Source organism: Pagrus pagrus (genome assembly GCF_965226575.1).
Source record: "Pagrus pagrus genome assembly, chromosome: 1".
Lineage (NCBI taxonomy): Eukaryota > Metazoa > Chordata > Actinopteri > Spariformes > Sparidae > Pagrus > Pagrus pagrus.
Genome location: NC_140185.1, coordinates 28,984,384 through 29,272,741, shown reverse-complemented (window position 1 = coordinate 29,272,741; position 288,358 = coordinate 28,984,384). Strand labels below are relative to the sequence as shown.

Here is a 288,358-nt window from a genome sequence, read left to right as displayed (position 1 = left end):
TCGTGTACATGGGAACAAACTATTTTTTTCATCACACTCAGCAAGAGTTTAAAATGGAGAATTAATATCGATGTACCACTAGCATAGCCAAAATATTTATTCAGGTGAGCCTGTCAGATATAAGGTGTGCAAGAACCAAAACAAAAAGTGATATGTAGATCAACCCTTTATTTTAGGATTTTGCCTGATGTCAGTTTTACACTTTGCATCGATCGCAGGGAGCTGGTTTTGTTTGTGGTTGCTTGGCAACGTGATGGTTTCAAGAAATAAGAGGCGGGCTGCAACTTTATCACCACTCAATGCGGCAACAAATTCCCGAATAACATTATAGCACAACTTTTGCAACAGTGTTAAACCTTGAGGTGTGTTACAGCAGCATCCTGTCCAGGTGCTGTGGCTGGAGCGGTCGGTTTTGATTTAGAGGGGCTGGAGGTTGAAGAAGCATCCCCGATGTTGAGTTTCCTCTAGCCAGCTTGTTTCTGTCTGCTGTTAATCTGCTCCTCTTTCTTAATGCATGGCCTCTTAAAAACTTGTGAACTTTGTTTGACATATTTGCCGTAACAATCTGTCGCTAACCGCCAATCGAATTGCTTAAAGGCAGCATGTGTTTCAACTCCACAATCATCTAAACTTTCAATAAAAGTGAAAAGTCTCACTATTTGTCTGTTTTTTCTAATTATTTTCAATAGCTCTCGACTTAGATCACAGAGGCACATCCACACCTGTGTCTACGCAGCTGCCATGTACACAAATCCTAAAGATTAAATTTGTCAGTGTTTCATGAGACAGATTTTGGGTACCCCATATTCGAAAACAAATGCTGCGAAAGTGCCCTATGGTAGATAAAACATGATTTTATTTTTTTCACCCATGCCCCTAAAAAATCCTGAGTCTGCCGCTGTTTGCCAAAGTGCTTTAGTTGCCTAAATCCAACCACAGGATGAATGTGAACCCTGGATTCTGACAGTCCTCCACTTTATCCACTCCGTCCACCTCCCTGCGTCTCCAGCACGGATTTTCATTCAGTCAAAGAAACATGATGCAGGCAGGAAAGATGCTTAGAGGCACGAAAACAATTTGAAGCTTGTGGCCATGTACATGAATCCTGTGTGTGATATTTTGAGACTATTTCATGAACTGCCGTGATACTATGCTGGAGCGTAACAATGGCAAGAGACTTATGGTCTGTTCGCTAGTGGTTTGTTCCCTTGTGTGTACAATGTGTCACTTACTCTTGGAAAAAAAACAGTATAATCACATCTGAAATGTCATACTTTGCTGCAATACAGTATGAGCATGTTGTTCTTATAACCAATTAGCAACAACACTTATAGCTTATTGCTTGTTGTGGAGATGGCGTTGCAGGTGGACACTTGTGCCAATTTGCATTATCCCTTGACGTGCAGGTAATGCATGCTTTAATTTGTGCTAAAGGATAGGATGACATTCCCCTTCACTCCCGCATCAGGCGCTTTTACAGTATTTGCCCACAGCAGCGAGAGATGATCAGGTTCAGACTTCATCTGTAAATGGAGTGCTGCCATAACAGCCATTAGCCTGTTGTTCACTGTTCCATGTGACACTTCACAGCTTTAATTACAATCCACCGCCTGTTTGTTGGAGGAATCCAGACCTCTCAATCCAGTTAAGTGTAAGGGGAACAAATTGTGATTACTTGATGATAGACACTGTTAAGTCTGCCCCATTAACCATACACCATTAGCATAAACAGGAGTTTGGCTGACCATCAATCACAATGGTTTCGCTGAACTGCTTATTATAATGGGGAACATCTCCTGTGTAAACGCACTGCTTTCACCTAAGAAGTCAAAACGAGAAGTAGTTCTCTGCGATATGTTGTGAAGACCTTCTGAATGCAGTTACTGAGTGTCGTGAGTTTGCCCGTTGGAGATATGGCACAAGAATTTGCTCAGTTTTAGATTTAAAAATAACCCCCAAAACATGAAGCCCAAAGGAGGAAGTGACAGTACTCAACTCCAAACATCTTGGATACCAAGAAAAATATGACATAAACAAAAAGCTGTGTTTAATAAGAGCATGTCCTGACTCACAAGCCTAAATATGAATAACTACTTTGAGGAGGACTGTACAAATACATTGTAGAAGCACAACAGCATAACATGGTTTGCAGTGCCTTCAAATGCCCTCAATTTTAATTGGCTGAGGACTTGCATCCAGGTGTCCAGGCTCTTCTTGAATCAGGGGTAGACAAGATAAAGATTAGAGTGCACAGGGACATTTCAACCTTAAATAACTTTACCTGAGAGCCACTCAAAATCCATTAACTTCTTCAGAAGAGAGGTAACATGAGGATTCACTTTGAGACCCTTCTTTACAGTGTCTTCTTAGACACTTGTATAAGCAAGCAGATAATATTGTCTGGAATCCAAAAATTACCCAGCTTTAAGTACACGTTAATAATACACTGCAGCTACCTTTACAGCAATGTAGTTACAGCTAAGAAAAAAAACAGTTGGGTTGACTAAGATATCTTGCAAACCATATAATGTTGCAGTGCAGTAAACCAAATGGATGTATTGGGGTTCATCACCCAAAATGTGTACCATCTTGGTTATTTGTCTCCATTTCCATTATTGTATGCTCAGTATAAAATGTTTACATTCTGCAATATTAATTAAACCTGTTTTTTTTGTTTTTGTTCACTGTCTTTTGCTGCAGCACCTCTGTTCCCCCTTGGTCTGAACACTCCGTTTAAGTGCCTGTCTCTTTAAGGCCCTCTTCCTAAAAAAGCCCATGATTGGTCAGCTCTCACAGGCCTGAGCAGCACCATGTTTCAGCATCAGCTCCGCTGGTGTTTTTGCAATTACTGTCGTGCTGGGGGTGTGGCTAAGGGCGGCGATTATATAGTTGTGACATCACAGTCTTACAGAGGTCCTGATGCCGTTTAAAGGCACAGTTAGTGAGCATTTCTCTGAGACTGTTTTTATACACCTGATCTGTAACCAGAAAATACATGGAAATCACACTTTCTACTTTATGGGACCTTTAAATGTGAGTGTACTTGAGCGAATGTGCAAATAATACTGCTAAACTGCCACCTGCCAGGTGCTCGCTACGATAATACCCATTTGAAGTTAGCAAAAAATGAAAGGGAGGTCAATAATAAGGTCACCAGATAATCTCACTATCTCAGCATGATGTAACGTGTTTTATTCCAGAAAAGGACATGGAGAATGATAACATGAATGCTGAAGTGGTGTAAAAGTACATAGAGGTCACAGTTCAGTTCATACCCCGCTGATTTTATCACACATACTGAGAATAATTACAGAACAAAGCTTCTTAATGACTGAAACCAGATATGTCTTTCTCGCAGAGCATTACCTCAGATGCTCTCTAAGCTAATGAATCGCAAAGTGCAACAGCGAGCTACAGTACTTTGAACATTTACATTTGAAAGCAGATGAAGCACCACCTTTTGACCTAATCAATAAAAGGAGAAAAGGTTGCACTTTGTGAGTCAGTTTCTATGGAAGCATCATCAGCTTAAAGCCATGAAATGTAAATGATGAGTGCAAAGGTTCTTGGGGATCACAGAAACACCCTTTAACTGTATAGTCATTCCACAAGACAGGGAAATTATGCAAAATGTAAAATAACACAGGCAAAAAAAAAAAAAGATAGGCTACTGATAATAGTATCTGTTTCACTTAGGGAATAATGAAGGAATATTAGATGCTTAGACTTCCTCCTCTCTCTCTCCCCAGGTGTCCTGTTTTTGCAATTATCTAATGAAGGCAAAAATAGCAGAAACACATGCACAAACAGAGGGGTATCATCATGTAGCGTAACAAAACAATTAAATTTTAACTCTGGGAGGTAAATTTTAACAACACCTCTCCAACTTTATTTCCACCCTCACTCACTGCTGTTTAGTTGGCCATGCAGCTCTCGGCTTCACCTCGCCCTCCGGGACAATCCTGAGTAAAGCTCAGGGTGGCTTATTTTAACAGTGTGTGGCTCCACCTTTTATTTCCCCTCTCCCTTAATCCTGCATGCAAATCGAGTCAAAGTAACAGTCCTGGTATGATTCCCAAAAGCAATGTATTGAAGATAGAGTTAGCATTGTGTGTGGTGTTAGTAAGCCGACTGTGAAGGAATATAACCCAGTATTTGAGTTCGAGATTTGTTGAGTTAATGTTGTAACCAACCCGAACTGAATATGCAAGTCTCTCCCTGGGAACGAAAATCTGCCGCAGCAAAGGAATAGACGGATTGTAAATTTATTTAAGGCGGCAGTAACAGTGGTTTGTTTGAAATGAACAATAACAGAAGTGCGTGTTTCCTCTTGTTCATTGCATTTGCACAAATCAAAAGCTGCAGCGGCGATGCGTTTAGGACCCTAGCTCTGCCTATCAGTCGTGAGAATTTTTAATATCTGGTTATACTCTTTCCTTGTCTCCTGTTCCTTTGGTTAACCTTACTACATCTGCCATTTAATTGGCTGTGTTTCAATCCCTGCAGTGAAATTCAACACCTCATTAAAGCCTTCGGCGAAACCTGAATCATTCAGTGAAGAACAGGCAATTAAAGTGGATGTTGGCATGAGTTCCTGTTGGCTGATTTATTGATTGGCTGGCTGTGGTTGGTTACTTGTCTATCTCACATCCATCCCGTTTTTGGAGGGGTATTTGCATGTGAGGTCTCTCCAAACTGTCATTTTTTTTTAGAAGCAAACTGACACCAGGTCATCTAGTTAAATATATTGCGGGTTGTTTTACAGACTACTGGTTAATTTGTTTAACTCAAACATTTTAAACAGTTTGAATTAAATCTCTAGGTAAACAAGAAGCACGGGGGACATAAATCATGGATGTGCTGGATCATGCAGAGTAATTTAAAGTGAAATGACTTTACATATTGAGCTCTAGACACACATTAGAGCATCGACTATATCAACTAACCTCTTGTCTCGGGGTCTTCAGCTGCTTGGTGAAGATTAACAGACATTGATCCATGTATCAGCCAGACAGCATCTGGTTTCCAAATCACTTCCTTCCATTTCTTTTTTATCATCGTGAAGTCTGAAATAATGACAGTCATTGGGTTTAGGTGTTTTTGTAACGGCTGAAACAAAAACAGTATGTTTTACAGTGAAAAACCTGCTGAAATTGCAGTAAGTGTTTAACTACAGCTTTTGTGTTTGCTCCTACCTGTGAGAACGAGGCTCGGTCTTTAATTCGAGCTGCACCCTGGCAAAGATGATTAATGGAATTCCTATGCACTCGGATCGGTCCTCACAGGTGATTTAAAGGTATAATAATCCTTTACGATATTGCTCTGTGGTTTCCAAGCCATTAAAATAACACCAAATGTGTCAGAGGAACACAAGCAGTTCATTTAAAACAGATTGCTAGCCTAGCGCAGGACTGGGGACCCAGACACCGGGGAGCTATTTCTAAGGTGTCACTTCTCCGGCTGTTTGCATGGAAGAAAAATGGAAAACATTTAGTGTGGCTCATATCTCAAATTTTCCTGGATAACCCACACTCTCAGATGAGGCATTGCCCATCCGGAGAGTCTGACTGATCTTTAAAAGCTGGTCGCGCGTACATGTCTTTAAATGCTTACCTTTCTTCTTGCAACCGCTCAGTGTTCTACATAAAAGTTTCATTATTGCTGAAGGAAAATTTGGGATTTTCGTTGTTAAGCTGAGACTCCAACCAAGAATCTTGCCAAGTGGAGAAAAATATGTTACAGTTTTACTGACCTTGAGATCTGGCTGAACTGTGCTTTCCTTTAAGTGCTGTAGACATTATTCTAGTTTGGCAACACAACACGGTGCTCTCATTCTGTCATGCGTCATGCATCTTTGTTTGAGTTTGTTTTGTAGCATCCTAATATTAATATGACGCAGAAAATGTTGAAACATGCATGTACCAATTTATAAACGTAAACTGGGATTTAAAAAAAAATAAATCTAGTAAAAGGTTTCTGGCACGTCCACAAAAATAAAAAAAGGAACAAATAAAAAGAAAAAATAACCTCAGTGAGTCAGGCGCTGGGTACAAAGATTGCTGCCATGAAAGACAGAAAAGCTATCCATCCTTTTTAAACGGACTGCAGTGTCATCTTCAGAAGAAATGTTTCTGATGGAAACTGTTCACGCTGAAGTCTGAAGTCTGAAGTCTTCTTCCAGTTAAATACTCTCTTTTGAATATCCAGTCAATTTTAATGTTACTTTTTATTATTGACAGGCAGGCAGCTCTCTGGATCCAGCAGTGACAACAGAGTTATTAAGTTATGATGATAAATGTGATTATTATGAATAGCTGTCGTTAACTTTAGGATTTATTACAGTATTCCTTACTAATGGGTGAGTATGGTCCAATTCCTTTTAGGCAAGGCTTGTCACTCGGCAGCCATCTTGGCAATACACCAGGCCCCTATCTAAATCAATGGGGAGAGAGCCAGGGCTTCACTTTAAATGGTCACCTGGACATTAAAACTGCAAAGTATAGAATCACCAGTCAAATCTGATTACAATTGCTAAAAATGTTTGTTGACTTTGCCCCAGAATAAGGTTTAAGCACGTTTTTCTCACAGGTTATACCTCTACTGCGCATGTTTCACAACACCAACTTCTTTTAGGGCTCAATACGGAGTTCAGCGAGGTGATACTGTTGATTTTGGGGGGAAATAGACTTCTCTATTTTATTTTACTTTCCTTTTCCATCTTCCCATGTTAATGATGCTCTCTTATATGTTTAATTTATGTTGCTGTGAGTTTAATTCTTCTAAACTCTGTTTTATTGGCAGACTGTCTATAGACTATATGTTGGTCGCAACACATGATTAGTCTTATTTTCTCACTGCCCTTAGCTTTTAATCATTTTATGAGATTAGGCTCAATTAGTATGCAGTTTTACTTTTCCTTCATGTCTACCAGTGAAGTGGTTTTGATACTTTAAATTTCTCATTGGATTTTACCTATCAGCGTATTGAGCAATAATAAATATTCAGTCTTGATTCGATTCACTTCTTTTATTTAGGACTGCTGGTGCCTCCGATGTTGTCGGGATTGCATTAAAACACCATTAATCAAGCAAGTAATGAACATAAAATTGTGTTTTTTTAAATGTGATGCCTTCTCTGGTATTTTATTCTGAAATATGGTCAACACAGTTTAAGTTTTATGACTCTAGGTTGCTCCCCAACAATAAAAGATGTGTCCCTGGAAGTAATTAATTTAGCAGGTGACATGTCTCATGTGAGTGCGTTGATGAATTATTGAAATATTATACAGTATATCCAGTAAAATTATATGAATAAAATGAAAGTAAAATGTATACATAAGTGATGATGAAGATAACTGTCACCCAGTAAATCATAATGTTGGGATTTGAGCGTGTATCCCTGCAGGTATATACCCTGTTTGTCAGGTTGAGCAGAAGAGAAACGTCTCACAGTTTGGATCCCCGCTCAATTTCAGCAATCGAGATATATCCTAATTAAAGCACTTGCCACTGGTCATAATACTCAGAATAATTCATGGTCATCATTCTTCCCAGCTCCGTGCCTTATTTTTCCCACTGGGATTTATGATTAGGCCTAGCAGTAGATGTCTCCGTAGTGGGTATACATCTGTAATTCTTGTTTCAGACTGCTGAATCTCTTCCAGGCTTAGTTTCTGTTTGATCTATAAAAAGAGGATGGAAAGGTCAAGCTTCTTCCCTGACGAGCTTGAGTGTCCCGCTGAGCTTCATTTAAGCCACATGATAGTTTGCAGTAATTAGGCATCTTTGTTGGAGAAAAATTAACTGAACATGAGACTTATGGTCAGGAGTTTTATGTGGCTTTCTTCAGGACTACAGAACTTGGGTCCAGTGATATCAACCACAGGAATTCAGTTCAACATAATGAGATTGCCTCTGTGGCTGGATATGTAAAAGAAAAGAAAAAAAAAAAAAAAACTCAACACGATTATAATAACAATAATCATCATCATCATCATCAAAAATAGATTTATTCTTTCATTTATCTATTGTGGTGGACAGCTGTTCATGTCCTTAAGATCTCTGTTTCAGATGTAACTGTTACTCTTGCCAGCTACAAGGCTTCCTTAATTCCAAGGAAAAGACATTAAACACATTTAAACACAAAAGAACAAAGTAAAGTTTACCTCTGTCTGACCTTTACTTAGTAGTACGATGTGGGAAAATTGCCAAAGGCAATATCGTTAAAATCCCTCTATAAAGCAGTGATGTAGAGCTGAGAAGATACAGGTAGTCTAGTCTGTCAGGCACTTGAAACACTAGACACTGCTCCCAGGGAGCAGGAGATGGAGGGGGTAAGCCACAACAAGACACTCAGCAAAGCCATTCTCAGACTGGATTTCCTGCTTGTAAACTCTCTCATACTCACACAGTTGGCTTGGTTTATGTTTAAATTCTATGAATTCAAGAATGATCAAATATTGGTATGATACATTTGATGACATGACCCTCACCAATGCTCCACTTAAAGTAACACTTGAGAAGCAATCTTAAATACTTTCTGGCCGAGAGTTAGATGAATCAATCAATTTGTTAAATATGAAGCTACAGCCAGCAGCAAAACGTCCAAAGGCCTGAACAGAGGGACACAGCTATAGGTAATAATAATAATAATAACTTTAATTTATAAAGCGCCTTTCATTGAACCAAAAGGCCATTTGTCCGACACCCCAATACACCCTCACAAAATGTGCAGTTATTCACCCTTAATATTTTAGTGTTGGGTTGGGGTTGGATATGATGTTTTGTGTAAAGATATGAGCCTGTGAGGGCCCAAAACCTCTGCCGATTCAGCACCATGGAAAGCTCTAGCAGTCACTGAACTAATATCTTCAAGGAGTGAGCAATGTGTCTGCAGAGCAATGAGTGTTTGTCTTTGGGACAATCAGGTTTTGGGGAAATGTTGTAATCATAGGCCATCAGAACAATGGGGTTGCACTGCAGCCTGTTGTTGTTGATGGACAAAGCTAGGCTACCTAGCTGTGTCAGGTCTTTGTGCTAAAGCAAGGGTAACTAACTGATTGCTGGCTGTAGCTTTATATCTACCGCAGCAGATATATGAGAGTTGTGTTAATCTTCTCATGTTAACCTGGGCAAGTGCAATTTACAGAATGTCTAACCTTTGCTTTAAAGGTAGGGAAGGCGGTTCTGGAGAAAGGCAGTTGATTGCTGAGCCTAATTCCCAGGTTGTCAAATACCAACGTTAGGTTAGAATTTCAGGCTTCATACCGTCCCCAAAATGTCGATATTTGATGACCCGGGAATGAGACTCATCAGTCAACTGTGTTTCCCCAGAATAGCTTTCCCTACCTTTAAGAACATCACCTTACATTGCATAAAGTGGGTCTGCACTGAAGCTGTTTGGTCAATCTGCTGTTCGAGTGGTTCTCCAACACACAGGAGACAAAATGATGGTACATCAGTTCATCATAAACAGCTTCTTTTCTAAGGGTAGAATTATATTTTAGTACAGGAACCGTATTTTCTTGTTGAGGTGAAGTCATAATTAAACCTGCAGTGTCGAACTTTTGTCTCCCCCTTCTGGCAGTGAGAGTAATTACACATGTTGACGTGCTTATGACGCTACAGGCCCTGTCATCCACCCTCCAGCTCTGGGAAACCAACCTTTGCTTGCTGACGTAAAACACACCGCTACCAGTGTGCTAGCGCGGGAACATCACCACAGACCTTAATAAACTCTGGAATAAATGTAATAATTGTGTGAACTCATTGGACAAGGGCTTGAATGTAACAGACATTTATTATTATGTAAAATTCCTGCACTGCTGAAGAGGATCAATATTTATGTTGGCTTCACCTGTGTTTTTTTTTTTTTTGCAGATTTTCAGTCTCTCCTTCAAGTGTCTTCTGAGAGAGTGAGACGGACGGACAGACAGACAGAAGGTTAAACAGACGCCAGATGTTTTAAAGTGTCTCTCCTGTGTCTTTGTGTGTGTGCATTTTTCAATTGGAAGCCCAATTCCAAAACTTGCAATGCAAGCAAGCATGTCCAAACTGAACAGAATATCAATAACCCACCTTTTAAAGAAGTAATGGCCACCTCTGCGCGCTCTGAAGGTGACTTTGTTTCAGTAATGGCTGTCAGAAGGACCTGCGTTGAAACTTGAATTGATTTGCAGTTATATTTTCCCCCTCTTGCGCTTAAAACCCATGCATCAGTTATTGCTGTATATGCTGATGCCAAGGTCATTTTGAACGTAAGAATGATAGAGGCTGACATTAGCCCCATTGCCTCTGAATGGGCAGATGCTTTGCTTCGGAAAGTAGGTTGCCAAGTGTCTGCTTTGATAACCCATTGGGGCTGGCTGAGAGGAGCTGGCAGGCTCGTGGAGGGAAACTCCCTGTGCGTTTACTCAATGTAGATAGACTCTGCTGCATTAACATTTAGAGCACAATGAACACACAACAGCGTATGGCTATATTTCACACACAGGTGCACACTCATTTTTGGAAGTACACATACGCAGCTCCTTGAACATTTAACCTCAACGCAGCTATTTGGAGAACGCAGCACACATGTGAATGTGGGCGCATGGTTTGTTTTAAAAAAGTTGTTTGACGACTTCTCGATGATGAATTTGTGATTTTAAAATGATTTTAAGCACAGAGAGGCCGAAACCCTGGACTCAACTGGGCTGAACCATACTGCCTGTGTTTTTAAGTAATCCACTGAAGGGCTGTGAAAAAAAAAAAAAAGCAGTAAAAAATAATTACAAAAAAAGATTTAGCCAAGGATTATGACCAATTGTGATTTTTCATTACTTTTTCTTCATTATGACCCACTTGCTAATCCACAGTGGTTCTGATCCATCTGCCACTTCCAATAACAGCTGAGCATATTATTGCCTTTCCTCACTTCCTTAAAAAATTGCCCATAAATTTTCACCTTTGGAGTTTCACTGTCAAGATGGCGGTCCGTTAATATCATGAGACATTCAACTCACTTGAACTATATAAAAGCGGAGAGTGTTTGGCATTTAAGGCATCCATCCTTTCCATTAATCCTGACGCTACATTCAGAGATGTCAGGTTTGTTCTTTTGCAGCCTGTCCACGATCAAGTTACAGTTCACAGCACACTCTTTACCTTTTCTTGGAATTTGAATCTTGTCTTTTCACATTTCTCGTGCTTCTCTCTCTTATTTTCTCTCCTCTCCTCACTCTCGAAGTTCTTCACTCTCAGTCATTTTAAACCTCTTCCCTCCTCCTTTTGCTCCGTCCTCCTGTGTGTGCTGTCCTCCTTTGTTTCAGTGGTGGCAGTAGGCAGCAGCAGTGAGTGCAGGGACAGAGTGGCTGAGATAATGAGAGCTGACTGTTGGAGGGCAGGCCCGAGCCTCTATGATGCCTGCCTGTACTGCTGCAGTCTCCGTTATTAACCGCTCTCCGTCGCCGCAGCCGAATTTACAATTTCTTATTACTTACACCGAGAAGAACGCCTGCGGTCATGTAACGGCTAGTTTGCAAAAATATGAATTTCTTTAACCCAAGGCCCTAACGTTCATCATATTTTGTAATCAGATAACTGTGCTATTACATGTGATCAAGTTTAGTGCAGAATAAGTGTAGAAAATATTTAGCATTCTATTTAGAAGATGCCGTATCATCGTCATTATCTTTATTGCCAGTCTTCACCTCTTTATGTCTGCAGCATAATCTACTTTAAATACAGACTGGGTTCAAATTTCTGCATGGACCACAGACCTACAGGGCCCACAGCCACAGGTAATGTCAGGAAAGGAAGGGGATATGCAAAATCCAATCCTGGAATGAGATGTTTGAGATATATGAGCAATACAGCAAAGTATGTCTTGAAATAAAGGTAATGTTGTCCACATTCCTTAATTATAAAGTTTTCATACCAAATGTATTTCAGAAGCACCCACTGATAGACTTTTTCATTTCCTGCTTCTCACAGCAGCTAATGCATTTTTTTATGGTTTTGGCCATGAACCCAAATGTGTTCACTTTTTCATATCTAACCAGAACTATGATCTCTACTGTCCTCAAAATGTCACCTAAAACAAACCACATTACAGGCACAAGGCTAACTTATATATCTTACAAAATCCTTTGGCCTTGCCCAATTTCTCACCAACACCACCCACCACCCTCACACACACACACACACCCTCACACACACACCCTCACACACACACACACACACACACACACACACACACGTCTCCATCATCATTCCAACCTAAATCTTTTGCAAACAGTATTTCTTGGCATCTGTGTGTGCTGTTGCGTCCTGCAGGCTGTGACATTGAGATACAGATCTTTTGTCGTGTCAAATTAATTAGTTGGGCAGCGTCCCTTTTTCGCTCAGTTTGACCCTGGCTGTGTGTGTGTGTTTGTGACAGAGAAAGAGAAAGAGAGAGGGCCCACATGTGAACAAAAAACGTGTTTTAAAATGTTGAGGCGCCTATCTTTTGTGATCTTTAAGTGTGTTTGCACAATATTCTCATTTTGAGCAAACCGTTTCTCGTTACGGTTCAGCCCTAACAGACTGGCAGCTCTCACTGCGCTCACATTCTGGCAGTCAACACATTTTCTTTTTTGTTCCAGTTCTGTGACCATCAAACAGTGCAGACCACCAGGCCTTACGCTTTCTACCAACAACGCTTCTCCGTACAGATTTGTTGTTTCCAGACAAGTTAAACTGATTTATTGGTGCATCAGTATTCTCAACAGTTATTCAATAACATTTTCTACTACTGTGGTTAATTTTGGGAGCTAACAGAGATGTGTGAATAATGACGCCCTTTGCATATTTGTACCCCACAGGGACTTGCAAAGTTTTAATTTATTTGAATATATTTAATTTTTTCCTAACACAACACACTCTCATAATGTCCTAGTATAAATTAACTTTTAAATGTCTAATCAAATCTAAAGTAGAGTCATTGAGATATTATGACAAAGACTCTAAAGGTCACAAAACCTAAAGAGGGGCCAAAAAAACAGGTGAATTAAATTTCTATAAAGGTCGTCTTGTAAATGCCAGGTCACCGCAATAAAAATGAGTTTGCTTATGGCATTTTTTTTTTTTATATTCACAGCTGCTGCTGATCTTTTCAAACTTCCTCCTCCCCAGAGAGTTTGAGGCCTGTGCAAAACATCTCCCTTTTCACTTCACTGTCTTAAAAAAAAAAATAATGCAGACAACAGATAAATAAGAGGGACAGAATGTGTTACACAGTAATGTTGAGAAGACCAATATGTAAACATGTTAACATTGTACATGATAACAGATGAAAGGGGTTTCTCTGAGCACGAGATATATAAATGGCAAACAAAATTGTTTTTCTTGATCACATAAATAGCAGCTACTGTCTCTAGCTACATGCTAGCAGCTATGTGAAACTGTAGCTAGGCACATCGATGCTTTGTAATGATTGTTAACATGCATTTGATGACAAGACAGTAACAGCATGCTTTATTTAGCAGATATCATGTTTTTTGTGTGTTGGGGTATTATGCAACATTTATAGGGCCTTTAAGCTACATAATTATCAACAACATGTATTAATTATATTAAATAATACAATCTCATTTACATTCGTAGCCCTCGGGAGCACCACCCTCGAAGACGGATAAAGACAGCCAACCCATTGATTCAGTGTCATAAATCAGTATTTAATTGTCAATTTGGAAATTCACACCAAGGTGGGAAACCTGGAGGATTTTAGAGATTTTCAGTTGAAATCCCACAATGAACGGGTTCAGCTGTGGATCCCAGCATGTGTGATGTTAACATTTATCCAAAATTCAACTGAGGCTGACTGCTGATGCTGTTCATTCATTCTGAGGGTGACATGAATGTCTTCAACACAGATATGCTCAATCCTTCCAATAGATGTTGAAATATTTCACCACAACACACAAATGTCAACCTCATAAAGGTTTGAGAGGGGAAGTCTGTGGTCAACAAACTCAGTGGCATTCCTCTGGGGACTATGAATTTGGACAAATTTAATGGTGGACCAACTGACCAACCCATTGCGAGCATTGGACAAAAAACTATATGCTTCAAAAGCTTTTGCACTCACTTAGAAGGAAAGGACGGGTGCTTGGAAATGGCCAAAACATCAGTCTTCAACTTCTATCTGCCCTTTCATGCACCATCCACATCCAGTTAATCCTTTGTGTGGCTCATTTTGTGGTGACCCTTCTGTGACTGACTGTAGTGGTGAGCAATAATAATCAAGGCTACAGCGGAGGGGAAGGAAAACGACGACATGGATGAAGTGGAGGTTGTCTTTTATTTGCTGCAAAGACCCGAGTGCTCTCAATAAGGTTCAGGTAAGACCAACATTATTAGAAAAGCTCAAAAATGGAGGCAGGCCAATGTCACTCGGATTTTCAAGGGCCAAAGCCAATCATAACCAATTTCAACATTCTTATGTGTGAATCCTCGCGGTCGAGTCGTGCGTGAGGAGACAGAGAGGTGGGTGGGCGCGTGTGTGTTTTCTCTGTGTGTGTTTGCCTTTGTAATGGCATGCATGTTGAGCAATGCAACGCTCCCTCCAGGACCAGCATTTAAATCTTTGGCCTGACCCATCCATCTGCCTCTTGCCCTGAGCTGACTGAGTGGGGTGCACTGGCACATAATTCATGCCGGATATTATAATACACAAACCAGTCACATTATACCAGATTTACACCAGCTTACCAAGGCTACGACGTGGCAGCGAATCACGGCAAGGAATGCCAAAAGAACAGCTGAGCAGTGACACGGATAAACTCCTCTTTCTGATTAAACGGCCATTATTAAAGCATTTGGCTGAAAACACATTTCGGCGAACACGCGGTAAAGTTGTTGAGTGTAACTTTTTGCCTCACGTACACACTCACCTTTTTACGTTTATGATACAGACTATAGACGCTATTTCTTCACTATTCTTCAAAATTAAATCTGCCACCAAATCCTATTACTCCCTTCTACCATTGTCCTTTTTTTTTTCTTTTCTCTTCTGTCCATCATTTCTGCTTTGTTGCTCTCTCCCCCTCAGGCATGTCGCACCCAGGGGTGTTCAGGGTGTTGTGACGGCTCCACTTTCACAGAAAAACACGATTCCAAGCGAGTAAAGACTTTTTTTGTTGTTGTGTTCGTTAGTTGCAGTAATTTGAAAGCCGCTTTGTTCTTGTCAACTTCAATGGGTTACTGAAGAAGTCCACCCACCTATAAACTATTTTCTTTTTAAATATATTTGTGTAAAAAGAGTGTTTATTAAGTGTCGCAAAAAGTCTAATTTCTAAAGCTGTTCTGAATAATTTGAGGCTTTGAAGGTTTGCAGCTGTTTTTTTATTGTTTGTTCAATAATTCAGGATAGTTGATTGGTGAAGTTGGTATAAGACGGCCTTGGAATTAGGCTCAAGAGTTAACTATCTTTCTGCAGAATCACTGCCCCTTTCACGGGGCAGTGCAGCAGCAGTTTAAGAGCAACGCAAATCACGAGTATACACAATCACGAAAAATCTATTTCGTCTATATCTATATTCATCAATATCATTTAAATGAAGAAATGCATTGCAGTCATTTTGATTTGGCCCGTTGTGGAGACTGAAATGGGGGCTGAAGCTCTGGGGTCACATCCCTCCTGGAACCACCACATTTTAAAAAAATCACTGCCCCACCCTGGTTCCCGCTCTGTTTCCCCCCTCATCTCTTGTCACAACATTTCTGCCAGAGGAATCTGGCATGGCTGCTAATTTCTGATTCGGCGTGGAACAACAGTATATCAAAGCGCTGTTGTCGGCAGGATGTCAGCGCTGCAGGGGCACCGTCTCACAGGGAGCCTCCAATGTTATGATATTTAAGATACTGATTAAGATTCTTGAATGATGAGTCACTGACATTCTTAAAAGCTCCTTTTCCAGTGGTGTGATTGTGGAAGAGCAGCAGTAGGGGATGTGTCTGCTCCTGCCACTGATAAGAAAGGACTGTTAGTTACACCTTGCAGAAGTCCTGCAAAGCTATAAGATGTTACTCAGACACACAAACATATGCACTAAGTGAAACACACATACTGGAGCAGTTGTGCTGTGAGATCACATCTCCCTCAGATCTGTGAAAAAAAGGACCGTCCCCTCCCGCGGGCCAGACGGTAAACAACAATCACAAACGCTGCACTGTCACACAACAACAAACAGACGACACGTCTCAGAGACCAAACAGGCATCTACAAATTATTCATGCTCTCTGTTTTAGATCAGTGTTTTTTTTTTCTTCTCTTATTATCAGTCATTGTTGAAGTGATCATAAAGCAGGGACGGATGGTAGAGAGGGACGAGGGCAGAGGAAATAAAAGATTGGAGTGATGAACAGAGACTCGAGGACGGAGAGAGAGAGAGAGATGACGATAAGAGACAGAAAAAGAGAAAACGATGACAGAGTTCAGTGAAAGTGTGTGGGTTGATAATGAATGTAATCTGCATTTAGATGATATCAGACAATGTGGTCATCTCTGATGTGAATTTACCAGCTCTGATTACAGACCTGCAGCGGGTGGTGTTTGAAGAGATGTTGCAAATCAGTTATGTGAACACTGACACGAACATACCTGCAACGCCACACACAGCTCTATAAAGACTCTTAATAGATATACAGCACAACGTGATTGATTAAAATGAGTTATAAAGGCATGATACTCACGTAACTGACTGATACTGTACCTGCATTCCTGTTATGGGCTCATTGTCATTACGGATCTGAGGAAATACCTTCCTTTACCCAATCACTGCGGGTCAAAAGCCCCAGCATACTGCAAGCATCAGCCTCAGTTATAGTGGTGTATTTAATCAGAAGGCGCTACTTCATGGGAACAAATGAAAATGCGTCTGCTGTCCTGAAGGTAAAAAACCTGAGGGCAACCACTTAAAATAATGACAACACACTCTTAGAGTCTGAGTTATAAGCTATTCATTCTGATTTCACCATCGCTGCTGACCTCTTAAGTCACTCCTTTCAAACAGATAGAAGTGTGAAGAGAAGTGTGAGGGAAATTTTTAAAAAAAAGGAACAATAATGCTCAGTCGAATTCATCTTTAACTTTTTATTGTGTCTTTTGTCTTTTTTTGGCACAATCATTACACTCACAATACAACTGCAGAGAGAGAGTCTGAGACAATTACCGCACAAAAGCGCACAAAAAGAACAATTACACTTTCATTCATTCATTTTTTCGTTTTATGGCGGTGGCACTCAGCATAAGATGCCTAACCACACACTAAAAGTGGAATGAATCAGAAATGATGAGGTATTATTTTATCATTTACACAATATCATCATTTATTTACTGTTAACACTACATAAATATTTAAATTTTAAATACCACGGTTATCGTTAATATCAATATCTATAACTATCTAATATTTATACGTTTATCTTAGCTTTAAAAGAAGTCTACCTGGCTTCAGTAAAATGGCACACAATTGAGATAAGACTAGCAACTCTACTCTGGTTTCCTTTTTCCTCTTTTTAAGATAATGTTTTGCCTTTTGCAGTCTTTAAAAAAAAGAATCTAAAAATCCCCTGTGAATAGCTCCCGGTGTTGAGTGACAGTCCGCAGTACTGAAGCAACCGTAGCTTTGGGATGTGTAATATCTACTTTCCTTTGGAGAAAAAGGGCAGGATGACTTTATCTGGATCCACACAACTGCAGTCTGATGAGACGCTTGATATTTAGGACGTTATGTAAGATTTCTTAAAACATATTCAGCCACAGCAGCTAGATCGCCATCTCAGAGTATGTTTTTTCTCTCTCTCTTTTGAGGTGTGTGTGTGTAAATCAGGATATTATTTTACAACAGTCAGAAGCACGTTAAATGAGCATGGGGAGAGCAGTGACCACATCTGCAGGGAAATAAAGTCTCACTGAAGAGGCAGGAGCATCTTTACAGCTGATTATATTCTTTTGTTGAAGATTAAATCAGCCAAACATAAATTCATTCATCTGATAATTGGCTTAAACTATTCAAAGTAACACATGAAAAGGGATTTGTTCTGCTTTGCTTTTTTGCTTTTTCTTTTCTGTTTTTGTTATGTATTGTAAACGAATCCCTAATTGGCTTTTTATTAACCACAAGATAATTCAACCGCTTATAATAAACAACCTCTTAGTCATATCAACTCAGGAGGTTTTATTTTCTGTTTTAACTCTTCTTGTGACCACTGTTCAGAAACATTTATATTTCTACTATTTTACTTACTTACTCATTTACTTTCCTTTTTAGTTTTCTCCAATATATGTGAGAGGAAACAGCTGAAAACTAGTATCTTAAGGAGACTAGCATTAATGTTAATATAAAGGTTTAATATTTGTTGGCACGCTATGAAAAAAAGGCATCCAAAATGTGACTATAACAACTCACCGTTTGTCAAACAAAACAGAAAACACACCATTTTACAGACCAACAAAACAGAAAGTGTGAGACTCAACATTTCAGAAAACATAATAACATTTCAGAAAATACATCCGAGTTGAAACAGAAAACACAGTCACCAGAAACAAACATAATTAACGGAAAACAAAGTGACATTTTAGAAACAAAACATACAAAAACACCCTTTCACAAACTAGAAAAGGTCTATTTAACTTTCTCAACCCTGATTGGAGACAGCAATTTTGTTCGTGGATAACACTTTTCATAGAAAGAAACAACACTAATAAAACTACTACTAAAAAATTAAAATCTTTAATGCTCCTCTTATCTTCGAGATACTTTCACTCATTCTTTCCAATTTCAAGCTGACGGCAGCCATGCCATCGTGGTAAGCACAACAGGCAAAGGGTGTCGCCATTTGGTTTAACCCCACCCTCCTGCAAAACAAATATTTCCATCTTTGGGAGCCTTTATTTATTTTCACCTAAAATGTGTTCTTGTTTTCAAATGTTGCTAATTTACAAGACGCATTTCCATCATCCTTGGAGTTACAGTAATACATGGAGCAAGCAGTCCATCAGAAATCAGGAGATTTTTCTTCCACCTGGAGCAGAAAAGGAAACCGCCTCTCCTTGAAGAGGATAATATACACATGCTTGAGTTGAAGAATCAGATCAGATATCATGATTTGCTACAGTCACCCAACAGCTCTTTCTGCCCCCTTGTTGACACGCTTCCTCACAAACTGCTTCTCCCAGTCCAGAAGTAGTCGAGTGCTTATCAACACAATCCAGTTATATTTGAATACCAGTCAGCTTTTTGATATGTTGCTTTAAAAATGATGGCCCATATTTGACAGAAGCACTGCACCAGAGGTTCCTAATTTTCACCACATGTGTCCTCATTAAGATCTTCTCGCCTTTTGAGTGACTTTTATTTAGGTTCCTGGTTTCTTTTCTCTCGCGCCCGTTTGAAGAAAAAAAAAGTGTTAACATCTCTTAAAACTCATTTTGGCTGATATTTGATAAAATGCATGTTTTTGTCTCTTTTCTACTGATTTTGTTTTCAGGCTACGCACCAACAACTGCTCTCTGGCACTGGAGTAGCCCTCGAGGAAGCTTTTTCTTGCTCAGTCTCACTCTTTAAAGACATATTCTTTCTTTGCCAGTGACTCAGTCTTTTTTACTACCTCCACCTGTCATCCTTGTCCTCATACACATTTACAATCTCTCTCTGTGCCTCTTTTCTCCTCACTTTCTCACACGATCTCTCCTGTCGTCTCGTTCTCTCTGTAGTTGTCAATCAGTTAGAGGAGCAGGCCAGACACACGGCCGTCCTCAGAGGGTCACACGGAGCGGTCAGTGCCAGCAGGGCCTGTTGACAGCTTGGTGCTCATTATCCAGAGCTGATACTGGAGACAAATTAGATCCCTGCAGTGGAGGGAGTTGGCCAGAGGCTCCAGGTGTGGCTTTGCAGACAGTGAGGGCGGTCATCAAATCTACAATGACAGACAGAACATTGATATTGATATGGGACTTCTTACATGGTAAATGCTACACACAGCGTTGCGTGTTAATGAGGTACTAATCATGGTAAGTTTTTTTTTTTTTTTTTTCTATTTTCTGTAAATAAGTAGTGCCTCATATTAAATATCAGACAGAAGCATATGATGCACGGGGGGGACTTGCCGTAGCTGTTGATTAATGATAACAAATGAATAATCAATCATCAACCAGAGGAATGAAAACGTGCCTCCCTTTAAACATTACTGATTTAGTGTAATCAAAGGTATAGTGCACATGGTTTGATTGCAGTCTGTATGAGGGGATGGTTATGATCATGCATTCGAGGATGCAAGTGCAGAATAAATCAAGTATTTAGATGACTGATGCTGGGTATTTGTGTCATATTTTCATACAGGGATGGGGTGTTCAATTAGGAAAGACATTGTGAATCAATTTTGATTTTAAAATTGAAAAGAAATCTGCAATTGATTTGGAAAATAAAAGCTTTGCTGTTTTAATTTAGTTTTGATTAAATCCTCGATAGTGAAAGATGAGATTAATGTGCTAAGTTGTGTGAAATGTTCTAATCTTTATAATGGTTAACACTGAACGATGCAACACTAATTTTAATTAACAGATTTTATTAATGTGTCACGTTTTATTGGTCTTTTAAATGGCATCTTCTTGTGTCAAACAGCCCCCCTAAAAAACTACGGTTTAAGCTGGCTGATCTTTGGGTGAGCTGTACTTCGCAACAAGATGTTTCTGTATGATATAAAGGGAAATGCCGAGAGTGATCCATCGGCGCTGCTACCTATCAAAGTTGTTAGGATGTCATACTGTGAATCTCTGTCTTTACCTTTGATTTAGCTTCCATTCCTTCTTACAACCAGGCTTGTTTTGACAGCACTTAACATCCTTGTTGCTGCCCTGAAGTACCAGAGGAAAACATTTCTCTTCCCAGAAGGAGGACATAGCGCTATCCAATAAGGAAGGGAGCGACTTGAAGAGAGAGAACAGGACAGAGAGCAATGGGTGCACCATTAAGAAATAGCCCCTAAACTACATCTGACAATAGCCAAGATTGCACTTGAACCCAATTCATCGAGGTAAAGTGGCCATTTGAGGAGGTGTGGTGGGGAATTGGTGTTTCTGGATTGAGATAGAGGAACACAGAGAGTGTGAGTTTCTGTATCAATACGTCACTGCTGTTCACGGGTACACACTAACATTGTCGCTCAGAAGGTCATATGGTGAAACACACTGAAACCCAAATCCACATGAATCACCCACACAAATACAATCAAGTTGTGCAGACTCGTCTGCTCATAGGAAACAGGATTGTACGCTAAGCTAGCATCTTGTCTATTAATCACTGGTACCAATATTTTGTCCTAGATTGATGCACATGTGGAGCTGCTAACTCTAACGTTACATATCTTTTTGGAAACAAAATGGCAGTGTTCACATCTGTCATTTCACTGCATGTAATGTGTGCCAGATCCAAGCAGACTGACCCTGGTAGAATGACCCGAACCCAACCAGTACCTTTAATCACTTAATCACTCAAGTTAAGTGATTACACAACATATGATGAATTAATATTAGAACGCTTAAGCAGATGTGTGTGGGTGTGTCTACGTGACTAACTGTAGACTGCTGCTTCGAGCGAACAGTATGCTCATGCATGCATTTGTGCATTTGCCAGCACACAATATGACACAAGCAACATAACTATTATTTTTTTTTCTGTTTGGGTGCATTCCCTTTCATTCCACACGCTCTGAGGCATAACAAAGACCACTGGAGCCAGTGTATTGGCAATCACACAAATCTGCCTTCACCTCAATATTTAATGAGCGGAGCAAATTAGCCATGCAAAGCAATCTATTGAGCCTTTCCTCGCCACTTTGCTGATACACATGCAGAGAAAGGTACCTCACAGAAAGCTTATTACAGCTGAGCCAACACTTCTAACACTCCCGGATTTGTGAGGAGTATATGGTACACACAAATATAGTGAACCTCATGCACGCACACACACAAACACAGTAGGCCAGCGTTACCTAAGAAAATACTGATTCCATTAACCACATGTTCTTGTAACATCTTGTCAGCTTACGTCAAAAATCTGCCACCAAAACTCACAGTGTTTACTTAACAAGTACCGGTTTCGCCTCTCATTCCAGAAATGGAGACATTTAAAGTGATAATAATTGCTCCTTCAGTCAATCAAAGAACACGAACCCTGATCAGTGATCCGTGTTTGATGATGGAGCTGCGTGTTTCTTGACTGTTAATTAAAACCTCGACTGAGCCCTTAACAAGACTGTGACTCTCGAAGTGACTTAATTAGCTTGTTATAAACCTGTTTCATGAAACATTTAGTCGTCTGTACGCAGCGAGAAAATATGGGATTGACTTTTTGAAAAATGTTCCTCCAAATTGGTTCAAACAGCAAAAAAATAACTTGGACACCTGACGAAACAAAACAAATATCGACTAAATCTCTGTTCCTACTTTTACGTTTGGGCTCCCTGCAGACTGAATCCAACTTTTAACACAATCTAATAAATATAATAAGTAGAAACATTTTTCTGATAAAGCTAGCCAATTTAGACAAAAAGGTTCACACTGGATAGGAAACCTTAACGGACAACTTTTTAAAGTTGTTCTGAAAACTAAAGTGACAGTCTGCCAATTCATGTACCAGAAGCTGTCTATGGTGTTATCGCCATACTGTTCCTGTGTGTGCGTGTCTGTGTCTATGCAAAACTGTGAACCACTGTGTGTCTAAGTAAGACATGGAGGTCTGGCAGAGAAATCCCTCTGTTTAAATACTATATCCCTGTCTAAACAACTACTCCATTTCAGCCTGCAGAGTAATCCCTGCACTCACTCAGCTAAAGCTAATTCACGATGCTCAGGGGAGGTTTCCCCTCACCCTCCAGTACCCATTCTCTCTCGCTTTCAGTCACCTTTTATGCCATTATTGGATCTTCATTCAACAGGATTTCTCTTTTATTTCAACATGGACATAAAAGATAGATAGAGAGATGGAAGTTGGAAGGAAGATGAAGTTATGTAAAAGGAAAAATCAGGCCTTGGGCTAAATTAAGTACAATGTCATGGTTACGGGACCATCGTCATCATGGTTAACAATATGGAAAGAGGACATGAACAGGTGTTCTTGACCCATCCATCCAGCCTGACCTTCCTCATGGAAAATTCTTGCCTCATAAGTCAAAACCCCAGAGTTTTCTCCAAAATCTCTCTGCCCAAGAAATTTGAAATACGCCTCTAGAACATGAAAATAAGTTCTTAAACATGGGCAGGGCTTGGAGGAGGTGCTAAGACACGCCCATTCAGTCCTTCATGCAGCCCAGCCCTCTACCTAGCCCCTCACCACCACCACCACTGACACACGCATAATACACACACTCACACACACCGACATACCACATTAGGTAAGATATTAGCGAGGTTTTTTAGGTCATCTGGCCATGAGCGATTGTAACAGCACAAACACTAATGCAACAGAAACTGCGTCATTGTTGAAAATGTACATTTCTTTGTGTTGCAACTTCACGCGTCTGGAGAATCAGTTTTAAGTTTTATTTTGTGATGATGCTGTGCTCATTTCTGGTTAGGTTTAGGCACAAAAACCACATGGTTAGGGTTCGGAAAAGATTACATTCTGGCTTAAAATATCTGTTTGGTCGCCACAAGCAACAGCTGACAGTGTCCTAATGTTAACACTGACAAATTTTGAAACGCAGTGAATCCAAATCCAAGACCATCATCTCCCCATCTTGACATGAAAATCAGGTCATGTACGTGTTATGTGAAGGTGATATGACACGTTTTCAATGATGTCAATATGGTACAGTATGGTGTGAACAGATCAGCGGATTGCAGAAATGTTTACTCTCAACATGGGGCGGGGAGGGAGGGTAGGCTGGTTGTGAAAGCGGCCGCTATACACGTCACCTGCCCCCAGCTCAGCTGATAGTAAAATTCAATTGCAACGGCCAGGTTTCAACCAGTAGAGGGAATATTTATAAGACAATATGTGGAATTCAAAAACATTGGACTAAAATGTCGAGATTTGGACCTGAATCAGTCAACAACACTACTAAATACCCCTTGTTTTCAGCTGAAAAAAAGTTGTTTGGGTTGGTTTTTTGTGGTTTGTCGCTGACCGCCATTCCCCATCCTTTCCCCGGGGTTTGATGAACCACTCATTATCATTTAACTCAGGGCTGAAAGTGACGCTCACTTCGCCCCTCGATGGAGGATTGAATGTAGACAAATTTGCGTCATCCGCCACACCATAGGTTGTGTACAACTGCCTTTAAAAGAATTCACAAATTAAAAAAAAAAAATCGGAAAATTGTGTGACAGTTGGAAAAATTGGCTTTGTCCCTGATCCACCCCTTCATCATTCTTCCTATTTTCCTCATCTCTATCTGGCACTCTTTTCTTTCCCTGGCACCCTCTTTCCCTCTGTGCCACCCCAGTTCTTGGCGGTAGCCCTGCTCGCTGTCTCACCCATCTGTTTCCATTCATTAGGACAGGATTCGCTTCTCTGCTCTTCTGACACCTTTTCACATCGGGCTGCACAATGTAATTAAACAGGGTTGGGGGGGATGATTTTCGAGCTGCAACTAGCTCTTTCCTCTTCCATCTACTTTAACTCTGCCTCGTTTGTTCTCATAGGGTGGAGACAGCCCTGCGCTACTTTGTTGAGGAACGAGATGAACTTTCTTTATATACTTACACATGGTCCTGCTCTGTAGACGCTGCACTTTTGAACTCCATTTGCAGTCTAGGGGGTCAAATTAAGGTAAATTCCCCATATTGTCACTTGAGTTCAGGTCGCAACTTTTCAGACTATAAAGCAGATTTCATTTTGACAAGTAAGTGCAGCAAAAGCAGCAGGGGGAAAGAAAAAAACAACAAAAAACTTCAATCAATACACAACAAAGGAAACAAATATGGCCTTATTAACTTTTAGCTCAGTAAAACAGTTGATAATTTCTATATTTTGCTTCACATCTACTGTATTTGATTGTTTTATTATTGTTTTAAATGACTTTGTGACTTACAAACCAACGGATTGCTGTCGGGGGTAACCGGAGCAGCAATTAACTACTTTTGCAATGTGGAAACAACAGTTCATTAAAACAGCGACACATCCACGGTCCACCCACACAGGTGTTTTCACTGGTTTGCCTGATTAGAGCTCTTCTCGTGGCTGTGTGGGCGTGTACAGACTGTGGATAATTGATATCTCCCTCACTGTTTTGTTTTTGCCGCAGCTGTCAACTGTTGTACCTGTTACAGGGCAGGACAACTCACCTTAACTATTAGAATTTAGTAACACGGAGTTTGGTGACCGCAGATGAATCCGAGGAATGCTTCACACAGCTTCAGCTTGAGTAGAGGTTTAATCAGCCACTGAAAGCACTAGAGTGGGAGAACAGTGCCTTCATTTTTCTGGGGATTTTTTTTTGTTTTGCTTTGATTTCTGTTATGTGCAGTTCACCATGGCTGAACTATCAGCTGAGCAAAGTGGGTAAATACCCCATTTCCCCAGGGGCCTCGAGAGCAGGTTCACTGCGTTGCTCTTTTGTTGTGCTCATTTTTAGGAGCTTTGCTTGGTAACAATTATGCAACACTACTGTCCATTATCAACAGACATGATAGGGTAATGGGTCCTACCAGGAGTACTCAGTACTGAGTATTTACATATTCAAATACAGTACATGAAAAATCTTTCTCACCACAATTTAAGAAGCAAATATATATAATACTTTCTACTCCACTACATATATCAACATAATGACAACTTCAGTTACTTGTTACTTACTTACTTTAGTTTGATAATGACACAGAATATCAACAATTATAAACAACAAATACATAATGATGTAATATTATGTGAATATAATGCTAATAATAATAATAATAATAATAATAATAATAATAATAATGATAATAATAACTGTTTATATATCACTTTTCTAAACAAGGTTAGAAAGCGCTCACAGAAAAGAAAGAATAAAACAATAGAAATTGATGAAACATCACAGAATGAAACAAGGATTTGAGGAAATTCACAACCTGCCGCAGATAAATAATATCAAGCATTTAAAGCACTTTTAACAGCTACAACATTGTAGTGATGAACACATTCATCTGCATATTCCAATAACATCCCATCCGTTATTGTGCCATTCAATATTTAATCTATTTATTTAATTCTGCATAATGAGTATGGAAATATTGATCACCAGAACCCCTCCACTTACTCATTTCTAATTACATGTACTTTTATTTCAGTAAAAGGACAAAATAATATGCATGTTTTTTTTTTTTTACTTTGGACAGAGTATTTCTACATCATCTACTTTTACAAGATTTCAGTTCTTCTTTCACCTCTGGGTTCACTTTATTTTCCTCATCCTGAGGATCCTGACTAATCCTACTAATGTGTTTACCTGCAAACCTACTCACAGGTATTCAAGCACAGAAAACCTGCACAGAAAACAGATAAAGGAGGAGGAACAGGGGGTTAATGTGGGGCCAGTGTTATTTAATGCTGCTTTGCAAAGAGAACATTTTCACGTCACAGTAGGAGAGTAGGTGTAAAAAATTAAATTAATTGCCTCACAGGTGCACTTGAGTTAACCAGAGCCATTGGTAACGTTATCAGTAACACCTGTTGTGTTCCCTCTATGACAAATCAGTATGTCAGCTGTGAAAAGGGTGCTTGTAGCATTCTTGATATTGGACTCATGAGCATAGTTGGTCTTTTCTCCTGATGGTTTTGTTTGATTTTGACATAATATGGAGGATTGGAAAGATTACTCCCTTTGTCATGATTTGTATTATCTACAGAGAACACATGTTTTTTAAGTCTTGTGTAGCATAACGTGGAAAAACAAAGTTAGTTAATACTGTACACAAACTCCCTCACTCCATGAAGCAAAGAGAAATGTTGTTAAAAAAAAAAAAAAGCAGGACAAAAAAGGGAGCATCTTTCTGGAACTGGTGCTCAGTTGGTGTGAGTGACCTCACCAGAGACACACAGACAGACAAACACATTTCTAATCAGACTGTGGGCATTGTGTGGTGACCAGCAGCCAATATGACAGACTGGTGAGAAAGGCTCCTGGGGTTGGAGGGCAGCTTGTGAAGGCGGGAGCGCTCTCTGACTTGATTTCTTCATCAGCAGGTGCCAGGGTCCCCTGACACACGGACACACGCCGCCAACATGCACACATAACGGCACGTATGCATGCATAGGCACACCAACGCACAAACCCATTGAATCCCATCCAAGTGAAGGTCTGGGACCTCATGTCTTTGTAACACGCTGAGACAACCCCTGAACTGTCCATATGACCACTTGGAAGTACACCTGACCTCTTTAGCATTCTCTGCCCTTCATTTATATTGCGATCAAACATGAAACGAAAACCATGAGGATCATTCAGCTGCATTTGTATGTTGATCCTGTGTTGGTTGTATGTTATATATAGGGACAAAAATGAGTCATGTTTGTGTTAGACATGCCTTAATAATTCAGGAAGGAAGGCAATTCATCCACGAAAGCTCTACATAATAGGTCAGAGTTCATTGTTATGAGGAAACGAGTTTATCCGTGGAGGAAACCAAACACCAGGGAGATTCTCATATCCACTCCTCAAGTGTCTCTTTTCTCCTCTTATGCGCTCACACAGTTGTGTGCGTGCACTTATATGTATGCATAGAGTTATCCCAAGGACTGACCTGACACTTGGTTATCTCCTCTCTCCTTTGGCCTCCCTGTCACATACAGAGTAGGGAGTCATGAGTGGCACAGGGAGTCCCTCAAGTAAACGATACAAACCATGCATTATGGATCCTCACGTAAGTAAACAGGACCCAATGACCTTTTGGACCAACGGAGAAGGCAGCAGAGAGAAATTCCCACAGCATGAAAAAAAAAGGAAGCCAGTTTTTATTCTTTTATTACACCGGGATGTGATAGGTGCACCAGGAGGAGGGATGTAGAGTTCATGTTTTATCATTTCTTCCCAATTTAGTCGGTGCTATTTGTGGTAAAAAGCTACAGGGGAAATGCAGAAAATTACACTCTATGAAGCTTCAATGTGATAATTGTTTATCTGTTGAGTCCATAAAAGAGAAAACTCTCTAGGGCATGTTAAGAGGTGTAATAAACAGGTTTTACGGCTATTATGGGGTTATGTATAGTGATGGGAGAGTGAATCAGCAAAACACACAGAATGTTTTAGTTTTATACGCCAGTATGTCAAACTGAAAAATACAATATTCAAAGCAAGTTGTTACCATAACCATCATCATTCTGACTGAGCTTGCAGGGTCAGGCGTAACATCTTGTTACCGGACTGGTGCAATCCGTCTGTCGGCGACTAAAACATATTATGATGACCCATAGTTCCTATTAATCCCGGTCCAGATCAATCAGTGTATCTTCTTGACTAGTTTAAAGGTGGTTCAATTTTCTTTTCAGAAATGGGGATTTCAAAAAATCTAAATTGATTCATTTGATTTTTGTCAGAAAATGCACAAATTAAAATCGAGGTGTTTTTCTTCAGAAGGGTTGAGCGAAAGTGGTTACAAAAGGTTTGATTTTCATTTTCTATATTGGATAACATACAATAAATTCATTTATACTTTAAGTAAGTAAGTGTAGGACTGCTCATCATCAGTGTTGTTTGTAGCCCAGGTTGAAATGTCTTGTATGATTTCATACATGGCAAAACAGGGCCTGTCATCCTCAGAATCCATCATTTTCCCCATATTTCAACTGCTATTGAAAAAAAAAAAATCCCTCAGAAGTTAGCTCTGACTTGAAAAAACATGTACACATTTCTGAGAAGAAATCTGAATGACCACAAGATACAATGACCGTGTCGCAACGTCAGTCACATCATTTCTGGCCAGTGAGGACAAGTTTCACCTTGTGCAAACACAAAACTAATATTCTTTGGTATCCAGAGATGTTTTCGGGTGGGAGGGGTGAGCTCTGCAGAAGCCAGAGAAAAGATTGGTATCAAAATGTAACGGGACCGTGAACACAGGATTGACACTTTGATTGGATTAGTGTTGAAGTTCATTTAATCAGGTTTAAAGTGTTTCTCTCTGAGTGATGGTGTGTGTCATGGTTAGGTCTGCAGAAGTCAGTTATTTTAGCTGTTTATCACATTTAGAAATTAATACATGCATCCATATCTAGCATCCACAACAACAGCTGGGTTTCGGTTGTCAGCCTGTGAACCTCCTGCTGGCTTCCCACCCATGAACACTGTCAGCTGGAGAGGCTACTGACAGTAATGAGCTGGGATGAGTGCATACCTAAAAACATAAAGCATCTCATGTTAATGGATTTTTTTTTTTTTTTTTCAGCTGGCACCCAACCCACATGTACAGTATTGGTATCTGGGGATGTCGCTAAAGCTCCAATTCAAATTCTATTGTCGTGGAACAACCTTTATCAACAGTATAGTATACTAATACAGTATTTTTAAACACTTAGTTTTGCCGTCTTATCCCTCCTCCTTTATTGTTATACACCAATGGGGCTTTTAGACACCTGTCAGTTATCCTCATACGAGTCACAACTGACCAATCACATGAGTTTCAAAACCAAAAGGGGCTTTTATGTCTATTTTCCTCCCTGCTGGGGTTCTTGGGGAGTTTTGGCACACTACTCATCCCTTATCTGGCAAAAACAACGTAATCTGTCAACACTTATCTTTGGAACAAATACAAGAAACATCTGGTCAGGTCACTCTGACCTGTTCCTAGGATATCCTGCCTTGGACAATATCTAAGCCTATCTAGGACATGTAATAGTAATAGTGTGTGTAGTTTTATATAATAAGAATACACATTTAACACAGTGTGACCTGTGGTTAATAGTGAGTTTTTAACATAGAACGAGAAATTAACCACCACACTATGTTTGCTGCCTTGGTTGTAATATGAAAGAGTTAATAAATCCTGAAAAGTGATTCAGGATAAAGTTAAAGCAGTTACGGCTATTAGAGTCAATAACAACTTGAGACGCAAGCAATATGATGGTCGTCCTGCTGAAAACTCAAACACATTTGCAGCTGTTACACAATGGCTTTATGAGAGCTTAACAGTATTTTACAGCCAATCTCTCCTTTGTAAATAAGGTGGTTTGAGAACACAGACAAGCTGTCGATCTAACAGAGAGCACCTGCTCCCAAAGTTAGCCGATAGAAACCATCCATAGATACATGCTGTACTCAACAGAGGTGACCTTGTTTCATACCTCAGTGTGCCCCTTATAATTTGCTGTACTGTGAATGCCATCGCTCCCAGCAATAACATCCAAAAAGAAATATAAATTCTAAACTTGTCTGTATTTGACATTATTTAAACAAGAAGCAGAGAACTGTGTAATTCCTGGAGGATCCATGTGAATGGCTGTAACCTGTAAACTTTCTTTATTTCTAGGCTCAGCAGCAGATATTTGTCCTTTTACCGGACCACATTTTTTACAGTAGTGTCGATGACTTTAAATGTAAGAATGTCAAATACATGCGCAACTCACCGGAGACATGAACCTGGACAAAATCCATATGGACTACTAACCCAATTCTTAAACACATACTAGTTTCTCAGGTAAATTTAGAACAATGGGTCCCAGTTTAGAATTATGGAGGAAAAGAAAACGAAACTAGCTGCGGGTATTTGTCATTGTCATCTACGAGGAAGCCCCAGATCCTGGGGATTCATCATTGTTGCGACAGACTCCAGTGGATTCATTTCCTGCACCTTTATCTAAAAGGAACAACCCGAAACAGCCTGGTTCCACAAGACCAGATCTCCTCACATTAACTACCACTCACGGGTGTAGTGGAGGGTAAACCCACATCTCAAATTTCGAAATAGCATTTTTTTTTTTTCATAATCTCCAGGGCATTTTGCTGAGTTTACACAGTGCTCTTTGTCTTGGGTAAATTCTGGAAACACAAATATAATCTTCCACTACATCACTGTATTCCCTGAGAAGCAGCCACAGTATCAACACCATCCATGCTCAGTGGATATTCAGTATATGAATGGGAAATTGGCATAATTACTGGGTAAACAAGTTACATTCATAAACTATACCATATTGATTTTTGCTTAAGGCATGCTTGGGGTCCATAGGACACTCAGTTCTGAATTTCTGTCCATAAAGCTATATTAGGCACTGTTTAGCTACACAGTGAGATGGGAATGTTGGTCCACAACTTTGATCCGGACAGATCCAGAATTTAAATTTTATGCAACAGAAATGCAAAACTGATAACATTCCTGTCCACCTGGGCTGTAAAACATTATGCCTGCTAAACATCAGCATGTCAACATTATCATTCTGAGCTTGTTAGCATGCTGACATTAGCATTTAGCCACAGCAAACCACTGTTGTGACAAACCACAGCCTCAAAGGGCTGCTAGCATTGGGCTTACATACTCACAGCAGCACAGCCTATCCACATAGTACTATCAGTTTATTACGTTCTTACGGTCAACATGTTAGCAAACATTTTAAAAATGTGTATAGCTACCTTACATATATATTCACTTACTTTTGAACTTATTTAGTCTGCAACAACTGCTGAGATTCGCCTCTCCAGTGACTCAATGTCGCCTCTGCTGTTTCGTGCTGGACAGGAACAAGCTCCTGCACTTCTTTGTTAGGTGTTGCTGAAGGTTAAGAATAAAAAATATATAACTCATGCAAATGCAGGTGCAGGTGAAATTCTAAATTAGTCTTTTTATTCTGGTAGAGCACTGTGTGTTCAAGACATATAAAACTTATTATGAGCAATACCCCATAGAGATTTAACTTCTTTGTTTCTGAAAGATGGATGAACTTTCAGTTTTGACATATGAGAATGGAGAGCAAAGTTTTGTTATGATTCAAATAGAGAAGACACTAAAAAGTATTTCCTTCATCGCTCTTCCTTGAGCTTTACTTTTCATCCCAGAATGACCTTTATGAATAATGAGATGCTCCAAAGGTAACCGTGACAACGGGTCTCCCTTGGAGGCTGCAAATAGGCACCGAGATAAAGTAATTCAACACCTGACAAGGAAGTGCAGTGTGTTCGCGTCATCCTCTGAACAGTGCTGAAGTGTGCTGATTAACGCTGACAGTTTGAAGAGCACATTGTGCCAGCACATTAATAATAAACTCTTTAAATGCCTGTGTATGCTTTTAGAGAAGGTTACACAGCCATGAAAGGTAGGTAAGATGTAGGAATGAAGGATGAGCGAGTGATGACGGCAGGGTTAAAAGATAACTTGGCTTGGTTTCACACACTTTATTTGCAGCGCTTGTCCTATTTAAAGGTCTTAAGAAGAAAAATTACATATTTTGGGGGGGTACTAATTAGCTAATTTTTTTCAGCATTGGAGGATATTTTAGTATGTACAAAGTGCATAATTAATAAGCCAAGGAACTTAAATGGCTTCCGGGGTGTTCAGCATTAATTGCCTCGGCAAATTAACATATCCGCCCCATCATTTTCTCCCACTGTGACTTCAACACTCCTGCATACTCAGTGTGAGGAAGAGGCTTCCTCACGGGGGGACCAGAGAGGTCATGAACCTGAAAATTTGTGGTAGATTTATGGGGTATATAACTTATGTTTTTATTCTTGTCCATCAGAATTCGAGCTAAAGTTAGGCTCCTTTCTTAATTCCTCTTCTGCTTTAAAACATTAAAAAAATATATTATTAGTGTATTTCGATGTCTATATGCATATGTGGGTGTTGGATGTGTGGATGTGTTTTTCCATGAAGGACAAAGAAGGTTATATGCCTCAAGCACAAAACAGTAATGTAAAACATGAAGCTGCGTTGACACTGAACTTCATTCAGTTAAAGTTACAATATGAACTTTTGTTTTAAACATTTAAAATCAGTATCAACAGAATGTGAAGAAATAACAGTTTTATGTGTCAAAGATGTATTGTGTTGCAGATTAGCGTGCTAACCAGCTGACCGTCCTGTCTCATAATACCAGTCTGTCTGGATAGCTAGCTGCATGGCACAGCAGCTACTGTTAGCAGCAGTTAGCGGTAACCCTGGTGATATGCTGCCCTCTTTTTGTTTGGACTGACCTTGACAGCTGGTCAGTTCTTACCATTGCCTACCAATATAATACTTTGTAGGTAGATATACATGATGGTTTAAAAGCTGTATACACATTTTAAACCATAATTTTCTGATTTAGGTTCATACAATTGAGGTTGTTATTCTTCTGTCATATGCCTCCATGAGTCATTGTTTCTGCAATCAAAATGAAATAAGTTTGTGTTTTATACCTTTTAGTGTCAGCAAGGGATTTTTATTTTGCATACCTCACTGACTGATTTGTTCAAAGACGGTAACAAGAGGGCAATATAAAACCTATTCAAATCCATTTGTCCAGGGATTTAAAAATATAGTTAGGGAAATGACAGTTTGGGTTAAAACTTAGTTGACTTGTACCCTGCGTAGATGCACTGATGTTTGCCAAGCCACTGTGCCAGCTCAGTGGGTGCAACTCTCCCAGTGTCAGATGACCAGGTTGTGAATCATTGATCTGAGCAAATCAATAGTCAGCACGTCCATCTCCCGGCCACTCTCAGTGGGTCGCCATCTGTGTGTGTGTCCATATCCTGTCCGAAGCCATCGCAGGAGCCCATCAGTACACACCAGGTGGCTGCCATCTGGGTCCTGCCGCTTAACACACAGCATGGTTCTCTGTGTAGGAGAGTGTTGTATGTACGATTGAGTTTGGGAGATGGAGAGTGACCATTAAATGTCACAGTTGTGGGTGTGTATCCTCAGTGATTCAGTGCTGTCGAATTGAGTCAGCACGTTCATGTTAGAACATGAGCTTGCAGAGCACTTTTAAGCAAAAAAAGGTAAACATCTCTGTGAGATGTGAGTAGATGGAGACAAGAAGTAGCGGAGTAGGAGGTGTTGGCCCGCGCTGAAGAAGGTGGGGTGATAACAGAGTGGTAATAAGGTAATCGTTGTTTTGGCATGTGACTAACATGTTGGTTGGCTGTGAAATATTTTGGAGTCCGCACTCAGCTTGTGTGCGTGTTTCTCACCAAGTGTACAAACATGGAAGTGTGGTGCGTTGGTGTGAGCTTCTGACACTTCTTGACAAGCTCCTTTTCTCACACTTGAGACTCTCAGGGCTCTCTGCATGTGTGGGCTTGAGTCATGACACTCTTGACTATTCATTGCATTCGAGCTCATATTTTGCTGTTGACATGCGGACAAACCAATCTCCAAGCTGGTCCTTTCGGGTTAATGTAATATTTTTATGGCTCGACGTCTTGACTTTGAAAAAAACTATACTGTAACTGGAGAGTCACACTCTGTAATACTGGGCTCCTCAATCTGTCTAGTAGGACATTTTAAAGATCCCTCACTTGAAGCAGCACTTGGCACATGTACAGTTGTTAGCAATAGCTTTAAAAGTACAAGCTTTATATTCTTTCAGATTATATTGTAAGATCTGTGAATGTTCCTGTGATCTGTTCCTCTCCAGAGCTTTGAATTAGGTGCAGTCGAGGAATTTGATGCCTTGTGTTAAACTTCTCAGGCAGCACTTCCTCACACAAATCCTGACACTTTGTCTTGAATTGATAGGCACAACCCCCAAATCATGGACTCTAAGCTCAAAGACCCCAGCCCCCAAATTTTCAAATGGTTGTTCAGCCAGTGACATAAGTGAAGGGGTAGATACTGCTGTGAATATGCTGTGAACCCACAGGTCCTTCTATAACGATGCAGTCTTGATGCAGGCAAATGCAAAGGTGTACTCAAAAGAACACGACTTAACTATGTTGCATGTGTGGCCAAACACTCTTCACCACACCTGTGGTTTAAGCCCAAATCATGACTAGAATCTGTTTCACAGTAGAGGTACCAAACTCCAAGAGTCATGATCCGCTGTAGTGTAGCGTTAAGGAGCAGTTTTACTCAATGTCCAGTTTCTTTTAAACATTTTAAAGCATTATAGAAAGCAGCATCAGACATTTCCAGCACTACAAACCTGGATTTGGTGCAGGAATTAAATGAATACTATTCCATATTCCCATAACTTCAGCAATAAGCTTGTTTGAGGAGCAAATACACTGCTAAATTAAACAACACCATCTATTTTTAGAGTGCAATACAGTGCTGTTTAGTTACACATACACAAATACATTATAGTGTAGATTTAAGTGATGAGAATCCAGCTCATGGCTATAGTTTGATTTACGTGCATGTTGTAGGAAGCCCAACCCATTATCTGCAGCATCCATCACTGCCACAACCAACAAGGCCGACACACACACACCCCCGCTCCTGTGTTTGTATGTTTCTTTGCCGATGCATACATGTGTATATGTTTTAGATGTGGGTTGTGCAAGTCTGCATGTGTGCACATTAACATGCACGTACGGTGAGCCTGCACAGGCTTTGTCCCAAATCCCCAAACGGTACTACCTGCTATCAGAGTTACAGTTACACAGGCTGCGTGGGCTTTGGAGCAGAAAAGTAAACATAGTGTGAAACACTCGGAGTCCCCTGGTATGAGTAGCAGTGGCCATACATCAAAAGAAACTGACCTGAAAAAAGGGGGGGGAAAGACAGATTGGGTTCATAAGGTTTGTTTCCGAATGGAGATGAAGCTTGGGGTTGAACTGTGATTACAGTTAAGAAGAAAAAAAGATTTCTTCATGTCACATCGAAGTTAAAGACAAGAACAACATGCAACAGGATTATACACTGAGAAAAAACACTAATTAATGATCACTTATGGGTGATAATGCATTACTGAACATGGTACCTGTTATAATATGGCAGATATCCTGTTAGAAACACATTATATAACTGTCACTGCTTAAAGTAACATATTACCGTAACACGTTAGCTTTGTAACACTGCAGGTTACCAGCACTAAGCTTCCTACTAAATTTATAAATCTGTTTAACTTTGAGTTATAGTTTGCAAGTAAAGTCGGCCAGTAAAGGCTGACTAGTAGTAAATAATTGTCTGTTTGGTGTGATGACGTTGAATGTCGCTGACAACCTCTGCAGCCACATTTACATTAGCCACTTGTTAGCAATCCCCCTATTTTAAGACTCGTAAAAGCTTCAAAATGTATGAGTATGGTATTTACTGACGTATATTATGTGGTTGAATAAAACATGGAAATCTCTTAAGCTTGTGTTGAACAGGTGAAGTTATCACTGTTATTGTGAGCATGTTAGCATGCTAGCATTTGGCCCAAAACAACGCTGTGCATTGCTGCCTCTCGTTTTGTGTACAGATATACAATTCAACTATTCTAATTTCATAATTAGGTATTTTGTTGCACATAATACTACATTTGTAATGGCTATTATTTCAAAAACGTTAAAAAAAAAGTCTGCTTAACGATGAAGAAATAGATATATATCTATAATTAAAAGATTGTAATGATAAAGTCCTAAAAAAATGACTACTTACATTAAGGACGTAGGGATAGATCACATGAAAGGTTTGAATATTAAAGTTTGTCAATTTACAGACTGAGTCTGCTGTTAGTTGTCACCGTCTGCAACATTCATGCTAAGCTATTTGAAACACTAAACTGTGCATGTCGGCAGTGCGCTTGCTTATATGCACGTTGGATTTCATCAGTCTATGACTAAATGCCAAAGATCAATGGTTTCTCATTTGGGTAATTGATCAATGGGTTCGTATTGAAAGCAAAAAATCAGTAGAGAAGCAATTTTCCCATCCTCTCAAATTACTCACCTGCCTGTAGAAGACAAAAATGCAAACTGTACAGTATGTGATAACCAGATGACAAGAGTTTTTATTTAAAATGTAAAGCGTTCTTTATTTGAACCGTGCAAAAGATCTGACGCAAAACTAAAAAATACAACTGCTGACAGTTTTGTATCTCACTTGCTATAATCTCATTAATGATCTCGTTTTGATAAATACACTAAAATAGTAATATTTAATTTCCTGTGTTCATTGGTTGAGTTTGCTAGTTTCACAGGCACTCTTGGGTATCCTGTTTTGAACTTTAAAAAATGATGAGTTATTCTCAGTTCTATTCAGCACGCCTTTTCACCAAAATGACCTCCATTTATGCTTGCATGGCTGAGCAGGCCTGCCTGTCCTTCCTGCTTGATTGAGTCTAAGAGGATTGTACACTGCCTATTTTTTTTTCTAAAAATAAAAATAAGTCCTCACGTAGCAGGTGGATGATTCACACGCATTTATGTACAGTACAAGTGTGTGTGTGTGTGTGTGTGTGTGTGTGTGTGTGTGCATCACTGTCAGTGGATACTTTGCGTAATTTCTCCCAGTTTCACAAGCCGTTCTACCCCATGAAGCTGAGTTGACAGGGTCGTATGTCATCTCTCCTCTCTCCCTTCTTCAGGTGTCAAACTTGGACAGGAAGTCAGAGGATTTAAGCCCTGTGCTTCCTGCCATAGTATGACTCAGTTATCGTTCAAGCACAGCCGTTTCTGCTGAGAAGTGTTGTCATCCCCCTTGTTGCCGGGATTATTTCGATTTAGGTATCTGTCACACATGCTGATGCATTTTTGAGAATAATGACAGCAGAGTTCAGGGAAAGCAGCAGGAAGTGCCGTTGTTTAAAATCCTGACCTTCAAAGTGCACCATAAATCTAGCACTTAGCCAAGCAATGTTTTGACAATGCACACCTTGAATTTTACAGCTTTTAACCTGGAGAGAGAATAATCCAATGATTGCATGTTCACACTTCACAAGAACTACTTCAAACTTCAGTGCACTTTAAGTAGTAAAAAAAGTAATATTAGCAAATTACTACAAGGACTTTGGTGAAATTTTTACGTTCGCTATATCAAGAGATGCATTACCACCCGACCTTGTTGTTGATGATGTCATATACGGCATCAAAATCAGTCATATACGACACACTAATCCCCCCTTGGCCCTAGCCCTACCCCTCTTTTTTGTGCGTTCACATCTAGGGGTAGGGTGTCCCAATTCTTGTCAGGATAGAGGGGTACAGGCACCTCACCTTTGGCGCTTGTTGGTTCATTTGGAATTTCTATCTGAATTTCTGACCCATGAAAAAATATACTAGAAATTGAGTTGGAGTTGGAAAAACGAAGGCTGTTCACATTATTCTTCTGAATGAAAAAGTTTCTCTGTGCTCACCTTAAATCTCAGTTCACAAAGTGCACGTACAAGCGTGCACGTTTTTTTGCAACATTACAACATGTTTAGCATTCATTTGTGGTTCAACGTGAAACTTGCAGTGTGATTTGGAAACGTGAGCCTCCAGCACACATAACGTGAGAATTAACTTTTCAGTAATGTAGGATGTCTTGTGTACAGTTAAACTTTTGATATATCTATGATTATTTATGTATTCATAATTTCTGGATTTTTTAATTAGAGAGAAGGAAAAGATTTCATTTTAAGTTTTTTAATAGCGTAATTTGTCTTAAAGTGTGTCTGGGTCAGGAGATATACAATTCAACTATTCTAATTTCATAATTAGGTATTTTGTTGCACATAATACTACATTTGTAATGGCTATTATTTCAAAAACGTTAAAAAAAAAGTCTGCTTAACGATGAAGAAATAGATATATATCTATAATTAAAAGATTGTAATGATAAAGTCCTAAAAAAATGACTACTTACATTAAGGACGTAGGGATAGATCACATGAAAGGTTTGAATATTAAAGTTTGTCAATTTACAGACTGAGTCTGCTGTTAGTTGTCACCGTCTGCAACATTCATGCTAAGCTATTTGAAACACTAAACTGTGCATGTCGGCAGTGCGCTTGCTTATATGCACGTTGGATTTCATCAGTCTATGACTAAATGCCAAAGATCAATGGTTTCTCATTTGGGTAATTGATCAATGGGTTCGTATTGAAAGCAAAAAATCAGTAGAGAAGCAATTTTCCCATCCTCTCAAATTACTCACCTGCCTGTAGAAGACAAAAATGCAAACTGTACAGTATGTGATAACCAGATGACAAGAGTTTTTATTTAAAATGTAAAGCGTTCTTTATTTGAACCGTGCAAAAGATCTGACGCAAAACTAAAAAATAAAACTGCTGACAGTTTTGTATCTCACTTGCTATAATCTCATTAACTTCAGAGGCATATTGCTCTTGCCCTAATTGCTCACCTCCGCCTCCAGCTTGGATCAAATTCTTTCTCCAGGTGTTGCCAGCAGCCCTCTTAAGGCACAGTTTGTTTCGTTGCTTTAAGTGAATGGGTTATCATTATCACTATGTACATCTCAGGCAGGTCATTTAAAACCAGCACAAGGTTAATTAATTAATCAAGTTTAATGGAGGACCTTGAAGTACCCGTTGAAGAAATATGTGTTTTATAAAGGCCTTAATGAATGTGACTTCACTGTTTGCCAAGAGTTTATTGATCGGAAAAGCCTCATTGTTTTTAAAGGTCTGAGCGAGTCCCTCTTTTTTTCTTTTTGGTAGAACATTTTCTGTCCTCAGTTTTCCACCCTGGTCGATAACACGCAACTGAAGGAGTTTCATGTTTGGGGTAATCTGAAGAATATTTCAGTGAAACAAAAACCATTTGTGTATTTTACATAATTGCCCCAAAGAACTGTAATACTTACATCCACATATCAGTCTTTAACCAGAGCAAAGCAGATTCCTTTAAATTGTCCAAAGTTGTTAAGGAACTTCTTCGAGTGCTTTGAGTTAAGTGGGGTAATTTACCAGTCTTAATAATTTTAACAGCTTCAATTAATCCTCAGAGTTTAGGACGCTGTGTTAAACAAACACGATTTCTACAGAATTCCTGTAGTTGTATCAAGTAAGGATGAGACTACAGCCATTACTTATGGTACAAGGTAGTTGTACCATAAGTAATGGCTATAGTCTCATCCTTTTCTATGACTTTTTTAGGTGTCCTTTATGTCCCCTTTGCTACAGTATGTGTGAATAGTCAGTACGCGCTATTAAAAAAACAAATCAATAACCTCTATCATACACCTTTTCACAGGGATCTGGCGCATACATTATGTCAAGAAACCAAAGAGTCTGGTGCCACGTCTACGTGTATTGAGGACTAAACTCGAAAAGCAATTTGGCGCTCCTAAATAAACATTTTAGGATCATGGTGTTAACGTCTCTTCTTGTAAAGTCTTTGAAGATGATTGTGGTAAAGCAGAGGTTAAATCATCATTACACTGCCATCAGTTTGCTTATCAGCAGGGGAGATGTGGAGACGATGCATTACACCTTTGGTCTCAACGCATCACAAAGCCCCTTCCTGCTAATTCCCGTCTTGCCGTTTTATTTCATTTCATTTCAGCATTTAACAGTCTTCAGCCCCGTATCTTGATTCTGTAACTGCAGCAGGCCTTTTATCCTCTTTGCAATAAAATGACAGAGAAGGGTATCCAAACATTGGTATGCAGCATAAACAATTTTCTGTCAGCACCAAGATCAGTCAGCCCGACGGAGTTGTTACAGCTCTTTAGTCTTATTTAAATTGCTTACCAGTGACTGCACCACTATCCAGCCAGGGAACTACATAATGTTATCACATTCTCTAATGCCACCGCAGCTCTTCGCTTAACAAAAACATTGGTCCATTGTATTATCTTCTTAAAATATGTTTTCTGATGATGACAATGTGATTCAAAACATCAAGAAGGTGCGGGAGATGGTGCTTGATCCTAGAGGAGTGAGCGAACGCTGGCCAGTTATCATCTGCAGCCAATCTATCACTCAGGTCAGCTCTGATAAGTATCACAGGGTTCATGTTGATGAAACTGGAAGCTGGAGAACCCATGATGATTTTTTTCTTTGGTCAAAGCTGAATCAGCAGATGCATTGTTTTTACATAGACTTGTACATATTTATCATGCAGTCCTGCAAGCATTCTCAGACATGCGATAGTAGCGAAGTATGGCTGCTGATGGCTGTAATTAGCAGGACTGGAGTAGTGGACAGAGCTTTCAGGTCTGATAATGAAGCCAATGTGCCTTAAAACCTGCATTATTTCTAATGGGACTACACTGGTTGCAAAAAGAAATCAGATCGTATAAGCTTATGAAAAACTGACCCTTCTTCTCACTGGATTTATTACCTCAGTAAACAGTTTCCTAAAGAATTTATGGTCTCAATCGCCAGTTTCAAGTCTCCCTCAAAACAGCAAGATGTTTATTTTGTACATTTTGGTCCCGTTAAGAATAAAATAGACCTTGTGCCTTGTGATTGACAAGTGTTTTCATCAACATGGTGCTTACCATTTTGGGAGGAATGCCCTTCAACTTGTACGGGAGTATGAAAGGACATCCAGAAAGCTGATTACAGCAACCACCTGAGTTTCAACCTGAGATGCAGGCAACACAGGATAAGTCTGAAGAGCTTACGTCTGGGTCCCACCGTGATTCATCAACGTGTTTTCAGTGGGCTTTTCAGTCAGATCCAATCAAGACTACCTGGCCAGCTCCAATATCTTGTCCAAATAAGGTCACTTCTGGCTCCAAAAAACTAAGACGGTGGTGGTGAAAGGCTTCAAACCACTGGATGACATCACTGTAGGTTTACACTTGGTCATTAGAAATGATTAGCTGTATATTATAAGAGGTGCCTCCATGTAAGCTGTTATTTATACCTATGGGAATTAAACACTAATAGGTCAGGTGTTAGCTTCTGAGAGGATAAGATTGAAATGTTTTGTGTAGTGTGTTATTCATTGTGATTGCATCAGGACGTTATATACGTGATGCTTGAGTGTCTCCATTTGGTTTTATGGTCACAATTATCAAGGATCAGCCCCGTTGTGAGTCCGAAGACTCCCCAGAGGTGCATTCAAGTATATTATATCTAATCATAACACACAATTAGACTTTTGCAGGCACAGTTTTTGCTTTCCAGTTTGTAAATAGTCTGATTTTGTTCACTGTTGCAGTGAAGTCATTTATATTTCAGTGGCACAGCTAGAAGATGTTGCTGCAGTCTCCATACACCACCCTGACCTTCGCACCGTTACTTTTTTCTTCACCACATAAAGGACAGGATATGTTTTGCATTGACGTGTGTGGTGCAGATTTTTCAAATATGTAAAGACTTCCTGTAATTCCTGTAACTCGTCCATTTTGGCTTTGTTGGGTGTCTCACTCAGTTTCATGCAGATAGCACAATATGACTCATAATTTTAAAAAGGGCTAAAATAACAGAGTGTTCTGCCAAGACAATTACTCAATTGCCAGTCTTGTTTGAGTTAGACAAATTGGTTCTCACTTATTTGCCAATGGCGTCACCAGTTAGCAGATATTTTGCAGATTTGGTAAATAGCTTATTAAGCTCTGACAGTAAGGAGACACACATCATCCTTGTTTAACGCACTGGCAGACACACTCGCTTGTTTCATAAACACAAGAGAGCATCGCAGCGTGAAATGAAAAGGTGTCCCTACTGGTAAATGTTTGGTTTATATTCCATATTAGCATGCAAAGTGTAATTAAAAATTGAAGCAAACTACCTGCACGTGGCCTGTGAAATGGAGTGTGCTGATGAAGCTGCATTAAAGCATTGATTTTTAATTAGCAATTCCCAGGAGTGACATGAGCTGAAATGTGAGTCCGATAAATATGGTGTCTTATTTCGACTCCTGATTTATGATGCATTTTCTTTTACGACTTACAACAATTATTATTTGTGTTAGTAGAAGTGGTGTTTATGTTAATATAATACACTACCGGAAAACAATTAGGTGTTACTTTGATTTCATTTCATTTCAGCAGCTCATCCTACATGAGCATAGTGTATTCTTGCGGCAGTTTATTAACTATACAAGTGATAGCATAAAACTATTTATATTTTACTATAAGCACACTATTTGTCTTACTTTCTTTATATCCATTATCTTAATACGACTGTTGAACTGTTGTGATAAAAAGGGGTTCCTGGTAATGAGAAAATCATACTATGCATCAAATAACCATTCAGCGAGTATATATGTCACTCTTATCCACCTTCCTCATTATTCATATCCTTACAGCTTCCGCGACAGTGCAGTGCTGCCACAGCGTTTGCGGCTATTAACCTGCATTCATTTCTAAAGAATGGGTTCACTGGTTTGTTAAGCCAACGTGCTGTTTTTCCTCCACATCTCATTCTATGTGTATTGTTTTCTTCCCTCCAGTCTTTTATACAACTCTGTCTGGTCCCGTCAAACGCTCTGCTGGCCTGTATTTTCAAAAAGTTTTTAGACGGCCATAAATTGCAAGCGTTTCCCTTCGTAATTCAACCAAATACTTTGGATAATGGTCGACTACAAATTAATCTGTTCCACTCGATAGGTTTATTTGTGGAGGACAGGGATGGGAGTTCTATACTGTGATGTTTAAAAGATTCTGATACTTGAGGGTCATGCTGTTAACATTTTTAGGTAGCAAATGATTTTTTAAAAACAACACATCTACAAAGCTTGTAGAAAGGTGCAGAATAAAAGTACATCTCTTCCTTAAAGGCATTATTGTGATTGTGAATTAATTTCTTTTTGTTTATCTTTGTTTCAGAATTCTGGCGGTCTGTTCCAGCTCCTAACAAGGTTTGTGAGCCAACAGTTTAACGCTGTTGGTATCAGGTGATATCTGTGTTTTGGCAGATCAAGGGTCAAAGTTGTCAGTTTGTGGGGAAAAAAGGAAAACAAACAAACAAACAAAAGAACGTTAAATGGCTTCTATATTTTCTATATGCGCCCAGCATACCGTACTGCTCTAATGTTAGTTAGCTAGCAATGTTAATGTTAGCCAGCATTAGCAACATTAATATTAGCTAGCTAGCTTTAGCGACATCAACATAGGCTTGGCTTGGCAATGTTAAAGTTAGTGTTAGTATCGTTACTGTTTGCTAGCTAGCATTAGCAACATTAACGATTGATTGCTAGTGTTAGCAACTTTAGTAAAACTGGCAACCACTTGAGGGGGCAGATGACTCGAACGACAACAGTGTTCTGACAGGAAGGGGGGGGGGGGGGGGGGTGGAATGACTAATTGATATCAAAAACAACTTTAATTAAAAATGTTCTCAGTTTCAAAGATTTGAATATACAATTCAAGACATGGGCGATCATTATTTCAAGTAGATGACAGTTTTAAGTACAGTCAACAAAATACTATATCATATTATTCAATGTAGCTACACATAGTAAAGTATTACATTGTTATAGACTCATTTCACCTGCTAAACCTGCACACAAACACAGATACAGTATCTCCAGACACTAATCCATTTGTTCCAAGTTACAGCTTTAGTAGCAGCCTTGTGTATTTACTGCATTGTTTACCAGTGTCAAATAAGTCATTCTAATCTGAGTTTGCCAGTCACAGTGTAACTGAGGCGAAAGGCCTTTTTCTCCGATCTCCACATATCCAACATACACAAACACACGTGGGCACATAAGCACATGCACTCGCGCAGTGAGTTGGAAAATTGTTTGGTGGTGATTTGCCGTGTGTGAGCAGAGACAGATTGGTAGAGAGACAGTGAGAGTGAGAGAAAGCAGGGGCTGTCTGTTGAAATGCTGACAAATCCCTGACACTTAGACAGTCTGTTATCTCTTTCCTCTCTCATGCAGTTTGCTTTCACATATTATCGTGTAATATTTTTTCTTTTTTGGGGGGGTTAGGGATTATGAAAGCGCTGGCTTGATTTGATTCACAGCGGTTTAACAGTGCAAAATCAAATCAGTTCAAAAAGAAAGGTCCAGATGGTCAGGATTACCTGATGCTTACTTCAGCATAGTCACTTTCTTCTTCTCCTTTTTAAGTCACGGTGAGATGGAAGTGTTATCTTCTGAAAAGTGAATTTCTGAATAGTTCTGCATGTGTGTTGTTGGACCAAGAGGAGGAAGGTTTGGATAAAATGAACAATTTAGACCTCGACCGCAGTTTTGTTTTTACAGTGTTACCAGCTGAAATCGAAACACTCACCCACTAGGTTCCCGCTCTTCTACCTGCCCACTAGCTAATGGTCAGAACAGTTTTTATATGATGATTGCTAGTAGCAAGGACCAAATATCACATCTGATTGGATGCATTTATGTAACCACCCCACAGATGAAGATGAGTCATCAAAAATATTTTACAGAAGGAGAAAAGAGGCATGTAGATATAAAAACACTCATATTTTTGCACACATTTAGCCTCCCAGACCCACGGAGGTCAGTTTCAAGACAGGGGATACAGTGATGTGTAAGAATATTTATTTTCTTGACATTTTGAGAGTTAAATTTTGTTAATTTATTACACTTAAAGCTTTGAGAGCTTGCGGAACGTAATGAACTCACCACTCCCATATGTTTCCCAGCTGAAACTACAGGAGGGTGTCGCCTCTTAAGGTAACAAGGGGTATTACAAGACAAGACATCTGGGGCTAGCTGGTTAGTATGCAAACTTTAGGAGACATTTTTGCAACACCAGTAGCATCAACACTATTGTAATGATAATGTTAGTTCTTTTATTTTTAAGTTTTAAAAACTCTGGCAATATCTTACATCTTGCAAAAAAAAAAAAAAAAAGGATTAGAACTTAGGCAATCGATTTGAAGATTTGCTGTGGGCTGCATTGTTTCTCCACGGCTGGATGAAAATAACCTGTCATAGTAATTAAGATTAAGAATTCTGAATTTTAAGCCAATTTTAATTACTGAAAACAACTTCTGTCATGAATTCTGCTCCATTCTTGTTGGCAAGAAATTTGCAGCGTGCTTCCCTTTGGTCTCAAGCTGATTTAATGAAACTTTCTCCGAAATCTCATGCCAAGCATTTCATTAATTTTACTTGACGTACAACGATATATAAGAGACTTTCTACAAATATGCTAAGTGTAAGTGTATTCCCACCAGTTGCAGTAATTCAAACCTGCAAATCTTTTTTGAACACACCAGGCCCGCTCTTTAACGCGTTACTTCACAGATGTTATTGTTGGCCTTCCTGATTGTCGCTAAAATGACTCATCATAGGGTAAAAGAATCATCTCAGTTGGTGGTTGGAGTACAAATCACACTGTGAAAACAAGCCTTTGATAGCGTTGTCTCCCCTCTGCATGCTCTCTCAGAGATTTCCTGCTGGAGTTTGTGTTTCAGAAGGCATGAAGCAGAATGGTGATTTTGTGTTTTTTAATTAAGGCCGTTGGTTATGTCTTTGGTTTGATTATAACAGTGTGGCACAGCTCCGTTTGCGATGCAAGAAAGAAGCAGCTCCCTCACATCGCTTCTCATTAGAGACACTCCCGGGGCCTCATCAAAGATCTCCCTCCCTCGCTCCCTCCTCTCTGCCACTTCCCTCCCTCCCTTCTTCCATAATGTGCCGTTTTCCCAGTACACTGCTCCCTACAGCTCCAGGACATGCTTAACAAACACACCAGCAAAACATTCCTCCTGATGCTAACTTTTCACCGTTTTGCTCCACCACAGAAAGAAAATCATTGCAACTCTCCACCACAGCGAAGTTCAGTCTTTTCCTTATTGCCAACAAATGAGGTTTTCAGCAATGGGTGTTTGATCTGTACAGCATGAAACAAGATCGAGAGCTCCCGATGCTCATGTTGTTCTAGAAAAATGGGCTTGGGGGAGAGGGATGTACACTCCACGGGTAGAAAATGCCTAAAACAAAGCATTTTCAGGCTGTATTACCAGGTTTTTTCCTAGTAATGCGCTGAAAAAAATCAACCCTTTCGTATTTTATGGTGATGACACAAATAATAATTCAGTTGCATGAATTGTTTGTGTCATCAGAGGCTTTATTGTGCAACATGATTCTTTGAATCCTTCTTTCTTTGGCTGTTCAACGAGAATTGACAAAAGCTGAAATACTGAATACTAATAAGAGGAATCGATTTTTAAAGAAATTGCTCATTCCCTCTTGTTGTCTGGTTTCACTGACACTTGAAAGGTATGGGAGGCATCAAGTAATGTCTGGTCTATCTATTATTTACCACCCCAGTACCACTGTAGCATCACAACAGTTTGACGCATGGTTAAGAGGCCCAGCTGATGGAAAACAGGAAAACCAGTTGGTTACCTATTCTGTAGTACAGTCAAATGGGATTTTATTTAAGTACAGTCATGATGCAACTCTGTGATCAACAAAAAAATTGTGATAAATAATCAGTTTTGTCTTTAAATTCAGGCAATGAGCTGTATTCTCTGCATCTCACCTGCACACAAACACAAGTCATTCATTATCGAAACAAACAGTGGACGGTGATTTAGCCCAGCTCATGAATCATAAGATTAGAAAGACAGAAAACTGCAACGAAATGTATCCTCCCGGAGAAAAAAACTGTTTAATGTTGAGTTTCATCCTCAGGTGGTGAAATACTGATGTTTGGGTTGGTGTCGAGCTGCCAACCGAAGGTCTCTGCATCTACAGTAGGAGGGAAACTCAATAAACGAACTAACTTTCTCCAGAAAGTTACATGTTGTTGCTTTAACGAACTGCAGAAAAGGTGAAACAGGTAGAGAGGAGGAAGGGAGGTGGAAGGGGAGTGGATCAGAGACGAGTGCTTTTTTTCAGAAGCTGCATCACCAAGATCAGTTTACATCAAAAACCCCTTTCAACAACAAGGCAAGGCAAAGTTCTTTACATGAGACATCCAAAGGCGTTTTAAAAGGAGATTTTTGCAACTGAACTTTATGTGCATTCAAATGACGACAGAATAGATTGTGTTGAGTTGTGACTTAAAACATATAGTTCCTTCAGTTAGTATTACTATAATGTATCAGAAAAAAAGGGGTACAACTCCTGTCTGATAAGGAAGATCTATAAAAGAAATGACACGGGCAAAATGATATACTGTATGTTTCAGACCACCGGGACCCTCAGTCACATGAATCTTTCCCACCTCTGTGCACAGAAGTCTTCTTATTAAGTGATATTTACAGTTTAGTTGGCCATTGTTTGAATGATTGGGACAAAAAAAATGGCTCATTTAAACCCCGGACATCAGTTATTATTGAAGTATCGGAGCCACAGCTCTTTAGAGGCACGCAGCAAACAGTCAACAATCTTTATTTATTTTTCAGCCACTGAAGCTGACAAAGTGATAGCTCAGTTATTTTCACTAGGGACAAACTGGGTACACTGGCATGATGGGAGAGGGTAGTTCAATCATTATTATTTTGTATTATTCATGACCTCAGAGGGGAACATTATTTACACTGAAACATGGCTCATGAAGTCACACCAAAGGGCTTCACAACTGAAGCTTCATTCTTCATTCTGCAGGGTGTATGTTCCCTCCTCTAACTTCTCCACCAAAAGGCTGGACAAGGAGAGAAATTGCTACCTGGGTAGATTTTTGTTTTCACTAGTTTCTTTTGGCGAGACTATGAACCACATAATATAATTCTACACAAGTCTACTCTGCCAAGGGCAAACCCTTGTATCAACATATTTTTTGTGTTGTGAAACACCTTTGCTGCCACACATTCAAATCTGATGTACAGTTTGGAGTAGACGTTCATAAATCTTTCTCTGAAAATGGAGAGAATCTGAAAACTGAAAACAACAAAAATATAGCTCAAAGAGGCAGCAGACATGAATTAAGCCAGTCACCCTAATAGGGACATCTGTTTGTATATGTCTTGTTATGCTGATAAAACCTTTGTTGGCCCAATCACTGGTTTTCTAGCCACTTTTAGACATGAGAGTGGCACAGTTTGAGGGATAACAGGTCAGTCAGTTGGTCAGTATCTCAATGTCTTTAGATGTATTGCTACAGTATGACACTTTCTTACAGACAGTCATGGTCTACAGAGGATTCATGCTACACACTATGTTGATCCCATTACTTTTCCTCACACGCCACCATCAGGCTTTTACTGAAATATCCTGACAATTGTTGGATGGATTGCTGTCAAATTTAGTACCGATATTCATGGTGCCCAGAGGATGAATCTTAATGACTTTGGCAATCCCTTAATTTTTCCTCAAATGGCACCAGCAGGTAATTTAGGAAATATCTCATATCTCAACTTCTGGTTGGATGTGAAGAAAGCTTTCATTCATGGTCTCCAGCTGATACATCCCAAAGACTTCAGTACAGAGTTCAGTGAAATGTCTCAACAACTGTAGGATTGTCATGAACATATCCAAGCCTCTCTTAGGATCCATCCTAATGACTTTCTGTGATCCCTGATTTTTTATTATGCATAGTCATCATGTCAAAATTCCAATTTGTCCATACTTTGGTTTATGGTTTATTGGTTTACTGAGGACCAAATATCAGCAAAAATATTAATTCACACCCATCTCATTATAGTAATACTCATATTCACAGGGTGATTCAATTTCCCAGTTTATACAAGGTAATTAAAGCAAATGCTAATTTCAACAATTATTTAAACTTTAGAAATGGGAAAGAAAACATGAATATAAAATGGGGAAAGATAAAAAAAAAAAAAAAAAAAAAAAAGAAGTATTAAACAAACTGTCTCTAGAGTATTTGTGTCAAATTTCATCCAGATCTAGATGAGCCACGATGACAACTTGCTGGGGACATTTCAGAGCTCACCAATGACGCACGAACAGGCATTTAAGCCTCTTTGGGCCATTCACACACTGATGACACATGGGATTTGTTGAGGTCATATGTGAATTTTAAGGTCCCACTGTAGTCATGTGAAAGCGGTATGAGTCACATGAATTAAGGTGTGAAGTGGTGTGACTCCATCAGTAAAGGGAAGTTGGAATGACACTTGAAGCAGCCATATTGTTGCAGATTTTGCTAAAAATAGAAGTTCAAAACTCCAAGACTTCACTGAGTTTTCAGTACTTAGTGTTCAGGGAATTGTCTCACACAATGTGGCCTAATTATCTTCCATTCGGTAGTTTGGCTATAGGGTGAGACAGAACAGGAAAAATGATTTAAAAGAGGAGGAGGGAAGTTGTGAGCAAATAGATGACAGAAAACATGATAAGCCATCCTTTATCCATGCTCTCTCTTGCTCTATCTCTCTCTCCCTCTTTGTATTCCTCTCTACATTCGCAGCAAATTGCTCTGAGACTTATAAAGCTCCTCCAGCACAGCTCTCACCTGGGATCTGGCCTAGGTCTACGATCTATGCCTCATGCACTTCTAACTTTAAGTGCGTTGCCATCAGCTCGGCCAATTAAGCCTCTTGTTTCCCTGCAGTCCTGCCTTCCTCCTCTAACACTAGTCATTGGAAATGAAAATAAGGTAGAAGGTTTTCCCCAGACGGCAGAGGGGAAAAGCCTCCTCAGGTCTGTGCCTGCTGTTTGACAAATCAAGCTTGTGATGTGCACCTGATCTGAAATTTAAGAGTAAAAATAATACAACTGTGCAGAAAAGTGACAGTTTTTCATCATGTCAGGTTAATACATTTCCTGTCAGCTAGGCATCTCGCCACACGTTTTCCAGCTATCTGAAGTCCAATTACGTACCTTCCCGGGTCTTGCATGGAGATGGGGACATTACAGCATACTGGTGGTTAACCCCTTGAATACTAAAACTTTTACTGGTAAATTACAGTCAAGTGCTGAGGGAAGGATGAGGCACAGCAAGCATATTAGACTCCAGATCTTTAATGGTCTCCTCTGAGACTTAATTGGAATTCATTTTGTCCGGAATGGGCCATTGCTACTTCAGCTCATTGTGAATATATATATATATATATATATATATATATATAGAGAGAGAGAGAGAGAGAGAGAGAAATATAAAGAAACATAAAATACATATGGCCAAATGTGTTGTATGGCCAAGTAAAATATGCATCTTTTATTGAGCTCCAATGCGCCGTCACAGAAGTGTTGACTCAGCTTAAGAAAGGCAAGTAAGCCTCCTTCTTCCTCTGGTGGTCTGTCCACAGCTGTTTTAATGTTACCTATATCCTTCTGCTTATGTGAGCTTGGAGAATAAGATGTCCTTCTGATATACAGTCAAGGCCTCATCTGCAAAAAAGTCATGGTCGGTGTTCTGCTTGTGCAGGTATAATGTTCACAAAGAAAGAAAGAGACAGATATTTCATAAGCTCATAAACTACAATGCAGTACACTAATGAATACTCAGCATTATGCAGTATATAATGTGGGAATACAATACTGCTACTGTAATGTTCCAATGATTTAAAAATATATCATGTTGACACATTCTGCATTACAATGTCTAAAAACAACTAAAGAGATGGTTTGAAAAATGTTCTCAAAATAACAGTGTGTTTCATTAGGTCGCTGTTGCTTTATCCGGCTTAGGGAAGTCAGCGAACAAGACTAAACTTCAAAACTGCCTCGTGTGTCAACATGTGTGATAGAGTCCTGTAAGATAGATTTTCATCAACAACAGCGTTTTTTAAATGATGCATTAACTGTTAAATGGTGTACCACCAGCGTAACCACCAGCAAAGCATGTTTGACTACAGGATCTTTTGTGTTCCTAATGGCGGGATCAGACTGCACAACATGTCATTCACGATGGTCACCATGTCAGATTAAGCGATCACAGTGGCAAACATTCTTGCCGTGTCTTGGTCAGGAGACTGGCAACACTACGAGTATGACCCCGACCAATCACCGTTCACGATCCTCCGCGAGTTCATAGGTATTCGGGGAGGTGGGACAGGAAATGGTCATTCATGGCTATGGAAGCGTTGTGTTTGTTGCTAGCGGTCTTCTGTTCAGACATGAAAAAGAAAAAGAAAAAACTATTGTGGACCCATTCCTGGGTCTCACGAAGAGGACACTGTGGACCTTCTTTCCTTCAGAGAGAACTTGAGGTAAGTTAACAAATGTGTACATGTCAAATCCTTACATTGGGTACATGTAGTGTTAGCTATTCCACCTGAAAGATCCCTCTTCCTCTTCGCCATGTTTACATATATGCGTCAGAGCACTATTGGTCAATGTCAAGGAACACGTCGTAGGAGATGTCAAACTAGGCAGGAAGTTCTGACATGCTAGACTTTTCATCAGGGTGTCGTGGAGCGAGCCAGATGCAACATCACTGTTCTTCAATTATATTACATTTGACGTCTGTTCGTCGTTTCCTGACGCTCGATGCCTGAAATTTGTCGGCCACGACCAAATTGTGTGAAAATTGGCCTGAACTCGTGGTCTGATCGCTGCATTATCCGTCGCAAACAGCCAGATTACAATACTACACTAGCCGTGAGCTAACGTTAGCCAGCAACGCCACACAAGGAGAATGTGGCTGTGTTTAAATTCAGGTGAACTCAAATATTTTGCCCCTTGATTTTCACCTCTCCTCTCTGTAATGAAAGTAAATTTGCAATCCAGCCCCAGTTGGTAGTCAACATTATCGTAACGTGACATGAACACCGACGAGGTCTTCTCAGCAGATTGCTGCTGCAGTCAGGCTGATAAACAGAAGTGAAGATAAATACACTTTTTTTTTTTTATCCCAAAAGTTAAAAAGTAATCCCTGAGCTCTCCTCCCATCAGTAAAACTGCCTTGGATCAGAGCAGAATCCAATGTGACTGTTTATTCCTCAGGTCTGGCTTAGCCCCTGACACTGTAGCCAGCTCCTCCTCACATAACTTTCTGCAAATTTCTTGTGGTTTTTTTTTATAGGGAGCCTTCTGGCAGCAGAAATTATATATTGTATGTTTTTAAAAAGTCACCCGCCATGTTAGTTTGGTGGATTTTGCTTTTACGAGTTACATTTTTTGTGTATTACTTAAAGCAACATTATGAAATTGGCATTTTGTGCGATTTGGCGCCCCCCTCAATTTCTGAGTGCGACACCACTATTGTAAATAGAAATCCCAGGTCTGTAACAATTGTCAGATGTAATGTAGGCGCTGACTACAAACAAAACTCATCACATCATGACAATGTTATGTGTTGAAAACTTGTAACTTGAAGTAAACATGTATGTAACGCTGTGATCCTACCCTCTCACTGGAGTTACATAGTGCAGAAACAAGTGATGGGGGGCGGAGTGTCTGAGACAGAGACACCATTCACCTTATTACAAGACACTGTACCATCAAAATGATTTTGAAGCTGTTATTAAGTTACATAATGTTGCTTTAAGGGTATTGATATTTCCAGCGCCAATGCAACAACTGACATTAACAATTTCTTCAGTTTACCTCAATAGCATTAATTGCACCTTAGCTCCTAACAGAAAAACAACCTAACGAGCAACGTTAGATTTATATTAAAGCTGTTGTCGAAAAAGGTGAATAAAATCAATACACTTTGTGAATAAACACGTTGTATTATTAAAGCTCTGTGTGTGTGGTCCATGCCTACTGCACCCTGCTGCACATGGTAAACAAGATTTAATCGCAGTGGGGCTTTATTACCCGAAGCCTTTCCCAATACTGACCCTCAACCACTGATAAGCTGTTACGTGGACAAAATATCACCCTTATGAAGTCAGCCATAACAAGTTTCTGCTTTCTTTGAGCTCAATCCAGTGAGAAGAAAAGTGAATTTCTAAAAACAACCTTTAATTATGCATGGTGTTGGAGTTACAGGTGTGCAAAAGAGTGTTGTTCAGACGCCTTCACCTTCTACTTAATGAGCAGGTTGTGACCTTGCTAAGACTGCATGGAGCTACGAACTGATCATGTTATCGCTTTGATTAAACTCTACAGAACACTGCTGATATTTGTGGACTTCTGCTGGGAAATCACTGAACTGATGATCATACATACCTTAGCGAGTTTGCAGACAGGTGTGTTTTCATTACATGTGGCAGAGTTGACACCTGTGTTAGCACTCATGACAAGTAGCAGTGAGTTCATTAAGGCTTATTTTCATATATGCAAAAGGCAGAATGTTTCAGCTACTAGACGAGTCACAAGCACATTCAACCCACAAAGACTTCTGCACAAGCAGTTTCATAACGCAGTAAATTCTCAGTCAAAACAAAGGACATCTTCCTGGCCACCCCCCTGAACCTATAAGACACAGCTACAACAGAATCACATTGGCAAAATAAATCATCTCATGTCTTCCGTTTAAACTTTCCTTTGGAGTCAAAAATGGAAACGGTTGACGTTTGTGCAGCATAAAGGGAATCAATGATTTAGAAACCAAAGCAATAATAGATTTATAATTTATACACTGTGTGTTTATTAAAATATAGTACTTTGGTTCAATGAATACAAATGTAGAACAGAAAAACTGGAAATGGAAGACAGATTGTTTGGCTAGAACTGATATTATGTGCATCTTTTTCCTTGATTTCAATAAAAGAAAAACAAATCAATATGTTGAACAAACATCCAAATGAACTGGTATTATCTGGAAAGAAAAACACAAAAAAACATTCTGATATTAGTTGGCAGTATGAGCTTTCCGAGCTTGCGTATCTCAACGAGTATCCTTCCATCCCCTCCCCTCGCCTCCTCCCTTTTGCTGTGACGTTCATTTGCGCCCTGTAATTAACTCAGCATATCTCTGCCATGATGTGGAAATAAACCGCAATTTAGCTCAGAAGGCAATTTACGTGCCTCTGTGTGTGGAGGGGTAATGGTAAAACAAATGATAGCAAGAGGTTAATAGGAAGAGAATTAAAAGTGAGATTAGACACTGATTAGCTTGTATAGTGCGGCTAGATCCAGAAGAAGGGAAGGAAAGGAAAGGAAAGGAGAGCCGGGAAGAGGAATACAAGTGAGGAGATGAGATGAGACGTGTGGAGCAGAGAGGAGAGAAGATGAAAGCTAAGATGGTTGTAACTTGTGCAAATGGAAGATTTGTAGGCAATAAAATCAAGTGCAGTTGTGTCACATTTGTCAGGCAAGCAGAAATGCTTTCAGGAGTTGGACAAGATAAGAAGCTTTCACACGTACAACCAGACCATCGGGAGCTGAGATGGTACTGAGTTGAGAGTCTGATGTTGAGATCATTAATGTGCAATGTAACCTGGCACCTGTTGTTCTCTAGGAGTGGAAGTTTTACAGTTGCAATGGATTACATGAGTACAAGGTAATAGGTAATAAGGCCCTAATTATGAAACTCAGAAGTTATTTGACAATGAAAATCTGGACAAATTTTGAGGTAAAACTACATTTTCGATTATCCATTAGCTAACGTTAGCGTTCAACCACTTCCTAGCTAACATTACCCTTTGATTACATCATGAATAAATGTGCCCAGGATGTGGATTGATATTTCCAGAACTAATTTATGCCTTTTACTATCGTATCCTGTAACACTATCGAACGGTAATGTTAGCTCGGAAGTGGTTGAATGCTAATGTTAGCTGGCAGAAGCTAACGGTTTATCACATATGCTGTTTCAATTGTGCATAATTATATGTTAATAAATGCATAATAAAGTGTCTAATTTTAATCAGATGAAATACATTATTAAAACTATATGAGAAATAATTATATTATAAACAATTATAAGAAAATCCCAAGGCTTTTATTACTGTTATTAAGCCTCTATAAACTATTAACAAGTTTCTTATAAGTCCTTATAAATCACTTATAATCATACAATGACATGTTTATTTAGCCATTATTAACACCTTTATAGCCTTATTAATCTTAATAAGCATCCTATAAGAACTGACTGAAGGCCGTATTAGCTATTAAGTGATGCTTATTACAAGGACTTCAATAGAAAGCGTCACCTTATTTTCATATTCTGCAGTCGATACAAACATGCACACATTGAAACATATTCATATATTCCAGACAAATCTGGCAACTCATCTGTAGAAAGGTCTTCGTCTGTGTTTCACTGAGCACACATACAGTCTTAGATTTATGCTTCTGTGCAAACACAGAAAACACTTTTCTTCAAGCTGTCCCCCTACACCTCTGTGTGTCCTCACTGATAGAGCGTGGTGTAAGTCTGAGTTCTCTTCATTTTCTGCATCAACCTAATAGAGTCCTCTTTCTCCTGCTCATGTCCACCAGCGAGATGCAGAGTCGGATCAAATGAAACCCACCGAGCACTGGTCCAGCCGAGGCTCTCTCAAGTTGACTCGAGTTTAGATTTGTCAGTGTGTGCTCTGATGAAGTCTCCATTAGCTGTGCCTGAGTCTATTAGTAAGGGGCTGAAAGTAATCGACAAAGTAAAGGAAATAAAAGAGATAAAGGGCCCTATTTTCATGCTGGCAAACGAGCGGTGAAGGTGCAAACACTGAAAGATTGGCAATTTTTTTTTAAGTCTGGCTGTGCTTGTTTGGCAATTTCAAAGCTCTGAAACCTGTGGTGGAGCTTCTTCAGTGCAGAAAGTACAATTGAATTTTGGGATTAATTTTGGTCTGCTGTTTTTGTTATTAGGACACTGTGTGCTGCGACTTGGTAAATCCACCTCTAATCTTGACACCTGCTAATACAACCCCGTCTGCTCGAAAATATGTTCATACGCTGCTTATTTTCAATGTAAAATATGTTTTGAAGGAATCATAATGCTGCCTTTAATTGGTCTTCTTTACAAACATAATCAATGTACCTGGTGAGCTGTGAAATGTTCAAGCTGAGCGTCATTTACTGACAATGTATTTGATTTATTTTATGCATATCTGCTGTTAACATACAATATTAGCTTCCTACATAAAATATCCGCTTGAAGCAAGTAAAGCATAAACGTTTTAGGTTTTGTAAGGTTATAGTGAGACACTCGCTGAAAGATTAGGGTCTTTGAAGTCAACATAACTTCAAGTCATAGAGAGGGCGTGTTTAATTATTTACACTTAACCAAAACCTGATCTTTCCCCCAGCTGCTGCCGTATGTTTTGTAGAGGCAATGCCTATAACACTGTAAGTCATCATATGGCATGATAAATTAAACCTCACTTGGAATCGCACTAGCGGCGACTAGCGTGTGTCCGTCCGCCTCGTCCAGCTTGTTCCGTAGATAAGTGGCGATGGCTGCTGTAGAGTCTTACTAGCGGGCTGACAGTGTCTGTTCACGGTGTCATGGTGGAGAAAACAGCAGTTGACATGGCCGAGGAAGGCGGGGCACAGCGACAGCACATTTCTTTCGAGGGAAGTCCTCCTTCTGCAGGAATGAGAGGTTGGGTAGCGCAGCGTCTCCTCTTGATCGGGGAATGTGTTTGGTAAACACGACGCAGGCTGTTACTCGCCCAGCGAGGTTGAAGACTGCAACCTAGGCGAAGGTATAATCCAAACATTTGGATGCTTCCTTTTAGTAACTGTCACACAGGCGCAAGCTAGCGCTTCCAGCAACGTGCTACGTGGGACTGCGGTGAGTTGCAGGCATGCAGCGGTACTCTTTTGACATCATGGCTATTCCGCCACAAAGATGGTGCCTTCAGGTGTGCTTTCAGCCAATGGGAGAAGGGAATTTTGAATCTGCATGTTAGGCTTCTAGTTTTACATGCAGGCCTCTCTATTTTTAGGACCATGTGGTGAGGTCCCAACAAGATAAAGTATCGATGTTAACGCAAAAACAGACGTCATTATTGATGAGTCTGCCTCCTCCTTCTTCTCGTACTACCCAGTAGCCACACCTCGCCTAAACAAAGGAGAAAGTTGAGAACATGTCTGACACAGACAACCTCCTGTTGTGTGCTGCATGTTTGAAAGGGCAACTCTGGACAAAGACCACAGTTCATATGAGAAACAATTTATGTAATCCAAACAATGTGACTATATAAAAAGGGCATTAGAGAGTGCTGCAGGGATGACATATTTTTGTAGGCTAACCAGAAAGTTGGCATCGCCCTGGTTCTCTTGACAAAAAGCCACTGTATTTTGGATTATTGCCCAAAAAAAGCTCTGTGGCAAACACAAGTTTATGTTACTTAAATGTTTTGTTCAGCAAGATGATCTTCACAGATGAACACCGCTTGACTTTTGAAGCGTAAATCAAATAACTAGCAGAAAAAGGTTAATGGTAGGCAATGAACAAACTACACTTAGTCGCATGACTTCAACATCACCAACACTAAGTGTCTTACTACACTAGTAAACATACTTTACTATTATTTGATTCATCTACAAATTGAAAGGTTAGAGTTAGAATTGTCTGCAACTTAAACCTGTAAAGATTGACAAGGGATCAGATGAGTCTCTGTGTTCGGTCTGAAGATGTTTACCTCTGTAGTCTCATAGCCACTTGTTAGCAACAACCTTTTTTGAGACCCATAAACAAAAAAACATGTAAATCTCTTAATCTTGTGTTAACCACAGACCTTATTTTAGGCATTTCACTAAAAACCCATGCAAAAAAATTATTGACTTAAGACAATGGAACTGGAAGTACAAAAATGCTAATTTTTCTCTGAGTTTTAGGACTCATTCCTGCAGCACACATTAGGAAATGTACCAGCCAATGTTGATGGAGGACTCTATTTGAACTTTCAGTGTGTTTTTTCATGCTGGAAAGGCTGTCTGCGTCTTTGGCAAACCTTCCTGTCGCAACAGTTCAACACAAACCAGAAGGAGAACATGCTAAATATTATAGGAAACCATCTGGGAAGTAAAGAATTGGATGTATGCATGAAATATGTATAACGCATGATTTCGTGGGGACAGGGCTGGCAAGATATGTTTTCCTCATGCTAATAATGTATTGTTGTCCTACCGCTCCTAGTCAAATTGTGCCACCCTGTTCTTGGATTCAGTTTGAGCCTCTAGTCACCGGCTTCAGTAGCCTAATTAAAGAGTATAACCATCTTTTTATTAGCAAAGAGTTTCGAATTCTCAAAACCGGTCAGTGACAGGAATTTGATAATTGAGAAAATAGTGTGACAGCCAAGATAAGCTTTAACTTTACATTCATTATTCCATTAATTTAGTGCACTTTGAATTGCATAATTTAGGTAGATGGAAAAAAAAAACACCAGCGAAGATTTATTATACAATAAGTAACGATTGGGGTGGATAACTGAAGACATTGCACCACTTGAATAAACGTTGTATCTTCAAATTCAAAGCTGTAAAAGTAGTCTAGTCATCTTAAGCACTATTTATATTTCAATCATTGTGTTAAATGAACAAGACAGCAAGTGGTAGAAAATAAAACCTCCATAGAACAAACTTGAGTCAAACCTCTTCATTTACTCATTTTTAGCATGCAGAGTTGTTTTTTATCAAGCACATCTGAACACAATCAGCCCCAAAGCAGGTTTGTTCATCTTCTTTTATGCATGCACCCCTCTTGTTTGTTTTGTTGTTATTTGTTGATGGGCTTTCTCTTTTGTATTACCAGAACAAATTTAATTAGAGCTGAAGGAATACAAATCAGTGTTCACCCACCAAATGCTATTTGGTCCTCTAATAAAGGACTCGGCGAGAGGAAGGAAAGAATTACAAATGTGTTTTCAAGGGCTGGAGAGAGAATTGCTTGAGGAATGTGAGTCTTTTAACAAATGAATGTAATTTTACAAAGCGGCCCTATAGGCTAAAGTGAGTGGAACCATGGAAGAATAAGAGGACAGCTTCTCTTGTTATTCAGAATATGTTTTGATACGTGAGTACAGAAAATGGTTGAACTGAAACGCACGGAGGCTTCATTTGTTTTTTCGACAAATGTTAAGCCAAAAGGATTACTTGTGGAACCTTCACGGTGGGTGGATGTATAGACAGACGGGCTGAACTTCCATCTCATATCGAGCCATAAATTACACTTGTCAAGTGTAAATTCAGTCCTCTTTTCTATCTATTTCATTCTTCAAGGTGTTTCTTTTCCGATCAAAGACACAACAGGCTCACACACGCTCACACAGTGTTCATCTAAAAAGCAGATATGTGAAATAATGGAATACAGCCGTGGTGTGCGGATACCAAAAATAATTTTTAATAACTGAATGTTTTTTAGATTAAAAACTACAATGCTAATGCGCACACATCACTTCACAAGTCTCACAACACCACTCTGAAAAAATGCTTTCACTGGTTGGAAATTGTATAATTGGTTTGTCTTTAAAGCTGAAAAAGTGGAGCAACACCGCAGTACTGTGCAAGTTATGCCGTTCAGCAGTAACATAAGCTGTCATGCTGACATCCGACAATTCAACATCTAATTTTAGGAAACATGTGGAGCTAAAACCAACCTCTAACGTGCTAACTATCTTTTACTTGGTTATTTTGGGCTAACTAGACCATGCTCCTGTCTAAATAAATGGGGAGAGAGCTGGTACTTCACTTTCACTTTGCTACGACGTGATGACGTATGTACAGGAAGTAACCGTGTTCAGGCAGCGGGGGAGCTGGGGAGGAGGGACAATCGTGCTTCGGCGTAATACGGAGCATGAATATGGATCATTCAACCACCATCTCTGGCGTTCCTGACTTTTCTTTTCAAAATGCTTTCAGTGGTTTGTCTCCTCTCTTTAATATCTCTTCTTCTACTACTGGAATTTTTAGGGACTGACGGTGGTGATGCTGGAGGAATAGGTTTATGGCAGTTTATTTGAAGTTTGAACGTGAAATGTAAATAGCATACTTACTTCTAAACGCATTGAAAAATAAAAGTTGGTACTTCTTTCTCTTGTTGCCATTTTCATATATGTTGCATTGAGGTAACCCAAAAGAAACAGGAAGTAACAAGTCAAGTACCGCTACCTTATTATTGTGATATTTGGATTCGGTTCCTGACAACATTTCCATTTCAACAGGTAATTTAGTGTCAGAGTACGTTTTTAAAGTAAACCCCAACCCTGCTAACAGCCCACAGAATATATTCATTCATTAATTAACAGACTACCTACAGTCTACAAAGTAACCAAATGCTTTTTCATCCTGCTGCACCTCTGCTCTTCCTTCTTTCATTTTTATTTTCTGTAGCTTTCCTCTTGTTCTCCCTCTAACTTGTAACAGTTTGTGTTCCTCCCTTCCTCTCTCCTGGTTCCCTTTCTACTCCCTCACTATACTTTTCATTTCCTCTTTTACCGTGTCCCTCCACTTCAACTTGTTTTGTGCCTTCTCCACTTCTCTCCTCTTCTATTCCCTCTATGCTATCCCCAGTCTCTTGTTCCTCCCTCCCTTCTCTCTCTCTCTCTTCCCCACTTTAACGCACTTTCATCCAAAGACTACACACACACACACACACACACACACACACACCTTGACCTCAACTACCTCCTCATTCTCCCACAGGCGAGCTTTGTTTCTCAGTATTAATTGGCCCGGTTTTCCTTCTGCTTCATGGGTCCATTAATAAATGATTTCATGGCTGAGAGGTTAGAGGAGCTGCAGGTCTGGGCCATGTAAGCAGGTATACAAAACTCACATCCCACTACATTGCACACATGAACAGCCTGCTAAACATTCTGTTTAGAATGCTTCATAAGTAATACCAATTATTTTCAACCTTAACATTCATGTATTTACAATTGTTAATTCAGTGCAACTCTCCTGAGTGAAAATGTAGAAGTTTGCTGTGCAGCTTTATTTTTTTAAAGGTGAATCAAGCAATTTTACACCACTAGGGGGCAAGGAGACGTTAATTGGAACTCACATAAGCTAAGCTCTTGCACACTGCTGGCCCGAGCAGTATTCACATGACAAAAAAAAAAGAATCATGCTCATGAACAAACCCTGTTCATGCTTTGTACAGTTAACTCAGCAATGTGCTGCTTTGTTCCCCCGTTTACAGTCTGAGAATAATTAAAGGAAGGTGTCAGAAAGTTTGCTTATTATATATATATATATATTCCTTTTTTTGCGTTAATAAGAAAAATATATGCCTTGTGGTTTCCTAGCTTGAGATTTGTAACAGACCCTGCAGTGTTTTTACACAGTTTTAAAGAGTTTCTGCAGAGTAAGAAATAAAAGATGAGTTCTGCGATTATACAGTGTTGTCCATGGTATTATAATGTTATAATATCCCATGAGCACTTGGTTGCACCCTGCTCCTGTTTTTGCCTTTTGCTCTCTGTGTATGAGTGTGTTGTTATGTGAAGAGGGCCTGCACACAGACGAGCACAGGCTGTAAAGTCTCCAATTTTCAACCAAGCACATAGTCTCACAATACTTCTGAAAACTTATCCGTCACTAATGATGACTTTATTGCATCCTGCCTCAACAGAGAATACATTAGGGAAGAAGAAGATAGATATTATGATAACTCATCTACTCATGTGTCTGTGCTGTTGTTTATAAAGTCAGTTGCTGTTCAAATAATGATGTTTCATTCATAGAAAAAATGTATGTATTGGATATATATGTTATAGGATATCTTTACATAATTGTAGAAGCTCTATGTCGTTTTGCCTCAAAGTGAGTGTTGTGCCTGCATCCAGCCATTCGAAACTAATATTTTATTCAATATGAAGTTTAACCTGATGGTGTTTACACCGCTACCACAGGAACTTTGGACGACCGAAGGACGAAAGGTTTTTAGGCCTGGGGTAGTGGGGTCCCAGAGGGTAATGCTGAAGGGGAGCAGCACTGAACAAGACGTCAAAACTATTTCACCTTTCAAATCCAACCTTTTATTGCTTCATTTTTGTGTAGACGCCACAAAAAATATTTCTTGTTTGCAAACAAACAGAAAGAAAGATAACAAGTAAAATGTGATATAATACATACAAAGCAATGCTGAAAAATCGCTTGCTGAAAAATGTATTTATCATGAAGGAAAAATAACTGATCCAGGTAAAATCATTTCGGTGGAGGAAGTGGGAAGCTGCATTGACTTTGCATCAAGCTTTTATAAACTGGCCCTTGAGACTGCATGGACTATGTGCTGCTTTTCTACCCAAAAAAATCTCAGCAGAGTCTTTAAGCTGCCTCTTCCAACAGGTTTATTCTGCAGAGCTGACCCGAAGTGGCCTTTGACTCTCTGAGGTGGTTGGCACTCCTTTGATACCAGACAAACAAATTGATTCATTGACTGGTTGATTGATTACCGCTGCCTTGACCTTTTCCCTGAAAACACTGACTGAAGAAATAAGTGTAGAGTAAATACAGGACCACTGGGTATCTTTGCTGCTGGATCATGAGCCAAAATTGGGCCTGATGCTTGTCAATGCCAGTAAGCAGCAGAATGACTACAGGGCTCAGGATGCCAAAAATGCAAAATAAATCCTGATGTACAGTACAACACTGTGCCAGATGGGTTTTTAGAGTCAGAGAGAATATACAGAATGTTGAGTACACAGGAAAACAAAGACAAAAAACACACAGTGTTGCTTTTGTTTTATCTTGTCTGGAAAGATATCAAACTATAAAAATCCAAATCTCATTTATAGCACAGCGCTCGTACGCTGGCCCAGGCTAGGTCTGCAGACCTGGCTCTGCTTCATGCAGTGGTCACCTTAAGCCTCTGCTGTAATGTGGCCGTGTCCCTCTGTGGATGACACCATTTCCAATTTATTACGGCATGCTTTGTTTCAGAGGGCCTGCAAATTAAAGTGCCGGATGTTGTTGTTTTCCTCCCTCTTCCCACCCTCCATCCCCTCGTATCTTTCTCTACTCTTACACAGCAGAGTGTTGTAGCGAGCATGACTTTGTCTCTGAACCTCTAATATACAGCCTGGGTCCTGTGCTCTCCACTATGTGTGTCTGTGTGTGTGTGTTCTGCTGGAGTCCTCTATGCTCTGCCAAAGAAACTCAGCCCAACTGAGTTCTATCAATTCATTAGCTCCCCACCAACGTACCCTGCTAAAACAAGCCGAAGCAGCGCTTGTTTACTGTGTGACAATCCACAACAGACTTAATAAACAATCTTATTCATCCAATAAACATTCTATCTTTGCTATTCTGTGTATACTCCTCGTCAACACCTTATGAATTGGTTGTTGAACCACTGGAGCCAGTTAGGCAAATGCCTGGCTGAATTCGGTTTTCATCTCTTTCACTCTTGTTTTCCTCTGCAGTATTAGGCTACTGTTGCAGTATGGCTTCTCCTTTTCAGATTTTTTTATTTATTTTTTGCAACTGTATAAAATGTGTACATTTACATACACAAACCTAGGTAGGGAAACAGCCATGCTAGTGGTACTGGTGCTGTTCATAACCATCTGTGCTCTGAGCTAAATGTAAAATCTTCATGCTAATGTGCTCATAAATGTGCCAAAATGCTGATGTTGAACAACTTAACATGTTTACTGTGTTCACATATTATTTCAGCAAGTTAGCAGGCTAGCATAATTAGCTAATCAGACTTGTAGATGTAGAGATATTCCAACCAAATTGCCAAAATAAATATTAGCTAAGTATGTTTCTGCAAAACCTTTGGTTAGGGTTAGGAAAACTTCATGATTTGGCTTTAAATACCTGTTCTGGTCGCCACAAAACAGCTGGCTATGTTATCACTTCCCATGAAAAATAGATGGATTTGGTTCCAACAAAAATGACCTGAAATGTTTCCAGGTTTCTTCAAAAAACACAGTTGTCACCACAAATAGCACGGACTGTAATCACCGCAAAAGCGGCCTGAAATGTTCCCAGGTCTCCTTAAAAAACAGCTTTTTCACTACAAAAATGTCTTGAGATGGTCCGACTTCCTGTGAAAAAATATCCATCTTGTCATCACAAAAATGGCAGGAAACTTCCCCATAGACTCGCATTATGGTCCCCCAATCGCCTTGTTGGCTTATAATATCGCCATCAACTTCCCCCCCACCTCTGGATGTCAAAGTCAGCTAAAAAGCAGATAACGTGAACGTGATACGCCACATTTGGTACAAATGGCGTTTTTTGGGGAGGAATGGGAAAAGTTATAGGATCACCAAGGTCAGTACAGATTTGACCTCTGGGGAACATGAATGTCTGTATTTGTGCTTCACAATAATTCATCCCATAGTTGACATAATACAGTATAATCTAATGGTGGACCGACTGACAGATGTTCACTGTCATCCCTAAAGCCCACTTCCTTTTTGCCTTGTGGCAAAAAAACAACCAAAGAGCAAAAGATATTTTGGAGGTTATGCAGCTGTAACAACAAAGTCTTACTTTAACTGAATAACTGCGTTCATGTTACCAAATATATTCTAACTAATTTATCAGGGAAATCCAAAAAAGAAATAATGTTATTTTCCCTTTTTGGCAGGGATCTAGTGTGTATTGGAAGATTTATTGCTCTCTTCCTCATTCTATACACTAGGGCCCTGTGTTTCAGGTAAGAATAATCTTTTTAATATCACCTCCAGCTCTTCGCCTCCCCACCATTTCCCTCAATAAATTTGTACAAACCACCCAATTCAGAAACCCAAACAATCTGGTTCAAAGTTCCACAGAGAGAAGGGAGGCAATATAGTGAGAACATTAACTCAGCAGCTTTTCTTCTTTTTCTTTTCGTGCTCTCTATCTACAAAACCTTTTTTGTCTCCATCCAAACACAGTTTTGCTAAGCACTGAGTATGTAACACAGAGCATTTTAATCTGTGTTTTCATCCCCTAACCCAAACTCTGGGGTCTTGTTAGACACCCAATTTCTTCAGCATCTTTTCGCCACAGGAGTCTCCCTCACTCGTTTGCATTGATGGAATTTTGTTGCTGCACCCTCGACAGCAGCGGTGGTAGCAGACAGGCACGGACAGAGAGAAGGAGGACGGTGCTGGCGGTACCACGGTGTCTCTTTTATGAAATGCAAGTCAGGTCTGGCCAGCGCCATGCTCTGGCTGAGAACATCTCACCTAATAAAGTCCTGAGAAAGGAGGGCATGAAAGACAGAGGGGGAGAGAGAACGCAGAGAGAGAAAGCACGAGGCCGAGGGAGAGCCGGAGACCGACAGACCAGAACATGCAAGGAGGCAGAGCTGAGACAGAAAAAGAAAGAGCCCGTGGGGAAAGAGAGAGACAGAACATAAAGAGTTTGGGTCTCATCCAGCGAGGCTTTTTTGTATGCTGAATCATTTTGTTTTTTATTAAATCTGATGATTTGTTGATAAATGAGTTTTTCTTACTGGATCCGTTCTTTGTTTCCCCTGTGGTTGACGTTCTGCTAGTCATGAATGCTACGCCTTTAGCCGTCTAACTTTTCCAACAACTTTTCAATAACAGAGCTGACAGATAAGACAGTCACATTGGTGATTGTATTAACTGTTATCTAGCGGTTAGCACCATAGGAGAGCAAACATACTTAGCGCGATGTTCTCTATCTGGTCCGTGCTGATGCGGACTAAACAGTTTATACTGATTGTGCCTGTTTGTGTGTGCATGTGTGTGCGTGTATGCAGAGAGTGTGCAAACACAGGGACAGATAAGCGGGTCATTCAGTACGAGTGGGTATGAGACTAATTGGCCAGTAATAAAACTACTGGCTTAATTCCTCACACAGATATTTAGCTTGTCTGAGGCAGAAATCAGAGTGCTGGAAAAACTCTGTACAAGGTCAGCAATGTTGTACAGAAACTCTGCAATCCATCTATCTATCTATCTATCTATCTATCTATCTATCTATCTATCTATCTATCTATCTATCCATTCATCCATCCATCCATCCATCCATCCATCCACTCTTCCTTTTAGCTATGTTTTGGTCTCCACCTCCTGACATTAAAATGCAGTTCTTCAGTTGCTCGTTGCTCCAGTGTGTCCTCAGCTAGTCTGTTACCTTCGTCTGTTTGTTGTTCAGTGTTAGCAGGCTTCCTACAGTGGGATTAGCAGAGCTTTCTAACAGAAAACAGCTTCCTCCTGCTGCTGGACTCAAGGTTGATGGTTGGTGGGACTTAAAATATTAAGTTTCGGCTCCTAAGGTCATAACAACGCGTAGGTGTTACCTGTAGTTACTGGGGCAGACATTCAAGGTTTTTCCTGTTGAATATATAAATTATATTTGACATAAAAAAAACAACAACGAAGGATTAGTGTTGCTAACAGTTCAGATTCATAAGAAAGTCATTATTTATTTTTGCCCTCATAGTCATCCATCACCGGAGGTATATTTCATTTTAAGCTCCTGCTAATTAAGATGACTGCAGTATAATGGAAGAATTACTCTTAAATAAATTAAAGGAGTGCTAAACACTATAGAGCATTTTGTACTTGCATCTGGCCTCTGTCCCAGTTTCACTGATGTGACTTCAGCAGTCTACTTGGTGATTTATGTAAGAGCCTCCCGTGCAGCACTATCAGGGCATCTGCATGAAAACTAAAATGCTCTTTGTCGGGGCGACGAGGGTTTGATGTCATCGTGTTCTTTTATGTCACTCTTTTGATATAACAACAATACATTAGCAATTAAATTAATAACAAATTAATAACACGGAAAAAGATGTTAATATTTACAACCATTTCAGTACCTGTGTATAATAACTCTAAAACCTATTAAATAAATTAACAGCTATTTATTTATTGGAAAATAGCAAATATTGTCATTGAATAATATTGGGGTACTTTTCAATACATTTCGAGGTACTTTATGCGCTAATTTTGGGGTAAGTTCAAAGACATTTCAAATATGTTGCTTGGTAATTACCACCATGTGTTACCATTGTCCTTCACTGATTGTTTGAATACTTTTATTGCAATTAAATCATTCATATTTCAGTACAACCCTCTACACATTCCTTCACTGAACTGAAAAAACAATGGAAATATAAACGTTTATGTGAAGGCTGTCCTGTCCTCTGCACAATCCATCTGGCTTGATGAGAGTTTGTGAGCTAGAAAACACTCCTATCGACTTCACCGTTCTTTGTTAAGTTCTTGTAAACGATTCTATGAAATTCCTGCTTATTTTGCAACTCAGAAAACTCACAATAGGCCTTCGCACCATGAATCCCTTTCTTGTTCCTACCAAGCAAATCCATCATTCTCAGACAGCTGTTTGCATAAAGACCTAAGATCAACCGAAATAAGACATTGCATATTTTTAAATATTAAATTTGATTTTAGCAGCTGTTATTTTTCCACCAAACTTTGACAAAGTGTTAAAAAACTCATCTGCACCAGAGTACCTGCTCAGCAGCCACCAGTAAACACCGTCTGATGTCACTTAGTAGCACCAAGTCCAAAGCCTGTAATTGTAAATCATCTTTCTTCCCCCCGCCATCATTTCCACTCAGAGCTAGTCGTCCTAACCCAAAATAAATAAAGGTTGAAGAGAAAGAAAAATGTCTTGCAGCCGTCTCAAGCTGCTAATGCAGCCTCTGAGTACTACGAGCACTCCACAGTGAATTGACACAGCATGTAATCAGAAGTTGTTTTATCTCTCATTAATAGGACATTCGACGCCCGGCCTGCTGACAGTGCACACTGAAATCTAGAACCTTGCCCTTCTAGTGCATCCCAGAGAATCTGCACTCATTTTTTAATCTCTTTTAAAATTCATTTCTAATAGCTGATACTCTCTCATGTCTGGAGTGGCTACGGGCAACAGAAAGAGTGAAGAGTGGATAAAAGAGAATGCCCTGCCCTGGTTTTCGAAGGCTTTATTTAAGAGGGAAAATGTAGTTCTGTGAAACGATGATCCAATAAAGGCACCTCTGGGAATGGATGTGCTCCGCGTCCTCTCCTGCTAACCTCTGGCTGTCTCTGTCTCACCCCATCCTCTTACACACACACGCCTACCGCTCTGAGTAAGTTCGGATCACAATGATGAACCGACCATTTAGAGATAATGTGATATTAGAAAACCAAAGAATTGCTTTCAGGGATCCATTTGATGATGGACTAAACACCATTATTTTGCATGGAGTTCAGTAGGTTTACTCCCTAATGGCCTGGTCTTGTATTCTAATAAACAATTACAGTAACAATAATAAATATAACTATATAATAAATACAACATGAACACATACATAAAAAAAAAACTGTAATATCAAAGTAACATTTTTTACTTAATTTGACACTTATTTTATTCTTTTTACTGATTTTGACAGTTGCTTAGAGCTGCAGTACTTTTTAAGACCAAAATGAGAACCAGTTATTTGTCTGTCTCATTCGAAGGTGAGGTGGGTTCAGTGCATTTTAAGCTGTCTACCATACACAGACTGCAGCAGTCAGGCATGCATTTCAAATTTCTCTATCCTATTTATTCTATTTTAATCAGGAATAGCAATAAACTAAATGTAAAATGGATTGGTATTGTATTGTAAATCCAAATGTGATTAAACCTGCTTCCTAAACAGCACCTGCTTTTATCCTTGTCGTTCTAAGTCATAGAGTTCCTGCTTGACCTTGCCCATGCGGCACAGACCAATCGATAGCTGTGATTATTACAGCAATGTGAGTCACTTTAATTCCAGCTAGATGCCAAGGAACATCAGTATTCATGAGGACAGGTCATACTCCTCTGTATTTTTTCAATCTAAAATAAAATTGTGCTGATTATCTAACCCTCTCTTGTTCTTCCATCTACCTTCTTTCCCATATGTCATTCAACGAGGTATGACTGAGCGCTCCCTCGCTCCTCAGAAGAGAGTTACAAGGAGTAGTGGTTGAAATCTCTCCCTGTGAAATGGGATAAGGCTTAAAGACCCCCATACGTCATCAGTTGATGTTGGCGTCTTCAGCTGCGGGGATTTCTCTTGTGTTACTGTGGCTTTCTTGTTATTATCACAGTGCCATTTGCCATTTATCTGATGGAGACAGAAGCATGGACACTCACAGTCTGTTCACAACTTCAGTTATCGACCAAGTCGTCAAATAAAAAAGAACACTGCTTTGTTACTGGCTGCTAACATTAGTGGCGCTTTAATAGGCTAACATTAGCAACCCATGCTCCAACACTGCATAAACTTCATTGCTGGACTTTCTTCAGGTGTCATACGGCATCAAATGTGGGACTGTCGTGCACAAATCAGTAATAACAATACTAACTAACTTGCCAGCTAGTTAGCTACTGCGATATCAGCAAACTGGTTGCGATTGTTTCATGCTTGTTGGAAAGAAAAGGGCTGCAATTCATCAGCATCAGCATGGTAACATGACAGTGTTAATATTTAATGTTTAGCAGGTGTAATATTGACTATGTTCATAATCTCAGTTTTTGCTGTTAGCATGCCATTGTCTGCTAACAAAAACTTTTAAGGTATTTCGATCAGGAAATGTGATTTGTTAGTGGCACTGGATATAAAGTTAAGAGATCCTTAATATATCTGACACGGCAACCCATCCAGGAGTGAGACATAATTGAATACCACAGATTTCAACCTCATGTCAGATGCTTACCAAAGAAATGTCATGGAAACACATCTAATAGTTATTGAAACATTTCCGGAGAACTTTAAAATGTGTAACCCCATGGCAGCGCTGAAAAAGTAAGAGTGAGTCAGGAGATCACCAAAATCATTCAAGTTCACTGATATTGTCATCTCTAAAACTGAATGAATGATAAATGCCTACGAAGGATAACAGACTTACAAACACTTTGCTTTGGAGGCTCATATTCCATCAACAAGTCCTTGCAGCTGAACAAGCAAATGAACTTCTTCACTTCATAGCTCAAGAAGGCCTTCGATGGTCAGGAAAGTGCTGTGTAGAACCTAAAATAGCAACCGTCTTAGTAGTTACCTGCTGCCGGATGCTGCCGACATCCTGTTGGTACATCATGTCCTGTAAAGGCGTAAAGAAATGATGGAGATGATAGTGAAATGTGCAGCATTCTGAGTTCCTGTAATACATTGAATAAACTCATATGACTGGACAGGCTCTAGAGATTCTCAACCATCAGACGAAAAGGATCAGAATCTTTTACATCAAGTGGTTGATGTTCAATGTTAGGCCGGAACATTTTCAAGATGTTTCAGGTCACAGCGAGTCGCCACTTGTTATCTTGTGTGATGGGATTTGTAGGATTCTAATCTTCCTCTTCCTAATTAAGCCTCAGACATGTTGGGCAACCAAGATCATATCAGTTCTGTTAGAACAATCTGACTCTGATCCTGTGTCTGCAATCCCTGATCAAATGTTGGATTCTGACACTTTTGACTTCAGTTTGGAGTTGTTAAGGTCTACGAGAGTGTTTCCAGATTTACGGATATAAATATATAGTGTTCAACCATCAAGGCCATTAGCTATTACCACAAAATCTTTATCAATTGTTCCCAGTAACTATTTTTTCTAACCAGAATAACGATTGGCATTGTACGTTTCATATACATCATATCAACATTTCTACAATTACTGTCATGTCATGTTAAGATTACATGTATATGAGCTGATATTCCTGTTAGGAGAAGGAGGGGATTGTAGTGGCGTTACAGCCAGTAAAAGACCACTGCTGGAGACGGCATTCTAACAATTGAAGTGCTAAACAATTGGATATTTTTAACGAAACAAGAACCGTTGTAACAAAACCGGGTATTTTTGAAGAGGCGTCTGCAAAATTTGCAGCCAAAACCAAGTGGTTTTTGTGCCTTAACCTAACCAGACCATAGGCAAAGAGATGTCAACACATAAAGAAACATTATATGTGGTTTCCAGAAATGTTCATTGCCATCATTTGTTCTGGATGAATGAACATACCAGTGGCAGTGCAGTCAGAACAGCACAAGCAGTTCTTGTTCTCAAACTCGCATTTTGTTAAAAAGTACCTCACATGTAAACTGAAGTACACACTCACTGTTGGACTGTTCAATCTGAAAATCCCAAACACAAATGACTCTCTCTCTCTCTCTTTAGAAATATGACCATTCGAGGTCGTACACTTTAACAATGATTCCACCTTGTCCTACCATGGATAAAGCACAAATAATACATATAAGCATAAAGATATTTATAAAGGAGAATCTAAACCGCGTATTTCAAATCCAGACAGAAAATTGATGTGTGAAATGAAAAAAGTGGAAGATGTGACCTTTGTTGGATATTCAGGTCGTTGGGAGTCCTTTATAGTGAATTGTTCTCATGAGACCCTGAAACATTTATCAGAACAATTCAACATTTTACCTTCAGATTTCTGCCACAGAGGAAGCATTTAGCAGACCGCAGAAGCGCAGTGTTTGATGAATAATGTAAAGAGGACATTCGTAAGGATGTAGAGCTCTTTTTTCCTCTATACTCAGAGCGTTAGGAATGAAGCACATAAGATCTCCAGTGGCTGAATATCAAACAAATGGAATTCACTCTTCAAGCATAACAGAAGGTTTTCTCTGTAAGTTTGTCACTCCTTTGAGAGTAATGCTCTTGTTAAGGTGTGTGTTTAACACCAGCGTTCTCTGTTGGAGGGGGTGGAGGTATGGTAGAAAAGGCGGAAGCAAGTAAAGATGTACTGTAGTGTGTATACAACCTGACATGTGAGCACTTATTCTGATTTATGTCATCTTATTCCATAACCCTACAGTCCCAAATACTACTGGTTCCAAAATCTAGAAAATGATGTAGAAGTCATCTACATCATTTTATTTGATGTGCAGACACAAAAAACATTGAAGTTTAGGACCAAAAGGTTAAGTTTAGGACCCATTTTCAGCTTCACACATCAGTTCTCTCATACTGTCCAATGCTACAGCACTCTACTCCTGCTCTGTTTTAGCTCCTGTCTCTTTAAGACCCCCCTCTCAAATACCAAGTCTGCTCTGATTGGTCAGCTCCCACACGCCTGAGCGAGCACTGCCAACCGTGTCTCCGGTTGGCTCTGTCATGTTTTCAGCTTCCAGTTAGCTTCACTTCTTCCATGAATATGGGCATGACTTATGCAAATGTGTGACATGGTGACGTAGTGCAATGTCAAAAAGTAATTGAATTAAAGGCGGGACTACTAACGAGGCGTGTCAGGCACTTCAGGGGTAGTGGTTACTAGGGTTGCCATGGTAACAATAACATCAACTGTTGTTTGTAAACCAACATGTGCTAACCTCATATGCCGGATGGTTTCATACACATTACTATCTGGAAAAGTGCAGCTAGAAACTGTTTGGAAAAGAGCAGGCACTTTCAAAGAATAGATAGCGGTAATTGGACGAATGATCTATCACCATCTACCATGGGCTCACATCAACCAATCAGATCAACAGTGGGAGGATGCTACCACCAGCTGAGCCTGTTAGTAAATCAAACTCTTGCTGAAACCGGGAGAGTCGGAAAAAGCAAGAACATTTCCATCAATAAAAGCCTTCAGTGTCTTCAGTGAAAATACTCTCTGGTTCTGATATAACAGATGTTATAGCATCTATGCTAACCTTCATAAGAGCTGCCATTGTTGTTTTCAAATGTACAGGCACATCTCTTGCCAGTAGTCACACCGTAACACACTCATAAACAACGTTATAAGGTAAACCTTAACGGCCAGGTGCTGGGTTGGCTTGTGCACATGACATGGTGTACATTGATTCTGGCCAAGCATCAAAGCGTCATAGGGATTTCTCCAGAGCCAAGCACAGACCTATCAATAATGAACCCGGGGTAATCTTTGGATCTACAGGCGCAGTAGCAAAGCCCTTCTCCCCTCTTCGTGCAAGTGTGAGGCGACTGGAGTCACAGGCTCAGTAAGAAATCCCACCTCCCCAGCGACACAGACAACAAATGAAGCAGAACAGCGCTGCTCTGAACCGTTCAGCCCAAACCCCTCCACCCTGCGCTTCACTAAGAGGCGGCTCAGAGTAGAAAGCACACATTAATTAGACTTCTATCTGTACATCTCTGCTCTGCTCAATTGAGAGAGAGGAGTGAAAAGAGAGAGGATGAGAAGGGTGAAAGAGGAGAGGAGCTGTGTGCTGTATAAGCTCACGTCTGATACTGTGAATGTGAGCCAACACCTGTTATGCCTTTTTTAAAAATGTTTGTTTTTTACTTTTCTCTCTGATTTTTAAGGAGAAAGAAAAAGCAAATTTAATACCAATGTAAGTGAGTGAAAAATGAAGGTGGCCCTTGTGTGAATGCGTGTGAGTGTGCATGTCTCAGCTGGACCGAGCAGTTTGTTCTGAGAAGAGAAGGCTCGCTCATGAGTCAAAGGTCAAAATTTACAGCAAACAACTCGAGCAAAAATAGCTGGAAACCTCAACTGCATGACACCTATCACTTCTCCCAGCTCTCCAGACAGGAGTAAGCAAGCTAAGCAGGAACAGACTGTTACAAGAAGGTCAAACCCTGACGGATTCTTTATACTTACTGTATATTTTTGGTCCGTATCTATTTTAGTTGTGATAGAGCAGAGATGGGAGACTGTGAGAGATGAAAAAGGACGAAAAGATTGAGGGGAAAAAGAAAAGAAAAAAAAAATGGGGGGAGAAAGAGAGTATTCGAAAAACACATTTAGAGGAAGTGATAATGTCAATGCAAGTGAGAAGATAATCACACGCCCTTGGAGTGCAAATGAGTTCTGATTACTGAACGCGTTGTGATGGTATGACTTTGTGGTGACATCCTACACCGAGGTGGTGAAAGATGGGAGAAAGCCATTTGTGTGAGTTCATTACACTTTTACACATCTCACAAATTAGGCATGCATGAGCTGGCAGCCTTGGCAGCCAAGTCATTAACGAGCAAGTGCTGAAATTTGTTTGGTAATTTTTTAATTCTTGATTTTCTCATTAATTGTTGCGTATGTTACATCAGCGACACATGCAATCTCTCACGTCCGCTCAGAGCGCGGCTCACGAGGGTCGTATTGAGACAAAATACACTAAAACAAAACTATAAAAGAAATGCTCCGTCGAAAAATGTAGTTATATTATCGTCTCCTATCTAAGTCAGAACACCAGTGTTGTTTATAATGTCTGCTTTGATGGAGCACGTTAGAAGGAACACACACGGTTTGAGTTATGTACTCTACTATTTATGTTTCTCTGCTTATTTGTTAAGTAGTCCAAACATGTTGCTCCATTAATCCCACATAATGACTGATTAAGTGTGTGTGGTAATTAGTGTCTTTAGGCACCTGTAGCACTTCTGTAATTACCCCCCTGCTGTTGTGATGTATTTTCCAGTAAAAAAAAAAAAGTCACACCAGACAGCTTCTCCAGCAGTCTGCCTCAGTGCAGCTACTGATTTCAAGCACTTTCCCAGAAATTGCAGTAAGTCACACATGTCCTGCAGCTATTTAATATCTGTATATGTTTTTTTTTGTTTTAATGCATGAAATGTATGTTTCTTTCTGGCTAAAAACAACTTGAAACAAATTGTTTAGCTCAAAGCCGAGACTTGAACTCACTATTGAGCATTGTGACTCATTAAGATGTGGTAATAATTGGATCGCAGGGTTTGAGGATAATCAGACGTACTAGCAACTGTTAAAATGCTCATCATTTACAGTGATTCTCAAAAAAATATTCTTATCTGCTCACTTTAATGAGCGTTACTTGAGAAGACTCCACTGTCTCGATTTAATGTTTGCACATGTGCTCTTAATGTCAGGTCTGATTCTGCAGGTGCCCTTAATCAAAAGCAGATAGGCAGCTATTGTTAGAAGGCAGGAAAAATACCCCCGTTTTTAAATGTTTTAGTTTTTTTTTTAACTGTCACTACAGTGTCACTATTACATTAGTTGATACAGGGCACCTGATAATTGTTTGTCAGATATTTATTTATTTTTTTTGTTTCAGCTGCTAGATTGATTTCTGGTTGAAATGTTAGAAAATATGTATTTTTATCCCAAAAAATCAGGTGCACTTGCCGCGAAGCTGGTATGAATTAGTCATAAAATCAATTTCTGTACTTTTAGCTCTAATATCTTCAAATATGCAATCTGGGGCCAAACACTATGTCTGGATTAAATTGCAAATATCACCCATCATTTTTCTCATGCTTGTGTAGCCAGATAAAAGCACCGAATGACTTGTTAAAAGGCACCAGAATACAGAAAATCACATCAACTGTGTGAAAACATTTTCTAGGGAGAACCCAGACCCCTGTTAGATTGTCCTACCCACATTTTAAATGCTTACTTTCCCATTCACAACACATCCACTATTAATCCATCTGCTATTAGCAAATGTTCATTTTTATGACCTGGACCGCAGCGCCCAGTGTGCAAAATATCCACGGTGCCCATGAACATAACTGTGATCCACACGTAATTGCAAAAGGTACGTCTATGTTTGCAATTTATAGGTAAATCAGGAACTACATGTACATGATTTAAGTTGCATGCAGTACTATAATATTATTTAGGCCTATAACATTTTAACTGTCTTCTCTGTGCTGGATAAACCCAATCAAGTCGTGTTTACCAGTTTAAATATCTTTAAAGTGGATGATCATTTTTTATCAAGGCTCATCTCAGGAAAAAATCTAATAGCTGGGATCTGTATCTGGTTAACTGTTGGGTTTTGCAGATTGTGTGAGTTAAGTTGAAGTTGCATTCCTCATTGGACATGACCTACTTCTGATCCTGATCATTTCTTTTCATGCAAACGAAGCTGCTGTTATACGCGTTTCTGTGTGAACCGTAGCCTTTAAGCTCAAACTGCACCTATGCCAACAGCCAGTTAGTACACTTGAGCATCGAGTCTGGAAACGAGGGGGGTTAATGGGGGCAGTGTGGCAGACTAGTTCTTGGCTGGGAGAGGTAACTTTCTGAAGCCTTTACACAACTGATGATAATGAAACATGCAGCCTCAGCCCTGCATAATGACTGTGATGGACCACGGGTGATGGATGATGGACCATGAACACAAAAGCCTTTATAAATAGTTGCCATTTTAGTTTGAGAAGCCTTTTGAATGTGTAAGATGGAAAGCCAGCAGGTCTTTTTAAAAGAGATGGGTGTAAGGTCGCTGTAACTTCTGGCATACTGTTGTGTACTTGTGTTGTTTGTATTTTGTCTTATTCTTTTTTGCTGTGATGAAAATGTAAAAAAAACCAAAAAAAAAAACATTGCCTTTGCACAGAGCCAGGCTAATTAAAACTAACTGGCTGCTGGCTTATGCTTTATATTTAAGATACAGACATGAGAGTGGTGTTAACCTTTCAAACTCAGTGGGAATACATGTAGACTCTCTTTTCATACAACGAAAAGCAGCAACAAGCAATAACTAAACCCTTTTGTTTCATTAATGTTTATTTATACCTTTCAGAGTCATCAAATATATTTTCCTCTAAAATACTTCAGTACATGACAGAAATATACAACACCCAGCGCTGATGATACCCTTCTCCCTTTTCTCCCCATTAAAGGTGCATTTCACATCTTTTGTTCCAAAATGGATCAATACATAGGCCGCTGTATGCCGTAAAAACCTGACAGTCAGCGCGTGTACCATCACTGTGACCAATGCACTGTTTCCCAAAACCTTCTCTCAATGTGAAGACAATGGTTGTCACAGTGAGTCACAATAGGCAGGTGTGTCCTAAAAAAGTGTTTAATAAGGTTTTAAGGTGTATCCCTTTTGAAGCTGCTGGGTGAAACATTATGCCACGAAACACTGCACAGAGACTCCAGCGTGTGTCGGTCAAATGTCAAGAAGTCCACTGGAAAAGTTGAAGTCAGTAGACTGGCGAGGTGTGTGGTTTGGTGATCATAAGGCTATTTTTTATTAAACCTCATATTGAAACGGAAATGTTTCTTAAAGCAAAATGGTTAAACTTTTTTTTTTTTTTTGAGAAACCAGGGCAAGGGTCACAGTGTTTTGTGGAAAAGGTTCATTCCGCTCTGTAAATCAACCCTTTTAATAACATTTTGAGTAACTTTACAGGGAAACATTAACCTGGTTTGTTACCAGCTCTCGGACACTGATCAGTTCACATTATCTTATTTCCTACAAAAAAAAAAGAAAATAACTTTTGAACATGTACCTCTCTTTATTTCTGTTGCCAGGAGGAACACTCAATCTATCGCCCCGCTGTTGCTCAGTGTGTTGGCAGCTTGCACAGTTAAGGAGGGGGACAGAGGCAGACAGTCTCTTGCAGATCAATTCCAATCAATTCAAGACAGTACAGACAGGATACAGAAGGTGGAAGATTAACAGTCAGTTTGTCATTCCGGTTTTTATTTTTTACCTTTCTAATGGCAGAAATATCTATCTGTGAGTTGTTTGTGTGCATGTGCAGCTCTACAGGGGCTCAGGATGCAGATGAATGAGCATGTTGTGAACAGGAAGTGAGATAACCAACTGGCATTTGCTAACATTTACTCGACAAACGGGATGACGAAATTCTGTACTTTCTGGGATTTCATGGAAAAGCCGTGAGTCACTGACTTAATCTATGTAAGAGGAGGCCAACTGAAATCAATATACCTTTTAAATGAAATGTTAGAAAAGACTTTTAGACGAAGAATATGTCTGACTGTCAAACTATTGCAAGAGCATATGTTAAATGGGTATAACCGTTTTGATCAACACTCCAATCCAGTGGTGTGCCTAAAAGCTGTTTTCCAACTATCAAACAACATCAGCAGAAGAAGTCCACCAAAAAAACAAGATGAAGGAGAAAAAACTGGGACCGACTATGAGCTAAGGCGAGTTCAAATGAGACTCAGGAGGACTAAATCAGCTGTGTGAGTAAGTTGTGGAAAACGAGTGGTGGTCAATCACCGGATCAAGGCAAAAGGAAAAAAACAGCGTCCGACGATGTATCCAAGCTGTTTGTCTGTAGATGTGTGTACCAACTACCTTCGGTGGAACCAGATGGACTCGAGGTGGAACAAACTGTAACTTACATTATTGTCAGTTGAGAGTAAATGACAGGAAACCTAGCCTCATGCATCCCATTGTACCTAACGCCTACTGAACCCTGACCCTATAACGAGTTAGTACAGAAGCGTGACCTCTGTGTACCATTTCACCTGTGTCACCTGCCTGGTCAGGTCATTTCCATAACTAATTTGTGTGGTAAACATTTAACTAGTCTTCTTGTCTTTGGTTTGTCTTCATCAAAATCCTTTAAAACTGGATTTGAACTCATCTAATTAAATCTTACTTTTGGAGAATCCATCATCTTCTATCAAAGCATCAGTGTCTCAAACTGCAAGACTTAAAAGGCCTTCATGTTTGCCGCTATAAAAACCAAAGCACTGTACAGGTGATGACTTTATTGAAGTTGAGTTATATTGATGCTGTTTTCAATGTCAAATAAGTTGATCTTACACACCTCACACAACTTCTGTTGCTTGAAGTTAAACAACTCACCCTCCTGAACTATTGTGCGCTGACAGATGTGCTACACATTCCCACTGTACAGCACTGTTTGCTACAACAGAATATCACACAGTGATATTTTTATCACTGACCAAAGCTTTGTGATTTCTTTGCTTTGTTTGGATTTGAATTTTATTGACTGATGTTTTTTTTAAACTAATGAAGCACATGATTCAATTATTTCCTTCTGAAATAATGCATGTCACTTGAATTATAAGTGATGCTTTAACCATTTGTGATTTTTTAATGGCAGAAATATGCAAACCTCACTTTCTATCTATTCCAGATACAGCATGAATAACATTTTTCTTACACTCTGAATATTGTGAAATAGCAGTTACTGAACCATTATCAAAATGGTTTATTTTTAAAACCAATGACAGTAACGTGATTTACATTCTGTTGAAAACAATGTTTTCCATTTGGTAATCAAATGGGGATCGAGCACTGCTTACCAGGCCAGTTTTGAAGATTTTGCTGATTCATATTGAGAAAAAACAACAGCTACTCTCTCATTCAGGAGTTTATGACCAGTTACTTTCCAACATTGCCAGAAAAAGTCATACAATTTGTTGTCAGTCAACACAATGATAATCTGAAAGCTTAGCGATTAGGTGGACTTTTTGTGATTATGATATGACATTCTGTTTTAAAACAATGTCCTCCACTTTAGACTTGAGTTTCAAAATGTCACAAAAAGCCAAAAACACTACGACAGTGTGTGTTTCTGTATGTGTCATTTCTGAAAACACAACAAAGGTAACAGACAGTTCATGATCCCACAGTATTCTGTCGGTTACGTCACATCACATCATTCTTAATGCAATGATAACAATGTTAGTGTTTCCCGTTACTACTGTCACTGGGATAAGGTAATATGAGGAATGATTAACAGCATGATGAAATGCCATGCACATCAACGCTTAATGATACCTCTTAAATGTATTTCTAAAATGTATTTAATACTACATGGGTAACGTACTGACCCGATGTGTGCTGCTTTAGTGCTAAATAATGCTGATGGTACTGTACAACTTAACCACATGTAGCCTATTCTGTAGCCAGATAGGCTGAGTTGCACTGAACGCCTAAAACCAAACATGTTACGATGTCTTTTGGGAAAATGACACGGACGATTTGAGAGGATTACAACAAGCTGAAAATATCTGAAGCTCAGTCTTAGAGTATACGTGTGAATGCGGAATGAACAGGCTACATTTACAGTAAAGCATATCACTCACATGTACCTCTAAAATAGTTTGTATCACTCGGGTACAAACTGCCATCGCACCAAGGTACATTTATCATGACAGAGATAAAGGGAAGATACATGAGTTTGCTTACAGTAGGTTTCAAAGGCCCTCCATGTTCTCACAACACACTGCCGTCTGTGGAGTTTCACAGATCCACCCAACATGCCTCAACATGGAAAGCGTGGCTCACGACAGACTGGTCAAGCCAAAAACAGGCATATCATTTCTGTATGTTAAAAGCAATGATACAATTCGAATTGACCACAATAAAGAAAAAGCAAACAAAGACAAGAAACAAGTGCAATGATCAAATCAAGGTGACATGACAGAGACAAAAGTACGTACAATGTTGAAAGACTGATTCACATGTAATGGTAATGATGCGTACACAAGCAGATCCCTTATCAGAGCGTGGTGACTCGTGAACATGGAGTTTTTGTTGTGAGAAGCTGAAGCATGATGCAGCAGAATGCAAACATACTGTCCCCTGGTCCATTGAAACAGCGAGAGGTTTAACTGTGAGACTTTATGTATGGTGAATACATGAGTAATTAAAAATCAGTACCGACAAATGAAGAGAGATGTTCATTTTATGATGCGTTATGGACAGAATCGTTACGCTGCAGACTGAATGTAATCATAAATTGTTGGATATAGATCTGTAGATATGAGTATTGCTTAACTTTAACAATCATATCTATGTGATTATGAAAATTGTTTGCGCTACAGACATTCAATGCTTATTGGACAAAGACTCTGATATGCAATCCACAACGCACACCCGCCTTACACTCTTCTCAGTCTTTCACACTTGAGCATATGGGGAATTCACACATGACATTCAATAACCTGTGGAGAAAGAAATGCTCTCTGATCTCATATTCAACTGTACCACACCGGGCTTCTCCTTTCTTTACGGACATGTCCCGGTATTCTGTTGCGGTTGATTAATCCAGACATCTGAGTGAAGGTGTCCAGTGATGAGAGGTTAACGGTAAAGGAGCAGAAATGTGAACGTCGCATTTACCATCCATGTGTCATCCACAGATGAGACGTGCCATCGAGGCAGAGGGTGAGCCGAGGTGCCCGGCTATGATGATGTCAGCGAGGAAAACTGAGTGTGTGTTTGTACTGTGTGTGTCTGTGTGTGTGTGTGCGTTTTCCTCCTCGTGCTCAATTCAGGCTCTGGATCACAAACCATCTTCTCTTCCTCTCATAAATATTAATATAATACTTTATTATCCATTGCCCTCGACCCTTATAACGCCATAAACAAAACAAAACAGAAAAGAGCAAATTATCAAAAACATTGAATAGGTCTGACAAATTGCAACATCACATAATAAGTAGAATAAAACCCAAAGGAACAGCAGAGGTTGTATAAACGTTGTGCTTCTTTAATTTCACTTTGTAAAGTCCTCCACTGTCCTAGTTGTGTTTAAGTTTAAACTTTGTTATATTTAATATATAGAGAGATAAATGTACACGTATACTCCGCACTGAGGTTCGTCTCTTGTGGCAAGCAGAGGGCAAGCAGAGAGGCTACCAGGAGCACCCTTCTTTTCTCCTCTGTTTCTGGTTTGTCCTTTCCTCAATCCTCTCCATTCATTTCTTTATTCATTCATTCATTCATCAGTTTTTTTTTTCCATCTGTCTCTTTTGTCATTCAGTAGCTCCCGTGGTCCCAAAGGTTGGGTTGGAAAGGGCGGCAGTCTTTGTGAAAAAGAAGGATTTTTCCTCGCTTTTTTCCCTCGTTCACTTCCCGGAATCCCTGTTTCCTCATTTTATTCCCTCAGGTCCTTTGTCATCTTTGGTAGAGTGTCCGACACTTTGGTGTGTCTGGGGAATCGGGTGGGGGGGCCGTCGAGGATTGTGGTTCGAGGGAGAGGAGATACATGAGAGGGTGCACGTATGTCTGAAGAAGGTTGATGGAGGGGAGGGAGAGGTGACGAAGTGACACGTTGACATGATTAAAGTGAATCTAGTTAGATTAATAGATCGACAAAGGAGAGAAGTCCGACTGTCAAATATCATTATGTATTTTCACCTTAAATACAGTATGAGCATCAGTGGGTTATACTGAGCGTCTGGAGGGGGAAGGTTCAAAGAAAGCAGAGCAGGAGAATCTGGACAAAGACTTTATGTTACCATTTATCTACGCGAGAAGGATGAAATGGATGCATTAAGGATAGAAAGACGAGTGGAGAAGGACAAACAGTTGGGGAGACAGGTAAGTAGAGGAAAGGGCGGGGAGAAGGGGAGAGAGAGAAGTAAAAGAGCGCGAGTCAGGGCAGTGTCTGTCACTACAGACAGGTGGTGTTGTAGGAAGTGCTCATCATCTGTAGAGTAGCGACAGGAAGCAGGAGAGGCCAAAGGTCAGCCAGCTGGCCAATGGGAGCGAGTGTGATCCACCGATCAGAACTGTGGAAACAGACAACAAAGAGTCTTATTAGTTCATATAAATGAATAATGAATAATTAATGGAGGCTGGACTTCATGTCGCTGTGAGACACCAAAAGTTAGCATTTGAATCTGTGTCCGTAAGTTAACCGATGTATCGCATTTAACTTATGTCACTCAAGTAACGCCATCTTTTCCTAAACCCAACCATGGGGTTTTAAGACTTTAATTACTGTTGAATTTTTACTTTTGTGACCATGACAACGAAGGTCATCTGACTGAACTGGACTTTGCCATATGCACTGCACGTAATTTGAAAGTTTTATATTTGTTCATTAACTTTTTCTTTCATAAGACATTCCTGTAATTAGAGGCTGCCTGAGCAATTACGAAGGCTTTTTAACCTTTGAGTTTCAATTCAATGATTTTTTTCACTCATAATTTATTCTTTTTAGAAAAGATGTGAAAAAAGATGGCTTTTTGTTTGTTAATTATGGAATTAAAGAAATGGCTCAGAGGAGTCTGATGTTGTTATTGTAATTATTTCATTTAAAACAAAAAAAGCACAAATTATAAGAATTTCTCTGAAACATTTAATAATATCTGAATCATCAATGTAAGAATATTTTTTTGTTTTTCTACTGCTCTAAGTAAAAAGTGCAAATTCTACTTTATCCCCCCATTTTCTGTCTTTATTTCTTTCTCTGTCCCTTGTAAAATGCATTTTATAAACATCAAGCTAACCTTGACATTACATTAACCTCAGGCTAAGTAGATAACTGCACATGTATGTATTTATTTCCTTGGCCTGAGGCTTTTCTTTAAGCCTGAGGCTGAGCGCAGCGGCGTGTGTGATGGAAAAACCCTGGTGTGACAATGAAGTTTTCTTCTTTGTCACAAAAAGCACCATTGGAACAATACCATGTTACCAATGTTGACATCAGGGGCCGGGTTGTAGAAAGATGTAACTGTGTTTTACAATTGCGTGTGGAGGAAAGCGAAAGGCTGGAGGATAGAGAGAGAGAGAGAAGGAACTAAAAGTGAGGGGGCGGATGAGTAAACAGAGACATTCACCATTGAGATCCACAGTTTGTCATGACAGCTTTGAGATTTTAATGAGAAATAGAAGTTGCGATTGATGTCATCATCACCGATATGTGGTGGATTGTTTTTCTTGATTTCTGTCTGTGCAGGTTGTTATTGTTTATGCACAGTTGGTAGATGCACAGACGTCTTCCAAGTGCTGTAATAATTGTTCAGAACCCTTTTAATTAATTAATTAATCAATGAATTAATAATCAATTTATTTTTTCAATTAGAATTTTACAGTCCCTTATGGCAGCAGTGTACAAAAACATACTCCATCTCTTCTTTTATGTATAAACTCACTTTTATATAAAAATGCAGCAACAAATCACACACACAAGCTTCTTGTAGAGAGTTTCATAAATAAAATGTAGGTATTGTATTAAAAAAGATCAATATGATTTCATATCAGGGGTCCATCCTCCAGGCAGAAAATCAATATTTATAATAAAGCTTTGATCCGTATGCAGCACACACACTCACACACACACACACACACACACACACACACACACACACCCCACACACATAAACCTTTCTATAGTATAGTCTGCGGGCAGCACACTGAAGTGAAACATGGTGTTTTACATCTCTCTCTCTCTGTGCTGCAGAGATTGTGTGTAAGTGCTTCCGGTCTGTACATCTATCTGTACTGTCATGGAATTAAAATGGAGTTAGACAGATAATGGATTACTACGGGCATATGGAGTACAATGTGTGTTCCATATATGTGATAGTACAGACAGTGCATAGGCATTTTAATCCACTCACATACAGCTGAGCCTCCACACCTGATTCATTGTGCTGATACTAGTAAAAAAAAAAACCCTGCCCTCTACTCCTCTATTACAGCCCCTGTAGCTATAGACAACACTTTATCTACCAGGTTAATGGGCAGGTAACCAACATGAGTGAATTGAGTGAATAAAACTTCATTGTCAAACAGATGATTCAGACAAATTACCTGGAAGTGAAAACATAGGTGGGCATTCACTGAAACCATATAAAAAATCCTATTTCTTCACCAGCGGCTTTGTATAGAGAAACTCAATATTCTCCAGTGTGGGACGGTTTAAATCTTCAAAAAACACAAGGTAGCATTATCTATGAAGGCTTGAAGGCTATCTGTGTAGGCTTCATGATTGTTTGTTCCCACCCCAGTGTGGGAGGATGATTATCTGAGTGTTAGCAGGGTGTGGCCTATACAACTCCACTGTCTGTATTTCAGTATGTCTTAATGTTGAACAAGGCCTGAGGGCCGACATGTTATCGTTTTATGAAGCCTGTGTCAAAATAACAAATATAACATTAACCACAGTTTTAGTCTGATTTTACAAAACATTCTATTTTTTTTTTCATTTTTACTTAAAGCAAACAATGACCACTTATAGTGACTAATAACCAGCTTGTAATGTATTATATTTGCCTATTATACATGATTTCATTACTTAATTGTAAGCACTCAATGGTCAACTTCTAACTTCTAATCACATTAAAATAGTGATTATAATGTGTTATAAAATGATTAAAACATCGAGAATTGTATACACTTTGATCCTTGCAAAAATAGTAAATGGCCCTTTAAGTCATTATAAAATGCTTTATGATGTGTTATGGTCACTGTTATGAAGCATTCTGCATATTTATGCTTGCTTATAACTATTGGCACACTATAACACATATGCGTATGATGCATTATAGGCAATGGTGTCATAATGAGTAATGTTTATTGTTATAAAGCAATATGAATATCCATGAGTGCCTATAACTATGATTACACAGTGCTAGCAGCACATTATAGGTGTATTTATTTTGTTCTGTACCTGTATTACTGTTTCACCTGTTTGGTAACTTCTCAGAAAATTATGCAATGGATCTATGATATGTGATAAAAGAGCAATAAAGAGATGCTGAAGAAGATGCTCCTTCACAGGGAAGATAAAATACAGTAAAATGCAAAACAGTGGCCTAAGAGACGAGCCGCCTTCCACCACCTCGTCTCTTAACACACACAACGGAGCAGGTGTCCTGTGATTAATGCAGGCAGAGTTGCGCCAAACATGTCAGAGGCAATCATCTTTCATTTGTGGAGGACCGTAGGATAACAGTCCCCGTGTGTGCCCATAGTTAACCTGAAGTAAATGTGTGTGCGCGTGAGAATGCATACACTACAGTCGTAACGTGTGTGTATTTGTGAGATTATGCGCATCCCTGTGCGTGTGTGTGTGCCTATATATTTAGTAGGTCCCCGCTCAAAACACTTGCAGGTGAATGCACATGAGATGAATGCCTCTGTGAGTGTGTATGTGTGTGTTACACAGGTGTGATGTATCAGCTGGGTGATGCTGCCAGTCTGCCCTCCCTCTCCCTCCACCTCCTGAGCGATGCAGGGAGCAGCAGCAAGGTCTCATTGGAGAAGTGCACTCTGGGTCGGAAACATTCCACCACCCCACCACCACCACCACCACCACCAAGCCCCTTCTGCACTCAGAGGCACTATTTCACCATATGGGTCTGTTTTAACCTATTTGTCCTTCTATGTATCCGTCTAAGCCTGTACGATTATTGTTTTCTAGCCAGTGGTGGTAATCTATAATCAATAAATGAGATTATGAGTACGCCGTAATGTGTGGTGAGAATGTGCATGTACTGCAGACCAGGTGTTTCTGATAGCTGTGGGTGAATCTTAGCTAAGAGACCTAAGGTTAGAGTAAATAATAGTTTTGTGATTTTCACTGAGCTGTATCAATTAATCATGACCATCCCTCTGACATTTAATAATGATGACTGAAATATCACCACGGTGATGGTTTACAGTTACATGAACTGATGAATGATGAATTAGTGGCAGCTAATGGTGGTGCTAGTGGTGGCTATAAATAGTCACAGCGGCGTGTAGTGGTTCCCGCTGTGACAGCTGCTCTGATGGTGCTGGAGGACCTCGTTGATGCAATGCAGTGGGTGAAATTGCACTTCTCCATTGCTGTTCTTTTAATCGACGGGACTACTGAAGTGGTGTGGACACAAGTATTGATATACAAACAAATGGTTAAGGACGTTTCTACGTCCATTTATCGAGTGGAAATTAGGCTTGTGCACCCAGTTCAAGGATGATTGAGATTTATAAACCAGAACCAGGCGTATGCTTTATAAATGTGATGAAAAGAACAAGTATGCATATTTCCAGCTTTTTAGCTGTGAATCTACACAGAGTTGTGTGCATCTGGCCCCTTTGGACTCAAACAAGTATATAAATGGTTTTATTAAAGGAGACCTTTTAAGCTTTTTTCTTTCCTTCAGTGTTTTATTTAAGTTTATGTGCTGGTAAAAGATCTTGAAAGTTAAAAAGGTCAGTGTCTGCACCGACAGAAGCTACTCCCTCCCACGGAAAACACTGCTCCTGAAACGCCTCGCGCATTCAGTGACTTTGTGACATCACACTACGTCACCATGTCACACATTTGGATAATTTATTCCTAGTGACGAGTTTGGCACGCAAGAATTGATTTAGCAAAATTTGCTCTTGGGTCAGGCGTGTGCGAGCTGACCAATCAGAACAGACCGGGTATTCAGAAGGGGGGCTTTAAAGAGACAGGAGCTAAGAAAAGAGACAGTATAAGAAAACTGATGTATTTATTGAGCATGTTTTTTGTAAATCTATTCAAGTGGTAACACAAAATAAAATGATGAACCTGAAAATGAGCAAAACATATCTCCTTTAAGACTTGTTCTGTGTTGTATAATATCCTGTGCATCCTGCATTAAGTGTAATCGGTTGTATGTTAGAACCTTTCTGCATTTTCCTCTAAGTCGTATTCTTTGTGATTTCATCATACCTGGCAAACATAATTTGAGTTTAATCCTCATGTTACCTCGCCAACTCCACAGTGGCTAAATCTGTACTCTAGACAGATGCATTTGTGTTTCTTACAGTCGCAAAGACTCGTCAGTCGGCTGCCTGATAATTACCCATCTGTCTACACTGTATGTCTCTGCCTGCTCAGAACCTGCAGGACACACATGCACACGCTCACACTCGGAGAGCTCAGGGGCTTTCCTCTTCCTGTTTACACCTCCATCCATTATTCACTCTATCCGCCAGTGTCTGTACATGCACATATGTGCGACATTGCACACATACACACACATCACACACTGGGGGTTTCGAGGAGGTAAAAGCGGGATGTTAATAATTCACTCTCTAATTTTTTTGCCATGTTGCTGTGGCTGTAATTTCTTCTTTGGCCCAAGCTATAAAAAGTGAACAGTACTATGTAGATTCTCACCACATGTTGCTGCAGTAAATCTCACTTAACGTAATAAAAGTCAATAGACACCACACCCATTGTTCTGGAGGAGGGTCCCTTCCCTTTTGCTCCTTTTCTCCTCCATTAAAAGGTATTTTTTTGGGAACTGAGGATCAAAAAATAGACGGTGCCATATGCTATACAGATGGTAAAGGCACAAAATCGAGGCACAAATTGTGATTTGTCATGACGTGACTAGACTTAAACTAGATGCACTCAAGTTTAAAACAGAACGTAACCTATGTTACAAACAAAATGGTAAGAGGACATTAGTCAAAGTGAGTCCAAACGCCAAAGTAACATAAAGTCAAACTAACTGGCTGAACAACGGCTGTGTATTCTATCATATTAATAACTCATGTGATTGATTCTTATTCAGTTTAACAATCTCAGAGTGTCCCCGTTCTACCTCACAGCTATGGCAGTATGCTAGAGAGCGATGCCAACTCACTGTTGTTGTGCATGTCTGCAGTGAAAGCTGTTATGAGAATGAAGTGTTTATGCACCTGTGCGTGTGTGGGTTTGTGTGTGTGTGTGTGTGTGTGTGTGTGTGTGTGTGTGTGTGTGTGAGTATGCAGATCTTGGCTGGCAGGGTTCAGCTCTTACGGTAGCTAAACTGCTGGCAGGTTGTAGTTTCATATTCCCTTTCTTCTTTTTGGTTCTCTCTCCGTCTCTTTCTCCCTCTCTCTCTCTCTCTCTCTCTCTCACACACACACACACACACACACACACACGCACACTCAGACACAATCACATTCTTTCGGTCACTCTGTTTTTGACCTTTTCTCTTTCTCTTTGTCTCTTCTCCGCACCCCAGCCCTTTAGGCTGTTTGAGTCTCTCTCAACACGCTTACATTGGACATGCACTCATTCCTTGCAACTCACTTGTTTTTCTCTGTGGTTCGCCCTTGAGGTAAAGTGGACCGCCACAAAGACTATTTACAAGAAGCAAAACAGTATATTCTGCTATTGTATCTCAGGGCAGACGGATTGGTTTGACACATCTTGCATGTCAGCGTGAGTGCTGTGGAGACACTGCGGTCAGTTTATGGAGTAAAAACAACTCTTCTGGTGGACTGATGTCTCGCCGCTGCTGGATCCCTCAATGCACAGAAATACGCCTTCATCTGATGCTGTTTTTCTCGAAATCCTTATCATTACACCCTGCACCACCCCCCCCTTCTCTCTTCTCTCTAAAGGGTAAATAACAGAAGCTTTTAAAGATGAAGAGCAGTGTGCAGAGGTATAGAGATAATAAAGGGTAGATGGCTAATAGAGAACAGAAGGTAAAAGGTGAAGAGACAGGATATAATGAAGCTGGGGAGTGGGGGAGGCAGCGGGGGGGTGTGGTGTGGAAACTTAGAGGATGAAAAGACAGAGGCGAATGGGAGGTAAATAAAACGACAGCGGCAGAGGAAGGTCCGCAGATGATGATGAGGCTTCCAAATCACCTCCATGCCCTGCGGCATCCCTTTGTCTCTGCACAGCCCCACGCTGACAAACCTTTTCTCTCCGCACCCTATTCCCACACCTCCCAAATAATAAAGATGTTTAGTTTAGTCTCTTTTTCGACATTAATTCCCCTCTCTGCTGCCTCTTCATTCGTTTCTTTGCAGTTAAAACCAGTTCAGTTCAGATTAATGTGTCAGTTCAGCTGTTTCAGCTTCCAAGCAAGTGCTTTATTTGCATGTCTGCTGCAAATAAACTAAAAAAAAAACATCAACACAGTTTAGACTTTCAAGAGTCTTCCTTATTTCAGCTCCCCTGAATGCACCTGCACGCGCAGACAGCAAGGGAGGAAGCGGTTAATCACAGATGCGTGTTTGATGTTTCTCTCAAAAAATCTTACCTGTCTTACCTGCGCTGGCTACAGTGTTCTCCTGCTTGCACTTCCCTATGGTGATGAAGACGTCGTCGATGGCAATATCCCCCTCGAAACTCGGGCCCCGAATTCCTTCGAACACAATCTGTTTAGGGGCGAAACAAAGGGATGGATGGATGCTGGGTAAGTACATGTGATAAAGTATGTATCTGGTGAGTCAAAAACAAGGCCAGTGCCTAGTCAGAACAGATTTGACTAATATGAATCACCATTAAAAACTGGATCAGATCTCAGACTAAAATGAATTCATTAAAATGTACTGCATTTTAATATGACAATGTGCTGAAACATTAATCAAACAGCACAGATAGTAATATCCAGGTAGTAATATCCTTCATTATTAAAGCTTCTTAAAGGAGACCTGTTATGCTTATTCACTTTCTTCCTTTCCTTCAGAGTTTTATATGGGTTCTTGTCCTTGGAGGTTCTTCAAAGTAAAAAAGTCAAAGTCCGAACCAACGGGAGCTCCTCTCTCTCCCACAGAAAACACTCCACACGTTCCACCTTTAATTCTGTGACTTAGCCTAAAGGCTAGTTTGGCACAGCTGCTCTGTTAGCTGACCAATCACAGCAAGGGGGCAATATGAGAAAACTGATGTTTGTTTTTTAGCATTAAAGGATGTAAACCCTTTTATAGTAGTAACCTAAAATGAAATGATGAACCTGAAACTGAACATATTATGCCTCCTTTAACCCGTAATCATCGGTGGACTCACGACAACAGAGCTAAACAGGAGACTCATCTGAAAACTTTCCAGGCGACTTCCCAATTTTAGCCACCAGCCATCTGGTTTTGACTGACAGCCTAATTACTGTGCCGTGCCAAGGCGCCGAGTTAATCAAAAAACCAAGCGTATTCTAGCTGGAATATGTGGTGGAAAAAAGCAAATAAACAAGGAAACTTTGTTGCTCAAAACCGGGTCTCACGGCTGCAGTTGTTGGCTATAACTGCACACTTGGAAATGTTTAATTTGAAATATGATAACCAACTGGCTTTCTGCGTGATCATGTCTGAGAGGTTTTAAATCACAATGGCTCATTTATCTGTAAAGGGGTTTCCATAGATGTGTGTGTCACGTGCATGGGCTCGTGCACTAAATCTGCCAAGTAGCCCTTGAGCCAGGCATGTAACCCTCAGGTTATTCGAAACATAAGATATAACTGTGTGTACGACTGAAAAAGCTGCCTGTATATCACCCCTGTAAACATACGTGTGCAGGCGTATGCAAGCAGGTGCATGCACGGGGTGGCAAATATGCATGACTGACCCCACTTTAAACTCCATCTGTTAACGCCAATCTGCCATATTAACAGACTATTTAACCCAGTAAAGAGGTAGAACAGGACTGCCATCACTTTGTGTGTAAATACATCAAGCTATGGGTTCAATTAACCCAGTCCTGACACACCAAGGAGAAAAGCCTGACACGACCCCATATACTGTATGTTGCGAGTAAATGAAGTGGTGGAGCACACACACCGCGGTTACCATCTCTCACTGCTGGGACACTCCATTACCTGCGTTTTAATCTGCGAGTGTTGTGCTGTAACAGCAGTGTCAGTTTGAAGTATCAAACTGAAATTCATGGGGCAGATACCAATAACCTATTCATTGCCACAGACAAGGATCATCATGGCCGCGTGCATGCGGAGTCGTTTCGGCCGTTCACCTCTGCAGAGTAATCCTGAAGAGCCAAGATGAGGGTGAATATAGAAAGACAGCGGAAATTGATATATATTTTCTTCCTCAGTTCAATTAGACGAAGTTAACTGAAGCCTGTGTGGCCTCCGCCTCGACGCTATGGCCCCGACAAACTTGCCAATGCAGCCTAAATAATCTTCCTTGTGCTGCTGTGTGTGTCTCACGCCGTCCTCCTCTCGGAAAATAGAACCCATTCAATTACATTCATGAAGGGGAGGGAAACACAAGAGCAGCACCACCTCTTTCCCACTTGCTTTCTAATTTAGTCCCTGAACGAGAAATCTCCTTTGAATGAATAAATAAAATAATTAGAGGAACCTTGAAAGTGACTGGGCGGTGTGGAGGGAGAAAGGAAGAGAAGTGCAGCAGCACCGGCTGGATGGGTTTAGCTGGTCGGCTCATTTGTGCAAAAGGATTATTTGATTTACTTGGCAGAGGGTAGCTGTGAGGGAAATTCAGGCGTAGTAGAGGGAAGAGGCTAATTGGTCAAAAGTCCGTGGTCATCTCATTTATAAACGCTACGATGCTGTTTCTTCACTGCGCGCCTGTGGTTAACATTTTTGCTTTATTTATGTACTTTCTTGTGAATTTATGTCGCTCATAAAACCGGCCAAGCGCGCTACAGGACCCCTTCTGCAGGCACACATGCAACGTGCGGTACACACATACACAGAGCCGTGCACGGCAGCCTCTGTACACCTGCAAACACTTGTGAATTAAACAAGTCAGAGCAAAGACAGCAGATTGTTGTATAATTAGAGAAGATGAGAATAATAATTGGCGGAAAGGAAAACCCAGAGACTAACACTGGCCTTGACACATTTATACACACAACCACAGCACAAATAAGCGTCTCCTTTAAGCTACATAACAACGCAATCAGGCAGAGCATAATAATTTCCTCAAAGATATCAAACAGAATATCACAGCACAAAGCAATGCAATATCCTGCTATGCAACACAGGATGGCAAAATAATGACTTTATGTGTTTATTCTTCTGAAGAGGCTCTGGAAAAGAAAAGTAACAGGCCCATGCCCTTTCACTCTATGTCCAGTGCTGACAGGTGAAGCTGAAGTGTGAGTTGCCAGTGCCAACAGTCAACCACACTTAAACATCACCGCTGGGCGCTGTGTTAAGGTGAAGTGTATCTGAGAGTTTCTCAACCTTGGGAGTGGCAAGGTTGTTGGATATACAGTTATGAAACATTTTCAGGTCTGATATTTTGGATTTAAGCGGTAAAGAGACAACTTGTATCAGGAAGTTTGCATGTATGTAACGCTGTGACCCTACTCTCACACTGAAGTTACATAGCAGAGCAGAAACAAGTGATGGAGGCCAGAGTGGCTGAGACGGAGAGACCATTCACCCTATTACAAGACACTGTAACAGCAAAATGATGTCGAAGCTGTTATTTTGAGGTAAGAAAAGAACAAGTGACATCATGTTGCTTTAAGTGCCATTACTATTGTCACAAAGTACGGACGCCTTTCCGGTTTCGTGTGAGTAGCGACTGCCAGCAACAAAAGAACACACTGCATTTGTTTTCCAACTTTCCAGAGAGAAAGAAGAAGCAGATTCCCTGAAGAGAGGAAGTGAAATTTTATACACCGTAATAACCAAGTTTGCCTATCACAGATACGTATCGGTATTGGTGTGTACTGTATGCTGTCGATATCGGCTGATTTGAAAATGTCTTGGTTGTAAAGAACACGGTGAAGAAAATTATATCATTACAGTTCAAAGATGTCATTTCAAAGTGTTCGATGACAACATGTGAGGGATCACTGCAAAAAATGTGATTATCAGCCGATAAATCAATATCAGAATTTTTTACTCCCTAATATCGGTATTGGCATCGGCCCAAGAAACTGCATATTGGTCAGGCTCTACAAGTTACTACAGCAGGATCTGGCATCAGGGTGGAGAGGGGAGTAGAAGAAAGTGTTCAGAGAAAAAAATGGGACTGTATTATTTATACTCCGGGGACATTTTGTACCTGCTGGCAGACAAAGTTACATAGTGAAAGCGAGGCTTATGTTATAGGCATTACGCTCTGCAATCAATAATTATTTCATCATAATAAGTGAAACAAAAAGTGTTGTCTATTGCCAGTTAAAAATCATCAAGTTTACAGGGCGCGCTATTTAAGTTTTTTCTGTGCACTTAAAAACACAATACAAAAGATTCATGTGGAAACTTGGACAACTCCCTCAGTGCTAAGGGTCTTGAGATTGTGGGACCTAAAAATGGGGTCACGGGCCATAAAAGGCTGACGTTATATCTAATGTGTCTGATATTTAACAATGACATTTACCACACGCTCTGGAAACATCTCACTGTTTTGGAAAGGTGGACTACAAAAATCTCTTCTCGAAACAATTATGAGTAGAATTCTCTTCATTTCCATTTTTTTGTCATATGAGGAAGCCTGAGTGAGCTTGAGTGTGTGTGTGTGTGTGTGTGTGTGTGTGTGTGTGTGTGTGACTGCAAGATCAAAGGCTGTACAATAAAGTGTCAGGTTGGAGTTGTGAATGTGTCGTTTTGTCGAGCCTTGTAACCTTTAATGTTCCCATTGATGTGCTGTCCACATACCAGAGGGGACACAGCCGTGAGAGAGGGCGAGCATGTGTGTGTGTGTGAGAGAGAGAGAGAGCGAGAGAGAGAGAATGTGTGTGTGTGTGTGTGTGAGAGAGAGAGACTGAAATACCAGTGCAGAAGAGAGTCGCTGCAGTGTGAGGCACACGAATGTGGGTTGGCCTGGTTTCCAACAAGCCCCCCAGGTACCAAACACTGCGAGGAACACAGATGGCCTCTGGGTAATCCACAGAGGAGCGAATGGGGACACAAATAATGTACTACAACAACTTACCTCTTTTTTTTCTCCCATTGATTTTATGTGCACATGTCATTTCTGATTTATAAATCGGTCTCGATGAACAAACGGCTTCGAAGCCAACTCACTCTGATCATATCAGATTTTACACAGGACTGTTGATTGGCAAGATTGCAAAAGTGAGACAGATGGTGGTTTTATTGGACGATAAAAACATTAAGTAATTGCTACAGATATACTGATTTACAATGTAATGGCGGAGACATTTTTGTTCAATATGTATGGGCAGCTGAGACAAAAATACTTAGCTTTCCCTAAAGATGCGACGAGCCCACTCAAAAGCAGAGCAGCTCATACAGTGGCAGCTCGTATTTCATGAATTTACCACCTGAATATACGCAGGCTGCATGCGGTAATCGTGGCCAGCAGGCAGTAAACAATTTAAATTCTAATGCCTGCTTATCGGTTGGCTCTAGCACTGTTTACAATAAAAGCCTTGTATTAATGCGAGCCATCGGCTGGGCTACAGCTCTTTCAGAAAGGCAGGAAGAGAGGCCGCTCTCAAAGACATCATTACTTTTGTTGGACGGAGCACAAAGAGAGGGGAAATGCAGAGACGAGTGGCAGCACCTCAAAGGCCTTCGGTGTGTGCAGTCAGCGAGCTGTGCGCAGGACTAGAAAGTTTGTGTTCTCCACGGACATGGACTCTCAACATTAGGCAGAAATGAAACGCGGCTCGATGTGCAGCCGCGCCCGCACTCTGTGGAGCAAAATAACGTTTAGTTCAAACAGCAACTCTCTGGGAATTCAACTGAATTAGAAAATCATGTGAATGTTGTTCAAAGGGGACATTTGAGATGATAGATAATTGACACAACAAGGTTATTTCTGTTTATTTTTCTCGGGAGTTTAGGTTAATGGGTATTTCAACTATATAGAGAAAAGAGTCAGCTTTAAATTGCAAAACAACAGTCACAGTCAGCCACTACTGTACTCAACAGTGTCTGGAGTATTCAGCTCCGGGGCATTTAAAAGTGGCTGACACTGAAAACTGCTGTTTAGACATAAAGGAGTGGCACTCTATACGATCACATCGAGGGAGAGGCCAAATTCATAAAAACACAGTGAAATAGTTTGAAACAATGCAAGAAGTCGATCTGGAAAGGTCATATGCCACCTGGGCTGGATCGCAGCCCTCCTTCCAACCTTGATTGAACCCGGTATGGACATTGGCCTCCATTGATAAACAAGCCTTTCCGAAGGGAAATTAATATAATTTCACTGACATTTAATCCTGATGACGTCATAAGATTAATGATGGCTCACATTTTTTACTAGAAATTCTGTGATATAAGCAGAGGATGTAGAATTTGAAAGAGAAAGGAAAGGAAAGGAAAAGCCACACAAGCGAGTCACACGAGGAAGTATTAGATCTGGTGTTTTTTGAAGCTAAGCCCATGTATACTTCATCTTTCTCTCACCAGTCCCCTAACTTCATGGAAAAGCAACACTGACTCAACGACTACTGGCTTAACTTTGTTTGGTTAATTTATAATTCTGCAAAATTCTATGATTTCGAAGTGATGTGTGTGAACTGTGACTACCAAAGATTAAAGATACCATGTGGAGCTATTGACTGCTAGCAGGGCCATGAAACAATGATTTCACCAGGTGGTCTCTATTTAGTTGGTCCTGGTGGAGTGGTACACATCCTGCCTTTGGTTTCCTTTGACTATTGTGCCGATCGACGGTCGGCAGCGGCAATGTGGAGACAAATGTAGCAATGCACTTATAAAGACAAAAAAGAATAAGACTAGCGGTAAGTCAACGTGGGCAGTGTTCGTAGTAGTTTGTAGTGTGTAGTCAATCAGTACAAACTGCATACTGCCTGCTGAACGAACATTTAAGTATATTATTCCAAGCAGACTGTTCACATTGAAATCTACATAAGCAATACATCTTCTGTCCATTACACAACTGTGTATAGATCACATGACCCTTCTCCTCCATATATTCATGTGCCAGCTAAATCACCATTATGTCCTCCACTCAGTGTCATATTTCCCAGAATTAATGTAAAGGCAAACCAGGGAAAAAAGGGAGAGAGACGTCTCTTACCTATACTTCGTTGAAACAGAGATTTGAATGTGTATTAGAGGCCAGATCAATTCAGAGCTGAAGTGTCGTGTGCAGTACTCAGATTACTTTCCTTGTAATGAGTAACGCAGCACGCAGGTTTTGCAATTCAAGCAATCTTTTATTTTGCTCTGTTCCTTGAAAAAGTAATATGTTACTGTATTTCCCTGTTACCTTTGTTCTGTCAAAAAGCAAAGAAAATCTCTCCTACTTCTTGTCAGGCAGAACGCAGCTACCTGAGAATGTGTTATGAGAAGTGCGGTTATGTTGGTTCAGTGCGCAGGTGTGACTCAGCTAGCGAGATGACCGGAGCCGAGAGGGCAGCCTCTGGTTCATGAGACGCCTGTTGAAACATGACGTAGTGCAGGCTATTGGAGCCGTGTTTTCTTGTCTTGTCATATAGTTCATGTAATGAAACCTTTACTATTGTAGTTGAACTGCATAAAAATTACATTTTGTATCAACTTATTAGGCTTTATGCGTCCCTTCCCACTCAGTTTAATGGTTTGCAATCAAACATAAAAGATGTTACAAAGAGCTGTGAAGGGGATACTGCGTCTGTTATTATTAGCCTGCAGAGTTGCAAATGATGGGTCCTAGAATATACTAATCAACGTCGGCAGAGCCAACACATTTACAGAAAGAAGTGCAGCCACTGAACATGTTAAGCAGCAACATGCACAAGGAATGTCGAGAGGGTCTAACATTTAAAAACAAGTTACTTTTCTCATTAGTTAATGTCGTAATGTAACAATGTTACTTTTAAATGGCAGTAATCTTGTAATGTAGCCAGTTACTTCTTAATAGTAGTGCTACACAACAATATATATAGTATATTATGTCTCTATTGATTCAGAATTTATGTAAATAAGCAGTGAAAATCGACAATGTTCTACCAAAGGCTGCCAAAGCCTTAGATCACTTGTAAAAAACACAGCAATGGTTTACCCAATCCTTTGCCTCCCAGCAGCCAGCAGTCATCTCCTCCTTCATAAACATCACTATCTAGAGTTTCAGATGCAGCGAGCCATAGTAATTGGCGAAACGCACTTAATAGAGCCATTCTTTACAATTTCAACTTGTAGAAAAGAAGCTAAACAGCAGATCACAACAACAGCAATTGTGTCAGGTAATTCCCATTGTCAACAGCAGACAGCTCAATCATTATTATTGATTGTAAGGAAACCAGCACTCCCGAGAGACAGAGCGAGATAGAGAGGGAGAATGAGAGACAGCCAGAGAATGGGAGAAGACAGGGCAGCTGGAGGAACAGCAGCAACGGGGAGGGTGAGGCACGAGAGGCGGCGATGAGAGCTGAAAGACAGTGCAGGGAGGACGGGCTGAGGGAGAAAGCTCAGGAGAGACAGACATGTATGGAGGTGAGAGAGATGAGGTTCACCCTTCTTATCTTATTTCATCAGGCCCTCTGGGAGCTCGATGCATAACAGAAAGTAAGAAAGGAGGAAAAGTGAGAGAAGGGGGTAACAAAGTATGTTTATCGGCTCGCCTCCTCTGGCTGGCGCTGGGATCAAGGCGGCATGCTTTCTACATTATTTAACAACTCTATTTGTTACACGGCAGCAGGTTTTGGGCTTTTGTGTGTATGTGTGTGTTAGAAAGAGAGAGAGTGTTAAACTGAGAGAGCAAACCGAGGAACTGAAACACCCGTGACCAAGTTATGTAAAGGTTAGAAAAGTCCTGTTTTCAATTACACGACAAAACAATAAATATTCATATAGATCACGGATGCAACCTGAATGTAAGTGACTAAACAAAACAGCATTTATTAAGATGACATTCTTTTCGCTTTAACTCTCAAGTTTGGACACCAACAGCTGTGACAGGTAGGTAGCTTATATTTCTGTTATTGGATCATACAGGTTTAGGTTGGTGGTTTAGGTGTATGGAGCGTGTAGGTGGAAAAAATCTGAATTACGTGTGCAAAGTGCATGTTTCTGTTGAACTTCTGAACCTCCAGTTTACTTAATACTGTGATTTCTGCGCAACCATGAGTGGTTTTCAATATCATGTAATCTTTACAAGACTACACAGGTTTTACCTCCAACCAGACTGCAGCAGATTTCACAGCTATAGAACTTTTTCACAGAAGATATTTTGACTTGTCACGGCAGGAAAAGCACAGGTTATTTTGTTAGCAGTGTCTTAGTTCCATTCGGTGTCCCAGTAAACCATGACTGTGAGGCAGCACGTAGAATATGAAACTAGCTCAGCATATGTAGTCAAAGATGGTATAATGTTATCAATAGCTGTGTTTCCCTAATTTTCTGAAGTCAAGTGAATTTGAGGTGAATTTTTCAGATGTAGCAAAAAAGTGAAACATTGAATTAAAAAAAAACTTGTCGTGTTTCCACCAACAGGTTTAACTAGGCTTCACGAGGTGTGGTTTCGCCCAGAAGTAAGTGGTTTAGGTTGCATCCTGCGTGCCTATAAACAGGGTAGAAGAAGTAGAGCTCATGGACTGGAAACAAAACATTGGCTGAAACAAAATGTCCATCCTCTGGACTGAGTCCTCTTGGATTTCAGCCGTAATATTAGCTGCAGATAAACAGGCCTAAAGACTACAACAATAAAATGCATTTGATTATCTCTATAGGCCGTACTTCTGTATCATTATGTGGGAGAACAGTATTTCTGGCCTATACGATTCAAGCAACTCAATGAAATATTATTCAAGAATCACTCCATTACTGAGAATCACTCCATTACTGTACTGGACAGATTTCCTGGAGATACTTGATGAAGGACACATACACTAGACAAACAGCGCGGAGGACACTGTACAAAACATGCATGTTCACATGAGAGGGACCACACAGGGAAGAAAGAGTGAAGGGAAAAATAGTTAAGTGCGTGGCAACCTTCAGTTGCCAAGGAGACGACCCCTCTCTCGCAGGCATCCTTCGTCAATCATCCATCCTGCCTCACCTACCTTCGCCTGAGTCACAATACAAATGGGGGGATGAATATTTAAGACGCATTAAGTGCCTTATTGATGACGACAAACACACATCAACCTGTCTCACTGCCTGTCACGCACACATCCTCTTTCAGCGTTTCTTATGCACTTACTACTTTGCTCACAAATGCACACACACAGTTCTCCTTGCTGCCGTCTTCTTGACTGTATAATTCCTATCTATTACCAGCAGGTTATGGTGTCTGGACCAATTAAGCTGCCTAGGACATGGTTCTCCTTGCTGGTGTCTGCCTCCCCTGGTAACCTCTTTATGTGCATATGTGTTTGTGTGTGTGTGTGTGTGTGTGTGTGTGTGTGTGTGTGTATGTGTTTCCATCTGTGTCATGACATCAGTAGACACAGTTACAGGTGTGTCACATGAAGAAACCTCAAATTATTTTTCAAGCGCTGGAACGTTTGTTTTCGCTTTTGAAGTGTATGATATAGAACAGTCTAAGTTATTTACTTTGATCCCACATTCTGCAGATTTAAACATCAATAAGTCAGCTGATGAAACAGAATCATATTCCTCATAATTCATAATCTTTTCATATTTAGGGGGAGGTGTTGGTAGGATGTGACTTTGTACAGTAGGTAGTTTTTTTGTTTTTTCATGGCATGTTCCTTTCCAAAACGTATGCACTGTTGGTCGTGCCTCATGTCAGAATAATGTCCAATCTCTTGATGTACTAGCAATATTAGCTATTGGTTAAAATTTAACAGTAGAAAATGTAAGTTGTACCAAGTTGACCTGGAATTTGTGATGTGCCAGAACCTGTGACACCAAGTTATAGCAGCCACGTGTGGGAGAACAAATGGATTGAACTGTATACTGAATGTGTGTGTGTGTGTGTGTGTGTGTGTGTGTGTGTGTGTGTGTGTGTGTGAGTGTGTGTTCTGTGCAGCATGCTAAAACTTTGTCTAAGAGACTCGTTAGCATGCAAATACGATAATGTCCGCACTGTCCAACATCACAGAGGAGCCCTAAAACACACAGTGTGCCCACTGTTTCGGACTTAATTTTCCCTTTAATGGTGAAAGAAACATGGTGTTGCAGAGGCATAGTTAATGAAGAGCAAATGCAGCCCCTAGCTAAGACCTTCAGCCCGCATTCATCATGGATTCAATTTCCCCCGTGCACGTACAGCGAGTATCTGGAATCATTACAACACAACTAGCAGGCATCCCCTGCTCATAAATAAGCCTGTTAATTGACCTGTCATAGCTAATTGCTGCAGGGGATAGGAGACCGGTGTGTGTGTTTAAAAAAAAGAGTTTGTATGTGTGCATGTGTCTGCATCTTACATAGTGTTTATGCACCAAAACATGTGTTTGCATGTGTGTGTGTGTGTGTGTGTAAAGATTGCGCCGATATATGGAAAGAGAGCGAGTCTATGAACACTTGGTTACTTGAAGACTCTCTTTCCTGAGTGTGTTGATTTTAGAGCCATTAGTCATCAGCCCTGAGACAGGGAGGTGTGAAGCAGACCAGGGCAAGGATCGACCCAACCGGTCCGCCTGTCCCACAACAGGGCCAGGGAGAAAGATAAGCAGACAGACAGGGAAACAAAAACAGAAACAGAAAGAGATGGAGAAACACACACAAGAGGATCGAGGCACGCAAAACAGAACAATCATCATTTTTTTCCCCTCACTTTTTTCTTTCCTCTGTGCAGGGTTGTAAACTTACTAATGTACACACACACATATGCACACAGGCACACACACAAATAGAGAGAAAAAGAAAAGAGAGGAAAAGGCTGGGGAAAATGAGTGAGAGAGGAAGGATCATGTCCAGTCAGAAAGGAGGTCTGAGTCATCTAGTTTACTCGGCCACATCCCAACAGGGGAGAGCTGACTGCAAGCGCAGCTGCCAAAAAGCCAAAGGGACTTCAATGATGTGTCAACAGACAGTCCTCAAACACAGCCGCTTCCTCTGTTATGGCTCCCAGTCCATTTTCTTCCACTCCTGACTGAATGTGGACAGTAAACTAAAACTTTGAACTTCTGCTGAACTTAAACAAGGGGGAAAAAAACAATATTATGCAGCTCAAACTAGGGAAGGTTGCACCACTTGAGCTTAATTTGCGCTTGGTCATGAGAAAGAGTTCACATTAGTTAATGATCACGTTTGACATAATTTGAGGGGACTGGCATTAGTGAGTTAGTATCCTTGCAGCCAATCATACATGACAAGGGAACCCTTGTAGTACTGCCAACTGCTTCTAACTGTAGCTGCTGTTAGCAAGTTAGCTTAGTTAGCTGTACAGCTAGTGGAAGGTATGGGCAGCAGTTAGCTAGCCTCTTATCCATGAGTAGATGTAGGTTTCCTTGTGCATGGTGATACGAAAAGAAAATAGTTACTACCTGAAACTGCTCACAACAAGGTCTGTGGATGAGCTTGAATAACCAGGACATGACTTCTGGAGAGGGACTTCCCTTTTGCGGTATTCACATGTATGTTTTTGGCACTTTGTGTCATGTTCATGGACTCCAAATTTTCTGTATGTTTGCGGCTGTGTGTCTGTGTCTGAGTCTCCTGCGGTGGCTGGGCATGGAGTCCTTGCCTGGCGGGAGCTCCTGCGGCTCACTCACCTGCAGCTCATCTCCTCATCAGTGCCAGCTCAAAAGGCCTGGCGTTCTCTTCCCTGGCTGGTAGATCGTTAAACTCTCGACGTAGTAGTATTCATGGCTCTTACTTTTCGAGTGATCTCTAGCTACCTTCTGTGATTTGCCTTCTGGTACTTCTGAGACTAACCTGCTCCTCTCTTCATCGCTCCTAGAGCCTGCCACCACGAGCTCCAGCGCCTCCGCCACTCAACTCAGCCACCAGCCAAGCCACCTCACGGATCCCCAGCTAAGTCAGCATCAAGCCACACCCCTGCCTCTACTCCATCTACTTGCTGAGCTTTTCAATTAAATCCTTTTTAACGTTTCACCTGCTTTGGTTTTCGCTTTGAGGACCAACAATCTCCTGCACGAATTGTAACACTTTGAAGTCGTGTGCCAGCTAGTTCCATTATACTCAAGAGAAGGCAGACGTCTCTACATCTGATATCTCCAAAACTCTGCAATTCACAGCAAAACAATCTAGATGAATAAGTAGCACTACAGGCAAGAGGACACATTTGTAATTAAATCAAAAGTGCATTTAATTTGGACTGGTCGCATTTGGCTAACATCAGATTCATTTTATCAAAGTCAGTATTTGCATTCATACCACTTTGGTGTATCGGATCACTGCTACCGCACTGTAACTTTATTATCTGTAATTTTCTTTCACATGATAGCAGGTAGCTACATATGCATACAACTTGGATCTTTCGAAATTGGTGTGAAACCTTGTTCTGCACCCTGAAATCAGCACATTCTTGATGAAGCGAGTAATCCTCTGGTTTCTGTGTGGATAGGCCTGCTGCTGACATTCAGCAGAAAATGAGCTGAATGTTCACTCAAAGGAAGTCATTCATCAATACTTCCCTCAGTACTGAAATGTCAAAATGCCGTACCCACATTTATTTAATCCATGATAAATGCACCCCAGTCTCCCTTGTAAAAGCTTGGGGTTAATTTGTAGATATCATTTTTCATCGCCTTCATTAGCACTGCCATTCGCACAAATTTGTGTGGCTTTATAAATAATAATGTGATACTATTGATTTCAGTGGGCAAACTCTCTCGCTGCTTACATTCTAAGTCTGTGATTAGCTGCAGTGGCTCAGGTGCTGGCAGGGGTGCTAATTACACAGGATGCTAAAATGTGTTAGCTCTGACATCACTGTATGAGGTGGCAAGGGGACTCAAAAGCAAATCTAAATTTGATGACTTTCTCTGGTTCTTTGGAGCTTCAAACGTCACTGTGGATAATTTCCCGTGAAAAATTAATCAAGCTCCAAGCCGAGTTTCAGGCCCAAATCTTTGTGGAATTCCGCTGAGTCGTCACAGCCACTAGAGTACAAATCCCCCCGTTCTATCTCGGCTGCAGTCGAGGCAGTCCCCTTGGGGGAAGACACAGTACCAGGAAATGGTTGAAGTTGAGGAAATATCTCGGGGATGAGAGGGATGACAGGAAAAATAGGAATACAGTGGACATAAAAAATTGAAAACCCATTTTTTCCCCTTTTTCTTCAAGCAAGAGCCAAAGCAGCACTGACAGTGGTGTCAGCATGTGGTGGAAGTGACCCTCGAGAGGTAAGCACTGGAGGCTGATTTCAATTTGCAGACAGTATACAGTGCACTACAAGCACACTGTACCTTTTTCAACCAAGGTGGTTCAGGTGCTTGTTCGGAGCCAGTGCCTACTCTGGAACCAGTTCTTTGTGTTTCGACATCCCGAGAACTGGCTCTCAGCCAGGAAAACTGGTTCCACAGTGGCACCAACACAGAACAAAGAACCGTTTATGTCAGGGTCGGTGGGCGTGACCAAGGACAAACTAAAACCACTCGTGACCACCATTTTTAAAAATCTAGCTCTCATCTAGCTGATCTGACTTGCAAAGCAAGGAGCAACACTTGTAAGGAGTCAACATAGTCAATAATTGTTCCTAGCAAAGATGGGAAATTGGAGACGTATACAGTGACTGAATGATGTAACTCTACAGTGGCTCTCGTGGAAAAGCAAACCGGTCCTTAAAAGATTTGCAAGTTGAGCCAACTCTGTGTGGTTCTCAGCAGATGACCGGTTCATGTAACAAACACAAGCTCTCAGGCTACAAACTCTGTTCTGTTGTACACTTGTTTTTCTAAAACAACAGGCATGCTCCTAAAAAGAACACTGCTGGTTTAAAAGTACAAGTAGTGCACTGTCTTCACTGCCGTGTTGTTGTCGTTTTCGAAGAGAAATCACGAAGCCATTACCTGGAAGGGTCCACTGGGGCTGATGTCAAAGAATGCTTTCTTCCAGTCTGGGCCCTGATGACCAGACTTTGTCCACACCACTGAGTCCACAGAGGCGATGCTTCTCACTCTCAGAAGCACATTGAGAGTGCCTGTGCAAAGTACACACACACACACACACAAACACACACAGAACAGATCATTAGAAACTGTCAATAAGCAAAGACTAAGTACTGATTTATGTTAAGCGGGTAATAGACCTTAAGATTATTGAAATCTAAAGGCCAAACATTTTAATCGTAACAGCCCACACATAACGACTTATTTCCACCAACACAGACATATGTTTTAGTCTTGACAGTCAGAAAGGAGCGCACACTGAATGAATGAATGAATGAATACAGTGAACACGCTGAACAAACAGACAGTGACGGGAGTCGTATCTGATCAGTTGAGATGCCTCCATCCTAACTGTATCTGGCCCAATAATCGCGTTTGTCCACCTCTTTACCAAGTACAATAAGATAAGTGACTGATTCATGACAGATCCCAACATGCTTACAAAAGTTCAATTGATTGTTTACAGTCACAAGAGAAAATGAAGGTATTGATCGTCACTGCTGCCTTCTTCCCAATAAAACTGCTCCATGTTTTACAGCCCGGCGACAATTTACTGCAAAAGGAGCCAGCTGACTGATTGTCACTGGCATAAATTCAATCATCCAGCATCACCAAATATCTGGCTGCTGTCAAGTTGTCAACATTAAATATCATATAAAAAACGAATATGTTTCACAACATCTAGGGGACCAGACTCTGAGGAACACAACACACAGCTGTATTTGAGCTGCCTGTATTTATAGGCAAAAACGCAGCTCTGCTATGGCTTCACCTGGTTTATATAAGAAGTGGGGAAAAACAATGCACTGGGTTTTTATATACTTGGACGAAGCTCAGACACTGTATGTGGATGACATTTAGGTGAAATTAAATGTGTGAAGCCCCTCGGATGAGCAGTCCAGTGGAAAGTTTTATTTTACACTGACATAAATGGGGCAAAGAGACAGCAGCAAGGAGGACGGAAAAGAGAAAGTCAAACACATAATGATGGAAAGGAGACGGAGAGAGGTTGGAGGATCTGAAAGAAAGATTGTTTGATGAATCGACCTGATTAATCTACAGTATAGACGTCACTGCCACGTGATCTTTGGTTTAAACCCCAAAAACATTTGTAACTACCGTGGCAACATGACGTGAAAATCGATTGTCCTGAATCCTGAAAAACAAGCTCGAGAGAATGACACCACTGGAGCCATAAGGAAGTGGTCCAAATAGTCTCTCTCTCCCTCTCCCAGGTCTCTAAGGTGTGAGAGAATCATTCATCTTCTTAATGATCCCCAGCCAGCTCCTAATTGGAACATTAACCATCCACCAGTCTCTTAAACACATATGCAGGAAGGGGGCACAGTATCTGTGTGTTACGTACTGCATATTTGTGTGCACGCGCTTTTAATTGTGAGTTTGCATGTAGATGTATGTTTGTGTATGTGCACAAATGTTTGTCATTCCCTTGTGTGTGTGTGTGTGTGTCCCAGGGCTAATGTTCTTCAAACCCTGAATTAAACAGCAGAGCAGGCTGGCGGTAATTAACTTCCCACTCTGTCACAAGAGAGGTGTGACTAGGGGAAGTGTACTGTGCGCTGGGGCAAACAGGGAGGTTAAATAACATGTTGAGGGTGCGTGATGTGTCAACTCAAAGATGTGCTGGAATCTAAATCTGTCAGATTTGTGAAAACCAACTGATTTCAGACTACTTTTTGTTTTGCAATAGATGGAAATTTTGGGAAATGCGCTAATCCATTTCTTTGATGAGAGATAGATGACAAGATCCCAAACATATGTGTCCATTTAATGAGAATTGTGGAGGAATGGAAAACATCTCGTTATCGGATTGAACAAAAACAAATGTAAAAATTGAAAGCAGCTTATTACCACCCCTAATTACTTTTGGTTGCTAGATGGCGACCTCTTGTTACAGCTACAAAGGAGGTCAGTAGAAGAGTGAAAAGTCTGTAAAGGGATGGACAGTTGGGTTGAACAAGCAGAGGATTTTCATTCATCAAACCGCTGTTCGTGCCTAGCGCAAAATGATAAGTCACTGGTGAGTTCTTTAAAACTTACTAACCTAGCCAAGTTATGTTACATACATAAAGTATATGTAAGTTACTTAGGTAACATAGGTACATCTGTAACCTAAGTTACTGAAGAAATGGAGTGATTTTAACCTAAACCGTACTGTATGTTGGTTAGGCAGGCTCGCTACGGCATTCAATCCAAGCGTGTTTATCAATGTGAAGCGAAAATGAAACAAATGGAATGGTTGTTTTGCATGTAAGCTAGCCTAAAGCCTACACAGTCATATAAAGGAAGATTAATTTTCAAGGATATGTAGAAATATAATTCTAGCATATATAACTTATAAATATTTTCACCAGACTTTACGACGGAGTGATTTAGATATGTCCCACTTCAACAGATTTGTGATTGCCGGAAACCCCTGGATATATCGTGCTACTTAGAGGTGCAGATTTTGGTACTTTAGGATAAACACAGGTGAGCTGATTACCCCTTTTTTCGAGCTTTTATGCTAAGCTAAGCTAACAGACTGCCTGCTTCATATTGAACCAGAGGTGTATTGATTTTCTAACTTCTCAGCAAGAAAACCAAATGAGTGTTATTTCCCCAAAATGTCAAAGCCATTGCTTTAACAGCAGGACCATTTTGTACGGTCATCTACTGTTTAGGTCATATTCAGGTCCATACACCAGAAAGCTCCTGGGAAAAAATGATGCACTGATATTGAAGCTGGAATAGCCACATCAGAGAGTCACATGCAACTGTTCATCACGTTAAATTTGAAAGGACATGGGCGGCACTGTAATATAGTTATATAATGGAGAGAGACATTGGCTGGTATAGCCCACTCTCACCTGCTCAGCCCACTCTCTTTCTACCCCCACATATCTGAGCCTCCTTGTCTCCTCCATCACTCACCTCCCATTCTCTCTCACCTACTATCTATTTGCACCCTCACCATCACCACCCACCCACACACACACACACACACACACACACACACACACACACACACACATGCCTGACAGAGGGAAGAGGAGTCTGATAAGCAGTCTATTGATTGGACTGAGGTAAAGCAGAGTGTGTTGGTAAGAGTGTCAGAGAGGCAGAGGAGAAGGCACAGCTCTATCAGGGCTACTTGTCCGTAGAATCATGAGCGAGGAGGACGGTGGAGATACACAGCCACACACGGACAGAACCACACACACACACACACACACACACACACTGCCATACTTGACATCAAATGAGTTATACTATATGTTCAGTTGATAGTAACAGATGAACAAGGATCGATCAGCCCTCCCTCTGTCCCTCATCTGCACCTGAACAGGGTTCACATCCTCCATTTCTAGTGCTGGTTAGAATAGCCAAAGCTATGTTAATCTGTGCACACAGAACGAAGATTCCCAGTCCGTGGTCTGGCTTCTGCCACCAAACAACAAGCCAGAGCATTTCATTTAAAGTTCTGAGTAAATAACCAATTCAGGAGCATGAGAAATGGGACAAATCTGGATTTAGCTAAATCCAAAGCAAATGTTTTCCTGAAAATGAGAATGTAAAGCTAAAACGTTGGAGGAAGACACTTTTTTAACAGTGAGTCGCATCTAGAAAAAGATAGAAAAGACAGGAAAGCTAAAACTTGCTATTAAGATCAGACGGCTACAGTATGTGAAATGGGCAATACATACCGCTTACACAACTGTAAATATTCACACAGCAAGCTAATTAAAAGCCCTACTTAATACAAGTGTAATCCAGAACGACATATAAAGGTATAATACATAACTCAAACTCTAATTTGTTTTCCATCACTCTGAAGTGAAAATAATCCGGTGATTCCAAGTAAAGCTTGCCAGTGGCACTCGCTCACAAAACTGAGCCAGTCTAAAATACTACCCAGTGCCAAGCAAAACTAATTAAATGTGGTTTATTGTTGCTGCCAGCGAAGCCCAAAGAGAAACACATTAAGGTGAACAAAAAAAGAAACACATCACATGGGAAGGTCTTTATTTGAGGCGTCGGCCTATTTCACACCTCGAGTCCAAACCAGTCAAAGAGCTTTCTTTCCTTAAAGAATACTTTCATCTGTTTCATATTCACATAACGCTCCGGCTACAACATTGCCAACATGTATATGTGGGTTGGGAAGGTGCAACATTTCAACAGCATTTCTAAAAATTGCTTTGTGTCAAAGTACCGGAAGGCTTTCAACATATACAGCCCTTTTAACACTTTACAGTACTCTAACACTATACAGTGGAGTACATTAAAACTAGTTTCAGTACTTCAACATAAAGGACTATCTATTGCATCCTCTCACTACCTCTGACTATTAACGAGCTGATGGCCTCTCCTGCAGCTCTCTGTTTCAGCCTTTTTTTAACCTCCTTTTCATGCCTCCTCATATTTATTCTTTCTTGCGCCTATTTTCTTATTGCACTTTTTTCTCAGTCCGTCTCTTTTCTCTACATTCCTCTCTCACCGTCTTCATTAACCCTCTTTTTTTTCTCCCCACGAGGCTGGCCGATCCTCGCTCTCCCCTCACTCCTCTCATCTCATCTCTCCTCGCACTGACCCCGTCTGTCTTATCCACATCTTGTCTCTTTTTGTCATTAAGAGTCACACCGTGTCTCCCCGGCAGGAGTGTGAGATCTGCCAAGGTAAGGCAATTAAAGTGACAACAGATTGGAACAGACTGGGAGAACAACAGAGTAAATTGAGGGAGGGCATGTAGCGGAGGCTGGGCGTAACTGCTAACAGAATAGACTAATTGTGAGCAAGCGCTGTGTGACTGATGTAGCATTGTCTTGTCTCATTGCTAGAAGACCTTTGAGCAAAATGCACAATAAAAATGTTCAAGTAAGTGCTTTAGTATCCACAACAGATTGCTCATGAAGTGATTCACAGAGACAACTGCCAGAGAGCAGTGAGAAGGAGCAAGAAAATTAAATGCATTCACCCAACTATGGGTCTAGTTTGGTAAACCACCTCTCTGATTTTTAGCGAGCCTCCCAGTTTTTAGGGGATCACTTTGATATCCTGCTGTCTTTTGCTTGGCAGGCAGTGTCCTTCTGGCTTATCTGAGAGTACATCCACACCATGCCAGTTGAATATGGAAATTTATCTTTGTTTTTCTCATTTCAGACCTCCGTCTAGACTTAAAGACTGTTTTCCAAAACAGCTCCCAGACCGTATAACCATATAAAATGCTTGGAAATTCAGTGTGTATAGGGAAAATTGAGCTTAGCAAAACTAAGGATGTCAGCCAGCTCAGGGACAGTTCTTCATGTGATAAGAAGAAAGAGAGATTCAGCCACTTGTGTTTTAATTGTTCGCGTTTTATTGCGGACAGAGGTCCAAACTAAAACGACCTTCGAATTGTTTTCATATGTTGCATTTCCGGGAATAATAATAATACTAAGAAATGAATCAATAACTCTGGACATTGGAGTGCTTTTGTGTGCATTCATGGTTCTTTGTGCTTACGTGGGTGCTTTTTCAAACGGGTTCAGATCTATGTCTGTAGTCTCACTGCCTGCCTGTGGAAGAGAAAGTTATATTCAACTTTCCAATGCGTTTGATTTATTTCTCTCCTAGTAAAAAAGCTGAGTAATTCAAGCATTTTGGTGTGTAGCAGGTATAGTGTTTACCAATTTCAAGAGGTTTGTTTACTGTGTTAGCATGCAAACATTTGCTAATTAACAAAACTCGAAGTTCGTCTAAGGCTGATGGGAGTGCTGCAGGTATTTTCTCACGAACTGAACTATTGCATGACACAAAATCTTGACCAGCCGAAGACGCTAGATCAGCAATCCTCTTTCCCTTGAAGCGCCAAAACTGAAACTTAATGGTGGGCTTGGGGCCAAACGCGAGCACCTTTTTTTAATGTTTGTTACGATGCAAAATGTTACTAAGATCCCAAATTCCCTTAATTGGCTGATGAATTAATGAATTAATAATTCAAAATTCAAAATATTTAAAGAGCATTTTTTACCTCACAGCATAAACATTACAACATTTCTTTTTAATTGATTTATTTCTGTTTTCTGTCTTTTTTTTTCTTCAAATATCTGGTGGGCCAAATTGAGCAGTGGACCACAGGGCTCACTTTGGGCAGCTGAGCGCTAGATGAAAAGTGAGGTTATCAAACTTCTGAACCAAAAGTTAGCAGCAGTCTATCAGTTGCTGTTTAGATATTCAAATAAAGAACTGAAAAGTCAATCTAATGGTGGCACCAGAGGATCACCAAAGTCAGCAGGACAGATTTGCACCGTGGATATCTAAATTGTGTGCCAATCCGTCATGTAGATCATAGATGATGAGATACACCACAGCATCAGTGACCTGCTGGTGGCACTAGAGGCAAAGTCAGAGATGTGGTTGGGATATACCTTCTATGAATATGTTGTAGAGTTCATGAAGATCCGTCCGACAGTTGTCAAGCTATCTGACTCTGAACCAAAAATGTCAACCTCATGATGGCATTAGAGGAAAAGTCAGCTGACAACAAAGTCAGTAGGACTCATTCTGTGGGGTCATTTAATCATAACCGATCCACTGAGCTACAGACCAACCAACAAACCATTGCTCATGCCTTTTCTCTCATCCGTACAGGTAAATACACATATTTATCGCATAATCACATCTGTACACACACGCACACACACACACAAACACACACACAAAACACTGTGCCCTTATATTCACTGTAATATTCTTAGGAGGCAGGACGGGTCAGAATGTGACAAATGTTACTGTGAAACCTGTATGCTTGGGCTCAGGACACATAAATCAACTTGTGTATGGGTGTGTGTTTGTGTTTGTGTGTTTGTGTGTGTGTGTGTGTGTGTGTGTGTGTGTGTTTTTGTGTGGGCGTGTGTGTGTGTGTGTGTGTGAACAAAAGTAGGCGTGCCTTCATGTATTTACTAGTTTTACTTTGTGTTTTTTTTTTTGGGGGGGGGATACATGTCTGTTTGTACAGGATGCATGTGGGTGTGTGTGTGTAAAAGTGTGTGTGTGCAGTTGTGTAGGCTACAAGATGTATGCATTCTAGCTGTGTGACAGAGCATATTATGATGAACAGCTCCCCCAAATGACTGATTGTGACTTGCCACTGCCATAAATCACACACCCACTGCCCCCTTCAGCCACCTCCACGCACACAAACGCACACACACGAGCAGGAACATGTACAAACAGAACTTTGGTAACACTGCGACCCCCTCTTCTCCCTCACTCTCACACACACAAACACACACACACACACACACAAACACACCTATGATGTCGTGTCTGACAAGCTCTACACGCGAGGGTCAGGCACAGAGTTCAGCATTTGACAGAAGCCCAGCGATATGAGTGCGACCATACTCTCTCCTGTATATCATGTCATTGTGCTCTATGGATGCTCTCACGTGGTAGAAGACGTGTGTATGTTTATGTGCATCATCCTACGCTGTGCTACTCACCAATGTGTTTGCCCTTCATGTGGTAGTAGAAGGAGACACAGTACGGGACTCTGCCGGACCCCTTGGGGCCTCTGACTGAAGTCACATTGTAAAGTGGAGAAAGCAGACGAGCCTTGTCCCCGGGAACACGCGGCCGCGACGCTTCAATGTACATGTAGTAACCTGAAAGCAACAAGACAACGCTCTATCATCCAGAGTCTGGAACACAAATTTGATTGATCTATTTCTGTTTTGTTTTATTTTCTAATTAGTTCTGTCAATGCACCGCTACGACTACTAATCACAGAACTGAAGCTTAACATAAAATGATTTCCCCCCCGTTTCCTCACCCTCCTTGGTTCCACTGCGGTCAGTCTCCGGGCCGGTATTGGGAGATCGCTTGGGATTCTGCGTCAGGTGATTCTGCCTCGTCCAGTCAAAGACATCGCTCCGGTCTTGAGAGAAACCACAGATCCGCTCATCCTCAAAACCACACACGTGGTCTGGGGTGTGTTTGTGGTGAAAAAACAGGAGAGGAAAAGACAGCAGATCAGTGACACGTCAGAATTTTGACATCACAAACTAAAAGCGACACAACCTGCCGTTTCTTTCTTTTCACCCACTGTGACCAGGAAATGAACAGCAACAATACAGCTGTATAATAACCTCTGCGGTATGCACTTCAAATGTGGAGATCAGACAGCCAGGCAATTACAGACAAAGTGATAGGCACAATGTAGGCGGAAGGGAATATAATGTGAGCTTGAAGTGGATTTCACATATTTAGCATATTCTTGATGTTTGACTCCCACTTGCAGTAAATGTTAAAAGTAATCATGATGAGGTCAGGCGGTGTCGACTGTAAAGAGTGAAAAAAAAAACAAAAAAAAAAACTGACTTTTTGAAAACACTTCTGACAGAACAAAGTATGTAGCCTGGAGATATTGTGGAGAAGACGATAAACACATGTTGGAGGAAGAACAGTTGATCTACTGAACTCTGGTTTACACTGAAGGTTGTGTTTCTCAGCTTGTTTCAAGGAGTGTTTCAAACAGTCAAATTTCAAGAATGTACAGCAGTAGTTTACCCTCATGTGTCATGTTACATTCCACTTCCTGTCTTTGTCTGTTTTCCCCGTCCTTTTTTTTCTGCTCACCTGTGTTCCATGAGTAAATCACTCCCTGAGTATCCAAGCCTATGTTTTCCCTTAACTCTTTGTTGGTTTGTCTGTTTTCATCTCACGTCTCTGCGTTCCTTGTCTGTATTTTGTTGCCAGACTTTTCTGCCTGGACTTCACGGTTGCATTGAAGCTTGCCTTTTGTTCTGTTACCTGCCTGCCTGAGTGTTTTGCCTTTGGGGTCCATTTTTGCAAAATCTTGGGGAAAAAAATCCTGCTGTTGCTGCTAATAAACATGAAAAGACAAAAATCGGGATGAAAAGTTTTTAATGAAGAAAGCTATAACTTCTCTAAACAGGGGAAGTTTGGGCTTAGATTCATTCGTCAGGATGGAAAGTGTCTCAAAGGTTATCTCTTATTTAGAAGCATCTGTGTGAAACCCCGCAATAGTGAGCACATCAAGCCTGAGAATGTCAGTACATGGATTCTCGTGGAGACCATTTTTCCTGAATAAACCTCTTGAATTTAGATGCCAAGGTCTACCTGTCTCCAACCTGCTGTTGACACTTGAATTATCATCACAACAAAGCTTAGGGGAAGCAATGATCGGATGCATCCACATGACAAGTAATATTCTAGGATGTTCGGGATTCTTTGTATGTCCTCCAATTCTTATGTTTTGAAGTCAGATTTTGGATTTTTCACATTATCACATACAGAAAGAAAGCATCAAAGAAAGACCTCTGAGGGAATGTCAGCATCCTTGATTGCTGATGTCTCTTGTTAAGCCAGATAGACGGGCTTCTCTCTATGGCATTGTCACCTTCATTAGCCCATCTGGAGGGCTTTACCACTATCAGAGACTTGCCAAACAAATGAAAATCGAAGCGAGCTAAGCAGCCGCTATCGAAAACCATCCAAGCTGACAGATTCAGTGAAGGCTTCCCGGACACTCGCACAGTCCGCTGCAGATGCATATGGCTCGCGCTCCCCATGAGGATTGCTTGTGTGTGTGCACTTCGTTCTTTCAGGAAGCTAATCTATTACTATTCACACCCTGCTCCACTACATGCGCTCCTTTCAATTTGCACTGTTGTTCTCGCAGTCTGTTCCAATCTGCTGTTGTTTTAATTGCCTCACCCTGGCGGAGCCAACTGCCACTCCTGCCAGAAAAATGCTGCGTATCTCTTAATGAAGAAAATAGACAAGATGCAATTGACTGAGAAAGAGAGAGGGAGAGGATGAGAGGCGGGGGGAGAGCGGGAGTGAGTGCAAGACTTCGAGACTGAGAGAGGGGGGTACATGTTCAAGGCGATGTGTAACATATAGTTTTGTCTACCGCTTTTCAAATATGTAACCCTCACATACAATAATATAACCAATCAACGCATCAGCCAGTCTGATATCCTCCAATAATCTGCAATCTTTGATGACAAATGTCACGGGCATGCTTCTAGCCATCAGTTGCTTTCTCACGTCGTACTCTTCAGCTGTTCTCCTCCCTAGCAATGAGATTTAGTTAAGGTCGAGGCTGGGTCATGGCAAACTTTGTCTTGGAAAACTTATGCTGGCATTGTTTGCAGCATACAAGATAAATTATCTTGCGCCGAAGTTCAACGTGCCTTCCTAACTTCAACGCCCGCCATCAATCAGCTCACAACAACAAGCAAGTGAAATGTGGAAGAGCAGAAGACGGTGGTGAAGAGGGAAGTCTTACCTGAAGAGCGTGGATAGGTGTAGGCTGTAAGAAAAAATATCAATTAACAATCAGGTATGCACAGTCAAACTGTGTCGATGGATATGAAAGGTGATATCTTTAGAAAATTATGAACGTTTAAAATTAGACTCACGCTCTGAGTACTGTATGATGCGACTGATGTAGTCCCCAGTGTTGTAGGTGGTGATGGGGGCCAGTCGGACCTCGTAGGACAAAGGGATTCTCAGGTCTGAGATGGTGTTGGACATCAGCATGCCCTTCTCTGGCTCCTTACCCTTGAGGTCTATCTGCTTTGAAAACAGGCCCTGCTTGTTCTAGATTCGTACAGGTGAACACACACAAGAACACAAACAGGGAACATTAAGACGTAAACTCACAAATATCAGTGTTTTCCACACATACACTTTACTTGGGTGGGCCACCCAGGTATAATAACAGCTCTCCTATTTAATGTAGGTTTACTTATACTGTTATTTTGTACAGACATGTAGGTGCACCTGGTTGTTGGAAACACAGAATGTGAACAAGTTTGTAAAAAACATGACTGTCAGAAAACAGCAGATCTGACTGTGAGGCAGAAAAAAAGTGAGAGTCACACATGGGGCTGTCAATACCGTCAGGCACGCCTTCCATCTATTTTCCCCTTTTCCTCCCGTACTTACATAATAGCATCCTTAACCTAGCCTCCTTATTTTGATATGCCAAAATATCAAGATGTTTGCTGATCAAAAGTCAACCATTTGAGGGGAAATTCCCCCAGGTAACAACACAAAGCTCCGGCTCATCTCCCATCTGGAGAGTTTTAACTGCAATATGAACTGCTCCTACACTGGTAATACTCTGCAATTTTACGTAGGCAGGCAAACAGAGTCTAATTTGGGGTTAAAGATCCACTCATACTTTTCCTGGCAGATAATTGTCAGCTTAACTCATTAAAACCATCAACTTATGAACACAGATGCGCTTTGTGTTGATGAAGCAACAATTTATCTACACACACCAGGGTCAGGTCCATACTGAAGTATGCAAGGATGGCATGATGATTTACCATTTCTCATATACTTTTGTTACCAACATTACAGTGTCTCACAGTTTCTTAGATCCCTGTGTCTTACATCAGATTCACTCACTTTTATCTAAAGCAATTCCTACAAAAGGTGCATTTAAGAAATTAATAGTCCTGCCGATCACAAGACACCAGAGAGGGACCAAACCAACACAATAATAAGCTTCCATGTTTACTGCTTTGAGTTCTCAAAACCAAATTGTGCCTCCAATAATAGGCTAAAATAAAACAATGCACATTAACAATACTCAACAAACAGCTGGGGTGGCACGCTCTGAGTTTTGTATTCTCCCCTGAGACACACCCTATTAATCACCGAATCATATTATTATTTTACTTTTTTATTAGTGTTTCCATTTAACATCAGTGGAATTGGCTATGGGCATACAGCCAGCGTTGGGCATATAGCCAGTCAACATACTGTACCCCAGGACTTTGATTATAAGTATATGTTTAAGCTATACATGTTTTCAGTCCCATCTTTTATCCAAAACAATTCACAAGCTGGCAATGAGTCATGGAGCAAATCATGCCAGCAACACACACACACACACACACACACACACACACACACACACACACACACACACACACACAATACAATACAAGAGGCCATTCATATGGGCACAAAGATCGATAAATATACTGGACATAAACTCACATAAGAAACACCCACATAGACATCAATAAAATGCAAACGCTAAAGCAAATGGGTACAAAGTAATAGCTTTGTGCTCAGACCTACAGTAAAGTGCACTGCTCTATATGAACTGATCTGACTCCTCTTCTATTCCCCTCTGTGTCGGCACGTCTCCCCCGAGAGTCAGTCATTTATGATATCTCTACCTTTACTTACAAAAGTTTGATTCCCAAACAGTATTAAATAAATTGAATTGGCAGTGCGTGAAAATGGAAATAAAAATGGATGAAATAAGATGTGATCCGGTCCAATTGTCTCCTCATTTTTTTAAAGGTAAGTCAGGGGTGGGGTTTTTTTCGCTAGCACCACTTTTAATACAGCTATTGCTGTGTTATTCCACCCACGGAGAGAAGGATCCATTAGCTGTGTATCTGCCTCTGATCCCAGCTACTTAAAGACCTGACAGTGAGCTCAATCTAATGCATTAGGTCAGCCACTCCACCATAACACCTTAGTACACCCACAGCATGCCATTATCAGGTAATGCATGCAGCACAAGTGTCTCTGTGTGTACATGTGCGTCGTGTCTGATTGTGCGTGTACGTGTGCTTGTGTGTGTGTATGCTAAATGTCGACAGCACAGAGCCCTCACATGGTGAGCAATCAGAGTGGAACAAAGTTTGTGCGGATTATATGCAACATGAATTTAGAACAACATATAGCAGCTACATTTTTTGATTGATTTATTGCACTGAAAATTAATTTTAATTTCAGTCATCACAAATTACACATTTTTCCATTCCAATATTGTGGGATAATTATTTTAAAGTTAGAAAAAAGAATACTGTTATGCAATAAATGTGTGTTTTAAATGTGTCTGCTTGCTTTTCTGCTTCTACTCGGCTCATCCAATCCAAAGAGTATTAGTTTGGTAAGTCATAGAGGCACGGTGGCATTCTATAACTTTGCATATCACTAATATGTCCTGACATCACAACAGTGAATTCAGCTTTTCCTCCTGTCGTCTGACACTCAAGTTGATTTGTGCTATTCCCATTGTCTACCCACCACCACAAACTCAAACCTAGCTGCACTGAGATGATCATTCCTATGTCCATCGTGACTCCTGCTCAGGCTGCAAAGAATTTGGTACGACTCCAATTATAGTGCGAGCCCCACATGGCATCCAGAGCCCGATCCCTGCATGTTTGTGCTCGGCAACACACTTGGAATCAAATCCTTCCCTCCTCACCAGGCCCTGCGCCACTAATGGCTGTTAAATCTTCTTTTTTCAGTGCTAGCCTGGCTGTTTCCAGTTCAGTGGCTCCAATTTTTTACCCTTTTTTTCCAGTTATGAAATATTTTGCACAATGCTGGTGAAATTATATTTTTTTCGAAAATATCAACCACATTTTCCCTCTTAACATATATGATATCCTCAAGTTCTTGTTTTGTGATGCTGCTGTGAGCCCAAATTTATTAGAGGAAATGAAAGACCTGCCATTTGCACACAGGATTCCTGTTTACTTGCACTGTAGTTGGAGTGATTTCGATTTTCTTTTCATAAGTCATTTGAAGAAATTCAGAAAGAGGAGACATAACGAAGACTTTAGTAGCAGAGTGTTGCATAACAGGATACTGCCTCTCCTAAAGAAAAGTGACCTTTTGGTTCAAGAGACTGTCACATCAAGGAAAGGTCAGAGTTTTAGATTTCTTAAACAGCTATGGGTCTTGTTGAAGTTTTCACGAGTAAAATCCCAGTACTCAGATCCCTGACTTAAAGGAGATATATAACGTGCATTTTCAGGTTTATAATTTTAATTTGGGTTACTACTAGAATAGGTTTACATTATTTAATGCTCAAAAAATGCATCAGTTTTCTCATACTGTCTCCTCTGATTGGTCAGCTCTCACACGTCTGAGCCAGATCTGCTAACAACAATAAAGCAACTGTGCTAAATACATTTTTCTGTGCCAAACTAGCCACTAGGGTATAAATTATGCAAATGTGTGACGCTGTAACGTAGTGTGAGGTCACAAAGTCCCATAATTAAAGGCAGGACCACTGACGAGGCGTTTCAGGAGCAGTGTTTTCTGTGGGAGAGAGGAGCTTGTGTTGGTGCGGACTTCGACCTTTTTAACTTTCAAGAATTTTTACATGCAGGAGGACCAATATGGCACACTGAAGGAAAGAAAAAACACATTATAGTTCTTCTTTAGGTAAAAGCACCAATACAACAATGTGAAACTACTCCATTACAAGTATAAAAATATTATCAGCAAAATGTACTTTACTGCTTAACTTCTTTAGATGCTTAATGTTGATTTACTAATGTGTGAGCAGCATTCCACTGTTGATTGAGGCGGAGCTAATTTTAACTTAAATAAAATAAAATAAAATATTTGCTCATCTGGCACCAAAACCGATTACATAAAAACACACATTATCATAACATGTATGTTTTTCATGGTTTGCAGTAACATGTTGAAATGTAAAGTGCACTTTAAACACCATCTTACGCTTACATTCATCAGGATAAACATTTACATGCTGCTCAAACAGAATATGCATAATTATGTGAAATATCGCAGCAAAGAGAAACTATGCTCATGTAAAATGCATAGACTATGTGTTAGCAGGGAGATATGAGTTAATGTTGCTGCGGAGTCGGAGCTTTACAAGTTAGTTGACTTTGCCTCTTTCCATGCATGGGTGGGGTCTATAAACACACACACACACGTGCACACACACACACACACACACACACACACACACACACACACACACACACACACACACACACCAACAAATGCACACACAGACTGTGTTGACCTGGAAACACACACTGGATCAATGAGGTGCTGAAGTGTGACTCATAAGAATTCAGCTGCTCCCACTGCTGGCAGAAAAAATCTGTCTCCCTGCTTCTACCTCCGTCTGCCTCCCTCACTAGGTCAGTGGACATAATGTGTGTGTGTGTTTGTGTGTGCGTGTGTCTGTGTGAACCTAATTGACAGGCAAAGGGACGGAAGGACGGTGAGAAAGATATACAGCATGTAGAGGAATGACCAACAGAAGGAGACAGCCAATGTGACCGCAGTGAGTGACAACATATTTTAACAGGCGGAGAGGTGGTTGGTTGACAGACCGATACAGAAGTCCATATACCTCTCTTGACATGTGTGCGTTTGTGTGTGTCTGCGTCTGTGCCACACGCTTTAAGGGGTTGCAGCCAGACGGTGTTTTCAGCTGTGTCTCCATCAGACTGTCAGCAGAGAGACAACAAGACAAAGAATGTGTGAAAGAGGGCGAGAGCGAAGGAGCAGCGATGGGATGGAAACACACAGACGGAGTGACGTGCGCGTATGAGATGGAGATCAGGATTGACGGCGTGAAAAGAGGCGGCCTCTCCAAACACTCAGGAATGTGAGGTTAATGTTTCTATTATCCTCTATTAGCAGATCTCTTTCATCACTGATCCAGCAGCTCACCGATATTGGACGCACATGAACAAGCCAATCATCTGCGCGTGTGTGCAATGTGTCCAGAGTATCTATGCTTGCACAGTTCAGAGTATATCTGCATATGTACATAAATTATTCATATATTTGATTTAACGTGAAACTCTAATTCATCATGAATATTTTTAATTCTCATATATATGATAATGGGGATGTGTGTTTGTGTGACGGTGTGCGGCTGTGTGCAGAGAGAGCCTGCGAGTAGCTATGATCTGAAGCGAGGTCAGCTGCTGGCTGCACAACTTCGATGATTCACAAACTCCATCGCTGCAGGCAAGAGTGGTCGATGTAGAGATGAGGTGGAAAGATTTAGAGATAGCAGGAGAAAGGTGTGACGACGGAGAGAAAAAGCAATAATGGAGGAAAGAAAACAAGCTGAAGAACCAGTGAGAAATTTGGGATTAAAAGAAACACATGTAGAGTATGTATATTATGGGATTGTAGTCCTCTGCAGTGTCTATGTATGTATATGTCTTTTTTTTATTGGAATAGTCATCATTTCAGAGGCACTGTATTGTAACACTAAGCATGAGTCTGCTTCATTAACATTAAAAGGAAAGTCAGGGAAAATCAAAGAAAGAACAGAACACTCTGCTCTGTCACTATCTAGCGATCATTTGTACACCTGGTACAGTGACTGTTTGGGGTGAATGGTCCAGCTTTCTCATTCGGGTTGAATGACACGAGGCGAAAACTTGCTTTGTCTTCTGTTTGAACACAACGTAATGGAATGGAAGAAGAGATAGAGAAATGTGTGCTTCGGCAGTTTGGTGAAATCAAGTTTAATGACCACTCACTCAACTGCCTTCCCCTATTTGTTCCGCAAATTATCACGTCAAGTTGATTACTGGCTACCGCACACTTTTTCCTTGTTTTTAGTTTTTGAACCAACCCATTGAATCTAACTGGCCCGGCTGTCTATAGACAACATCTCACTTAAAGGGTAACTCCACCAATTTTGTGCATTAATGTGTGTTTACAGGTCACTTTTGTGATAAAAGTAGTATAAAGTCTTTTTTCCTTTCCAGATGAAGCTGCATGTAATCTGATAAAATACCTCCAGTGATGTCACTCAGTGGCTAAGATGCATTGTGGGCATCAGGTTTGGAAAATGCAAACTAATGGACTCAATATGGACAGTTTAAAATCAAAATTACCAAAACAGATACAGCAGAACCAGAGGTATCAACTTTATTATCCCACACATTCTTCCTTTTAAAAACCAGGTTCCCCTGAGTGACATCACTGGGGGGCAATTAATCAGATTACATGCTGACCTGTAAACACATGTACATGTAATGTATACAGTCGGTGAGGTTACCCTTTAAACTTCCTCTTCCCTTTACACAAATACATGTGAACACATCTGCAAATGCCTTTTAGGGCAGTAAATCAAGTAAATGTGAATCCACTCTGACATTTACATGATACTTCCTTCAATACATCCACAAAAGAGAAGAGCCCTGCATTCATTAGTCTGAAATGAGCATCAAAAGGCTTATTAAATCTGTCTCTCTCGTTGTAAAAAGGTTAAATTATCACGTTTTAATTATCTCTCACGATTCAAAGAACTCATTTAAGAAGCCGTAGGAGTAGAGGTTATGGTGCGAGGAAGAAGGGAGTGTAAGGACAGCTTGATGAAACAACGAGGGCCTGTCAACCCTGCTAATTCCTACGCAGGGAAACCCCCCCGCAGGGAGAAATAACCTAAATTAAGAAGTGTAAACGTGGATTTCACGGGCTGGCAATGAGTCATGGAGCAAATCATGCTGGCCACACAGACGCACACACACACAGGAATGGACATAAGGGTAAATACAAATGCATTAGAAGCCATTCATATGGGCACAAAGATCGATAAATATACATAAACTCACAGAAGAAACACCCACATAGACATCAATAAAATGCTAAAAGTTAAAGCAAATGGGCACAAAAGTAATAGCTCTGTGCTCAGACCGACAGCAAAGAGCACTGCTCTATATGAACTGATCTGAGTCCTCTTTTATTCCCCTGTGTGTCTGCATGTCTCCCCCGAGAGCCCCTACATCATTTTGTATGTGCTAAAAAGATAGGCTGTCAAGGCGTTAAGAGGATGAGCTGGAGAAAGTGTTGCAGAAATAGATGGGTTGTGAAATTGAGATGGTATTACATTTGAATGTTCTCATACTCTATTTAATAGTCGAGAGGACCAGTGAGATTTGCTGTTTTTCTTTAATTTGCATCTTATTTCTCTCTTTCGCACCCGTTCATTCACTTCCTCGCTCGCTCTCGCCCTCTGCTTCCCTCTCTTTTCCCCTCCAGTCTCTTTTCTGCCGCTCTCTAATGCACACATAAAAACATGCAGGTAGAAAACCTTGAAATTAAATTAAACTTTAACAACATTTAAGAAGTCCTAAACTGCCACTTAATGCAACTCATTATTTTAACACTGTCAGCATAACAACTCACAGCGACTATTCATCAGCGCTATTTTAGTTGCCACGGTTCACCAAACGCTAAATGCCATTAAGTCTGCACTTACGTACGCTACCTTGGAGATGGAAAAACAGAGATGGGAAGCGAGAGAGAGGGAGCGGGAGGAAGAAATGGGGGGGAAAAAGAAGCGATGCTGTGTTCGATGAAGATGGAAACTGGTAGAAGGACGGAGGACAGAAGTGAACAAGAGAGAGGTAGAGCCTCGGCATGCAATCATATGTGCATCTTAGGAAGGCCGGCGCTCTTTGTCTGTCTCCCTGTAGAGTCTTACTTAATGAGGTAAGCTGCCAAGACTTAAAGTAGGAGGGGAATTAGCTATTCATCCGCACAAAAGCAAGCTGGCAGACCCTGCACTCCCTCTGCTTCAGCGTCGCACACACACATGCACACATATGCACACATGCACGCACCAACCCCCAGCCAGTTGTGTATAATTCACTATTATCCTTCCTGTCTTCTGACTCAAGGCCAGTAATCTATGAATAGATGTTTGAAACAAAACAAGGAGGTGGTCTGAGGTTGCCTTCTCAATGTGGACAGAAGTTTAGATCAGGGGCCCGCTAAGAGGTTCTCCAAAGACTGTTTTGGTTGGAGTTAGAAGTAAGAAAAACAAGAATCAGTCATGATTTAGATGAATACTGGAAGAACTACAGTAGTATGCTTTAAAACACGGCTATTTATTGAAGCCAACGTCAGTGTCCTCTGACTCTGACTTTTTTTTCAAAGAATTGCATTATATTATCCATTGAACATGAGCAACAAAGCTTGGCTACAACCATTGCCCGGTGGCCCAGAGGAAGAAACTACATGGGTTTTCTTGACAAATCAATTACACATGATGTGATGGGGTATTCAGGCTCACTATGGTGCCCCTGAAGGCCCAAACAAGACGTGTGAGACCACTGAAAAGGTGAGAAACTCTGCTTTCCATGAGTTTTTAAATCATACGGATAGTATTGGCGGTTCAGAAGTATTAAACAAAAGGACAATAACTTCTTTTAGCCAGCAGCAGCTGTCTGGGCCTTTAAGGGATAAAAGTTTATTTCCTGTGCATGAGAATCTGAATTTCAGTTTGTGACTGCAAGGCTAATTTAACACTCCTCACAGGGTTGTGAAAATGAAGTCACGTCAAGGCAAAGTCAATCATTTGAGGACAAGATAAAACATGAAAATACCATTAAAAATCGTCCTCTTGTGGCTGTGCCTGGACTGAATCCTGGACATTGGCAGTGAAAGCCCAGACTTGTTAAGTTGTGGTTACAACATCAGAAGTAAACACATAATTGCCTGTCTGGCACTTAAAGTTAAAATCTGGCCTAGACAGTGAAGTAATTGTATGTGGAAAGTTTAAAATGACGGTCAGGCATTGTGATGGGACTTCTTTGAGCGGCCCACTCATCTTTACATCTCTGGACCACTGTCTGGAAGTGGAAAATGAAGCCTTTGTTTGGTAAAGCTGAGTGATGTGCGCTGACTATTGAAGGGGATGTGACGGCTATTAATAAAGAATGATGTAACAGGAAGAGAGGAGATAATACAAAAGGTTAAAGGGAAGTCAGCTGAAGAATGGAGGTCCCTGGAGTTAATTTTGAAATATCTAGTGATGTATATCTAGTTTTGATATTGGCAGATCGACATTGACCTTGACAGGTAACATTTGGGTAAACAACATTTTAAAAAATCCAAGTGAAAAGGAGATCACGAGAATACAAAGTCAAAGAAAATGCAGCGCAAAAGGATTCGGTTTACTTGCGTTGCTGCATAGTATAGCAGCGTTTGCTCTCTTTTCTATTCACTTTGTTGTATTGAAAGCATTCTGAGAAATGCTTCACTGCAAGAGAACCATGTTTACTGTGAACAGCAGTGAGCTGTGTCTTCTTGGAAACAACATGTTATTCATGCATGGGAACATGAAATCTGGGCAAGAATTACATCAGAATGGTCTCTTAAGTTAAAATTGGTAAAGAGCCAAAACTAGAAGGAGAGGAGAGGAGAGGAGAGGAGAGGAGAGGAGAGGAGAGGAGAGGAGAGGAGAGGAGGCTGTAGCACTGTTGTAATTCAGTGCAGGTATCTATTGATTGACTACACATGCCTGACACTCCCTGAGCTCATGAAGCCTAATGTTTACTTAGCATGCACACTTTACTACATACGAGCTTGTGCTCGTGCATATGTGTAACACATGTGAGCCTGCTCACTCAACGTGATGCCAAACTTGCAAACACAAGCAGGTGACCAACGTTTGCCTTGGTTTAATCCACGACGATGAATGTCAGTCTTTGATAAACAAAGTCAATGAGTTCCTGTTCATGTACCTGCCTGTCTCCAGATGGATACCAGAGCCAGGACATGAAAGTGTAATTGCATACATAGAAATGCGTGCACGTTGAGCGCTTTACCTTGCGGACATTAATCCAGTAGCCTATGATCTGGTCTGTGGCCTCAGGATCTCTCTGTGTCCACTGCAGGTTGTATGAATAGTTGTTTCCTTTTAGGATTCTGACTGGGTTGGGTGTGTCGAAGTAGAACTCGGCGCTGTAGGGTTGGGCTGAGGGATGGTGGAGAAGAGAGCGAGAACAAAATGTTACTGATGAATGATACTGAGGAAGGCAGCTGCCCCATGTTGAATATGGAGTGTGTGGTGTACAGTATGTGTATGTGTATGTGTGGTGGGGCACCAGCGTGCAGACAATGATGATATATTCATAGTGAAATAGTTACAAACCCTGGTAAAGGTTACATTTTTTTTAATTATGGATTATAACTACTGCACCTCTGTAATAAAACACACTGGGAAAAATTTACTTTTTGACTGGAAGGGCAACATAGATGGCACTTTATCATATTTTATCTGCCATAGGGGCATGCAAGAGGGCACTTTTGCAGCTTTTTTTCCAAAATGGGGGCACCGAGGGGGGCAGTTGTCCTACCCTTGAGTCCATTAATCGATTTAAGATGGATGGATATTAAGTAGATAGACAGACGTGTTTCTCTTCCACAAATGGATAACAAACGATTGTCTCATGTCTGTTCACTCACCAGAGACATTAAACGTGCAAGTCGATGTTCCTGCATTATTGGTGACTCGGCACTCATAGGAGCCGTTGTTGTTGGGCTCCAGCTTGAACTTCAGCTCCGGTGTCTCCTTCAGGTCTGGCATGGGCATACGAATGAGGTCGCCATTACGGAACCAGCGGATGTCTGTCAGGCGAGGCGGGTTCGACCGCAGGACCGTACACCTCAGGGTCACCATCTGATAGTTCCTTGAGCGCACGTCCTGGAAGACTGGGTCCAGTATAGGAGGATCTGAGGAGACAAAAGAACTGTTTTTAGACATAGTTTAGGCATAGTGACATGTCAACCAATCTAAAGATATGAGGTGCAGAAGCCAAAGAAGCTGTAAGAATGTATGCAAATATTGTCCATTTAATTATTCACTGATTCTTTCATTCTTGCATTCTGCAATTAATAAGTTAAGACAGAGATTACGTTTGATTTGATCTGAGTAGTTAGAAAACATGTTAAAAACATCATAAGATGACATGGGTGGTTGTTGCAGCAGCACAATGACACACATAAGTAAAGATAAGCATAGAGAGTAAAATAAATAAAAAATAGAGGTATATAAAACTAAAAATAGAAGAGAATACATAAAGAAACTAGAATGGCACTTCCACCAAGGCCAAACAGTCCCCAGACCTCTCCTATTTTCTTCCTATTTCTGGTTTACCGGGTATTTTGGTGTGATAATGCTTGTATTACATCACCCTGTAATGCACCATCAAGTTATGAACATCATTTTTTTTTTTTTTTTTCAGGACAACCTATGCTATCAGAATATGTATGGATGCTTCACAGCACAGTTCACTATGTGAGTATGTGCTGGCATATGCAAACACGCATGAATAGTCGGATCGGCCTTCCATTAATGGACACATCGATAACAAACTTCTGATCGGTCGAAAGACTCACCTAAAGCACAATGGAATTGCCATTATGGATTTATTGTAGTGAGTCCCCAAAAAGACACCTGGAACCACAAAGCTGCAAGCTTGCAAAGGGAAAAATGGTAAGTGGATCCGATTAGCTATGGACACCCAGATAAAACATCCACGATCAGTTTCTTCAGTACTGAACAGATTAGAATTGTTTCTAAATCTTTGATTTCTTGCTTTCAGCTTTCAACTTTTGTATTTTATCACATGCCCGTATACACCGACTATACAGTACAACATATTAGGGACACTTACTTTGTGATTAAGCGTAGCGATGAGGTGAATCCATGTAAAACCCATTATCCCTAATCGTTTTTCATTTTAAAATCCATTTACTTCATAAGGAAGGAGATGGAGATAAACTGAAACAGAAAAGTTTGAGAAGGATTTTTGAGCTTAGGGATGTGGACAATGCAAAATGGGCTGCAGCGGTGTGCATACATTACCATCGTGCACGTCTCATTTTCCATGCCTAGTCATCTTTTTATTCTCCAACGTGTAAATTTCCTCACAGCATCAGAAAACATTCGTTTTGACAAATCATCTGACACAGAGCAACTGTTAACGCCTCGGGGGAATCAGGCATTTCCACGAGGCATAATCCCATCCCTGCTGCTAACCTATCCTAACCAGCTGTAATTAACCTGTCAGCTGCGATATGTGGCTCTGCTAATGACTGACTAGCTGCTCTTGCCCTGGGGTCAGCCGAGACACAACACAGCCAAATGACTCTGCCGCAAATCAGCCAGCCAGCTAGTTCACCCCTGGCTAATCATGTAGATAATAGACAAGATGCTAATGGCGGTATTGTCGTACTAACGGTGATGAGATCTAGTGTTAAGGCCCCCAGAGGTGAGGCGGCATGACTAGAGTCCCTTATGAATCAAGTTTATCAGACACAGATGTGTAATTATAGTCTAATCTATGTTATGCCTGTAATTTAGAAAGATAGGGCCACGGATGAGCCACACTAAGGAGGAGCGGCAGAGACAGATGGAAAGATAACATAAGAAGCAGAAACTGAGGCAGGGAGATGCTCTTATTGTGCTGATACAATGTGGAAATCTCTGGGAAGAATTAACCATCTCAGCAGGAGTCATGACAACAGTAATAGAAAGATATTCAACGAGGGATTTCCACAATCACAGAGCTGACTGAGACAATATTCTAATGTTTGAACAGCTGATAGGACAGATTTCTTGAACACAGACTACACAGTATTGATAAAAACATCAAACAAATACCTACTTCTTTAGCTTCAGATGTTTTGTGCACACTACTTACTTACTTTTGTAAAGATGTCATATTCTTGTTTCTAAATGTTTTATTGCCTTGTTTCTGTTTTATTTTGTATTACACATTGTGCATCTTATCGGCTTTTTTATCTTATTTTTTCACATTAGCTTCAAATTGTTTTACCGTTAACATTTGTATTGTTTTTTTATCAGCTTGTCACTCTTCTTTGTAAAATAAGGTGGTACAAAAATCAAGTTGGATTGATTGATATTCATACTTTATATCTTTTACAAATGGGAAATAGCTCACTGTTGTTTTTATGAGACAACCACTACACTGTATGGCCTCCACATTTTTGGTAACACTATAAAAAACATCATTAATAAATTAACTGAACTTTAATTCATAGTTATTTGACTGTTAAAGCAACATCATGTAACTATTTTACCTCAAACGGTTGATGGTGCAGTGTCTTGTAATTCTACATAACAATGTTTTTTTTGCAATTTTGCTATTTCATCAACTGGTTTGAGGTTAACAAACTAGGCTATACAAAGTGTAGTTTTGCCAGAACTAGGCGTCATAGGTTACATCGTGCATGGCTGTTATGAACAGGGCAGAAGAAGAAGAGGTCATGGACTGGACAACGAAACCAGTTTTGAGGTCTGCGTTTACCACAGTGGTGTTGCACTCAGAAACAGTAGGGGGCGCAAAATCGCAAAAAATGCAAAGTTTAATTAACTATAGATTTACCATTTATAAACAATGGTTATTATATACCTGTTACCCACATTTTGACATAGCATCGCTGTCCAGTGAAAACCATTTATTTCCAAATTTGGTGTTTTTGGAATTTTTTCGACAGAAGGAAGGAGTGCAACTTTACGAGTTGAGACAATTCTATTTTTTATGTCGCACAAACTATTAGTGAAGCCACTGAGTCATCTGAAAAATGCATCGGCACAAAGCTGAAAACATGTCTGTTTTTCTCAGCTCAAGAAAAGTTGACATTTTAGAAAGAAGTGGGTTTTTTTTACTGGACAGAAACGATCGTTAAAGTTAATAAAAACTCCAAAACTGTAGCCTTGTGCGTTCAAGACACACAACAAAACAAAACATATACAACAAGACATATGAATAAAATATGAAGAAATGAATTCTCGCTGTGAGTAAAGCCTTTACTCCTCTTTTTTTTTTTTTCTTTACTATAAGAACGGGTACACACAGCCAAACCAAATCCACCGTTTACCATTCTGTGCTTGCACTCCAGTCAGAGGAACATGAGTAAGCACCTGCATGTTAAAAGGACTGGAAACCTCCATAACATTTAACATCTCAGCATGTGTTGCCTGTTTGTTTTTTTTAGACTAGTCTCCCAGCTCGTGCATGCAACATATTTACAGCTTCCCACTTTCTTATTTTTTACAGAATCTTGTCATTTACTTCTGGGTGTTTTTTGACCTCTTGAAATGACTGTGTTACCTACACTTCCTGCAGCACCATGCGATGGAGCTGAGGGATGGGACGGTGGTCAAAGGTCATACTGTAATCCTATGGACTGATTAGTGTATGGTCACATACCCTGCACACATATGCATACTGATGGCTATCTGACTTTGGAAACAGGTGGCAAGGGTAAAGAAAAAGCAGGCAAACTTGGGAGTGATAGGTGGAGGCGGGAGGAGGGAGAGAGGAGGAGGTGTGCTGTGAGCTGGTTTGTGAGCAGTTTATAAATCATCCCATCCTCAGTAGAGTTTTGACAAGTTTGAGGATTAATTTCAACAATTATGTAAGTTTCTTAACAGTCAAATTCTCTGGAGCTTTGTTTCTTGCATCTCTTTGCTACTCATTCGAGACTTGCGGCACCACAATGCAATGCTTCATAGTCAGAGGACCATAATCCATGTAAACACGCCATCGCTATCTGTCTTATTGAATGCAAAATGGATTCCATCCGGGAATGCAACACTGACCAAGCCAAACATTTACATTACACAAAGAGAAAATCAATTTACATGAGACCGAGAGAGGGAGGAGGTGAGCATGGTGGGATGAAGGGAGAGAGAAACAGCTCCTAAAGGTGAAGACAATGAAGAAGACAAATGACGGGGAAAGTGCGGCGTGAGAGTGAGAGAAGTCGATGATTGAGTACGGGAGGTGGGGAGAGAATGGGAGAATGCAGGATGCAGAAAGGGAATGACAAGACGGAGAGAGGTCCTCTCTCATGGCCAGCAGTTAGCTGATTGATGATGATGAGAACGGCAATGAGGAAGAACAGCCACCTCTCAGAGGGAGAGTGGGCAAGCAAAGAAGGGATGCGAGGCGGATAGAGGAAGTGGGAGAGGCGTGAGTCGCAAGAATGCGCGTATCCATTTAATTATATCTGCCATAAAAAAATGATGGCATCCTTCCCTCGCATTGATCAGCAGCGCTAAATGGAAGGAGGCGAAACAAACCCCATATAATAAACAAATGAAGTTAAATGGAAGAGAGGAAATATAAACAGTAGGCTCCCCTCTTTTTTGGTGTTTTTGTATCTCCCAGTCTGTCTGCCCCCCCCCCATTCTGCCTCCCAATCATCCAATCTTTCTCTCAGCACCTCAGCCGTGCCCTGCCTCCCCCTTTCCCCACCATCCCTAACCCCACTTTCCTGTTTCAAGTTCTCTCTTAACCCTGTTTTTCTCTCTCTTTCTCGGTCCTGCTCATGTATCTGTGTCATCTCTCTGTTTCTTTCTCTGTCCAGAGTGGGGTGGCCACCTGGTCCATTAATCAGCCTCGGCCGGTGCGGACAGCAGAGCTCACAGAGTGTTGCCCTTCCGCCCCGCCTGCATTAGCGAGCCCTGTAAATCCTTCTTGGAGAGGAGAGGAGAGGAGAGGAGAGAAGAGAAGAGAAGAGAAGAGAAGAGAAGAGAAGAGAAGAGAAGAGAAGAGAAGAGAAGAGAAGAGAAGAGAAGAGGAGAGGAGAGGAGAGGAGAGGAGAGGAGAGGAGAGGAGAGGAGAGGAGAGAAGAGAAGAGAAGAGAAGAGAAGAGAAGAGAGGAGAGGAGAGGAGAGGAGAGGAGAGGAGAGGAGACTTTGGGTGGGTTTTTTTACATATATATATATATCAAAGAGGGAAATTAGTCCTACCAGGCCTATTACTCTCAGACAATGTGTAGTTGGTTTCTCTTGTTGTTGTCTTAAGATTCAATAAAGTTTATAATGGCTGATTTTATTTAGTAGTGCAAAGCCTTTGATTGTGGGTAATGTAGGCGCCATGTTTTGAAAAAGAAGAATAAGTGGAATAAAAAAACACCTCTGGTTCTGCTTTGTTGATTCAGATCATGTGTTTTAAAAAGTGTCCATAAAGAGTCCGACAGTGTTTAGGGAGTGCAATGCTAGACCAGTAGACTGCTTGTCAAAACCTGGTTGCCTACATTACCCACAATGCAACTGCAGGAAATTGACATTACTTGCAGCTTTCTCTGGAGCCACAAAAGGCTTTATACAAATTTCAATTGGTGGAGTTACCCTTTAGGAAATCTGATACCATGACTTAAACTGTAAATCTGAGAATTTTGGTTCAGGAAAAACACATTTCCAAAGTTAAACAGCTTCATTAATGCTCTCTTCTTGAGCTGTTTGTGCTTTTAAGTGTTTTAGATGCACAAAACTTGTTTTTTCATCCTCATGTTTTTCTAATATATTGTAGCCTACATTCATTGCTTTAATAGCGTTAGCCTTTTAGCTTGACCTTGTACACAGGACACACTGGGAGTGTGCTGAAAGGGCTGTATTGTACACTGAATTCTTGTTAACATAAATTTACTTGATTAAATCAAGCTTTTACCAATGCAGTGATACTCTGCTGTGAAAGCTTTAACCAAAACAGCACATTATTCATTCATCTAACAACATTTTAAATTAGTGAATGTTAAGTTTTTATGATAAAAAAAAAACAGCTACAAAGGTTGGATTGTTTTGATGGTTTGCACCAACAATGGATGCACAGACAACAAGCTGGCTAGACTTTCTTAATCTCCTCAGTTCAGAATTTATCGAGCATCTTGGATGAGTGCCAGAACAACTTCACTTGAACTTTTTGCTCACCGCAGTCGTTCGTATGCTTGTGGTGTCACGCAGAAGCTCAGACTCGTCCCAATTATCCTCTGTAAGGATTATTTTCTTTAGGTTATTATGTTTGATTTTGCCTGTTGGTTGCAGTATGCTATCTGAATGACAACACTGTCACTCGCTAGGAAATTCAGCAGGGGACCTCCTGTTACTGTGGCTGATGACAACTTCTATACGTTGTGCTGATTTTGCCCACAGGGTGTACATATATTATAGACGTAACCCCCCCCCCCCGCTACCAATACGTACGCTGTTTTCCTGGAAGCAAAAGTGGTGGGATTTTGTTTTAAAAACAAAGAAAAGTAATGCAGTTGAAAAGCAACTAGACAGCATTCACACGCAGCCCTGGGGCACAAGCGATTTTGTATGGTTTGATAAAGCATAAACGAGGATGTATGTTTTGATTCTGGAATCCAAATCATTTTTGTATTTCATGTCACGCTCTCTCGGTTTTAAGAGTGTGCAGGCAGAGTCGTCAAAACTGCCATCCCTATATAGCACAGTTCAAGCACTGCAGAAGTAAGTAAAAGTAGGTAACCCCGTGGGAGGGAAAGGCATTGAGATTATGTGTTACATTTAGCAAGACAGATCTTATTCCTTTCTCAAAGCCCGTCCTCCGGGAGTTTTATTAATGACAGACCCCACTAGAGTGCTCACAAAGAGGAAGGGGAAGGGGCAGGTTTAGCAAAAGACAGCCTTTAAGCCATAGAGGTGTGTTCTCATTCTCTCTCTCTGCCTTTTAAACACTCTTTACATCACCATACGTTTCCCTACCTGTCTTTGGGGTACACAGTTTTGAGAAAAAGTGTGAAGATTATGCCATTATTCAAGGAGGGGAACCAGAAAAGTGAAGTGTTAACAGAGCTCTGACATTACCATGGCAACAAAGAGAAAGTTGTTATGGTCTATGGAGGTACAGGCATCAGGTGTCCTTGATACTTAAATCCTAAATGATGCCTACCAAACATTGCTCTCTACTGATACCTACACTGCACATTGAGTTGGACCTGCGCCTCTCTGCGTTTGATGTTCAGCCCGTTGTACGGAGCGGTCTGGCACCGGTACAGCCCCATCATGTCCCGGCTGACGTTCTTTAGCCTCAGGCGGCCATCAGGCGTCTCCACCATGGTCGCCCCTGACGGCATCAGCAGGTCCTTTTCTGTCCGTGACCACAGCACAGGTGGACGCGGTTTGCCATCCACCACCAGGCACGCCAGCTCAGCGTTGCCTCCCTCTCGCACGCTGACCACCTGACCTCCAGGTGGAACCGACAGCATCGGAGGAGAGACTGGAGGGGAGACAAGGGAAGAGGAGGAAGGAGTTTAAGTCTCTCTTGTTTTTGAGCTCCAGCAAACATGAATAATGTATTTGAAAAGTATGACTTTTCTTAACAATGATACAAATTGCTGCAATAAAGGAAAACAATCTTCATACAATATTCATACAGACGCTTCACAAAAAAGCCAAAAAGGAAAATCTGATATATTGTGGCTTGTAAAGTTTGAATAAAAGGGACAGATAGATCTTTGTTTAAATAGAAAGCTATTTCAGACTTCTGTTTTTTAAATATAAATACATTTGTATGTGAGCTCAAAGAAAAAACCTTGACAAAAGTTTATGAGTCATTCAGTTTCGTCTTTCTTAATCGCGAGGGTAAATAAAAAAGTGCTTAAGTGCACAGTGGAGAAGAGAGGAAGGCTTTCGTGATATAACATGTCTGAAGGTGGACATGACTGAAACATTTACAGACGGTGTGAACAGAGAAACTAGATATCAGAGACAGGCGGAGAGTAAAAAAGGTATGAAAGAAAGTGACATTTACAAGGTTTACTTTATTGGACAATCACAGAGTTTCAATGCAACGCAGGGACATTAAAAAAGATTACTGCTCAGTATTAAGTGCTCACATTAAGATTTTATCACACATGAGAATGAACACAGAAACACACATACACATTATTACTATACACCGCTGTGATGTTAAATTCTCTGTGTTGCATCAAACAAGAGGGTAAGGCGCATGGAGAGATAGTTACAGAGAGGGCTGTCACTGTTTCTTAAAAAGTCAAACTACCATGCAGATTGGGAAACAAAAAGAGAATATTAACTACGTAATGTTTAAATTAATGCACTATCCATCTAACCTGGAGTTTCTCAGATTTCACCAACACAAGGTTTATAGTGCGATTTTAGGAAAATGGACACTCTCTTCCCTGGGTTTAATCCATGGAGCAAATTAGGAGTTTCTTTCTCTTGAAATGATTCATTTTTCCCCAAGGATACACTGCAGAAGCCTATTATCACTCTGGTTACAAATTTACAAGAGGGATGTCCTGCTTTCTGACTTTATGTGAAAGCTACGTACCCATCCACACATCTAACCTTTTTAATGCTCTGTTGCTCGGTTACTGTTGCTTTCTTTGCTGACACAAAAAGGAGAAAACTTGTCATGTGTCAGGCTTATATTGTACATAGAGTGCAGAAAGAGTGTTAATAAAGGAGATACACTAGAATGATGGGGCAAAATAACCTTTTCGGGAGTGGTTTTTCAAAATTATCTCGAAACTTACTGTGTGTTCAGGCTATAGTCAGCTTGGATAATGAATTGGCACATTTGGATTTGTTCTTTCTTGCTTGTAGAACAATGTGTCTTCCCATCAAATTGTTTTTTGACAGTGCAAGTTAGCCACATAACTACCTTATAACGTTTAACATATAAAGTCATAAATACTGGTCTCAGAATGACAGAGGCGTGAAAAAAAAGAAACCCTCACCGCTGCTCTGAGAGATGTTGACATCCACACGGAGCTCCAGCACTCTGCTCCCTGGGAAGTTCGCCACGCAGCTGTAGGTCGCCAAGTCTCTGAACTTCATGTCCACAATCTCCAAGCTGCTGGTGCCAGGTGCCATGTCTGGGTCACTGCGTAGCAGGATCAGGCTATCTGAATTGAAGACGGGTGCGCCGTTCTTGTACCAGGTGTAGTTGACCTTGTCCTGCGGGGTGGCATCAACGTGGCACGACAGCTTGAGGTCCCGACCCATTTGGATGGTCTCGCTGTCCTTGTTGGAGTCCGGTGTGATCTGGAAGGTCAGGTTGCCCATTGCTGTGTTCGGTGGTGTCAGGGTGAGAAGGGAGGGAGAAGAAAGCGTTAAACCGAAGGTACAGTGTAAGAGGAAAGCTGTGGGGAAGTGTTGATATTAATAATGGAGGAGGAACGTCACCAGCAAAATATTTACTCCGTATATTCACTAACATCCGACAGTGAAAAGAGCTAAATGCATTAAAGAATAAATAGAGAAAAACACTTTTTTTAAACTACGCATAACATATGTACTTAAAGGTCCAGTGTGAAGGATGTAGGGGCAGTAAGGAGCAGAAATTGATTTATAATTATATTTTCATTGATGTATAATTATCTGAAACTAATAATGGTTGTGAATCTGCCATGTTGCACCTCCATGTTTCTACAGAAGTCCAGAACAGACAAACCAAGAAATAGGCCTTCCATATGAAATGAGGTGTGTTCAGTCAGTTGCAATCTGCAACTGTTACTAAATCCGAAACGTTGGACCCAATTTATTCACTCTTAAACTTTTAATGAATGGTAAGCAGCTCATGAAGCTAGCTTGTAATTCACTCATTCACTCACTCACAAACTCACATTCTGCAGGCTCTGCAAGGGGGAGCTGTTGGGTTTCAAGAAGCTATTATTTGTGTATATTCAGGATATTACTCGGAAAAAAATAGCGTATTTGCAGTAAAGCATGATACCCATCCCAAACTCACCAGGACCCTTCAGACCCCATTCAGGATCCGTCGGGACCTGATGGATAGAGCCAGTCTGGGTCGGCCACACCAATTGATATGATACTTTCAAGTTCTTTAAGTGAAAAGTGTAAAATAAAAATACATACAAAAATCCATTCAGACATGGACATAGTTGTGAGGGAGACAGGGAGAGTAAAAAAGTCAATTACAATAAAAATAAAGTGGATGAAGGAGGGGGAAGATGGCTAACGCAGAATGGTAGATGAGCTTGCAACATAGTGGGTGAAGCATTGGAAGAGGGGGCAGAATGACAAAAAGAAACCAAAGGAAAAAGGAAATTGAAGAAGAAAGAAAGAGAGCGAGAGAGAGGAAGAAGCAAATTGTGAAGGAGGGAGAGACAAAAGGAGCGAGATAGAGAATAAAATAACAAAGGGATAAAGAGGAAGGGGGGAACAAAATCAAGGACAAAGAGTAACTCTCACTCTGTCACATTTAATTTTCAGTTTCAAAGGCTGCGTTTCCCCAACAGATTTCCATGTTGAATACAAAACAGCTCTCCATTTTCCCCACTAAGGCGAGAGACAGGCGGCGAGGAGGAGAGGAGAGCTCGAATCAAACTCCTCTCGAGCTTGTTAACAAGATGCTTGGGTGGAGCCGTGGATGTGAAACGGTGACCATATGGTTAACATGATCCTGCAACTTTACCTGCTTAGTGTGGAGACGATGTTGTGTGTGCGTGCCATGTGGGAGCCTGTGGCTGGCTGTGCATTCATGTGCAACTGTGTCGCCTGCCTACCTGCAGATTCCCATCTCTTAGCACTCACTGGATGTGCCTGTGTGTGTGTGTGTGTGTGTGTGTGTGTGTGTGTGTGTCTCACTCATCGTCTTGCCACCTGTGCTGGTGTGATGATGCGTTCAGGCCCATTAAGCTAACAGGAGAAACCCATCCAGCATACGTTCTCTACAGTGTTAACTAACAGAAGAGACTGTCGCTAATTGCTTCCACTCCAGTCTAACTAATTGGAGTGAATAAAGATGATTAAAGGGGCTAAAAATAGCCGGAGGGGAGGAAGAATGGAAGGCTTCTGCTTTAACGGCAAGGGAATTATAAAAAAAGAGCAATACTTAACCCGCCTATTCTGACGAGATTCACATCGGCTCTCTGTAATGATGGATCAACTGCTCGCGAGTCGCACGCCACACAGTCGCTCCCAGTGCACGCACACATGAATACATTTGCACACTAAAGCTAGCAAGGACTGAGCAGATGGCACTTTTAAAATTAAAAAATACAGTATCTTTGATCTGATGATTTAAGAATACTCAGATATCTGTTAGGTATGCGTGTGTATTTGCTTTGTTAAGAGAGAAAAAAAATCAGTGTGCTTCTATAATCTCTTGATTACTGTCAGCTATTTAAAGGGAAAGAAATATGGAATGACTACAACATTGTTAAAGGTGCATTATGTAAGAATTTGCCGCCTCCAAACAAACAGGGGGCAGCATATCAACAGAGTAGCGGTTAACTGCTCCTTTAACCTTGAAAGCTATCAGTCGTATTAGCCGTACAAAGTGGCTAGGGACTAGGCAGTTAGCATGCTAACTTCAGTAGATATCACGCCAACACAATACAAAAGCTTCAAAACTAATATTTGTTCATATTCTGTTGATAATTTTTTTTCACATAATGCACCTTTAAAATGTAGTTTCAGAGCTGGTAAATTAGAAGCATAAATTATGTCAAGCATTTTGAATCCAAACCAGCAGCCAAGGGAAAATAATGCACACGCAAACCATGAACACCCGTGTTCAATAACATTTCTCCCACTGCTTGTCCCGCTGTCATCTAGCAACAAACACACGCACTTACTCCTGACAACCAGATTGACGTTCTTGCGAGCGGGGTTGCCCACGTTGTTGACAGCCGAGCAGTTGTAGAAGCCCGCGTCAGCCGGCGTGACGGCCCGCAGAAACAGCGTCGGCCCACGAACTTGGGCGCTGAGGGGAAGCGGGCCGGGATAACGCGACCACGTCACCGTGGGCGGGGGGAAACCCGATGTCACCTCACAGGTCAGGAGCACATCCTGGCCGGGGTCCACCACCACCGTGTCGTTGACTGACAGCCGGATCATTGGGGGAGCTTAGAGGGAGACAGAGAAGAAAAGGATCACAAGTGCAAATCAGTTTTTTCTGTTGTCACATTGAACAGAGCAATGTTGTTTTCCTTGCAACTGTTGTAAAGGACTGGTGGTCTACAGATGTTGAGTCATACAGATGTGATGTTAACTGTCTGCAACTGTGACATGCAGATTTAATGAAGGGTTCCCAGTAGCATTGCAGGATGGTTACAGGATTTTGCATGCAAATGATGACATTGTTTTGAAGTGAGAATGGGAGTGTGTGTTATATTGATGTCTGCGTGCGCCTGTGTGTGTAAATACTGTACCTGTGTGCATGTAATATAACGCACGTACTAAAGAAACACAATTTTCATGAATTAGTGCTTTGACATCCTGTAGCCTCATTGATAAAATCGACTTGATGATGATCAGCTTAAGTACGATTGAGGCAGAAAACCACTTATAAGCAGTATTTTTTATAAAACCTGTTTGTCGTGGAAACATCTTATCTCTAAGAGAAGTCTCGCCGTGACTTAAGCGATTCTCCTCTTGGTCGTGTCGGGGTATTGCAGTTTGGGATACTTTTGGGTCCAAGCTTGTGGTAAAATTTGAATCAACTTTATGAACAATACACAGCGGTACTACACTCCCAAGGAGCATGTGTGGCTTTGTTTGTTAATCCACTCTTTAGTCCACTGAATAATACATGTTGTCTGGCATCAGTCTCCTCTACCATTGCCATGATCTTGTCTTGTCTTCCAAACATTGTCAGAAATGATCTTGAGACTGAGTTTCAGTACTAAGAACATTCTTATAAAGGTCCTGGTCTTTAAAACAGTATCTATTTTATCAGTAAGTAAAAGTTTCTATTTAGTATCCAACTCAACAGGACGTACACTGGAATAAATACATCTTTATCAGCTATGACCTCCCAAATGCACAGAGCCAGTTATGGATATTTCAAAAGAGGGTGTTACAGCTGTCCATGGAGGATCACCACTGCATAAATCCCAGGACACATAGGCAAGACCTGACCCCCATCCAAATCAGCACACAGCAGCCTCATAGGTTTCCTCTGACTGCAAATGTGATGTCGCATTTGGATAGGTCTAAACATGTAGCTGTGCATTCATGTAAGGGTGTTTGAACTTCTCATCTTTTTCTCAGAACAGACTAATCAGTAAACCAAAGGTAATTCATGTCTCTGTTCCCCTGCTCTCACATCACCTGTATCTTTCCCAAGCCACTGCGTCATTCTCCTATGACTGACCTAACAGGAAAAGTACAGGATGACCCAAAACGCAACTGCAGAGGGGGGAAAAAAAAAATCCTGTTGCCAGACAGAGATCGATCGGAGCCCAGCAGTTTCAAAATACAAAAAAAGGGCAGAGCGGTGGGAGCGAGGGGCACACACACACACACACACACACACACACACACTATCCAGTAAAAGACCGAGTAAAAGACACGACTGAAGCAGGAGAGGGGAGAAGAGCCAAAAGACAAAAAAAAGGATATTAATCATCGAAGAGGAGGGAGGAAAGAAGAATATCTACAGTGACAGAGATACCATCATGTGCACACACACACCCTGATAACTACATGGGTGTGTACTGTCTGTTAAAATTACCAAATACAGGGTGATAATGAGATGCAGAGATCATTTCGAGCTTTCTCACACTGCCTGTTAAGCAGAGCATTCACTGAAAGGCCTACAGCTTTTGGTTTTACTCTTTAACCATCACCAAGAGCAGACGGAGTTGACAACAGGAAACAACAGCTAATGAGTAAACATATTTGTATTATCAGTATCTGTTAGTTCGTGCGTCATGTTTGAGTACTTCTGTAATCTGCAGATAGGAAGACTCAGATAGAAGCTCAGTTCATGAAAACAATTTTCAGAAACACTGATGGGTTTGCAAATCATTTGTACTGTATGTTCTTCTTATTCTTAGAAGGAACATTCAGTACATTTGTGACAATATCTTCTCAACAATTCTGTTTCTTTGTTTTCTGTCATTTTTTAACTGAAAATTATGTGACAAACCTGCATCTGCTGCAGTTTGAGTCACAACTACTACATAGACCTATAACACAGTTCAGTCTCATTGCCAACACTGCACATTTCGAGCGATTTCCGGCAAAGGCTACTCCTGACCCATGACTTCTGGAGTGATATCGTTGATCTGTGTTTGTTGGATTTGTGGGCTTGGATTTTTATTTATTATTAAAACATTTTGCTAATGTGTTAGCATTAGCAGGTTTCAAAGAGGATTACAAGTTATTCTGCTCCCTAGTGGCCAAACATCACACAGGATTTCTAAATGCAAATGGTCCTGTTTCGAAAAACAGGAAAACAACTCGGCTAAAAGAAGTAAAAAAGAACAGTACAGTAAACCATTGATTGCTTTTTGTTGTCGTTTGATCAAGTACTGTAAATCAGTTGAAGGCTTCTGAAATAAACACACTTGATTTACTACAAGTGTTTGTGTTTAACTAAATAACTAGCTACAGAATAAAACTACTTCTGGCAATTGGCGGTTGGGAACATACTCTAATTCCATCAAACTGAACCCTGGCTTCACCTCAACTCAACCTTAAAAACCTCTCCACGGCTCTCCAGAATTGCAATGCACCCTACATCTTAATGGTAGTGAAAGCCATGTTTCGCAATACCTCCTAGTTCAATGTAAAACCAAGCGCTTTCAAGGCATTCGACATTCTCCCCATCGCGTAGTTGCCAATCCTATCTGCAACATCTTGTAATAGGTTTTTGCATATCTTGCCACAGGGTGTAAATGGGGTGACATGAGGGTAACGCAGAGATAAATGAGCTTGTGACCAAAATGTCACCTGGTTAAATCCCTCGAGTGGCTACAAAAATCTTTTTGGTGGAGTAATATAAAAAGGTCTCCCCCCTCCCTCATCAGATACAGTAAAAAAAAAAAAAAAAACAGGGTAAAACAGTCAAGCCCCGGTTCTCTACTCTAGCTGCTTCACGGGTGACGAGTTACTAATCTGTGATTGTACTGTTGAGCTGTAAAAAGTATTTGGGCAAATTAAAGCCGCAAAAAAGTAGAAAAACAAGATCGTTGTATTCCGTTTCAAAAGTCAACCTGCCTTTTGAATTATTCATATACGGCTTGTATATGCTTGTTTTTCATTGCTGCTGCAAGACCTCATGCAGCAAGTGATAGCATGCAGAGGTTTAATGACATTACTCTGTTTAGAAAATGGTTCCAGGTCATTTTGGAGATAAGAAAAACAATCACCTTATTGCACAGTTTTCTCCCAATTATTCTTTATATTAATTCATTTTTCACATATACTCTTTGTTTAAAGAGCGTATCTTGTCTGGCACAAACTAAAGAAGACACCACAAACACACACAAACATTCACACACACAATATTAGGAGCTAGCGCTACAGCTACTTTATTTGCCAATATGAATTAATTCCAATTCAATGGATGAAGGAAGATGGAAGAGGATTAGATTCGCTAATAGGTTTAGACGCTTGTAGAAAATAAACAAATCCAACCTGAGAGTCAGAACCTAATGAGACTACAGCAACCTGAGTAAAGAAGTGTTTGCAGCGCTATGTGCCGTGTGTAATCCGGGCCGGTCAATCTGCCATTGGCTGATATGAAGTCTGGAAAAATGAAAGGGCCTTACATTGCTTTAAAAAAAGTATTCAGCTCGATAAAGTAAACCCTTTTTCACTATAAACTAAATCAGTCAAAAAGTGTGTCAGTGTGTGTCCTGACGGATTTTGAGTCGGGTTTTGTTCTGAGTATTTCTGTAATCAGCAGACGTAGAGGCAGTTGAAAGGTCATGAAAACAGGTGTGCGATGGTCATGAGGCTTTTATCCATCCACACTACATCTTTTTAAAAAAACTGCAACTTTCGGTTTGTTAGTACAGCCTTCACCATTCCTTAAAATGCATGTAGAAGTGGGTCTTGATCATTCGCTGGCTGTTGTTGTGCTCAAAAACCTACCTGAGATTTTTTAAAAGATTTAAAAAATTCTGTTATGCCGTGTATTATTTAATCGTGGATGAGTGTACTTTGTAAGGAGTTGTTACCATTTCATGTTGATCTTTTAAAGAAGCTTTTTGTTGGCTAGAAAAACATTTTTCCTTCTGAGAATGCATTGATGAGGTTTTAAATATTAATATTTGGGCTTTTTAAAAGGAGCATACTCCAGACGGGCTTTTTTAAATGGGCTCTCGAGGACAAGAAGGAGGAGAATCCAGGCTTTTATCGACCTGAGAGAGTTAATCCTCAGTGAGAGACCGACCCCACGGAGTACAGGAAGCAATTCATTCCTCTAATAGACTTTATGCAGTACATCCTCTCATCTAATCTCTTTTTTAGATTGCAATCACCGTAATGAAAGAGGTGCACGGAGGCTCAACAAACTGGTTTACAGATGCATGTTTCTACTCATACAAGAATGTGCACACTTCTGTGCACACGCACAGACAGGCTTGTACTCTCTTAAATGGGTGACAAAAACGCGCATGCAAAAACACACACTAATGGGAGATCTCTTTAGCTAACCTCACTGGTGATGGCTCTCAAGCTGACAAGAAATTTCACTGGTGTAACAACTGCAATCAGCACACAAATAGCACTGTCCACTTCCATTGTATCAAATCACAGCGAGAGGAAAGTAAAGCCCTGTGGACCTGAAGAGCTTCCTAAGTGTTGAACAAGGTCCATGGAAACGGTTTTGCTGCGTTATTTGTCTGTCTGTTAAATACAGCAAAGTATCAGCTCAGCTGGGGGTGTATTGTAGCAAAGCCCTGTTTGTGATCATAATTGATTATACTGGCATTTTAAGGTCCAATTACCAAAGAGAGAACATGTGATGCTCATGTGGTCGAGCTTGCGCATCCTCTTCATACGGGATGGGCGTCAGCAGCGTAGCCGTGGTCAGATTATGCAATAGAATTGTATATAATTTTATAATATAAAGAGAGATCCAACATGTTTAAAAAGCCTTTTTATTTGACGAACAATAAAACAGCATAAACTTTTATTTTCCTTCACTAAAAAAAAATGAGTGGCCCAAATTGAACCTACTTGTGTGTAAGTAAGTGTAAATAAACAACAAAACAAATAAAACTCGTAATCCTAAGAACAAAAACTGCCAAAGTACAGTGAACAGAAAGTCTGGGTAGAAAAAAAAAAAATAAGAGAGAACACTATATGTGAAGCAAGTGGGGGGAGGAACTGAGGATTTGAGAATTATAGCTTCAATTTCCTGGGGATGCGTGGGTGACGGTAACGGTGGGATCAGCCAGCGCTCTTCCCAAAGTAATGGGATTTATGTGCAGCACAGCGGTTTACAACCAGGTAACAAATGCCTCTCTCTTCCACGCTCACACTCTCTCCCTCCCACTTCCCCCTTTTCTCTCCGTCAGTTTGTCACCTCTGTATCTTCAATATCTGTGTCTTTACCTCTTCCCGTCTCTGTCTCTGTGCCTGGTTCTCATTCTTTCTGCATCTTGCGTTCACTGATTTCTCGCCATCACTCGCTTTCTCTCTCACTTCCACACTGCATTACGTGTTTCAGATTTGCAGGACCGAATTCAAATATGAGGTAAAGGCAGTGGGGTTTTACTGAGAAGAAATCAGCCGGAAGTAAAAGCTTAAAGGTTTAGATTGAGGTGTGTCGTGACAGCTGCTGTATGTTTGTGTTTTGTACCCTGGAAGAGTGGTTGTCACCTTCATGTCAGTCAGGTGAGGCAGCAGGTTGGCCTCAGGGTTTGGAGACAGACCAGCAACCAAAAAGTTGCTACTGATCCTCGGTGCCGTCATGAGGAAATGTTCGAGGTGTGATTTGCAAAATGAAGGATTTGGATGTTATTACCTCGCTGCACACAGACATAATACCCTGAAGCAAGTTGAGTAGATAAACCCCAAAGTATCTGAAGTGCACTGCATTGTGGTCAAGCCGATACTTTGTGTTTTATATATTCAGGAAAGATATGTAATTTATGTTCAATGGAAAATGGACCGTTGAGGACTTTCCTCTAAATTTCAATCACATCATGACAAACAAAAAATTATAAAGAAACAGAGACTTGGAAATGTTTTCACATGGTGACAATGATGACAGTCTACTGTGTCTGCTGTGACAAAGACAGGACACACTCCTTTGCTCTTTACGTGCTTTAACACTGGGCCATCTGCAGAAGTGTGTGTATGTACATACAGTAGCAGATGTGTGCCTGTGTGTATGCACTTACTGTACATTTGTTTATCTGGATGTACATTTGTGCATATCAGCTATCCTTAATGGACATGCGAGCAATGAGTAGCTGGAAATATACACCACAACAGGATGAAAGCAACTGAAGACCTGCTTGATCTGTTCAGGTGTGACCGGCATATTAAACACAATGTAAACTTCAGTATGAAGACATTTTTATATGGAAAATAGGGAGTGTTTAAAGATGCAGCATGTGACCTAAAGGTTGCTAATTTAAATTTGTCTCTTTCATTTGAACAGTGCAACCTTGTTGATTATGGAATCTGATATACAGCATTTTTCTGATTATCAGAAATTTGTTTTTGTTTTGTTTGTTTTTTTTTATCCTACTGCAGATAAAATAAATGTATTAAAAATGCACAAGCTTGGCCGCAGCATGCAATCTGCAAGTAATAACTAAAGTTATGTAGTGGAGTGAAATGTGCAAAAATTTGCCTCCAAAATGTTGTGAAGTGGAAGCATAAAGTAGCAGAAAATATAAATAGTAAGGTACAAGAACATCAAAATTGTGCTTGAGTACAGTACTTGAGTGAATGTACTTACATTCCATCACTGGGTATAAATATGTGCTCTGCTGGCATGAGGCTGCATGCTTACTTGTATAGTTAAAGCAATATGTTTTCGACATGGAAAGGTCATAGTCAGAGGGCACGGAGCTGAAATTGCGAGACTCTTAAAGCCCCTTCGAGTGACTTCACAAAAAATGATCAAAGCGGCCTTACAAGCAGATTGATTCTTGCCAGCGGTGTGGCTGTATATCCCCACCCTGATCCCCTGACTGGACTGGATCTGACACTGGTGGAGAAATGTCAGGAGGAAGTTTAGGAACTGAACAATGTAATAATTCATGTAAGAGGCCTTCAACCTGCAGCCATAAAGCCCAGACACACATGACCTGTTGGTAAAATATCTAAAGTTAAATATTATAATATTATTACAAACAACAGCTTGGAATAGATAGATTTTTTTGAATTTTTCCACCATTTTTCCCGATTCTTTCTCTCTCTCTCTCTGTCCCTCTCCCTCATGACCGCTCTCAGTCGTGGATTACAGCCTTACATAAAACTGACTGCGCAGATGCAGTACAATCTCCCACCGCCGAGGTTTTACAGTACTAAGGGTTATTGCAGATTGCCCATTGATCCTCAACTTTTCAAGGGGGAATTTGTACGCTATAGGCCTTGCCACATATTGATCTCATCATATATATTACACACTTGTACGACTGTCATATTATTGTGAAGGTATTGTAGTAAGAGTTACAGTAATCAATAAAAGACTGAATCAACTAGCCGTCGTTCAGATTTACTGGCTGACTCAGTTCTCTGAAGGTTATAAACAGCTTCAGATCACGGTGCCTGTGTGTCTCTCTTTCTTTCTTTCAACATACCTGCCACCAGAATTATTCAGGAATGGATTTTATTTTGCAGCATTGTTTATTTTTCTTTGTGAAACAGCATTTTGTCAACAGAACCTGAGATGTTAAATCGACAGCGTTTCCAAATTAGCACCTATGTTGACACGTAGAGCGGCGTAATGAAGAGTTGTACAATTTCATCAGAGACATGGCACTTAAACTGTCAGAAAGTCTCTGATGTATATGAAATGTAAATTGTTCTCTAAATCTGACAATTACTGACAATGTGATAGTTATAAAAAGTCTATTTCACATTTCTCCTCTTTGGTCTTTCTTTGATGTGGAGATGCTCTTTTTTTTCCCCCCCTGCGCTATTTCACCACAGTGGCTGGACCCATTTACTGCCCATACACCTGGCTGTTTTATTATTTTATGATAAGACCTCTGCAGCAGCCCGCTACTAGAAAAGATTTTGGGTCAGATGAATAATGAAACCTTATGCTACAAGTTTAAAGCCTCAAATAAAATGGCAAAATAAATGTTTGCCTTGTCTTCTTTCTATCTGTTCGGCAGTAAAACTGCAGTAAACAAGCGTCACGTTAGAAAAGTAGCAGGCCACTGAGGTTATGGTGGAAGTCAATCTTGCAATCTCCTGTTTTTCTCCATCCCCTCCACACATCCAGGCCTCGTTCCATTAATCCCCCTTCCACCCCTGTACACCACCACTTTAAATAACATGACAAGCTCTGGAGCATTGCCTCCATGTTCTTTTTATGAGAGGCAGGGGAAGAGGATTTGGCCGCCGCTGGCAGTTACCGGAGGGGCAGAAGCCCCGTACTCAAATCCCAGGTTGGGATTATGATATGAAAAATCAATCAATCCCCTTGTTCCAGCGCTGTGAATCGGAGGCCATGACGTAACCTAGTTGGATGAATCTAATCTAAGCAGTGACTGACGGCACAAGGGCAAAAGGGAGATCAGTGCCGAATAACAAAATACACTCATTAGATAAATATTACTGAGGATAAAACATTTTTAAAAAAAGAAGCGACTCACTGTTTATTTTCCTCCTTTGCGATCTCTCTATCTCTGTCTCCGTGTCCATCTGTCTCTTTCTCTGCCTCTCTCTTCCTCCCTCTGCTCTCTGTGTGTCTAGTTCGTTCTCTCTCTTCTCTATCTCTTTCTTTTCCCCGTCTGTCGCTCTGGTTATTTTGGAGATCTGAGTCTAGAGATGTGATTTTCTCTGATAACATCTGCATGTTTACACTTGTCTGAAGAGCAGCGTTATTTGAACCTATATTACTTTAGTGCCACATCGCCTCTTTTTCATTTTTCTAATAATCGTTTATGAGATTTTACAGAGTAATGCTAGCATAAAAAAAAACAATATTTTCGAAACGGCTGTGTTTGGTCAGGTTTAGGCACCAAAGAACGAAAAAAACGAAAAAAAATTACTCACCAAAACTACTTTATACAAGTTAATTACATACAATTAAACTTCATACATATCGTTACTTAAAATCAAAATCCATTTTGACGTTTGCATGTGACTTTTTTTCTTCTTTAAACTACTGCGCTGGAGAGGAGAAGTGACAGCAGTTGGGTACCTACAGCGTAGGGAGTGAGAGCAGGCTGGAAAAGATAAGGACATAATGTGACGTTTAGGGCAGTGGCTGTATGGCTGTTAGTGCAGCTGGTAACCTGGCTCTTATTTCGAAGAGATGTGTGAAGGCAATGGAGAGAAAAAAAAAAAAGGAGAAAAATAATTCACACATAGAAACACAGACACTAAGCAGTGTGTTCTCTGTCACTCTGCGAGGCTGTGTGGTCCAGACAGATTGGCTGTTCTGGCAAGTCTCTGAGCCCGTATGCCAGCATCAAGCGCACTCTTATTGTTATCATGGCAGTGGTTCTGTGTGTGTGTGTGTGTGTGTGTGTGTGTGTGTGTGTGTGTGTGTGTGTGTGTGTGTGTGTGTTGACAGAGGTGTGTGGATACAATCGATCTCAGGCACAGGAGTCTGAGAGCGAAGGGCAGGAAAGAATGAGAGTGAAGCGCACCCATCACTACAGCTTGAGCATTACAACTTATTTGTTCTGCTTTTTTCTCCTCTTCCTTTTTCTTTGAAACAACCCTTTATAATGTATTGATTTGAAGGTCATTGACTCAAAAATGAGCTCACTGGCACAAGGAATAATGTAATTTTACACTTTCTGGGTAAAATAAACATACAAAAGCCAGTCGTGCGTTCGCCTTCCGCCACATGTTTTAGCATCTTTATGTTTCTGTTTCCATTCGGTCACTCTGTTAAAAGCATCCCTCTCATCATAATCCATCATTTATCATCTCTGTTCTAATTAACAGCACATCTGTGAGCCAGGAAACATTCACCTGAAGCTGATTCATTAGCGTCACTCTGTTTTCCGGAGTTTTTCGGCACGCTGTGTCCATCTCTCATTTTCTGTCTGATTCCACTCTCAGTCTTTAATTTCCTCCTCTATCTATATCTGTCTGCAGCCACATCTTTCTCCACTCAGTCTACCACAGAGGTGTGAAACTCTGTTTCGTCTCCTCTTAACTTTATCACAGAGTTTGGTCTTTGAGGGTGTTTTTTTTTTTTTTTTTTTTTATCTTCCCCACCTTCAGCTCACTTTAGAAGACTCCTGGGGAACTTTATGTCTTATCTGAAAGAGGCCTTATTGCTCAATTGATAACCTCTCCTTCAGTTCAAAGTCTGTAAATAAAAAGTTAAAGTAAAAAGTCATGGACACTTGTGGCCATCATAAAACACATAGAAAAAAACTCTTATCTCTTTCCTCTTTGGTGCGAGACTGAGATATCATACAGAGCAAACATTAATGCAGTTAAAAAGATAATGTCTTGTTTTATTATATATGTTTTATAATTTTTGCTTCCTGAAACTATATTTACTAATGTACACATAATTTTAATTAACATTATATATGATCTTTTTGAAACAAATAGGAGACCGAGCTTTAAATGTATGTAAACGCTTAATAATTGCCTGTGCATTATCAAAGGAGACAATTTCATTTTAGATTACTGGACTACATTTACATGCTTTAATGCTCAAAAAACACATCAGTTTCCTTATGCTGTCCAGTGCTGCAGCACTGTATTCACCATCCATTCAGCCCCACTGACCAAAAGAAAGACTGAACCATCTCCAAACATATAGAAAAACAAGAGCGTTTGGATGACCCAAATAAATACACTAACACCACTGAGAGGAATTAAATATAACTGATTACAGGTTTGAAAATCACACAAAATGCTATTTAGCATACAGTACATTCAGGCTGGCTGGCACGAGGCAAGAAGAGAGGAGACTAAAAAAGAAAATACAGGCAACAGAACAAGAATAACAATCTTCTGCACCAGCACGAGGCTTTCCCTTGTGGTGTATCAGTCTATCAGGGTTGTCAACTGCAACGATGTTGTCCTAAGTAACAGAGTTGCCGGGCGATGGCGTGCAGACGGACAGAGGGGTGTAGGCTGAATTGAAGATAACAGAGAGTGTGACAACTGAATTACAGCCGACGGCCCTGACATGAGATCGCAGCGATAGAAAAAAAACAAGACAGACAGACAATGGGAGGCAGGCGAGGAGACGCAGAGGCTGAGAGAAAATCTGAGTGGAAAGTCAAAGGGCAGAGGAAAAACCCATGCAAAGAAAGGAAAGGAAGAGACAAGGAAAGATTACAGGATGTGAGAAAATGAGATGATGAAAGGAGAATGCCTACTCCTGCTCAGGTGAAAACGTTTTAACAATGAGAGAAAGAGACAGAGAGCAAGAGACTCCTGAGCAGAGACACAACGAGCGCGCAGAGAAAAGTCAGACGAGACGGGAGAATCGAAGAAAGAGAAAGACGGAGCAAAAGGCAAAGCGAGAAATTGATAGCGAAGGACAAAAAAGCTTGGCTTTGTGAAGGCACACGGCAGCTTTTTAAGCATTTGTGCAAAAAAAAACTCACTTGTGGCGTTTGTGAGCCTGAAGGTGACCGACTTGTCTTCGATGTTGCACACATTGCGGACGGAAACCTGGCAGGTGTAGTCGGCAAAGTCCTTGGGTCGAAGGTTTTTCAGCTTCAGCACCTTGGTCTCACCCTATGTGGGGCAAAGCACACACGACAACATCATGCTAAAAGACTTAAAAAATATTTTGCCACAGAATCATTTATGCGGTTATCATGAAAGACACATGAACATCAATCTAATAATAGATCAAAAACAAGCACATTTCCATTGCAGAGCACATAACATTACATCAATGAGAAAGCTCCCAGCTTTTTATTCTAGTCTGTTCTAAACTGGGTTGTAATCTTGTGTAAAAGTCACTTCAATTTTTGATGAGCCGCAGTGTGGTAAACAGGGTCAGAAAACACACACATCCACACAGACGCACGCTCGCACACACACAAACACATACTGTGTTCGTAGGTCTGACATGCCCTGATTATCAACTGAAGCGTCTCCAATCATATAAAGTAATACGAATGATGAATTTCAAACGGCTTTCACATGAGACCATTACCCAAATGAAACTGATCTGATTGACAGCTCAAAGAGCGAAATCCCTCCCCCCTCCTCCCTCTCCCGGACCATTCATGAAACAATGTCTCTTACTACTCCAGCAGCTGTGTCTCTAATGTAGGCAAGTCCAAACTCTCTTGGACACGCAGGAACAGTTCTCACATCTCTTTCAACATCACTTGTGATTTTTCAGATCAAGACCTTGTGTGTGATGCTGTATAACTGCCTGTCTGCTACAGTAGGTGATGGGCTAACAGTGTCTGAGGCAGCCGTGGGAAGAGCTCCACTGGCTGGCTAATTGAACTCAAGGGGCTCTGCTTTGTGGCTGACTGATGCTTTGGTAAGTGGAGAAAAATGGAGCAGTTGTGTTGGTGCAACAGGCGCTCAGGCTTGGCGATCAGGCTTAGGGACTGTTTGTTTTTGTTATTTGGCTAACTTACTGGCTAATGCTGTTAAACTGATCAAATAACAGATGGACGGACTGGATGGTCAGCTATTTTCCCTCGTCTGTGAACTCACGCACGCAGCTTTAATATAAGATCATGAGTTAAATGTGGAGCCTGTGGACCATCGGCTATACCGCATAATTAAAAATAAAAAGTATGTATTTCTTCTTTCATTATACAATGAATATTACTGTATTAGTGTCTGGTCTGAAGAAAATTTCACTTGTCAGTTGACATATAATCTGGTCACCATAATAAAACGATAACGTTTCTGCAAACCACTGATGCATTCATGTTTGTATGTTAACATTTTTTTAAATACACGTGTCGTATCACATTCACATTGCACGTTCGTGACCTGAGGTGGTCAGATATTGGGAGGTGGCGGGGATGTTGTTGGATTTACCGCAAGGCGAGAAGGCACAGTTCACATGTGAGTGTGAAGTCCTGACACCCCTTGATATTTTTGAGGAGATCCTTGGGCAATCTCCAGCCATGTTTGATGACATTTTTGACAGAAAGTCGGGAGATCTCAGGCTGTTTGTGATGACCAAAAGTGGCTTTCGTACCTAGACCTAACCAGGTCATTAGCACATTGTCACAACATTAAACTGAAAATCAAACGTAGAGTTGCATTATAAAGAAATTTAAACTTTCACCATAACGAATTAGATCTTGGTGGCCAAAGGTCAAGGTCATGTTTGGCCACCACTCAACAATTCATATGATAATGTCAAAATTCACACAAATGTCTACAAGGATTAACTTACAAAATGATGACATTTTATAACCGATAATTCAGAAGGTCAACTTCACAACCTGGCTGGTGTGCGGAGACATAACACCCTGAGGTTTTTTAGGATGATTATGTTCGTAATGTGACGTAATCTTGAATAAAGTCTTTGGTTGGGGTTGATACATTTAGGCTTAAGACATCGAACAATTGCTCTCCGGGGGGTTCAGTGAAAAGCTGAATCACTTCCTGCCACCGGTAGTCTTCACGTGAGCACTAAATGTCAGAAGAAATGGCAGGAAAAGAAAAAGAAAAACTAGATGAAAGCAAGAGAGATTTAAAGTGAAAGATTTTCCGATGAGACGAGAATAAAACTTGAGCAGACGAGGATAGGATTCAGCGGGGGGACTCGGCGAGGCACTTCTTAAAGAGAAAGGCAGAAAGCGAGGAGTGACTGCACACCTGGCAGCGTGTCTGTGCTGTGCATGTGTTCATGTGTACCTGAGTGTAAAGCGGTTCGTAGATGTCCACTCCGTTGTCCTTGCTCTGCTCAATGAGCGTGTTCCCACGTTTCCAGATGAATCGTGCGGGAGGGTTGGAGTTGACGGTGCAGCGCAGGAACACCGTCTTCTCCTGGTAGTAACTGCCGCGCACATCGCTGATGGTCTGGTGCACCGTCAGAACTGGTGTGTCGAGGTCTGCAAGACACAGCCAAGGAAAATAAAAACACAAAGACTCAGAGACTTGCTGCGAGGGGTGAGAATATTGCTAATCGCACCCAGAAGAACAAATTCTTATGTGTAGTTAAAATAACATTCTTCTCTGCATGATGTTGTCGCCTTTTTTTGGTTCAAAACACTGGCAATATTGTGTGTGGCAGCGGAGGGACTTGGTAACAGGGACACAACTGTAAATAATGGTAAACATGTGCTGTTTGTTGGCTGAACTGCCCACTCAAACTGACCAAAAACGTCCAAACAGTCGTCTATTGATCATCGCATCTAACGAGCACACACGTCCAAACAATCTGTGCATATTCGCAATTTTCCCTCTCTCGCTGTTTCTCTCGCACACTAGTTTTATACATTTTTCCTGTCATTTTTATCTCTTTCCCCCCGCTTGCCTTCGTCTCCCCCTACACATTTCCTCCATGGGAGTGTCATCTCCCTTTTCCTCCACTCGATGGGATTTCAGCTGCTGTCACGAGCGTGGAGGCTGCTCCCCCTGGTTTCTGCCATCTCTCCAAACCTCACTGCCACTTTCACTCCTCATCACCAACCCTCCCTTTTCTATCCCCGCCTCCTCCTCCTCCTCGCTCCTTGCCTCTATCTCTTACAGGGCAGGGTTGTGTGTGTGTGTAATCCCGATTATTTGCACCCTAATTGGACTGTTGCGGACTTCAAACGTCACGGAAACAATTTCTGCCAAGACCAGGGCAGCCTTTTCCTCCCTGCTCCTGCCTCTCCATTTCACGTCTCCCCTTCCCTATCACCTCCTTTTTTTTTTTCTTCTCTGCCCTGGTCCCTCACTTCCTTTCTCCTGTAGAAAAACTCGCTGTATGCTATCGACAACGCATGCCGCTCTAGAAAAGAGGTGAGATGGGAGTGTCACTCTTATGTTCTTTCATCACCATCAGCTGTGACTGTAGCCCGGCCCACATGATGGATGGAGTTGTATTTAATGCCTCTTTGGTTGAAATGTTTGAGAGTGTTGTTGAAAAGGGCACGGCTGTCTCATGAGGGCTGTGTCACAAACACGGGCACATGTATACACACACACACACATCTGGATAGAAATCAAAGCGTGAGCAGCCTTAGCATAGAATCAGAGCAGCTTTAACTCTTTTAGGTGGTTTTTGTGACTGACTCCACAATATAGCTTTGTATTTCAAACGAACAGTGAGTCACAGGGTTATGAAAGGTTTGCACTGAAATAAAATGTAATATGTGCAGAAACCTTTTAATGGGAAGGAAGGTTTGAGACCGATAGTTGTTACTACAGATGTTTCATCAAATTATCTTCAAAATAGCTTAAAAACACCAAATCAAAGCAGATTTTTAAAATTTGCTGGGTTCAGCCGTGACCAAAGGCATTATGATTTTTGGTTGTCGGTCCATCCCATTCTTGTGAACACAGTATCTCCAACGCATGAAGGGAATTTCTTCAGATTTGGTACAGATGTCCACTACGACTGGAGGGCGATGTGATTAGACTTTTAGTGGCCAAAGGTCAAAGGTCATCATGTGGCATTATGGCGCCCCCATTAGGGTGGACGCGATATCTCAGAAGACGCCTCAAGGGACTTTATTCAAATATGGTACAAATGTCCAATATGACTCAAGGATGAAGTGATTAGAATTAGAAGGTCAGAGGTCACAAAACCTTTATTTATCTATAATTATGCCAACAGTCCACATACAGATGTCTAACAGGATGAAATGAATTATGACATTTGATATCCAAAAGGTCAGAGGTTAAATGCACCGTTACATCATAATATTCTGCAAAAAATATCCTGGCCATTGTTCAACACCAAAATTCGGGAACAGCAACTTGACTGGTGCGCGGAGGCATACAGCTGCGATGCGGTGATTCTAGTTTGGAGGGATTTAATGTCACCTTTGTGCCTTCGCTGTGATACCTGTGCATAAAAACAATAGAAAAACAGATCAGACCTTGCAATGGCCAGCATAACTGCATTGAAAAGCTTACATGACCACCTTTAAAATGTTATAAAACGGGATAAATAAACATGACAGTCATTATTCATCTAAAAAATTCAAAATTTGAAAAAATGAATTTGAGCTTCATACACTGCGTCTAGCCTGGTTAAGCTGCTTACTCTCAGGCGGCGAAATATTTTGTGTCTCTGTTATTTGAGATTTTCTCAGTGATTCACTTCTCTCCTTTGTGAAGTGCTCACCTGTTTCCATCCCTTTCATCTCCCCGCGGACACCCTCATTTATAAAACGACAACCCAAAGATTGGGACAAAAGGCCCAGCAGGAAACGAGACAGTGAGGCAGCACAACCAGTCTCTCTAAAAGCCTCTGCCAGCAACAGGCCATCAAACCTGGGTAGCTTTCAAAGATATCAGGCTCTTGGTCCTGCCACGTGTGCATGTGTGTGTGAAAGAGATCTGGCAAAAGAGCAGGCACCTTTGTATACTTCAATTTGTGAATATGTGCATGAATACGCGGGCTTGTTTTTGTATTTGTCCAAAACTGGCACAGGATTTCTGTATGATTTTCACAGATCATTTGCAGCGCAGGGGGAATCCGAGCTGACTAATGCCGGCGTAGTATGTGTGTGTGTGTGTGAGAGAGAGAGAGAGAGAGAGAGAGAGAGAGGGTGAGTGAAAGTGACTATCTGCTGTCATTCTGTCTGTTTTGTGACACTATGACTGTGGAGAAAGGGGAATGTGACAGATTGACACTGACAGACACGGATAGACACAAGTGGATTGTCAAGACCATCACATAACCGTAAATGGACAAACACTGTAGAGTCACTCACACATCCACATCATATGTTCATATACAGTAGAGAGGATTCTGATAGCATTACTAGCATATTAATAGTAAACATAACTCACCTATACTGCCAGTGTCATCTCAGTCCTGTGAACATAATCATCCTACTGGAGCACAAAAAGTCTGTCCCTCCTGGACTTAACTTTCAAAACTCTCTTACGTGGATGAAACATTGCCAGTTCTTTTACGACCTTTTTTTTCACCTGACCATTGTGTTGTTAAAGCTTTTATAATCCAGAGTCCCGGGGGGTGTCTAACTTTCCTCAGTTTGGGCCCTTAGGTAAATAGAGACACAGGACGAAACTGCAAGTGTACAGAAATACAATATGAAACTTTAATGAAGCTTCTGATTTCCCCAAAGTCCTGCCTTTGCACACAGCTTAGATCAATTGCACTGCGCTGCTTTTGTTAGCCACAGCTTTTAATTTACATCTATGCATCCAAATTTGAAGCTGCACTGGGGCTCTGGCATTGTTTTCCGCTTAGACACCACACAGCGGTGCTGACACCAAGACATTTTAGTTCCCCCTTAGAGTGTGGCCATTAGATTGGACGAATAGCCGCGGATAAAGCACAAGATCACATATCGTTTGAGAACTTAAACCTGCAGTGTGGGACTTTAACACATAAATGACTGTCCACACAATGCTGATTAAGCCCATCACTGGCGGATAAATCTGTCTGTATTTCGCAGGATATCGAAGTTTTTAAACCTGGAATCTGTGGAGAATGTCCCGCGCTGCAGCGATGCGTTTTACATCGGTCAACAAAGGCTGTTTAGCCAAAACTGAAGCTGACGTAGCCAATGGAGTATGTTGGAGGCTATGGTGTCAAAAGCACGTTGATAGTTTGTGTAAGTACTCTCACTGCCAGCAGGGGGACACAAAAGTTCTGCACTGTGTAATACAATGTGATAATAAGTGGCACCTGTCCTCTACAGCCCAAAGCTAATGACAATATCTAATTATTTCTGATTTATGTCTGTCCATTAAGACAACACCTTCCTGACAAACCTGGATTATATCCCGTTTTAAATTTTGCTTTTGATTTTGTAGAATTAAAGGAGATTTTGAAGGGAGATTTGTCTTTTAATTAAAACAAAACAACAAATGCTACTTTTCAAATCAGCTGAATTATCAATGAATAAAAAATGGGGATTTATTGATGTTTGTATTGTGTTGTTTATTCTAACACAAAGTGAGTCAGACTCTGATTTAAAATCATAAAATTATTTTAATTTTGTTGTTACTGTGATTGAATATGTAGCCTGTAGATCTGCTGCGATATTGTATGCGGGCCTGCACCCACCCAATTGTAAAAGTGGTGTATCCTTAAAGACCAGGAGAACACACACTTTCCTTACATCTACTTTTAATTCAGAGGCAACATTATGTAACTTCTTAACCTCATAATAACAGCTCCAAAATCATTTTGATGGCACAGTGTGTTGTAATAGGTTGAATGGTGTCTCTGTCTCAGCCACTCTGCCCCCCTATCACTTGTTCCTGCACTGTGTAACTTCAGTGCGAGGGTAGGATCACATGTCGGTGGGGGGCACCAAATCGCACAAAATGCTAATTTCTTCATAATGTTGCTTTAAATAATACATAAAGAGTTCAACTGTTTCATTTCCTAAATAAAATAAATAGACAGCATTCATTAGGCTGTCATGTTAGAAGTCTGGACAACAGGCCATTTTCACAACAGGCCATTTTACATTGAACAACCTGCAGCCCACACACACATGTCACACAAATGGAAGTTGTCATTGTCCAATTTCATAGATACAAATACATTTCCTATTGAGATTAGAAGAACCTGGAAACAGTGCAGGCAAGATGGCAGGTAGAGCTGAAGATTCCTTGTCTGTCCAGGCCTATTGCCTTGAAAGGATTAAAAACTGTTTCTTAAGCTTATGCATTGACAGCGTGGTTCACCACTCTCTCTCGCTCTCTCTCTCTCGTTAAAAGTCAATCTAGCTCACCCAGCAGTCGATCCCTCTCCCTCTTTCTTTCTCCCTGCAATCAACTCAAACAAATGATAACCCAGGCACATCATTTAAACAAGAGGGTATTTCCTTAATTAGTATTAAAATGTCAGTGTTCTAAATGAATGGAAAATAAATGAATAAAAACAATCATGAAAGATATGACACTGTTTCAGTTCCATACGATTAAAGCAATTAACCTGCGTGCGACGCTTGTTATAAATATAAACTGTCATGGGTAAATAATAAACTGCATTGAACATGTTTTAGAAAAAAAAAGTTTAGAAAGTTGCATCATCAACCAGACTCACTAGTTGCCTTCCACAGCACATCATTTCTGTTCCAGCGAGACTGGAAACTATGAAAAGAAGGCGCACAGTATAAACATCTGTAATTGAAAGGCTCAGCCAAATTTACCATACAAAGTTGAAATCCTGGCGCTGTGCCTGATTTAGATATGTGGCAAACTGAGTTTGCAGTTAAGAATTAAAGCACAAAATACAAAGCGACTTACTAGAAGTACTTGGCCAGCGGTCTTTTCACTTACTCACAGATTTTCCTTTCTGGGCATTTGAGCTTCCTTTATTGTCGACAGTATATTGGGAGAGATGGGAAAACCACGGGATAAAAATATTACTGGAACAATATCAAAAACAGAACACGTCCCACACCGGATTGAAATCTACAAGGTTACCTCGACGACCTGAATCCTTGGATATTATTTTTAACCTGGACTCAGACAGCAGCAAAAAAAAAACAAAAAAAACAGCTGGAAACTGTAAAACTGGAACGTCTATAAAAACCGTCACCTTATCTGCTGTCGTTTTAGCTCTTTAACATTTACATAATGGCAAACACCTTCCGTTAAAATCGCGCTTCATGAATAAATTTCGCTTCACTTCATTTAAATTTTTTTGATAAAGAAAATAAGAAATACGGCATATCTCTGGCACACTGTCTTATCTGGCTGACACAAATTAATTCAAGAGGGGGCAATTCAACACTGTGATTCATACAGTCTTGATCAGGCAGCCAGTTAGACCAGCTGCCTGTTAATGCAATCAATGCAAGTGCTTTACTTCTCTTTGTTCTGAATATTTCCAGGTCCCAGTTCATCTCGATTATATTACAAACTGAAACAGAGGACCAACGTATGCTATACATTCACCAACTTGTTTGTGGTAGAGGATTTTACAATTTCGGTCAGGTTTTCCAATTACGTTTGCTCTTGAAATAATGTTTGTTGTTTTAATACAAATTTCAGGGCAAACTAACGAGCAGACCGAAGCGTCCCCCATACAGACAGTGTTTGCTTGTTATCTGAGGCATCAGATGATCAGACGTGTGATGAGAATTACAAATGCTGGACATAGAGCGACTACGCTGCCGGCAAATAGAACAAACCCAGCAGAAGAAATGCATGGCAACAGCAGAACAACCCCTTTATTCTGTATTGACCAGCAGAGCTTTCTTAGAGTTCATCTGCTATAATTTAAAAATGATTTCACAACCTGTTCCAGATCTCTTCGCCCTGCGCGATAGATTAAATCTTGAGTGACGGCGTGCAAGACATAAAACAGACAGTGATTTCATTTGAGTTGTATGCATGCACGGTTTCTTTTATAGACTCAGTAATGTGCCTGAATGTCATCAGTTCATCACAATCACAACGTGAAAAACCCTTGGAAATAACCTGAGTTGCCATGGCAATGATGGAAACAGAGATTTACTCAGAAGCAATCCATGTGAGCGGTCAGGGTTGACCGAGTGTGTTTTTGTAACAAGTTGACCTCTGCTGGGTGCTCTCCCCTGCAGGAGGACGCCCCGGACTCCAAATCCTCTTTGATTTCCAATAACATGTCCTGTACTCTAATGGCTCTCTAGGAGTAGACGGCCATTAGGGGACCAAAGAGAAGATGACAGGTTCAATTGAGTGTGAGCGTGCGATGGAGGAGAATAAGGTGGTGGTGTGGTGTGTGGATGGGGATGTGATTGTGTGAGTAAGGATAGCTCTGTTCACGACTGTACAACACGGTGTTATCCCCGATAAACAGGACCATAATCATTGTAATTCACAGAAGGTCGCTGCAGAATCCATTATCAATTTGCTGAATAATACGTGGCAAAGAAACAGTGCATGTATAAGGTAGAGAAGATAAGAGGGAGGGAGAGGCTGAAACACTGTATTCACCCTAATCACATGTGATATAGGTATTTTCTATTCAACACAGCGCAATAGTTGCTGCTACCTTGGACGCTGAGCACACTACCGGACGCTGAGCACAAGGCTGACCACGTTGGTGGATTCAGAATGCAGTTTCTGTTGCAAAACCCTGAAGAGTTTTGACACTCAATTACCGCTTTGCTTTGTTTCTGTTTGCTAGCATTTCAAGAAACTGCATGGCAAAAAATAACAAGACTGAGAGTGCGTGCTTTTATAGCCTTTTCTGGTCATTACAAAATGTCAAAACTGGAATATTGATTGATTACTGATTCAGCATCTGAGCAGTTTTGTACATTTACATAGTGTGGTTTGACTAATCTGAGCACAACATAAATACAGAATGCACATGTTCAAGAAATATTCGTGTCACATCCTTTTGAAAGCTTTTCTGCTCTGAGTCATGAGTGAGGATACATAAAACCAGCCTTCACAAGAGTCTTTCAAAAGACTGACCAATCTGTCCAAAGCACCTGTTTTTTCTATTACCCCGCAACGCACAGGACTTAAAGGATCTGCCGACAACGCCTTAGGTCCACTGTGGATCAGACTTGTTCAGCACATCCCACAGATGCTCGATTGGATTGGGATCTTGAGCTTTTTTCCACATTCCTCAGGGTTTTGCCGGGGGTCTCACTGCCATCAGGAAGTGGCGTTTTAATGAGGGCGGTGTACTTGTGCTCTAATGGTGTTGGGTTGATGGTGCGTGTCAGGTGGCATCCACAGGAAAGCCAGGACCCAAGGTTTCCCAGCAGAGCATCGGACTGTAATGAGATGATTGACGTTTTTCAGTTTGCCTGTTGGTCTTTTAATTGTTGTGGCCTGTGGACTAGCTAATTTGAGGATATTTAAAGATGCAGTTATGCAGCCACACTATTCTTATTATCAGCATGTTTGAACAGTATCAGTTAAAAATAAAAGGCAGCGTTATTACTGTATGCGATGGACGTTTGGACGTGATCAAAACCGGTGCAATAACAGCTGAAAAGCCCCAAGCAATATTGAGATGATCAGTTAGAAAACAGTCAGAAATCCATTTCTATAGACGGTGTAGTCCCAGCATGTTTCAGTCTGCAGTAATAAGCGATCAGAAAAAGAACAACTAACTCTGTCCGTCTTTTTTTCTTCCTAATGCACACACACGTACACATTGAAAACACATTATTATAGGCTATCGACCACACACACACACTCACAGAGAGAAAAGCTTGTGCATACAGAGAGGCACAAACAGAGGCAGACTTGCCGTTTGATCCAGCTTCGCGTCTCGTCAATTATTCAGCATTCTGCTCATAGACATCGCCTTAAAGACGGCATAAAACATGCACGAGGCCCACATTTGGAAATAACGAGAACATTGCCTGTGTTTAAAATGCAATGTTGAGAAGTAAAGATTGATTTAGGCTGACTTTCTCTGCTCCGTTTCTTTAAGTATACCAACAAAAATCGCCAGTCTTTTGTTTTTTTCTCCTCACAAATCACAGGACTGTTTCTCTCTCTCTCTTCACTGATCCCTCAGACATTAGCCAAAAACAAATGACAGAAGAGAGGAGAAGAGATGAAACAACAGTGGCAGGACTATTCCAGCCTCCTTATTACTGTGTTCTATGTATTAAATCTGCAATGGATTCTTGATGCAATGAAAACAGCAATGTGATTGTGTGAAGTATGTTCCCGGCCCTTTACAGGAGAAATGACTATTGAGGCAAACAGAGGTTTTTTGGGGGTTTTTTTTTAGGGAAAAGAGCAGAATGATGAGAGAATAATGATAGAAGAAGATGAAGAAACATAGACAGAGGTGCTGACATGAAATAACAGACAGACAGAGAGAATAAAGAGGAGGAAGCAGAGGGATGTGGCCCGCAAAATGTAGTCAAAAATGAACTGAGTGAATCCAGCTCCTTGCATTAGCTTGGGTGATACCATCAGTCAACATCCGGCGAGTCAGACTACTGACTCGCCTGAGAGATGCCCTGATCCGACGACCACCTTTCATACAGAGCAAACATATATCATTTTATTATTCTTATAAACCAAAAGGAGAAGGTAATGACATTCTGTAGATTGTTAAAATAATTAGTTTTACACACGCAGACAGAGAGAGCAGCTACCGTAACACTCTCCTGAGCACACCGGGACTTGTTTTCGCTGTAACCATCTTTCAACTTTCCACATAATAACAAAGAATAAGAACACTGCAGTTTACCTACGAAAGTACACAAGCATCTTGTTCTACGTCCTGTATTGTTAGGTCTAACAGCAAGGCACAGGAAGCCGTGTTAAGAAAAATTACACAATGACTCTTCTCCCAAACTAACACTCATGAAATTGCTGAAAATGGTGCATTTTCGTTGAGCCAGCGCGTTATGTACAAGCCTTAATTATGCTTTTGTCAGCAAAGAGCCTGGGAAATGGTATTAAACATTCATGACGGTGTGACTCTATTATTTTAGGGCCATAAAAGACTAATTTGGGCACGCTTATTTACCCTGAGTGTGACAGTGTAGCTGCACAGCGGTGGTGACAGCAGAGAGGGTGTTAAGGGACAAAGACGCATAGTTCACTCACTCAACCTCCGGGCTAAAATAACACATACGCACACAGGAGCAAAAAAAAAACACGGAAAGACACAGTTATGCAATAATATGGGGAAGCACACTTTACACATACATATGCCTACACGCAAGCAAGCACACACCACGAAGTACACACACAATCTCCTTGAGGCCAAAACAACACATGAATCTCAGATCCCTCGCTGCGACCCCCAAGGGCAAAAACAAGAAAGTCCTTCTGTGTCCCTCTAAGTGCCTTCTGAAGTTATCTATAGGGAGCTGAGAGGATAAAACATGTCCTTCTCATTCCTTCTGGGGTCATATGAATGCCTGGGTCACGGTGAGACAGCTGGGATCCATACACTACTGTGTGAACAATGTCTTGATGGCCGGTTACAGAAAAAAAGAGAATGACGACATCAGGAGTCTGCAAAAAGAAACCGCAGCTCCTACAACACTTGTGTCAGCATGCATGTATACACACTCAGACAGTTCACACATACACCGATGTGGGGGCACAACCAGGCGACAGATGCGTAGTGCCCACACCCTTGGTCTTGGCTTGCTGTATATTTAATTAGCTCTGCGGCATGCAGGGCACTGTGGTCCACAGCAATAGAGTGTATGGAACACACATATAGACACACGCACAGTAATATAGGTTGTTGCTGCTCTTATAATTATCAAATTGTTTGTGTTTTATTGTGTTGTGTTTAGGGACGAACACTAGACTCGGGGGCAATCTGCACAGTGCCTTTATTAAAACAACTCTAGACCACTTCTGCGGATTCCTGCGCTGCTAAAGTGGTATTCTGGCACAACTTCACTTTCATTGTCTTTTGCTCAACAGCGAGACAGTGAAGAAATGAAAAAAGAGCTCAGGAAGACGCAAGATAGGGCCTCATCACCAGTTTCAGTGAGAGGATGGGGTAGTTTTTCTCTCTTTCAGTAGTTTTACAAACTGTAACATGAAATAAAACATTGAATATTAAGTTTATTTTGGGTAAGTCATCTTGTAGCAAGTCATTTTAACAACACACTTCTCCATCTTTTGATACAGGAAGTATTGACCACCTTCAAAAAGTATTTATCTTCACTCCTTTAGCGCTAACATGGATTTTACCTGTGATATTTTTTTGGCTTGACTAAGATGACCTTACAAAGTTGTGGAGGTGACTATAACGTGGAGGAGAAGGGTACTTTGCAGTTCTTAAAGGTGTAAAATATGACCTAAAGTCAAAGGTAGCTCCAAAACTATAGGGGGCAGCATATCGCCAGAGAAAACCGTTAACTGTTGCTCATTGCTTGCAATTCTTGGCTGTAGCTAGCTATCGAATTAGCTCATGGCTCAGTTAGCAGTGGAGCCAGTGGCACTGGAGTTTGTCTAGACCGAGACCTTGCTGCTGGTTGTAATACCAGACATCTGGTTAGCATGCTAACTTAAATAGTCCCAAATCAAATTTGAAACACTGTGTAATAAAACTAAGCTCAGGAAGCTTCACACTGAGGAATATTTTGAAAATATAATATAAACTGAGAAGTTTATCAGTCTTAAATTCCAGCCGGTGTAGAATTACGACAGAAAGACGGTAAACAATAATGATAAGTGTGTGGATATCACCTGAGTAACTTGTTGACGTATTTGTAGTTATACTAATAAAAAGAGATGGAACAGTCACTCTGCAATACTGAGCCACAAGCTTTGCTAGAAAAAAAAAACTCAATGCCCCATATTGTCATCCCCTCACAATTAGTTCTTCATGACCTCGGCAAAAGGTATTACCCAATATCTGGCAGGTCAAAGGTTCAGCTGTGCTCAGTGGCAGCTAATAACAAAGCTTACCATAATGCCCTCAAGCAAGACACTGAAAACCCATCTGCTTACTCAATAAATATTTAACAGCCCCAGCTAAATTTTGAGACATCAGAGAGAACACATTATTAACTTTTTATACCAATTATAACAATAATTATACGGGCTTACTTAGGGAAATAAATCATCATCATAAATCAGATGTTACATGCTACAATATTTGTGACCCGGGTGGTCCAGTTGTCCCCTCATGAGTCATTAGGGAGTGAGTAATATTTCTATTTGTACAGATGTCTCTGGTCTATATTGCAGTCATATTAACTATTTATGTATTGTGGACATAGGGGAATTTCACTCATGGTATTTCTGACCTTCAGGACGCTTTATGGGGTCAAAGGTCACATGAAAGTCTCAGTTTATCACAGTAATGCGATATTATGAGCTCGGCTGTAGATGCTTGGGTCAGAGCGCAATTTAATTTACTTGACAAATACCTCTGATAGACTATATATAAAATACAGCAATGTGCAACAAGGACACTCAAAGCTGGCAGAGTGGATAAATGAATATGATTAAATTTGATGAAACGGTGAAATGACACAGCCACTAAAACTCCCATCACAACTCATTACACACACACACACACACACACAGACAAACGCAAACACACACTTTAGTTGTTACGACTTTACATTGACCTCCATTCTTTTGAACAGCCTTAACTAAACCCAAACCCTTTAGGACTATTGGTCCTGACGTGGCCAGTGTTTCTGCCAGAAACAGTCCCCAGAAGGTAACAAAAACTGACACACACACACACACACACACACACACACACACACACACAAACACATATTAGCAGGATCATGCTGTTAACTTTGCTTTATCTGCTAGTCAATACAGTTTCATTACAGGTGTTACAGGTGTAATTGTGTTTCTTGGGGGATAGAAACATCTACAGCTGTCCTGATTTCCTAACGTACTAGTCAGTGACTGTTTGTGTAAGTGGATAAGTTCACAATAACAAAACAGAGTTAGCCTTACAGAATCTGAGCCACTCTCTTGCAAAAGTCAAACTCCACCTTCTCTCAACCAAAACATAGAAATATGACTTGTCAGGCCACCAACGGGCCTCCGAGTGTTATTTTAGAAACTGCCCACAGCAGAACTCTTCACAGAGCTTATTAGGCAACACTTTGAGAGAGAATGACCCACCTGCCTGTGGCTGTGATGGTTATTGCCTAGTCTCCAGACTGATTTGTGTGGCACTCTCCACCACCAGCTCTGAATGCATTCAGAAAGTGCTGAGCTAGCTCACTCTTAACAAAATTTAACACCATGGGTTTGTGGTAGTGCACCAACCGGATACCCCTTACAGATTTTTGCTGGGTTTATTTCCTGCCTTCTTTACATTTTTTATCTGTTTGTGTCGCCTCCAGTTTTTCTGTCCCACCGTACTTTCTCTTCAGCGATAGAGGTTATTTCCCCAGGCTGGAACACTTGCAAAGGTTTTGCAGACCTGTTTTGAACTGATTTTGGGTTTGGGAGCAGATGTGCTGTATTATTCACTTGCTATGATTCACTTAGGACTGAGGTTAAAAGCTTTATGTTATTCTGTTGCTGTGTTGGAAAGAAAAATAAAAAATAGTATGAGTATGAGGAGAAACATCATTTCAATCTAATTTAAAAAGTTTTCAGTGAAACAGATTCTTACATTCAGTCCAATCAAATGGCACCATCAAAAGATTCTTCTAATATGGGGATTTCTTAATAGTGTTTAAAAAATATAATGTAACGTATACATGCGTAGGCGCTGTGTATATATCATATTATAAAATACGAAGTGCTTCCTGCTGCAGTCAAAAAAAGACCAATGAGTAGCCCTTTCACAGCCAACTCCCTCTGTTCCTTCACAATACATTATTCTCTGTATCTCATTTCTCCTTATTTCTCAGTCTCTGCTAACTTGAATCCCATCACCATTTCAAGTACTATCCTTCTCGAGCTGGATCTCGCCTGAGACGGAAACAGACGGCTCCTGCTTGCGCCCGATAAAAAACAGATATGTGCTAAATAATTACCTCCTCAGGTGAACCTGATATTGGTTTATTTGCTCCATTGATAAGGTATTTATCTGTTGACATATCTGGTAGTTTTCTTGCTCTTTCTCCCCTCTTCACTCAGGTCTACAGGGGATTTTACACAGAGGCTGACATAGCCACATAAGGAAACACATTTACTTTGTTGACTTTCTTTGTTCCTGTATTGTTTTGCTACCTTTTCCTGATCTTTTATCTTTCCTATATTTCTTGGCCATCTAATCCTCTAGTTTCTGCCCCTTCCTCTCCATCCTCATTTCAATTTTTTTCTATGTGCCGATATACAGGCTGTGATCCTGCCGGGAGGCACCTCCCATGCTTTATAACACTGCCTTCATTACCCAGCCCACTGCAGCTGGCCATAATGAAAAACTGAAGATGTGGGAGGAGGGAAGGGGAAAAAAGTAAAGGAGGAAGTAAAGGAAAGGAGAGGAAAGGGTCAAAAACCACAGAACAAGTCGATTGTGAAAGAGATAGCGAGGTTAGAGACGGAGCAACAGAGATTGAGAGTGAGTGAGTGAGGAGAGTGAAGGGGAGGTACAGTGTACAGAGACTGAAAAGGGGAAAAAGTGAGGAAGATATGAGCCATAAAATCTAAGTTGGAAGTTATTGGAGAATGGCTGGGTGAAAAATACCACCGCCATAAAATAATATTAGAATTGGTCTGGCCTTATGGCGTTGATGAATACAGATGCTGCCCAGTGGGGTCTTTGGCTGGGGGGAACTGACTCATTTGAGGAGCCATCCTACCTGCGAGGGCGGTAAAAAATATTAAAGGAAATGAAATGAAAGGTTCACTGTCAGTTGTTTGGTTTATAGCCCCACATTTCCATCTCATAGCGGGTTAGGTGTCAGACAGAAGTCCCTCTTGCTAAGAATAGCTGCCAGAAGGGTAGTTAACCATGTGTGCGGTGGGATTTATCGATAATATCCCTAAAATGAACTACAAACCCCAGCCCAAATGGACTCTCTGCAGCTTTAAACAAATATAATGTACTAGAGGAATCAAACCATCTCTCAACCTCGCACACTAAAATTAGAGCGTATTTTATCCTCATCCCACTCCAACACATCGTCAATAATTGGCCCGGAGGGGCCATGAGTAGCTGCAAATTGATGACAGCTGAGTGAAAAGAGACCGGCTGAAATCTGATCAGATATATTGACTGGAGAAAATTGAGACGACAGTTGGATGTCTTAATTACTGCAGCGTCATGGTGATGCCAGTTTATCACATTTGAATTGGGTTAAAGAAGGTCCGTAAGGTCATTTTGATCACAGGGGAAGTGAACGAAATGAAAATGGTTTTCCTTAATGCCTCAACAAAGATCAATGGTATAATTTCTGCCAAGACTGGGCAATTTAGATAAATGATGCTGTAAGAAAACAAGAGTATATAGTAATCTAATCTCATTCTAATGAAGTGGTGCTGTTGTTGTTATAGGCCTAAACTAGAAATCCATATGTGTAATGTTCCTCTTGAAGTTGTCAGACAGGCTTTGTGCACCACCGCCACAAACAAATACAATAAAGCCGTTCTCCTCTGCATCATAATCTACATGTTGCACTTGGGGTAGCACTGTATCGATCCTGGAGCATCACCATACATTTACTTAGCGAACTGTTCCCACTCTTGCACGTCTTTCTTTCAGTTGCTTCCTTGTATGACTGCCTGTCTTTCTCTTACGTTGTCAGCACTGCAGGAGACCCATCGTGAACCACTTGATTTATGTCTCATTCCAGCCTAATGGTTATTTTCCCTGAGAAAAATATCAGTGTGTGCTTCAAGAGTCGCTGGTAAGGTCAACATAATTTCAAGCCTACACTGCATTGTGTAACCTTCATAGAGAAGAGAGTCAATAAATAAGGGATGGAAAAACAAAGGGGAAGGAGGAAAAAAACAACACACATTCTAGATAAAGTCGGCCACACGATGGGGACAAGTGAAGTGGGCTTATCTCCTCAGCTGTCTGCAGGACAGCTTATAACCAAACCCTGTTGTCAGAGTGTGTGTGCTCATGTGTGCACTCGGTGTGCTTATATGGTGGTCTTCCTTCTCGGGCAAATTCATTCAGCACAGAAAATGTATTTTAAATATGAAAATAAATGTGATCTGAGCCCAACCCAGTGGATTTAATACATTACTATTTCTGTACATCATATTCTTTTCTATCTCCCTATCTTCATATCAGCGTCTGACAGTCAGCCTTTTTGATCAGTAAAACACAGTTTTCTTATCTTCTCTCCACCAAGCAAAATGATATAAAAGCCTTACCTTACTTGACTATGTATGAGACATTGGCAAGCTGCCATAAAAAAATCCAGACTCCTCCTGGCCATTTTTAATGTCTGTGGTGTGATGGCTGCAACATAACGGCTTATGCAATTTTTCAGACATTCTCTATAATAATTTTGCATTTTTTCCCTTTACTGTTGGTTTTCACCTATCTGCAGCTGTGCTCTACACTCCCACTGCGTTCCTGCTCCTTTTTTCTTCACTCCAACGCCCTCTCTTCCTTCTCGTTCTTTCCACACTGTACCTTTGTCTTTGTCATACATACTTTATATTTAACAAAGCCTTCAAGCAGCTCTGCTTTTAAAGGAGTTTACCGTGATGTAGTACCTACTGTAAGTGTGGAGGGGTTGGGGACACAAGTGACCCCAAACTGTCATGGAAACCCATGTCGCATGTTATCAGTGACTCACCGCACTCAACCAAAACCTGGGGTAAGGAAAGTGTTGGGAGTGTGTTGCCTGTGCATGCATGCATACATACAGTCACTTAAACCCATTCTATCAGAACCTTGTGAATTTACACATTCACGTTGGGAAGCAACACACACACACACAAAGCCAACTATAGGCCACACGTATAGTGTACTCACAAATCAGCCATCTTGCCTTTGTTCTAATATCAAGACCCTCAGAGTCACACCAAGATGATGGAGAAAATATAGCCATCAGCACTTTGACTAACGGGACACTTCTATGGGAATGTCTTCATCCAGATTATGAGATAAAACTGAAAAATGTGATGCATTTTAAAATGCCGTCGTCACTAAGATATGTGGCTCTGGAGTAATTGGAGTATGCTTTAATGATCGTGGATTGTTTCAGCAGATACAGTATGTCGATGAGGCGTAAAGAAAGAACATTTCGGAGATATTTCACTGACTGTGATTACGATTTCTTAAACGCTGTTAAGAAAGGGCCGTCAAGAACAAACTAACCCATCTCGATGCTCAATCAGTTAGATTCTGCTGTGTCGAAGCAATCTGACACAACTAGATGGTGCCTGAAATTTGGATAAATGAGGCTCCATTGTGACAGTGTAATTGTAACATGTCATATCAAGCATATGTCAGGGAAGTAATGGCGGGCTGATTGTGGTTTGTGCTCATCACCTCCATCTGCTCATCCATCTGTCTTGACAAGTACAGCTGATTTGCGAGCAAACTATGAAACTTCTGAAGTCGCACTAATTGGGGACCTTTGATAAGGCTGTGTTAAAATGACCGAATTACTGCTGTGATATATTGCTTATTGTGTTGTACCTGCTACAGACTAAATCATATATTGTCACAGAAACTCTTTACTGTGATACAACGCTGCTTATTTCCTGCTGGTCGAATGTAATCAGGAATATTTTTGTCCTACATTGATATTTATTTTGTTTGACACAGTGCCTGAGGAGCAACCGATGGCAAAGAACCACTTTAAATAGCAATTTAAATCATTTTTGTAGCAGCAATGCCTCAAACTAGCAATGTTTTTGCGCATGCAGAATGACCGTTTTAAAACACTGCTATCTCCCATTACACTGTCACCCATTAGCTGATACAAAATGTTCTCCTTCATTTTACTAAAAGGGGCTCGTGTTACTGTTAACATTTAATGTCACACAGTTTATTGAGGAAGTGGCACCAAGCTAATTACAACAGTGTCTGCATGACTGTCACGGGTTGTTTTTTAAGAAGCTCACATCCAGCCTGTGAATCAATACAGTTCAATATACACAAGAGTCACATAACCCTGGCTGTAGTTACGATAAAAGGTCTCTTGGTGAAGTGCCTGTCAATATTTGAATATCTGATAATATGAAAGATTGGATTGATCTTTTTCTGATTCGACATTATGATAGTACCATACCAGACAACCATTCACAGCTATCTTAAAGTGTTGTGGAAGCCACACCATCGATACTTCCCATCCTGCCTATCTCTCTCTGAAGCCCTCTGTGACTTACTGCTATATAATTGTCCCAGCTGAATGGTCCTCCAGGGAGACCAAATGACCTCTCACAATAGAGATGTGAAGACTGGAGCAGAAGAGAGGACATAATTCTTGCGTAATGAACTAAGTAATGGGTCCAAGGCAACAGCGCTGTGACAGCATGATGTTTAAGGACCGGAGCCACTGTTACAGTAAGACGATAGCGACATTCTGGGTGAAAGCAAGGACGTTTTTCTTTGGGCTTCAAGATGTGAAGCACTTCCCCCGCAAATCTTTGAGGCAACTAAGTTCTTTCAGGCTGATATTTAAATGAGTCAGGTAAACTGCCCTGATAAAGCCTTTGAATTGCATGCTAAAGTGCTCAAAAACCACATCAGTTCTCTCAACCTGTCCAGTGCTGCAGCTCTGTATTCCCCCTCTGTCTTACACCCTCTGTTTTAGCTCCTGTCCCTCTAAGGCGCCCCCTCCTAAATACCCAGTCTCCTCTGATTGGTCAGATCACACACGCCTGACCTAGCACCGCTAACAACCACCACAACAACAGCGCAACTAGTCACAAGGCATGCATTATGCAAATGTGTGACTCAGTGACATAGTGTGATGTCACAAAGTCACAGAATTGAAGGCGGGGCTACTGACGAGGCATTTCAGTAGACCTCGGTTTCCTTTAAGCTATCTTAAACTTTGACACTTTATGTCTAAATTGTGGTATATCTGATATTTATAGTTTCTTCAGGCCAGTACATAGTGAGGTATAATTACACATTTTAGCACGTTAAGTGTGTAATGGACTCAAATTAATATATGCAGTAGTATTTAAAAAAAAAAAAAAAAGAACAAACAAGAGAGTTTGTCGCAGTTGTGTTGAATGGAGCCCGTTTCGAAGAGATTAGCATAGCCTTCATGGAAATGAGGTTGAAATTTGCCTGCATACCTTTAAAGGTTTGACCTATAGCAGCCCCATTATGCAAAGCAGAGTCATTTGTAAGCATAGCTTTATGTGAGTAGCAGGTTTTATGTTAACCACATTTACGCTGAGAGAAGTAGTGCCTTTAAGAGATTAAAATTCTGACCTGTGATTATATCACACCTATCAGACCAATTAGAGTTGTTGTTTGAACCAGAGCGTGAGACGAAAATGCACAATTTTATTTAAAATAAAATGATGATATCATCTGAGCTATCGCATTTGACACACAGTAAACCCCTGACGTGGGAATATTACTGATAAATAGTACATCTATGAATTCAAAACATGATGATGATAAAACACATAAATACATTGCTACTAGGAAGTATAATACAGTATGTGCAGGATAATGGCCGAGGAATTTCTCACACTTGCTACCTGTGTGTAAATGTTTCACAGGTTCAGAGTGGTAGCGGCTGAATGAAAGCTTCTTCTTTCACGGACATCTTCGCTATTGGTTATTTTCCATCACAAGCATTTAACTAAATGTTGTTCTCAAGAGGAATTTATAGTACAATAACTCCAGTCCTTTATGTCAATACTTCTATATTTGACATAAAAAAAATGCCTGTATCAATGTGATACAAGGAGCAAGTATATTCTCACATGAGGTTAACCTTTTGAGGTTTTAAAAAGCAAAGAGGATTTTCTTTATTCTGTCCTCTTTGCTGATCAAAAGATTTGTCGGAAAAATGAAGTGCTTTTCCTTGTTTCAGGTTTGATCCATATTCTCTCGGACACAGCGAAGCCATTATCTGCAGTTGTGGCTTCTTTGATGTCTGTGTACGTTCTTCCGCCAAGGTGACACTGAGCGACTTGTCAGGGAAGGCACATGTCAGATTGTAAAAGATGCTTTTTGCTTGAAGGCAGGGGTTCTGCTAAAGACTCGATCAGACCCTCTAACTCACTCTCCCTCGCAGCCTTGCACAAGGTGTCTGGCAGCGAGAGGAAATAATTAGGCCAGGGGTGGCTGTCTGAAGCATGAAGATCCATTGGTAACAGATCTTATGTTACAGGCTATATTTACTGGGGAGTGATGAGGAGTGCAAAGAGAAAACACATATCTCAAAAGGAACACTCATCTTTTACCTTCACTGTAAATTCACACAACTGCAACTAACAATGTAGTGTCTATATATGATAGCATACAGTATAGTTTTACCATAAATACCTGGAATGCACCTTTAGTTTGGGCCTCAACTGTATGCATTCAACAAATAGAAGTATTACGGTGATTTTTTAGAAAAGGATGGCTTCCATTTTCACAACTCATCAGTTTCTACTTTTGGATTCTCCACACCTGCTAACAATTACCGAGAAGGATTGAATCAGGGTGCCTATCTAACAGCGCTGAGCTGAAATTCTGTTCACGCTGTGAAAAACATAAATATACGAAGAATGCAATCCTTTGCAAAAGAACCGTGTTTACTGAAAGCGGTTTGACGAAGTGTTCAGAGCTCATGTAGCAATGTATCCTATGTACAATCAGGTGTTTCACAGAGTGCTGAACCTCGCCCCATCCCTGCTTGTGGTGGAGCCTTTCAAGAATTATCCTCTCGTACCCAATCGTGATACTATCACCTGTTACCAATGAACCTGTTCACCTGTGGAATGTCCCCAAACAGGTGTTTTTGAGCATTCAGTAACTTTCCCAGTCAAACATTTTGCTGGCATCAAATTTACAAAAATCAGTGTAGTTGATGACGTTAAAGATTAAATATATTGCCTTTGTGCAGCATCCCAACTCTTTGGTAACTGGGGTTGTACTTATTTGGTTTTTGGCAGATGTTTAATGAATCTGGAAAACAGAATCACTCCCTGGCATTTGATTAAGTGTGGTATGATAATATAGACATATCATATTTTACATGTAGTAATAACGAAGCACAATTAAAGAAAACGTTCTGCTCATTCTAACATTCATTCTCCTAACCCTGTATGTGACTACAGATGGGCATCACACCACAATTTCACAACACTGTCACGTGAATTGTCAATCGATGACAAAGCCAATGTCATGGTGCCAAAGAAACTGACACATTGCATTTCACACTGACGGGGTGTCATGTGTAAACACTGTGATTCCTCTTACAGACTGTTTAAAATGACTTAAGGGAAAGCCAAACAATAACCAATGCCACATTACTCACAATGTTTAAACTTACAATTTTAATATCATGTCAGCAGTGCAATTACACCTAGTGTGCATAATCAAGCTTTTCTGTTAGTCTCCACTCATCGTTTAACCCAACACCTTGCACAATCAGCCTACCCACACAATGCTAATGTGTGACATGCACACACCAACAGAACACAGACTGGAAAATACATTTTTATTATAAATACACCCAGGAGAGGGCTGCCTTTGCCTTATGAGGACTGAAAATAACTCCAAGGTCAGTGAGCTTCCATTAGGGATTTATACCATAGCAAAGTGCTAATTAATTAGCCCTAATGTGAGACAATGGTCGGATTGTCGGCTCGTTTCCCTGTAGGAGATACAATGCACTGCTGGCTATTTCAGGTCGGATGAAAGCCTTTTTTTTTGCCTTAATTTAGCCGGCAAGCCTTGCTGACGATGCATGCTTTTTAAGCAATGCCCTAATACACAGGGGCAGCAAAGTCACATTACCACTGAGCAGCTGCTCTGAAGCATTTGAGGGTCAAGTGCCTTAGATGTCTTATAAGAAAGATGTAGGAATACAAACCTGTAGACATGGCAACAGAAGCTATATTGCAACACCAGTGCTGTTACAAACGGTGTTGATATTTTGTTTTAGTCATATTTCTAAGTGAAAAATATATGGAAGCCCAATGTGATGAAACAAATAAGACAGTTAGTCTTTCGACCAAGTTATTATTTCGAGGTATTTAATCATTGTTTTGAGGTATTTAGTTATTGTTTTTACGTATTTAGTCAATGTGTTGAGGTTTTGGGCGACTGTGGCTCAGGGGTAGAGCCAGCGTCTTGTTATCGGAAGGTCGCTGGTTCGATTCCCCTGGTCTGCATGTCGAAGTGTCCTTGGGCAAGATACTGAACCCCAGACTGCTCCCGATGTGCTGGTCAGCACCTTGCATGGCAGCCACCGCCATCAGTGTATGAATGTATATATGAATTACTGTAAGTTGCTTTGGCCAAAAGCATCTGCTAAATGTATGACATTGTTTTGAGATTGAGTCATTATTTCGAGGTATTTAGTCACTATGTCAAGATACGTGATTATTTTTCGAGTTCAAGTTATTATTTTTATATTTCTCATAAAATAACTTAAAATAACTCTTGCTTTTCATCTCAATGGGCTTCATGGCAATGGAATCTCTCTGTTTGTTATTAACAAGACACATCTTCATCAGACGCAGACTAAAATGTCTTCTATGCAATCAGAAAAACATTTGGAATCCAGCACAGCTGGCAAAGAAAAGTATGTGTGATCATTACACAGATGCCATTTGACAGCTGGTCCATTAAAGGGCCACGGCAATGCTTTTGTTATTTAACTATAAATCATAAAAACTGTGGATAACCGCCAATCATTCTGAAATCATGTTAGTGTTTAAGGTTTTTGAACGTGCTTTATCAACCATCCACCAGATTCCATTCAGTACATAATCTAATTGTACAGATATAACATCATCTCTGCTTATACTATCCTGTTTTGCACGTACATTACTAATGCATAGCCAAATAACACTGACTTGACTCTGACTCAAATCAAAGCAGACAGGTTATTCACTGTGATATGATGTAATCCTACCTAACTTAAGTTTCACACTCCTGCATGCTCTGAAAGAAACAAAAGGTTAGCATAAGTTCAATCAGTGAAATTCACATTCTCTCTCCGGTTTCCTTTCTCAGTTTCCAACTACATTAGCTGACTGAGGGGGACTCTCACTCGCTTCACTCCTCAAAGCAGTCACATTTTGCAGAGATCTCTGTGAGCCAATCATCTTGTTTCTCTGCCGCTCTCAGCTGTCATGTTGGTGTCATATTGATGCAATCCTTCTCCACCACATTCATGCCCAGTTTTCGCAACCACCAGTGTCCGTGGGTCCTTGCCCCGAGCTCATCGATAGTCCCGCTCCCCATCTCATCCATGCAGATCTTCCTGCAGGATGGAATGGGGAACATATATCTTCAACTTTTCCTACACTCGAAGTCAAATAAATCAATTTACTTACTCTTTTAATGAAGTCTCTCCCTGACTGAAATGGAACAGGTTGCCACATCAAATTTCAAATGCAATACGGTTTGCTTTGGAAAACTGACAGCTAAGACAAGTACAATAAAGGCAATCAGAAATGTATTTCAGGATACTGAAATGAAATGAATATCAGGAGAGTTTTTGGATTACTGGGGAAGCTGCTGCAGTAAAACTGTCTGCTCCAAAGCAATCAAACAGATAGACTTGCGTTCAATAATGCTTAACAACCATAAACCTTATACACATGCAAGCATCCATTTTTACAAGGGTACATGTCACAAATGGATCTGCTCGTGGATCCTCTCCTGCACTAGATACTTGTAGCCCTTCTAGAGCAAATTTGCAATAGAAAATTGTGAGATTATATAGACATAATGTAGGTAAATATCCGGCAACATGCAGCTGTATTTGTTTTCTGACAAAATATGCAGCCTGTAGCATCTACAGCATTATTAAAGTTTTTGATGTATAAAGGCACTGGCAGCACTCTATTAAGGTTTCATTGTGGTCTTGGTTTAAAGTCTGCAGTAACTTGATGCGAGAGACACAACATGTTCCTTGTATTAACATTTAAATGAACCCAGAATCTTTCATTAACCTTAACCAAAGTCCTTCTGTTGCCTAGACCTAATCATAGGGGAAAAAATGATAAAAAGTTACCGGCTGTCACTACAGCAGAGCTGGGCGAAACAGTACACATGATTTCGTGGAGACCGGGTTGAAACTTCATTCCACTTGTATAGAATAATACATAAGAGTAGAAGGGAATAACACCATAAAGTACGGGCTAATGCAAGTGGTGTGTTTTTCCCTTTGATTTCGACAGAGTCAATTTCAGCTTTCAAAACTGTGAAGTAAACAATAAACCGAAGCAACGTGAACACAGGATTTTCTTTTTATCCACGGTAGTGTTTTTCATGATTTCTTCTCAGGTACGAGCGACGCTGGATCACGCTGACATAAGAGGCGAAAACATGCTCAAATAAACAGTGAACTACATAATTAGCTTTCTCATAACGTAGATACGAGAGAGCCTATGAAGCCGAATGTTGCGGGGGGACAAAATCTCTCTCATTCCCCTTTTTACGGAGGACTTTAAATATCAGAATGATGAACTTAATCAAAGATATGTATTCATGAGGAACGGGACAATAGCACCCTCACCTTTTCATACCTCCCTGCTGCCCCATATCTCTGGAACATCTTTTGCCTGTTCAGTCATAAAAATAGGACGCACTGTGGGAGAAAATTAGATTTTATAGAAAGAGAGATGTATTATTTTCCTGTGACAATAGTCCTCCTGTCGCTGCTTAGCATACACACTGTCAAGCACATGCACTTCGACACACTCAATTACTGTACAAATTCATTTTCCTCTGAAATACAGACAGACACACAAACATACACACATTCTGTATCTTCTTATTAAGTCAAGGCCATTCATCTGAAAGAGACGGTTTGGATATATGTGATTGGTAATGAAATCCACCTTAGTTTTCCATCATATTAGTTCTGAAGTGGATCTGACAACGATATGATGATAATACGATAGCAGCGGAGGTGATAATAATCACATTCTCCTCCTCACAAAGATCAAATGAGAACTCAGAGGGAAGCGGCTGGCGCCTTATGGTGCAGGTATATTTTTACTTCATATTACGAGTCAAATTATTTCATTTGCATATTTGACTGGAGGTGAGATAGTGGTAATGAGAATCTTTTAAATGCAAAGAGAGAGCAAAGAACATGAATGATAGGCCTGTCTATTAGTGTGCATATTCTGCTCTTTAATATTGGATATCAGCTGCACAGCACTCCCTCGGATGATGCTACATCAAGTTTTTTTTTTAATCAGTTGCTATCTGGGGTCATATCAAGTTCATGTCCAGCCATAACATGAGTTTCTTTTTAGATGGTATTACTAAGTAGACGTGCGCAATATAGAACAAGAAGACATTAAAGCAACGGTGGGTATGTGATTGTGTTTGAATTTGACACGTATGCTTTTGTAAACTTAGACCTAACCAACAAAATAATATTTTAGTATGGATCTGTATCAGTATCTCCAGATATGACATGTGGCATAAAAAAACAGACTTAAAAAAAAAAAAAGACATAATTTGGCCAGGGCGGTGTATTTCCGTTGTTATATATTCACAACCTCCTGGCCAAAACACAACAATGTCCTGTTGAGAGAAGCCTGAGGCTGTCTGCATATAATCAACACTCAATGTAGCATAGCAATACAGTCTGTTCTGATGGATCAACACAGCAACATGAGGCTTCAAATCTATGCTGAGCTGTAAACCTCAGAGTTTAAGTGAAACTGTTGACTGTGCCGTCCTTCCAGTTTTCAATGTGTTTCAAGCAACTGGAGTGCAGGGGAAGCTTTTTTTTTTTTTTTTTGGCCTTGTGCTAGATTACTCTGAGTTTATACCTCAACTTGAATAACTTAGCATTTGGCAGCTATTAACATTTCAAGTACACTGCTGCAGCAGGAGACAGTTGCTACAGAGGCAGTCTGTTAAGCATTTACCATCAACAGTATTTGCTTTGTTAAGGTCATTGATAACGTTTTTTGGAGACAAATATTTTTTTATAAATAACACATCAACAGAACTTGTAGAAAGGTGCAGAATAAAAGTATCTGTTTTCCTTGAAAACATTAAAATGATTGTGATTTATTAATTAAAGAAAAGTGTCAGGTCCAAAATGATTGTTTTGTTTATATCTGTGTTAGAGTTCTGACAGGTGGTTCCAGCTTCTAACAACCTTTGTGAGCCAATAGTATAACACCACTGGCATTACACGATGTCTGTGTTTCGTCAGCGATCAACAGTTTTGGTTGTTGCAAGTTTGTGGAAAAGAAACGTAAAAATGTGAATTCTAAGCATGCTGACTTTAGCCCTGGCCCGTCCTGTGTCTTATCACCCCTTTGTACCTCAAGAGGTGATAGTCTAATAGTAAAGCGCCACACAGTTTCAGCTGGGAGATGTATGCGAGCAGCAAAATTGCTACATTTCACAAGCTCTCAAGTTTTTAATGTAATAAATGACTAAATAAAAAACTCAGAAACACTCCCTTGTGCATTGAACTCTCAGTCCAGACAGACTCGGTCACTTAATAGGGCCACTAGCTGCATGGCTAACTGAGCTAACTAACTAATGGCAGCTAATACAGCAGGTACAGCCAAAGATAGTTATAGCAAAGAGTATAGTGAGCATTTCTCAGGTGAAATGCTCCCCCTTATTTGGATATCCCTTGCCAGTTCTTACACACTGCACCTAACGCTTACCCTACCACTGCTGCGCTAGTCAAGGAGAATTTATTTAAATTATAGCCTTTTTTCCCCTACTTGAAATCAACATTTATAATTCTTATAATAATCACAGCCATATATGCGCTTTCTACACCTCGGCTGAGGACGGGATGAGTACATGCTGCACATTCTTTAAATGAAAGTAAAATTATTATGAGCTTCAACAACATACTCAACATACCATCAGTGCACTATATGCAGTTGCGAAAGATGGTTTAATCCAAAGTGCCGTGCTGCTTTTGTACAGTATGAGTGCTTACATTTCTGGGAGATGGGCCCAGTGGGACCTAGACCCCTCACCCTGACTGTGTTAGCACCATATTAAACTCAATGAGCTACTGTTCAGCTGCACCATACATCACTTAAGTGGAACATTTTTTACTTTAAAGCAGGTAGCCTTTGGTACAGACTGCCCTAGATAGCCACTGACAGCTCACAATGTGCAAATCGCAATGTGGATGTGCAGGCTAGGTATTCAAGTGGACACTCGGTAATGGCATTTAAAAAAAAAAACAACAAAAAAAAGCAGTAATGTTAGGTCTAAGGTTAGGATTTGTGTACGTCAGAATATGCAGGACCCATTTAGCTCCCAGGGTTGTACCTACCACTGAAGGCATCAAGGTCATGTCCATGGTATTTTTTTTTTCATTCAGTTGTGCACTTCACTTACAAATTAATCCTTTTTTTTTAGAAAATCTTTTTAGAAAGACTTTTTTAAGCGTCTACATGTTAAGGCTCAACCCATGGACACAGGTTGCAGTCAGCATTTATAGGCTGAAATACATCTTAAATCTAATATTGAGCAGAAATCAAAAACAAAAAAATAATCCCACAACAAATCCACCTCACCCTACTCCCACCAAAATGTTTTGTCTTTAACTGTATTTATTGGGAAAGACAATAGACTAAATCAGAGCTCAGTGTCTACAGTACTATCTGTTCTACTGAAAGCCTCCTTAAAGGCTTGGAGCTCTTCAGCCCTGTTCGGACCAAAGATTCAAAAAACGAGACAAATTTAAACGTGCAATTTCTTGCAATGCAACATTCTGAAAACCTCCCATTTCACACCACTACGTCTAGACATCGCGCTGGCATATCATCACTACAACGACTCACTTTACCTCTGTTCTGACTGCATGCTGCAGCTGGATATAATTTGTTACGCCTTGAAATATAAATGAGCCTGGCGATCCCCCCTGGTGCCCCCATTTTCGAAAAAACGCTGCGAAAGTGCCCTCTTGAATGCCCCAATGGTAGATAAAAACTGGATAAAGTGCACACTAAGGTGCCCTTCCAATGCCCTTTCTGCACGCTGGTGCCCCACTCTATACAGCTGGTGCACTTTATATTTTTACGCCGCTGCCCCTCAAATATCTTGAGTCTGCCCCTGGCTGGCAACACCATCAGCCGGTCTTGAGTAGAGCTGAGACAGGCCAGTTCACACCACACTGCTCTTTCCCCTGCAACATTCTAGTCTAGACAGATCTTAACAAATAAAATAAGAGAGCTAGAGAAACATTTCAATAAGATACAAATAATGGGAAAAAACCCAGACTACTCTTGCCCCTGGAAAGTTTTAAGACACAATAGACAACAGTTAAGCATGAATAGCACATGAAGATGTTTACAACAGTTGTAAATGAACAGCTCTCAATCTTCCTGGAACTCCACAGAATATTTTAAATTGAAATAAAAGCACTTGTCAAGACACAAAGCAACCTCCATGTACCATTCTAAGACCCGAATGGGCTCCTTTGAAAAGGATGTTTGTAGAAAGGACGTGGTTTGTGTAGGACAACACATATTCAAGATCAATTTGTCTAAAATGTCCTTCAGCTTGAGGAGATCACCCTGAGACTACTTCTTTTTAGAGTTTAGGGATAATTATTTATCCATGCCAAAAGAAATGTACCCACTCATGTTAATCTCATTTCTTCAGACTCCTTTTCATCTCTGCCCTTCAACTCTTTTCTCTGTTGCGTCGTGTCATTAGTGGCATCTCCTTCAAATTGCTGTATTACATAAATTATGTGTATTTCAGAAAAATAAACTTAAAATCACAGAGCACAAAATTGAAGCCCAGAGACAGACAAGAGTGTCCAATTCAGCTGACCTGCATGTCTGTGGACTGTCAGCGGGAGCAAATCCACACAACTATGAGTAGAACATGAGCGCTCCAGCTGGGTTCATGTCCAGCCTTCTTGCTGTGAGGTGACAGTGCAAACCGCTGAGCCAATGTGCCATCTTTATTTATTATACAATGTTATGAAATTATTATGGTTGACTAAAGCATCTCCTTCTGTCGCAGCCAACAAGTACGTCAGACTACAAGAGGCGAGGAGGAAGATGAAACTTGGCAGTGTGGACAGATGAATGCTCTGCATGCAAGCTGAAGCAAGTCTTGAACATGAGGTTGACTGCCTGTATTCCCTTATGTATGCAACATAGCATAATGTAAAAACCCATGTAGAGAGGAACAGTAGATATGAGCAGTTATATTCTCAGTCTGGCGCCTTTGCACGCATCAGTGTGCATTAATGAAAGGTGACAAATAAGCGGCAGTGACACGTTGACTTGATTATAGGCTTCCCAAATTCACTGCTAAATGAAAATGTCTTATGTATTATGTGTGGCTTCTTAAGTGTGTCTATGTCATTGCATTTGTGAGTGATAATTAACCATGTATTGTATCTGTATTGTGCATCCGTTGGTAAATTGTTACAGTATGCATAGGAACTTGCTTTGTTGTGACAGTTGATACCAAGAAGCTGTTACCAATTTACAGCAATCCAAGGGAAAAATGTTTGCAAATCTTTTGATGTTACAGAGGCTTGAGTTGAGTTGAGGTTTACATGCTTTAATGCTCAAAAAACAGTATGAGAAAATCAGTTTTCTCTTTTTCTCCCTCAGTCCGGAGCGCTCTGTTTTAGCTCCTGTCTCTTTAAGGCCCCCCTTCCGAATACCCAGTCTGCTCTGATTGGTCATCTCATGGCCGCCTGAGCCAGCAACGCTCGCCGTGTCTCTTGTAGGCTCTGTCATGTTTTCAGCTTCCAGTTAGCTTCACTTCTACCGTGATTATAGGCATAAATTACACAAATGTGTGACATGATGATATACCGTGCTGTCAAGAAGTCACAGAAGGAAAGGCTGCCAACTGACTAGTCGTTTCAGGAGCAGTGTTTTCTGTGGGAGAGAGGAGCTCCCGTTGTCGCGGTCTTTGTGCTTTTTAACTTTCAAGACCCTTTACATGCACAAGAAACTACGTTACATAATGAATGAATGAAAAAAAAAAAAGCATAATAGGGCTCCTTTAATACTTTAACAGGTCTACAAAAGCAGACGTCAGAGGGAATACATACAGAGAAATGCGGTTACTGCATGGTTTTGCTTTTGAATGACGACGTATGTCACTATCGTCTGTACAGTATGTCCCTATTGTGCATCTTATTCTTCATCACACACATTTAAATCTCACACATTAAACCTCCAGCCTTGCAGGTTCATTCTGCAATATAATGGACTTTTCTCGCTACAGACATTTTTATTTGTCAAATATGTGGAACTGATAATGGCTGCATTCAATTGTAGCTGTTCCGGTCACGGCACCCTGTTATTGAACATACTGGCTCCTTGACACACTTAAATGGACCAAAGCCTTCATTACTGTGATTAGTTACACCTGTGCTTTTAGTGCTGTGACAAAGCACAATGTCGACCGTGAGGAAGACAGCCCTTTTACAAAATGCACCGCCAGTGAATAATTTTTTTCTTGCAAATTGGGCAACACAAGGAATTCACGGTCATTAACAAAGCACGCTGTCTAACTCTGGCAGACTTGTGAGGGCTCTTTCAAATGCATTAGGTAAAAGAGACTTTTTGATCTGCTGAGAAAGAGCAAAGTGGAAAGTAGAATACCGAGTTGACTTTTGCCTGGGAAAACCAACAGAACATACTGCATTTCCCTGGGCCGAGTATAACTTCCAGATCACCAGGAACTTTACATAATTTGCTATATTTCTAATGTACTTGTTGTAACTATGTGCTGCAGACACAATCAAATCATGGTGTGAAGGTCAACTGTGAAGTTAGAAGAAAAAATAAACAACCATATAAACTATATTAAAATACACCTCCCTCAATAACACGAGCAGCATGGGAGCAATGACCACTCCTTCATACACACAGCCGGAATAAGCCAGAAAATTGGACAGGAGACGAAACCAACAAAAGTAGAAGAGACAATCCAACAGAGACGACGGAGAAAACACAACCCAACCAAATCACAAAGAAGCATGCACAAACAGAAATATATATTGAAAGAGCAGCAGAGAGTAATAACAAGTAACAGTGAGGAAGATAAACAGAGAAAGTTCGGGAAGGAGAAATGAGATGATGAGCAAAGGGATGAAAGTTTGTGCGAGTGTGTGACTCAGACCGGCCCAATGATTCACCCTGCAGCTTCAGCCTCGAACCCACTTAAAGGTCAAAGCTTCTTTCAAACTACCTGTAGCCACCTCTTCCTGTCTATAACACAGTTTACTTGCCTTCGGTGTCAAAGTGTGTGTGTGTGTGTGTGTGTGTGTGTGTGTGTGTGTGTGTGTGTGTGTGTGTGTGTGCGCGCAGCTTGTACCAAATGTGCGTTTACATGGCTCTGTGTGCTTACTGCGTTTCCGACAGCAGCGGCAGTGCCCGTTCCTCCCGCTCCAGCCAGGACTGGAATCAACCTGAGGCACAGAGTCCGTATTGTGACAGAAGACTTTGGCCAACACGGACACACTAAATGCCACCTAGCCTGCTGTTTATAGGTGTGAAAGTGTGTGTGTGTGTGTGTGTGTGTGTGTGTGTGTGTGTGTGTGTGTTTGTGTGCTGCTGTCAAAAACACCAGTTCTAGAGCACTTGTATTACTGCTGTGGGACTATTTCTAGAGATTACACATTCTTCCATTGACTCCCATAGCCAGTGACAGTTAGGGTGATAACTGCCGAAGCTGTGAAGGAGCCTGTGTACGTTTGGGGATTCATGGTATTATACTCCTTTGACTTATATGGTCATTACTGTCAATGCTACAAGAGGTTAGAGCCAGTTTCTTTGCCTGGGAAATCAGCTGAGCCGGAAGTTTCTTTTTGATCAACTTGTGGTATATTTAAAGCATATGTAATGTTCTAAAACATTATATACATTTTAAGAACAAGACGTTCCTTATTCCATCTTTACACCAACATTAGCATTTATGTGTGCAGGCAAACCTGCAAAAAGCAGGCAATTAACTCCCTCCCCAATGCAGTATGGAGGCGATTTACAATGTGGTTACTATTTTTTATGCCTTTTACTTCAGTCACTCTTTTCGAGGTCAATGCCGACTTAACAATGTGTTTGGATGGAAAAGTATACACACGCCAAACCTCAGCACCTGTCAAAGCATTTTGCTAGCAAAGGGGCGATAATTAGCGTGTCACGCAGGTGTCACGTTTCCATCACTGCCGATTGGAGTTGAAGCTGATAAATACTTGTGACTGCTGAAGTGTCACTTGACATAGGAATGGATGCCTATCGTTCTCACTGCAGACAAAAGCCAGATGTTAATGGATTTTTGGGGGTATTACTGTAGCTCGATCCACTGATTTTTATTGCTCAACAACACGCTCTGCAGTTGGAGATGCAGCGGTTTTTGTGACGAACAGCACTTGGAGGCAGTTGGAGCACTCTTAGGGCCCAATTGCCACAATTTGCATGAGAAATAGTACAGCTGCTTGGTGTCATTACTAGTCAAATGTGAACACAGACATGATATGTATAGATTCAGTGTGACCTAAACTAGCTCAGTATAGCATAATATAAATGCATGTAGAAACCATAGAAAAAAGGTGCTGTAACTCCAGAACTTAACTGAGCTAATTATATTTTTCTTCAGTATGGGCACACTGCAAACAGGAACTGCTAACAGCCAATCCGGCAAACTTTTCGTGATGCCAATTTTCCAAAATATAAACAAATTGTTTCAAAAAAACTGCTCTAGCTGTAGCCCACAGACATCTCACTGACCTCATGGTAACCTTAAACTTCCTGTTTACATCCCCTGTAGTTCGCAAAAACTTGATTATTCATGATTATGCCCCAGATGGAAATAAGACAGAGGATAAAAGGAGTCACAGAATCCATTAATATGAACTTTTTGCACTATCAATATTTTCGTGATATTACTGAGGCTCAGAGTGTCCCACTGACATTGTTGTGATATTTCTGGAACACTGAACAAACAGCAGTTGTCTCGATTTTGTCTGAGGGGGCCCCACAGTGTCAGACTTTGAAAACCCCTGCTTCAGGGTAAGTCTGTTGTCTCTGTTTTTTGGAGTCTTGAGTCAAACAGTTTCACAGAGCAAAACAAACAATGACTAAAACAAGAGCAAAAAAACATCACGCAAAGGCATCAGCATCATGAATATCATCATCTTCACCCTCCACTGCCACAACATTGCCATCAACACTCAAATAATTAACACTTTTCCACTTACCTGGTCACATCCTGAAGAGAGGACTTGATCTGAACAAAGCTGAGACAACCATTGTTTCCTTTTTCTTTTTGTGTCTGATATACACTAAAGTATAATTGGTTGGGTTTCTGAACCAAGTCCATCCCATCAGTAGAGGCTACTCAAAGTTAAACCCCGCCAGCTCACTGCCCCACTGCCTCAGTGGTTAGAGTGCCAGGTCATTGGTCAGTTGGTTGATACAGATGACCCCCATGTGATGGAGGTCTAACAGGGAAAGAAGGACGTTTGCAAGGTGGATGAGGTGTTGCTGAGTGAAATGCATCAGTGCAGCCAGTCTAAGAGGGTGTGGATTAATAGGACGACTGCTGTGTGTGTTGACTGTGGAATTGGAAAGGGAAGACTGAAAGCAGGTAGGCATAGTTTCACTTGTATTTGCTCATTAGGTACATTCCATAAACTTTATAATTTGACGACCGAAGCTTGTTTTCATATGGAAAACAAGCTGGCTGGCATCAAATATTCTGTACAAACTGATTTATTCAAAAATCCCTTTGGTTAATAAGTAAAGACATGCTTAATTAATAACCGATCCACAGGCTTGATTCAGGGTATAGAAGTAAAATAAGGAAATTGTACAGATGGTCTGTGTGTGTGAGTTTTAGATCAAAAAAACAAAAGGGTAGGTAGAAATAGGGCTGGGCGATATGGTCTTCAAATAATATTACTATGTTGTTAGCCTATATCGCGATACATAGCTCTACATTTTGAAAATCTCTGTCTCTGTATCGATGTTGCAACACTATTGTAGAGATGAAGGCTGGTACTTGGTACTAAAATATTAACACAATGACATTCATTATAAATAATCATCAGTAAGTAGATATAATGACTAAGTGGGTAAAGGCAAGTATTAGAACAAGAAAAAGAGTCTGGGAAGTTCCCTATATTAATGCAGCCTTTAAAACCAGGAAAAGACACTTGCCATATCATAATGTAACGACATCTAAAATATATCATATCATGATAATGATATATATCGATATATTGCCCAGCTCTACTGTAGTTAAGAGAACAAAATTACAAAAAGGGAGGAAAGGAACGACTGAGTGAGATACTCAGCCGCTGTATGTGCCTTGTATTCAAGCAGAATATTGAATATGCTTCTTTGCTCCAATCCTGAAACCCTCCATTAATTTCCTCTGCTGTCTCTTCAGTTTCAATCATTCAGCCTCTCCACTCTTCATCCTTCCTCATACTCCTCCTCTCACCCTCACACACTGCACTTTGAGTGTGTGTGTTTGGTGTGCGCGTGTGTGCTTTTGGACATATTGGAGAAATTTGAGTGTGCATGTGTATGTATCTACATGCAAAATACGTGTGTGCGTGTGCATTACATATAAAAGAGTGAGCTATGAGTACATTTGTGTTTGTATGTCCGTGTGTGTGTGTGCTTTCTTGCATGCCTGCTTGCAGCCATGCGACTATATGAAAGCAAAGTTAAAGCCGCATGCAGGGCAGATGACCTCGAGCCAGAGACCGCTGTGTTCGGTTCAGCCTCACAGCTGAGAGGGGAGAGACCCCAGCTGACTCACTTCATACACCCACACACACGCACACACAAAAAAACCCCACAATGCTTCATCACGCAGTGGTGTGTGTGGTTCGGAGGGGAAGGAGAGGAGGAAGGAAAACATGGAGGATGAGAGGACAACATGAAAGAAGGAGGAGAAATAAAGGGTGAATAGAAAGTGCAGCGCCTGGTCATTTCAGATAAAAGAGCTGAGACGTGGGAAAAGACAGAAATTGTGTGATTGAGAGGAAGAGAAAGAGAGAGAGGGAGAGCTGAAGCTCGTGTTTGTCCCTTGTGCGGGTAACAACATGTTCTGCCCTCTAGTCCAATAACTGGTCTGTTGGATGCATCCAAATTGAAAAGCATATGAGTGCATCTACCTTATTATGTGCGTCTCTCTTTCCCCTGCCTAAATTTCTCCTCTCGCTGTCTTCCTTTTCCTTTTTGTTTCTTCCGCCATCTGTCTTCCCCTTTCTTTTATCTCCTCTTCTCTCCTCTATCCCCCCTTCTTTGAGTGTAAATTATGACTACTCCGACACTATTCAGCCTCAATCCATCACCGTTCTTTTCTATTTCAGCTTTTTTTCTGTACTTGCTGCTTAGTTATTCCATGAAAATGTGGAGTCCCCTTTAGGTTGAATTAAGCAAGATGGAAACTGATATTGTCTTTTCTTTACCTCTGCACATACTGTTCTGTTTCTCCTGTACTGCCTTTGTAGAAAGACATGGTCACGACGTTTCTTACTGGTTGTTGACAGGGCAGTTTGGAGTCTGGAGTTTGTGTTTGCAACTAGCTGCCACCTTGTCAGCTGTTAAAAGTCCATTTTGTTAGAAAGTTGATTGTTGCGTCTCACTCTCAACTCGCCAACTACAGCTGCTCTGTGTCATTTGCTATTATACCAATCCTTATATTTAACATGCTTGAACCAGCAAATGTTTGATTTTTTTCAACTAATCGTTACAGCTCTACCTGTCAATCAAGCAAATTATGACACCAGTCTATAAAATCTGAAGAAGAATATCTTTCTAGGGAAAGAAAGCTAATTATTGAGTCTCGCTCCAAGGTTGTCAAATATTGGCGCTTGAGGCTGGTATTCGGACAGAGCCACCACGACGGTGGACAACCCAAAGCGTCAGCATTTGACGACCTCGGAAATGAGACTCAATAATTAACTATATTTCCCTAGGATTGTCTTTTTCAGCTTTAAAAAGAATCACATGGATTACACTAAACATACTGTACATACATGTAGTATATGCAGACAAGTGAAAAATCTGTGAATTTAGTTATTTTTCAACATATTGTAACCACGATATGTACCGTGCGGTCCATCCTACAGTTAAAAACAAACTTGCCTATCTGATATAGACTGGTTAACATTTTGGCTCATTCATCATCAAGCTCTGGCATGAGATTTAATAAGAAAATAAAACGAGGTGAATCATACTCTATAGCTTTAACAGTCAACACACCTCAATCTGATTGATCACCTTTGGAGATTTCTGAGCTACATTCAAGTTTCAGACACTTCATGAGCACAGAAGCTTTTTCTGGTGGCTCATGGCTCGACGCCTCACTAAGAAAACATGTCGTTTTGTCTTTTAATTTGTCACCTGTCTGTTCGTTAAAATATAAATAGAGTATACAAGCTTATATTTCCCGTTGTGCCACTGCTCAAACTGCATCTTCAGGGACACTCAGCCGCGGTGGTTTCTGCTTCACCCTCCCTGCTTAAGACCCGTCTTTTCTCACTCTCCCATCCATCTTTCTCTCCACTTTCATCTATCTCTCTCCATCTCTCCCTTTCTCCCTGGTAGCCCGGGCTAATTGTTACATCGCTCTAGCACTAAAGTCATCCTGTGTAGGAAGCGTGGCTGACCGCCGCTGGGTGTAACGCGGCATGGGGGATGGGGAATTGAACAAGCATTGGCCGTCAGAGCTGGTTAGCTTCACAGACCTGTCACAACTACACACACAATACAACCTGTTTACTACCCAGGCCCCCTGCAATTACCAGCATCCCAGCAGGGGCCGAGCCGGCGCCTGGGGAGAACTAACACTAACAGCGGAGAGGGAGGAAGAAGAAGGAGGGAGAGAGGGAGGGAGAGCCCCATTAAGAGGCTGAGGCAGGGTGGTGTGTAAGTGACAAATCCTAGAGGGACAAGCACTGGGCGAGCACGTGTGTGTCTGTATGTGCGTGTATGCTTTCGACTGCACAGTCTGGAGCAAGAGATACGGTGCTGAAGGAGGGACTGAAGACGATGGTGTTGGACTGCACACGAAGCAGAGCAGAAGAAGAGATGGATTCAGCAAATGGAAAGCAGGTAGTGGATGTTGAGTGTTATAGGGCCCTTGGAAAATCAGCCTTTTTCTATTAGTCTATAAAGCTACCATTAAAATGATTGAATCAATGAAGGAAGGAACTGTCTGTGCAATAAACTGATGCAACGGATGGACAAAGATTTTAGGGTGCTGGGAATGTAAAAAGAAACCGTAGAGAAGTATTGATGTGTTGGGTCTATAGTTGAATGTGCGTCAACCCGTCGCCATGACCTGGCCCCTGACTCACAGGGACAGTGGGGCAGTGAATCAAGCAGCAGCACGGGGCCCCTACAACACAACACTGCTTCTCACAATTGTCTGCGTGTCCACAGACAATCTGTAATAATGTCTGAATTGGAGAGGTCATCATCATTTTCATTAGTCATTTATACTAAAAGTGGCAGGTGCTGGCAAATCATACGATGTGACAGAGCTAAAGAGCGAACACATGTTGAAGATGTCTCACTCTGAACAGCTAATAATCCAACTTTAAAGTTGTGTTTTTCCATTTTTTTTCTTTTTAGACCGGATGCTTACTTGAGAAACAGTGGGTTAGGGAGCCCGTACCACCTGGACTAACTGTTACAAAAGTCTCGATATGTCCCACAGACTTCACTTTTTTCCAAGGAGTATCTGATGAAGCAGTTTTTTTTGTTCTCTATTTACTCTCATTGGTGGAGTAAACACACCTGTATTATCCATACAGTCAACCAATGGTACACCAAAGGAAAAGCAAAAGAGATTTAAAATTGTGATTTTTATGTGTTGCACTCTCTTATCTACACCCTTTTCAAAAACGGCACTGCTATTTCCTCTATCCTCTTCCCGCCTAATCCTCCAACCATGCTTTTCATCCTTTCCACCACAAGTCATCAGATACTCCTGGAAGCCATTCCCACCTGAAATCTCATCATCCATCCAATCTGTCTTTCATCTTTCCCCCTCCAATCTTTCCATCTCTCCCCCATCTAAGTCCTCTCTAACGGTGGGAATAGCTGTAGTGATAGTCAGCTGTGGTCTAGAAGTGGACCTCTTTCTCCCTGCCCACTTACACTGCACATCTACGCGGATGGACTTGATGGCAGCCACCCCCACCCCGTTGTCGGCCTTGCAGTAGTAGCGACCCCCCTGCACCCTCTGGATGCCCTCGATGCGCAGCGTCTCGTTGTAGATGGATGTTTCCTGGAACTTGTCTGATGCACTGCCTGCCGTCTTCGTCCACCGTACCTGGAGAGTCGGGGGGGAGAGGAGGAAATGTTGAATTGACAGAGATGCTGTCAGGTGAAAGCGAGGTGTTCTGAAGGACAGAATCAGTCAAAGTGTAGTAGTACACGTAGAAAGTTACAACTGCAACAGAGACAAAGACTATAAAAAACAGGTTTTGACATTTGATTTGCATTGTATTACATCGTTAAGAAATGCAAAATGGAAGTGGGACCCCAAAACGACAGCAACATACATGTTAGCAAATGCCCCAAAAAGACAGAATAGTTAGTAACAAAGCCCTGCAGGAGTTAGGACCGCTGTCAACTGGGAGCAAAGGAGGACATTTTGCGTGATGGCCTTATAGAGCTACAAAGTCTGCATAAGGAGAATATTGGGGTGCTCAGAAAAGGACTCATCTATTTGTTTCTTATATCCTTATGACAGTCCATCTTTGGTTTCTTTTTACTATGTCTATCACTGTAACCATGGCGGTTTTCTCCTAAGTCAAGTTTCTAAGTAAGTAAGTTTCCTCATCACACCATAAAATGTTTTTGTTTTTTTAGCTGTGCAGCTGTGATTGTAATGCTCTGATGGTACGTGTCCACAAGATTCATCGTTTCTACACTCCCCATTTATTGTCTATGTCAACAGCCATTCAATGCATTCCTGGAGCTCTGCGATTCATTTCAAGAGGTGGGGCGTCACGTTTGCCCATTCCGCATTTGTATAAAGCTGAGGTCTTGGCTACTTTATGCAAATCAGTGGTATCCAGTGCAAAACAATGCCTCTGGACCTCCCTGAAACACTATTAATAAATAACCACTGTAAGATGAAGACCGATTCAGCAACAGCATGACTTATTTCTTGCCTAACAATGTCTCCAGAAACACATTTCAGTGAACCATTTTTGTATATTTTTTGTTTGAATTCCCAGAGCAGTGGCCCACGAGTGGTGTTCGTCCATACAGGTGCAGCCAGTAAGTGTTTGCATGGTAATCAGAGTGCCAGTGTCGGTTAGATCTAGAAAAGCTGGGAAGCTGGGAGCCCACGCATCCAAGAAAACCGCTGTGGACACGTACCATTAGGCATGTGTCGTTCTGACGAAAAATGATGCATTTTGTTCTTTAATTTATTGGACTTGTTGGTGAAACCACCTCTCTAACCTTGATTTGTGTTGGCGTGTGTGCCTCCAGACAGCCTTTCATGTCAGTTTGTTAGGAAAGAGAATTACTGGCGAAAATGTAACACAAACTTTCAATTAATATGACGGACAGCCGAGATGGAGCTGTCTCAAAATATAACTGAAAAATACATCAATGCTTAACAAAGAGACAGCCACACACTGAATCTTAAACCTTTTCTATACACAGTACATCATGTTTAGAAACCCTTTATGGTCTTATTAAGAGTGGCTGTTGAAATGTGTCTACATGAAGCAACTGAAATGATAGAAAGTATAAAGAGAGAGCGCAAGAGCGAGACAGACAGGAAGAATCTCCATTTCACTGGGCAGGTCATTAAATTTTCTGGATAACTAATCAAAATCATAAATGCAGTCATGTCTCTTTTTTATCTCGCTGATAAAATCTCTGACTGCTCCATAGAGTGGAAGTTAATGCCACTAAGCGCTGTACTCGTGGGCTCCATGATGCTGAACTCAGTCCACTAAGAGTTTTGACAAACTCTATATGGCTTTTTCACGCTTCAATTATCCCATCAAGCCGTGGGAACGCTGCGCGGCTGACAGCTACATGATACTTTCACTCGACTAATCAAATGCACAAACACTCACACGCAGACATACACACACACACACACACACACACACACACACTTCACAGACACATGAAAGCCTGTAAACTCATCAACACTGAAATGTTTTCTCGCTCCCGTATGTGTGTGTGTGTGTGGGTGTGCGACTGAGTGTGTACAGTCCATTAATCCCTATTAACCCTTCGGTCTGTTATCAACATCGACAAGACTATCAACCATGTCCTGCTGAGGAGGTCAGAGAGGATAATGGGCAAAAGTCACTGATATGGTGTGTGTGCTTGTGTATGCGCGCATGCAAATGTTCGAGTGTGGAAGTGTGTGTGTGTCCTGCTTTCATGCACTGTTGTCTGCTTGTGTTCCTGGATATGTACACAGTATCTGCGTACATATTCCCTCCTGCGTCCATGTGCGTGTGTGTTCGTGTGTGTGTTGGTTAGAAAGCAGGTTATATGGATTAGCAGATTACCAGGGTCTGTGTAAACGCTCCCTGTCTGTTTATTCAGCTCTGTTTGTGGGAGGGATTTGCAAGAGGCAGGCTGCCATTGATCCAGCCAGCCAAGGTGAGCAATGAACCGAACCCCGTCTCTCCATGGTTTAGTGAGTCCAGTTTGCATGTGTGTGTGTGTGTGTGTGTGTGTGTATGCGTGAGTTTGTACCTTTTTGTGAGGGACAGAAAAGGGGAGAGTGAGCGTGAAGTGTGCATCTGTGTTCTCCAGCTTTTATCCTCTCCATTCAAGGATTAAAAGATGAGTGAAAGGGAGCATTTTAGAGACACTCAAAGGATCAGGAACGTTAAGATTATACGTTCAAGTTTAGAAGAATTGTAATGTTAAGATTATGCGATTGGGATTGTGGAACGAGGGAAGTAAAACAATAATATATTTCAGTTAAAATCTGATTGTTTGCCGACAATGTGTCTTTTTTTGAACGCGAGATCAGGACGATGTATTGCACTCAAAAGATTACAGAAAGTCAGTGAGGGTGAAACCAGGATACGAGCTGATACAGAGTCTTGTTATATAAGGAGATCCCGGGGTAAAAGGCACGAGGAAAGTATGCAAGTATGCAGGGAAACAGTGAGACAAAGTGTGTGAAGAAAGAAAAAACAGTGTGAGCCGGTGAGGAATGGGAAGGAAGAAAATAATGCATGTGTAAGTGAGATATAGTTTTTTTTTTCCTTCTTTTCAGCGGGTGAGAGTGAGAATGAGAGGGAATGATATACACAGGATCGCTGGCAGCTGTGTGATGGGGAGAGAAAAAGTGCATCACACTCGGAGTCGCTACACCGGTGAGGCAGATGAAGCGAAATAGAGAGAGGTGATATTGCGAATAAAGGGGATATTGTGTGCGATGCAGATGACAGCCAGGCAGCAGAGGAGCCTATATCTGCCTGTGACACCGGCAGCTTAAAACCATCACCTGCGCTCCCTTTCTCTGACCTCCTTCGCTCTCCCTCTACACCTCTTTCTTCTCTCTTGCGACGCCGCTCTATTTTTTCCACTCAGGTCCCGACAGATTGGTCTGGTATATCTCTCCCGGCCCTTTTTCTCTCCCTCATCTTATCCACGCCCGGGTGCCTTCCTCTCCTCTTCCTTTTTGTATTTCTTTGCACGAAAGCCAAACAGGCGCTTGTCATCAGATCTAAATGCACATCCGTTGACACACATTAGAAAAACACACACACATTCCCCCAGACTTTTCTCCCCCCCCCCACACACACACACACTCTCATGCTGGGAGATGAAGATGCATTTGTGGAGTCGGAGCCGTTTTTTCGTAATAGCTCTTACATTTGGTTAGAAGTGTAAAGCGAAGGGAAGGTTTGGGATCCCCTGAGATCCGGCTCGACATGAAGCACAGCAGGTTTTTGTTCGCTGTTTTTTGTATTCAGCTGGGGAGCTGTATGCTGTCTAGGACACAGATGTTTCAACAGGAGAACAGTACAGAGAGGAGAAGAAAACAGCCTTGTCAGAGTGTTTGGGGGAGGAAGTTAGGGACCACTTTGTGTTTGTGCTTTTATTGGATGGCGCTATTAGGCCCTATTCAAACTGTGGTTATTGGAGAATCCACTAAAATACTGACCAAAGCCCAGTGGGCTAGTAAATATTCCATTAGTGGCCACACGCTGTCTCAATAAATCCCTTTACATTTGTTTCCAACAGATGCATTGCAGTTTCCGCATTGAAAGAGCCATACAGTAAACAGTAATAACACGTCCTTGAATCGTATCACACTGCCTTGTTTACGCTCCTGGAAAGCATGTTTGAGTCTGGAGTTTAGTCCCCCACCTATCGTCTGGTATTGCATCCATTTGGAAACACATTTCCATATTCCACTAGGCGTCATTCGGTTGCCATTTCATCTTTGAAGTTTCTGTGTTCAAACCCAGAAAGTTCCCTGAAACGCCGCTCTTTCCATTCAAGAGTCGAGGCTGAAATCAGTTTCCCTCCGCCACAGCCGCATTCACAATGCGGCAGAGATGTCTTGGATGAGTTGTTGTGAATGCTATTGTGGCCGCCTGCTGTTTATGTGAATCAGATAAACAGACTTTATCTGCATTGTCAACCACGTTGCGCCCTGACAAGCAAGTAAACATGTTCTTAGGAGCAGCTCACGGCATCTCCAGCCACAACAGCAAATGTGCTGCACTCCATAATACAAGTGGATATTTTCACAATACACCCAGGTGCAGGTTTACTGTAACGGGTACATACACCTGGCTAAATCCACCACAATCCAATACAACTGCCCTGCAATAAAACCTAACTTTATGAAGCTCATAACGTTCAGTTTTTGTTGAGACAGTGGACAAAATATTGGACGCACGTTTTCGATTCTCAGCCTCCAGAATGATAGACTTGAATCAACACCTCTCTGGCACACTGTCTACAAAAAGTGAACATTACGAGCTTCATAAACGTAGGATTTAAGAGCTCTCATATTGGATAACATTTGATTTGGCTGTGTGTACCAAATAGACTGGCTACACATTCCAGCTTCAAACTCAAAATATTTAATATCTGTGTTGGATTGCAGGGAAAGAGGGAAGCTAATTACGCACGATGAATATGGATCCGAGATAGAGAAGCTATGCTCGGGAAGAAATGAGGTGCAGCTGCAGTGTGGAAGAGGAGAGGAGAGAGGAGAGGAGAGAGAAAAGTATGTGCTTCTTTAGGTGATGAGGGAGAAGAAGGCTAATGTGTGTCAACCATACTGACAGGTCAATGGCCTGCAGCTGTCTGTCTCCCTCTCTCCTCTCATCTCTCTTCCTGGCTGTCTCTCTCTGTGTTTCCCTCTCTGTCCCTTCTGTCTTCACAAGTCTTATGTTGTTCTTCTTTGACATCTCTCATCTACACAAACATGCACACACACACACATATGCACAAAAACACACTTTCCCTCCCTCCCCCCGATGTGTCTCTGAGCCTCTCCCGTCTCTGCAGAGTGACACATCACAACAGGATCCAGCAGCCATGGTCCAATGGCTGTCGGACCCTTCTGCCCTGCTGTCTAAACTGGGAACTGTCAACACTACACAACAATACATGAGAGACCTTAATATTGAATTAGCATTAAACCTAAAAAAAAGGAGGCTGAGAGGGTTGTTTACATCTTTCTCTTTATGTTAATATATTATCAGTATTCAGCACAGCTGTCACAAATAGTAAAAATAATGCTGACAAACTGCCCTCATGTGATCCTGACTGATTATGATGCAGCTAACAAACTGGGCGGGTCACATGTCAATTGCTTCGCACTCTCATATTTACATTTCTGCCTGAGCAATTAAGAAACTAACATCCCTCTGGCACCTATCACCCATCGCCACGGTATTCCCCGATGTCAGTAGCTTTCCCAAAAGGCCAATGAGTCCTACCACAGGGTTAGGGTTAGTGTAATAATTAATAATGCAGCAACGGCCATGTTCTGGAAACAGTGATAGATGTACATGTAGTTTCTAGAGACTCTGACTTGTGTTATTTTGAAGACAATCAACCTATTTAGTCGTTTAAGTGTTGGCTACAACACAAAACCTGCTCAGGAATAGCCCAAGTAACATGACAAAGAGCTCAAGATCTACCTCGCCTCCAAATTCCCCAGATCCCAATCCGATCACACATCTGTAGGATGTGCCAGAACAAGTCCGATCCATGGAGGCCCTAAATTGCAGCCCAAAGTACTCAAAGGATTTGCTGCAATGCCCTGGTGCCAGACACCACAAGACACTCCAGAGGGCCTGTGTCCATGCCTCATTGGGGCAGAGCCAAGTCAGATCCTCAGTGAGGATTATAATCAGCTGCCTTCATATTCAGTGCAATCTACCATCAACCAGTGCGTAAAACACTGCTATGAACAGTTAAATCATTCCTTGTTACCTTGTCTGACATCACTCTAAGCAATGTTGAGCTTGCAAGGCTTTCTCTCCTCTACCGCTGCTGCTTCACAGGGTGTTACAGAGTGTGAGTCCTTTATATTCTCTCTCAGTAACCCACCAAGAGCTTGCTAGGCCTGCCTTCTACAATTTTTCTAACTCTTTTCTTGATGTAGCGCCAGCGGAGTCGACGATACAGTGCTTTATCCATCCAACTGGCTCACTTACCGTGAATAGGCTTAAGATAGTAATCCTGTTATCGGGGAATACTACTTGGCACGGACGCAGACCCACACACACGCACAGAGCCACTCACACATACACAAACACATGCGTAAGCACACAGGATGAAACCTCTGAGGGAAAGTGTGGGGGAGGAAGAGAGAAATGACAGTGACAAGAGGAGCAGTAGTGCAGGTTGGTAATAACAGTTTGTGCCGATGAACAGACACTGAGAGGTAATCACTCCTGCTTTACCTTACAAACAATGGCTAAACTGAATGACTAAAACTGACAAGGTGTGGATGACATACAGTATAAGACTGAATAAACTTGTGCATGGAAATATCTATTTTAATTATCTGTCACTGGGGTAAGAGATGGGGGGGATGGAGGGAACACAAGAGGAAGAGACAAGAGAGAGTAATACATATCATTTTAAGCATCGCCGCTTGTCTGGAAGTTACTATCTGGGAATGTATGAGGAAAATGTGGGTGAATGAAAGTGGCAGGAGAGAAGACATAAGCAGGGAAAGAGAAAGGGAAGGAAGTGAAGGAGCTGAAGAAATCTGAGAAAGTGAAAGAGGAGATGAAGCACAAGAAGAGAGGCTGAAGGAGGCGTTGTCACAATTCACACAGAAAGGACCCAGACACCGCGAGACACCCTGACGACCAAAGTCCAAAATCCAAGTAACAAAAGGGCAGGCAACAAAAAGCAATACAAAAACTAAGGACAAACCAGAAAACCCCAAGGAACAAATCAGGAACACAGGGAACACAAAAGGACCAGGGAAGGAGCACAGGAGACAGGAAATGAGTGAAGAGAAAGAAGATGGTTGTTTATTCGTGACAGTTAATGGCATTTTTCTAATTTAATCTCCATTAATTAATGACCGCCTGTTTAAATGTGTAATCAATAGCCTGGGTAATTGGCAGGACTATCTTAAGCCAGTAGCGTAACTCCATTATTGTCAATATGAACGTAATTGACTTCACATCAATAAGCTCTCACACACATCATTTAATGTAGCCGCCTGCATCTGAACCAAACCGAGCAACAGTTGCCATCAGTCTGTTTTTTTCTATAAAGTCTGTTTCAGAGTAAAACACCCTCCACCCCCCCGATGCAGACATCACACAGGCTCAGAGTTCAATAAAACTGACTCGTTGATATTGAACACGCCACCCCTCTCTCTAACCTTGTCATTCAATATGGATGCCTTATCGCTCTTTCTGCCTCTGTAACATGAGACCAAGGCAGTGATGAAGTTACAGGAAGCCGAGGAATCATCAGCATTTACCATAAAGTCAGGATCTTATATGGACTATGTAATGACTGTGTTGATGAAGTCACTGATACTGACAATGGTGATGATGATGTTTTCAAGAGTAGCCAGTCCGACGCTGAAGCTCAACAGATGTTTCCCATCGCTTGTACGCTTGACGTACTTGCCTTCTGCGATGTGAAAAAAACCTTGACCATCAGAAGGTTTGAGTCATAGCGGAACAAACTGGGGCCGACAGAACCAGCAGACGCAAGAACCTCTCTCTCTGAACGGCCTGTTTGTCGACAGCCGTCAGCAGCAGTGTCAGCCGCTATCTTACACGCTCCGCCCATGTTGGATGTGTTAGTTGTAATGAGCAGTGGATCATTAGCACAAGCAAGAGACAGCAAAATTTGAGCTCTAGCTTTGTGTGTGTGTGTGTGTGTGTGTGTGTGTGTGTGTGTGTAGAGCAGATGATGTCATTGCTGAGTAGCGTGATGGAGAATGCTGAGGAACGACAAATGAAGGAAGGGACAGAAAAATCCAACTGATAAATACCCACAGTATCTTTAAAACTATCTATCTATCTGTCCATCTGTCTTTCTTTGCCTAGCCACTCTTCAATATAAAGACTTTACTTTTTCCAGCACAGACATTCAGACATCATCTTTTATTATTTTTAGCCTCAGAGAAGGGCCTGTCTGCCAAGTACAGTGCGTTCCCACAGCAGCAGACACTCCAGAGACACTCAAACGTACAGACATGGTGAAGTCAAGTCCAGTCGTAACCCCCAGACTAATCACCAACAATACTAAGGGTTTTTTTCCATTTGTTTGTCTTCTTTTTGCTTTGCGATCTAATTTCATTTCATCTTTGATCTCTTCCACTGTCTCGAGCAGTCGAGGACGCAGATGAAAAGACTCGCTCGCACGCTCGAGCTCAAGACACATCTGAAGTAGCTTAGTCCGGTTGCGGTTGCGAAGTCAAACGCGTTAAGTTGCCTTCAGCAGGTGTTGATAAGTGATTGCAGTGAAAAAGGTTGATTAGCCTACTGCACTTTTCCAAACACTTTCATTAAATCAGAGGCAGCGATTTATACTTACATAAAAGTACCAGTACCAGAACGACCTTCCAGAACACTGAATGAACACCAAACAAGGCTTTTGTGTGCAGCACACTAAGTACACAAGATGCAGCATTGCCTAAAGATATGTGCTGTAGCAGATGTTCTATCTCCTCTTCTATTGAACGAGTTCAGCGAACATAATGAACGCAATTTGCCAGCTCATCCTCATTTCTCGACCCTGCCTGTTTCTTTCACTAGTGGTCAGCTTGCTCTTTTCACAGTGGAGTACTCATCGCCCGCAATCTGTGTTCAATTGTTCTGCATCTTATGTTCCTGTTTACATTTATACTCTCATTCCGTATAACCAAGCATCTGGTTGCAGGTGAAACATCATGAGGTTTTTTTTATTCCAGGTGGGTGGAAACATCTTCTTTTTCTTGAGGTTTAAAAGAGAGTTGTATCATCAAAGAGAGTCGAAGGTTGCCTGTCTCGCTTCCGTCTTTTTCCTCCTCTGTCTGAAATCTGTAAATGATTTCCATGTCTGATGCTGCGCGTTTTTCTCGTTTTACTCCATCACCACATATCCCTGTCTCACCCTCCTTCATCATGTCTATTTTTATCCGCCCCACTGCTCCGACTTCATTTTGCCAGTGAGATGAAAAATAGTTCAGTTGCATCTTCAACCTCTGCTTCCCACCTGTCCACTGACCCTCCGCCTCCTCTTTAACCTTTTTCTACCCATCTTCTTCTACTCTCTTCTCCCTCTCCTTTCCATCCCTCCACCCAGTTAGGGGTCAGGCACTGACCTTGTTTGTGTCTAGGTCGTGTTCCCACTGAGTGCCTGTGCAGCCTCGTGCTGCCACCCGATCAGCCTTGCTTTCAGCCTCACTATCGATCGCCTTCCACTCACCCCTCAAGGACGGAAATCCAAACCCATATTCCAGACCACAGCCCTCATCCTTTCCCTCCATCCATCCCTCCCTCCCTCCCCGCTTCTTTTCTTCTCTCTGCCTCTCCACTTTTCTCTTCTATGGCTCTCTCCACCTTTTTCCTCTCTTATAGAATTCATCACGCGCACACAGACACGCACACATGCCGGTCTCAAGGTTGCAATGACCAGCAGACCCATGAATAAATAATAAGGAGGTAGGAATCACTTTCAGAAAAACCATTTACTCCCCTATTGTGTTCTTGAAGAAGCCATGTGAGTGTGTGTCCGTGTGAGTGTGTGCCTATGTGTGTATACCTAACAAGAAAAGCTTTGTGAGCGAGACTACAGTGCTTTGTTAACTAAAAGCCCCGCTGTCCCTGGAGTTAACTTGAGTGATGCTACAAGCACCCTCCAGGTGACCTCTAACACTAGGGTTTTATCTTGTGTTTTATCTCGTCTTTCTTCCTTTGAAAAGTCTAAAAATATTCAGAAATAATCAATTTGCTTGACAGGAGGACAGCATATGAGAGAATCACTGCATATCATTGGCCTGAACCTGTTTGACCCATCCATCAGAATCAATGTTGGCTGTGTATGTTTCTGCAAACCACGGATATGTTTCTTTATGTTGCAACTTTACATTACTTTATGTTTAGTTTTAAGTTTTATGTTGTGACAGTACAGTGCTTATTGTCCAAAACCACTTGGTTAGGTTAAGGAAAAGATCATGCTTTGGCTTAAAATACCCGGGTTTGCCGGCACAAACACAGCTGGGCATCGTCCCAACGTCTTGGGTGGTCTCTGGCTTGGCATCTGTTTTGTCCAGCTTTAAGGACACCGCCATCCCTTCTGCTTCTCGACATGAAAGTCAGTCATGTATATGCAAAATCGAACGTGACATGACACGTATTGCAGAAATGTCAATATGGTTAGTATGACACATACAAGTCTGAACACAGCTGTGGTTTGCCGAAGCTTAAAATGTAAATATTTTATTATGGCGACATGGCTGGCTGTTGCCTACAGGTCTGAATGTGAGCCAGACCCTCTGGAGGAATAAACACCTGAAGTCACATCGGTCTCTGCTCTGAATCCAGATAAACACTGCGTGAGTAATGAAAGTAAACACAAATGTTCCTGACGTCAAAATCACCTCAGTGTTGATGTATATGCTAGTGAAAATCTGTCTGATGTGACTCGGGCACAAATGTTGACAAAGGAAGTAATGTTTTCAGGTTAATCCACCTTAAATTCAGTGTTTTTAGCTGACGCAGAGTAACTGTGAGTAAATTGTGGATTTCTCTGAGTTTGAACATTGTTGGAAACAATAGCAATCATGTGAGTACAAAACTCAACAAAATAAATCACAAAGTTGCTTTTAGACATTTTAATGCAGAATTCTGACACCGTATATCTTAGAGTTTGGACGTGTTGTTTGTGTCATTTCACAAATATATGCACGCAAAATTGACTTTTCCTGAACCAAGCTGCTCCTTCGGGTAAACTAACTGTTACTGACTTGATGTATGGCTTGTTGCAGTTGGGCTGAAGTGTAAAGAAGATAGAGGCTAGAGGGAGCCCAAAAGAAATGGAGAAAGGGGCAAGGGATGGAAGGAAAAATAGGGGAGCTAGACAGGGTAAGGAATGAAGGCGGGGGAAAAAAGATCAGTTTGGGATAGAGAAATAAGACAAGGATGAAAGAAGCACGGAGGGAACAAAGACATGTGAAGAGATTTGCGGGGAAGCACAGGAAGTGTGAGAAAGACAAAGAGAGGGAGGAAGAGAAAGAGACGATATGAGGGAAAAGGGCCGCGACAAAAAAGAAAGAAAGAGATGGACAAAGAAGGACAGACAGAGAGAGAAATGATTAGATTTCTCTCTCCTCTGTATGGATCAGGGGGAGAGCTCCCTTTTCAATCCAATCAAGCTCAGGCAAAGGTAAACAATCAGTCTTGATAAAGGATTGGATAAATCCTCAATCAGACTCATTCTCAGTAAAGCAGCTATTTATTGGGCCGGCCTCACATGGCTAAATTGGATCCTCCTTCTGAGAGAGGTTAGGAGGGAGACAGAGAGAGAGAAAGTGGATGGTAAAGTCTACATCATCACAGTCCGAGAATATGCGGATTTAAGTTTTGCGAGCAAAATGGTCCTTGCATTAAAAAATAATGCACAGTATAAAAGTCTTTCCCGGTAATACAGCTAGACTGAAAATGCAAAAAAAAAAAATCCACTGCCAATCAGAGCTCATACATCATATTCCTATGATCTTAAATAGACCCATCAAAATGTGGGACACGAGCGGCTCTCTCCCAACGCCAGAAACCAGAGTCAGATAAAAGATTCTGAACTGCTATGAAACAGCTTATCTGATTAATAAAATATGAAGCTCTAATGTTTTTAAAGACTCAGTGTGGTCCTGCTCGGCAGCAGGCGCGTTTATCAACAAGCGTATTAAAATGTTGTCGGCACAAATTTGTAAGCATATTGTTTCTCTGAAGGGTGAATACAGAGAGCATTATGAGGACATTCACTCGAAAAACTGGAGTACATCCATAAATAATGGCAAAGCAGCCAGAAGACTTGAACATGTTGTGTGTCTGCAGGAACCTGCAGGCCAATACAAACTTCTCACAGAGGAGGGGGAAGAAAGGGAGGACATGGTTCGCTTTTGTGAATCCACAAATACACCAAAGACAAAGAGGAGTCGTTCCAAAACAGGATGAAAACTATCACTACTTTTGCACCCTCTCTGCGAGTACGGATGTAAAACGCTACAGTATTTTCACATGTTTTGGCTACAGTTGGTTTCGATATCCCTCTGCTCTGAAAATACTGACCAGTCTTGCTTTAGGTGATAATCTTTCCAATCTTTCCACAGAATAGCATTGGGCATGCTGCACAGGATTTCAGAATGAGGGCTTTCATGTGCACGATATATTTGTCTGAGATCGCTGCTAATTGGCAAAAAAAATGTCAAGAACCTCTGCAACACTGCAGATTGAATACACTTGCATGGCTATAAATCGAGGCGTGAAGCAGCCAATTATCATCACACACGGTCAGCAACATGCGATTCTGTCAAAACAAGCTCGAACTAATCACCTCATTCTGAGTTATGAATATATGCTTTTCAGGCAGGAATTGCTGTATGCTCCTCCAGGTCAATGTCAGGGATTATTTTCATCTCAAGGCCCCCTGAGTTTCCTGGTTTGGGTATTTTGTCTCTCTTCTGTAGCAAATAGCGGTAAAACACACTGAGAGAAGAGAACGGGCTTTCTGAGTGTTCACGTTAGCAGCCGAATTACGTCAGAAACAACAACTTGCAATGACAGACCGGCCCGTGTGTGGAGAAGAGAGAGGAGGTATGGAAAAACTGTAAGGATGGATGAAGGAGAGCTGGGGTGACAGGGATCAGGTTATCAATACAGCCAATGGAGCGCAGAGGAAACTCTGTAAGCCCAAAGGGACCGACTGCAGAATGCTGCAGTGTGCTACTCCAGCAGAACGCACTGGGACAGAGGTCAGCACACTCACTGTTCACTTCTACTATTCTACTTTATTCTATACTTTAACGCTCACAGGCGAATGTATATCTCTGTCTCTGGTTATTGTGGCTGATTTCTGTTTACTCATTTTATTTTTACAAAAGGTGTGTCTTTGTAAATGTATCGACCTGTGGAGGGTGACGGCATAAAATGGGAGACGGATAAAGGATGACTTTAGACAAAGGTCGCGCAGTCAAAGCCTCGTCGGAGCACAAAACTGTTCTTTGTTTGAACTAAATCTTTACTGTTCTCTTCTATAATGCTAAAACATGCGTTGAGATAATCACACACACACACACACGCACACAAAGACATGATTATCTCGACTTTGAATCGTTCCCTCCTCTTTATCTCAATAAGCATCACCAATTTTTCCTCTTATCTCTTATCACTCTATCTTTCTTCATTCCTCTGGCGCCTCTGTCGTCTGTCATCATTCGATTTTCTCCTTAATTGTCCTTACACTGTTTCATCCTGCATCCTTATTATCTAATCCCTGTCCCCCCCCCCCCCCCCCCCCCTGTAACAAACATGAACATATAGTATCACAGCATGTTTGAATCTATATTTACATGTGTGATGACGCAGGTCAATTACTGTTAGTGTTTCATTTGCAGGTGTTTAACCCCCACTAGGTTTTATATTTGATGCATTCTGAATCTGAGAGAACAAACCATGGACTATTCATGTGAAATGATAATAATCAGGAATAGAAATTAATTGCGTTTGCATGACTGTGATCACCAACCTCCCTGCTTCATGTTCTAACTGTTTTAACTGATTTTCATTGGTGTTTTGTTCTGGTTTTTCTGGTTATTTTAACGTGTTTGTAAGTCTACATCATTGTTGAATTAAATAAAAAGCAAGGACATTAAATAAAACATTGTCGGTGGCTTTCCTTACAGCGATTAAAGTCACCACTGGTGTAGGAATTTGTATTTGAGGGACACAGTTCAGAAAAAATATATGCTATGTCGACTCAACTTACAGGTCAAGTTAGAAGATTTTTGGAGCTTTCTCCCGCATTTCACCTTCTGCATCAGAAAACTGAAATTGGCTTGGCTGTTACTTGACATCATGACATCATGACATCTTGTCAGATCACACCTGAGCCGGTGTTATCCGCCGGCGAAGACCTTGAGATGTGGCGGAAAGCTCAGAAAAAAACTGGTAAAAAAGGCCTCGGGGTTAGATCGAGATGGTTTTGTTAGGTTTACTAATCCTGAGGTCAAGAGTGAATTTTCTATGTGCAACCCTCACTATTTTTTTTCTATGTTCAGGTCATGATTTACAGCGACAGGCGCGTAGGATCAAAAACACTCGACTTTAGAAGTTTTCTTCTCAAAATACATGAAAATTGGTTTTGTTTGACTTTAATGATGATGTCACTACAAGGACTTGCCCACAACAATGTTTGCGTACGGTTCATCTGACCTGCCTGCAACCCTTTTACTGTAAAATGTGATTCAGTTTACCTTTTTTCTTTCTTCATATTTGATCAAATTAAAAACCCCACTATTTCAGACTGGTACTGGATCTTGGATGGAATCTTTCATCATTTCTGATGCAATTTGGAGCCGACCCTTAAACACACATTTTACTCTTCAATATGACACACTGACGATTTAATCAAGATAAGTTGTTTCAACCTCAGATTTTCTCTCCGAGGGCATTAAGCTACTGCACTGTACTCTCCACCGCTGCAACGTTGTCTTATTCTGTTATCCGTTTCTTTTTTTCATCTGCTTTTGTTTGTTACTGTGTGTCTGCATACACACTTTCTCCCAGAAAAGCACACACAGACAGACACACGCACGCACTCACTCAACCAATGTCTCTTTGCCAGAGGCAGTGTAAGTCTTGCTTATGCACACACACTTTATACGTTTTTACATTCTGACAATGTGACCAATGTGATCATTATTCAAAATACACTCCCACCTCCGACCCACAGAACAAGCAATCACTGACGCAATTTCCTACATCTTTGAACTGCTGCAGGGGAATGAACTTGCGTTAGTATGTGTTTTCCAGTGTACGTTTTTATAATGATTAGTATTCCATCACTGGTGAAAATAAAAGTTTTATTACAAGTTGTTTTGTATTTGTTTTAGGGGCACACGGCATGTAAATGTGGTGTGTATTTGTTTGTGTGTGTGAGAGAGAAAGACGGATGGATCAAATGAGAAGGAAATGACTGCCGCAGTTAGTATAGACAGGTTAGGTCAACAAGTCAGGGTGTAATTAGATATCGCAGCTACGCACAAATTATTAGTTTGCAAAGAATCACATAAGCAAGCTGCCTCTTACACACACACACACACACTCATGCACATAGTCGATGCACACATAAACACAAACAGAAGAAAACAAGGCCTCAACACGGGTACTGTTTTATTCATGTTGATGTGATGCCAGTGGACATGCACCCGTGAGGAACACTGCTTTTCTCACCTCACACACTCCCACACAAATACACACAATCCCTCCACAGTCATCTCTGTTCATTTTAGATCAAGCTCTGTAAGCTCACACACACATATACACACGCGAGCGCACGCACACACGCACAAACGCACGCAGAGACCCTGGTCCAAAATGTTTGTTGGAGTTCAACCCGGGAAACCAGATGTGTCCAGTGTTGGCTGAGTCTACTGCTCTGTGTGTGTATGTGTGTGTGTGTGTGTGTGTGTGTGTGTGTGTGTGTGTGTGTGTGTGTGTGTGTGTGTGTGTATGCGCGTGTGTGTACCCTTTCATGTTGTATGTATGTATGTGCATATATTCAGGCATGTGAGTGTGTGCTTAAATGCTTTCATTTACAGAATCCGTCTTTATGAAAGCATAAAGGCTGTTTTCTTTTTTTAACCTACTAATCGGCTGCACTTCGAGCGCAGCATGTGCAGCCCAGTCGGAGCTGTTGTATAATAGCATTTGTTCTTCTTCACTTACTTCCTGCGTAGCTAAAAAAGGACAGAAGGAAATTGAGCGGTGCACTGAGGTGGACAGCAAATAGTTTCATGCTGTGATTTATCATATATCGAGTTGTGTATTTATGAACCTTCATCGTGTCTTGTGCTGTACAAGTCAGCTGCACAGTTAGCCTGAAAGTGTAAGTAGATTGTAAATAAGTGTCTACAGCAGGCAGTGCACATTTAGCCAACCAGCTGGTCGGGGGAATTAATCTCATGACCTTTAAGTCGCAAACATATTCTCTGAATCCCGAACTACTGCCGCGCTTATTCATCAAAACCATTTGTGTAATGTTAAGCCAAATAAAGTGAGTGAGTCACTGACGACATGGAAGACTCAGGTAGGAGAGAACTGCTATTAACGTCCACCTGAGAACACTGAAGCAGTGTATGTTTTTAGTGGGTGCCACTGTAAGGTGGAGATTGTGTGACTCAGCACAAACAGAAGCACAGTGACACTATAAACATGAGTAATGGCTCATGGATGTTTCATAAAATCTACGCTAGCCGGGGCAGGGCGTGTTTTGTAACTGATGCTAATCATACAATGTGTCCACGTCGCCCGCGGCCTTTTCTGTCACCCGCATGTTTTGCCCCGACGTGCTTGTGTGAAAACAAAGTGAGACTTTGCCAGATTTAAAGGTGCTGTTCAAGCATTATAACCACATCAGCAGCTTGATAAGACCTTGGGCTCTGCTATATTTGTGTCAGGAAAATGAAGACGAATGAAGAGACATGAGCTTGAATCTGAGATCCAGCAAAAGGTTAGCAAATATAGAATGTCTTAATGATGGAAGCGGGTGTGAGTGCGGATCATGGCTCATTGATTACACCATTGATACAGAAAGAATTCAACTCTGATTGGCTCGGGGATGGAACAGTTTATTTTCAGACAAAAGCATGTAGCGGACTGATCACCTAGATATTAATATTGATATAGATACTAGAATTTGCCGCCTCGCTACTCACATTACACAGCCTATGTAGAGAAGACTTTGAAGGATTCAATAAAAGGCATTAAGTGTAGTCCTTGGCGAAACTGAAGTTGTCTCTATGTTTGATTCTAGTGAATAATTCCCAGTTGGAAACATGCAGGCTATTTTTACAGAGGAGTACGGAGGACTGATAGAGAGCTTTGTGACATCGCGCAACAACAACCTGAGGCTCAGTATCAACTTATGGCGAACTACTGCTGTATGTCTGTCACTGTGTAGGTTCAAGCCGATTCTGATAGAACAAGAGGAAGCAACAATTTCTAAAACACGGATGCTCTACACACATCTTCAGGCCAGCAGCATTAAAGATCGGATCAATCAGCACAGTTTCAAGGTGGGCAAACAAGATTAGTGTCACTAATTAAGTATCCGGCCTAATGTGAAATTTGGTCTCAGTCTCCCCTTCTGCTCCTGAGTGATGGCAATGAATAATGTCCAGAATTTTTTTTTTTACAGAACATTATGTCACAGTGAAGTTGACCTTTGATCTTGTCACCACTTCATCATTTGTGTTAATTTTTGTTATAATAAACATATGAATTATTTATGGACATTAGTTATGGTTTGTTAGGTCACAGTGAATCACATAATCCTTCAGTCCAAATGGATGTTTGTGCCAAATTAGAAGAAAATGGAGGGTGGATGGATGGATGGATGGAAAGACAGAATGGTTTACAATTGTTTATCATCCTTACTGATGATTTATTGGGACTTATATTTTGACTTCTGTAACCTCTGATGAAAGGCATTTGAACTGTACAAAGTATTCTTCAAGTATTCATCGGCCCAGGGACAGCTGGATGTAGGTCACACTTGACTAAAGTCAGTTTGTTTACTTAAAGGGACAGCTTGTAGAAAGGACAGCACAGATAACCAACTAGGCCATATTATACAATCTGGACAATCCTCGCCTGTGTAAAAACTTTGTGACGACTTTGATCTTGACTCATTCTCCTTGAGATGTATATGTCTGGTTCTGGGAATCAGAATAAATCTTTTCGAAAGTCAAGACGCTGTGGCATTGGGTTGTTTCTCACCTCTTGTTGTCTTAAAACTGGAACAACAATGGACGGACAACCCGAAAACATTATGCCTCCGGCCACGGCTATCACCGGCACAAAGGCATAAAAATGTGTTTAAAAAAAAAAAGGAAAAAAGGGAAAGAAATGTTCTGTTCTTGTCTACATGGCATTTGTGTTATTAAGCTGTGATACAGGCACTGAACCTTTATTCCCACACACATTTTTCCCAGATGGCTTTTTGACACCAGTCTGAATAAACCATGCGTTAAATTTGACCAGATCCATTCATCCATCCAATAATCAGTTCAACCAGTGTGTAGTGATTACAGAGTGTGGCATGTCTTGTATTAATGACTTGGTCTGTTTATGGATTGCTGACAGCTCGTGTTCAGAGACACCAGAAACAATACTATCAAGTGACATTGAGCAAGAAAAGTAAAACAGTCCATCAGCAGGAGGTTCGGGAGCTTACCTGTGGTCGTGGGTGCCCTTTAACAATACACTGAAGCACTAGTGTGTCTCCTTCTTTGATGGTGTAGATCCTCTCACTGATGTTATCATCCTTGACGTTGCACGCTGCGCCTGAGTGCACGATCTGGGCGTTGGCTGGAGCTGTGAGTGATCGCATGGACACACACGCGGAGAGACAAGCCATGCGCGCACACACACAAACACACACACAAACACAAAGGGAGAGAAACCACATCATGTATTTAGCAACATCTTTGCAGCAGAAAAAAAAGGTCATTGTCCTGTGGGTGTATGTGTAATACTAGAGCCGGTATCGATGACTCAGATATATAAATATATCACATTACTCCTGCATCTGCATGAACAAAGCCTTTTACGAAAATGCTGGAGTGTTACGAGTGTCAGTGTTTGATGAGAGATGCAGGCATTTATTGGAAAATTGAAACTTTGGTCTCCATCAGAAGGTCGTAAGGCTGAATCTTCACTGTGGGACAGTGCTTTTGTCTTTTAGAGTGTAGAGTGTGCAGTAACAAAAGTATTACGAGTTGTGTCAGGCTGTACGATATCAGTTTTGTGCACGTTGGATGGCGCGATGGTGCTGGTAAATTACAGCAGAAAGATGGAAAGAAAAAGGGATGCAAGGAGAGATGTTTCATCAACTCTTGAACAGCAAGTTACAATAATTTTCATTATCGATCAGTCTGCCGATTCTTTTTATGATTAGGTTTCAGGATTCAGTCTATAAAATGTCAGAACATTGTGAACAATGCTCATCACAATTTCCCAGAATGGAAGTGACACCTTCAAATTGCTTCTTTGGTGCAACCAACAGTCCAAAACCCCCAAACTCTTCATTTAATATCATGCATGAAGAAAAGCATTGAATCCTTACATTTAAGCAGCTGGAAAATATTGACATTTTTGGTTGAAAAACCACTGAACACTGAATCCATTAGCACAACAGCTGGCAATTACTTTTCTTTTGATGGACTAACCGCTGCAGCTCCAATCAATCTGAATCATCGGTCTGCACTTGTCTCATATTTTGACAACAGTCATGGCATTGGCACTACGATATATCAAAAAACTTCAAAAAGGAAGGAGGAGGAAGGAGGTCTTTTCACGTTGTATTCTGATTGGTTGCTTGGGGATTTTGGATCTTAGATCGTAGAAAAATGACCATATAGGTTGACCATGAAAGCAACTTATTATGACCCATATTTAGGTTTCTCATAAGGTGGTGACCTCTAGTGGTTGTTGTAAGTATTACAGCAGAAAAGGAGGAATTCAGGCGAAGAAGTATAAGGACTAGAAAGCCCACAAAGGAAAGCGGTCGGGGATGTATGGATGGGTTACCAAAGTACAGGATTTTGCTGTTTTTGTCCAGCAAGAAACCAAAAGTGAACACTCAGTTATCTTAATATCTTACATCATAATGTAGCCGCAGTTGTACGTACGTAGATGATGTAGATGTTTTAACCCTAACCACAATGTTTTCTTAATCCTAACCAAGTAGGGGAGTGACTGGCAATCGGACCTATTCAGTCAGTTAAGTCATAATGTGTTGAAATCGATGGTTGGTGGAGTTCGGTGATCGGGTCTGACAGTGTGATTTCAGACCACTGCTATTAACTGACAAAGATTTCACCTCCTTTGTCTCACAACTCTCAAATCTCACCTACGACAGACCAAATTCAACAGCATTTTAAAGATGCTTGTCAGTGACTTCAGAAGATTTACAGAAAGGGCACACCAGGTTACAGACCAAAAAGCACAGAAATAATGGATGATAGATGCGTGATGGGAGATCTCTGCAGTGGGGACAACTACAATATCTGAGTCTGCACAGCGCTGACCCATGAGGAGGGCTGGCTTGCGTGCGACCAGCCTCAGATGGCTTCACCTCGCGTATGATGAGGGGAGACAGGAGGGAGGAGGGGAGAGACAGAGACAGAGTGAGAGAAGCAGCGGGTGAGGAGGAAAAGGCCAGAGAGGAGTGTGAAACCCCAGGGAGAGGCGTGGGGGACGGGGGAGCACAATGATGTGATTAGCATCGATTCACAGGGAGAACAAATTTTCACTGCGCTCTACAACTGTTATCGCCGAACAGACAGGAAGGAAGTGGGCGGCCTGTTCACCTTAAACTCCAACTCGATCAGACATAACGCAGAGCGCGATCTCCAGCCAGAAATCAAGTTCAAAATAAAAGAAGGCTCTGAATGTGTCGCTGCATGTTCTCTGTTTTGGAACTAGCTGGAAACACTTATAGCTTAAGGTACGGGGAAACAGCGAGAGTGCTTGTCCACTTACATTTGTGACTTTTAATGACGTTTCTCCTTTACTAGAGAAGGATTTTTTTCTCTTTGTTCTCTTTCAAGAAACAGTCAGAATAGAACAGACAGGGAAAAAAAACGACCGTAGAGCAGATTCAGTCCCAGTTGCAAACACGTAGCTGTTAAAAACTTGAGTCATTGTCTTCGGCTGTGCTCCTAAGCCAAGTGGGTAAATGCACAAACACCCATACTCTTAAAATAGTCGACTGTACGAGTGTAGCATTTTCTTAACAGCATATGTGCATCTGCAACTGTAACTGACAACAGAAAATATTCCTCCTCATATATCCTGTTTTTGTTCTCATTTTCTGAAAGTGGATGTGTTGGAGAAGAAAAGAGAAAGCAAGAATGTTTGCGGTACGATATTCACAATGCCTACTTGTGCATTTGACTTTGTTGGTTACAGTGACTGTAGAAATATGCGTGTGGATGCCTGCTTGAATATAAGACTTGCTCATCAAGCAAGCAGTCAATCATTCCCTCCTTCAGTCTTTCCATTGTTCTTCCAAGACATCATTAGCATACCACAGCTTCTCCGACATATTGTAGATATGCAGGCATCTAAACACACACACACACACACACACACACACTGTCTAAAATCTGTATCTCAAAACATGCATGCATGCACACATGTAGCTACACACACAAACAGTATGCTGCGTTACACTTCCAGCAGCTCTGCATTCAAACAGGATGCTTGTTAAAGTTCACTGCTTCTTGCTCTGTTGACGTTCCCCATCCTTCGTCTTAACCTCGGTGTCGTGTTTGCAGTGCACGGTGTCTGACTTGGCAAAAGTTCAAGTTCACAAACCCCAAAAACACATTCAAAATCAAGGTTTGAAAGGCTTCTCTTCGAGAAAAAGAAAATAGAAGGCATGATTCAGTTTTAGACGTTTAACAAAATAAGCAACATTGAACTATTATTTAACCAAAACACTTGTTACTTAGCAGCTACAGTTACTCGCATTTACACAAGGGTGCTGCCGAGTATAATTACTGTCTTTATCTGCTGGACACTGAGCAGATCCAGTGGTGCAGCTGGGGGTTAACTGCTTTGCTCAAGGGCACGTTGATAGCAGCTGCAGTGGGATGTGAGATCATGTCTTATTTATGTTCCCTTCCCTCAGATTTTCTCAGTTAGCTTACTTTTGACCAATGATCTTCCAGTAACAAGCAAACTGTAACCTCTAGGCAACAGCTTCCCTGGTGCACATCTCTGCGAATGAAAAATGTGAACCATGAAAGTACGCGAGGATTAAAAAACACTATGTGGGGTAACAGAGCTGGGTTCCAGAGGTGTGCTGCGCTAACTCAGAAAGACGTAGAGCTGATATAAATGGTGAATAATTGTCTCCTTACAGCTTATTGGCGTGTCGGCATTAGTTTGCCTCTCCGGAGAGAGAGGGAGGTCGGACAGAGCGGCTCCTCTGTCTGCTCTCGCCTCCGGCAGCTTGGCTGCTTCAACTGTCTGATCGACTAGAGAAAGGGAGGCTGAGCGAGAGGAGGAGGAAATAAAGGCAAGAGGGAGAGGAGGAAGAGAGAGAGGCAGGAGAGGGAGAGAGGATAATCAAAAAAAAAATTTAAAAAAGGAAAAAGGGGGGGGGGGGCAGGAAACAGCAGAAAAATATAGAAATAGGAAAGAAGATAAAATAAATGGAAGAAGACAAAGAACAGCGAGGGAAGAAAAAAGCGAAGTTGAGACAAGCAGCGGAGGCAAAGAGAGACGAATGAGACTGAGAAGAGGAAGTAGGGACAGAGAGATGAAGTCATGTAACCAGGGATTTGATAAGGCAATTGAAAAGAGATCAATGGGAAGAGGTGCTTGAGGTGTAAGGAAAAGACTAGAGAATGGAAGTAGATAATCATAAGACAGAGAAAGAAGTAGGCAAATGTGGTCGGCGAAAGAGGAGAGTCTGACAGCCAGGCCAGAGGGAAGAGAGGCTGGATGGGTGGAGGCTCCTCAACAAGGCGATGCAATCACGAGTAAAACAAAGGGATGATGCAAACAAAGCCAGAGGGCTCAACCTGTTGCACTGCAGAGACGTTCACTCTCTCCTCTGGTCTCACACACCACAGACATGCCGAGAGAGATCCCAAAAAAACAAACTGGACAGTTTACGCAGCCATCTAACTAAATAACTGATATCTATCCTGCACATTTTTCACTTCTACATTACATCTGACAACTTTTCTTATATATTGTTGTATATATATATATGTATATATATATTTATAATCATTCCTAGTTAAATAGAGGTGTTGCGTTTCAATGTGTGCATTATGTATACACAGCATCAACTGCTTTGTTGCTTAGCAACACAAAAGGAGCGTCTTAGATTACTTTTCACACTTCATGTATCAAGATCTTTGTGTGCAAGGTAAGTACTGACATTTTTTTCTTGACACTAGGCAGATCGGTTTGAATTGTCCAATTTAATAGGGAGCCATAAAATTGCTTCGTACATTTATGTATTGTACAGGAGCAGGCTGTGATAAGGCTCTATGAGGGTGTTTTCATGTAACAAAAGAGTATCTTAGGTTTTACCATCATTCTAAAGAAATGCCCTGATACTAGAACAACTCCATTTTTGCAGCACAAGTAGCAGATCAACCCCAAAAAACCCAAATCCAAGAAAGGAATGAAATTAGTACAGGATTCACTTTTCAAAATCATGCCAAAGGCTGTAGCAGTGAGACAAAAAGAAAACATGGGAAGAAGTTATTAACACAAATTTTTGCACGGTGTTGTGTCCCGCTCAGAGGCGCGTCAGTTCAGTTAGTGTGGAAGACGATCATCAGTCATAGAAAGCTGCTGTTTTGACAGGAATCTATCTGACGCTGATGATTCATCGATCAAGACTGTTCCGCAGGATGCTGATTGAATGTGTTGTCCGTGCACTATTGGAAACTTTCTGAGACATTCAATGCACATTAGTTGTAAGTGAAACATAACTATCGGCAAATGCCTCGTCTGATTAATTGATTCGTCACCGCCTGCCATGTTTGTTTTTGTTGAGAGGACAGGACATCTCTCACTAAAACTAATGATGAGACAGGAGAGCTGGTGTCAAACCGCAGTGACAGCTTGACAGAGTGCTGAGCGGCGCGTGTGTGGTTGTGGTTGAAAGAGTGAATGCGCACGTCTGTGTGTGTATGTGTGTGTGTGTGTGTGCCATTGAAATGTGAGCGTACACACATGCATATGTCAATGTCTGTGTGCGTGTGTGTGTTTCCCTGTATGTTATACTGTATCTTGCCAGAGGAATCCCACAGAAGGTCATGAATCCTGTCGAACACCAAGTCACGCAGAGCATGATTGATATGCGTAGTTACTTTATGGGAGCTGCTCATGCATGTCGATGAGCTCTGTCTCAATTCACTTCATTCACAAGAGACCATTTAGATGCTTTGGTCCTTCCCCCACCATCAGGAAGGGAAAGGAAAGGAAAGGAAAGGAAAGGAAAGGGGAAGAAGGAGATAACGGTAGTGGAGAGTGGGTACCCAAGAGAAAAGTCACAGACTTTATCGATTAACTGCAATAGAGGGAAGTGTTCATCTGACCCAAAGAAACACTAATCTCTCTCCCTCACACACACACACATAAAAACACACACTCACCCACACAAATAAACTGCCTTATGAAAGCAGTATTTTTATCAGGATTCTTCACTGCAGACAGGATAGAGAGGGATCAAATGGTTGATGTCATGACCCCATCCTTTTCATTTTGGCTCGATTGGAGCTCTAGATATCAAAACGGGTCCGGGACATTGATTTAGCTTTTGACCCTGAGCATTAAATGGCTGTTATAGATGAAAGGACTAACCTTCAGTAACCTCTTTGGTGCTTTCAATCGACTATAAATTGCTGTTTCCCTGCTTATTCACTCATATATAAAATAATAATAAAAGATTAAATAAAAAATGACTTGAAAAACTTTTTCAACTGTAGTAGTTATTTTTACTGTAAAGTCCAGTGTAACCTAAAAGTTTCACTGTACCTCTGAAGAGGTTGCATCTTCCATATAATCATGAATTTAATTGGTGCTGACTTCAGTGCAGCTTTCAAAAACCCAGACTCTGCCTGCATAAACACCAGAAAGCTGATTTATTTATTTTTTTTGTCATCGTCTAACTTGATTCTGGTTTTGGAGCCACTGAATTCAGTGTCCCTTTGTCCCCTTTTGTCCTTCAGGCAAAAAACTAATATTTTTTTTTAGTTTTTTTGCACATTCTAACACTGAAGACCGGTCACTTACCTTGACAATAAATGAAGACGGATGTTCACACATTTTGTTCCAGAGTCTCATGACTTGAGCTGATTAAAATTCTGTGTTATCTCCCATAAACTTGGGAAAATATGCTCCTTTTAGACTGAGGATTGGTTATTTAGATTTAAAGGTCCCATATTATACTGTTTTTTATCAATTTCAAACAGCTGTCAGAGGTCCAACAACACTGTATTTGAAATGTATTGCCCCAAACCTATCCTGGTCCTGAACTTCAGCTGTCTAAAAGTTGCTCAAGTGAGCTCTGCTGAGAGCAGCTGTTTCTGTGCCTGCACCTTTAATGCAAATGAGCTCCGTCCTGCTACGCGCCCCTCTCAGGGAGAGGATGCCCCTTACGCTAGCGGTAGCATGCGCTAATGTTTACGGTGGATGTATCGCTATGGCTCGCCGAGATGCTGTCGTTCAACCATACCAGTTTGACCCAGAATCGGACCCAGAAGGAGAGGCTCAGAAAAATACAGACTCTGCGGCTGCAGCAGGACTCCCCGACACAACCACCCGGCTCCCATCCCCCACTGACCTGCAACAGGTAACATCTAAAAACAGCTAGCGAAAGCTTTGTTTGTCTCCAACACAGTCTCCAAACTCTTGGACACTGTCCGCATAGTCTCTGTCTCCAGTCTGCACATGTTTCCAGACTTTTTACTGTGACAACCAAGCTCCCTCTTAATATTATTGACATTAAACTCACTTCAAACGCCGTTGCATAGCGGACCGAAGCGGAGCTAACTAGTTAGCCAGTTTCAAGCTGACTTCACCATACTCGTAGGCAACTGTAAATACTATCAACACGTGGCGACACTTACCTGTGGCTCGGGTGCAGCTGCTAGGTCCCGTATGGTTGGGACTGATCCTTTTACGAGGGTCAGTGTCGAGGCAAAGCCAGCTTCGTACTGACCCTCGTTACTGAAGCAGTCCAATGTGAAGTGGTTAGCACACACAAACAGACTTACACGAACCGTAGCCGGCACTTTGTCGTTAAAAATGAAACCCAACCACTGTCTCTTCTGTTCTTCTGTAGCTGGGACAGAGTACAGGCACTTATGTTGATTTTTACAACCAACAATAGAGCAATTTGCGTGTCTAGCTCTGAGCGAACTTCACCTCGGGGATGAACGCCCCCCTCTCGGATATCTTCGGGGAGAGAAAATCACTCCTTCCGTTACGTAACGAAAGGAGGTGAATCTGAACAGCCTGTAGGAGCCTTGTTTTACCAGTGGGTGGGCTGCAGAGACCATGCAGGACTCGTTTGCTTTCCTCATTCTGGGAGTTGGTAGGCTCAGGGAGGACCAGTTTATATATGTAGAGACTAGAGAAAACGTTTTTTTCATAATATGGGACCTTTAAAACATGGAGGTACGATGTGTGGTTAAGATGCCACATTGCCTCACTTGAGTCACAGCAGTCCTGTAAACAGTGATGTAAGGTACACAATACTTGAACTTGCCCCAGTTCACAGGACCATGGTGTCCCCAGGTGGCAAGTTAGCTCAGGCTAACTTACTGCATTTATGAGACTGAAAAATACTCTGTTTTTGTGTTTGATGACACGGCATTATTATAACTAAAGTTTAGTTGCCAGACAGTGTTTGGATTCTGCTTTGGTCAGTGTGTAGCTAACGCTAGCTAACCCAGCTGTGATATCAAGCTAGCCTAATGAGCAAGCCCTGAGCAGATAAAGTAGTGAATGGACTTTTTCTACTCTATCAGTGCTGAACCTTTTTACCAAAGTAGATGTCCAAGTCCTATTGAGCCATTTCATCCAGCGCATATTTCATAAAATGTCTGCATTTTTTCTTTAAAGGGGCTCCGTGTGCTGCGCTGGATACTAGCGTTTGCTACTGTTGCTCTCTGCAAGCGGCACTGAGATGAGGCTATCGTGCATAGGGGGTCATGCCTATGTTCCCACAGCCCAATGGTCCCACAGCCCTATGTTCCCACACTTCTAAGAATTTTGGGTTAGAGAAAGGGAAGGGTTGGGTTTAGGGAAGGGGAAGAGGTTAGGGTTAGAGAAAGGGCAGGGTTGGTTTAGGGAAGGGGAAGAGGTTAGGGTAGGAACATAGGGCTCTGGGAACATAGGGCTGAGGGAACATAGGCATGCTCCCGTGCATAGTCACATCCTTTGGGCCTTAGTCCAGCCTTAGTTCATCACTAATAAATCCAGTCCAGAAGCATTAAAGAGATGAGGAAGGTCCAACTTTCAACAATCCACTCACATACGGCCAATAAAAAAGTGATTAATACATGTATATAGCTTCAAATTGCTACATAGAGCCCCTTTAAATGAGGCATATATGCAGGATGCTGTATTATTATGCAAAAAAAGGATGAAGTATTGTAAAAAGATGAAGGAAGTGAAAAACCACCGATATCACCTGATCACACACCACGCTGAGAGGTATTTATTAAATGACCACAGTGAAGGAGACAATAAGGCAACAGTAGCATGCACACAACACACACTCGGACCCCAATCACTTCCCTGAGGCGAGCTTAATGCAGAGCGCAAATAGTAGAAACACAGTTACAGCGAGAGAACAGATTAGTATATCAAATAATGGATCTCCAAATGTCCAGTAATTCAGTGTGTGTTCTTTTCTCTCCTTAAATTTTGAAAGTGTGCACTCACGCGTATGTGCGTTTTTGAGCATCTCTATGCCTGCCTGTGCTTAGTCATGTTTTTCTATATGGATGATGGGACACATAAGAGTGTATCTGACAGCCAACAGCACCGACTACATCCCAGAGCCAGACAACAAGAGCCTTGATTCATTTGTTTTATCCGCACCAATGGAAGGGCTTTTCTAGGATCATGAAGTCACCGTGTCGGTGCGTGTTTGATGGTGTGTGATACATGCCGTGACGCCTAGTGTACCTGTGTGTGTGTGTGTGTGTACACCTGTGTTTGTCAGTGAGCGACTGTGTGTTTTCCACCACAATCACTGCAAGAGGAGAAAGAGATTGTGTGATCAACAAAAGTGTCAGATGACAGCAGAAGCTAATAAAGGGGGATCATTGGAGAGCAGAGGGTGGATTGGAAGGGCAGAGAGGAGGGGAGACAAAAAAACTATAATGGAAAGAGAGCGAGAGAGAGAGGAGAGGAGAGTTTTCTTGCAGCACTGCAGGCTTCACATCCAAGGACAGTGAATCTTCCCTTTGAAATATTGTTCAATATAGATTATTGGCAGGCGCGGAGCATGCAATCCTTGAGGAAAGGGAGTAAAGACGAAATTTCAAAAAGATCTCTACTTTGTGCAGCCGGTTTCTCTGGACATAACCAAGCTTCTTTTAACATCAATATGAGATTTTTTGTCTGTTTTTTTGAAAACTTTTTCACCATATGTTCCCTTAGAACCATCCAGTGCTTCACTTTAGTTCTTTGCTCTTGAGATATTAAAAATGTCCAAAAACAAATCCAGACATCTGATTAAATATAACTTAAGTAGTAAAGAGAAAGGTAAAGTTGCAATCAAGCCTGCAAATCCCATACTTATTTAAAAAAAAATACAAGAGGCTTGGGCCATACAAGGACATACCGCTACAAAAACAGGCACATTACAATATGAAGATAATATGACAATTGAAATGGGGACGGAAAGAGAAGAGTCAACAACACAAAGATGGCAGATTATGTGTTGCATCTGTTGTGAGGACTTGAGTGATGTGAAGTGATCTGGGGTTTGTAGAGCACGGTCAAACATGACTCGTACTCCTCCATGAGAGCGTGTTAGCCGCACTTGAGCTTTCCCAGGATGAAAAGATAACGAGAGGAGAGAGAGAGGCAGAGTTCCGACAAAGAGATGAAAACCACTTAGATCTTTGGCACAGATGGACAGAGGGGGGAGCCATAAGAGAGCAAGGAGCGAAGGGGGGGAGGCGGCATGAAGAAAAATGTGTGACTGGCATTCTCTTTGTGAGAGCTCCATTCACAAAGCCTGTCATATCCCATATACGCTGTGCTGAAACCGACAGGAGAGAAGAGAAAACGTGGCCAGTTAATTTTACACAAGTTGATATTCACCTCCTCTGCAGAAGAAATTATTTTTTGGATATCAGCTAATCTTGACCTAGTGGGCCGTAGAAGATGAAAAAGCATCAGATATGACTTTCTTTGGATGTTGATTATGCGTAAGCCTCGGCTAGCTCTGGCATTTCATAGGATTTCGGTTCCGCCGGTAGATTTCCACTATTTCTCACTGTGTCTGTAATGTTGGCAGCCTGTTGCAGTGGTTAGTTGGAAGTTAACATCTGCGACATTATTCAACTTGTTAAACACCAAGTGGCTGCAGTACAAGCAGTTCGAATAGCATGACATAACATGACCATGAACTGGTGGAGTCTAGGGCTAAGTATTTCCATTATGTATGGAAACTATTTCTGCCATTTTTCTGCAATTTTAGCTATGTGAGCGGCATGGCTCTAGGAATGGAAATGCCTACACGTCTGTCAGTCGTTTGATCCACCACTTTGATCGAGAAAACTGAAATAAATGAACTATTACTATAACTACTGTAACTATTAAATGGATTACCATGAAATTTAGATTAATTGTCCCCAGAGGAAGAAAATGTGCCCTTATCTGCAGAAATATCTAAACATTTTTATTATCTTATTCTTACTGTTACAGTAGCATGTCAATGTTAGCATTTAGCTAGGCCCAAGTAGCCTTCAGCCTTCAGCCTCACAAAGCTCAGTTTTGTTGCATGATAAATTACTTCATTCATTAGTTCATTATGAAAAAATGTTGCTGGCTAACCAATTAATCAGCTCATCGTCTCAGCACTAGCGCACACTGAAGACTACTCATTTAGTCTGACAGAAGAGTCAGACAAAATGAGAAGTCATGTAGATGAACTAAACCTAAACCATTCCCTTTTCACAGAGTGAAAAGTCATTGTTAAAGCTTCTGAGTATAGAAATGTGATTACAGGTATATAAACCGTATGTACATATGTTTTTTTTAAAATATATATGGGAATCATCATGACTGGTAAATAGGCCTCCTGCTGGATACTTGAGTAGTTGTGTAATTCAGCCTAGCGTGAAAGAAACAACATCCTCAATCACCTCCATTTTGAAACTGAACAATACATCAGTGTGCAGTTAGAGTTACAACAGCACATATTGATGTCCTGATTAAAGTTGAAAGTGTTCAGATAAAGTCGCGCACACACACACACACCACACACACAAACAAGCATCCTCTGAGTGGAGGTTGGTGCTGCTAAAAACAACATCTCCTTGTGCCCGAAGGTCAGTAAACACATCATGGCATCTTGCAGATTCCTTGAACTAATTAAGTACAAAGTTACCATCATCACAAGTCTGATGTTCTAAGTTTGGCTGATTACAAAACGCACTCATGTGAGATTTTTCTTTCGGGTCATTTAAGCTGTGCGATGACGATCTTCATTGGACACAATCTTTGTTTCTTTCAAACGCTGAACACACATTGTGGCTTCAGTGTCTTAAATCATATCACACCTTTGTTATGGACACACATACATTTCTTACCTCCAGCTACAACCCCACTGCTGGGGATTTTCACAACTTATCATCATTCAAATCTTTTAATAGGCTCAGACTGAGCTTAATTGGGCACCCTGGTGAGCAAGCTATGAACCCCTGTTATCTAATGTTTAAGCTCATCCCTTGACAGTTGTCACAGGTTATCTACCTCTCTATGCCTACTGTCCTGTTACTCCGCTGTATACTCTCCATTCTGTTTAACACCATTAGGAAACTAATTCATCTTAGAGGACAGGAGAGGAAGAAGCGATGAGACGCAGGCACCCTCATGCCTTCTTGTAGGAAACTTAGAAGTGTAAAAATACAATGAGAGCTACAGAAAGGGAGAGAAACAGGCAGAGGACAGTAACAGCTGGCGAGGCTTAGAAACTGCAGCAAAGGTTTGGCTTCTTTTATCCTGTGTGTGTGTGTGTGCGTGTGTGCGTGTGTGCGTGTGTGCGTGTGTGCGTGTGTGCGTGCGTGAGTGTGTGTGTGTGTGTGTGTGTGTGTGTGTGTGTGTGTGTGTGTGTGTGTGTGTGTGTTTGGTTTCCTGTTTTTTTTTGTGCAGCATATGCCACACAAATCACCTTAGGTGTAACATATGGTTATTCTAGTTGATGTAGCTTTCTGGAGCAGGACGGGCATGATGAGGAGAGACAAGTAAAAAGTCTCCCTGCTCTTTGGTTTCTGTGATTATGCTGTGATGGAGGGGAGAGAGGAGATAACAGAAAGTCACAAGGCAGAGAAGAAAAACACTCAAACGACAGGGAGGAATGAGAGCAGAGGAGAAAAGCACTGTGTTTAGGAGAGAAGTGGTGAAGACAAGGCGGTGTGGCGTGGACGTCATGTGCCCCACATCATCTGTCTCCCTGACTGTCAACCTGACCTTATTCCATTCAACCATAATGCTCCCACTCACTTTGATGGCACACACTAAAACACACACACGAGGCAAGAGGCGCACTTGACACAGTGGCAGAGCATGTGGACAAAAGAACGAATTCTCTCTCTGTGTCCGCGTGCATGCATGTGTGCGTGTGTGCATCTCCAAGGAAACTGCAGCAGGGCAGCCGACAATGCATAGCGGTCAGTCCAGGTGAAGTGGTCGGAAGGAAGGAGGTACTAAGAGAGGATGTCGATAAAGAGGAGAGCGAGAAGAAACGCTTGAATAAAAGGTCAGAGTTAGAGCTGGAGGTGAAGAGAGAGAGAGGTGTGTGTGTGTGTGTGTGTGTGTGTGCAGAAGGGAGGAGGGGGCCAGCGAAGGGAAAAATCCTCACAAGCAGAGGCAAGATATTACGTATTCTATCCATTTTAACGGTCATGCCAATAAAGGGACTGAAATTGGAAAACTGAAACTGACGGGAGACGGGCAGACAAAGAGTCACAGACACAGAAATGCTGAGGCAGACAGAGGAAGAAAGGCACAAATGGAAAATGTCCTCCAGTGACAAGCGCAATGTGTAAATCATGTAGAGAGGGGGACTAAGAAGAGGTGAAAAGGATAAAGCACTAAGGGCAGGTAGAGATACAGACTACAGTAAATGGTGACACCACAGAGCGAGGGAGAGAGACGGAGAGAAAGAAGCCTGAACGGCTGCAATTACTTCAGAACTTAAATGGAACTCGCTGTGAGCCTGTCAAAACAGCCAGACTTTGGATATTGATATTAGTCTCACACAGAACTACTGGATCCATTTAACCAGTTGATAAATAATACTTCATTAATGTGTCACACTTCATTTCATGCAGGCTTTTCTTAGCTGTTATCAGGATTTAATGAAGTGCTGGCTCACAATACGGGCGGGTATCGACAGCGGCGTGGAGAGAACGCCTGTCATGTCCATCAAAAGGGATAGAGAGATTTATGGGTTGATGGATGGAAAGACAGATGGAGTTATTTTGTTTTTTCAGCTGTTTCATACAATGTTTGTAGTCATTTTAAAGAAGTAAATTACATAAGGCAATAAAAGACATGTGACTCAAGTCAATTAGTCTCAAACAAGTCAAGTCAAGCCACTTTTTCCCTACCCAAGAAACTTCAATCTTATCTGCAGGTCGTTATAAAGAGAAAAGACAATCATGATATTATTGATCAATTTATCCAACCTGCTCAAGAAGTATGACAATGAATCAAATGTGTTTATTGAGATTCAGTAAAATAAATGTAATCAAACACAAGACTTCATAAAAGCTTTATTAATTTAAAAAAAATATTCCCCCCGTATCACTTTTAAAGAGTTACATACTGACAGCCGCACTACAAGAATCTAAACTGAAAAAATAAAATGAACACAGAGAAGTCATTCAAGTCATCATGTCTCAAGTCAAATCACAGGTCTTTAACTTCCAAGTCTAAGTCGAGTCTCAAGTAATTTGCTTTCTGTTGAGTCAAGTCGCAGGTCACCAAAACAGTGACCAAGTCGACTCGAGACCAAGTCACAATGACTTGAGTCCACATCTCTGGCTGTAACGCTGGCCCAATTCACTGTGTAAAAATCTAAATAATCAAGTGTCATTGTATCCTGATACTTGAGCTCAACAATCTTCAGCTATCATTATTTCAGAGGTAGGACAATAATGTCAAAAAATGAAAATGGGAAATAAGTGTAAATGATATAGAGACAAAGTCAAGTGTCATTTTCAGAAATGAAAAATAACGATTTTGGCCTTTTTTATTTGTTTGCTCAAGTCAAGACTCCACAGAGCTTTATTGCCATATCAGAGATAAATGAGCCGAGCTGACTGATGACATTTTCTGCCCTTCGTGCCACAAAAAAATACAAGTAAAGGACAATGAGTGAGATCAAAAGAGAAAAGAAGACAATGAAGTATTACAAACACAGTTCTTGAATGCTACTAATCCACCGATGTAATGCTGAGTGGCACAGAATATCATATAAAACAGAGAAGAATATACAGATGAGTTACGAATTAAAGCAAAAAGTGAAAGTATTGTAGGAAGGTGTATGGCATGAACTGGACTTGTTTCAGTTTCTTGAAGACGTCTCACATCTCATCCAAGAGGCTTCTTCACTTCTAACTAACTGGAGGGGAGTTGCAGGCTTTTAAACCCTGTGTGGGAGTGTCCGTACAGAGTCCTTAAGGACATGTGTGAGCTTCGGTGTGAATGGCGGCTGGGCTCACCTAGACCTAGCAACCCACATGAAGGCCGGTTGGGTCAACAACCCACAAGTGGCCATAACGAATCTGAAACTCAGAGCTCACACTTGACCTGGATGACTGATAACCTTCATCAACATATTGCCTGTTACATACAGCAACTACAGTTTGAGATAATGACTTTGAAGTTTTAAGTCATGAGCTCAGAGCATGAACTGCATTTCACCGCTCGCAGTCAGATTTCTGTCAGGTGTTTTTGATGCCGACGAGGTAAAGAAGAGTATTTAGATTTTTTGACATGATAAGAGTGTAATGTAACACTGTTTTCACTCCATGCCAAACTGCTAACTGTTTATCATTCAGAGTAAGGGAACTGTTGAAGACTGTTAAGGTGTGCAGGGGGCGAACATCTGCTGCATTTGGCAAAGACAAGCCGTTATAATTACATTTACTAAAGGTGCGCGTGGAGGAGAGGAGAGGAGAGGGAAAGAAAAAAAAGAGAGACAATGCATGTTAACAACTGTTTTGTGAAAGCATATATGTGTCTCATCAGAAAAGAGCTCAGCTTCACAATACACTTACAAAAACAGTGCCCTTCGTACAAGCTGCAACATTTGCTAAGAGGTTTATAACACACAGCAAGCACAAACCCCACAAGAACAATGGTCCCACTTCTTTAGCTGGATGTCCAGAGTTTGTGTAGGGAGAGAAACAGGGAGCAGGAGAGGCAGGGGAAGGAGAGGTGAGCTCTGAGGTGATCTTTAACAATAACTGCAAGTGAGAGACTTCTTAGATGATATGAAAGGAGAGTAATAATTCAGTCTGCTGTGCAATTTGAATTCTGGGTGATGAGTAGGAGGAATATGGGTTACCGAACACTGACAAGTACGTGCACGAATTACACATACAACATTCCTGACTGTATGTGTTTCATGCAGTATGCTTTAATGGTCTTCAGAAAATTAAATAATTCAGTTTTTCGGGAGAAAAAAATGAATTACTAAAAAGTGAATCTTCAAAATGTGTGTGTGTGGCTGTGTGGATGTGTGGGTGTGTAGGTGTGTGTGCACACCCCGTACCATCAGCTATGATGGATTATCACCTATAGGCTTGCCCTGGAAGAGCCTGTAGATGAAATTGGAGCAGCGAGCTGCACGCTAAAAACCTGACAGGGACAGCTGGTCAAGGATAACCTTCATATGGCTGTTTGGCTTAAAAAGCCAAAGCTGGGTCGATAAAAAAAAGCAGGGTCCGTGGGTTAATCTGGAGAAGTAAATGTTTTAACTTGAAATGTTGTGTTTGCTTGATATAAAAGATATAGAAAGAAGATAGAAAATACGCTACCAAATCCAGCCCTCTGTTTCTGAACCGCTTATTGTGTTTAGACCAAGTGTAATCCCATCGTGATGTTTTTTTTTATATCAAATAAGTGACCATATTTGATGGAGAGGGTGGAGCTGGCGAGGAGTAAGGGGTGGATCTGACTGACAACCCGAGGTAGTCAAACATAAGGTACCCACGCCCTAAAGCATACCCTTCTTCACCATGTATTTCACTCTAGACGGGACCATAGTTTACAAAATGAACATCATGCTATTGAAGAGGACTTGATACTAGCAATTAAGACCTTAAACTCACTGTTTTAAGTGAGAATTAGAGTCATTTTCTCATAAACTTACATACAGTTGGACAGTCTTTTGCAACCAGTGGAGTCCCCCCTGCTGGCCATTCGACAGAAGGCACGTCCTTAAGGGCCTATCCCAGCATGCACTGCGGTGAAAGCAGTCAAATTTTTTGCTTAGCAAATTCCCACTTTGTAAAACTCTGTTGCAAATAAAAATGAAAAAGTAAAAGTACTTAATTATTGATGCGTTTATGTCCCAATCACTGAAATGTTGCACCTGGTAAAGGTGGAGCTGATTTAAACCAGCCTATTTTAAATACAAAAAAAATAACGGTGAGGAATTTTCTCACCAGATATCAGTAAGGTTTGATCTTAATCTGTAATATACATCATAATTTATTTGTGAGCTGTATTCTGTATTATTAATCTGATTCTGCAAAGTAACTAGTGACTGAAATGATCAAAGCGTTGTGGAGTGGAGTAAAAGGTGCAATATTTGCCTCTTACATCTCGTGGATTAGAGGTTTGAAGTGGTATAAAATGGAAATTCTCAAGCAAAGCAAAAGAGCCTCAAAATTGCACTTAAAGTAACTCCACAAATGTTATACATTAAAGTATGTTTGCAGGTCTTGAGGAGTGCTACAGCGTATATGAAGTAGTGTAAAGCCTTTTGCTTCCAGAGGAAGCTGCATGCAATCTGATAAATTGACTCCAGTGATGTCACTTTTATAATGCAGTCCACTTGTCTAGCACTACACGCCGGTAAAACCGTTGGAGTCATTATGGACAGTCTGATAACAAATGATGAGCATCGATACTGCAGGACCAGCGGTTCTGCTTCTTTTGTTCCACACATTCTTCTTCCTTTTTAAAACTGATTAAAGAGACAAAGTCTCTGTCTGTCTTCAGTTACTTTCGACAGGCATGAGTGCAAATATCTCCCCACGTCTCTGTAATTCTCTCCCCTCATCATTATTTACCTTTTATACCTGAAACCTAGCAACCTACATGTATGATCAGCCACCTCCTGGGCTATACCTGCTAACCAGCCTCACACAACGACATCTACAGATCCATTGGCTCTCTGAACATGTGAAAGAGCCTTTCATTAGCCTCAGATGGGGTTTAATAAAGACATGTAGTTCTGCATAATTGACTTAATGCAGGGCCACTTAGCCAGCAAGATCAGACAGCTGTCAGCATTGCCTAGCATATGAAGGAAGCCAGCAATACACACATGCTTACAGTCAAATATATTTATAACTCTTTTTTTGCTGCAAAAAGGGTTCATGCTTGTACACTTCCATTACACATCCATAATGTATGACACATATGCTTACCAACCTATATTACATGATCTTTTCTCAATATGTACAGTACCTTTTCTACTTAAAAAATAAAATGGAGGCCAGAGCTGATGAAGTTGGGCGCTTACTAAATGAGGAAGTGCACATTTTAGACAACTTCAGTGAGTTTCATTAGGGTGATTATTAATAAAACAAGATCTCCAAAAGTCATGGGCTTAACATTTTGTGAGGAACTCTTGAACTCAAAGCAGCATTTTAAAATCATCCCCTGATTCACGATGTTCAGAATTTTCTCATATGCTAAACTTAAAGTTAGCTAGAGTCTTACTTCAGGGAGACTCTCAGCGGAAGAGAGTAAAGATTGTGCAACAGACAAAAGATCCTGAACAGAATAAAGGCCTCCACAGTCTCACACTCTTGGAGGGTAGTTGTGCCAGTCTATCAGTCGGCTGTAGGTATATTAGCTTTCTTTATATACGACAATACTTCCATCCCCCATGACATATTTGATGTAATATATATCAGCCAAACTGCAATCTCACACAGACAGCAGAACTTTGAGGGGCGGATAAAGATCCCAGTGGATTATTTCCAACTGAGGATGCATCAGATACTGACTTAGCTTACAGGAATGATCAGTAAGCCCCAAAATTCACTGCCATAGCGAGGCGTCACGTCCGAACGGGGCTTATAGTGAAGATATGAAAAACAAAGTGAAAATAGGCATGTGTTTCCTGATTGACTGTGAGATGTTGACAGTCTGTTATCTGTTTGTGCCGTCTTTCGCTCCGAGGTGACTTCCACATGGACACGAGGAGGCTATTTAACTCAATGCAACCACCTTTCTTTCTCCCTTCATCTTTCCAAACATGCCCTTCTGAAGAACACTGGGTCTATTACGAACAAAGTAAGAGAAGCAAAGCGCCAAATATTGCAGCAGTGCTAGTTTTCTTGTGTGTTTTTCATGAGCCCAGCCAGATTTGGGAAACTGTGCCTGGAGGGTCCTGATGGCTTGAAAAGGTTGCTGACATGATTTTTTCGAGGCATTTCTTCAAGGATGTGGGACAATATTTCCCAGATTTGCAATGTATGCCGCAAACACAACAGCGCCCCGCGACTAAATATGTTTGACAGACAGCCAATGACTCATCAACGATGTGTTATTTAACAGTAGATTAAATATTAACTAGCATCTGAGAACAGTCAGACTCAAAGCCCCTGAGGAAGGCGGATAGTTAGACAATAACAGATTGACGGAGGGAGTGACAGCGAGAAAGGCAGAGAAAGGAGAGGAAATAAGCAGGAAAACAACAAGACAGAGGCAGGGCAAAATACACCCACAGCGTGTCTGGAGTCACACAGCAAGTACAGCACAGGCCTGATTACATTCACTCACCTCCACCTAACGTCCTGTTTGAGTCCACACTGTCACTCCTTATATTAAAATATTAATATTATGTACCTCAAGTCAAACTGAATATTTATTGTGTGATTAAAACTTTCATTAGCTAAAACCATCATGAAAGATTAATGAAGGCAATCATGACATTGTGTTCTTAATAACTCTTCAAATATGAAGCGAACAGAGAATGCTCCTCTGAGGGGAAAATCACTCGCCCAGCGCCACTCTGGGTACTAAAGAGGCTGGTGCTGAATTTAAAAAGAGTGTGAGATTGGTCAAAGGAAAGCAATTTTATACTTCCAACACAAAACCAACTCCTATTTTATCAACGTATTTGACAGTTTCAGTCAGTTGTGAGAAAAACTTGCGAAGCGATCGTGTGTAAATCAGCATATGTAGAGGAAAACATCCCACACCACGAACAATAAGACCGAGCATTTAGCGATTTCTCACATAGATTAAAAAAAAACCACACAAACGGCATCAGCCATCCCTCCCTGCACACACACAAAGCATCAGGCCCTTTGAGCTCGCTGTGTTGTCATCCCGGCACCTCTGTAGTTTCACTCTGGGCTTCAGAAAGAGAAAGTAGGGGGGAAAAAAAACAAGACAACAGTCTTTTGAAGTCTCCTCTTCCTTGTTTTGTGAAAGATCTTTGACAAGAGTGGAGGAGGAGGAGCGTTGATGAGAGGAGACGGGTCCTAATTGGCTCCGTGAAGAAGAGAAGGACAACGCCAAGGAGGCTTCCTGATAAAACTCAGATCTGTGAGTGAAAGCATGTGTGTGTGCCTGGTGTCAACAGACATGTGGAACAGTACTTCACAATACACACGACTGTACCCACGTACAATCTCTCTAAAGGGCTGCGCGCCAGCATCTAAGACGGCAGAATGAAATGGTGATTCATTCTCATGAAATTGCTGCAATAAGTTGATTCAATTACAGGCGTGTAAAGTAAATCTGCGTGACTTTCTTGTACTGAGCTCAACTTTGCTGGGTATAAACTGCTCTACAGAACAACAGTGGTTTGCATACAGTTGTGATAATATGTGATAATAGCCAATGATTCTGTTTTGAATAGACTGTCTGAACTTCATGTCTCATTAGCAACCGGGCTAAAGAGCTCACTAGCTGACAGTTAGCAAGCAGTTAGCGAGCTTGTTAGCTCACAGAGGCTTCTCTTGCCTCTTCAGTAAAACTCTTTATTGAATAAAGTTAGTTCGCTCACCTTAAACTATTAGCTTGCATGTTAGCCGTTAGCTCACCAGCTCAAACCAACCAGCCCTTAGAGTAGTAATACATTACAAAGCTTTCCGAGCCAAGTTTTGCAAAGATGCATGGATGAATGTTTCTGTGCCACGCTCTGGTGTGACCAGGCCTCAGTAAAAGTAAAATGAATTTAAAGTTTTGTGGAATGATTTTAATTCAGCGTATCATAAAGATTGATAGAGAAATGGTGACCAACTCTCTATTTTATCCTGGTTAAATACAGGATGTCTATTGTCTATTTTATAGTTCTCTCATAATTTCTCTGCTGCGACATTTCTACTGTATGAAGAGCAACTGTAATGTCACCTAATTTCCCCTTTGAGATCGGAGAAGAAGAAGATACAGTGTATAACGCAGTGAAACACGTTTTCCTCTGCATTTAATCTTCCCAGAGAAGCAATGGGCAGCCAATGCGACCCACTCCAGATCTAAGCTAGTGTCTTGGACAAGGGTACTAACCAAAGAATTAACCTAATGAGTAGGCTATGTCTGTTTCTGTTTCTGTTTCTGTTTCTTGCACTTCTGTGAACAAAAGTAGAAGAACAATTGAGCAATTCAGAATGGCCGTTTTATTGTTATAATGCTGTTGCCAGTGGGCCTTTTTTTACAGTACATCTATAGTCATTCTACTTGAGGCTGAACAGGCAGCTGCAATGCAGTATTTACTGAAAAAATAATGCAGTAGTAATGAAGGACAGATTGAGGATAGGCTGGATGGGGATTTCTATAATGGCTGTTACAATACACATTAATCAAGAGCATGCAAGCATATAGAAAGATGCTCAAGGACGCTGTCACGAGTTCAACATACAGTAGCAACAAAGCTTTTCTTCTTCTTTTCTCATATGCTGTATGTACAGCAATGCAGAGGATTTAATATTCTTAATATTCTGTCAAATGGGGTATTCTGTCACAACGTAACAACTGCCGCACAATATGGGTCATTGTGGAATGAGCTGAGAAATATATGTCGCAATAAAAAGACAAGACACTCCATTATGTGCACGCATGCACGCACAACCACACACGCATGCACACAACTCGCCGAGAAATCCCCAGATGCTTTTTGAGTCTCGCAACTAACTTTTCAACACAACCGTTGGAAGAGTGGAGGAGGCAGAAGAGATTGAGACAAAGTGACAGAGAGAGAATAAGAGGCTGAAAGAGAAGAAAAGTAAAGTAGAAAGTCGAGAAAGACAAGGGGCAGAAATAGGAAAGGGTTGGAAAATAAAGAACAGAGTAACAGAGAAAGTGAAGGGAAAGAAAATCTTCAAAAGGAGAAAGTGAAAAAGACAAAAGAGAGAAGAGACGATGACAAATACAAGGGAGGAGAACAGAGAAAGCAAAAGTAGAGAGCAGGCGATGTGCTGTCGCTGAGTGAAATGCCACCCGGCCTGTCACATATCTCTACAATATTAATTACACTGTGCCACGCTTCTGAATAATGGAACAGCCCTATTTAACCAGACTGAATAATTTAACAGCTGCTTGGCCTAGTGTATATAACAGGATCGATAAGCACCAAGTACAGGTAATGAAATTCCAAAGGGAACCTCAAGGAGGAAAGTTGAGTTCACCTGCACTCAGAGTTAGAGCCCGTCCAGACGACCTGTGAGTGTGTGTGTGTGCGTGTGTGCCTGCATTTGTTTGTTTGTGTGTGTATGTGTGTGTGTGTGTGTGTGTGTGTGTGTGTGTGTGTGTGTGTGTGTGCACATTCTTTTGTGTTTGTTTACTGTTGCATTATATGTACTTAAGAATAGAGTCCCTTAAGAAGTCCTGTGTGCATTGGTGTTTAAGCTTGTACCTAAATAATTGATGTATTTGTGTATGTATTAGAGCTAATGTGAAGCCCTTTGTGTGTGATTCTCACATAGGATGTAAAATACTAAGCAAAAACAATAATTAGAAGTATAATAAGGCTCTCTTTTTAAATTTCTATCTCTGGTATCGTAACCAAATGTTAGCTTGGATGCTACACTGCCTACCTGGCAACTTAGCAGCCACAATGACTATGACAGCAAAGGAGAAAGGAAGGTGATGTAAAAAAAAAACTGTCAGTTTTATGTTTATTAACCTTAATTATTGTTTTAATTCCAACCGTGATCTTTCAGCCCAGTTGCCATAGTAATTGTAATTGTGAAACCACTGGATATTTTTGGAGAGGGACGCATCTATTCAACATTTGTTAGCTAGACACCACTGGACATTTTGAAGGAGACTTTAGGACTAAGTTCCAGCCATGTTTGTGGCTACAAAATTGGGTGTTTTTGATGAGACATTGCGACATCTTCAGCCATGTTTGTGGCGACCAAAACAGGTATTTTAAGGCAAAACATGATGTTTTCCTAACCCTAACCAAGTGGTTTTTGTGCCTAAACCTAACCAGACTATACGCACAGCGTTGTCACAACATAAAATAAAAAACTGAACCCAAAGAAATGTAAAGTTGCAACATGAAGAAATGTAAAGTTGCAACATATCCAAGGTTTGCAGAAACTTACATTGCCTTTATTATATTTATTATATAACCTTTATTCTGGCAACTGTATTGAATCTTTACCTCAACCTAACCAAATCATTTTTATGCCTAAACCTAATCAAATCTACTGTTTTTTTATCACATCCCTTTGAAAGTAGTTTGGGGTGAAAGTCTGCGTTCACTTCCACCAGGAATTGAACTGGCTACCATAAATTAATCTGCAATTAAATTAAACAGTCCATATAAATTCCAAGATGGTGCACAATGCATAACATGTCCCTCTCTTCCAACAGGTGCTGCTGCATAGCTCCAGTGCTGCAGAGCACCATTCCAGTCAGTGAGTACAATATGCATGGACATATTGAGGACTGGATGTTATACAGCAAAACTGGTGGTTTTTCTTTCAAACAAAACTTGCTCACTCATCACATGCAGCCCATGATGAATGAACACGGGTGTTGTTCCCCTGGCTCCACCTGGCCTGCATCAAGGAGGTTTAGCCTACTGGGACATGCATACTGTGGTTGTGCACTGAGGTGATGCAGTTGATGTTGCAAAAATGAGTTCTTCTGGGCTCAGATTAAGTTTTGTTAGAGAGGTCATATTATGCTTTTTGGGGGTTTTGCCTTTCCTTTATTGTGTTTTGTGGCATTTTTGTGCATGTAAATGGTCTAAAAAGTGACACAAAAAACACTGCTCCTGCACTGCCTAAAACGCTTGGTTGGTATTTGAGCCTTTACTTCCGTAATTTATGTGCATCACTATGTAACAGGTGTTATATAATTATAGATTTTCATATATTTATTTTTAAAATATATATACACTTCAGTCAGTCAGCAGACATACAGTTGCTACTGCTGTAGCTGCGTTATTTTTTATCACACTACCTTGCTTGGCATGACCCGTCCTACTCTGCCTCTGATTGGCTACATCCTGCCTGGTAAGTAATGCGCATGTGCAACTCTCACCAAAGATTGAACAGAGGCGAGATGTCTCACTCTGTAGCTCAAACGGAGCATTAAAAAGACAGTGTAAAAAGGGATGCTGCAGCAATGCACCATATGAGAAAAATAATTTAATTTTGAATTTTGAAAATTAAAGTATGTAAACCTATTCTACTAGGACCCCCAAATAAAAGTATGAACCAGGAAATTAGCATAATATGACCTCTTTAAATCTTTGAAGTTCAGAAGTTGATATAAAGAGCAATAATTTAGGATCCGTTGCAAACGTCCTGTCAAGCGTTAAAAATGGCAATTATACTTCACAAAGTTGTTGCCTATCTTGAACATGACAAACAGTATGATCTCCCTAACATGCATAAATATGCATACAGGAATTAAATCATAAATGAAATGTCTTGGTAGAGGAGTTTCATGTAATCGGTTGTATTTAAGATGAAACATTTATATTTGCCAGTCCCTGTGAGGAAAGTCTGCTCTCATGGAAAAAGGTTGAAGCAACACTGGCATTGTCCTTCCAGTGAATGAGTTTTCACATTGTGTTTGCCCCTTAGGTAATGTAGCCATGTGCATGCATACACGTGTGAGCAAAGAGTGTCTATGCAAATGTCTTGAAGGAGCCTGCGAGTGTGTGTGTGTGTGTATGTAGGACGATGCCTCTGCTGGGCACGGCAACCCACAATTAATCAGCCCTGGCATCCTCCCCTCCCTGGGAAATGGATGTAAGCAAAAAGTTAAAAGACTTAATTCATAAATAAATCACACAGTAAATAATAGGTGTTTGTGTTGCCCGCGACAGTAGACAAGGCTGCATGTAAGCCAAGGGAGGGGGAAGATTTACTCTCAGCCGCTGCATGCTGGATGAGGCGAGCCCACTGAAGACAATAAATATGCATTACCAGGGGCTGGTGGTGAATACAACAGGTATGAAACGCTAAGAATGAGGAAAGAATGGAGGAGACAAAGCAAAGGGGGGGTGGGATGCTGTAAGAGAATGAGACATAAGGGAATAATGAAAGAGGACATCCGCGCAGATGCAGAGGGAGAGAAGGCAGGAAGATAGCAGAGATGATGAGGTGTGGTGGAGATGGAGAGGATATAGTAAGATGGAAGGAGGGGAGCATTTTAATGTATTTTGAAACGGCAGCAGACAAAAGTACTCAAATGCTTCTGGTTTCAAAAACCAAAAGGAATTTTGCTTAAGTGCTGTGTTTGCGTACCTTTACCAAAAATTTTAGATTCAAGGACTGTGTTTCCTGCATTCTGGTGACACTAAATCCGTGGCATGAAGGAATATCTATCATGAGGTGATATAAGTAAAATCAACGTGGCAGATTGTACAGTCCCTTTCCTTCAAAACTTTACACAAGAAATAGGAATTCTTCTCTCCAGGACGTCAAGAATTTGAATTAAAAATTCTCTCTGTTTTCCATTTCTCTGCTCGTCTTTCACTCGGTGGGGAGGATGGGGTAGCAGACTACATGCTGTACAGCACCAGAAACAGGTTATGATAAGTTAAAAGGGAAAAAGTGTGAATTAATCGGGAGATATATGGGAGAATTGTGACCTCAGGAGCAAACCAGGAGACTCTCCCGAGAAAATCAGGAGGGTTGGCAGGTATGATTCTAGGGCTGTGTAATATATACATTTCATATATCGATATCAGGATATAGGACTACTTTTCATCTTAGATTTTGGATATCGTTATATTATGATTGTGTTTTCCTGTTTTCAAAGGCTGCATTACAGTACATTGATGTAATTCTTCTACTTCTAATAAGTGCCTAACCAAATTACTGATGATTGTTTATGAAAAATGTGTTAATATTACCAACATTCATCCCTAAAATACTGTCACTATATCAATTTTGAGTTTTTTTTCTATATTGACATATATACATTGTGCATTGCGATCTTAAAATATCGCCCAGCTCTAAAAGATTCACACTATATCACTTTATCTTGGGCACACAGGACTTTTTTGTTTCAAGTGATTACTGTTTAAACATGAAAATGAGGTATGGTTAGTGGTTAGTGGTGAGACAATGCAGCACGGTGCACAGGCCCCATCGTCACTGCTTTACTTTTTAAACACACTTACTCAGAACACATGCTTAACACGCCATGAAATGATTAAATATTCACATGCAAAGAGCGAGGGGGAGAGATAATCATATGCACACACAATATACCTACTCAAGCATATATTTTCGAGTTTGCCATGAATCTTCACAGGCACCGAGCCATAGCCCATAGAGTTATTACACCTCCACATCCCCTCACACACATTTTGGCTTCTCTGGGTCTCTCTCTCTCTCTCTCTCTCTTACTCGCTCGCTCTCATAATCAGTTCATTCCCCGGCTCGGTTTCTCTCCCAACTCATCTGGAAAACACAGCCATCACTGAGGTCATTGTCTCTCAGTGAATGGTCATTACTTTGGGGATAAAATGCACTTCTGAGCACTGCTTGAAGCTACAGCGAGCATGTCCATTAGGACTGCCTTCCTTTCTGTAGCCATTTAAATTGGTCAAGAATCTAAGTACAAAGTGATGATGCGTAACGCCTCAACAGCCAAAAAGCCATCCATCAGCATTTAGTAATATGCTGCACCGTGCCATATTATAGATAATCATATCCTTTGGACACTCATTTGTATTCCATGCATCAACGTGCATTCAAATGATATCTTGAATGAATTCTTAGATGCATTTTCAAGTCTTGTTTTGACACTTTTGACAAATAGCATCATCATCTTGAATCACAGATTTTACTTTCAATTTCCTGCTATGCGTCTGCGCATGTAAGCACAGGCTGAGTCAATGATCTGATGAGCAGAAATCATCTGGCTCTCTATATTGACACAAGTGTCTTATTCATTGGTGTCCTGGCAAATGTTCTATACTGTACTGTGGCTGAGAAAATTGCATTTCAGGTTCAGTCCTTTTCCCACACGCTCAAACACACATGCATACACGCATGCGCATGTGTCTTCAAATATCCTCCCCGTCCCACTGCAGAGAGCTCGCCTTTTTCCCAATGACTTTCATTTTTATTAGTGCACTTGGCATCTGATTAAGTCCCTTTTGGAGTGTTAATTAGCTGAGCTGCTCTGCTCCGACTGTCTATACACTGAATAAGGTCAAGACAACAATGACAAAACCGTCAGGTTTCTTCGAGAGCGACTCAGAGGTTCACTGACTGTGACGATACCAGCCCCTTTTTTCATCAGACGAGTCAATTTCTTTTGATTCTAACACGAAGAGCAGCAGAGAAAAAGAGGCACAAAAGTAAATGAATTCAGACAGTGGTCTGACACAGCTATAACAAGACTATCTCCACCAGGACAACAACTGCTTTGGACAAGTGTTCAAACTCTTTAAGGACTTCTTCATTTTTTTTCCTGATAAGCAACATCCTACTATCTTGTGAGTTCTCTCAGCAGCAAAGGCCAGTATCATCAGAGAGAAAACAACAGTGCATGCAAAAATGCTGCTCTCTCATTCATGGGAGTGGCACCTCCATGATGTGTGATCATTTTCCTATAATTGTAAAATCTTTCTTTGTAATATTATAAATCACTCTGCTTTGTTCAGGCATCTAATACCTCATATACCTCATGAAGATACTACTCAGAGTAGACGTCAGAGACTGCGGTTCATATCCTGTCTCCTTTCAGCACTTGGTATCAGTTTCATTTACTGTAACCTAAACGTACTTACTGCTCTTCCCTCTACAGTCGGCTTGTCTGGGGAGTAACTTATCTGATCACCAAACAGCTTAAGTGTGCAAAAGCAGTTTGTGTAAAGCTGTCTTGGAGATGCATGGTTTTTGGGGGACGATGACAGTAGGTGAGATTGCCCTGAGTAAAGTTGTTTGCAGCGCAATTCAAATTGAGGTTAAAAGGTTTTTTTGTTAATTGATGGAAAACACAAATGTTTTGTCTCGATATTGTCCCTTCAGACTAAAAGAGGCATAGCTGCTTTGTAGACACACGTTTTGCACAGATGTTCAACGACTCCACAAGGAGAAATGTGAGTGAAGGGCGCACAGATACCAGTTCCTCCCCTGACAGTAGCCTCGAAAGACTAAAAAGCAACACAGCTCTACAATAACCACTTTTTTTTCCCGACTTGAAACGCTCTCCGGTGTGTTAATTCAGTATTGGTTTCTTCACCTGCACAAACTGTCTGCAACAGTTCCAGGTGTTTTCTAAATGCAAATCGCCATCGGAACAAGAGGGTGAAGGAAAATGATTCCACCAAAAAGAGAAAATTACAACATTCATCACGCACAAACTCAGATTGATTATATCCAACAGTATAAGCGAAACCAGGGGTTCAAAGTTTCTGTTTGTATGAGTCAACAATCTGTTCTCTTTTAGCCGTACCACCAACACTCACTGTAACAGCGGCCCGCGTTGCCATGGTAATTAACTTGCGAATATCAAAGTCACGGAGACAAGAGGCTTATGACTTTCACACAGAGAGATCAGTCAACTGACAAATGGATTAATTAAAGCTCGGGCTTACTTTTACCCTGAAAGCTGTGATTGTATTATTTCCCCTGATCACAGGCAAACAAAGGCTCCTCGCCAACAGTCCAACAACTCTACATATAGTAGTATTCCCAAACAGCTTATATTATATCTGTGGGAACACAGTGTGTGTGTGTGCCCTTGTTCTATCTTTATGAGAGCCAATTTGAGTTTAAGGTCACCGGAGTAACATTTTTGCAAATCCGTGTGATTCTGTCCGATCCCTTCTCTTGGGAATGTCGTATATTTTGGGAAACATGCTCACCTATGCTATCTGAGCTGCAACTTTATGGTTTTGGTTTACCCCACCGTGGAGAGGGTCCATCTGGGGGCGCAGTCTGGCTCAACTCGGCACGATTTAAAAGGAAATGAAAAAGCAAATTGGACCGACATGGTTTGACTTACGGCGGCCAAACGTGCGAGTGCAAAAGTCCCACATGTAAACTCAAAAAGTGACCCTTTGTCAGTCTTGTGTTCACATCTTGTTTCTGCTGCCCCCAAGTGGCCAAAAAATCTGTTATTCCAGGTGTAAGGTTGAATCCTGACGATAAATATATGGGATGTATGGAGGGTGCTGAAGGATGTGTACAAAAATAATGTGTACGAGTGTTTACTGTATGTGTGCTTGTGCTTGTGTGTATAATAGCTTCTGTTTTTTCTCCTTTAGGCTTTGCTGGGCGTATAAGCAGAGCATACCGATGAATAATGAGGCTATTACAACCACAGCAGACCACAGAGCAGCGCCTGCTCTCATCCAATACCCTTGGACCCTTACTCTATATTTTCTTTCTGTGCAACACTCCTGCTGGAGCATCGCAGGTAATTCAATATTCACTTTATGGAATGAGTCCTGTGGAGAATAGGTTAACTTGTGTGTGTGTGGACAGGTGTATGTGTGTGATAGGTAAAACTTAACACTTAAACAAAAGCATTTGTGAGAGCAGTTCATCGCCCTTCCTTTATTCTGAAAGGTCTTTGCTTCAAATAAACTCATGGATAAATGCCCTACAACGTAATGTGAGGATGTTCAGATCTATGGTGATCAGATAGAAATGTTCCTACATACACACACTAATGTCCTTCAGATTTGAAGAGCGTCAGGCATGGCACTTGGTCATTCATCAGGATCACTGAAAGCCCCAGGATTACTGTACCGACATATCGTCATGTCGGGTGCGAATCACAACAGCAAGTCAGAAAACACAATTGCACCCGTAGCCCACTGTAGAAAGGAACAGAATTGAATACAATACAATAGAGTTGTTGCATACTTCATAACAGATAAAGCATCTTTTTTGATCAACTCTTCAGGGTTGACGGTTTGAGCATACTGTTACAGAATTTGTGGGGTTTTTTTCTGTTTGAATGAATCCTTCAAACTTGTGTTCGAGTATGAAGCACAGAAGTCAAAGTGTGTTGAAGTGGGTTTTAAAAGAGAGAAACTTTACTCTTGTCTGATAAAAATGCTTTCATTGTGAAGACAAGTTTTGAAAGTTATACAAATCCAACAATCGAGGTCAGGGTTAGACTGTTTCACCTGATCCGATACAATCCTACGATACGATCCTTACAAGGCGGAATACTGAACAGTTTGGAGAGTGAAAGAAGACAAAAGACCATGACAGCAATCAATGATAGCATAATTTATGAATCTGTTGACAGATTTTAATCTTAACCAAATAAAAAGCATTCAAAGTGTGTCCAAGTCCTTGAAAACCTTCCCTGAAGTGCTTCGTTGTATTTAAGACAACCAGCAGAGGAAGACAGCACATCTCTCCCTGACCTTGTCACCTCCTGCAGCTTCTGATAATGGCTGCTCTGTGATCAGTTCCCCAGTGTAAAGACATCTATGCACCTCCCCAGTGGTCGGCTTTACATCTGTCCCAGTTCAGCTCTGAGCAGCGTGAGAAGACAGTGAGAAGAAAATCAAAAGACAATTTACTGTGACCGACAGTTAGACTTTCATAGGTAAGCTTTTCTTTGTCTCTTCAGCCGCAGCGATTTTATCAGTGCTCATATTCTGTTCCTTATTTCCTCCTGGTGTTTAAAGCCACAGACCATGACCACAGCCACATAAATGAAGAATGGAATTAAAGGAGACATATTATGCTCATTTCAGGATTCATCATTTTATTTTGGGTTACTACTAGAATAAGTTTACATGTCTTAGTGCTCAGAAAACACATTAGTTTTCTCATACTGTCCAGTGCTGCAGCACTGTGTTCCCCCTCTGTCTGCAACAGTTTAAGCTCCTGTCTCTTTAAGGCCCCCCCATCCCAAATGTCCAGTCTCCTCTGATTGGTCAGCTCACACATGCCTGACCCAGCAACGCTAACAACAACAGAGCTAGGCATATATTGCGCAAATGTGTGACATGGTGACGTAGTGTGAGGTCACAAAGTCACAGAATTAAAGGCGGGACTACTGACGAGGCATTTCAGGAGCAGTGTTTTCTGTGGGAGAGAGGAGCTTCTGTTGGTGAAGACTTTGACCTTTTTAACTTTTAAGATCTTTCACACGGACCTTTATAAAAGGCTATCTGCTAAACACTAAACGCACAAATAGGTCTCCTTTAAAATAACTGTTAAATAGCTTTTCATCCTTCCCTGTTGTGTCAGTTTATAACGATATAAAATGCATGCAATATTAATCTGCGTTCCCTTCCTCGCTCCTCGAGTCTACAGCTACTTGCTTTCTCAGCTGCAAGGTGACGTCTGTTCCCCTTTTACAACTAAGATCAAAGAAACAATCATATTGATAACTCAGCTTTTGTAATGACGGGTGACAGATAGGGAGAGGTGACTCACCCGCTCTGAGAGCAGAGGGGGAAAATATGTGTTCGCATTATTACTCAGAAGGCAAACACACAGTGTGAGGCTACAGCAAGTGGTGAGCATTTTCAATCTTTAACATGGACATGATTCATTAATACACAATCAGACATTAGCCAATGATGGACGGCGTCTGCACTTTCCTTATAACTCAGAGGAGGTAATTAGAAACGTCAAAGATAAGAACAGTAGAAGTACAGTAAGGTGAAAGAAAAGGAAAAGAGTGGCAAAGAGATGTAAAATAGGACAAAAATCTGATAACATATCGATCTGTAAGAGATTTGCGATTAAAATCTGAATACTTGTCTAGCGACAGCACAAGGACGAACTTTTTATACTGCAAAGACCGAACTAAAGTGCCACATTTGATGAGCCTCTCAGCTAGATATGTGGGAAGATAATTAACTAATAACATGTTAAATATGGCCAATGAAACAGATTCATCGAATGCGCCGATTCTACCCCCGCCATGTTTTCAAATCACCCCTTTACCTTTATTAGCTTTCATAAAAGACTTCATTTAAAATCGCTTGTCAAGCTCAAGGACAACAGCTAAAACTTAAAGTTAACCCCGGACGCTCACAAACATCTGAAGATACTACATCTGCTCTAAAAAATGGAGCCAACGTACATTCATCAACGCTCTGGCACCGAGCCGATACCGTGGTGAGGCAGATTTATATTGCATCAACAATTTTCAATTCAATTTGGCACTAATAAAAAACATATTTTCCTGGGCATGGATTCAAAGCCTTCGCTGCCAAACAAAAAGCAGCAATTAGAGGAGTGGGTATCTTAAAGGAAGATGAAAGTGCATAAAATCCCCCGGTTACCAATTACAACATTCATATCTCTTACGGGTGAAGTTTTCACAATGTGGTCCGGCTTTTCAATAACAACATAAAGCAGGCTGGAGTCAGATGTTTTTTTTTATTTTTCATTTGTTATGCAAACCTTGTAACGCACTGTCACCAGCACTTCTTGTTGCTCTTCAGAAATTTCACCTAATTCATGTTCCGACATCTGTCCCAACCTAGTTTTGATTATTTCTTAGAATGTATTTTCTTTCTTTTTTTCCCCCAAATCATGATTCATTTATGCTATTTTCTACATAGCACAGCTGCCCATACAGCCGTGATTTGTGTAATATTCATGAGTGTCTGTTAGTGCCTGTGAATGTGTTGCGGCAGGGAGCTTTGAACAGCGTGCGCACTGCCTTTTTCTTTGTTTGCAGCCTGCGCGCACCGAAGTTCAAATGCAGCACCAAATTCTGTGGTAGAAGTTTTAATGTTTGTAAAATCAAACCGCTTCGGGCAGGATGAAGGCAAACAAAATGCTAACACTACCTAAATTGGCTGAAGGTACGTACAATGTTTCCCAAAGCCAAGTTTTAACAGCAAACTACACAGCAGGTCTCAATAGTACGAACTAATGCCAGAAATACTATATTCTGTATCCAGGCTTAGTTACACCCTTCATACTTGTACACTGAAGAGAAGCCTCATCGCTCTCATTTCCTGGTGAACGACAACTCCAGCATAAAGTATGCGTCACCACTTGTTCCAGTGGATGGTGTTATTGAGAAATACCTGTACCTGCTGTAGAGCAGAATCGAGTAAAATAGGATGCTCAGCAGGACTTCTGTGTGAGTCACAGCTGGAATATTAAACCCAAAAGTCTGATTCGACTCACCGTCATAGCAGCTTTGTCTGAGTCAAATGCTCGCCACAAAGGAGGAATGTGTGACATCAGGTTGTAATGTTATAACCTCATCTGTTTCAGTCTTATTATAATAATGTTAATGAATACTGAGACTACTGCGATATGATTTTATGCTGCCAATTCTCTATTTAGGCGATCTCATACATCATCAGGTCGAGGCTAACGCTGTAAATCCATGAGCTCCCTGCATACTGTCTCTCCACTCTTTGGTCCACCCACTGAACATGTTGGTACCCTCCTGATGACATGGATGCGACAGAAAAGAGGAGAATACACTGGTCGTAAACCAATTCCCCATTCTTAATGAAAAAAATAAGGCATCTAGAAAGGTCTTAGTGGGTCAAATACTACTGGTCTCCATGATAATGTGAGAAAGATTATACAGTGCAGTCAGTGTTCTCACATTGCTTTATGTGCACACTGGGGGGACATGTTCCCCTCATCCTATTTATGCCCCCTTCACTTTTATTGTTCCTAGTTATTTTTGAGTTCATAAAGTTGATAGAAAAAGATTAAACTTTTTTTTTCGATACACTCATCTGAGTCATCTTCAGTTTAATGGCAACAAGCTTAACAAGCAGGAATGAGTGATGCACACAGACTGCCCTACGTGACTGGTGCACATTGTTAGCAGCGTTTGAAGCCTGCAGTGCATATCTGACACTGAGGGCAGAAGAAGTATTTCCACCACCTCTTCATGCTCTTTGGATTAAAGAAAAACATTTAATGTAGTTGGCTAATTAAAATTCTCTGAAAAAAGTGCTTGAATAGAACATCAGTCAAAAATAAGGCAGTAAAGCTCTTTGTAGTAAAGATGTAGACGCAACGTTATCTATTATCTTGATCAAGGACACCAGAAGTGATTTTAAGTTTACATTAGGTGCATTAGCAGCTCAACAGAGGCTGACACAGCACACTTCCAGGAGAAAAATGGGACTGGAGGATACTGATTTTCTGACTTTTAACTGCAATCACACTAACATTGAGAGTCGAAGACAGAGTCAAAATGGACAAAGACATAAGGCAAACACATATACTGTGAAGTAAAACAAGTGTACAATTGTCTTTGGACAACGGAGAAATAAACTAAAATGCCCTATCTCACAATTTTAAAGAAAGGGAGAAAAAATGCCTGTATACACCCCTTTATTTGGATCTGCACCAAAGGTTTATGTACTCTGGGCTGAGACCCACTCTCCATCCAAGTTTCGTTGAGTTCTGTTCAGTAGTTTTTGCGTAACCCCTCCGACAAACTAACAACCAACAAATAAACAGACATGGGTGTTACAGCTGTATGTGTTTATGCTGTTTGTCCCTTCTCCCCTCCTGTCATGTCTAGCTCTGCCCTGATTGCTCAATAAGGCACACCTGGCCTGGGAGAGGAAGTACTTATAAGCTCCTGTGCCAGCCTCAGAAGACAGAAGCTTCTGGAGTGGGGACTGCCGGCCTTCATGCCTCTCAGCCAGGGCTTTTGTACTGTTGTCTTGTCTTGGTGGTTTATGTGTCTTTATGTAAATGAATCCCGTGGACTTGGCTATTTTTGAAGGTGTTGTTTTGGGGTTAATTTGGGTCAATGTAGAGTGTTGTTCGCCCCATAAGGCCGCCTAGGGCTGGGCGTAACAATGGGTGAAAGCATAACCTCGCTGGCAGAAGTAACAAGAAGGAACACGGGTGTATGTTAAAGTTCTGCACAAAAATCATAAGTGCTACATCCATCAAGTAAAAAAAAATCATGGAAACATGAAAACACATCTCCATTTCGGCCAAAAGGCTCAACTGTAAGAATCAAAATGCCTCAGGGCTGCCAAAAGTCTTGCTCATGCTCAGGACAAAATGATCTCCAAAGGTCCCCCGCAGCTCAATAGCTCCTTAAAGGGCTAAAATAACCTGAGGTAGGCAAGGTAAGTGACCTTGTCAATCTGTAGAGGAGGGTAAAGTCTTTTATACTCTCCAGAACTTTAGTGATCCTGCAGTTTCATAGTTAGCTTGTGCATAATCTGGAGCAATAGCAGCATGCGTGTTCTGTGTGCATATTGTCTTTTTGTTGCAGATGTGTGAAACTTTAAAGCTCTCTTAATTGTAGACCACAACATGTAGTCAACATGTGTTATGGTGGGTTTTTTTAATGTTTGTTTTATTTCATTTTATTACCAGTACATGTACAGTAAGTGCAAAGTACTTGACTTAAAAAATGTTTGAACACTGTGCACAGTGGCCACAGCCGAAAAAAGGCTGCATGTTAATTAAACAATAAGAAGGCGTTGAAAGGTTTTTTAGTATCAGAATGAAACATTGTGTCTCAGAAAGGTCTTACACACATGTACTGCAGCTCTGAACTCATGTAGTCATAAACCAAAGGAGCTGTGTTAGAATGCAAATAGCTGAATTAGGTGGACTTGATATTAAACAGACTTTACAACAACCAAACAAAGTCCAGGTAAGTCCGATGTGTGAACAGAGATGGTCACTGTCCAGAGATCTCACAGTTCCTGCCACGTGTCTGGTGTGAAGCTGGAAGGAGACAACACTAATTCATCGCAGTGTTTCTCACACATAGACTTCACTTCATAAATAACAGATGAGTCGATAGCTTTGTCCTTCATCTTCATTGTGCTGTGAACAAAACACTGTGGAGTACTTTCTTCATCAAGCCCTGCCTCGTATGCGCTCTACCAAGACGCCGCCCCTCGCCTAAACCAAACACAGATATCCAGTGTGTGAGAACATGTCCTACACTGACAATTGTACTGGTGTGTGCCACAGTATGAAAAGGCAACTCTGGGCAATGTCCAAACCTGTTTCTCAAGACATCTTCTGGAGGGAGTGAAATGGTTTCAGCCAAGAGAGCTTCTGAACGAGCTCAAGGAAGGCACTGATAATTACAATATTGTCCTCTGGCATTGGAATTTTCTCAAAAGTGATCCATCTCTAAATGATATCAGCTCAGATCCTCATCCCCGACCATGTTCTTGCATCTCCGTCATCCATCTGTAAACACTGCAGAGACATTATAAACAAAACTATATTTCTCTGATTTTTCACACCCCTAACACCTCCTCCCTTCGTCCTTTACAAATCTATCCTCTCCATTTCGCTTCTCCACCCTCACGCCTCCCTCCCTTCCATCCTTCCTTCCTCTGCGGCCCACTTCTGCACAGAGGGAATGGCAGCAGCAGCTTCAATAATTCACTTCCCCTCAGAACAGGTTGTGTTTGCATTGCAGGGCGCTGCAGGCGAGAATAGAGAGGGCGAGGAAAAAAGATTAAAAACAAGGAAGAATGAAGAATGAAGTCGAAATGGATGAAGACTTTGAATAGAAAGATAGAATGGAAGTAAAAGGGGGGGGGGAAATGCAGCGGAGGAGAAAGCCTGTAGTGAGTAATCATGATGTGTAAAAACAAAAAAGAGAAAGAATAAACAGAGGGAAATTGTTTCAGGGCCACAAGTCAGCTCTTTCGAGTCTCTTGTGTGTGTGTCCTAAAAAGTGAGGACGGGTAGGATAATGAAAGAGGAGGAATGTTGCTATCAGAGAACATATTGAGTAAGGATCCCAATGCAGAAAGGAAAAAAGATGAGGATGGTTAGAGTCTGATAAGTGTAAAGCAGCAGCAAGCCAGCACCTATATCACTGAAACATTTTCCCTCTGCTACCTGTGAACTGCAGAGGCCTCCAACTCTGACAGCTATTTCAGATCCACTGTGGTGTGTTCGATGTTTGAAACAGGTTATTTGAACATTTAATCCTTTTTAGTTTGGCTCGTTCGGGCAGACGAGACCAACGTTATTCAGAATCTGATGGGACTGATTAACCACACTTGGCGACAGACTACGATCTGCTTCAGGAGACATGAAAAACTACATCAGGAATACAACTACTCGCTCAAAACAGCCATTGTGTTGTGTTTTCCTGTTGTTCCATAAGGTTTTATTGGTATAAGGTTGGCATGTATTAAACCTGGCCTGTACTGCATGGTTGTTCATGCTTGAAAAACATTACTTAATGATAAATGCTTAGACTAATTGGGGGTAATTGGAACTGAAATAATTAACATGATTAATTAAATCATTTCGGTCTTTTTTTTATCAGAGAAGGACAAAAATCATTTGCTGGTTTTCAAGTGATTTGCTGGTCGATCATATTAAACTCAGTAAGCAGCACTTACTTTTGGAAACCCATGAAGAATTTGAACATGTAATCACAAATCCAGGAATACAGCTGGCATAAATTCTAGAAAGGCTGAGTGACTGAAGTAGGAACTCAGCGGGGATGTGGGTTTGACCAACCTGTCGTTCTTTGCGAAGTGTGGAGAAAATAACAAGTCTACAAAAAAACTTTTTATATTGTTATTCAGAATAGTAAGTTTGCCTTCTGGCTTTAAAAGCACTTATACGGTTAGATTTGTCCATTAATAGCATTTGAAGAATACATTACTCTGTTATTGAGTTTGTTTTATGGAACCGAATCAACTGGAAAGAGAGTCAGACCAACCAAAACAAGCCTGGCTTAGTTGGTAATCTTGCTGCTGTTGGTTTATAAAGCACTGAATGGTTTAGGGCCAAAAATACATTTCTGATGTGCTGCTATGTTATGAACCATCCAGACCTCTGAGGTCGTCAGGTCTGCTTTCAGTCCCTAGAGTCAAAACTAAACATGGAGAAACGGCATTCAGTTATTTTTGGACCTTTCTGTTTGCCACTACCTTTAACTGAAGCAATTTTAAGGCTTTGAACTGCACTGTGACTTTTATTTTTTTAGCCTTGTCTCTTTTAAACCTATTCTATCTAGTTAATTTTCCTATCTTCTAACTCGTTTTACTGTTTTGTTTCTTGATGTCTTCCTGCTTGTTTTTAAAGCCTTTTAAATGTCTACAACTGCATCTACTACAAGCACAGTCACCTTTGTCAACAATCATTTACATACCATAATCTGCTTTCTCAGGTTGGACAGCAAACATCTTTCTTAATTTCAAAAATCACAAACATGGACTTCAGATAAGATCACAGATGCTCTGGTGGCGATGAGTCATCATCTTACCTGACATAACCATTGTGGTGCGAAGTCTTATACTCTTTTATATACGCCTGTGTAGCCTCATGTGTTATGACATACTCACAAAGTATTCACACAGGCTTATGACCGCTTATGACCAAAACTGTTGCTCTGAAATCACTATGACCCCGAGGTCTGTTTCCTGCCACTATTGGGCTAAAGGTGCATGATCTACGTCAGAGGCGTTGTAAGAAATATGATTGGATAAAACCAGAGGACACACAGTGACATCAGATGCAGACAAGTGACTTCCACTGATGGGGGAAAAAAAGGGAAGTGGGTGTGTGTGAGAAATGGAAAACTGTGAGTTTTAAGTATATAGAGTATTGTATTCATCAGTATTGTTCAGTTGTGTTCTGCAGAACAAACTCAGGTCTCTTTTTTTAGATAAAGATCTTGAAGCTGGGACCTCTGCTCCAGCTCATCTGTTTCTACTACACCATCATTACCACTGCCAAGTTCAAAATGAACTGTTAAAAAATGCAGTCAGGACTAAATCGTGACTGACAGCCGTACGAGTAGTTCACTATGATTGTTTTTTTAACGCAGCACATGGCATTTAGAAAAGAAATGAAAATTGATCCACTGACTTCAAAGCTACGCTTCAAAGTAACAGGAACATTCATAGAAATGTAGTGGAGTCAGAAGTACAATATTTGTCTTTCTGATGAAGTAAAAGTCATAAGTTTCCAAAATAATTTAATATTCAAGGTAAGTACAGTCACTCAATAAATGAACTTTAGTACAGTAATCAAGTAAATGCATCTCATTACTATCTGCCCTGTTTAAAGTGAGTATCTTTGGGATTTGGGCTGTTGGCGGAGGGCATCACCTCTGACTATGGGAAATTGTGATGGGCATTTTAAAAAAAAAACAAATATTAAAAAAGATTTGTTTCACTGTCAACTTTCAAAGACGGAAACGAGCTCCTTGTGCGTCTGTGTGATTCTGTTTGAAGTTCTCTCGTTGCACCCGAACAGTGTGATTCACAAAGGAGCCAAGTGTGGAAATGCCCTGAAGCCAACTTTTCAAACGTGGTTTGGGCCAAAGCAAATAAAGTTTAGCTCCCACCTTCTCTCACTTTCTCGTTTCCCTCTGTTTCTTTCTCATTTTCGGAGCCCCATGTCGGTCTCGCTCTCTGTCTCTAGGGAAGCCTTTCTTCTTTTAGCTGCTCTGTATCTGGCCCTGCCCTTTTCAATGTCACTCTCGCTGTGTCTCTCTCCGTTTTTTAATACGAGCCCTTCACTCTGCCATGTGTCCTTTTTCTTTTTGCTTTCGTGAGTCAGACCCAAGTCACTTCACCGAATGTCACAATTCAATTAGAATTCACGAGCTTCACTGATGTGTTAATACCTGAGGTTGTTCTGATAAACAAATTAGGTGATGAATTTCAGAGATGCATGGTTATTATGTTGATTCAGTTTCACATAAATAAAATGTATGTAAGTGTTTTCTTTCTAGATCACTTCATCCTCAGATGCTTCTTAAAACATGTGCATCACAGCTGCTCAGAAAAACCTACTGTTGCTTCTGTCTGCGTCACAGCCCTGAGATCAGCCGACGAATCAGAATATTGCTGAGTGCGTCTCGGGCTTCTTTCGCCGAAAGTGTGAAATTCACCTGATACATTACCTTGCTTAACAGCACCTCCTCCTCAGATGAAGGATGTCTGGAGAAATGATTTCTTATGTGGGATAACGTGTCCTGGCTGAGCCACAGGCATCACAGTGATTGAGTTAGAAATAATATTCTCATACATGCACCTGGAAATGGCTGCTCTCATTTGTTTTTTTTTTCCCCCCCGTCCTCGCTGAACGAGTTTCAACACGCTTTCTGCAGTGAGAGCTGCTTTTTTACATTTTCACAAATTTAAGGATTTGATTGTCTCCATTTCTCAAGATTTTGATTAAATCAAAGACTGCTACATCTCTTCTTCATCGCAATTTATTGGATTGATAATGTTCTCGTCCTGATGTACTTCCATGTCTGAGTGACTTCCATCAACTACAGCAGTGATGCCAACCCAGGGGGTACAAGTAAAACAACTGTGGAGAAGCTGTATTAAATTGCACAGACAGTAATTATGGTATGGTAAAGTAAAAATATACCCACTTGTTTGTTTTTTCAGTGGCAAATTAACACGCTAGTAGGATTACCAACTACCAGTTCTCTCCTGAACAGGACAACACTTCGACCAAAATAAATCAGTTGTACCCTGGGTTCAAATTACGGTGTTTGGGGGGGGGGGGTCTGAGTCCCCTTATTAGGTCTTGGACCCTCCCAAAAGAGGCAAAAAAAGGGGGAGTCAGGGACTTGAAAAAAATCATATTTCCTTTCTTCCAGTAACCTTTATTACAATCAATTTACCTTTATTACTTTATTACCTTTATTACACCCCTAAACTGGACCATACCATTTCATAACCTTGAGGATAGCTGAACGTCTTGTCTGCCTGTCTTACTTCACTCCAACTCATGTCTATGCTCATGTTCAACAACACTGCAGATTAATGTAAGTAGCTATCTAACTAATTTTGGTGGCCACCCCAAGATTTTCAATGGTCGCTTTTTTGCCCCCCCATGAAAGATTTTATGGGGCTGCCCCTGGTGTCAAGTGTCTACAAATGAATGAATGAATGACGCTAACATTTGCCTTCAAGTCTCCCTGGGTGATGGTTCTAAATAGCATTTCATTACAAATATAAAATGTCATATTATCTAATGGTGGCTAACTCTGGTGCTCAGTCATGAGCAGTGAGACGACGGACAATCTGTTGTTGCACTCTGATAACATTGCTGGACTCATGATGGACAGTTTTTTAAGGATCAAAAGTCAACACAGCAGAACAATATGATAGAGATGTGGTGTTTGCATTCTTCCTTTGTCCAAATCTGGTGCCTACATTACCCACAATGCAACTCCACCTCCAACAGTCAGAGATCTGGGTGTGCTATGCGAGTAGCAGCTAATGTCGCCTTGAGCGGCTGGCATCAAGCAAAGATGAGGACCTGGCTAACTAATAACTAACCAAGTGACTCTTATGACCTCACATGAGTTCATTTATCGATTATTATTCATCTCACTGAAGTCTTTAAACAATGTGTTTCACATCTGCGGTAAAAGGCTACTGCGCAGCAGATATAAACACACTTTGATGTGCAAAGTCAGCAGAGTTCCATGCGTAAAAAACTAGCAAGTGAGCAGAGAAGATGAAATATATTATGAAAAGTAACAGATGAATGGTTGAAAATCCAGCTTTTTCCAAAATCCACTGACTCTATGTGAACTGGGCAGCATGGTCTGCATAAAAATTCAGTAAATTTATTCTCATCACTGTCCAGAGTTAAAACTTCACTTCTTCAAAACAAATTGCTACATTTCACTCTGTTTTATTTTGCCCACTTTCACCCAAATCAAGACACCTTTTTCTTCATCGTGCACCTTTCCCTCTGCCCTCATTTCCTGCCGGCCCAGGCTTCCTCCCCAGTGTCAGCCCTCCACCCTGCTTCCCAAAGCCTGTCTGCAGCTTTCACTGACAGTATGCGCTATGTCCTATATGCAGTAAGTGGAGAGGTGGGTGGATGCTTGCCGCCGAAACGGCGGATGATAGCGAGAAGATGACAGGGCTTTGGAGGAGAGCGGGTGTTGGGTGTGAAGAAAGGATATAGTGAGGAGAGGGGAGGGCAAGGAAGTATCTGTGGAAAGGGTTGGATGAAGGCAGAGAATTACGATGGAATGAGGATGTAAAGTAGAGAATGGGCACATTTTCGCCCCATTTTGGCATGTTAAGGGTAGCTATATGGACGGCTGGGAAGGCAAAGAGGATCAGAGAGAGAAGAAGGGGAAGAGAGGGAGATGACAGGAACATCTTTCTTGACAGGTACAACTTTAGTAGATGGGTAGAGACAGAATGAGGGAGGACGAGGAGGAGGAGAGGGATCAGGATGTGTAGCTCGTGGCAGGTAAATTGCTACACTGACAACATGGGGACTTTTTAACATATCCGCCAGATTATACCCCCCCTCTCCTCTGAGCCAGCTGAGATGCATGGAGAAAGACGGGAAAGTGTGAGAGCAGCAAGCTAAACATTTCAAACATTTTAAGTGCCAGACTTTTTTCTTTTTTTTGCTCAAACCGTCATGAGCAGCAAGGGGGGGAGGGGGGGAGGGGGCTGCTGCTGAGGGCGAGCAAGTTTGAGAGAGTGAGTGTGAACGAGAGCTGGAGAGGGAGAGGGTGAGATCTCCTAGCAGCACGCATCGCTGAATTATTGAGGCCAGACGTGTGTAGGAGCAGAAGATAGATTTCCAGCGTTGATCCCTTCCTGCTGTCAGAAAGTTTAGTCGGACACGACCGACTCCAGCAGTTGCGGCTGTTTTGTTGTTGTTCTGGGGGTTTTCAGCGCACCGCAGGGTAAGGAAGAGCATATGTGGGAGGAGCAGCCTTGTAAAGTGTGGTTTTACCTGTGTGTTTGTGCTTCCTGCCACCCTTTAAGCCAGAGTATATCTGTATGATAAGGTTTTCCTTGGCAGTCTGTGTGCAGGTTTCCTATGAAGTGACAGATATATCAATATACGTCTGTGCTGAAAGTGCAACAGGCAGCGAGAACGGCTGCCAGTATGCATAGCACTTTGCACACAGTGAAACCCTGCCATTTGCTCAGTGTGAGGCAACGGTATCACAAATATCTCACAGCTCCCCGAGGAGATTTACACCCACTGTAAAGACTGGCACAGTGTGCCGACGCTAAAAGATAAGGATCTTCAAAAAGATAACCATTTACCTCTTAGTCTGAACAACTTTCATGAAGATAAGGTTTGGAAAAAAGATGCAAGATTGATGAGAAATTGGTCTCCCTTCACTCAGTAATGTGTTTTGTTTATTGTGACTTTACTTGGATGTCTGACCTTCGCTGTGCAGAGTGATTTATGTGCAGTTTGAGACTGTTTTCAAATACATCAGCTGGAGGGAGAATGTGCTCTCCTTAAATCGAAATTCAACGCCTGCACATATATTCATGAATTTGTGACATCCCAACGAGATGGGAAGCCAATCACGGTTCAATTTGCGACTTAAAAGTCTGATGTGGAAACTTGAAGCCTCCAGTCCAACTGGATGGATTTTGGAGTCTGAAGGATCCATGTATGAGCATTTTAAAAAATGTAACTTTGTTGCTCAAAAAACACATCCTACACCTGTTATTATTCACTGAGTATTTGTCTAAAAGTGGCTTCTGCGTTGTGCTGTAAGCTGGTAGGAAGTTTATGTTAGCGGACTCAATTTCTCAGCTAACGTCCTTCGCATAGAAATCCACAGTCCAGCAGCAAAAGACAACTTAAAGGGGCTCTATGTAACAATTTGCAGGGATTTACATGTATTCATCACTTTTTATTGGCCATATGTGAACAGATTATAAAAATGAGAACTTCCTCGTCTCTCTCATCGCCTACACAAGACTGCCGACTCAGGTCAGATTTTCCGCAAAAAATAATATAAAATAATTTTATGTTCATTTATTAAATTTTTTTTATTTTTTTTATTTATTTTTTTTACAAAAAAGTGCAGACAAATTCAATATAATGTGGCCAGACTATGAGTTTAAATAAATAAACCAGTTATTATTAACTTAAATGTGATCATAAATCTTAGTTTCCCTTCACTTCATAGTGGAAGTGGTAGAGAGTCAGAGTCAGTGCGTCGTTATCCAGTCCATTCCACTTGTTCATATAGAGCACGCCCACATCACTGAAATCCAGTCCACGTTTTCCCTGCAACCTAGGTTGCACTCGGTACCTGGGTACCTGCAGTGTGTGTACCGGGAGCGGAGCACACAGAACCGACTAGAGCAGCATTAGGAGAAGAACGTGAACAAGAATGGATACACGAAATTTTTTCAAGAGAGTAAGTATTCATCACTGCTGATAGTAACAATAAGTTAGCTGCAGCCCCCCAGCTAAAGCAGAAAGTCCCACGTAATTGCCAAATGCTCCCTGTTTGACAAATAAAAACCTGGCTTGCACACTCTGTAGCTGAGAGCCCCCTGTACAGGAGGCAGCGTGAGACGCGTGCTGTATATCTCTGTGCACGTCTTACCTTTGTTGTTTTGCGTCCAAAAGTTACATTTCAGCTCAAAAAGAACTCTGCTACAGTAGCTAGCTAGTTAGTCCGAAATGCAATGTGAAGGTCCTGGTTGTTTATAGAGTTAGGTGTGCACTCTTCATATTATCTTTGGGGTGACTTCCTTCTGGAGCATTAGCTCCAGCATCAGATGCACACCGTGAAACAGCTCATTCACGTATGATTATGTGGATAATAATAATAATAATAATAATAATGACAATAATAATGATGATGAATGATAATAAGGTAGTAATAATAATAATAATAATAATAATAATAATACACTAATAATAATCACTCCACCACCCCTATTGACCTGTAGGAGTCAGGGCAGAGGAGCAGAGAGAGTGAGAGGGGAGAAACCTCTACTGGAAAGGTGAGTCTAGAACACAGTGCTCTTTTTTTTGCATACAGTTTTGGCTAATACATGTAGGCTCTTAATGAATAAGAAGCATTGGTTAAATATGGCACTGTAACTATGTGGATTTTTTTCTTTTTTTGTTGTTGTTAATGCTGTAAACAGACAGTACTTCCTGTGTTTGTTGTTGTACTGTGTTAAAAATGTAATGGTGGCCTAAAACATTTACACAGTAAAGTATCTCTGTTAAATCTGTCCAAAACGTGCAATTTCTCAGTTTTTGTTAGCTGTTTGTGAAATTAAACGTTCGCTGACATTCTGTGCATCTCCTGGGGGCTAAGCCCCCCCTGTCCTTAAAACCTAGTGACGCCCCTGCCCTCGTCTAAGAGCACCTTTAAAAAAAATCGTCAACAGGCTTGCATAGGCAACCTGGAGAGACAGGGAAAGTGTCTTTGTACATATCATGGTACAATCTTCTCACATATGGCCAATAAAAAATGTAAATTGCAACAAATTGTGACATAGTGCTCCTTTAAAACATGCATGGAGCTGATTTTTGAAGTTGAGAGAGTTCCTGTGAAACCCCCCCAGTGGTGGTTAAAAAAAAACACCCTGTAGCACAGAGAAATAAGCAGTGGCGATTCTAGAGTCTCTTGGTTCCCAAGGCAAAAATTTCAGGGGGCCCCTACAACCAGCGTTCACCACCATTATGCATTAAATAATCTAACACCAACAAAAAAATGGCCAATGGGGGCCCCTTTTCCCAAATGTCTTTGAGGGCCCCAGACATTTGCCTGGATTTCCTCTCCCTGCGGCGCACCTCTGGCAATAAACACTGAAACCCCTATTCTCACTGGAGAAGCAGGTTTCTCATTTTTCCACAAAGAAAAACTCCATGAGCATAATTTGAAAGATGCTCTAATCACATAAAAAATCTGACAAAAGTTTGAATCCTAAAAACCAGACATTCAAAAAGAACTTTCTGAAAAAGGACGGGCCCAAAGAGTGAATTGAGTGCTGAAGACAAAGGACAGGAGGGCGAACGAGACGGCAGTGAAGAAGAAAGAGAGTGACAGTGTGAGAGAAGTGCAGGAGGAGGCAGACGGTCTCTGATGTAAGCCATGTTCTCGACGCTTTTCACAACCGTCCTGTCGCCTTCATGAATAAGTTAGACGCCAAATGTTCCCTCCCTCTCATGTCCGTGCATGCGACACACACATCGCTGACGGAAACATGCGCGCACACACACACACGAGGGCCCTTGTTCCATCACGCTTAAGACGCTGGGATCAGAGCCCGCACACACACAAAACAAACAGATGCAGAAACATAAAAACACCTACACTCCAACAGCTTTTAGTTTAGCCTCTACTACAGTATATTCAAACATTAAATAGCCCTGCATTCCCAAAACTGTGCACACACACGCACACACTTTTGTGTGTATTCCCTTCTGTGGCTGAGCCAGTGAGAGGCTCTTGATAATGTCTGACAGAGTGACAGCAGTACAGAGGAGAAAGTGAAACCTCCCTGACAGTTTTTCCTGCTCACAGGGCACCCACGTCGTCCTGTTACGCTGCCGACCACTCTCATCCAAAGAGGTCTGTGTGTGTAGGCCTGTGGTTTATTATTGTGTGTGTGTGTGTGTGTGTGTGTGTGTGTGTGTGTGTGTGTGTGTGTGTGTGTGTGTGACACTGACTAACATCCCGGTGCAGAGAGATGAGAGTGGGTGAGAGTGAGGTAATGATCTATGAGTTCAGCGAAAGGTAAATCCAGTGAGAGATGTTTGCGCACGTGCATGTGAATCTTGCGCGTGGGCTCTCGTGTGTGTGTGTGTGTGTGTGTGTGTGTGTGTGTGTGTGTGTGTGTGTGTGCGTGGATGTGATCTGCATGAACAAGAACATCATCATCGGAGAGAGTGAAACACAAAGACACGAGAGAAGAAGTGAAAGTGAACAGACAGAACGGGGGGTTTGCACGATGATCCGTGAGCAAACAGTTTCGATAAGATTCTGTCAGAACTTCGGGATAGACACACGCTGCTGGAGCCTGCAGTGATCCTAATCGTCTCGAACTTCTTTGATTTATTCAAGTCTGACTTGAAATACAGAAACATTCTGAGGAATATAGCTCATAAAATGAATTAAAATCAGTCAGTGTGGACTGGTAGATATGCTTTAAAGACGACCAAGTGTAAACCCGCTGTGACGTCAACCATCGGTCTGTGGACTGCCGTTTTAAAGCCCCCAGTTTGGCTTTATAGTCATCGCCATCTTGGTTCTTTGGAGGCATAAGCGACCACATTTGGACGAGGGGGGTTGAGCTGGGGAGGATATCCGGTTTGGATTTGACACACTGTGGTAGCAACTTGTTAATCACAAGGAAGGCTTACCCCAAAGCATGCCCTGCTTTATTAGCTACTTTACTCTCAGTGGGACCATAGTGATGAAATGAACATCATGCTGTATTGAAGAAGACTTGAAACTACAGTTTGAGACCATAAACTCATTAAAAAACTGTTCACAGAGGTCATAAATCAAGTGAGAAGTAGGGTCATTTTCTCATAAGCTCACATACAATTGGACTTCTTTGTGAAACCAGTGTAGTTGTGCCCCCTGCTGGCCATTAGAAAGAATGCAGGTTTAAGTGACTTCCACACTGGCCTCACTTTTCACACCCCAAAGCTTCGCCCACTGGGTTTTTGTGCACAGTTTTCTTGAAATGTACAACTTAAAGCAACATTAAGTAACTTTTTTACCTTTTAAAATAAGTAATTTTGTTGGTGGTGTCTTGTAACAGGGCGAATAGTGTCTCTGTCTCAGCCACTTCGCTCCCCCATCACTTGTTTCTGCACTGTGTAACTTTAGTGAGACGGTAGGCGTCACAACGTTTCATACATGTTTACTTCAACATACAAGTTTTCAACACATAACACTGTTATGACGTAATGAGTTTTGTTTGTAATTAGCACCTACATTACATCTGACAAATTGTTACAGTTATGCCAATTTCTACATAATATTGCTTTGATGGGATAGTTCAACATTTTATAAATTACACATCTTTCACAAGTTACAGGAGAGGGTTATCTTTATGCTACAGTACAGACATGAGAGCGGCATCAATCATCTCAAATAATTGTGCAGGCGAATAGGCATGTATCCCAAAATGTCGAACTGTTCCTTTAAATTACAACTAATACTGAAGCCTTCTGCCTTGTGTCCCCCAAAGTCTTTTCTCATCTCAGCCTCTTCTGCCTTTCAGCAAACAAGTAAAATAAAATGTTTTTTGGAAAAACGATACATCCTCTGTATCACGTCTGGTGGGAGGAGCCACCCACTGCCCATTGCATTACTGGTAAAACAAACATAAGAGGCAGGCGGACAACTTACACTGCGGTGTAAACACACACAGTATGTCCTCATACATTACCCCGACGCTTGTCAGACTTTGCTTTCTAAGGAGATATATTACTATCTCACCTCGCTCGGGCCCCCAGAGTGCCAGACTGCCCACCTCTACCTGCTGCCTGGTGCCCACCCCGGGCTCAGAGTGTAACTGGTGGGAGGCACAGTGATAAATCAGACCTCCCAAGACGTTGTCTTAGCGCTCTGATCCTTTAGCCCCAGGTAGCAAGGCTAGTGTAAACCACAGTCAACATATCACTTTGGCCATAGGCCTATGGCTTTGCTGCTGACCTGTGGGTTAATAGAAATGTTGCCAGGCTTTAATATCCAGTCAGCCATAGAGAAAAATAGGAAGCTGGCAAAGGAGAGGAGAGGAGAGGAGAGAGAGAGAGAGAGAGAGAGAGAGAGAGATTGATCAAGGGCAAAAAAAGTGGCAAAGAATGAGCTGACTTTGCATCAAAACAAGGAGGTTGCATACTGCATTGTGGATGTGAATGTTCCAGAGGGCTGACCCTTCTAATAAAAAGGCGTCAGGGGCTACGCTGCCACACAATGGACCTAGTTAGCGTGAGAAAAAAAAAATGGGAGCAGGAAGAGATAATTAAAGCACCATGTGCGCTAAAATTTTTAGCAGAAGGGATGAGATCAGAGAGACTGACAGCGACACAAAAAGAGGGAGGAACGGGAGACAAAGACGAGGGAGCAGGCAGGCGACACCACTCGCATGTAATAGGTACAGTGGTTCATGTCGAAATTTTTAATTTTTAATTGTGGCTTACAATGGAAAAATCTGATATACATTACAGACAATAAAGGCACTTGTCGTCACACATCAGCTCTCCTGCCGTTGCCAACATATTATCTCCTATCTGTTGCTGTGCAGAGAATAGCTCATTTAATCATCTGGCACTCGGCACCACAATCAAGCTTCCAAAGCAGACGAACCACTGAGTTTTTCTGTCCACATATTGACCTGATTCTCATGTTTACTCTTAATTCCATCTATCTATCTATCTATCTAATGTGGACAGTCAGAAAAAGATTTTTAGCTCCACTAATTAAATTCCAAGGACTTTAATTAAACGTAATATAGAGGGAAAGGTCGTTCAATAATTGCTGACATTACCGATCACATTTGTGTGGAAGGTGCACGCCGTAATGCAAGAAGAGACGGTGTGTGTGTATGTGTGTGTGTGTGTGTGTGTGTGTGCAGAAAAAAGCAAAGAGGTAAAGAGTAGGAGGAGGCTAGTAGGTGTCAGATTGTGGGAGGTAAAAGATTTTCGTCATCTCTACCAGCCTGATGCCTCAGTCTCTTTCTATCACCGTCTCCCGTCCCCCTCCTCCGTCGCCTCGGAGCCAACGATAAATTATGGATGCTTATTAGAAAAGGGCAATATTCAGCATCCAAAATAAACTCCGCAGCGAGAGACGTAAAAGAGAGACACAAACAAAAAGTGCTGAAGTGGGGAGAGGAAGAGTTAAAGTCACAGGGGAGCCAGTGGCCGGGGCCACTTAAACCTGGAATGATCTCTTTCTAGGTCACCGACGCTCAACCCGCTAATGTACTCACCGCAGCACCGCATTAAGAAGATGCTCAAATTTTAGGTGCTTGTCGACACACACACACACACAGACTGCAAATAAAAAACAAGCAAAGTACTCCAAAGTCGTTCATTCTTCCTTGGGCAACATCTTCAAAGTGATGTTAAATTTGTGCGCAATGTAGGCATATTAAACTTTTTCACTTTCTGCATCTCTTGTAGTGCTTTGTTCCATGGCCAGTGGCGAGGCCTCGGCGCTCCTGCTGCTGCTGCTGCGAGCGCCTCACTCAAACCACCTCAGATGATGTTGAGCAAAATCATTGATTTAAGTTCATTAAATTTCCTGTTAACAAGCACATAATGACGCATCGCGTTGCCGACTAATGCAGCTTGGATTCCATCTACAGCACCAGCTAATGGTTTCGTGTGACTTTGTCGAGCAATCAATAATTTGGTGTCCCTGTGAACTCTGTTGCCTCGCAGAGTGTGATGTGACGCAGCACCAGAAAGACGTAGGGACACTTCCTCTGGTACACTTTGTCTGGATTGGTGTCGGAGTCCGTCAGGCGAGGACTCAAATCCTGCGAGACCGTCTTGAAATATTCTGAACTTCCCCTAATCCTTAAGTATGTTAAGAGTTGGCGCGTGTGAGTGACGCATCATGCTTGTAATGCCCGGGATTACAGTACATCCAGATTAAATGAAACTTGAAAATCACTGTATGTGTACGTCAGAATGCTCGTGACTAATGTGATGAGATGCATATAAAAAGCTTATCCCAAAAAAAAAAACAGTAGTGAAGAGGAGAGGAGAGGAGAGGAGAGGAGGGATTTTAAACCGGCATAACAAAGCTTAATGTGAAACAACATATAGTGTGCCGCTCTTCCTTCCTCCTTTGAAACACAGCATCCCGTTTCCTCTGCATACTAGTTCGTCCAGTCATTGCTTGATGGACAGGTGTTACGAGCTTTTTGACAGCCTATCAAAATCCACAGAAGTACAATCAATACTACGCTGCCGCGAGGGAAGCGGTGACTGATCCACAAGTCCCTGCTGAGCCAGCAAACTGTTGCAGTGGGAAGAAAAGTGCGCCTGACTTACAAACACGTCCCACTCACACGAGCACGCGCGCGCACGCACCCAACCGAGACTCACAGGTTTGCGGGCTCACACACACTTCACACCCATGCATGAACTCACACTCGCACACACTCGAAACACCTGCACGCACAGACTCACAGGCGTGAGCTGACAAAAAAAACAAAAAACGCACGTATCCAAACGCACCCCAGAGAAGGCTACAGTAAATGAACCTCGCAGCCGTCCAAAGCGCTGACATCAATCAGGCACGCTTACACCGCTCGGCTCCCAACGGACGGTGAGTCGCATCTGTCTGCTAGAGCAAGTGCTAAACAATTCCAAAGTGAAGGAAACCATTTTATGCATATCTGCGTGCCAGACTCGTTGGCTCCCTTCCCGATCTTTCCTACTCCGGTTGTTTACTGCGACTGTGCGGATTGCGAAACGATTTGTTCTTATTGAGTGACTCCTTTTAGTGCTGATGATTCACCTACATGAAACGGTTGTTGCGCAGGTACGCACAGCTGAGCACCAACAACACACGAGCCACATGGGAAACTTGGGAGGCCTGTGAAAGCTGTCCAGTACGATTCCCAGACAGCTTTTGGGAGTTTTTCCTCCCTGATAAGACAAGCGAGGAAACAAACATAGGCACGACGGCAGCCTCGCGCGCTCGCACGGACCGCGTACCTCTCTGCTCCGACCCAGCGTATATTTGTGACAGAGCCCATGAGGCGCGGACGCACACATTTTTCATGACAATCAGTGTATCGCCCCGTGGAGAACCCAAAACTGTTTCATGCGGTTATTATGGAAAAAAAATAATAAATGAGGACAAGAATGCACAAGGGCAAACCAGAGATGTGAGCCTTCTGCAGGACAGCGTACAGTAACTAGATCAGAGGAGTCACTCCATGAGGAGACAGCTGATTTAGAAAATGAACACATGCTCCTGTTATTTTTTTTTTTTTTTATCAGGACATAACAGCGATTTCAAAATAGATCCATAGTAAATCCTGGCTTTATCAGATCGGGTGAGGAGGCCTGCACCTGCCGGTTTAAAAAAAAAAGATCCCAGATAAGTATGTGACACTAAAAAAACAGATAATGGGGGGAAGATACACTTCTTAAGATCTCATCCAGCTCTGTCAGAGTGCGCAGACACAGCTCTGTCTCAGCTGTGAGTCATGAGAAACAGAAATGCTTTAGCCTAGTAGGGCTTCAACGTACAGTAAAGCTTCAAAATGGCATCAACTCGTGGTCAAGACAAAATAAATACATAACAAATCAAAGGCTTCAGAATGAAATTTACACCGATACTGACGCCTGTGTATGAAGTGTTGGTTATTAGTTAGCCGGGACTACATCGGCCTACATGCTTCGGCACATGACAGATTGCCGGCGTGTGTCAGTGTGATGGCAGGTTGCGGGATCGCTTATGACAACAGCACTCTATGCTACTATGACTAAACAGGGCCTTGTTTTCAATGGCTGCCACATGCCTTCAAACATCAAAGTCAAAGTATCAAAGCTGACAGATCAGTTTGTGCGTTCGCCTCGCCCGAAGGGACAGGATGGATGCGTATCTGGACAGGTGCCTGTAGCTGAAGAAACCGAGCCTCTGTAGTGCAGCGAGAGCGTCTCCAGCAGAGGGACAAAGTCTCCCGCTTTATCCTCAAAAGCACAGTGTGACTGTCCTGTTTAACCTGACAAAGACGGAGCCTCGGCTCGGGGAGCTCCGCCAGCTTTATCCTCCTCTCGAAACCTGTTGTCTGTGCGTGACTGTGTGAGTGCAGCAGTGTCCAAACCGTAACCCCCATTCAGTAATAACCATAAACCTTTAAACAATAACTCAAAGTCTGATCATACTTTGTGTAATAAAGCACTAATCTGTAGGCATATAATGTGAATTCTCGCCGTAAAGATTAATATCAGCCTTAAAATGGAATTAGATTGGATTTACAGCAGGTGGGTTTCCTCTCCACCACAGTGCTGGATGTTTTCCCAGCCGCCTCCTGTGACTTCTAAGAAGTAATATCTCCCTCTCAAGTTAATTTGCTGTCGATCTCCCCCTCAAGCTATTCTCGCAGTAGTTTAAACGCCAGTTATTATACTGCCTTCCTATTAAGCGCGTGGTGCTGAAACGCGGACAATATGTGGCACGGAGAAACCCTTAATTAAGGCTATGGGCTAATAATTGAACAAATTAACATCCATGCTGCTGCTGCTGCTGCTGCTGCTGCTGGTGGTGCTGGTGGTGGTGGTGCAGAGGAGCTCAGTCAGCCTGCACTAACAAAGCATGCCACTGATGTAATAATAGGGATGCATTTGTAGATATCGCGCTCTTACCGTAAACTCCTTGGCCCCAGGTGAGAGGGCAGACGCTAGAAAATAACAAAATCCAGAAAAGCTCCATGTTCAGCTCAGTTCCCTCATAACCTGAGAAAGATGGAGACAGAGGAGAGAGAGAGAGAGAGAGAGAGAGAGGGACAGGTGACAAACAGGAGGCGGCAGCAGGAGTGATTGTTATCTAAAAGCAAGAACAGGTATAGGCAATTGTTTTTTTTTCTCTTCTCATGTTCAACTACGTCCCCTGCAACCCCTTAAGCCGTGAAAATAATATCACAGAGCAATTTGGAGCCCGGCGGCACAGCCTGCGTCGTTTCATTCAACTTAAAGGGAGGAGTAATTCAATCACAAATGGTGGATTAGAGAAAGTTTACAAGCAGGGCTCTGTGTGTGTGTGTGTGTGTGTGTGTGTGTGTGTGTGTGTGTGTGTGTGTTGGACTATGTGAGATTGACAGGATTGTCTGCTGTTTAGCGTGACTAAACCTCCTGGCTGAGGGGGGCAGGTGTAGTCAGGACAAGGGGGAAGTGAGGATTAGGACTGCAGTGTTCATGGGGGGATTACAACAAGTGGGGTCAGGCACCTGAGACCCCACCCACACATACACACAGCACCTTTGCTTCAGATCAATATAACGTGTGTCTGCAGCAGGGAGAGGGAGGATATGTGTGCTCCTGTTATAGAAGAAAAAAAAAAAGCACTTTTTGTTTGTGTTTTCTTTAAAAATCGATCAGGATCAGAATTAGATCCTGAGGGGGGGGGAAAGGGATGACAAGCAGTGGGAGTCAGGGGGGCTAATGGACCGTCTTATGTGACTCCTCTGGCCCAACACGAGGATTTCCTCCAACGTCTGGCTCTCACATTTGTACTCGGCCGCATTGACAGGTTGCATTACACAGCGCGCCGTGATCAAAGTTTCATTACACGGCGCATGTGAGTTAATACCCTGCATTAATGTCAGGGAGCGCTGCGTGACTCCTGCTTATTCTGACATGACTGCTATCGGTATGTTGCACGGATAAAAAAGAGATGATGCAAATTAAAGAAAGGCGCCAGGGAGCCGGAAATTTGGAGTTTGTCGCCGGTGAGTCATCATGTAGTTAAAGCCTGGATGTTACAGATGTAGAGCGGTCAAAATAAATAGCCCACTGTGTGGTTTTTGGAGGTTTCACAGATATATGCACGTTTCAATTAGAAGAGCGCACAGACAGGATGCAAAGTCAACAGATGGATGATATGATTCAGATAAAAAAAATAACATATAAAACATCCCTAAACAGTCGCTGTGCGGGCGCGTGATCCTCTCTACCTTGTCTCCGAGGTGGCCGTCCTTTGGGTCAGTCTGCTGCCCGGCGCAGTGCGCGCTCCTCCCGGCTCAGCGAAGAGGATTCCTCCGCTCTCCGTGAAAGCGACCCGCCTCCTCCGCGTCTCTCCACAACAAAAAAAAAAATGCGTGGAAAAGTTATATATCCTCCTTCAGTTGGGCGTCCGGTGTGAGCTTTACAGATTCCCGGAGAGTCTGGTGGAGAGTTTCTGCTCTCAAACGACCTCCTTGGAGTGTTAAACTTTTCTCTTTTTTTTTTATTTTTACGCACAAAGAAGAAGAAGCGGGCAGCGGGATCTCACCGGCTCCACAGGAGAGTCCCTCTTCCCAAGGATAAAAAATAAAAAAGCACTTTCCCTTTGGAAAAAACTCACGCAGGGCTAGTTTGGCCAAAAAGACAAAAAAAAAATCCTCCTCACTCCGTCTCCTCTTTTGTGGATTATCTACTTTTCAAAGGCGTGGTTGAGCCGGCTTCACTGTCTGCCTGTCTTGTCAGTGTCGGACCGGCGACAGTCTAGTGAAGCCCCTCTAACACAATCATGCGCTCTGAAAATGAGCTCCCCTCCGCTCGTTCAATCAGCGCTGTGTCTGTGGACTCCAAGTGATGCTGGCCAAGTGGAATATGTGCGCTGACTGAGAACGACCGCCCCTGTCTGTGGAGGGAGAGAGAGGGCTCGGAGAGAGGGGAGGGGAGGGGAGGACAGAGGCTTACACATAGATGCGCCGGAGCCTCACAGCTCCACACTGAACAGGTTGTCAAAAGAACAGCATCTCTCTCTTTCTCTCCCTCTCTCTCTCTCTCTGTCTCTCCTCACGTCCCCCCGTCCTCCACTCACTCTGGAAAAAGGGGGTTTCAAGCCTGCTGGGTGCCACAGGATGTTTTTAAGAGCCGATGGGGGCAGCGCTGGTTTTTTGTGTTGTTTCTCTTGTTGTCGACTCTTTGGCGGAGTTCACCAGCTGCGGTGCCACCAATCGTCGGTGCCAATTAGGACTGAAAGGCGCTCCGAAAGTTTTTGGCCAAATGGAGGAGCCCTTAACACCACCCCCACCCCCACCCCTCCCCGCGGACCAATTATTTATGACAGCAAAAATAGACTGACTGTTGAACCCCACACACACACACACATATTAAAAAGCCTCCACACACACACCTCTCCCCACCCTCTCTCTCTGTGTCTGCACTCACAGGCATCACAGTTGTGCCCCCGGGGTTTTTTGTTTAACGTCCCAACGTGGCCACAAGAGGGCGTGCGTCAGCGCGTTAGCACTATTGGGATGCGCGTGCAGGGAGTGTGTGTGGGTGGGTGGGTGTGTGTGTGTGTGGTGATGGGGGTTTGCAATGAGGTCCTTGTGTTTCTGGCCTCAACATGAGTGATCACAAAGCAGTGTGTCTGTGTGCAGCTGGATGGAATAAAGTAGACACTTAAAAATATCAAACAGCCTTCTTATCAGGGCAGAGCGAGCAAGCTGTCTTTAAAAAGACTATTCAGTTCATTTAAAAAGACTTTGTTGGTGTGTGGTGATAGCAAGGATGCCTCGGCCTGAGTGTATATATATTAATTTGTTTGGTTGGAGCAGTGGTATGGAGGACTGAAGCTGCCAAAATCAGAAAATAATATAAAAAAATAATAATAATAATAAAAAGCTCAGTAAAGAAAATAACATGGCATTTAAATGAAGCCCCCAAAATAATATTGAACATACATTTCTTAATATATACAATTTCACATAATTTGATATTCCTGCTTTAATTTGCCTGTGTATTTATTTGGTATTAATTCAACATTTTTCCATTTGATTTACTAATTTGTTCATTTTTACATATAACTTCACTTGTCATTAATAATTTAACAAATAAGTATATGTCCATCAAGGGAACTCAGTAAATCCCTCAGAGTTAGGGCAGAGCAGCTGGAGGACATCAGAGGGAGAGCAGAAAACAGCGTCTCTATAAAATATAATTTATATCACTCGGCACCTCGAGGCACCTTGAGACTGTTTTTCTCTCCCACCTCTGTTTCGCCAAGTCCCGCCCCACTCTGCTGCGACTGGCTTTGAATGACGGCCTCCTCATTTACATAATGAAGCAGAAACGTGCACAGTAATATAAAAAGGAAATACAGAAATAAATAAGTTTGTGAAAATAAACATAATTTTGTGAATAAATACATGTAAGAATGAATGAATTGATAAATAAAATGAAAAATTAGGTGGGAAAGTAAAAAAAAATAGTCTAATTAATACAAAGGTTAATTAATATAGGTGGAAATTAAAGCTAATGTCACATTTTATGTATTGATAATAAATGGATACAATTTTCAATATTATTTATTGCCATAATTATTCATTTATCAAGCTATTTTTAAAAAAAAAATTATTTCTGATTTTGGCCGTTTCAGTCCTCCATAGAGGGTGATAATAGTGGAAGAAAAGGTACAGTAGAAGATGATGCCACTAAACAAATCAAACACTGACAGCAGTCGGTGTAATCATCGGGTGTGTGTGCCTGAACACTTGATAAGAGACTATGCAGACAGGGAGATATTAAACTGCCCAGCCTTCATTTATTTTCCAGGCTCGTTTATTACATTATTGCTCAAATAATTCTGCAGGACAAAGAAAAAAAAATACACATTTTCACCTTGAGTATCGACTGCAGATGAATATTTGTTTGGTAACTGTTTGGTCTGACACACTGAGTGGGTGGATTGCAGTTTGAGATTGATGTGTGTGTTGGAAAAATTCATGTTGCATAGTAACATGTGGTCGTAATCCATTTTAACTGCATAATGTCAGCACGTAATGCGACGTGAACATCCTGCAGGTACACACTTACCTGTCATTGTTTCAGTACATTTGTATTTTTCCTGGCATCGTACGTAGGAAGTGTGTGAGCTGTGATTTATGTCGTTTCCAGCTGAAGTTTGGAATTACATCATAATCTCATCTCGCGTATCATGCAGGCTGTAAGCAGACACATAGTGTTTTACGGTTAAGCTGTTGACCCGCTCCACAGGTGCAGCTGCAGGATGTGTGCTTTGATAAAGTGCACCTCAGTTGCTCTGTTCTTCTTCTGCTCAGCTGCCAACATTTCCCTCTGAATTGCCCGGGACTAGAACTAGCAACCCTCAGGTCAAACGACCATCTGTCTTATTCTGCCGGCTGTCGGAGCCTCTGATGTTAAACTTCAAAGTGATCCGTGCTACTGTACTCTGAGTGCCTTGTGCACAGATTCTGCTGAGACAGGCAATGTTAATTAATCCACATGGCAGTTTGAAGCACGATTACTCGAATGAAAATGTTACCGAATCATTTCTTTTGCATCAGCACACCTGTACCTCCTGAAGACTTTGACTGAACTCGGACTTCTTAACAAAGCATACACCGGAAGGCTTAGATGTTGTTGATGTTTGAAGCACTAATGATAAGAAACGATAAGTGAAGTTATTCTAATTAAAGTAATTGAACTAAACTTTTTTTGTGATTCACTGGAGTCATATTCATGATCAGTGGGAACAAAGTTTTTAGAAGAGCAAACTTCTGACGCAGGTTGTTCTGTGCCTAACATAGCGGTAACATCCGTGCACTTCAATCATTTCTGGGCAACAGTGAGCAGTAAATATACCTAAGCAGAATCAAGACACTCAGCAATTACTTAGCTCTCTCAATCCAAATGAATCTTTTGTTCCGAGTAAACAAAATCACGGGATCTGGCTCAAGAATCTGTCTCTTTGCTTCCTTCCTTTTCCATTTTGCTCCTCGTCTTGGGCTACAGCCAGCAGTCTTGGCATGTCTTGCTGAGAGCGAATCATAGCTGCTTAAGGCAATGAATCTCAAAAGACAACATGTTGTAGGAACAACCTTGGGTGGCAGCCACACACCAAAACACACGCGCGCACAAACACACACACACACACACACACACACACACACACACACACAATGATCCCACCACATGAAGCCATGTTTTTCTCAAAGAATTGCAGAAGGCTTCTGAGAGAGGCAATAATTGCAGTGGGGGTAGAGAGCCAACAGAGAAGTGAACACAGACAACAACAAAATATTGCAAATGCCACACTCACTTTTTTGGCTCCGCCGCACACAAACTCTGATGCACTTCTCACCTTTTAGTGACCAATCATTCCTTCATGTTGCACAGATGTAGATGTTGCACATCAGTTTCCAGTAAATAGCGTTTTTGAGGCTGGTAGGGACTACAGAACCACTGTCTCCTGTATTGAGTTTATGTGAAAGCCTCGCAGAAAGTTACAGAACAACTACAACATTTCATCTATTTTTTTTATTTTAAACTATGAAGTTTTATTTTATTTTATTATGTCATTTTTTTTCTTGTATAACCTGCATTATTTTGAACCCTTCACCACAGATTAATAGAACAAATACAAAGCTGTGACAGTAAAAATAAAAAAATCAGTAGCCTTACATTCAAAGCTCACTGTAAAGAACAAAACTAGCTATCAAAAGTCAACATCTTAACTTTACATCACACAAAATATCTATCTGAGAGTGTTTGGGTGTTGAAGAGGAGGGCTTCAGTGAGCGCAGGGACGAGTGACACACGTCAGGTAGGGTTGTCGGTGCGCGCTAACCTCTGCCTCTGGCTTGGGTTGCCAGGCAACGCAACACGCATCCCACAAGAAGCTGGGATCAACTCAAAATAACTTGTCAGTAACTCCATAATAGCAAAACATCATAATCACACAAAGCACAACTGAATTGAATGAAATGATTTTAACTGAAGAGACATTCTTCTCGAACAAAGAAATCCTGGTGGATATTTCTACATGACCTTCTGTGAAATCTTTTTTTGAATATCTGGCAGAATAACTCGAGTTGGAACCGAACAGAATCCAAGCTGTTCTGTCCACTGAAAGAAATGTTCACCGAGAAATCAATCAGTGTGTATCCATCTTTGCTTGGCTCATTCATTTAATTGGTGAAAAAAAAACCAAAAATCTCTCATTTTCTTGCAGACACTGAGGAAACTGGAGATGCATGAGGTAAATGCATTTACAGAAAACCAGTCAATGAAATATAGATGCACAGCAAAACCTAAAATAACAAAACTGAGGTAAGACTAATGATAACTCAGATGCAATAGCATCAAGTGAATAAAGAGGTAACACCATGTAGTACAGCCTGCACACTGGAAATCATATAAAGAAGCATTCTCTGTTGGTACAATATGAGCGCATTAGAGTAATTCAAAGCTGTGTCGCTATTAGCAACTCCTCAAATAGTTATTTTCCATTCGAACATTGAGCGCATCATTAGTAAAATACCTACAATAAACAGCTCCAGATAAATAAAAGTCTCTGCTGGTGTCTTTGCAGTAAATGTGATCTGTCTCCAGACCACATTCTTATTTCCGCAGCCCATCGGAGCTCTGCACACAGTAATGTGATCTGAGGTGCTTGGTTAAAATTTTTTCTACAACCATGCTCTGTAATTGATGTTCCCATCAGTGTAATTCAATCAGAGCTCAAAGTGCTGTATATCAGCACCAAGCACTTCCCCACATAGAAACAGCTAAATGGACAGAAAAGATACACTTGAGACGGGCAATAATTTCATTGTGTGTGCGAGTCTGCGTGCGTGCGTGCTTGTGTGTGTGTGTGTGTGTGTGTGTCAGAGAAATGAAAAGAAAGGCAATATAATTCTGTTAGACAGAGGTGTGATAACAGGCATCTCAACTAGACAACTCAACGCGTCAATACAAAGACGAGGAAGGAAAGTGGACGCTGCAGAGGGCCGGGAGGATTCTGACTCCCTGAGAGAGATTAAAGGCGTCTGCTGAAAAGCAAAGGGAGTTTTTTTTTTTTCTTAAATAAAAAAGGTCCAAAAGATAGTTTTTCCTTCTTCTATGAGCACTGGAGGAGCACATTTCATTGGGTCAAAAGGAAATTTGCATCAGTAAAATGCCACCAACTACTCAACTTGGATGATCGGAGGTAAAGACCAAACAACGCTGATTGACCTCCATAGTAACAGCCACAAGCCGCAGACGATTGTTGGTAGTCCGCGACATAACAGAGACGAGGATGAAGGTGTTTCCTGAGCATTTAGGATCCCCTTGAACAGCTAGCAGCCACCATTGCACCTAGCAGGGAGGTGAGATTTCCCAGGATAACACATCAGTGAGACTGGGTCAGGACGGCCAACAGAGCGGTCAGCATCTGATTTATTGTGCTGAAAATGTTACAGTGGCCATTTTCTTCTGCTGTTATCATATAAAATGTTCGGATGTGTTTGTACATGTCTTCTTTTTATTATTGATTGAATGTATTCACTTACACATTATGTTAAACTCAATGAGGACCACTTATATACGTACTAGGATGTTTTGGTTGGCCATCCTTTGTTTCTCCACAAAGGGAACCACCTATAAGAAAGGCCACGTTTGAAATGTTTGCAGATTGCTAGTTACCCTGTTAAAAATGTAATAAGTAACTTAACTAATTTAATTACAGCATTAATGCAATGTGACTTATACATTTGATTACTTTTTGATAACTGTGCAATAAAGCTGAAAAGTGTGTTGTCCCAAAATATGCCAGATGAAGGCATCTCTGGTATTTCTGAAGGGAAGTACATCTCCAGACGTGCTTTTGGCAACCGAAACAGGTATTCTAAACCGAAAAATGATCTTTTTCTAATCCAAACCAAGCGTTTTTTGCACCTAAACCTAATCAGAGCATAAGCACAGTGATGTCACAAGATAAAAATTTTAATTTAACCCAAATAAAGAATTGTAAAGGTTCAACATGTTTTGCAAAAGTGTATACTGCCAACATTGATTCTAGTGATTGGTTATACATTCTCTGTTAGGGCTGAGACAGATGTGCAGTCGAAAAATGTTTTATTCACAACCGTACTTTGAAGCAGGGAGCGAGGAGGGCAGGCAGGCTGGCTGGTGAGGAATGATGGCAGCACGGAGAGGTTCCAAAAACACAGGTGAGGCTGCAGGCCGAGCAGAGAGACGCTGGGGAATCCGCACACGAAGAGGGAAAACCACTAGCAAAAAAGGGCGCAAGCAAAAGCGCAGCAGGAAGTCACTTGAAACTCTGAGAAAACACTTTAAGCCAAAGAGAGCGCTGGAAGAGTCGCCGAACGTGGCGGAACAATCTGGTACTGGAGTGGTGGAGAGATCAGGGTAATGTAGCAGGAGGTGATGAGCTGATGGGCTGTGAGCAAGAACCACCAAGCCACGCCCTCAAACTGTAACTGATTACCAATACATTTATTTTTTGTAGTTTCATTACGTTTGTGGTTAATCTGCTGTTTTCAGAAGGGTTATGCATGTTCTTTATTGTGTGGCTTGTGTGTAGGCTGACATTAAAGTAGACATTAAAAAATAGATGTTTCTGCAACACTTTAATTACTGAGCTAAATCGATGGCACACACTTGAATGACATTTATTGCAAATGACTACTGCATAATTGTCCGTTGTGACAATAATTTGCAGGAGACTGGTATTGTGAGCTTTTCACATGGTGTTCAATTTCCTCTCCCATTACACTCACTTTTTTACTTCCTTAAGGGCAATTTGACAAACTGGCAGCCATCTCTTTCTGGCAGTTTGTAAGACAAACTATTTTGAAGATACAACCTATTACTTATCTTTTGACTGAGATGACAAAACTGCAAAGGGCAGCAAAATGGGCACCGATGATTAACAGACTGGGTACAGCATCATAAAAGAGTGGACCACTGACAGATGGCTAATAACTGATGCGTATCAAAAAGTTTGCTCTTTTGCGTCGTCGAACGTCTCTCCTCTGCTGAAGTTATGGTGCATTATGCAAAACTGATCACCGGCGAAAAAAACGCTTCCCTAGCGTGTAGCAACAGAAATCCTCTAGTCCTCTTAAGCTGATGGATAATTTGCTGCACCTACACAGCCTCCGAAAGACAAAGTAAACAAACAAATCATCAGTCACAATGTGTAGCCATCAAGTGTGTGTGCATGTGTGTGTTGGGGAGGCATAGCTGTCCACCAGTGTGTGACACCAGCCTGTCCGTGTCAACTTCTCCACCCACCCCACACACACACACACACACACGTATGTCCAAGAAAGGGTCATTTTTCACTGGGTAATTGGCGGCGAGGCACATTGCCCTTGGGATTCGATAATTCATAACCTCCTCCCATCCGATATCGGATAGCGGGTAGAAATGGACTGAGACAAGGGGTGGTGTGCCCAGAGAGGAGAGGAGGGGGGAGGCTGCATCATTAGAGAGGAGAGGTAATGGCTCTTATTGATTCCGCCCCGCCGGGCCCCCTCACCATTTCATGTTTAAAACAACACTGATCCTCATTACCCAGGCAGCCGCCACAGCCCAGATAAGGAAGAGAGAGGGAAGAGACGGAGGGACGAGGGCGAGAGGAGAGTGAGGAGAGTGAGGGGAAGAGGAAAAGACAGCATTATGGCGAGAAGGAGGAAATGAGGGAAAGGAGAGAGTTGGGTGAGGAAGACTGAGGAGGGAAGACAGAGACAGAAGGTGAAAAGGAGGGAAACAATCAGCAGAGGGGAGGAAAGGGGAGAAAATGGGAGCACAGCTTGTGTTTTGCTGTCTTAATGCCTCAGTTTGAGTGGTATAAGTAATTACTGTCACCCTTTAATGCGTGTAATTCAGTATTACTTGTTAAAATCTCTCCCCCTCCTTCTCCCTCTCTGCCCCCCCACCCCCCTGCAGTGTGTAATAAGGCTAAAGAATTGACTCAAACACAGACCGCAAGGATCTGTCTAATAATTCTCGGTGCTATTATCCTCCCTTTGCTGCTAACGCACAGCTCTCTCTCCCTCTCTCTCTCTGCGTTTGGCCACGGGCAAACACTATCATTACTGCAACAGTGGTATAAGCCCAGCTCTGGAGTGTCGCTCTCTCCCTCCCTCTCTCCTTACTCTCTCCTTGACTCTTTCTAAATTCGAGGTTTTATTAGAAGGAGGTAATTTGCCAGCTCAAATTGCTCCAAACTCACAACTGGGGGAGCAAATATTTTATTCATTTCCGAGCCTGCGCTGGCATTCAAGGACTCACTTATTTGTTTTTTTTTTCCTTATTACTGTCAGTCGCGTGTCCACCTCGTCCACGAATCCGGCGAAAAGAGGCTCTTTAGATGGAGATCGCGTGTGTTTGTTGTGCGTGTTCCTGCTTGTTCGGCAGGGTGGGGGGTCTGCATCGCACACATAGTCTTTGCAGTGATTAAGTCAGGCTGAAGTTGAAGTCCTCATCAAAATTTAAGACCTTTTTTTTTATATGTATCCTGTTAAAAAAGGCTTCCGGGTCAAGAATTAACATAGATATGAAGTTCATCCAGCTACCTGAAGCTTAAAATAGATGAGCCGAGGTGTGAGCTGCCTCGCACCAACATAACAGTCCTACTGTGTGCAAAATGGATAAAATAGCACGATACCAAAGTGCTGTGTGCTCTTAGCAGAACAGCCACATTCAGTGGTTCAATTGGTGTGGCACGGATGCACTAATGTAAGTCAGATTGGCCTGTTTGGATGCATATTGATTCATACACCAGAACTACCATAGGCAGTATGTATTTATTAGGCAGGCATTACACTAATACATCAAATGTGTACAACAATATCAAGCATTAACTGAAGGTACACCCTCACACATCGCACATAATTATATGATCGGCATTTACTCTAATAGTGTTTCAAAGTGCCGTCACAGGCAGCACTAAAGTGTTTTGTCGTCAGGTCAGCCACAAAGCTTGAATTAGTTTGAATATTTAGTTTGAAGCATTTCAGTATCACTTCAAATGAAGTTGTATCCTTTGAAATGTTTCCCACTGGGCGTCATCCCAGCCATGCATCACAGAGGTGTTCAACACTAGTTTCCTGTTGATCCCACCTTCATATAATACAGATAAATGGGTTTAAAAAGAGTGCAGAAGACCTAAAACTGATAAAACGATACGATTCGGGAGCCCACACATCAATAATTGTAGCATATCGTCGGAGAAGCAGACACCTTCGGCGGCGCTGTCTCGCTCCTCTAAGTAATAATGTTTTAAATTCGGTCTTATATTTGTCCGACACGCTTCTGCTTGGTGGGAAAGAAGACAGGTGAGGTAAGTAGACGAGCTCAGCCGCTGCCTGGTGTGTTTGCTTTTCTGATTAAATTGTTGAGTAAATGAAACTTCTATAGTTGGAGACGAATCTTAGACAGTAACAGTGCTGGTGTGTAAGCAGAAGCCCTCAGTGCCTTTAGTCACCTCCAGGTAAATAATCACCAGCTACCACTGCCCAACACCCCGGTACACAGTGTCAATCAGCTGTGGGCTACAACTTGAGCCCTGCTTGTTTTACCTAATTTTACTTTGTGTTACAGCAAATTAGCATGATAAGAATTTTTCTAAATTAGCAATTCTTGTTTATGTATCCCCAAATGTGCAGACAGCAACACGTTGTCACTCCCAACTTGCTAAATACGGCAGCTTGTTCAGAGGCCTTAAGCTTTAAACTTTAAATTTGACGTTCAAGTCACATTGAGGGTTCAGTGGTAAAGATAGCAATAATACTACAATAATAATATGCAACATTCCCATATACTTTGAAAATATAGCTTGCTGACAAACATTTCCCCTATTAATACATCTGATGATCATGCTTTGGGATAAAATAACTACGTTCAGTCACGTCGCTTTTGTTACGTCACTTAAACATAAAAAAGAAATTCATCTTTAAACTTGGTCACACACAGAACACAAATCCAGGCGTACAAAGAGAAGGTCCTGTGTATGACCCACCCAGCCACACTAACCACCTCCTGACTAATATTTTTCTTGGTCTTTATACTCCTGTGCTAGAGGAAATTACGCCACCGGGGTAACCACAGTGTCAAACTTCAAGGCGTAGGGCAACTGAATAGGCTGCTGTATTTGACGTGCTGGGAGTGTGTCCAGGCTGCACGGGGTTACTTTAGAGAAAAGTTAAAAACGTAGTTATTCTCAGGCAGGTTGCCTGGTCGGTCCGCTCCTATCCTCCTGCACTGAACCTGGCGTTAGTTTCTGTTTAGTTAGGTGATAAAAACACCGAAACCAAAAATCCTCAGAGATGAGGGCTATCATTCACTGTCCATCATGGTCTCAAAGACAAGTGCTTGTAACAGCGTCACATGCCTTCTGACAGGCTCATATTAGGTAAGACCTGCCATCTTGAAGGTTATGGTAAATTATCTGGTCAATATCAACAATCCATCCGATGTTTTGAGGGTTTTTATTCTTGTATAATACAAGAGAAGCAAGCGTAGCAGAATGTACTGTGGTAATTTCACATTAGATCAAGTGATTTTATTGACTCACTGTGGTAGTCCCTCATTTTGCATTAGTGAATTTATTCTGCATTAGCTGTGTAACCATGATGAAGAGGAAGCACACTGAAAAAACTCATATCTCTCAGCAGCTGGCTGTCGCAACATCTATTGTTATCTTAATGGCAGACGAAAAGAGAATATTGATGCCATCCAATTAGATTGTCTTTGCAGTAGGGGATGAGTGCCCCGCTGATGAGAGCAGAATGGTGGATCTCTGCACAGATATAGAGAAACCACATCAGCTCCAGCTCCTTGAATTTGCTGCTTTTTCTCCCCACACGGACATCAGAGGCTACCAAAACAATCAGATGTCTCCCTGCCCGTGCCCTCACCCCTGCCTTCTCTCCGATGCCCTCTCACTCTGCCCTTGCTCCCTAACAACAAACTAGAAGTCGACACTTTACACTGCCTTTCAATTACGGGTCCTTTCTAAGGCTCGCTATCCCCACACAGGCCCGTTAGCGGGGCAGAAGAGGAGCAAAAAAGGCAGTAAATTGGAGAGGTCGACCCCTGGGGGGATAATCCGTGTTCTGTGGCATGTTGAGGGTCAGCTCTTTGCATCCTGCGTAGGAGCAAGCAGAACACGAGAAAGTGAGAGAAGAGAGGCAAATTATTCCGATTAGCTATGCATTCTTCCATCCATCTCTCCCAATGCAACGCTGCCATCCACACATACGCACACACACACTCGCACAAAGGCCGACCAGCCAGCCAGCAGATCCTGAGATAAGCTAGCTAAAGGGCAGAGTGCCCACAAAGCAGAATGCGCACAGAAAATCATCAGCAGACTGACATGTCGGTCCTCCTCTTCTGACCTCGCAGATAAACCACTAGCTGTATCAACTCAGTCACGGCCTGAGAAGCCATCGCGCCCCTTAAGCACGATGGCTGCTTTCTACATCAAACGCTGTGTGTGAATCCGGCTCGGCCATTAATAAATAATGACTTTGCCACAAAGAGTCTGTTTAGGCCTATGCATTCCCATCTCTTGGATGTGCAGTTGCCACCCTCCCAGTGTGTGCGACTGCATAATGGTGTGCATGTTTTGTTACTAGTGGAGACACATTTACTGCAAAATGACTCTATCGATGGTAGTCAAGTCAATGGCATCCATGCAATAGTCGTCCGCACAGTCAATTACCTCACAGAGAGCCAGGTTATCTCCCGGATAGTCTGTGCCGGGGCTGGCAGTGTGCCCGGAGTGTCTGTTGGGCATGAATGTCTTTCTTGAGACAGCTCCTTTTTTAGGAATAATGGGAATTCAAATATTGAGTCTGTATGCAATTGACTCTGGAATGTGCAGAGAAACGGAGGTCAAGTGAGGAGAGAAGTTTTCATTTTGCGCCTGGATCAAATTAAATCTCAAACTTATATTCTGCACTTGCCTGGGTCATGGTTAGGTTTGATTCCCATTAATTATCCAATAAGTGATGATTTTAAGTATTGGTTTAGCAGATTTGACCATACATGCTGCTGTGAGGCAGGTTTGAGGCACTGGCTTTAATCTCAGCACTTCCAGTTGATACTATCACCCAGAGCGTTGTCATTCTTCTGCAGACTTGAGCTCCAAATGAGTTTTTTAATCTCCTGCTCATTAAGTATTCTATTAGTCTTATGAAGTGGGGATGAGACAGACACTGGACTGCTGTATCGTCTGAAGTTTTCTGAAGTTTTCATCTGCAACGTTTTGTGTGTTACCGAAGAATATATTTGTTAGCAACAAGTTTCTGTGTGTGTTTCTTGAAAAATAAATAATGCATCACTTTATTCATCAGCAGAAGTGGTTACTTACATCGCTTGTTACGTCCCAGCTCCATCTGGCACGCCTTCCTACATCGCCGCCACACCAACGCTCTGTATTTTCAGTAGGAATAGAAAACAATGCATTATGGTTTGTGAGCTGCCAGCCTGGAGGTATTTACTGACTGTTGACAGCTAGCTTAGCCCTGCCGACTGAACGCAGCTTTCCAGATGTCCTGTCCTCGGCTGAGGTGTTCATACTGTATATCCTCCCATCTGTGAAAGCCAACAGGATTCCTGAAATTACACTTAGCAGTGATGGGCTAGCAGTTAAAAAGACACAACCTGTAAATAAGACACAACTCTTGAGTCACAGGAAGAGGTATTCCTGTGTGACTCCTGCCCTATCTAAGTTAGCACATGAGCTTGCTAACATTTGCAATGAGCGTTAAACACAAAGTAGCTGAGGCTGATGGTAATGTGATTAGTTTACCATTATGTTGTCAAAAACCAAAGTATTGGACAAGTGAAGCATGAAAGGTCAGAGGATCAGTGGGATGCATCACCTCAGAACTATTAGCATCTGTACAAAATGTGTACCAACACACCCAGTAGATGGTGAAACCTTGCTGGTGGCGCGAGAGGAAAAGTCAGGGGATCACTTAAGACAGTATGATTCATCCTTTGAGCACCACAAATATCTCTATTGAAATTCAGGGCAATCCATCAAATAACTGTTCTGATATGGACCAAAGTAGCGGACCAGCCAACCAACATCATCATCCCAGGAAAGCCAGAGACACAGCCTCCCTTTGTGACCTCCGACATAACCAAAATCACTGTTTAGCGCCCGCTGTATGTTCTACTTCGCAGGTCAATAACGTATTTTTCCTCATGTGATCTATTTTCCCATTAGGGCAATAATTTGATTTCCTCTAAAGGAAAAATAAGTCAGCTAGCTAAATATAACATTCTTTGTTTCAGGCCTGTTAACACTTTTTTTTCTCCACAAAGAAAATCAACTAGACAGAAGAGGAGGGTAGAGAGACAACGCGAACACAACTCATCTTAAACCACCCAGGAGTTTAGCTTGGATGTGTTAATTGAGTGCTGCAATAAATAAGCACGCATCAGATGAGACCTTCCCGTTCAGACGTTGATCAGCTATGGGAGAATGATGAGAATCGACTGAGAGTCTCAATTTCCAATCGCAATCACAGTGTGACATCTCTCTCTCTCTAATTAGGACTGCAGAGGGGGAGAGATGAATCCAGTGGGAAGTGGTGTTGCTTTGAATAAGTTGTTGTCTACTTTAATAGTGCCTCTCTTTCTCTCACTGACCTGTAAATGATGTGGACCCTGTTGAGCCCACAAACACAGTCTGACAGCAGCTATTGTCTGCCGCTGGGTGAATTACATACCACATATAGCGCTACTTTCAAACAACTCTTTCATTTGCCTCACTTGAACGGTGAACAATTTGGCTCCATGTGAAGCGCAAGTCATCCACGAAGACTGAATTTGTTGCAGACGGGAAGCAGCTCTGTGTTTAAAAATGATCTTGTAAAATATGTGTTCAAGATCGTGATTATATGAAGCTCTGTGGCGTCCGTGCGTTCTTAAAAGAGTTTCAGTTTATTTGACAATACATTTTAACGGAGACTTATTGTGATGACGTTTTATATAGATTCATGTGCATGTAAAAGATTTTGAAGGTTAAAAAGGCCAAAGTCGACACCGACAGAAGCTCCTTTCTCCCACAGAAAACACTGCTCCTGAAACGTCTCGTCTAGGCAAGTTTGGCAATAGTCGTTAGCGGTGCTGGGTCAGGCATGTGTGAGCTGACCAATCAGAGGAGACCAGGATTTCGAGAACGAGGCCTTAAAGAGACAGGAGCGTTTCAGACAGAGGTGAAATACAGAGCTGCAGCACTGGACAGTATGAGAAAACTGATGTGTATTTTGAGCATCAAAGCATGTAAACCTATTCTAGTAGTGACCCAAAATAAAATTATGAACCTGAACATGAGCACAATATGTCTCCTTTAAGGAAGGGCAACATAATTGCAAATGCTTAGCTCTCTTTGACAGCGAGAAAGCAGGACAGACGTATCCCACTAACATGTAGGTTCATGGTAACCACAGAGACTACTTATGCCACCAAGACATGTTTGAGAAAATTAGTGGCAAAACTGTACATAACATTCATACATAAATACGCAAATTTACAGCATTGATAAAAGAACATATTATTTCTTACAAAATATGTCCAAAGGTTGGATTTATTTAGCTTGGTGCGAAAATGTATGCACGATATGTCTATATGGTGTAATTAGGCTGATCCACCAGGAGAGAAAATGTAGAAATAACTGATTAAAATGTACCTAATTAGAATGAAACACTGGTGACATAGCTGTGCCAGCTCCTATATCATGTCATCTTACCGTGTTGCTAATTAGCACGTGGCAAAGAGTGTTTGAACCAGCCCTGTAAAGAGCCATAGGTGTCTACTTCACAGTAACATTACATATTTTTCCATTGGACAGTTGTCTTGGAACATGTATGGGAAAAATATGTGATGACTGTAGCTTACGTCTTCATTTAGCTGCACAATTAGTTTGGTTCATGAGCAAATACCTGCAAAACTAATTACATTCCCATCAGCTTCATTATACTCTGTGCTCCGCAAAACACCAATGCTAATCATCAACATGCTTTCATTATCACTGTGAGCATGTTAGCATATGTTTTATACTTTAATGTGTCTTCTGATGAGTGGCCCCCAGCGTGAGGCCACAGACAGCACACCGCTGGCTTTGTTCTGTTCTGCAGCGATGTGCATTGAAGTAGAGCGGCTCCTCTTTCCCACTGTCCTCGCTCCTACCTGAAAAGATCTATTAAAAACAGACGACGAAGGCTAGACTGTCCACTCCACTCCTCTATCTAAAGTAAAAGGCATCACAGAGGCTTGTCAGGTGTTCTCCATTAGTGGTTAAAAAGCAGCCTCTCACTCCCTGCTGACTGTACACTAACATGGCAACATGGAGGCATAAGAGGGCGCGGGTGTGCGTGCATGTGTGTGGAAAAGACAGTGAGAGAGATGCAGGACACAGCAGCAGTTATAGATGATGTTGTTCCATTTTTTCTGGGCAGTTCATTTAATTTTCCAAGGTAACTTTAATCATGTTTTCTCTAGAAAATCTGCCAAACATCACCCAGCTTTGCCTCAGTGGGCAGCGGCGGCGACTACTCAATCCAGATGTCACAACAAGCTTTGCGCCGAATGTGTGGTCCTTTGTGTTATTGTTGCAGCCCTTTCTGATTAATTAATCGCTACACAATCAAAACAGCAAGCCGTAACAAAAACGAAACTATTTTCTAAAATTTAAATGAATCGTTCGATCTCTGTGATGTTGTTGCCAATGTTGTCCAGGTTCTCAAACATCTGTTAAGAGTTTTGGCAAAAACAAATACACAAGCAGTTTTTATCTCGAGCTGTGCAATTTAAGCAATCCCGTCCCCTGGAAGTGATGTTTATTTGCAAGTAATTTGCGACATTGATTACATGTGGGAGGAAATGTTATGCAGACTGGATGATGTTGATGATAATGAGGAAATGGTGATGGTTAACAAATCTGGCAAGTCGCAAAGATGTTGTTAATGAACGTTCAGAGACAACATGTATAGTATGTTTTGTTTTTGGATACGGTCAAATTATGTGATCTTTGCAGGACAATACCAACTGATTAACATTTCACCTAAACGATAATCTTTCCCTCACCTGGCAAAAGTGTAGTTGTTGCCTGAACCTACCCTCACATAGGACCCAGGATGCTAACAACTTGAAAAGAAAAAAGACAAGAAAAGAAAAGAAAAGAAAAGAAAAGAAAAGAAGAAAAACAACAAGAACAGGAAATTACTCATTTGCAACTATCAACGAGCCAGAGCTCTGAATGGAGATACTCCTGCACACAGGCATTTGAGGGTTATGATGCTAGAAATAGAACAGAGAACAAAAATGTCTGGTAGAAAAAAAGTAATTGGAAAGAAGTCCTGGTGTCATCTCAGAACCAGGGGTCAAGAACTGTTCAGTTCTAGCTGCAGTAGTCTGCTACAAATTAACCCGCAAAGGATTATTTAATCCGGACGTAAAAAGGCTTGGTAGAAGGAATTAAAATGGTGTTTTGGTGCCTTTATAGTGGTAATGACCATAATAAAACAGCAGGAAACTCAAGCAGTAATGTTAGTAGCTGTGAGAAAACCCAACCGCCAGAATAAATGTTGGCAATATACGTTTCGTTAAATTGGCAAAAGACAAGTTTTCTGCTTCAACGTATCATTATGAAGTAAACATTGATTGCATGGTGTAATGGATGAGGAATAATGAAACCATCAGCGTTTACATTGGATCCCAATAAAGCTCGCTATCACTACACAATCGTGAGTTGTCCCTCCTCATGGCAAAATTCTGTGAAAGTGACTGCAAGAGCTACCCTATGTGAAAACGCAACAAGGGTACTACATCATCAGTTTGTTGTGTCGCTATGTGTCGCCCAAGACAAGACCGGGATGGTGGTGTTGCGGTGAAGGCAGTGGTTTGACTCAACTAAATATTTTTTAAACGTATTTGCTCAGTAACTTTCCCAGGATCTAAGCTTTATGAGACTTTGAAAGTGTATATTTTAATGAGATTACAAACATAAACGCTGTTGGGTTTCATGATGATTTGCTTTGCATATACGTCAAAGCGTTTTAAATATCAAGCTACTTAACGTAAAGGTTATATTTTATATATTATCTATAGTATATTTTGTGTTTCTTTTGTTTCTCTGTCTTACAGGCGCACTCACACACACATACACACCAACAGCCTCTTCTCTGAAACCCAACCTGGATTGGGTTGTCTAATATCATGGATCACTCTGGATAAATAAATATGCCTTCCCACTTCCTCCCAACTCAATCCGGCCTCCACACACACACCACAGGCGTCTGTAAATTGTTAGCACCCGCTGCCTGTAATGTGATATTACAACAATTAGCAATTAGACACTATACGGCACTGGTACATTGAATTTATGTTTCTGTCTGGGCCTTTGCAGATGCGATGGTGCTGGGTGTCATTGGGAAATTTTATCACCGCTTGGGTAATGGAATCTGTGAGGGAGGTGGGGGGGGTCTGAGAGATTGTGTTGTCAGGGTTTCCTGACAGACGAGCAGAGCTTCTCCTTGCAGACACCCACCACCACCCCACCACCCCACCCCTGCTTCTTCAATTCACTTTCAATTTAATGAGCTTTATTTGTATGAAAGTTCACAAACAATATTGCGAAAGGCAATTACAAACAATTGACACATAATTTAGATAATGATTAGACCTTCTGTGAGCGCATGCTTGCTGATTCCTGTGTGTGTGTGTGTGTGTGTGTGTGTGTGTGTGTGTATCAGAGTAATTGAATTTAAGAAAAAAATGAAAAATAAAAATAATTATGGCAATGTGACAGCTCGTGAAGAAGAAAAACACACGGGCAGATTCACGTGTTGATCTCTGGCTCTTTCTCCCGCATTCGTCCACATCAGGAACAATGAGCCAAAGGACTTTGTTGCCCAGGTTGTTATCGCCACTGAAAATGATATTACCAAAGCACATTTGTATAGTCAACCTTGAAGCTTCATAATTGTACCCTGTTCGGCAAGGCTGAGTATTTACTGAGGTGATTTCTGGGGTATATTATTTATGACCTTAAATTATTCTTGAATACTTGTGCAGGTAGCTGATAACAGAAAAAACTATGTCAATGACAACACCTGTACTGTGTGATCAGCTACAGGGAAAGACAAAAAAAAGACATCATTTCCCAATGTCACTAGCAAAGAGTACTCTAGCCATGTCTGGCTTAATTACTGAAAATCGTACATCACCTTTTTCAACTTTGGAGTCCTTGAAAAGTATGATTTTCCAAAAATGGATGAAAAGCCAAAAAAGTGTGATGTTTCGAATTTATATGTCAGTCAGTGTGGACACACACATGCAGATGCACACACACGGTGGCTGTCTCCACGTCCTATTAAGTCGCCAGATCAGCAGCAGATAAGGAGAGCAGTGTGTAAGGAAGATTGTGTTGAATATGAAAGGTCATGAGGGATGCAGAGACAGAGAGGGAGGAAGTGTGTGTGCATGTAAGTGTGCAAGTGTGAATGCTTTGAGAAAATCATGAAATATGCAAGATGATTAGTGGTCAAACTTTCCCTATAAGCACTGGAAGTGTGTGTGTCAGAGACACTGGACGGAGGAAGATGCTCTGTATGTTTTATGCCATTCTCTCCATGTGTGCTGCTCTCATTGTGTATGAGTGTGTAAACCCTCTGAGGTGTAGTTTAAAGGCTATTTAACATTTAACAGCTAACACCATAAAATAACTAATCCAAGACCTGTGCGGTGAAAAAGAAACCTCACCGCCGCTGACATTTACCACTTAGATACACACCTTAGAGGCACACCCACAAAGAGCAGATGCTCTTACACAAGGACGTGCACAAGGCTAGGCTAAAGTTGCCAGAGCAACTGCCCATTTGCCCTTTTAGGCTGAGCTGCCCCTGGAGGAAGATGTTTTTTTTATTTCTTTTTATTATTTATGTTGTTGTGACTGCATAATTGTGAGTAGCCCATAACTGCTTAAGTAAGACCAAATTAAATTGAGAAATGAAACTGCAAGATCCAAACTCGGTATTGTTGTTGTTGAGTCCTTTAAAGTTGTGGGAATGATTACAGTAAATGCAAATGGTACGACCAAGTTGATGCCCTGTCAGTACAAAATCTTCACTTTGCGCAGCATGTCACGCTTGTATAACATTGCACATTATTGCTTTATATTATGCTTTCATATGATCCAGTAACATTTAGGCAGAGTGGTACACGCTAGATAACTTCTCAGTTAAGACCATTACATAAACTGTGTGTTCAGTACATGGAAGTGGGAAGTAAGGGTGCCGAACGTGCTGCAGCACCCCCTGAAATAAGGCATTACAAAAATAAAAACAGATGAAGCAGATTTGCAGCAGTGAAAACGAGGGAACACACAAGTGTCCACATGATATGAAGACTTTATTTGATCATGAAGGCCTTCAGTTCTCTGGATAATCAGTCAAGTGAACTAAACTGCAGACTGGAGTCCACAGTGACAAACAGACAGATGAGCCTTATATACACTTGTCTCCTCTATGTAACATCTGTATATAAGGCTGTATATCCCTTGCATTAATGTGCATCTTTGGTGATCTGATCAAACAGCTTTCAGTCCATCAGTTTTACACCTAACGTGCATCTCAACATGCATCTCAAGTGACCACTTGTGATCTGACCATATGCAAATAAACATATATATCACTGGGACAAATGGACACAATGTTTGTTTACACAAGTAAATAAAATAACTCAAAAGTATTACATTTGCCGAATTTACAAGAAGGTCCAGATAATTCAGAATTTGTCATTGACACAAGTTGATAAGTACATTAAGTTTCCTTTTCCTCAACAACTCAAAAAAATGAGAGATTTTATAAGGGAGTCTGGGGAATCGCTCTCCCTCTTCATCTCCTTACTGTTGCTGACTGTAGCAGCTGTGGCTGCTTTGACCTATGGTGTGCTGTCTTCACATTTGACTCTCTGCTGTCAGCTGCAGTGGGAAGCATTTCCAGAGTTGTAAATTGTCTTTATTAGATGAATGTAATCCCGGCTTGTTCAGCACCAAGTGCGACTGACTTCCAGCAGCCCTGGTTTTGTAGCGATATAATCAGATATTGTTCACGGCCAACATGAAGCTATGGGTCGGAAGCAAATCACACCAATATCACACCACATTAGCATCCCTTGACAGGAAAAATGTCCACGTTAGCTTCTTTCTAGCCTTTGACATGCTCAGGTTGTGATGAATTTTCAAGTTCAGTGAGTTTTGCCCTTTTTTCAGGTTACAGCAACAGCCTCTCAAAATGTCTGTGCACGTCTCTGCACTTACATACTGGATACTGAGGTTGATTATGGGTTATCTAAGACCCATTTTCTGCTTGGATTGGCTCCTAACTTGGGACAGAAATACAAGGGCTGCCTCTGACTGATGAGCCGTGTATGTGGTTTCAATGGCTACCCCTGTACGTGTTTGTATATCTATTAAATCAAGCTGATAGTGAAGGACTCTTGATGTAATGTAGAAGTATGTGTGTGCATAGTAGTGGGGGTTTATATGCTTCCCTCATTCAGTTCTTGAGTAGCTTTTTCTGTCTAAAGAAGCGGCAATGTAGGAATGTCGCTTTATTGTGTTTTTTCACGTCAAACAAGGACATCAAGTCTCAAGAGTTTTATTTTTTTCTTTGCGAAACGCTCTTTTCTCTCAGTTGCTAGCTTCTAATAGATCTCATGGCACAGATACACAGCTTTGACGCTTGTGATTTGACAAGAAACAACAAACAGCCAGTGGAGCAATAATTGGTACTGTTGTCTTAGTAATATTATTTTACTTGAAAAGTAACCACCCACATTAAAGAGAGCACAAAAAGAGAAAGAAGTTAAAGCCCTGAGGGAACAGTGAGTTTTGGGTCTTGATGTGCTTGACATTTATGGGAATGGATCACAAGCACAGTCTGAGAAAGGACTAGACATGATAAGATACAAAGGATTTTCTTTTTTGTCTTTTTTTTTTTGCGGAGGGGGGCAGACACATTGACTGAAGCCATGTGTATTTAAAGGCATGGTATACGACCACTTTCCTGAAGAAATCGAAAAATATATGTTTCGCTTAGCCAATATTATTCTGCTTTTCAACATCAGAGCTGGAATAAGAGGGACGTGTTAATGTATTGTTTGAAACACAATCTGTTTTTCACAAAAGGGTCTCAAATGATATTTGCCTTACATGCCTTATATCGCTATTCATTGTCATTAGTATTGAACAGGTGGGGAAAAACACTTTGTCCTACGTGAATGTGACTGAATACACAGTAAATGATGGTCAATCTTACGCAGATGATTGCTTTCACAAAAATGGTTTTGTCTTCCCTTTACTGCCTCCCATTGGTGTCTCTGGCTATAACAAGTGTCAATGACCAGCAGCATTTAAGAGTCTTTTAAACGCTAAATGCTATGAAATAAATTTATTAAGGTTTTGGGAGAGAAATCAACCACTGACAGTGAAAGATAGACAAATAACACCAGTAGGTTCTGTTAGTACAATTCCAGGTTACAGTATATGTCAGACACAGCGTCAGTTTGGTCACATTTCTGAGATTGAATTAGCAGCTCAGTCACCACGAACGCTACACTTACAGACTGAAGATGTGATCATCCAATAACCAAATGATGTCACCCAGTCCTGACATTGCGAGATGGGTGGCACTTCGATCAGTTCTGATATAGGGGTCATCTTTCTTTTGTCTGTCTCTTTAACCTTGGATTGCGTGTTTGTAGCACTTTGAAAAGTAAAGTGTATCTATCATTAAAGGGCATAGGGTTGAATTGTGCACTATGCAGGGAAAGTGTCTGAAAAACATTGATTGTTCTTTCAGCTGTTGTCGGTGAACTTAAGGAGCCGCGTTTCCAGCTGCTCTGCTCAGGTGCTTACAGCAGAGGATTGTGACTCAGCTGGATAGAAGCAGCAGCACCCAAGTGTGGACGCGTGCATGCTTCAAAAAACCGACTGCACGTGAGAAATATATATCTAAATCTTTTTCTTCACTTCAGGTTAACCGATCCCAAATCTGCAGGACATTAGGTGGTCTTAACTGGCTCATGTACACAACCTTTATGCACATATATAATACAATCATCCCCAGTCCACTGGCGGCTTGAGATTTAGACATGCTGCAAATAGATGGAAGCTAAAAACTGCTGCAGAGTGCCTCGATAAAAAATTAATTCTTTAGTGGGAACAACTTATTATATGTATTCATCAAAGTTCAATTTCAGTTTTCTTCCTCATTAACAAAGCACATATTTGCAAGTTAAATCTCTTAATAAGAATGTAATTTTCAAGAGAATATGCAGGTGTAGTTCACAGAACGTTAATCAGACACAATCATTTGAAAACTACTCTTACTTTTTAAAGAAAGGGAGAGCCAGCCTTGTGAAATCACTTTGTATGTGCTTTCTATGAAGCACATGAATGAAACATACAAAAGATACATGCGTAATACATCTTAATGCATCCAAAGTATATCTGAAGGATTTATATAAATAGCTGTTCTAAAGAGCTCGTATTTACAAGTAATGGCTTTATTTTTCATAAAAGGTTGGTCTGCTAAGTATAAACAAAGATCTGAGTCATTGCACATCTTTGGTTGCTTTAAAAAACTTAGAGATGTAAAACAAGCATGCTCTTCGAAGTAACGTCAGATGGAAAACCAGCTGCAGTACGAAACATTCTTTCATTTATTGTAGATTTTGTCAGATTGTATGTAAGCTTACGAGAAAATTATCCTACTTCTCACCTGATTTATTCCCACAATAAACAGCTTCCTAATGAATTCATGGTCTTGCTGGTTTCAAGTCGTCTTCAATACATCATGATGTTCATTTTGTAAATCATGGTCCCATTTAGACGATGGTAGGGCGTTGCTACCTTGTGATTGACAAGTCGCTAGCATAGCATGTCAGACCCAATCAGGATATCCTCTCCAGCTCCACCCTGTGGTCCTAGTGTGGTCACTTCTGGCTCCAAAAAACTAAGATGACGACGGCCATAGCACCAAATTCAAGCCTTCAAAATGGTAGTCCACAAACCAGCAGGTGACGTCCCCGTGGGTTTAAACAAGAGATGACAGCAATATTTGCAGCTGACAAATTAAAGATATGGTTGTAAAACAAGGAGACAGAGTTGGATTTTCTTCTGTATTGTTCATTGTTAAAGAAGCATTCTGGCAATTTAGCATCTCAATTCCAATGAACTGGATGAAGTAGGCTTAAAATAAAGGAATTGGCAGTTTAAGTAGCAGCGTTTACTGGACAACGCATGAAGTTTCATTTTGTACTAAATACTAACTACAGTTAGCAGTCCTCTAATCAGCTGTCAGATAGTTGGTAAAAGGAGGAATTTTGCCCAAATAAACATTGTGGTCTTTTAAATCCACCGATGCACGAAGTGGGCTGTATGCTTTGCTGCTTATTATGCTGCAGCTGTCAAAGCTTCTTCTTCAGTCCAAACTGGATTTAACTTTTTTTTTAACCTCTGGGCCTTGGAAACAGACCGAGCTGACCAGCAACAGAAGTAGAGCAGAACATTACACCAATGAGTGAGAAAGAGAGGAGGGTTAAAAAGGAAACAGTTGAGTGATAAAGGTTAGGAAGACGAAGGATATGTAAGAAGGACGGGCAGGGAGAGACTGAAAGAGAGAGAGAGGGGAGATCCATACAAGCTGCCCAGTTTGGCTTCTGTTTAGAGAGTTGAGAAACAGGAAATCAATAGTGGCGGCCACCCAGGCAGCCGAATAATGGAGGCTTTACAGAGGAACACAGCTAACGATGACTTCACATTATTAAGGAAAATGCTGTTTGGGGCTGCGGACTGGTTGTGGACTGAAAAATAGACACGGAACATTCAATGTTGATGGTTTAAGTGCAAGTAATTAAAACATGACAATGTGTTGTTTACCCTGTGGCTTCATCTCATAGAGGTCTAATGTAAAATCAATACGCTATGTACAAGATTGAGCGGCTGCAAATGTTGCAAAGAAAACATTAAAGGTTGGAAGGGAAAGCTTTCAAGATTTCTGCAAACAATAAAGAGGGGTTTTTTTTAAGTCTTGAACCATTTTTGGTAACGGTTGATTAGGATTAATGCAGCATAAGTTGTTTTGAATGTGTTTCTGACTGTGGGGAATGTTAAGCTTTCAGTTTCTTTGATCCATGACATTTAGTGTGAAGGAGAGCATTTCATCTGCCAAAATACAAAATCTCTCTATGCTAAAAAAGTTAACAGCAAAATTAGATATATCAATCCTTTAAATATATGTAATATGAAGCAAATCTGTATTAAAATGTCTAAAGATGACTAGACCGTTATATAATTTTTTGAGTGTCGTACTTACCAAATCTTTCCAACAATGTTCAAACCCAGAGAAATCCTCAATCTTCCTCAAGGTCACGGTGCGTTTTATTAGGTTTCCGCCAGCAAAAGAAACTAAACCTAAGGTGAATAGAATCTGTTTTTTGCGATCGTTACCTTGACTAAAATTACAGATGACTTTTTAACATTGTTGGAACCATCATTTTGGATGACGTACACAAATCAACAAAATATATATCAAAGGTTTAGTCGTTTTAAAGCAGAAATGTAACATTTTATATATAAGAGAAAACCAGTTTAATGAAACTGATCTTATCATTTTGACCCTCTCTCCTTGTCATCTATAACAGGCCCTGTCACTGTGCTACCGACCTCCCAGTTCATCAGTATTTCTTCAATGAAGTCTCTTCCTCTCCACTGGTT

The 288,358-nt window shown here is 41.2% G+C and overlaps 1 protein-coding gene across 2 annotated transcripts; it reads right to left on the bottom strand.

Moving 5' to 3' along the window:
* Positions 1-76,816: 76,816 nt before the first annotated feature.
* Positions 76,817-263,394, bottom strand: mdga1 (MAM domain containing glycosylphosphatidylinositol anchor 1). Of its 2 annotated transcripts, none has more exons than XM_084367268.1 (18): positions 262,770-263,394; positions 261,463-261,552; positions 208,179-208,318; positions 189,393-189,567; positions 151,527-151,723; positions 149,288-149,420; positions 137,408-137,677; positions 134,543-134,872; positions 132,757-133,056; positions 125,465-125,731; positions 124,825-124,973; positions 114,853-115,033; positions 114,720-114,743; positions 112,236-112,388; positions 111,907-112,068; positions 104,321-104,451; positions 89,781-89,898; positions 76,817-82,559 (listed from the first exon to the last, which is right to left on the bottom strand). In XM_084367268.1, the coding sequence occupies exons 2-18, from the start codon at positions 261,527-261,529 to the stop codon at positions 82,474-82,476; spliced, it is 2,883 nt and encodes a 960-aa protein (XP_084223394.1). In that variant the 5' UTR covers positions 261,530-261,552; positions 262,770-263,394; the 3' UTR covers positions 76,817-82,473. The 2 variants fall into 2 exon arrangements, with proteins under 2 accessions (XP_084223394.1, XP_084223395.1); XM_084367269.1 differs by having other exon boundaries at positions 89,790-89,898.
* Positions 263,395-288,358: the final 24,964 nt, after the last annotated feature.

Excerpts from the sequence above, each read along its gene's own strand:
- mdga1 (XM_084367268.1), bottom strand. The coding sequence starts at position 261,529 with ATGGAGCTTTTCTGGATTTTGTTATTTTCTAGCGTCTGCCCTCTCACC. Across the intron at positions 124,974-125,464 it reads TTGCACGTTTAATGTCTCTG|CCCAACCCTACAGCGCCGAG; the intron begins GTGAGTGAACAG and ends ACCATCCCTCAG. Across the intron at positions 112,389-114,719 it reads CACCTATCCACGCTCTTCAG|ACCACGTGTGTGGTTTTGAG; the intron begins GTAAGACTTCCC and ends AACACACCCCAG.